This window comes from Ambystoma mexicanum, chromosome 3q, assembly GCF_040938575.1.
Source record: "Ambystoma mexicanum isolate Mex_15411 chromosome 3q, UKY_AmexF1_1, whole genome shotgun sequence".
Classification (NCBI taxonomy): Eukaryota; Metazoa; Chordata; class Amphibia; order Caudata; family Ambystomatidae; genus Ambystoma; species Ambystoma mexicanum.
This window is the reverse complement of record NC_090926.1, coordinates 1,089,453,687-1,089,742,044: the sequence shown is the minus strand read 5'-3', so window position 1 is coordinate 1,089,742,044 and position 288,358 is coordinate 1,089,453,687. Positions and strand designations below refer to the sequence as shown.

Genomic DNA, 288,358 nt, shown 5'->3' with positions numbered 1-288,358 from the left:
TAATGGTGTGGGTTTCATCTTCAAGATGGGTCATGGTGTGCACTGACCTCTTGTTGCACGTGCATTGTATATACATACAGCAGTCTTGGTGTGAAATGAGTGATGAGTAGTGTTCTGTGGAATTTGGTAGTAAGGAGCTTTGCCTGTAGTCAGTTCTATATTGGGCATTCTGCACTGATCAGTTCCATGGTGACATGCAGCACTCCTATGGGTGTGCCGAACCAGTGACATACTGTGGTATTCCAGGTCGACTCAGTTCAATGCATGGCCAGGGATAACTGTCCTGTGTGGTGTAATGTGGCAGTCAGCAACATAGTGCATATGCAGGGCAGAGTGCTGGATGACCTTACGGTGTATGAGGGCCGGTGATGAGTTGTGCATGTGGGTTGTGGGGTGTGGGCAGTTTACCTGTTAGTCATGTAGTGATGGGTGTTGACCTTACTTCTTCACTGTGGGATTTGGTTTTCATGTACCATTTCAGTTGCTTTGGGGCACAGTGTTCAGTGATGTGCACATCATGCACTGACGTCAACATTCCCACCCAGGTGGAGTATGATTTCCAGCCCCTTCGCAGCCAGGTGGAGTATGCAGCCACCCACCCCACAACCCCAATGCACTGCCATGGCCCAGTCAGGCAACTCACCAAGCAGCCAGGCATGTCGTCCAGCATGTCGCTCCATGTAGCGTGGAGTACCTCAGTACCAAAGAGTCATGAGCTGATCTTGGATATCGGGCACAGCAATGTGTGATGATCTTGCTGGCATCGCATACCATCTGCATATTGATGGAGTGGTATTGCTTGCGGTTGCGATACGCCACCTCCATGGCATGCATGACCACCTACTCCACGTGGGTGCAGTCAAGGGCACCTACACAATTTGGCATGCCTGCCAGTGCATGGAAGGCAACTTTTATATCGAATATCTCCTGGGGAGTCGGTGGTAGAGATATGTAGTCACTTGTATGCTTGAGTAGGGCATCCAGCACTTGGTTCAGTATCCAGGAAAATAAGGGTTTAAGGGTTGTGATATGCCATGCATGTGCCCCACTGTGTGCTGGGAGGTGCCTGTGGCAAGGAAGTGGAGCAAAGACACTACCTTCAGTAGAGGGGGGATGGCGGTGCGTATTTCTATAAGGCTCACTATGTCGTTGTGTATAAGCTCCACTTGGTGGTGATGGTGTCCCGGTCAAGCCGGTAAAGGGTGTGGATCTGCTCAGGTGTTAGGTTGAAGGGGGTAGCTCTGATGCAAGGGATTGGGGGCTGCCGGCGTGGTAACAGTGGCTGTACTGGTGGGGCATGCTGGGCCTGTCTCACCCTCCTTCTCCTCCTGCGTCTCCTCTGTGGTGGCGGCTGTTGTTGTTGTTGAGGCATTGCAAGCAGGGCCTCCAGCACCAGTAATGCTACTACTATTCGTATCATCTTGGTGTGGGAGGGGGTGTGGTGTGTGGGTGTGCTCCTTTTGTACTGGCCCTCACTCCATTGCCTTGACCTGTGCCGATTGTGTGCACCTGTGGTACTTGAAAACACTGCTCAGGGTTCTTTACACCTTGTCGGCGATGCCGGTATTTACACCATGCCGGTAAGCTCTTTTTCCACCTTCAGAAGGCCGTTATTTGCATGTCCGCATTACTTGTGACCGGCTCCGGTTTACGGCATGCCACTAATGCCGCCATGGTGTGTCGCGCGCGCCTATACTACTATTTACGGCATCGTAAAGTACGATGCCGTAAATAGCGGTCTAGTTGGTCAGAATAGCCCGTAGCGGTAAGCGATGCCGGTACTCCTTTACTGGCATTGTTTTTCCCTTACCTCCAAACTCAGAATGACCCCCAATGTCTTAGCGTCTACACAGAAATTGTTTCCACAATGAGATCAAGGTTAGTTATTTCCTATGTAGAATTCCAAGTTGAGACAGCTCATCCAAAATGGGCATTGGGGGGCCATCTGACAAGCCAAAGCAAGCCCAGTAAAAACCTGAGCAGTCCCCCATCTGCAACTTGCAACTGCCAAACACTACTGGCCTGGCTGTGTATGCACAGTGAGCCATACAAGTCCATGGGTGTTTGCTTCCCAAACCTTGCCTGGCCCCTTTTCTATGTTGGCTGGAGTGCTGCAACATAAACAACAAATAGTTGCTCATTCACATCCCTACAACCCTATTAAGGTGATGTCTGCAGTTAAAACTTTAGGATTCTATTTGGACTCCTCACTTACTCTCAAAAAGCAAGTCAACTCCCTTGCTTCATCCACAACGTACACTTGCAAACTCATCAGAGCCTCCAGACCATACCTCTCGAGAGCAAGTTGTACCACACTAGCAAATGCTCTTATTATGTCAAGATTAGATTACTGTAATGCCCTGTACTCAGGAGCCAACAAATATATTACAGATAAAATTCAAAGACTGCAGAACAACGCCCTGAGGACAGCATTGAACATCCCCTACAGAGAGCATATTACCAAATTCAGAAAAGAGGTCAACTGGCAGAAAATAACGGTCAGAACTATCCTTAAAACAGCATCCCTCACCTCCAAATGCCTAAATAACTTAGCACCACCGTACCTAATGGACAAAATTACTAGGAGAACAGCTGCCCGCCCTATGAGATCTGCCAACTCACTTATGCTGGCGATTCCTAGGTTCAAACGCTCGACAGCAGGAGGAACTAGTTTCCCAGTTAAATCTGCACAATGTTGGAACAAATTACCAGTTGACCTCAGACAAATACAACCGTACCCTAAATTCAGACATAAGATACTCAATTGGTTACATACCAATGACGCCTAACTGACGAACTACATTTCTACCTTTCTGGCCCCTCCTCGACCCTTTGCCTCTACCAAACTACACAGCAGCGCTTGGTTAACTGGGCACGCTGTGCGTACGTAGGTGTGCATATATTGATACTCTTGTTAATGCCACCTTGACTCACTAAGACCATTGCTTTGCATTTAATGTATCTTGTACCTTGTATCTTGCTCCTATCACAATCACTGCTCTATGCATTGCTACCTTTGCACTGTAACTAAGTTTTAAGATTTCTTGTTTCTGTTGCGCCCGTCTACCTTAGGGCTTGGTGCGCATTGCCAAACAAACAAACATGGGTGTGGGACTTTTAAATCCCATCATTCTCAGGCACACACCAGGAACCCGAACTCCGGGAGCAGTGTTTAATTTACATCTCCCTCCTACTTCCTGGTGCCTGCAGGCTGCCCAGGGATCACCATACAGAGGATGGAGATGAGTGGCTGTTATGAGCAGTTAACAAATACCAACACTTGTGTGTGTGTCTATGTACATATGCATAATGTGCATGCATTCAAGGGGTTGAGGGCGCTGCAGGCTGCCCAGGGATCACCATACAGAGGATGGAGATGAGTGGCTGTTATGAGCAGTTAACAAATACCAACACTTGTGTGTGTGTCTATGTACATATGCATAATGTGCATGCATTCAAGGGGTTGAGGGCGAATGGGTGTCAATGCCTAGGAGTGAAGTGTGTTTTTCAGCTTGGTGTATGTGTAGAGTCTTTATGGGCACGGGCTGCAAGTTATTGAACGCAAGTGAGCAAATTATATGCATGAGGGTGAATGTCTCAGGGCTACTGGAAGGGCCTGGCGGGGGAGGGCTAGTGCAGTGTAATTAACATGAAAGGCAATGCTTGGACACATTAGTGCAGTCAGCATGGATATGCTTTTTACAATGGCACACCTGACATTAATGACTAAACAAACATGAGTTTTATTTTATGTGTAGATACTGGCACATATTGGTGCGGGCCGCATGGCTCTGTTTTTACAGTGGCATTATAGGAATAGAAATAGTATGGCCATGCTTTCCAACAATGGTATTAGGGTGCACTGCTAGCATGAAAATGTGTTCTTACACTGGAAGAACTCTGGTATGTATTGTGGGCTTAAGCATCATAAAAATGCATTGGGATAGGTTTATTTATACTTTTGGGGAATTTGCAGCTCTGGGGTTGTTTGGGATTCTTCATTACGCTTGGTCACTTCCGGTTATGTGGGAAATATTTATTCCCCCAAGAATACAATTTAAAAAAAGCATTAGCTGCCACTGACCATTCTCCTTCTTTGCTTATCTTCCGTGAAAAAAAATGGAAACACAAGTGGTCGCGAAAAGACAATTCTCCCGAGGGGAGCACAAAATGCAACTGGTTCTTTGATAACAAACGTTGGTAGAGATAAAACAAGACTATTTTTAGAATGGGAGTCAGCTTGCATCCACTTCTGTACCAAGAAGGGAATAACCAGTCAAGAAATCTACAGAGGTCCCCGTGCACAGAGATCAAGGACAGACTCGTGTGAGAGAGACCCAGTGAGCAGAGGGCCAGTGCTGCTGAAAGGCAAAGGACCTGTGAAGACAGGTTACTGGAGAAGTGGAAAGAGCATGGAGTGAGGCCCATGCCCAGATTGGGGAGCAAGCTGACCAAGAGTGGTGAGGCTGTGGATGAGCGGCCCAGTGAAGAATGAGGACTAACACAGAAGCAGAGATGAGGAATACAAAGTGATCATGTAACACAGCAGTAGAAAATAAAAGGAAAGAGCGAGCAACCAAAGATCCCACAACAGAGTAAACAGAGAGGGGAGCACAAGTTAAACAAGGTAGAGAGAGGAGAAATCATATGGAGCATAAGGACTGCGAGAAATGGCAGGAACCAAAAGCACAAGACCAAATGTAGCTCAGGCAACTGGCTTCTGAAGTTTAGGGCCTATAAAGGAATATCTAAAGATGCCCCATAACTGAACCTTGGCACAAACTTAATAGCTAGATAATTGCCATTGGATGCCATCTTAGATGGGGATTCTCAACCTTCTGTCCATGCAAATCACTTAACTAGACCCACTGACCTTCTCCACTACTATTGGTCCACCACTTGTCAACTATGGTGAGGTCTGTAACTTCCCCATTTTGACTTTTGGGGGTAGCAGGCCTCTAATGATGGGGTTGGTCCAGCTGCCACTTGATGCACCCCACCACCTGGCCCCTCCAAGGCCAGACGATGTAGGTGCTAATGGATCCACAACTGCCCAAGTAACATGGCTTACTTTGTTCTGCGGTTCCACGGTGGAAGCAGGAAATGTGAAACATCACTCAGGATGCATGGGTCACATGAATCCAGGGGATGGATAACTCGGCCAAAATGGGAACAGAGAAACGTACAAACCTATGGAAACCAGGCACATTTAGCGCCCGGTCACACTGGAATTCAATTAACTCATCAAATAATAAACCACTATGAGAGGCCCACTAATAGTAATTCCTAAAATAACACTCTAAAGGGTCAGTAGGGGAATGACCAGTCACATGCTAGAATTCAAAGTGCATTGAGGCACAACCTGTGTGGAACTTGCCCGGAAGCCAAGCCCTTCACCCAGGGGGATAAAAGGGCAGTCCAAAGGCAAAATAGGTGAGAGGACTGAAGAAGATACACCTCCCTAACCCAGCTCCATGCAACCTTTTAAGGTTAGATATATCAATTAGTTTTCAGCACCTGGAGACCTTGGAGGAGACAGTTGGCCAGAGTCTTTAGCAAGGCATTCCCATTCCTTAAAGGAAGACCCTGACAATAAGGCAATCGACCTGGGTCGGCACCTGTGGCAGGAGGGCTAGTAAAATATGGACTTGCTGAAAATTACCCCAGATGGAGGGGGGAGAGAAATACCTACTCCAAGTGGAAGGGTATCCCAATGACAAGACACAAGAAATACAAGGCCCGGAGAGTGAGCTAGGACGATTTCAGAAAACCCAGAATCCTGAAGCCATTTAGTCAAGGAAGAAATTGCCACACTGTGAATATGTAGGGTCCACCAAGGACTGTTTGTAGAACCTAAACAAACCTGGTCTAGAAAGAGCACCTACTTCATCCAAACTGCAATATCCCAAAAAGTCCACTTGCAGGAACGAATACCAAAATCACAAGAGGAGCCACAATAAAACTCACGTTCAAGGCCAAGCCCAGCTCAAAGACAGGACTCATTCTAAGACACCAGACCCAACTAAATCCAATTGTAAACCAAACTGCACAAAGGGACAGAAAAGGACCAATGCCCTGTGAGTGAAGGGCTGTGAACTTCTTTCCTGCTGTTAAGCTGTGGCGAGCGTCTTTCTGGAGTGCCTGGAGTGCCTTTTGGAATGGTAACTGGACTACGAACTACAAACTACGAACTCGTTTCCATTGAGGTGCGTGTGCCCTTAAGGGGAAGTTGTTGCTGTGTCACCTGACTGTGTCACCTTACTTCACCTGCCTATTTGTGGCCGCCTCAAGCGCTCTTGCGGAGTTAAGCCCTGCGAGTGAAGGGCTGTGAACTTCTTTCCTGCTGTTAGGCTGTGGCGAGCGCCTATCTGGAGTGCCTGGAGTGCCTTTTGGAATGGTAACTGGACTACAAACTACAAACTACAAACTCGTTTCCATTGCGGTGCGTGTGCCCTTAAGGGGAAGTTGTTGCTGTGTCACCTGACTGTGTCACCTGACTTCACCTGCCTATTTGTGGCCGCCTCAAGCGCCCTTGCGGCGTCAAGCCCTGCGAGTGAAGGGCTGTGAACTTCTTTCCTGCTGTTAGGCTGTTTGGCGAGCTGCGAGCCATACAAATTGCCGACGTGAATTATGACGGTTACTACACCATCATTACCGGCTCCATCAGCATCAAGGACCCGCGCACAAAAGAAGCGAGAGGCACCCGTAGAATCTGCTGTACCTAGCCACAGGGGGCCGACTAACAAAGTAAGTCGTTACTTTTCTTGTGTTTCGAACTCAGAGGACCTTGATTGTCCACCCTCCCCCGCTTCTCGCGACTGCTCTAACTCAAGCATGCCAGCGGGTGTGTTTGTTCCACCAAACTTGACTGAGTTACAACCGAGCGAGCACTACACAGTCGAGACGAGCGGGCCCGATGTTCATACATCACCTGGCCCGATCACAGATGTTTATAATGATCAAATTATACAAACGGAACTATCAACAGATGATAACCAGAGAAAAATGGTCACTGCAGGCAGAGCTGCCACAAACTCTGTCATAAACTCTGCCGCACACTCTGAGATCTCGCCTTGTGTGGAGACCACCCCTCCCCCCTTCGCATCCTCTGAGATGTTTGGGGCTGAACCGGTGGTCGGAAACAGCAGTGCATGCAGAAACTCAACATCAGGAGGGGGCGCTCGGCCTGTGGTGTCTGCGGTATGTACTGAAGTTGCAGAGCGGCTGTCAACGCTGGGGGAGTACGGGTTGCCTCCAGCAGATGGCGATAGTGGTTGCCCTGAGGGTGGCCACCCTGAGAGTGAAAATAAAGCAAGCGCTCCAACGAGCGAGCCATTGGAATCTGGGGAGGGAGGGTTGGGCCCCGCGGGGGAACGCGCAGCATTACTCACAGCTGGAGCTGATGAGGTACGTCCCCATGAATCTCGCCCCGTGCCGCCCAACCAGTGGGATGGCCTGGTAGACTCCAGGGCGAGGTGTTGCAAGACGAAGTATTTGCGGAGCCGCTTCCTCCGACAAACTGTTCCACAGGCACATATGTCAGAGAGTTTCCCAAGGATGACGATCACGTGCACGAAGACAATAGGAGAGACTCCTTGGGAATCGCTGACAAAGTCCTGGTTAACTTGATAGCAATGAACAAATCATGCCGTCAACTCATACACAGGGGACTACTGCAGTCGCACCTTTAACGGAAAGACTCTTAGTCAAAAGACCAAATTGTCAGCTGTCAGGAGCAAATGAGGACATTTGGCACAAAGTGTGCTATAAGCGTGCAAAAATTGACGGCTGTGCTGAGTCTAATGTTAACCTTGATGACGCATCTACTCACTTACAATCCTCTCAAAAGAGGCTAGTGTCGACTCGACACAACACAAACATTGTTAATGATTTGTCTACGGCTATGTCAGTGTCTCCTGGTTTAAACGGGACAAACCGAGACGAATCTCAAGACTCTTCTTTCATGGAACGGCCATTCCCTAAAATCCGTCAATGTAAGGAAGGTCCAACAACAAACACTAGGGCCTATCAAGTTCATGAGTCTTCTCCTAAAGAAGACACCTGTACATCTCCGAAAGACCTTCAAGCCATCCTGAAGTCATCAATGACAATTGCGTTGGCTCCATTTATGAAACTATATGAAAATTTGCACGAAGCAACTAGGGATCTATCAACAACGGTGGCCTTAGTTTTATCCAATTTAATTTACTTGGAGCAAGCATGTGAGCGCTCATAACATACTCAACATGAAGGATTCAAGAGACTTGACTTATCCTTTAACCTCTTAAACGAGCAAAGGAAAGATGACACTCTGGATAAAAAACTATTGGCAGATGTTGCGAGAGAGGCACTCGCGATATTTAAATTCGAAGACCGCCTCTCAACCAGAGAACGTCACCCTAAAGAAGGAGCGGGCGAAAAAACTCTACCGGCCCCAATCATTGACTTACGGAGTGTACAAGGATCGCTTGTGACTAATCTAGACAAGGAAGCGCATACGGCCGCTGAGCTTAGGACATCGTCGAAAGTGGGTGACAAGCCCGGAGCTCAGTCGGTACCGCTGCTTGCTTCAATTGTGCAAACGAAGGAATCCTTGAGAGATACAGATCGGCAACAAACTGACCACCAAAGTAAAGCTCCTCAAACCTCTAGGAGCACAGGATGTGACCCTTCTTTAGACATCTCCTTTAATACTGCATTTGAACAAGCGCGGAGCATCTCTAACCAAGCGCAAACGGACATTCAGGCGGCAGCTTGCTCGCAGCAGGCTTTGAGTGTAAACTCTTCCGCCGAGCCTACTTCAAAGAATTTGGAAGGGGCTCAAACAGCCATCTACCCGTTATTTAATGGAGGTCACCTACCTGTGACAAACCTACCTCATTCAAAACGGACAATTGCGAATCAGACAAATCAACCAAAAAAAACAAAAAACCAACTGAGCCGGAAACATAAGTCCTTAAATGGTGCGCGAAAATTTTTGCGAAATATCAACGTTGTACAAAACGTAGCCAGCACTTTAAATAAATGCATACTCGGGTCAGCTCTGCCAAACAAGCCATCACAACAAACATCAGCTAGTCAACCAACTTCCACATGCAACACTGATTCGGTCTTAATAGACCAAGCTCAGGACATTTCAAGCGAAATGTTGAATATGTCAACTTACGAAGATGTAGACTACATAGATCTTGAAAATGAATCGACACCACCTGAGAGAGACGTGCCCACTGGCACTGAGCATCTGACGAGCATAAACGCACAAGACTGTCTAAATGGACACCAGGCACCTGCAATGGAACCGGTCATAATAAATAAAACTCAGAACCAAGAAGAGCCTCCTCAAGAGGTGCGACAGCAAATGACTTAACATGGCAGAATATGCCAGATCATCAACAAAGACAAACGCGTGTCGTCACTCTCAAATGGCCCTGAGAGTCCACCCTTTTTAACTTTACAAGAAAAAAGGATGCGGTCCTTAGCTGTCCACCATCATGAGCTCCTCAATACTGCAGAGTCAATTGCATCAGATGTACCTAACCCTGTGACCTTGGAGAAAAAAATGGCCAAATAGGCTCTGCTGGATCGCAGTTACCAACACAAAACATGTGTCGCCCTTCCAATACAAAAGAGGTGCCAAAACACGTGTGATTTAGTAAAGGCTCATCGTCTAAAAAGAACTTCTCGACAATGCCGATTCATAAAATTATAATTGAGAGGCTGGAACTCTCGGACAAGCTAATACTGAATCGAGGTAACATTGTTAGACTTCTTCATTCGGTACCATCACTACGGTCCATAAGTTCTAACGACTTGAAGATCGTGGAATTCTACGATGAGAACAGAAATGATAAGGTAGTACTCCACGTGTTGTCCTCACTAATTGTGACAACAATCTTGGAAGCGAACGCAGCATTATTTTCATTGGGCTTCGATGTTTATGCACTGAATGAATCACAGCAGTCATTGGTCATCACAGACGATGCTTCTGTTCACCATAAACCTGCAGCGCGAGTATCCATCTTGAAAACATTGCCAGAGAATAATGTGCTCGAAGAAACCGGAAAAAAAAGCTCTTGCCAAAGCAACAATAAAAGCCCAACGCGCGTCATAAATAATTCACTACCAATCGATAAGGAAGCACTGACACAAACTATGGTTTCAATGACTCAAAAAGACAAGATAACCATAACAATAAATGGAAATTCATCTCAGATCTCCACCAAACTCTCAGGAGCTCAACCTGGAAATCCTAGTACAGAAGCCCTGGAGTGGCTCTGGCTGTCCGCGGCTTTGGGTAACACATCCCATCAATAATGCCAAAAACGTACTGCACGAAATGTGTGCAGTTTTGAATCCTGGAACACTCGGGGATTCATGCACTTATTCAACTCAAATTGGACTAACGAACTGCAGATTATCTGCTTACAAGAAACGTGGCTAACAGAAGCCCCGGTTTTGAATGACTTTGAGGTTGCGCTCAATCCTGCCATAAAATCTAGGAAAGGTCGCCCTATGGCAGCGTTGGCCACCATGATCAGAAGATCTTCAGGCTGGCGACTTGTAAGCTCAACGAATCACTCGCCATTCATTCAGTCTACCTCCTTTGAATGATCTGGCCCAGCAGGTTCGCCAGCCGATTCCCTAATAGTGGTAAACATCTACTGGAACCATAAAAGGGCCGGCGAACAAGTCTTTATAGACAAGACTATGGAAATATTGGACTCTCTCGTGGTGTTATCAGGATGGCCTAACATAATGATATGTGGAGACCTTAACATTGACCTGATGAAAACATTGAACTCGATAACAAAAAAACCCCTGAAGCAGTCGTGGTTAGAAGAGATGGCTGCACGCAATTTTCAAATGTTAAATGGAAACATCCATAATGACGTGCCCCCTGCAAACACTTGGCACCGTGCAAATCAGGCCTCTATAATTGACTATATGTTCGTTTCAAAGCTGTTACACCCGCGAATAGTCTCACTGAAGGTCACAAAGAAAAACGAAAGCGACCATGATATGCTGGTAGCAGAATTTTCCACACTTGAAAAAGTTCCAACTTGCACGTGGCAGCACAAAATTCAGGCTACCTCAAATAGAGTGCGATTAACATTGAAGAGAGATGAGACGGAGAATCTTACCAGTGAATACTGCAGTGTTAGTCAGCATTTGGAATACGAGCAGCTGCTGAAGCAGTTTAAACCTAAATTAGCAGGATTAAAAAACAGTAGCTATGTGCGTGCTCACAGCTTCGACTTGGAAGTGCTGAAACACAAGCGTATGCTACGCAGCGATCTAAGATATGCGAAGTCCTTAGGTAAACAAGCTAGCTTAAAAGCTGCTAAGGCCGCCAAGCAATCGTATAAGAACTGGTTAAAATCGCACAAACACATTATACTCCAAAACGACGCCGAAGTGATGATGAGGACATTACAAAATAAGAGCACATCAGCCTTTTGGTCTCTTATTGACAATGTGCACGCGCCCCAAGATGCAATTCAAGCTTGCATGGTGTCAGAGGCTGACTGGATATCGCACTTTGGAAGCCTATATATCTCAACTGAGCCTGTGGATGCCTCGACGGAGGAATGTTCCAAACCATGGGATCTAGATTTTCGAAAAGAAGAGATAATAGACATCATTAAGAAAGCAAAAAACTCGCGTGCACCGGGACCCAATGGTCTCACGAATTTTACAATTAAACAGTTCCCAGAAATATGGGCACGAGTGTGTGAGACACTCTTCAAAAGAATAGCACAAATTCGGCAAACACCTAAATCTTGGAAGTGTGCGATTATTGTACCAATCTTTAAAAAGGGCAACAGATCGGACCCTAAAAATTACAGGCCTGTTGCACTATTGGACGTGTTAGGCAAAGTCTATGCCACAATACTACAAAAGAAACTACTAGCTTGGTCAAAATCATCATCACATGTTGACAAACGTCAATCAGGTTTTGTAAAACAAGTGGGTTGCTCGCTAAATCTTCTATTGCTAAACATAATCAAAATGGAGGCAATCAAAACGAATACAAAAGGTATATTTAGCATTTATAGATTTCTCGTACGCTTTTGATACCATCGACAGAACGCTCTTGTGGGACAAATTGAAGAACTGGGGATGTCCACCAGACTTAATGGCAGCAATTAAGGAACTCCATTCAAAGACCTCCATTCGAGTGAGACTGGATCGATCTGGCTTGTTATCCTCCTCCTTTGACACATTCAAGGGAGTGAAGCAGGGCTGCCCACTAGCAGCAGCCATTTTTGGGTTGTTCATTTCTGACATCGGCGACTCAATCAACGAAGTAAAATCCTTTCCACCTAAAGTGGCCAATACACATCTAAGCTGGCTGCTTTACGCAGATGACTTGATCGTAATGGACGTGACGCTGATCGGGTTGCAAAGGAAACTAAATGCTGTGCAACGATACGTCACGTCCAATAAGCTCACAATTAACACCAAAAAATGCAAAATATTAGTCCTGCAGAATTTGAACGGCGGTGGAGTAAGGAACAGAAAAAGCATGACATTGGCTTTGGGACATGAAACGTTGCAGATCTCACAAAGTGTCAAGTATCTGGGGATGATAATAAGTTCGGCCATTAATGACGGGCCCTGGCTTGCGGAAACCAAAAGGAAATGCAACCAATTAGCAAACCAAGCCCTGATAATCAACAAGAAATTTGGCAAATTCTCATTACGTCCAGTCTTGGCCTTTTACCAACAGAAGGTCATACCGGTTGTGACATATGGCGCAGAAAATGCGCTGGGATGCCCCCATGAGATCTGGGCCAAACTGGAAAATTGTTTCTGGACAAGAGTTTTAACACTTCCTAGGGGTGTGAAAACCTCTTGTATAAGATATGAACCGGCTTTAATATCCTTGCACGCAAGAATATGTTGGAGCCTGTTGTGTTTATATCGAAAGACCTGTAGTCGGGCGCAGATCCCACAATTTGAGATCTTTTACAATGCCCAACCTGGAAATCACAAAATTATCCAGATGTGGTCGAATAGATGCGAGGCAATCTTGAAAAAATACGACATAACAGTCGATTTGCTTCATGAGAATCCGGATGCAGCTAAATTAAAGATCTGGCGTACAGATTGGGACGAGACTTGTGCGGAAAGAGCTGCCGCCAGTAGTTCGCGCAACGCTCCATTAGAAGCACGTGCCTTTAACAGCCTTCAGAAATATGTGCTTCTATTTCCTAATCCACAGGCACGCAGACTATTTATACTGTTCAGATTGAACTTGTTCAAAACGAACGATCGCCTCCGCTCATGGAGGGGTTTTTCCCACCTGAGACCTGAATGTAGGTTGTGCTTAAAGGGAAACGAATCACTAAAACATCTAGTCCTATTTTGCACAAAATTAAGATCTGAGAGGACCCTACACTTGGGGCCCTGGAGCTTAGCTCATCCATCATTGTGTGCGGACGAGTGGTGGAGCTCAATGTTCCAGGGAACCGACTTAAAACTAATCCTGCCCTTAACAAGATTGCTGGAAATTATAGAAGCACGTCTGCTACCAATATTTGAAAGTTCTCTGGTAAACGGTGAACTTGGTTGAATAACCATAGATGGAAAAAAGTTGACAAAGTTATAGTAATGGATGTTACGTGGATGGGTCTAAGAAACTTTGATAAAGATGTGTGGTTAACTTGTGTCAGATTTTAAAGGTTTGTAAAAACCAATAAAATTAAAAAAAAAAAAAAAAAAAAAAGGACCAATGCCTGTCAAAAATTATTCCTGTCCTACAGAGGGGGAGGAAGCGGTCAACCTAAAGGACAAAGGACAGTGAACGAAAGACCAATAGGATGGATGAGGTCTTGAAGAGTCAGCAAAAGAAGAGGCCTGAAGGGACACCAAGGCTGGAAGTAACCAAGGAAAGAGCCTACCCACTTGGACTGGTATTGTTGATACTAGAGTAAGTATGGATATATAAGGAATAGGTGATGGTGTTTCTGTTGGGCAAACATTTGAACATTTTGTCCATAGAGCACATTAAACAAATATTGTAAACCAGAAAGATTGTGCTTGTCCATAAGATTTAAGTTTGTACTTTTTGATGTACAGTTTTAACATAAGAATCGCGATACTCAATTATAAATGGATCAGAACTATTGAGTTTAAAAAAGATAAAAAGAAATAGTTTTAATCTTGCACTTAGATCATAACTTAACATTGTACATTAAATGGTTCAGATCAGACATGCCCCAGTCGACCTGTGCTTCAACCTGTCAGGTCCTTATGAAGGCTTTACATGGGCAAATAACGTATTCACAATAATCCTAATACATCAATAATCTCCTTTACGGCAAAATAGCCATGCTAAAACTGATTTTGTTTTTATTACTTTAATTGATTACAATTTTTTGCAGAGTATCAAATTCCATCCAATTTCGAAATAAAATACAAACAATGAGGAAATGCTTGTAAAATTACAAGGGAGTCTGTGAGGTCAATCGTTTAGTTTCTCTGTTTGAGAATTTTGGCCATAAACAAGAAAACTGCTAACACGAGTGAGGATCTTTCTCCACTCATCAGGACGGCCCACCAGTCCTCTGCATCAAGTCAGGGGAACTTTGATATCAGCTGACCAAGTAGTTTCGTCCTCTCACCAGTTAAAACATTGTAGCAAAAGATGTTTCAATGTTTCTACACTGTCTTTTCCTCTGATTCAGTGCCACTGCTTGGCTGGCCAGAGCCTTTTTTTTCCCTCGAAGATGATCCACCATCAGGGTTTCGACTGTGCTGTTAAACCATATTACTGTACTTGAACAATTTGACTTGTTCAATAGGTGTGCGGCCGATGAACCCTTTTGGGTTTTCTTTGTGCTTATTAATTCTTTCAAAGCACATTATTTTCATTTTTCCTTTGTTTATTTCTAAGGCGTTGGTGTCGATGTAGTTTTGGAGGCTAACTGTCGCTGAATAACCACTGGAGTTTTGTCTATTAAGACCAAGTCATTAGCGTATAGTAGTCAGTTTTGTCAGACACCTCCTATAGTTGGTGGGAAACATCTAAGTGAGGTCTCTGGCTGCTTGCCCGGAAGAAACTGAACAGGGCCGGGGCCATTGTGCATCCTTGTTTTGATAAGAGACCCGACCGGTTCAGCTGTATGCTCATGCTGGTCTGCATATTATCCTTATATGGATTGGAATCTACATACAGTTTTTTTTCTAAAGTCTCCACATATAGGTTGGCTACATTAGTTGCTACCATAGCTTGCATCACTATTGCATGCATTTGTTTAAACAAATTCATACCGAAAGATGAAGGAAATCTCATTCAGAGCCATTCTAAAGCACCACATAATAAATGAGTTAGGAACTGTTGCTTCTGTGCTTTCAGAGTATAGCAGCTCCTCTATCATTTCCAAACACGCCTCTTGTGGGAACATCGTGTAGCAGGAGGTCACATCTAGGCCTACTAGCAGCTCTTTCTGGGGGTCAAAAGGAAAACCTTCAATCAGATAGATAATGCTTGTATTGTCTTGAAGGTAAGATTGCATCTCGCAGACATATGGGCAAAAGTATGCATCAGCAAATTGCGATAAGGGTTCAAACACTGAGAGATGTTTGGTCTTCCTGGGCGATTTATTGGAGTTTTGTGCACTTTGGGAAGAATGTAAAATTGTGAGAGTCAAGGATTCTCTTTCGGTAGGAACTGCTTGCTTATCCATCCCATGTGTCTTGCTTTAATTACTTTCACTTTAATTATCCTTTTAAGGTAATTAGTGTATTTTAAATAAGTTAAAGGTTTCAACAATTGTATTGTCAATGTTAGGTATTCAGTGATTGTCTTCACAACGTTCACTCCTCTTAATTAGTGACACGCACCTCCTCCTTTGGACAGTAATAGTCTTGTACACAATTAAACAATGGGTTTAAGCAGCGTTCACTTCTCATGTGAGTAAAATTGACTCACATTATATGCGAGTGCTACATTTCCATTGTTTGGGTGTTTCAGCTTCAACGAACAACTTCTACTTGCTGTAAATCTTATGCAAGTTAACATGGAGCTGGATACTGTTGCTGGCAATGCTCGTGCAAGGTGTTAGAATGCCATACTTCACTCACTGGCACCACTGCTGCATGTAGCAAAGCTTTCCCGACTTCTGCCACAACTTGTGCTTCTGGCTTCTTAAGGACCCACACCCTTCCTCTGTGAAGGTGTCTCCAGCACGGCCACACGTTTCTGGAGTTCTGCTCGCTCCTGAGACCGACAGCTTGACAACCTCTCCTTGCCTCGGTCTGCAACACGTTCCCTGCATGGCAACCACAGCAAGCAGGCTCACATGAGAAAAACCAGCTCTCCTGCACGCCTTGTGCTGCATAGCCTCTGCACTTCAGAGTTTGGGGGAACATGACCCTCTCAGAACAAGCAGGTGAAATCTGCTGTCTCCATATTCCAGCATCCCTCCAGTTCTCCCACTTGGTTTGCTAGCCTCGTGCCTTCTTCCCTTCTGCTACTATTGCCACAGCTTGCATTCCATTCACAGTTCCAGCTCCTTCCTCTCCTCCCAATTGCCTGACCTTGAGGGGTCCTTTTATGCCTCCCAGGTTCCTTCAGGTGTGGGCTGTTAGGCTTAATTGCCCGACTACTACAACTGCATGCCACTCCAGCCCTCTTCCTCATCCCAATACTCCTAATATTATGTGACGTGTAGTCCCTTGAGCAACATTGCTTCTTTAAACAATCAAGTTAATTTTAAGGGTAGATCCATTTCACTTCAGCTCAATAAAAGATGGAATGTCAGAATTAGTTGTTACAAAGACATTGGATTAAAGGCACTTTCTCAAGATCCTTTTACATAATACCTTTAGGAGTAAGGAAGGTGTTTATTCTGAGATTCCTTGAAAGATCTTTCTGTCAATAAGACTTGCTCAGATTTAACTGAGCCTGTACCCTAAGTCACAAATCTTATCTGTGGGTCACAGACATTGTAATGGCACTATGCCATTACCTGTTTTGGGTACCCCGAAAAGCACTTCCCTTCAAAGGACAAATACTATGTCTCATCCCACAGGATCTTCTCCCCACTCTGGGCCCAGTCTCCTCCCAGGTGATCCTCCCGCAGTACACCACCCCCAATATGGACCAGGAAACATCTGCCTTTCCCTGGCCACCTGGGAGGAGACTTGAGGCAGGGCTTCAGTGAGGGATCTCTAGGATTCTTCACATAAAGACCTGACCTCACGGTCCAGATTCCTGTCCCTCTCCTTCACCTGCCTCCCCGGCAGTCTACTTAGGTCCACCAGTTTTCCAGTTTCAGATTGGGCCATCATAAAATAGAATCACTGGGAGAATACAAAACATTTCCTCCCTTTTCTTGATAAATATGATTTTCCATAGTACTTAATTTCATTTGTGCCATACAGAAAATCCATTCATCAAAATAGGGAATTTCACTACCCAAAATCAAAGATGCAGGACAATCAGGTATTACTGTCACCAATAATTAACTATTATTTCCTATAATGGTAACATCAGGGATGGTTAAGGGATGTTGCTCTATTTGACCATGTGCACAATTTATTTCTTTGTGGCCAATAGGTTACCAATTAGATGGAAGAAGGCTAGTCTGTACAGCAGAGCTTTTACTTCCAGTGTTTAACTCGGCCAAAAGTGTTTTCCCGGGCATATTACAAAGATCCTGTAATTGGTTTTCTCTCCAGTACAAAACATGTTATCTGAATGTTCTCCCCCCTGTATTTAGAAAACTTTACAGATGACATACTTTTCTTAGAGACTGCTTGCTTTTCTTCCTTTTCATCCTTTAAGGCATTATACGGACATTGTGATTGACATCCATACTCATGTTGTTCAAAACATCCACATTTCAAACCACCCTAAATCATTACCTATTATGGGGTTTTTCTTGGAACTTTTGGAGAAGGAGTTCTGAGATATATCAATAGCTGGAGGTAATGTTTTATAATTATCCTCAGGTGGAAAAACATTTTCTGGTTGGGGAGGAAGATATGCAGGAATTTCATATCCTATTACTAGATCTGGCACTCTCCTTAGAAAGATTATGGTTTTGTTCTTCCTTTAAACTCCAAGTTTCATTTTACTGATCTTGATAAAGGGGTTCAGGATCAGGCAGGACAATATATTTTATTTATTGGGCATGTGTATGGCACCTATCCACAAGTGTTTCTAAGTGCCACAAGACAAGATGGAGGGGGCGGGGTACATGGGAATGGCAAAATAAGAACAGAAAACTGTTATAGTGGCCTTGTGACAATCCTACCGTGCAAGTGCTTGACAAGGTGGTAAGTGCAAGGGAGGGTGGGGTGGGGTTTATGGGAGTAGTGCAGGAGTGGGGTGGCAGGCAAGTGCAGGGTGGGCCAAGGAGGCAAGTGCCAGTGGAAGAGGGGGGAAGGGAGGAGTTTTCTGGACAGGGAGAACCAAGTTGTGCTAGTCTGTAAAAGGGAGCCTGATGGCATGTTATGGTGAAGGATGCGGGGGTTGGGGGTCTGGCCCCTGCATGACTCTGAAGGGACCAGGCCCCAGTTGCAGAGGTAGAGTTAACAAGGGAGGGAGGGAAGAAGGAAGAGGAGAAAAGGAAAGTCTTGTTTCTGGAACTTAGGAAGATCAGGCTCAATTCTGAGGGGGGAGGGAGGGCGTTCCAGAGGGAGAAGCCAGCTGAGGAAAGGGATCTACCTCCCACTCTCTGCTTGGAGAAATGTTTAAGCTGCAGAGAGTTGGAGCCAGAGAAATGAAGGACTCTGGCCGGGAGGTGTTTAGGGAGGGAAAGCTAGATGTAAAGAGGTCCCAGGCCCCAGACAGCCTTGTGGATGATCCAACGGGTCTTGAATTTGATCTTTGCAGTCACTGGCAGCCGGTGGAGAGATTTAAGGGCTGGAGAGATGCAGTCCCTGGGCTTGAGGCCAAAAAATCAAGCCTTGCAGTCCCATGATGGATTAGCTGAATGGGGCAAAAGGAGGAAAGAGACAGATTGAGGAAGAAGCTGTTGCAGAAGTCTGGCCTAAGGAGAACCAGGGCTGTGGAGACAATGAGCTTCTGGGGGGAAGATGAGGAAAGGGAGGATACCCCTGAGAAGGTGGGGCTGAAAGTTGGACTTCTTGGCAAGTGTGACGTGTGGAAAGAAAGAGAGGAGTCAAAAGGTTTGCCTCACAGGTGGGGGAGGGGATTCAAGGAGTGGGTGGGGGACGAGAAGGTGTCACAATAAGAAGAATCTCTGTCTTACTGGTATTAATTCAGTAAACATTGGCAGAGCACCATGCCTGAATAGTAGTCAGGAAAGAGCTGTGTGTTGTCCGCATAACACTGTAAATGAGGGCAGAAAGTGGAGCTCATGTGGGCCAGGTAGGTGATGGCGATAGGATAGAGCCCGGAGGGACGCCACAGGTACAAAGTGTGGTGGAGGAGAGAAAAGGATCCATTTACACTTGGGAAGATCTGTTTGAAAAGGAAGGAAGCAAGCCATGGCAGTGCCCTGTATGTGATGCCTTGGCGATCATGGAGACTGTTTATAAGGATAGGGTGGATGACTGTGTCAAAGGCATAAGATCAAGGCGGATCAGAACATAGGGAGTGTTAGAGTCCATGTTAGAGAGTAGGTCTTCACAGGACTTCAGAAGGGCAGTTTTCATGCCTCCTTGACCACCAGTCCAGTTTCAGGGCAGCCAGCCACTTCAGAGTGGAGGGTCAGTTGGAGTTTGCCCAAAAAAGGAGTGATGGAGGTATGACGATAGTTAGCCGAACAAAAAGGGTCAGCAGACTGTTTTTTTAGGAAAGGGTGCACAAGAGAGTGTTTAAGGGATTTTGGGAAGGAGTCAGTGGCGAATGAGGGGTTGCAGAGGTCAGCCAAGGCTTGGGCGAGAGAGGTGATGTTGTCCTTGATTGTTCTGGAGGAGCAGGGGAGCACCCATTTAGAGGAGACTTTCGTAGAGCAGACAACTCTAGAGATCTCATCTGGGGCAATGGGAGAGCAAGACGAGAGTATGGGGGTGAGGGGAGCCAAGGGAGGCGAGAGAAGAGGTGGGTGGTGAGGGATAGGGGGCGCAGATGACAGGACAGGATGTCCACAAGTTGAAGAAAAATGGTTGGCCAGTGCAGAGCAGAAGGCCTGGAAGGGAGGAGGAGACTTTGGTAGGATTGGCAAGTTCCTTGCAGATTTTAAAGAGTTCAACCATGTCATTGGTAGCTCCAGAGATGCCGGCTTTGACATAAGCCTTCTTGGAGCAGATGATATTGCCTTTGGAGTAGGCGGTAGGCCAGTTTGCCAGAGAATGAGCTAGATGCCTGCCACCTCCACCTCTGCAGCTTTGCACTCACGTTTCAAAGTGGCCAAGTTGGAGTCATACCAAGAGTTGCATTTGGAGGCAGGCTTTATGAGGATCCTCATGACAGGACGGTGTCCAGTCATTTGGTCGACTACAAACTGGTCGACTGCAATTTGGTCGACGCCATTTGGTCGAAAACCAAATGGTCGAATTTTTTTTTTTTATTTATATATGTGTTTTTTGTGGGTTTTCGTGTACAAAAAAAAAAGGAAAAAAAAAGGGGTTGGGGGGGGACCCCCCCAAAAAAAACCAAAAAAGGGGTGAAAATAATAAAAAAAAAATTCGACCATTTGGTTTTCGACCAAATGGCGTCGACCAAATTGCAGTCGACCAGTTTGTAGTCGACCAAATGACTGGCAACCGACAGGGCCAAGGATGTCCAGGGTGTTAGAGTTAGAAAGATGGTGGTCAGCTAGAACAGAGTCAGAAGGAGAGTCAAAAGAAGAGGGCAGAGGAGGGGTGAAGGAAGAAGCAAATGCAGTGACTGACATATGCTTTATTGGTCAAATGACAGAATGAGACTAGCAGTGCGGGCGGAGGCATCATGACGGTACAGGGGAGGCCAAGGTGGGAAGAGAGGAGAGAGTGGTCAGACCAAGAGAGAGGGGTAATATAATGTTTTGAGCGGGGGATGTCTGTTGAGATGAGAGCATCCAAGGTGTGTCTGGTAGAGTGGGTAGAGCCAGAGGGAAGGCTAGTGAGGTAAAGAGTGTCGAAGAGGTCGCAAAAGAGAACAGTGGCCACATCGGGAGAGTTGAGATGGATGTTAAAATCTCCAAGGAAGATATGTTTGGGGGAGGAGGCAAGAAGAGAGGGGGACAGGTCAGCCCACTTAGAGAGGAAGAGGGAGATCAGTCCGGGAGGCCTATAATGGTAGTGAGAGTAACATTGTTTCTTTTAACAATTGAGCTAATTTTAAGGGTAGAATAATTTCTCTTCAGCTCATTAAAAGATGGACTGTCAAGATAAGTTGTTACATGGCAAGACATTGGATTTAAGGCAGTTTCTCTAGATTCTTTCATATTATACCTTTGGGATTAATGGTGGTGGTTATCCTGAGATATCTTGAAAGATCTATCAATAAGACTTGCTCAGATTTAACAGAGCTTGTACCCAGAGTCAAAGATCTTATATGTGGGTCAGAGACATTATAATGGCAATATGCCATTACCTGTTTTGGCAACTGAGAACGGCACTTCCCACTGTGTCTCTTACCAAGGGATTCTCCACACCACCCAGGGCCCCGTCTCCTCCCAGGTGAGCCACATGCCGTTCACCACCCCCAAGGTCAGGAAGCATCTGCCTTTCCCTGGCTACCTAGGAGGAGACAGTCGGTAGGGTTTCAGTGATAAATCCATAGGATTCGTTACATATTGCTCTGCCTTTATCTGCTCAGTGTATAACAGTTATTTTTTAAGGATTCATCCTTTTCGTTTTACGAGATGTCCATGTAACCTTTTGGCCCTACTTGCTCTTCCAGTCTTCAGAACATCTGCCAGAACTTTTCATTCGAAAACCTGTGTTCCGGCAGGGGGCGTAAAGGTAGATTATCAAGGCCAGACTAATTTTCCTCACCAATGAAGTTGTTCTAAACAGATTGTTTATTATGCATCTTTCTCATGAGCTGTCTAAATTGTATCCTGAAATCAAATTTGTCATGTGCATTGGTCGTTATGAAACCTAGAACTTTCTCCAGTATTCTTTTTTTCTTGCAGATCAAGTTTGTTATTGTAGAGATTGATCATAATACTCTTCTGGTTCTTGGTATCCATGGTTCCAGCTCCCAATCTCCTGGGTCCTGATCTCTCCCTAAAAAAAAGGCATATCACATATGGTATGTGGCTGCTGGCCACTTCCTCTGTTCCGAAAGTTGCCCCACTGAGGGCCTCCTCTCGTATCTGGCTTAAACTCCTGATGTCTCGATTCTTCTCTAGAAGTCTCATGACTGGAGCTGCCCTACTCGCCTACCCCTACTTTATCTAACTTGATCTGTATTTTCTCTGAAATAGTGCATTTCTTTGGCAAAGGGAAAGGCTCTCTCATGGCTAAAATTTGCCAATTTTTTTCTATGAATTGGTTCTCTTACGGTGTAGTCCTTAAATTTGTTCATCTCGTTTATAATTTCTTCAAACTTTTTATTTTAAAGGTGTCCAGGGGGATTAGTCACCACTAGTCCTTGAGTTAATGTTCCTTTCCTCAGGTATTCTAAAGGTACTGCTCCATGTAATTCTGTCCTGATCAGCCTTTTCAAAAGCTGTGTCCATTCATCCCAGTTGCTTAAATTCGTAGTAGATGGAGGTTCAATACATTCTGCAAATAACAAGGTTTTTGCTAACAATTCTGCGACATATCTGTAATAACTAAGGCACTTATCTGCCATATCAGCTAAACAGAGGAAACAACCACAACGTGACTTCTAGTGCTGGTCCGCTATTCACTCTGTATCTGTCTCAAAACCAAAAGGCTGTACTAAACAGCTCACCACACACAAAAAGAGAGACCCAAGGGCAAGTAAAGCTGACATTAGGATGAACAATCGTTTTAGATCACAGTCTTGGACCCTTGTCCTTAGCAAACAGAAACCCACAAGGTGCCTTAGATGATAAGAACAGGCCTCTTCGGCATGAGGGTTATTGATCGTACGTTTCACCTTCCCATAAGTAGTACCAGCGGCCCAAGCACTGGGCCTCCCCAAGATGAGTTACGGATGACAAAACACAAACAGTAAAGACTGGTGTGCCTCCTAAATGCTGCTGCTCCATTACTGCCCAAACCCTGTGGGTATGAGCAGATCACATTGGACCTGGCCAGTTTGTAATACCAGTGTGGTAAACAAATGAGTATAATTTAATATGGTTTGTATCATACGTACACCCTTCTGGAATAGGGGCCCTCAATTTATTAAAGGGCTTTTCCAAAATTATATATCTTAACTTAATTGGTATAGAATACCTAATAGCATATTTGCTCAGGCTGTTCCAGGGTTTATATTGACAGCATAAAGCAATACCCTGGCATTTTACATCAGAAGCATGGATTAATTCAGCTTTGATTATGCAACCATCCTTTTAAATAAGCCACTGTATTTTGTGGTTTTATAGACTTTTTCCTGGTTTTAACTTGTATTAATTGATAATTAATTATTATACAATTGGGGCTTACCAGTATACAAAGAATTAAAACTACCTGTTATTTACTCTAAGCAGCATGAATTTTATAGCATAAAAGGCTCATACTAACATTGTAATTATGGAACCTATGCAATCTCCAAAACGGCCGTCGTGTTTTACCTAATGCTAACCAATGTATTTCACACTGGAATGAAAGAAAGCGAAAAAGGAGAATTTTCACCATGAACCATAGAGACTGGTTGAATGTATATACACAAGAATTTCCAAGCATTCGTTTGTAGGTGAAAAAGCTGCAAGACAGCAGTGAAACGCGTTGTACCGTGCTTTTTTAATTGTTGGCTAATGCCTAATAAAACTGGAAACTACAAGGACTTGATGCCGCATTGATCTTGGGTTTTTTATTGAAGGAAAGTGTTTGCTGCTGGCGTTCTCTACACTGCTTTGAATGCTATCCCCTCTGGGAGAAATGGAACCGCCTTCTCATTTGTCAAATATATATATATATATATATATATATACACACACACATACATACATACACACACACGTGTGATATTTACTATCAGAATAAGCATTAAAACTCCCAATGCCTTCTTTAGAAGATTCAATTGGGGGAAAGGAGGGTGCTTCTTCTCAGGCCAGGCACCTGTGGTATCTAGTTTCTATTAACTGGAAGAAAAAAAAACATCTATGGTGACTAGTTTTTTTTAGGGCACTATCCAACACTTTCCACAAATATTCTAGGACTTGAGTTTGTTTATATAATTGCACCAATCCTAAAATATGTTGGAAGGGTGTTTAGTGGCTTTAAGAAAAATGAGTCACCCCTCAATGTTTTGCGATTATATCATTATATCACATATAACCGGCACCTGTGCAATGCAACATCCTTCCAAGTCAGAGCCTTGAAACCAAAGATCAACTACAATTAATTTTGTAAAACAACTAAAGTTGTCTCTGGTGGCACTGTAAATTGGCTATCAGAAAATATAACGTGGAATCGAAGGCTTTACTAGCACTGAAACTTGCAAGACGGGTATTAAACACTAATGGGCTTTTGTTTTTTGCATCAACATCTTTTAGAGGGAAACCTTGACTTTAATGATTAGTTAAACAAGTAGAACCTTAGGAAAGGTTTCATCTTCAAGAGGGTTGCAATATCCCAATACTTGATTAAGGGCTTAGTTATAATGTTGATGCCTTTCTTTGGGAGGACTCATTAGGCGAAGTCTCAACCTCCCGCTTTACTTTATACACCCTAATGTTTACCACCTGCATATCTTTCCCAGTAACTGCGTGTGTCCGTTGTGCTGAAGAATTAATTCCCCTACAGACTTGTAACTATTTGTATCTGTATTTTCAATCCTTCAAAGTGAACTTGAAAGTAGCTGCTTTCTTACAAGAGGTGTCTAAACGTTTCCTGCCACACTAGTGCTATTAGAAGCAATCATTTGGTCTGATTTACAGAGTGCAAAACGTGGATTCTGGATAAATGTAGTCATTAAAAATGACTTTCCTAATTAACTGGTGACAGAATACAATTACTTTATTCTGTGAAGGATACCTACTATTCTGAAATTAAACGTTTTCTTAGCAAACCCCAGATTTGAATTAAGATGTTCATATTTTTTTTCTAAAAGGTGACATTTTGCGAGCTCTGGAAATATCCCAGGAATTGATGGGAATTTGTAATTAGCTTCTGGGTCTAACAATGGTATATCAACCCATAGGCCTACTCCTTCTCAGATCCCATTCCTGGGGCAGTATCGGAATTGAATGCGTACAATACTATAAGTGACGTCCTGGGATTCCAAGTCATGTACATTCTGGGACATGTAGTGAGAAGTGAATCTAATAGGAGTTTGCAGTCAGAAAAGCCTACTTCATTTCCCCACCCAGTGCTGATGAAGTGCCATAGCAACTATACAAAGTTAGGCCTGGTAAGGAAAGGGAGGATACACAGGTGAAGTTTGAGAGTCGTAGATGGGCGGCAACTGCCACCGCATTAAGAATACAAATTAAAAATAAAACCTCAGTAAATATAAAGTAATGTTTGCTCTTTTTCATTGCCAACATGATGAGGAGGAAGCCACAGGGTTAGAAAACAGCCGGCCACACCTGCCAGGTTCGGCCATGCAAAGAATGCAGGCAGGAAGGGGGCGGATGGCCATGCCCATCCTCCTAATGTAAGGAGCGGGGGTGGAGAAGGGTGATTTTAAATTTCCGGGTCAGCGCAGCGCTTCAGTGAGGGGGTTGGGAGTCCCATGCTGCGAGGCAGACAGTGCTGCCATAATGAGAAGGAGAGCCCTGCTGCCAGCACAGCGGCTCCAGGGGAATTGCAAGACTTCCCTCCCATTGGCCAATTGCCAGCCTATACTGATTTTCCAAGCTAAACCGGCTCTAAAATCCAGAAAATTGGCCAATGGCAGAGTGCAGATTGCAGAGTCACTCCCCCAGCATGTGTGCTAAAGATAGAAGTTTTATATGGTGCAGTTATACCCAAGTGGAGACGACACATTATAGTAAAACAAAACGGGAAAGATAAAACGATTACAAAAGTAGAGATTTACAAAAGAAGAAATCATTTAAAAAGGCATAAAACAGAATTTTAAAAGCCTCAAAAGCAATAGATACAAGACGTTCTTGATAACAGAAAAGCATTCAAAAGACTAATCGTTTTTCAACGCATTTTTTGCATTAATAATACATTTGTGTTGGCCCCATATAGAGCAGGCTCAGCTCAAACACTATGCAATTAAAGGGCCAGTTATCTTGTAACTAATATTATACGAGCTGTTAGACTCTATCTGATTAAATATTCACAACATTGTAAACTGGCAGCTGAGGAAAGAAGACTGTAGCATAGAGAGCCTGTACTGGAGGTCTGTAAAATGCCTTTGCTCTTTTTATAATCCAGCATGGCATGACCAGATATGCACACAAAAATAAAAAATGAACACATCGAAGCCCGAATTATCCAAGGCTGCAAAGTTCACTTTTGTATATTTATAAAACGCACAAAATGACCCGGAGGCTTACAGGCGTGGAGAATAACCCGGAGACTTATAGGCGTGGAGAATGACCCGGAGGTTTACAGGCGTGGAGAATAACCCGGAGATTTACAGCCGTGGAGAACAAAAAACAGACAAAGCATAAAAGAGGCAACTAACAATGCACGGTAAAAGCATCGCTGTGGGACAATCCTTGCAACCTATAGCAATTTGTTTACTACCGGATCAAAGGTTAGGCCTGGAGCACTCTAAAAAAAGAATGCAGACATGCATGATATACGAGACCATGTGTAGGAGGGCATATGCTGCTTGTCAACTATCGTTTAAAATGATTTGAGACTACAGTAGTGTACGAAGACCCCGCAGAAGCTGCCCATGCAGAGAGACATTCAGCAATCATGCAGCCATACCAGCTACTCCTGATGACAGGTAGTTAATATAGCTGGAAAGCTGAGAAGAATCTTAGGAGCATTCATTCCTTATCATTTACCTAAAGAAGAAATGAAGCAGCTGCTCTGCTCAGTCAATGCCTGAAGGTTTCAAGCTTGATAACAAAGCAAACGTTTGACGGTGGATGTTTCCACATAACAGATACCAACTATCATATATGCCTCCTTGCAGCACACCACCATTCAGCTTTTTAACATATCTTCTCTATCTTTTCTCCTATCCACCCTGCCCTGGACCACATCCCAAGTCATTATATATGTAGCAATCATAATGTGCCAACGACTGCTACCAATCTTGTGCCACCTGTAACTAAGCTCCTGCAAGTAACAGCGCCACAACAATGCCCCTGGGCTGTCTGCCCGATATATATATATATATTCAATGAAAAAACTTTGTTAAAGGGACGTTATGGTTAAGTTACGCTACTAAAAACCTATGAAATTCAGTGAAAAAACTTTGTCAAAGGGACGTTATGGTTCCAAATAAAACCGAAAAACCCTTGAAATTCGCCAGTTATGGTAAGCTAAGCAACCATAACTCGCGCCACCACCTTGCACTGCTAAGACTAACACCCAGGACATCAAAGATGACATCACAAATGTCATTGATGACATCACTGATGACATCACATGTCTGGCTAACTTTTTTCTTTTGCTGACATATCTAGGCCACATGGTTTTCTTCAGTAACAGTCAGAAACTAAACATTTTATTCAGCAATCATGCAGCGATACCAGCTACTCCTGATGACAGGTAGTTAATATAGCTGGAAAGCTGAGAAGAATCTTAGGAGCATTCATTCCTTATCATTTACCTAAAGGGGCATGAACGGGGGGTGGTGGGAAAGGGGAGAGACACACGGGGCATGAGCGGGGGTGGGGGGAAGGGGAGAGACACACAGGGCATGGGTGGGGGGAAGGTGAGAGACACGGGACATGAGCGAGGGGTGGGGGAAGGGGAGAGACACAGGGCATGAGCGGGGGCGGGGAGAGACACAGGGCATGAGCGGGGTGGGGGGAAAGGGAGAGACACGGGGCATGAGCGGGGGTGGGGGAAAGGGGAGAGACACAGGGCATGAGCAGGGGGTGGAGGGTAACACAAGGGAAACACGGGGCATGAGCGGGGGTGGGGGTAACAGGGGAGACAGGGCATGGGTGTGGGGTAACACAAGGGAGACACGGGGCATGAGCGCGGGGTGGGGGTAACACGAGGGAGACACGGGGCATGAGTGGGAGTGGGGGTAACACAAGGGAGACACGGGGCATGAGCTGGGGGTGGGGGGTAACACAAGGGAGACACGGGGCATGAGCTCGGGGTGGGGGGAAGTGGAGAGAGACACGGCATGAGCGGGGGGTGGGGGGAAGGGGAGAGTCATGCAGGGCTTGAGCGGGGGGTGGGGGGAAGGGGAGAGACGCACAGGGCATGAGCGGGGGGTGGGGGAAGGGAAGAGACGCACAGGGCATGAGCGGGGCGTGGGGGAAGGGGAGAGAGACACAGGAATGAGCTGGGGGTGGGGGGTAACACAAGGGAGACACGGGGCATGAGCGAGGGGTGGGGGGTAACAGGGGACAAACGGGGCATGAGCAGGGGCTGGGGGTTAGTGGAGAGACACACGGGCATGAGCAGGGGGTGGGGGAACAGTAGGGAGATGCGGGACATGTGCGGGGGTGGGGGAAGGGGAGAGACACATGGGGCATGAGTGGGTGGTGGGGGGGAACAGTAGGGAGACATGGGGCATGAGCGGGACATGGGGGGTGAAGGGGAGAGACACATGGGGCATGAGCGGGGGGTGGGGGGAAGGGGAGAGACAAACAGGGCATGAGCGGGGGGTGGGAGGAGGGGAGAGACACACGGGGCATGAGTGGAGGTGGGGGGAAAGGAGGGAGACACGGGGCATGCGCGTGGGGTGGGGGAAGGGGAGAGACACACAGGGCATGAGCGGGGGGTGGGGGGAAGGGGAGAGAGACACGGGGCATGAGCGGGGGGTGAGGGGGAAGGGGATAGACATACGGGGCATGAACGGGGGGTGGGGGAAGGGGACAGACACGGGGCATGAGCGGGGGGTGGGGGGAAGGGGAGAGACACACGGGGCATGAGCTGGGGTGGGGGGAAGGGGAGAGAGACACGAGGCATGAGCGGGGGGTGGGGGGAACAGTAGGGAGACACGGGGCATGAGCGGGGGGAGGGGGGAAGGGGAGAGACACACAGGGCATGAGCGGGGGTGGGGGGGAAGGGGAGAGAGACACGGGGCATGAGCGGGGTGTGGGGGGAAGGGGAGAGACACACACGGCATGAGCGGGGGTTGGGGGGAACAGTAGGGAGACACGGGGTATGAGCGGGGGTGGGGGTAAGGGGAGAGACACACGGGGCTTGAGCGGGGGTGGGGGGGAAGGGGAGAGACACACGAGGCATGAGCGGGGAGGTGGGGGGAAGGGGAGAGAGACACGGGGCATGAGCGGGGGGAAGGGGAGAGACACACGGGGCATGAGCGGGGGGTGGGAGGAACAGGGGGGAGACACGGGGTATGAGCGGGGGTGGGGGGGAAGGGGAGAGACAGGGCATGAACGGGGGGTGTGGGGGAAGGGGTGAGACACGGGGCATGAGCGGGGGTGGGGGGAAGGGAAAGACACAAGGGGCGTAAGTGGGGGTGGGGGGAAGGGGAGAGCGACACGGGGCATGAGCAGGGTGTGGTGGGGAAGGGGAGACACACACCGGGCATGAGGGGGGGTGGGGGAAAGGAGGGAGACACACGGGGCATGAGCGGGGGGTGGGGGGGAAGGGGAGTGTTACGCTCACCTGGCTCCCACAGAGGGGTCGATCTGAACTGGACAGCTGCGGTCTCCACCAATGTGACGCGTAGGGCCGAGATGACGGGCTGGACTGGCCCACCTAGCTTTGTTTGCTTGGCCCGTAGGAATATTCTTCTGCAAATGGAGAAAGGGAATTAACCACTTGTGGAGTTGAGCATGAAGTATTGGAAGGCTGCTGGTGCATTGCACAACCCGAAAGGCATCACATCACCTGGTATTCGAATAACCCATACTTAGTGCGGAAAGCAGTCTTCCATTCGTCGCCCCCTTTTACACATACCAGATGGTATGCCCCCCCGGAGATCTAATTTAGTGTATATACAAGCGTCCTTCACTTGGTCTAGTAGTTCAGGGATCAGAGGCAATGGGTATCGGTTCTGAACAGTTATCTGGTTCAATGCGCGGTAGTCTATGCACGTTCTGAGGTCACCTTCCTTTTTGGGCACGAAGAGCAAAGGTGAAGATGCAGGGGACTTGGATGGGCGAATAAAGCTATTTGCAAGGTACTGGTCTAAGTATTGTCGTAGGTGAAGATTCTCAGGTTCCGTAAGGGCATAGATCCTGCTACAAGGGGGTTGTGCACCGGGTATGAGATTGATTTGACAATCATACGATCTGTGAGGAGGTAAGGTGTTTGCCTGTTCCTTTTGGAAGATCCTGGAATTCTTGGTATTCTGGAGATAGTTGCATGACTGATGTGGTTACTGTGGCCAGGCCTGTGTTCTGATTTTTCTTTGGGTAACAGGTTTGTGAACAGTCCGGGAAGGTTATTCTCTTCTCTCGCCAATCAATACAAGGATTATGTGTTTCCAACCAAGGTATCCCCAGTATTATTTGGAACTGTGGGGCTTTGATTAGATCAAACACAATAGTCTCTCGATGCCCATCCTGACCCAATAGTGTCATCTCTGCGGTGGAATTAGTTACAGGCCCAGAGGCAATTTCAGTTCCATCGACTGTGGTGATGACATCTGAGGTGGTTTTTCGGCAGAGAGGTAGATTCATCCTGGAAGCCAATTCGTAGTCCACATAGTTTCCTATGGCCCCGCTATCAATGTATGCCCTTACTGCGTGCATACGCGATGGCTGCCCTGGATCTACGAGGACCATTGGAATGATGAAATGCGAGGTCTGAGTATCCTTCTTCAAGCTCGGCAAGCGGACCTCTATGATTGTCGGGCGTGGTCGTTTCCCGAGTCTGACTCCATATGGCTTTTATCAGCAGCTCCTACCACCTTCTTGGGGGGTTTTACAGGGCAATCCTGTAGAAAATGCCCAGAAGTTCTACAAAATAGACACAATTGCATTTGCCGTCTTCTTTCTCTTTCCTTCTGGGTTAAGGGTCCTTTAACCCCTCCGATTTGCATGGGTTCTGAAGCATCTGCTCCTTTGGGGTTAGCGTGGGTTTTGACCAACACCCGATTCTCAAACTTGGCTCAATCAGCCTTTCTGTTTTGAAGTCTGTGATCTAACTGGACCACTAAGTCTATATATTCAGCACAGTCTTGAGGTGGGTTCATGACTTGAGCCAATACATCCTTGAGTTCTCATCAAAGCCCTCGATGAAATAACGTAATTCGTTTTACCTCAGGCCATCCAGTTTCCACTATTAACCTATTAAAGTTTGCGATGTAGGATAGAAGGTCCTGGTTACCCTGTCGTAGGGACAAAAGTTCGTTATCCAGGGCCTGTCCTTGGGAGTACCGGGCAAATAGTCTTTCCATGCTAGTTTGAAAGCCCTGAAAATCCTGAAGAATTGGGTCATCCTGAGTAACTAGTGGAATTGACCAATCAGCTGCACTGCCGCTGAGATATGACAATACAAAGGCTACATTGGATTGATCGTTTGGGAAGGCTCCAGGTCTGCATAAAAAGTGCAAGCGGCATTGGTTCATAAACACGGCGAACCTTTTGGGATCTCCGGCAAAACGTTCGGGTGGGGCTAATGAAATATTTCCTGGTAGGTTTATTTGCACAGGGTTACTCAAAAACACAGGAGCTGGATTTCCCCCGGAACCAGGTAGGGGTGCTTGTCCAGCCTGGCTTTGCAATAGTTGCCTAGCAAGGTCATCAGTTCGCTCCTTGACAAAATCAGTTCCCTCCTAAGAGCATTGGTTTCTTGACGGGCGGAATGCACTTCAGCACTCAGTTCCCCTAGTAATTGAGCCAATTGGTCAGTCTCTGATGTATCCATAACGCCCGGGTGGGAATTTGTGGGTAGGCTTTGCGTTCTGTTACGCTCACCTGGCTCCCACAGAGGCGTCGATCTGAACTGGACAGCTGTGGTCTCCACCAATGTGACGCGTAGGGCCGAGATGACAGACTGGACTGGCCCACCTAGCTTTGTTTGCTTGGCCCATAGGAATATTCTTCTGCAAATGGAGAAAGGGAATTAACCACCCGTGGAGTTGAGCGTTAATCCCCCCAGCCCCGCTGTTCTCCCCACAGATCACCTTTGATGTCCCCTCTTATAGTCGCACCTGATGGTTTGAAAAGATGAGCTCTCCATCCTGCATTGAGCGCAAGGGCGTGTTGATAACCAGTTGCTTCACTGGCTCGAAGGAATTGGTGAGTTCCAGAACAATATTGACTCCGAAAAGTATGTAGTTCGTAAGAGTTCACATGTCTGACTTTCACTCTTGTCCGATTCCTTGCAGTTTGCAGCTTGACCCCAGCGAAGAGTTCCTAGTGGTAGCTGACAAAGTTCAGGTAAGGATTTGGCTTATCCTACACAGTTCAATTAAATAAGGCCAGAATGTAACCTGTGGCTTGCTCCCTTATTCAGGTGTGGAGAGAAAATATGAAGTTCGGGGAAGTCTATTGTGGTGAGAAGAGTTCCCCTTGTTTGTCCATTCGTCTCACCTTGTTGTCCTTTTGTTCCCCTTAGGGGCCGGGGTACGGCGAGGATGCAATGGAGACTGTGCCGACCCGTGAAGAGGAATAGTATCCCCGGCCGTAATCAGGTAAGTCTATGGAGGCAGTTACTATTGCCTCTGTTGATTCCTTTGGCTCACCTTTGCTGTTCTTGTGTTCCCCTTAGGTGCCAGAGTGCGGCGGGAACGTGCAGAAGGATGCGGTGGATCGTGAGGATGCTGCGAAGGCCGGTGAGTGCAGCGCAGCGCTGCAGCAGGCGAGGCGGCACGCGTAAAATGCTTCTTTCTTCCAGCTGGAAGGCGCGGTGGATCTGGAATTCAGGTAAGGATCGAAGGTTTTGCTCTTATTCTAACCTCTTCTCCTTTTCCTCCCTTTTTTCTAGGAGCTGCAGACTCGAGGCGGGCGTGGCAGGAGACTGCATGCAGGCTTGCAGACACAGTGAGCGTTACGCTGCTGGATGCAGAATAACGCGAAGCCTGTGCTGCTCTGCGGGCGTTGTTTAAATAGCCTCCAAAGTAGTCCCAGGTAAGTATTCCTCCCCAGCCCCACCCAAGTAAAAAATAGTCCCTAGGTAAAATAGTCCCTTCCAAGCCTCATTTGGCTTGGAGCTCTGCAGCATGGTCTGCATCAGGTAAGCTTGCAGCATGGTCTGCATCAGGTAAGTTCTACTCTATGAGCCTGGCGCCTATGGCGCCAGGACTGACTCTCCATATGAGCCTGCGCCATAGGCGCCAAGACCGCACCCAAACAGCCCCTAGCAGGGGTTTTTGGGCTTGCTCAAAATAACTTGATGCCTGCTTCCAGGGTTGCTGGACCTGTTCTAGTTCCCCGGGGTGATGCATCATGACAGGGAGAGAGACACGGGGCATGAGCGGGGGGTGGGGGGAAGAGGAGAGAGACACGGGGCATGAGCGGGGGGAACAGGAAAGAGAAACGGAGCATGAGCGGGGGGTGGGAGGACCACATGGAGAATCAGCGAGGGGGGGGAGGGAACAAGAGAGACACGAGGGCTTGTGCCTCACCGCCTTTTCGTGGCACATGCAGCCCACATCTACACTGTGCAGGCAGCAGATCCCGCTCCGATAAACAAAAATGGCGGGCGTCTCTGAAAATAGACACACTGCACGCTTCACGGCAGCCAATAGAAAAGCACGTCAGATGTCGGCGGACATCACGCAAGCTGCTTGCCCAATCATCGTCCTGTCTGCGGAGCGAACAGGGAAGTGTGTCCGCAAAGCGAACACAGATGTCACTAATTTTTTCTGACCTACTTTTTGGTCATTTAAAAAAAACTACTGGATGGATTTTCACAGAATTTGCAAAACCACGCTTTCGGGACCAAGCCGCTGCTCCTGGTCCAAATTTGGTGAAAATACGTTCAGCGGTTTGGGCTGTAGGCGCGAGCAAACATTTTTTCCCATTCAGTCTATGGGGAAAAAAAAGTTTTGGGACCCCCCCTATAACTTTGCCCCGCCTGGACCAATCCTCACCAAACTTTGGAAAGAAATTCAGAGTGGGCCATATACTGTTTTGCAAAGTTTGGTGAGGTTTCGTCCAGGGGGAGCAAAGTTATAAGCCGCCCAAAAAGTGCTCTTCCTATGGAAACACCAACTTAACCATAAATACATGGCCACGGTATGGCCACGGTAGTGGCCATGTAGTTATGGTTAAGTTGCTGGGTTTTTTTTGCAAAGTTTGGTGAGGTTTGGTCCAGGGGGGGAAAAGTTATAGGGGGGTCCCAAAACTTTTTTTTTTCCCATAGGCATAATGAAAAAAAACTTTGCTCACGCCTACAGCCCAAACCGCTGGACGGATTTACAGCAGGAGCGCCGGCTTGGTCCCGAAAGCGTGATTTTCTTTCAATTTGCTGTTAATCCGTCCAGTAGTTTTTTAAAAAAAGACAAAAATGTAAGTGAAAAAAATTAGTGCTATCTGTGTCTGCTTCGCAGACACACTTCCCTGTTCGCTCCGTGGACAGGAGGGGGATTGGGCAAGCGACTTGCGTGATGTCCGCGGACATCTGACATGCTCTCCCATTGGCTGTAGTAAAGCGTGCAGTGCGTCTTATTTTCAGAGATGCCCGCCATCTTAGTTTATTGTTCGTATATTGGCATCTGTGGCAAGCTCTGCGTGACTTCAGACTTTACAAGTGATTATCACAATGGAACAAGAGAAAATTCCGATGCGATAAGATCAGAGGACAGCAGGGCCTCCAATGGGGCTGTGTGAGGCTCATGTGGATTACACTTCCTGAACATCCCAGGCTGCTGGAGGAGACACGCCATCGTACACTGTGGCCTGCGGAGGACCGAGGAGCAGATATCCTGTTCCCCCGACCCCCTCTCATTACCGGTGTCTCCCTCCTGTACCCTCCCACCCCTGCTCATGCCCGTGTCTTCCTCGTGTTCCCCCATCCCCGCTCATTACCGTGTCTCTCTCTGTACCCCCCCACCCCCGCCCGCTAATGCCCGTGTCTCCCCTGTTCCCCCCACCCCCCGCTCATGCCCCGTGTCTCCCCTGTTCCCCTCCACCCCCGCTCATGCCCCATGTCTCCCCTGTTCCCCCCCACCACCCGCTCATGCCTGTGACTCACCTGTTCCCCCCCACCCCTCGCTCATGCCCCGTGTCTCCCTCGTATTCCTCCCACCCCCCGCTCATGCCCCGTGTCTCCCCTGTTCCCACCCAACCCCCGTTCATGCCCCGTGTCTCCCTCCTATTCCCCCCACCCCCGTGTCTCCCTCCTGTTGCCCTCCACCCCCTGCCCCGTGTCTCCCTCGTGTTCCCCCCAACCCCCGCTCATGCCCAATGTCTCTCCTGTTACCCCCACCCCCCGCTCATGCCCCATGTCTCCCTCTTGTTGCCCCTCATGCCCCGTGTCTCCCTCGTGTTCCCCCACCCCGTGCTCATGCCCCGTGTCTCCTTCGTGTTCCCCCCATCCCCGCTCATGCCCGTGTCTCCCTGCTGTTGCCCCCCACTACCCGCTCATGCCCCGTGTCTCCCTCCTGTTGCCCCCCACTCCCGGATCATGCCCGTGTCGCCCTCCTGTTGCCCCCCACTCATGCCCTGTGTTTCTCTCCTGTTGCCCCCACCCCCCGCTCATGCCTTGTGTCTCTCTCCTGTTAACCCCCACCTCCCTCTCATGCCCCGTGTCTCTCTCCTGTTGCCCCCCACCCCAGGTCATGCCCCGTGTCTCCCTGCTGTTGCCCCCCACTCCCCGCTGATGCCACGTGTCTCTCTCCTGTTACCACAACCCCCCTCTCATGCCCCGTGTCTCTCTAGTGTTACCCCACACCTCCCTCTCATGCCCCGTGTCTCTCTCCTGTTGCCCTCCACCCCCGGTCATGCCCTGTGTCTCCCTTCTGTTGCCCCACACAACCCGGTCATGCACTGTGTCTCCCTGTTGTTGCCCCCCAACCCCCGCTCATGCCACGTGTCTCTCTCCTGTTACCCCCACCCCCCTCTCATACACTGTGTCTCCCTGCTGTTAGCCCCCACCCTCCGCTCATGCCCCGTGTCTCCCTGCTGTTGCCCCCCACACCCTGCTCATGTCCCGTGTCTCTCTCCTGTTACCCCCCACCCCCCGCTCATGCCCCGTGTCTCCCTGCTGTTGCCCCCTACCCTCCCGCTCATGCCCCGTGTCTCTCTCCTGTTACCTCCCACCCCCTGCTCATGCCCCGTGTTTCCCTGTTGTTGGCCCCCACCCCCCGCTCATGCCCCGTGTCTCCCTGCTGTTGGCCCCCACCCCCCACTCATGCCCCGTGTCTCCCTCGTGTTCCCCCACCCCACGCTCATGCCCCGTCTCTCTCTCCTGTTGCCCCCCACTACCCGCTCATGCCCTCTGTCTCCCTCTTGTTGCCCCCCACTCCCGGTCAAGCCCGTGTCTCTCTCCTGTTGCCCCCCGCTCATGCCCTGTGTCTCTCTCCTGTTGCCCCAACCCCCCGCTCATGCCTCGTGTCTCTCTCCTGTTAACCCCCACCTCCCTCTCATGCCCCGTGTCTCTCTCCTGTTGCCCCCCACCCCAGGTCATGCCCCGTGTCTCCCTGCGGTTGCCCCCCACTCCCCGCTGATGCCACGTGTCTCTCTCCTGTTACCACCACCCCCCTCTCATGCCCCGTGTCTCTCTCCTGTTACCCCACACCTCCCTCTCATGCCCTGTGTCTCTCTCCTGTTGCCCTCCACCCCCGGTCATGCCCTGTGTCTCCCTTCTTTTGCCCCCCACAACCCGGTCATGCACTGTGTCTCCCTGTTGTTGCCCCCCAACCCCCGCTCATGCCACGTGTCTCTCTCCTGTTACCCCCACCCCCCTCTCATACACTGTGTCTCCCTGCTGTTGCCCCCCACACCCTGCTCATGTCCCGTGTCTCTCTCCTGTTACCCCCCACCCCCCGCTCATGCCCCGTGTCTCCCTGCTGTTGCCCCCTACCCTCCCGCTCATGCCCCGTGTCTCTCTCCTGTTATCTCCCACCCCCTGCTCATGCCCCGTGTTTCCCTGTTGTTGGCCCCCACCCCCCGCTCATGCCCTGTGTCTCCCTGCTGTTGGCCCCCACCCCCTGCTCATGCCCCGTGTCTCCCTCGTGTTCCCCCCACCCCACGCTCATGCCCCGTGTCTCCCTGCTGTTGCTCCCCACCTTCCGCTCAGGCCCTGTGTCTCCCTGCTGTTGCCCCCAACCCCCTCTCATGCCCCGTGTCTCTCTGCTGTTGCCCCCCACCCCCTCTCATGCCCAGTGTCTCTCTCCGGTTACCCCCCACCCCCTCTCATGCCCAGTGTGTCTCTCCTGTTACCCCCCCACCCCGGGTCATGCCCCGTATCTCCCTGCTGTTGCCCCCCACCCCCCGCTCATGCCCCGTGTCTCTCTCCTGTTCCCCCCAACCCCCGCTCATGCCTCGTGTTTCCCCTGTTCCCCCCACCCCCCGCTCATGCCCCGTGTCTCCCTGCTGTTGCCCCCCACCCCCTCTCATGCCCAGTGTCTCTCTCCGGTTACCCCCCACCCCCTCTCATGCCCAGTGTGTCTCTCCTGTTGCCCCCCATCCCCTGGTCATGCCCCGTGTCTCCCTGCTGTTGCCCCCCACCCCCGCTCATGCCCAGTGTCTCCCTGCTGTTGCCCCCCACCCCCCGCTCATGCCCCGTGTCTCCCTGCTGTTGGCCCCCACCCCCCGCTCATGCCCCGTGTCTCCCTCGTGTTCCCCCCACCCCACGCTCATGCCCCGTCTCTCTCTCCTGTTGCCCCCCACTACCTGCTCATGCCCTCTGTCTCCCTCCTGTTGCCCCCAACTCCCGGTCAAGCCCGTGTCTCCCCCCTGTTGCCCCCCGCTCATGCCCTGTGTCTCTCTCCTGTTGCCCCAACCCCCTGCTCATGCCTCGTGTCTCTCTCCTGTTAACCCCCACCTCCCTCTCATGCCCCGTGTCTCTCTCCTGTTGCCCCCCACCCCAGGTCATGCCCCGTGTCTCCCTGCTGTTGCCCCCCACTCCCCGCTGATGCCACGTGTCTCTCTCCTGTTACCAGCACCCCCCTCTCATGCCCCGTGTCTCTCTCCTGTTACCCCATACCTCCCTCTCATGCCCCGTGTCTCTCTCCTGTTGCCCTCCACCCCCGGTCATGCCCTGTGTCTCCCTTCTGTTGCCCCCCACAACCCGGTCATGCACTGTGTCTCCCTGTTGTTGCCCCCCAACCCCCGCTCATGCCCTGTGTCTCCCTGCTGTTGCCCCCTACCCTCCAGCTCATGCCCCGTGTCTCTCTCCTGTTACCTCCCACCCCCTGCTCATGCCCCGTGTTTCCCTGTTGTTGGCCCCCACCCCCCGCTCATGCCCTGTGTCTCCCTGCTGTTGGCCCCCACCCCCCGCTCATGCCCCGTGTCTCCCTCGTGTTCCCCCCACCCCACGCTCATGCCCCGTGTCTCCCTGCTGTTGCTCCCCACCTTCCGCTCAGGCCCTGTGTCTCCCTGCTGTTGCCCCCACCCCCCTCTCATGCCCCGTGTCTCTCTCCTGTTACCCCCCCACCCCGGGTCATGCCCCGTATCTCCCTGCTGTTGCCCCCCACCCCCTGCTCATGCCCCGTGTCTCTCTCCTGTTCCCCCCAACCCCCGCTCATGCCTCGTGTTTCGTTTCCCCTGTTCCCCCCACCCCCCGCTCATGCCCCGTGACTCCCTGCTGTTGCCCCCCACCCCCTCTCATGCCCAGTGTCTCTCTCCGGTTACCCCCCACCCCCCTCTCATGCCCAGTGTGTCTCTCCTGTTGCCCCCCCACTCCCTGGTCATGCCCCGTGTCTCCCTGCTGTTGCCCCCCACCCCCGCTCATGCCCAGTGTCTCCCTGCTGTTGCCCCCCACCCCCCGCTCATGCCCCGTGTCTCCCTGCTGTTGGGCCCCACCCCCCGCTCATGCCCCGTGTCTCCCTGCTGTTGGGCCCAACCCCCCCGCTCATGCCCAGTGTCTCCCTGCTGTTGCCCCCCACCCCCCGCTCATGCCCCGTGTCTCCCTACTGTTGCCCCCCACACCCTGCTCATGTCCCGTGTCTTTCTCCTGTTACCCCCCACCCCCTGCTCATGCCCCGTGTCTCCCTGCTGTTGCCCCCTACCTCCCGCTCATGCCCCGTGTCTCTCTCCTGTTACCTCCCACCCCCTGCTCATGCCCCGTGTTTCCCTGTTGTTGGCCCCCACCCCCCGCTCATGCCCCGTGTCTCCCTGCTGTTGGCCCCCACCCCCCGCTCATGCCCCGTGTCTCCCTCGTGTTCCCCCCACCCCACGCTCATGCCCCGTCTCTCTCTCTTGTTGCCCCCAATACCCGCTCATGCCCTCTGTCTCCCTCCTGTTGCCCCCCACTCCTGGTCAAGCCCGTGTCTCCCTGCTGTTGCCCCCCACACCCTGCTCATGTCCCGTGTCTCTCTCCTGTTACCCCCCACCCCCCGCTCATGCCCCGTGTCTCCCTGCTGTTGCCCCCTACCCTCCCGCTCATGCCTCGTGTCTCTCTCCTGTTACCTCCCACCCCCTGCTCATGCCCCGTGTTTCCCTGTTGTTGGCCCCCACCCCCGCTCATGCCCTGTGTCTCCCTGCTGTTGGCCCCCACCCCCCGCTCATGTCCCGTGTCTCCCTCGTGTTCCCCCCACCCCACGCTCATGCCCCGTGTCTCCCTGCTGTTGCTCCCCACCTTCCGCTCAGGCCCTGTGTCTCCCTGCTGTTGCCCCCACCCCCCTCTCATGCCCCGTGTCTCTCTCCTGTTACCCCCCCCACCCCGGGTCATGCCCCGTATCTCCCTACTGTTGCCCCCCACCCCTCGCTCATGCCCCGTGTCTCTCTCCTGTTCCCCCCAACCCCCGCTCATGCCTCGTGTTTCCCCTGTTCCCCCCACCCCCCGCTCATGCCCCGTGTCTCCCTGCTGTTGCCCCCCACCCCCTCTCATGCCCAGTGTCTCTCTCCGGTTACCCCCCACCCCCCTCTCATGCCCAGTGTGTCTCTCCTGTTGCCCCCCCACCCCCTGGTCATGCCCCGTGTCTCCCTGCTGTTGCCCCCCATCCCCGCTCATGCCCAGTGTCTCCCTGCTGTTGCCCCCCACCCCCCGCTCATGCCCCGTGTCTCCCTGCTCTTACCCCCCACCCCCACCCCGTGTCTCCCTGCTCTTGCCCCCCACCCCTGGCTCATGCCCCGTGTGTCTCTCCTGTTACCCCCCACCCACCTCTCATGCCCGTGTCTCCCTCGTGTTCCCCCCACCCCCCGCTCATGCCCCGTGTCTCCCTGCTGTTGCCCCCCACCACCCTCTCATGCCCCCTGTCTCTCTCCTGTTACCCCCCACCCCCCGCTCATGCCCTGTGTCTCCCTGCTCTTGCCCCCGACCCCTGCTCATGCCCTGTGTCTCCCTGCTCTTGCCCCCCCACCCCTGGCTCATGCCCCGTGTGTCTCTCCTGTTACCCCCCACCCCACTCTCATGCCCCGTGTTTCCCTTGTGTTCCCCCCACCCCCACTCATGCCTCGTGTCTCCCTGCTGTTGCCCCCCACCACCCTCTCATGCCCCGTGTCTCTCTCCTGTTAACCCCACCCCCTGCTCATGCCCTGTGTCTCCCTGCTCTTGCCCCCCACCACCTGCTCATGCCCCGTGTCTCCCTGCTCTTGCCCCCCCCACCCCCGGCTCATGCCCCGTGTCTCTCTCCTGTTACCTCCCACCCCCGCTCATGCCCCTTGTCTCCCTGCTGTTGCCCCCCACCCCCCGCTCATGCCCAGTGTCTCTCTCCTGTTGCCCCCACCCCCCGGTCATGCCCTGAGTCTCCCTGCTGTTGCCTCCCACCCCCCGCTCATGCCCCGTGTCTCTCCTGTTACCCCTCACCACCCCGTCATGCCCCGTGTCTCCCTGCTGTTGCCCCCCACCCCCCGCTCATGCCCCGTGTCTCTCTCCTGTTCCCCCCAGCCCCCGCTCATGCATCATGTCTCCCCTGTTTCCCCCCACCCCCCGCTCATGCCCCGTGTCTCCCTGCTGTTGCCACCCAGTCATGACCCGTGTCTCCCTGCTGTTTCCCCCACCCCGCTCTCATGCCCTTTGCCTCCCTGCTGTTGCCCCCATCCCCCTCTCATGCCCCGTGTCTCCCTTGTGTTCCCCCCACCCCCGCTCATGCCCTGTGTCTCCCTGCTGTTGCCCCCGACTCCCCGCTCATGCCCTGTGTCTCTCTCCTGATACCACCCACCCCCCTCTCATGCCCCATGTCTCTCTCCTGTTACCCCCCACCCCACTTTCATGCCTCGTGTCTCTCTCCTGTTGCCCCCCCGACCCCCCGGTCATGCCCCGTGTCTCCCTGCTGCTGCCCCCACCCCCCGCTCATGCCCCATGTCTCTCTCCCGTTACCCCCCATCCCCTCTCATGCCCCGTGTCTCCCTGCTGTTGCCCCCCACCCCCGGTCATGCCCCGTGTCTCCCTGCTGTTGCTCCCCGGTCATGACCTGTGTCTCCCTGCTGTTGCCCCCCACCCCTCTCTCATGCCTTGTGGCTCTCTCCTGTTGCCCCCCACCCCCCTCTCATGCCCCATGTCTCTCTCCTGTTCCCCCCACCCCCGGTCATGCCCCGTATCTCCCTGCTGTTGCCCACCACCCCCCCGCTCATGCCACGTGTCGCTCCTGTTACTCCCCACCCCCCTCTCATGCCCCGTCTCTCTCTCCTGTTGCCCCCCACCCCTCGGTCATGCCCCGTGTCTCCCTGCGGTTGCCCCCCACCACCAACTCATGCCCCGTGTCTCTCTCCTGTTACCCTTCACCCTCCCGGTCATGCCCTGTATCTCCCTGCTGTTACCCCTCACCCCCCGGTCATGCCTCGTGTCTCCCCTGTTCCCCCCCACCCCCGCTCATGCCCTGTTTCTACCTGCTGTTGCCCCCCCACCCCCCGCTCATGCCCCATGTCTCTCTCCTGTTATCCCCACCCCACCTCATGCCCTGCGTCTCCCTGCTGTTGCCCCCCTCTTTTGCCCCATGTCTCTCTCCTGTTGCCCCCCACTCCCCAGTCATGCCCTGTGTCTCCCTGCTGTTGCCTCCCACTGCCCACTCATGCCCTGTGTCTCTCTCCTGTTGCCCCCCACCCCCACTCATGCCCCGTGTCTCCCTCCTGTCGCCCCCACCCCCGCTCATGCCCCGCGTCTCCCTGCTGTTGCCCCCCACTCATGCCTCATGTCTCTCTCCTGTTACCCCCCACTCCCCGGTCATGCCCTGTGTCTCCCTGCTGTTGCCCCCCATTGCCCGCTCATGCCCCGTGTCTCTTGTCTGTTACCCCCACCCCCTGCTCATGCCCCGTGTCTCCCTGCTGTTGCCCCTCACTCCCCGGTCATGCCCCGTGTCTCCCTGCTGTTGCCCTCACCCCCTCTCATGCCCCGTGTCTCCCTGCTGTTGCCCCCCACCCCCCGGTCATGCCCTGTGTTTCCCTGCTGTTGCCCCCCACCCCCCGCTCATGCCCCGCGTCTCTCTCCTGTTACCCCCCACCCCCCTCTCATGCCCCGTGTCTCCCTCGTGTTCCCCCCACCCCCGCTCATGCCCGTGTCTCTCTGCTGTTGCCCCCATCCCCCTCTCATGCCCTGTGTCTCTCTCCTGTTGCCCCCCAGCCCCTCTCATGCCCCGTGTCTCCCTCCTGTCGCCCCCACCCCCGCGTCTCCCTGCAGTTGCCCCCGTCTCATGCCCCGTGTCTCTCACCTGTTGCCCCCCACTCCCCGGTCATGCCCTGTGTCTCCCTGCTGTTGCCCCCCACTGCCCGCTCATGCCCCGTGTCCTTCGCCTGTTACCCCCCACCCCCGCTCATGCCCCGCGTCTCTCTCCTGTTACCCCCCACCCCCCTCTCATGCCCCGTGTCTCCCTCGTGTTCCCCCCACCCCCGCTCATGCCCGTGTCTCTCTGCTGTTGCCCCCATCCCCCTCTCATGCCCTGTGTCTCTCTCCTGTTGCCCCCCACCCCCTCTCATGCCCCGTGTCTCCCTCCTGTCGCCCCCACCCCCGCGTCTCCCTGCTGTTGCCCCCCACTCCCCGGTCATGCCCTGTGTCTCCCTGCTGTTGCCCCCACCCCCCGGTCATGCCCCGTGTCTCCCTGCTGTTGCCCTCACACCCTCTCATGCCCCGTGTCTCCCTCCTGTCGCCCCCACCCCTGCTCATGCCCCTTGTCTCCCTGCTGTTGCCCCCCTCTCATGCCCCATGTTTCTCTCCTGTTGCCCCCCACTCCCCGGTCATGCCCTGTGTCTCCCTGCTGTTGCCCCCCACTGCCCGCTCATGCCCTGTGTCCTTCGCCTGTTACCCCCCACCCCCGCTCATGCCCCGTGTCTCCCTGCTGTTGCCTCCCACTGCCCACTCAAGCCCTGTGTCTCTCTCCTGTTGCCCCCCACCCGCACTCATGCCCCGTGTCTCCCTCCTGTTGCCCCCACCCCCGCTCATGCCCCGCGTCTCCCTGCTGTTGCCCCCCACTCATGCCCCATGTCTCTCTCCCGTCCCCCCATTCCCGGTCATGCCCTGTGTCTCCCTGCTGTTGCCCCCCACTGCCCGCTCATGCCCCGTGTCTCTCGTCTGTTACCCCCACCCCCGCTCATGCCCCGTGTCTCCCTGCTGTTGCCCCCCACCCCCCGGTCATGCCCCATGTCTCCCTGCTGTTGCCCTCACCCCCTCTCATGCCCCGTGTCTCCCTGCTGTTGCCCCCACCCCCCGGTCATGCCCTGTTTTTCCCTGCTGTTGCCCCCCACCCCCTGCTCATGCCCCGTGTCTCTCTCCTGTTACCCCCACCTCCCTCTCATGCCCCGTGTCTCCCTCGTGTTCCCCCCACCCCCGCTCATGCCCGTGTCTCCCTGCTGTTGCCCTACCACCCCCCTCTCATGCCCTGTGTCTCTCGCCTGTTGCCCCCCACCCCCTCTCATGCCCCGTGTCTCCCTCCTGTCGCCCCCACCCCCGCTCATGCCCCGTGTCTCTCTGCTGTTGACCCCCTCTCATGCCCCATGTCTCTCTCCTGTTGCCCCCCACTCCCCGGTCATGCCCTGTGTCTCCCTGCTGTTGTCCCCCACTGCCCGCTCATGCCCCGTGTCCTTCGCCTGTTACCCCCAACCCCCGCTCATGCCCTGTGTCTCCCTGCTGTTGCCCCCACCCCCCGCTCATGCCCCGTGTCTCCCTGCTGTTGCCCCCACCACCCTCTCATGCCCGGTGTCTCTCTCCTGTTAACCCCACCCCCCGCTCATGCCCTGTGTCTCCCTGCTCTTGCCCCCCACCACCTGCTCATGCCCCGTGTCTCCCTGCTCTTGCCCCCCCCACCCCCGGCTCATGCCCCGTGTCCCTCTCCTGTTATCCCCCACCCCCCTCTCATGCCCCGTGTCTCCCTGCTGTTGCCCCCAACCACCCTCATGCCCCGTGTCTCTCTCCTGTTACCTCCCACCCCTGCTCATGCCCCGTGTCTCTCTGCTGTTGCTCCCCACCCCCCGCTCATGCCCAGTGTCTCTCTCCTGTTGCCCCCACCCCCCAGTCATGCCCTGAGTCTCCCTGCTGTTGCCTCCCACCCCCCGCTCATGCCCCGTGTCTCTCCTGTTACCCCTCACCCCCCGTCATGCCCCGTGTCTGCCTGCTGTTGCCCCCCACCCCCGCTCATGCCCCGTGTCTCTCTCCTGTTCCCCCCAGCCCCCGCTCATGCATCATGTCTCCCCTGTTTCCCCCCACCCCCCGCTCATGCCCCGTGTCTCCCTGCTGTTGCCACCCAGTCATGACCCGTGTCTCCCTGCTGTTTCCCCCACCCCGCTCTCATGCCCTTTGCCTCCCTGCTGTTGCCCCCCATCCCCCTCTCATGCCCCGTGTCTCCCTCATGTTCCCCCCACCCCCGCTCATGCCCTGTGTCTCCCTGCTGTTGCCCCCCACTCCCCGCTCATGCCCTGTGTCTCTCTCCTGATACCACCCACCCCCCTCTCATGCCCCATGTCTCTCTCCTGTTACACCCCCACCCCACTTTCATGCCTCGTGTCTCTCTCCTGTTGCCCCCCCGACCCCCCGGTCATGCCCCGTGTCTCCCTGCTGCTGCCCCCACCCCCCGCTCATGCCCCATGTCTCTCTCCCGTTACCCCCCACCCCCTCTCATGCCCCGTGTCTCCCTGCTGTTGCCCCCCACCCCCGGTCATGCTCCGTATCTCCCTGCTGTTGCCCCCCGGTCATGACCCGTGTCTCCCTGCTGTTGCCCCCCACCCCTCTCTCATGCCTTGTGGCTCTCTCCTGTTCCCCCCACCCCCGGTCATGCCCCGTTTCTCCCTGCTGTTGCCCCCCACCCCCCCGCTCATGCCACGTGTCGCTCCTGTTACTCCCCACCCCCCTCTCATGCCCCGTGTCTCTCTCCTGTTGCCCCCCACCCCTCGGTCATGCCCTGTGTCTCCCTGCGGTTGCCCCCCACCACCAACTCATGCCCCGTGTCTCTCTCCTGTTACCCTTCACCCTCTCGGGCATGCCCTGTATCTCCCTGCTGTTACCCCCCACCCCCCGTTCATGCCTCGTGTCTCCCCTGTTCTCCCCCACCCCCGCTCATGCCCTGTTTCTACCTGCTGTTGCTCCCCCACCCCCGCTCATGCCCCGTTTCTCCCTGCTGTTGCCTCCCCACCCCCCCGGTCATGCCCTGTGTTTCCCTGTGGTTGCCCCCCACCCCCCGCTCATGCCCCATGTCTCTCTCCTGTTACCCCCACCCCCTCTCATGCCCTGCATCTCCCTGCTGTTGCCCCCCTCTTGTGCCCCATGTCTCTCTCCTGTTGCCCCCCACTCCCCAGTCATGCCCTGTGTCTCCCTGCTGTTGCATCCCACTGCCCACTCATGCCCTGTGTCTCTCTCCTGTTGCCCCCCACCCCCACTCATGCCCCGTGTCTCCCTCCTGACGCCCCCACCCCCGCTCATGCCCCGCGTCTCCCTGCTGTTGCCCCCCACTCATGCCCCATGTCTCTCTCCTGTTACCCCCCACTCCCCGGTCATGCCCTGTGTCTCCCTGCTGTTGCCCCCCATTGCCCGCTCATGCCCCGTGTCTCTTGTATGTTACCCCCACCCCCTGCTCATGCCCCGTGTCTCCCTGCTGTTGCCCCTCACTCCCCGGTCATGCCCCGTGTCTCCCTGCTGTTGCCCTCACCCCCTCTCATGCCCCGTGTCTCCCTGCTGTTGCCCCCCACACCCCAGTCATGCCCTGTGTTTCCCTGCTGTTGCCCCCCAGCCCCCGCTCATGCCCCCATCTCTCTCCTGTTACCCCCCACCCCCTCTCATGCCCCGTGTCTCCCTCGTGTTCCCCCCACCCCCGCTCTTGCCCGTGTATCTCTGCTGTTGCCCCACACCCCTCTCATGCCCTGTGTCTCTCTCCTGTTGCCCCCACCCCCTCTCATGCCCCGTGTCTCCCTCCTGTCGCCCCCACCCCGCGTCTCCCTGCTGTTGCCCCCCTCTCATGCCCCATGTCTCTCTCCTGTTGCCCCCCACTCCCCGGTCATGCCCTGTGTCTCCCTGCTGTTGCCCCCCACTGCCTGCTCATGCCCCGTGTACTTCGCCTGTTACCCCCCACCCCAGCTCATGCCCCATGTCTCCCTGCTGTTGCCCCCACCCCCCGGTCATGCCCCGTGTCTCCCTGCTGTTGCCCTCACACCCTCTCATGCCCGTGTCTCCCTCCTGTCGCCCCCACCCCCGCTCATGCCCCTTGTCCCCCTGCTGTTGCCCCCCTCTCATGCCCCATGTCTCTCTCCTGTTGCCCCCCACTCCCCGGTCATGCCCTGTGTCTCCCTGCTGTTGCCCCCCACTGCCCGCTCATGCCCCGTGTCCTTCGCCTGTTACCCCCCACCCCCGCTCATGCCCCGTGTCTCCCTGCTGTTGCCTCCCACTGCCCACTCATGCCCTGTGTCTCTCTCCTGTTGCCCCCCACCCCCACTCATGCCCCGCGTCTCCCTGCTATTGCCCCCCACTCATGCCCCATGTCTCTCTCCTGTCCCCCCACTCCCCGGTCATGCCCTGTGTCTCCCTGCTGTTGCCCCCCACTGCCCGCTCATGCCCCGTGTCTCTCGTCTGTTACCCCCACCCCCGCTCATGCCCCGTGTCTCCCTGCTGTTGCCCTCACCCCCCGGTCATGCCCCGTGTCTCCCTGCTGTTGCCCCCACCCCCCGGTCATGCCCTGTGTTTCCCTGCTGTTGCCCCCCACCCCCCGCTCATGCCCCGTGTCTCTCTCCTTTTACCCCCACCTCCCTCTCATGCCCCGTGTCTCCCTCGTGTTCCCCCCACCCCCGCTCATGCCCGTGTCTCCCTGCTGTTGCCCCCCCACCCCCTCTCATGCCCTGTGTCTCTCTCCTGTTGCCCCCCACCCCCTCTCATGCCCCGTGTCTCCCTCCTGTCGCCCCCACCCCCGCACATGCCCCGCGTCTCTCTGCTGTTGACCCCCTCTCATGCCCTGTGTCTCCCTGCTGTTGTCCCCCACTGCCCGCTCATGCCCCGTGTCCTTCGCCTGTTGCCCCCCACCCCCTCTCATGCCCCGTGTCTCCCTCTTGTTGCCCCCCACCCCCGCTCATGCCCCGTGTCTTTCTCCTGTTACCCCCCACTCCCGGTCATGCGCCATGTCTCCCTCTTGTTGCCCATCATGCACCGTGTCTCCCTCATGTTCCCCCACCCCCTGCCCCATGTCTCCCTCGTGTTTCCCCCACCCCCGCTCATGCCCCGTGACTCCCTGCTGTTGCCCCCACCCCCCGGTCATGCCCTGTTTTTCCCTGCTGTTGCCCCCCAGCCCCCGCTCATGCCCCGTGTCTCTCTCCTTTTACCCCCACCTCCCTCTCATGCCCCGTGTCTCCCTCGTGTTCCCCCCACCCCCGCTCATGCCCGTGTCTCCCTGCTGTTGCCCCCCCACCCCCCTCTCATGCCCTGTGTCTCTCTCCTGTTGTCCCCCACCCCCTCTCATGCCCCGTGTCTCCCTCCGGTCGCCCCCACCCCCGCTCATGCCCCACGTCTCTCTGCTGTTGACCCCCTCTCATGCCCCATGTCTCTCTCCTGTTGCCCCCCACTCCCCGGTCATGCCCTGTGTCTCCCTGCTGTTGTCCCCCACTGCCCGCTCATGCCCCGTGTCCTTCGCCTGTTACCCCCCACCCCCGCTCATGCCCCGTGTCTCCCTGCTGTTGCCCCCACCCCCCGGTCATGCCCCGTATCTCCCTGCTGTTGCCCTCACCCCTCTCATGCCCCGTGTCTCCCTGCTGTTGCCCCCCACCCCCCGCTCATGCCCCGTGTCTCGCTCTTGTTACCCCCACCCCCTCTCATGTCCCGCGTCTCCCTCGTGTTCCCACCACCCCCGCTCATGCCCCGTGTCTCACTGCTGTTGCCCCCCAACCCCCTCTCATGCCCTGTGTCTCTCTCCTGTTGCCCCCCACCCCCTCTCATGCCCCGTGTCTCCCTCCTGTTGCCTCCCACCCCCGCTCATGCCCTGTGTCTTTCTCCTGTTACCCCCCACTCCCGGTCATGCGCCATGTCTCCCTCTTGTTGCCCCTCATGCCGCGTGTCTCCCTCATGTTCCCCCACCCCCTGCCCCATGTCTCGCTCGTGTTTCCCCACCCCTGCTCATGCCCTGTGTCTCCCTGCTGTTGCCCCCCATCCCCTGCTCATGCCCCGTGTCTCCCTCCTATTGCCCCCACCCCCGGTCATGCCCCGTGTCTCCCTGCTGTTGCCCCACCCACCCCCCGCTCATGCCCTGTGTCTCTCTCCTGTTACCCCCCACCCCCTCTCATGTCCCATGTCTCTCTCCTGTTGCCCCCCCACCCCCTGGTCATGCCCCATGTCTCTCCTGTTACCCCTCACCCCCGGTCATGCCCCGTGTCTCCCTGTTGCCCCCCAACCCCCGCTCATGCCCCGTGTCTCTCCTGTTCCCCCCACCCCCGCTCATGCCTCGTGTCTCCCCTGTTCCCCCCACCCATGCCCCGTTTCTCCCTGCTGTTGCCCCCGCTCATGCTCCGTGTCTCTCTCCTGTTGCCCACCACCCCCCGCTCATGCCCTGTGTCTACCTCCTGTTCCCCCCACCCCCCACTCATGCCCCGTGTCTCTCCTGTTACCCCTCACCCCCTGGTCATGCCCCGTGTCTCCCTGCTGTTTCCCCCCACCCCCACTCATGCACTGTGCCTCCCTGCTGTTGCCCCCCATCCCCCTCTCATGCCCTGTGTCTCTCTCCTGTTCCCCCCACCCCCGCTCATGCCTCGTGTCTCCCCTGCTCCCCCCACCCATGCCCCGTTTCTCCCTGCTGTTGCCCCCGCTCATGCTCCGTGTCTCTCTCCTGTTGCCCACCACCCCCCGCTCATGCCCCGTGTCTCCCTCCTGTTCCCCCCACCCCCCACTCATGCCCCGTGTCTCTCCTGTTACCCCTCACCCCCCGGTCATGCCCGTGTCTCCCTGATGTTGCCCCCAGCCCCCTCTCATGCACTGTGCCTCCCTGCTGTTGCCCCCCCATCCCCCTCTCATGCCCCGTGTCTCCCTCGTGTTCCCCCCACCCCTGCTCATGCCCTGTGTCTCTCTCCTGATACCACCCACCCCCCTCTCATGCCCCATGTCTCTCTCCTGTTATCCCCCCACCCCACTTTCATGCCTCGTGTCTCTCTCCTGCTGCCCCCCCACCCCCGGTCATGCCCCGTGTCTCCCTGCTGCTGCCCCCACCCCCCGCTCATGCCCCATGTCTCTCTCCCGTTACCCCCCACCCCCTCTCATGCCCCGTGTCTCCCTGCTGTTGCCCCCCACCCCCGGTCATGCCCCGTGTCTCCCTCGTGTTCCCCCCACCCCTGCTCATGCCCTGTGTCTCTCTCCTGATACCACCCACCCCCCTCTCATGCCCCATGTCTCTCTCCTGTTATCCCCCCACCCCACTTTCATGCCTCGTGTCTCTCTCCTGCTGCCCCCCCACCCCCGGTCATGCCCCGTGTCTCCCTGCTGCTGCCCCCACCCCCCGCTCATGCCCCATGTCTCTCTCCCGTTACCCCCCTCCCCCGCTCATGCCCCGTGTCTCCCTGCTGTTGCCCCCACCCCCCTCTCATGCCTTGTGGCTCTCTCCTGTTACCCCCACACCCCTCTCTCATGCCCCATGTCTCTCTCCTGTTCCCCCCACCCCCGGTCATGCCACCCACCCCCCGCTCATGCCACATGTCGCTCCTGTTACCCCCCACCCCTCTCTCATGCCACGTGTCTCTCTCCTGTTGCCCCCCACCCCTCGGTCATGCCCCGTGTCTCCCTGCGGTTGCCCGTGACCACCAACTCATGCCCCGTGTCTCTCTCCTGTTACCCTTCACCCTCCCGGTCATGCCCTGTATCTCCCTGCTGTTACCCCCACCTCCTGGTCATGCCTCGTGCCTCCCCTGTTCCCCCCCACCCCCGCTCATGCCCTGTTTCTCCCTGCTGTTGCCCCCCCACCCCCCGCTCATGCCCCGTGTCTCCCTGCTGTTGCCGCCCCACCCCCCGGTCATGCCCTGTGTTTCCCTGCTGTTGCCCCCCACCCCCCGCTCATGCACCATGTCTCTCTCCTGTTACCCCCACCCCCCTCTCATGTCCCGTGTCTCCCTGCTGTTGCCCCCCTCTCATGCCCCATGTCTCTCTCCTGTTGCCCCCCACTCCCCAGTCATGCCCTGTGTCTCCCTGCTGTTGCCTCCCACTGCCCACTCATGCCCCGTGTCTCCCTCCTGTCGCCCCCACCCCCGCTCATGCCCTGTGTCTCCCTGCTGTTGCCCCCCATTGCCCGCTCATGCCCCGTGTCTCTTGTCTGTTACACCCACCCCCTGCTCATGCCCCGTGTCTCCCTGCTGTTGCCCCTCACTCCCCGGTCATGCCCCGTGTCTCCCTGCTGTTGCCCTCACCCCCTCTCATGCCCCGTGTCTCCCTGCTGTTGCCCCCCACCCCCCGGTCATGCCCTGTGTTTCCCTGCTGTTGCCCCCCACCCCCCGCTCATGCCCTTTGCCTCCCTGCTGTTGCCCCCCATCCCCCTCTCATGCCCCGTGTCTCCCTCGTGTTCCCCCCACCCCCGCTCATGCCCTGTGTCTCCCTGCTGTTGCCCCCCACTCCCCGCTCATGCCCTGTCTCTCTCTCCTGATACCACCCACCCCCCTCTCATGCCCCATGTCTCTCTCCTGTTACCCCCCCACCCCACTTTCATGCCTCGTGTCTCTCTCCTGTTGCCCCCCCGACCCCCCGGTCATGCCCCGTGTCTCCCTGCTGCTGCCCCCACCCCCCGCTCATGCCGCATGTCTCTCTCCCGTTACCCCCCACCCCCTCTCATGCCCCGTGTCTCCCTGCTGTTGCCCCCCACCCCCGGTCATGCTCCGTGTCTCCCTGCTGTTGCCCCCGGTCATGACCCGTGTCTCCCTGCTGTTGCCCCCCACCCCTCTCTCATGCCTTGTGGCTCTCTCCTGTTCCCCCCACCCCGGTCATGCCCCGTTTCTCCCTGCTGTTGCCCCCCACCCCCCCGCTCATGCCACGTGTCGCTCCTGTTACTCCCCACCCCCCTCTCATGCCCCGTGTCTCTCTCCTGTTGCCCCCCACCCCTCGGTCATGCCCCGTGTCTCCCTGCGGTTGCCCCCCACCACCAACTCATGCCCCGTGTCTCTCTCCTGTTACCCTTCACCCTCCCGGTCATGCCCTTTATCTCCCTGCTGTTACCCCCCACCCCCGTTCATCCCTCGTGTCTCCCCTGTTCCCCCCCACCCCCGCTCATGCCCTGTTTCTCCCTGCTGTTGCCCCCCCACCCCCGCTCATGCCCCGTTTCTCCCTGCTGTTGCCTCCCCACCCCCCGGTCATGCCCTGTGTTTCCCTGCTGTTGCCCCCCACCCCCCGCTCATGCCCCATGTCTCTCTCCTGTTACCCCCACCCCCTCTCATGCCCTGCGTCTCCCTGCTGTTGCCCCCATCTTGTGCCCCATGTCTCTCTCCTGTTGCCCCCCACTCCCCAGTCATGCCCTGTGTCTCCCTGCTGTTGCCTCCCACTGCCCACTCATGCCCTGTGTCTCTCTCCTGTTGCACCCCACCCCCACTCATGCCCCGTGTCTCCCTCCTGTCGCCCCCACCCCCGCTCATGCCCCGCGTCTCCCTGCTGTTGCCCCCCACTCATGCCCCATGTCTCTCTCCTGTTACCCCCCACTCCCCGGTCATGCTCTGTGTCTCCCTGCTGTTGCCCCCCATTGCCCGCTCATGCCCCGTGTCTCTTGTATGTTACCCCCACCCCCTGCTCATGCCCCGTGTCTCCCTGCTGTTGCCCCTCACTCCCCGGTCATGCCCCGTGTCTCCCTGCTGTTGCCCTCACCCCCTCTCATGCCCCGTGTCTCCCTGCTGTTGCCCCCCACACCCCAGTCATGCCCTGTGTTTCCCTACTCTTGCCCCCCACCCCCCGCTCATGCCCCGTGTCTCTCTCCTGTTACCCCCACCCCGCTCATGCCCCGCGTCTCCCTGCTATTGCCCCCCACTCATGCCCCATGTCTCTCTCCTGTCCCCCCACTCCCCGGTCATGCCCTGTGTCTCCCTGCTGTTGCCCCCCACTGCCCGCTCATGCCCCGTGTCTCTCGTCTGTTACCCCCACCCCCGCTCATGCCCCGTGTCTCCCTGCTGTTGCCCTCACCCCCCGGTCATGCCCCGTGTCTCCCTGCTGTTGCCCCCACCCCCCGGTCATGCCCTGTGTTTCCCTGCTGTTGCCCCCCACCCCCCGCTCATGCCCCGTGTCTTTCTCCTTTTACCCCCACCTCCCTCTCATGCCCCGTGTCTCCCTCGTGTTCCCCCCACCCCCGCTCATGCCCGTGTCTCCCTGCTGTTGCCCCCCCACCCCCCTCTCATGCCCTGTGTCTCTCTCCTGTTGCCCCCCACCCCCTCTCATGCCCCGTGTCTCCCTCCTGTCGCCCCCACCCTCGCACATGCCCCGCGTCTCTCTACTGTTGACCCCCTCTCATGCCCTGTGTCTCCCTGCTGTTGTCCCCCACTGCCCGCTCATGCCCCGTGTCCTTCGCCTGTTACCCCACACCCCCGGTCATGCCCCGTGTCTCCCTGCTGTTGCCCACACCCCCGGTCATGCCCCGTGTCTCCCTGCTGTTGCCCTCACCCCCTCTCATGCCCCGTGTCTCCCTGCTGTTGCCCCCCACCCCCCGCTCATGCCCCGTGTCTCGCTCTTGTTACCCCACCCCCGCTCATGTCCCGCGTCTCCCTCGTGTTCCCACCACCCCCGCTCATGCCCCGTGTCTCACTGCTGTTGCCCCCCAACCCCCTCTCATGCCCTGTGTCTCTCTCCTGTTGCCCCCCACCCCCTCTCATGCCCCGTGTCTCCCTCCTGTTGCCCCCCACCCCCGCTCATGCCCCGTGTCTTTGCCTGTTACCCCCCACTCCCGGTCATGCGCCATGTCTCCCTCTTGTTGCCCATCATGCACCGTGTCTCCCTCATGTTCCCCCACCCCCTGCCCCATGTCTCCCTCGTGTTTCCCCCACCCCCGCTCATGCCCCGTGACTCCCTGCTGTTGCCCCCACCCCCCGGTCATGCCCTGTGTTTCCCTGCTGTTGCCCCCCACCCCCCGCTCATGCCCCGTGTCTCTCTCCTTTTACCCCCACCTCCCTCTCATGCCCCGTGTCTCCCTCGTGTTCCCCCCACCCCCGCTCATGCCCGTGTCTCCCTGCTGTTGCCCCCCCACCCCCCTCTCATGCCCTGTGTCTCTCTCCTGTTGCCCCCCACCCCCTCTCATGCCCCGTGTCTCCCTCCCGTCGCCCCCACCCCCGCTCATGCCCCGCGTCTCTCTGCTGTTGACCCCCTCTCATGCCCCATGTCTCTCTCCTGTTGCCCCCCACTCCCCGGTCATGCCCTGTGTCTCCCTGCTGTTGTCCCCCACTGCCCGCTCATGCCCCGTGTCCTTCGCCTGTTACCCCCCACCCCCGCTCATGCCCCGTGTCTCCCTGCTGTTGCCCCACCCCCCGGTCATGACCCGTATCTCCCTGCTGTTGCCCTCACCCCCTCTCATGCCCCGTGTCTCCCTGCTGTTGCCCCCCAACCCGCGCTCATGCCCCGTGTCTCGCTCTTGTTACCCCCACCCCCTCTCATGTCCCGCGTCTCCCTCGTGTTCCCACCACCCCCGCTCATGCCCCGTGTCTCACTGCTGTTGCCCCCCAAACCCCCTCTCATGCCCTGTGTCTCTCTCCTGTTGCCCCCCACCCCCTCTCATGCCCCGTGTCTCCCTCCCGTCGCCCCCACCCCCGCTCATGCCCCGCGTCTCTCTGCTGTTGACCCCCTCTCATGCCCCATGTCTCTCTCCTGTTGCCCCCCACTCCCCGGTCATGCCCTGTGTCTCCCTGCTGTTGTCCCCCACTGCCCGCTCATGCCCCGTGTCCTTCGCCTGTTACCCCCCACCCCCGCTCATGCCCCGAGTCTCCCTGCTGTTGCCCCACCCCCCGGTCATGCCCCGTATCTCCCTGCTGTTGCCCTCACCCCCTCTCATGCCCCGTGTCTCCCTGCTGTTGCCCCCCAACCCGCGCTCATGCCCCGTGTCTCGCTCTTGTTACCCCCACCCCCTCTCATGTCCCGCGTCTCCCTCGTGTTCCCACCACCCCCGCTCATGCCCCGTGTCTCACTGCTGTTGCCCCCCAACCCCCTCTCATGCCCTGTGTCTCTCTCCTCTTGCCCCCCACCCCCTCTCATGCCCCGTGTCTCCCTCCTGTTGCCTCCCACCCCCGCTCATGCCCCGTGTCTTTCTCCTGTTACCCCCCACTCCCGGTCATGCGCCATGTCTCCGTCTTGTTGCCCCTCATGCCCCGTGTCTCCCTCATGTTCCCCCACCCCCTGCCCCATGTCTCCCTCGTGTTCCCCCCACCCCCGCTCATGCCCTGTGTCTCCCTGCTGTTGCCCCCATCCCCTGCTCATGCCCCGTGTCTCCCTCCTATTGCCCCCACCCCCGGTCATGCCCCGTGTCTCCCTGCTGTTGCCCCACCCACCCCCCGCTCATGCCCTGTGTCTCTCTCCTGTTACCCCCCACCCCCTCTCATGTCTCTCTCCTGTTGCCCCCCCACCCCCTGGTCATGCCCCGTGTTTCCCTGCTGTTGCCCCCCACCCCCTGCTCATGCCCCATGTCTCTCCTGTTACCCCTCACCCCCGGTCATGCCCCGTGTCTCCCTGTTGCCCCCCAACCCCCGCTCATGCCCCGTGTCTCTCTCCTGTTCCCCCCACCCCCGCTCATGCCTCGTGTCTCCCCTGTTCCCCCCACCCATGCCCCGTTTCTCCCTGCTGTTGCCCCCGCTCATGCTCCGTGTCTCTCTCCTGTTGCCCACCACCCCCCGCTCATGCCCTGTGTCTACCTCCTGTTCCCCCCACCCCCCACTCATGCCCCGTGTCTCTCCTGTTACCCCTCACCCCCCGGTCATGCCCCGTGTCTCCCTGCTGTTTCCCCCCACCCCCACTCATGCACTGTGCCCCTCCCTGCTGTTGCCCCCCATCCCCCTCTCATGCCCTGTGTCTCTCTCCTGTTCCCCCCACCCCCGCTCATGCCTCGTGTCTCCCCTGTTCCCCCCACCCATGCCCCGTTTCTCCCTGCTGTTGCCCCCGCTCATGCTCCGTGTCTCTCTCCTGTTGCCCACCACCCCCCGCTCATGCCCCGTGTCTCCCTCCTGTTCCCCCCACCCCCCACTCATGCCCCGTGTCTCTCCTGTTACCCCTCACCCCCCGGTCATGCCCGTGTCTCCCTGCTGTTGCCCCCAGCCCCCTCTCATGCACTGTGCCTCCCTGCTGTTGCCCCCCATCCCCCTCTCATGCCCCGTGTCTCCCTCGTGTTCCCCCCACCCCTGCTCATGCCCTGTGTCTCTCTCCTGATACCACCCACCCCCCTCTCATGCCCCATGTCTCTCTCCTGTTATCCCCCCACCCCACTTTCATGCCTCGTGTCTCTCTCCTGCTGCCCCCCCACCCCCGGTCATGCCCCGTGTCTCCCTGCTGCTGCCCCCACCCCCCGCTCATGCCCCATGTCTCTCTCCCGTTACCCCCCACACCCTCTCATGCCCCGTGTTTCCCTGCTGTTGCCCCCCACCCCCGGTCATGCCCCGTGTCTCCCTGCTGTCACCCCCTCCCCCGCTCATGCCCCGTGTCTCCCTGCTGTTGCCCCCACCCCCCTCTCATGCCTTGTGGCTCTCTCCTGTTACCCCCCCACCCCTCTCTCATGCCCCATGTCTCTCTCCTGTTCCCCCCACCCCCGGTCATGCCACCCACCCCCCGCTCATGCCACATGTCGCTCCTGTTACCCCCCACCCCTCTCTCATGCCCCGTGTCTCTCTCCTGTTGCCCCCCACCCCTCGGTCATGCCCCGTGTCTCCCTGCGGTTGCCCCCGACCACCAACTCATGCCCTGTGTCTCTCTCCTGTTACCCTTCACCCTCCCGGTCATGCCCTGTATCTCCCTGCTGTTACCCCCACCTCCTGGTCATGCCTCGTGCCTCCCCTGTTCCCCCCCACCCCTGCTCATGCCCTGTTTCTCCCTGCTGTTGCCCCCCCACCCCCCGCTCATGCCCCGTGTCTCTCTCCTGTTGCCCCCCACTCCCCGGTCATGCCCCGTGTCTCCCTCCTGTCGCCCCCACCCCCGCTCATGCCCCGCGTCTCCCTGCTGTTGCCCCCCACCCCCCGCTCATGCCCCGTGTCTCTCTCCTGTTGCCCCCCACTCCCCGGTCATGCCCTGTGTCTCCCTGCTGTTGCCCCCCACTGCCCGCTCATGCCCCGTGTCTCTTGTCTGTTACCCCCACCCCCTGCTCATGCCCCGTGTCTCCCTGCTGTTGCCCCCCACCCCCCGGTCATGCCCCGTGTCTCCCTGCTGTTGCCCCCCACCCCCCGGTCATGCCCTGTGTTTCCCTGCTGTTGCCCCCACCCCCGCTCATGCCCCGTGTCTCTCTCCTGTTACCCCCCAACCCCCTCTCATGACCCGTGTCTCCCTCGTGTTCCCCCACCCCGCTCATGCCCGTGTCTCCCTGCTGTTGCCCCCCACCCCCCTCTCATGCCCTGTGTCTCTCTCCTGTTGCCCCCCACGCCCTCTCATGCCCCGTGTCTCCCTCCTGTCGCCCCCACCCCCGCGTCTCCCTGCTGTTGCCCCCCTCTCATGCCCCATGTCTCTCTCCTGTTGCTCCCCACTCCCCGGTCATGCCCTGTGTCTCCCTGCTGTTGCCCCCCACTTCCCGCTCATGCCCCGTGTCCTTCGCCTGTTACCCCCCACCCCCGCTCATGCCCCGTGTCTCCCTGCTGTTGCCTCCCACTGCCCACTCATGCCCTGTGTCTCTCTCCTGTTGCCCCCCACCCCCACTCATGCCCCGTGTCTCCCACCTGTCGCCCCCACCCCCGCTCATGCCCCGCGTCTCCCTGCTGTTGCCCCCCACTCATGCCCCATGTCTCTCTCCTGTTGCCCCCCACTCCCCGGTCATGCCCTGTGTCTCCCTGCTGTTGCCCCCCACTGCCCGCTCATGCCCCGTGTCTCTCGTCTGTTACCCCCACCCCCCGCTCATGCCCCGTGTCTCCATGCTGTTGCCCCCCACCCCCCGGTCATGCCCTGTGTCTCCCTGCTGTTGCCCTCACCCCCTCTCATGCCCCGTATCTCCCTGCTGTTGCCCCCCACCCCCCGCTCATGCCCTGTGTTTCCCTGCTCTTGCCCCCCACCCCCCGCTCATGCCCCGTGTCTCTCTCCTGTTACCCCCACCCCCCTCTCATGCCCTGTGTCTCCCTGGTGTTCCCCCCACCCCCGCTCATGCCCGTTTCTCCCTGCTGTTGCCCCCCACCCCCTCTCATGCCCTGTGTTTCTCTCCTGTTGCCCCCACCCCCTCTCATGCCCCGTGTCTCCCTCCTGTCGCCCCCACCCCCGCTCATGCCCCGCGTCTCCCTGCTGTTGCCCCCCTCTCATGTCCCATGTCTCTCTCCTGTTGCCCCCCACTCCCCGGTCATGCCCTTTGTCTCCCTGCTGTTGTCCCCCACTGCCCGCTCATGCCCCGTGTCCTTCACCTGTTACCCCCCACCCCCGCTCATGCCCCGTGTCTCCCTGCTGTTGCCCCCACCCCCCGGTCATGCCCCGTGTCTCCCTGCTGTTCCTTCACCCCCTCTCATGCCCCGTGTCTCCCTGCTGTTGCCCCCCACCCCCACTCATGCCCCGTGTCTCTCTCCTGTTACCCCCCACCCCCGCTCATGCCCCGTGTCTCCCTCGTTTTCCCACCCCCCCGCTCATGCCCCGTGTCTCCCTGCTGTTGCCCCCCAACCCCCTCTCATGCCCTGTGTCTCTCTCCTGTTGCCCCCCACCCCCTCTCATGCCCCCTGTCTCCCTCCTGTTGCCCCACACCCCCGCTCATGCCCTGTGTCTTTCTCCTGTTACCCCCCACTCCTAGTCATGCGCCATGTCTCCCTCTTGTTGCCCCTCATGCCCCGTGTCTCCCTCGTGTTCCCCCCATCCCCGCTCATGCCCCGTGTCTCCCTGCTGTTGCCCCCCATCCCCCGCTCATGCCCTGTGTCTCCCTCCTGTTGCCCCCACCCCCGGTCATGCCCTGTGTCTCCCTGCTGTTGCCCCCCCACCCCCCGCTCATGCCCTGTGTCTCTCTCCTGTTACCCCTCACCCCCTCTCATGCCCCGTGTCTCTCTCCTGTTGCCCCCCACCCCCCGGTCATGCCCCGTGTTTCCCTGCTGGTGCCCCCCACCCCCCGCTCATGCCCCATGTCTCTCCTGTTACCCCTCACCCCCGGTCATGCCCCGTGTCTCCCTGTTGCCCCCCAACCCCCGCTCATGCCCCGCGTCTCCCTGTTGCCCCCCAACCCCCGCTCATGCCCCGCGTCTCCCTGCTGTTGCCCCCCTCTCATGTCCCATGTCTCTCTCCTGTTGCCCCCCACTCCCCGGTCATGCCCTTTGTCTCCCTGCTGTTGTCCCCCACTGCCCGCTCATGCCCCGTGTCCTTCGCCTGTTACCCTCCACCCCCGCTCATGCCCCGTGTCTCCCTGCTGTTGCCCCCACCCCCCGGTCATGCCCCGTGTCTCCCTGCTGTTCCTTCACCCCCTCTCATGCCCCGTGTCTCCCTGCTGTTGCCCCCCACTCATGCCCCGTGTCTCTCTCCTGTTACCCCCCACCCCCGCTCATGCCCCGTATCTCCCTCGTTTTCCCACCACCCCCGCTCATGCCCCGTGTCTCCCTGCTGTTGCCCCCCAACCCTCTCTCATGCCCCGTGTCTCCCTCCTGTTGCCCCCACCCCCAGTCATGCCCTGTGTCTCCCTGCTGTTGCCCCCCCACCACCCGCTCATGCCCTGTGTCTCTCTCCTGTTACCCCCCACCCCCTCTCATGCCCCGTGTCTCTCTCCTGTTGCCCCCCACCCCCCGGTCATGCCCCGTGTTTCCCTGCTGGTGCCCCCACCCCCCGCTCATGCCCCATGTCTCTCCTGTTACCCCTCACCCCCGGTCATGCCCCGTGTCTCCCTGTTGCCCCCCAACCCCCGCTCATGCCCCGTGTCTCTCTCCTGTTCCCCCCACCCAGCTCATGCCTCGTGTCTCCCCTGTTCCCCCCACCCATGCCCCGTTTCTCCCTGCTGTTGCCCCCGCTCATGCTCCGTGTCTCTCTCCTGTTGCCCACCACCCGCCTCTCATGCCCCGTGTCTCCCTCCTATTCCCCCCACCCCCCACTCATGCCCTGTGTCTCTCTCCTGTTCCCCCCACCCCCCGCTCATGCCTCGTGCCTCCCCTGTTCCCCCCCACCCCTCGCTCATGCCCTGTGTCTCTCTCCTGTTACCCCCCCACCCCCCTCTCATGCCCCGTGTCTCCCTCCTGTTGCCCCCACCTCCGGTCATGCCCCATGTCACTCTCCTGTTACCCCCCACCCCTCGGTCATGCCCCGTGTTTCCCTGCTGTTGCCCCCATTCCCCGCTCATGCCCCATGTCGGTCTCCTGTTACCCCCCACCTACCGCTCATGCCCCGTGTCTCTCTCCTGTTACCCCCCCACCCCCCTCATGCCCCGTGTCTCCCTGCTGTTGCCCCCCCACCCCCGGTCATGCCCAGTGTCTCTCTCCTGTTACCCCCTCTCATGCCTCGTGTTCCCCCCACCCCCCGCTCATGCCCTGTGTCTCCCTGCTGTTGCCCCCCACCTACCCCGTGCCCCGTGTCTCTGTTACCCCCCCACCCCCCTCTCATGCCCCGTGTCTCCCTCGTGTTCCCCCTACCCCCCGCTCATGCCCCGTGTCTCCCTGCTGTTGCCCCCCACCCCCATTCATGCCCCGTGTCTCCCTGCTGTTGCCCCCCACCCCCCACTCATGCCCCGTGTCTCTCTCCTGTTACCCCCCACCCCCCTCTCATGCCCCGTGTCTCTTACCTGTTGCCCCCCACCCCCCGCTCAAGCCCCGTGTCTCCCTGCTGTTGTCCCCCACCCCCTGCTCATGCACCCCCGTGTCTCTCTCCTGTTACCCCCCGCTCATGCCCCGTGTCTCCCTGCTGTTGCCTCCCACCCCCCGCTCATGCCCCATGTCTCCCTGCTGTTGCCCCCACCCCCTGCTCATGCCACTTGTCCTCCCTCCTGTTACCACCCACCCCCCGCTCATGCCCCGTGTCTCTCTCCTGTTACCCCCCACCCCACTCTCATGCCCCGTGTCCCCCTCCTGGTCCCCCCTACCCATGCCCTGTTGTGTTCTCTTTATACACCCCGCCTTCCCTTTCCATGGTGTCCATCTTGGTAAAAGATTTTCCTTCCTACACCGGGACGCCGCAGGCGTTCCGGTTTGGGAAGAAAGATCTTTTTTTTACCACCCCGGGTTCCCACTTTGAGAACCTAGGATGCTTGTGGTCTTCATCCATTGAAAAGGACGTTATGGTTACCTTATGGTTACGACATCAGTGATGTCATCAATGACATTTGTGATGTCATCTTTGATGTCCTGGGTGTTAGGCTTAGCAGTGCACGGTGGTGGCGCGAGTTAAGGTTGCTTAGCTTACCATAACTGGTGAATTTCAAGGGTTTTCCGGTTTTACTTGGACCCATAACGTCCCTTTAACAAAGTTTTTTCACTGAATTTCATAGGTTTTTAGTAGCGCAACTTAACCATAATATCCCTGACTTCATATACATGTAACATAGAACATACTGAACCCCCACATAGTGATTTTGATGTCCGCGGACTACCGCCAGGTCCACGGACATATCGAGAATCTGAGCGTGGTGAATGTAAATTTAAATAGTGTGCCCCATTTCCCCTTTGAAGTTGGCTCTGAAAAGAGACTTTTTTTTTGTTTTTTTTTTTACAGATGCTTGACAGACAACTGTTATTTTGTATTTTTTTTCTTGTTTTTTTCTTACTTTACTCCTAAAATCTTCAAATAACCTCCAAAGCAACCCTTACATTCCAAAATAGAAAGGCATTTCCCGTAAAAGATAAAGAGATGCCATCTTCTTTCAAATTAACAGTATTACTGGCATCAAATTCTTATTATTACAGAAGAACATACCAGCTCTAAGCACGAAGGCACACATGCCTCGGTTGATGACACACGTAGCAATGTTTTGCTGAGGACAAAAAACTGAACTATAATCCCATATTGCCCTAGGTAGTAATCCAGAAAAAATGACTTCGCATTTGGAAGGATCTTCATTACGGCTTGAACCAAGCGTTCCAAATCAGCCAACAAAGTAGGGGCACTGACGTTGCCCAAATGGAAAGCACCATAGTGCAAAACTACCACATGCGGACTGTTCATCGTGGCCATATCCTCACAAACTTGTACAATTCCCTGTACATTGCAATCAGGCACAGTGCTCCACACCACCTCCACTCCTTTCACATCAAAGTTCTTTTCAACATTCCTGCATCGAGCATATTGTTGTAAACCATGCACAAACATATCTCCAAGCACTAACACCCTGACTTTTTCTACTTCTGCCATCTTCACCACACACAGTCTCTTTCAACACAAATCCACAACCTCGACATCTGATTGGCTAATCCGTACAGTCTTCTTTCCATGTTGGATTTGCTGGAAAACCCTGGATGTAGCACGCCATGTCTACGGACAGCCGCGGTGTCCGCGGACCGTGTAACTCTTCGACACCCCTTCTACCATTTCCACTTTACTCTCTGTGCCATTCCCTCATTGCATACAGCTAAGCAGTCACACAATACGAAGAACGTCCTCAGAACACCCCATTTTGTTTATTTTCGAACATTTCAGGACAATTATCATTTCATTATTCAACATATTAACATTACAAATATACTTTCACCTTGTACGCTGCACACAATGCTATGTTTCTCCATTAGTAGCTCAGTATACTAGATAGAACCCCATAATACAATGCTATTTATATCAATGCATTGTTCAAAGCACTAATTATGGTATGATATTTATTGCGATGATCCTTGACACTTTTTTCGCAACATTATAATAAAAATCCCTAGTACACAAATTTCATGAAAAGTAAATGCACATGTGATGTCATCAATGACATTTGAGATGTCATCTTTGATGTCCTGGGTGTTAGTCTTAGCAGTGCACGGTGGTGGCGCGAGTTATGGTTGCTTAGCTTACCATAACTGGCGAATTTCAGGGTTTTTTCGGCTTTACTTGGAACCATAACGTCCCTTAAACAAACTTTTTTTATTAGCACGCAAACAATATACAAAGATGCAGTGTAAACAGCAAGTTCTCACAGATGGCTTTACACAGAATGTTCTATTTTTTTTTACCTTGACAGACAGAGATTGTGCTGAAAGACTTCTTTTGAAGAAGTGTAGAAAAAAACGTAAGATACGATAAAGATGACATTTCTGAAACAAAACCACTTTTGTATATTATATCACTTTGAGAAATATCGTTGGCACACGCGGAGTCATATTTTGGGACTGCATTACACTTGGACAATGGAAAATAAAATTATAATGTAAGTAACCCTTTAGATTATTTTATACCGGAATATAATAACAATAGCGTGGCATTAAAGCCCGGTCAAGTGGTTCTTGTTCGTTCAATGTGGCATATTGTTTTCTACCGCGCACTATCACCGCCGAATTGATCCCCTGTCGTTTAGAGGGCTCTGAAAAAGGCAGACGACACAGGTGGGTTAATAGAAATAATTTAACTGGTCTGTAGCCGGTCAATCGCTCTACTCGCTGTGCCACTTCACTGTAGCGGGTCAAGTGGCACAGCGAGTAGAGCGGTCACTTTGACATCCGTGCACAGCTTGCTAACGCAGGTTCGAATCCCGGCACGGCCAAACTCAGCCTTTCATCCTTCCGTGGTCAATAAATGAGCACCACACACCGTGGGTGGGTAATAATAAGCAGCGCTGAGATACCTGACGGTTCTTAGCACTATATAAATGCGAAAATATTATTATTTTATTATTAACATACTCTGTTGCACTATCTTCGCTAGCAAATAGTTTCACGCCCTAATAAATAAAATGAATATTTTTAATAAAGATCGGCTGGTGAGACTAATTTATGTTTTTTAAAACAGGAATGTTGCCCCATTTTGCCAATGTCACGATTTTCAGACTCCAGCGGATGGATTTTTCAACTGCCAGGTGCAGCTCCATGTAAGCAACTTCATGACCCTCACCATTTTATGGGACAATCGCCAAGGACCAATATGCCCTTACACAGTACTAGTGGCTAGAAGCAACATACCAACCACTATGGTGGTCTAATGCCTTGTTGTTGGAGCAACCTTCCGATTATCAGTGCGACCATTTACTGCTTTTATCATAAACCAACATCCAATCTACCGCAAAGGAACAGCGCGTGGCTCAAAATAAACTTTTGCTGATCGACAGCAGAGACAATTGCAAATCGCTGAATATTCACTAAAACATTTAATGTGAAATAAATGTACTTTACCAAATGTACAATCCTGCTGTTTACTTTTAAACCACAGTTTCATATTCCGAATTGTGGCGCACTGTGTTCTAAGCTGATCTAACACCCTCTGTACCGCAAAGGAACATCGCGTGGCTCAACATGAACTTTTGCGGATCGACAACAAAGACAAATGCAAATCGCTGAATATTCTCTAAACATTTGATGTCACATAAATGTACTTTACCAAATTTACAATCTTGCTGTTTGCTTTTAAATCACAGTTTCATATTCCGAATTGTGGCGCGGTGTGTTGTGACATAATGTGTGTTGTCTTCCGGGTTCTGTGTAAAGTCGCGTAGGACTGGAGACGACTGGGCACGTTTGATGACGCACCTTGTAACGTCACGGAGAGAGGCGGGGAATATGAATGCTTTCATAATGTCAGGCTTAGGGGCGGGAGATATGATTTAGTGTCGCAAAAGCAAGTCAGCCAGGTCAATAGCGCCAGTCATAGGATTATCACATAATGTCGGCGCACACCTGCCTGATTTATCGTTTCTTTAGTGGACAAAAAGTCGGGTGAGGCCCATAGGAAATTGTACTATCAGCGGACAAAAGGAGGGTTCGTAGAACACTTTCAACCTGACAATGAACAATACAAACAACGTTCTCCGAACACGCCCATTTTGTGTAATTGGAACCATTTCGGGACACCGCGAGTGTTCTTAGAACTTGACAGATTACAATACGGACAGCGTCCTCAGGACACCCCCAGTTTGTGTATTTACGAACATTTAAATACACTGCGAGTGTTTTTAGCTCAATTTTACCTTCCTTGCGAACAAAAAGGACACATACTCCGTCCTCTGAACACCCCACCATTTAGTTTATTTACAAAATGTCAGAACAGCCGTGTTCTCCGCGGACAAATCAAACACAACAAAAGCGTATAGCACATAAAAAAACAAAAAATTGAACCTATCTCATACTCCCCCACCCTCCCTAAAAACACTCTTACACACCAACACACTCCACTAAATACAATTTTTAATCCGTTTCTTTTTTTTTTCTCTCTCTCTCTCTCTCTCTCTCTCCCCCCCCCCCACTCCCCCTCTTTTTCGGCAGCTTATAACTTTGCTCCCCCTGGACCTGGTGAAGTTTGGTCAAGGGAAGGCAAAGTTATAGGGGGGTCCCAAAATTTATTTTTCCCCATAGAGTGAATGGGGAAAAAAAACTTTGCTCATGCCTACAGCTCAAACCGCTGGAAAGATTGGTCACCAAATTTGCGGCAGGAGCAGTGGCTTGGTCCGGAAAGCGTGCTTTTGTAAATTTGGTGGAAATCCGTCCAGTGTTGGTTTTTTTTTTTAAAACTACCAAAAATTTGGTCTAACAAAATTAGTGATATCGATGTCTGCTTTGCGGACACATTTCCCCGGTTCACTCCACAGACAGGACAGCAATTGGTTAATCGGCTTGCGTCATGTCCGCATACAAGCAATGTGTTCGCTGATTGGCTTGGGGGAGGCATGAGGTGCGTCACATTGTTTCGATGTACCCGCCATCTTGGATCTGCTGACACCCGCAGACAGCGTAGTGACAAACAGAGGAAAAATGCAATTTTGGGGAGTGTGTTGGTGCGTAGGAGTGCTTGGCGAGGGTGGGGGAGTAAGAGAGGGGTCAAATGCTGTATTTATTTAGGTGACAGGTGCCCCAGATGTGTTCGAGATGTCCGCAGTCACCGTGGCTGTCCGCGGACATACTAAATGCTGGGCAATGCTGGGCGCACTACAGCTATTTTACATTAGTATGATGTTGGTTTTGGGTTGTTAGTAGAGCATTGATTTTAATTAATATCCACTAAAAGCAGCCCACATACCACAGTCAAAATGTTTGGTAGGATGGGTGCGTTATGTTGCAGTGGTTGTTGCATGGCTGAAGGTGGCCCTGGCCACAACCACCGAAGCATAACACACCCATGGAATCAAACACCCATCAAATGTCCACAACCCAAAAGTTTGTGTACTGTTTGATTTGTAGAGTTTGTATGTGAAGTTTTGGCTAGGCTATGCAGTTAACATTGTAGAGTTTGTAACAAGGACTGCGCATAAGAGACCCATGGAAGTAAACATTTTGGATTATGGTGTATGGTTAGAGGTTTGCTTGAATGGGTGTGTTATGCAGCGGTGTGAGCCCATTTATTATATACTTACTGGTTTACTTTTTTGTGGTTGTATGCAGACATGGGTAATTGGATCAGACATTCTTTTTCGAACTCTGTGATAAAAGAAAAGATCATATGTTAGTGTAGGTAGTTCATAATGAGTTATTGCATAATAGACATTTCTGTATTTTTTCAATCCTCATATTTAGTTCTTTAGAAGTACTATAGTTCAAACCAGTGTACTGCACAATTTGCTCAGTTTCTGTGTTTGTTTTCTAAATCATTGGGTCTGTGGGTACTAGAAATACATGCTATATTTAAAAAAAAAAACCTATGTTGTGGTGCAATATATTTCTTTCATTGTTTTAGTTGTTATTTCTCGTTTCTTGCTAATCTTCTATCTGTTGGCTTGTTTCATATTTTTGGGGCAGTTAGATATCTGTTGGTGTATTCTAACTGTACATCTCGTTTGATTTTAGTAGCATTTATCTGTTTGCTTGTTGCAGAATCTTGGGGCAGTTAGATACATGTTGGCGTATTCTAACTGTGCATAGTTTTGAATTTGAATTTTTGCTTATGTTCATACACAGATAACATTATATTTTGGTTTTAAGAATATTAAGTAAGCGTTTACAAGATTTGCTGGTAATCTCTGCTTCAGAATAATGGTATTATCATTACATTCGAACCATCCACAATTCTTTTTTAGGCAGTCTAGTAACCTGCATTGGTTGTGGCACCTGCGTGGTAGATTATACCTATTGTTGTGAAGGTTTTCTTACCAAGAGATACTTGACCATGTTTGAATACAGTCAGTTTACAGTTGTTTTTGGTATCATCTGTATTGTAACATAAAAGCATTACTATTACGTATCTACTATGTGTCTGTACTTGTAAGGTGGAGCTATTATCTGAATTGCAGGTAGTACATAATCTGCCATGGTTTGCATTTTGTACAAGTTGCTGAAATTGAATGGATTCACAGGTATGGATACATACACAAAGCGTTCATTAGGGACTTGTTCCTGTGCCACATGGCTGCAGAGAGTGCATGTATGTTTACACATGTATAAAATCTGGAAGATTTCATTTATAGGTATGTTTTTGTTTTCCAGTACTTGTAGTAAGTACATTAGACATTCTTGTGGATCGTCTTGTGAGTTCATAGTGAATTAAACCATTCCAGCACAGTAGTCCAATTCTTGTCTTATTCCATGAACATTAAGTGTTGTCAGGATAGTTGGTTGCATTTCTATGAAGGACTAACATTTGGAAACACATTTGGCCTGTACTGTGTAACTAAATGTTGTCAATAATTGGTGGCAATTGGAATAGAATATTTATTGCTACATTTGCATAGCAATTTACACCCGTTTTATTTAAAAATTTGAATGGACCTGACCGTTCTGTGTTGAAGTCATTTGTTCAGAGTGTGTGTTGCTTCTTTGAGGAAGTAGATGAGTTACTTTGAGGAGTAGATTCTTCTTTGGTTGTGGTACTTGATGAAGTATTAGCTTATTTTACTTTATTTGGAGAAATTGCAGTGAGATCCTGTATTGTTTCAGTTTGAAGTAGTTTTCTTTTACAACGTTTTGCTTTTTGTGGAACAGGATAGGTTTTTAGATGGGTGTGTAGAGTCAATGCAGTCTATTGTATTCTAGAATGCAAGGAATATCAGCATTTACTTTATTTGCATCAAAATTGATTAGAAATAGCCCGTCAAGTGTACATAAGTGTGATAGTGCTACATAGCTCATGCCTTCTTTAAAGACTGTGCTGCAAATATCTATCAATGCTTTATCTCTCCAGGACTGAAATCTCTTCACTGGCTCCCAGTGGCTGCGAGGATTAAGTTCAAAACCCTCTGCATTGTCCACAAGGCCTTCTGGGGCCTGGGGCCACAATACCTTCAACTCTCTCTTCCTAAATATCTGCCTTCACGAGCCCTTCGCTCATCCGTCTCCAACTCCCTCATGGTCAGCCGCTTCTTGAAGCAACGAGCTGGGGGCAGATCTCTCTCCGCAGCAGGGGCCTCCCTCTGGAACAGCCTTCCTGCTTCCCTGAAACTTGAGGAGAACCATCTCCGGTTCCGGAAGCACCTCAAAACCTTCCTTTTCGCTTCTGCCTTCTCTCTCCCTCTCCCCTGCTAAACCTGCTTAACTCCCCTCCGAAGTCTGCACTTAACCTGCATCTGGGCCACTCTGTGACCTCGGCCCAGGGCCCAGCCACTCTCCACTTGCACTGCCTCCCTGGCTCCCCCTGCACTGCGGGACTGTCACTGCATCCCTACAGCCCCCTTCCCAGCACTTGCTCTGCACTTACCTCGCACTTGCCACCAGCTGGCCCTTTTATTTATTATTTATTATTTTATTACGCTACTTACCTTGTATTGCACTTTCCCCCCCACCTCCTCCCCCTGCACTTCTCCTTTTCCCCTTACCTCTGCACTTGCGCGATCTGAATGACACCTGGCCTAGTAGGATCGTTTGTCTGTCTTCACCTTGTTTCCCCCCCCTCCCTGCCTCGTCGCGCCTTGAAACACTCGTGTATAGGCGCGTTACAAATACCATATCATATCATATCTAGGGTAAGACCTTGTGATTTGTGAATGGTAACTGCATATGCTAGAGTTAGTGAAAATTGTTCTCTGCGTACATAAATGTCTTTGAAAAGAAGGAAGTGGGCTGTTGAGTGTCCTATCCTTTTAACTTCCGATAGTTTGACAAAGACAATATTGACAAACTGAATGTTGTTATCACTTGGGTATGTTTGAAAGCCAACAACTGTACCAAGTGCTATATTAATTAGTCCTTGCTCCACGTCAAGGTTGCGTTGAAGCATTACTCTACAGTTTAAAGAAAATGTTTATATTTTCTCCAAACCAGCTGATTTTAAGCTATTTAGTCTTGTTGTGGCTTGTTGACACATGGGTAGTGTCACACCATGTACGTCGATCTGTGGAGCAAATTTCAATTATTGGTTGCATTTCTTTTTTCAACATCGTTTCATTGAATTTCGAACAGCTTGCAAGAGTTGGCATCAAAGACATACAATTGACTTCTGTGTGCCAATTGTTCCATGACATCAGTAGCACATGAGTTATGGCCATAGAGTGCATGGATGTGCCTGGTTTTTAATATGTATTGTGCTTCTTGAGATAGTATACCAACTCTAATACTTTTTAAAATGGTGGCGTATGTGAGGTCTGCAGACTGGGGCATGTTTTCTGTTAATTCTCTGCATTGGAAATGTTGCCAAAAGGTTGACATTTCCTATGCTGCCAAGTGTTTTATGGCACAGTTTGTGCCATAAGGTTTTAAAAATAGGTTCACCTTTCACTGGTGTCAATTGAAGATTGTGTTTTCCTCCAAAGAGCTCTTCGTAGTCTGTTTTGAGCACCTCTTATAATCTGAGGTGAATCAAAGACAATTAGGTTGGAGACCATGCTCACCTCAGTCTGTTTTGAGCACCTCTTATAATCTGAGGTGAATCAAAGACAATTAGGTTGGAGACCATGCTCACCTCATCCATTAGTAACATTTTCATTTGTTTCAAAACTCTGCGTAGTTCCATGGCAGCTTCTGTAGAAAGTTTGTAATAGTCTAATTTGTTTTGGTGTTCTACTGGAAGGAGTAGTAATCGGTGTAAAGTGACACCGGCTATGTTGTAGGCAGCTAAACCTGTGGGGGCAGTTACAAAAGTTGACAGTTTGTTTGTCAGTTGCTTGAGGAACTTGCTGATGATTTTGATTAAGAATGTTTTGCCTGAACCAGCTTGCCCACTCACGCATAACAGTATAGGTTTGTTGTCTTGGCAGGTACGCCTTTTATTTTCATGTTGCACACCATGTTTAATTGTTTTGTTACTTCTTGGAAATGCTACACTGTTCATTGTTCAGTTGTGATTTCTGTAGCTTGTTCATACTGACACATGGTGTTTTCTACTTCTGTCATGGCTAATTCTGCCTCATTTGCCATTAGTGGCTGTCCAAGTGGTTCTTCCCTTCCTGTTACAGAAGGTTGACTACTGCCAGGAGTGTCCACTTCTAGTTGGACTGGAGTTCTTCGTGTTGCTGTTCATCGTGCAACATTGTTTGGTAATGTGTAAAGTTTACGTCTGTTATAGTGCTTTCATTTGCTTTGAAAGCGTCTTCGTGGGAGTCATACGTATCCAGTAACTCTTCTTTTGTCAATAGTTTGAAAAGTTGTACTAGGGACATGTAATACAGTTCTTTATGTAGAGGAGTTTTTAATGACAATTTGATATTATTAATTAAGCTGCGTTTTAAGTTTCACTAAGCTGCCTTCACAATTTGCTACTCTGTATCTACCTTTCTTTTCATCTGGTTTAATATTTTTGTATGTGAAGTTTTGGGCTACGGTAGAGACACATGGTTTCTAAAGTAGTACTCCTGTTTGGATAGTATGTGTCTAGTAAATTGTTTTTCAAAATGTCTTGGCTGTTGGGATCATTTTTGGCTATTGTTTCTATGTCCTCATATGATTTGAGAACTCTTTCTAGATTTAGCAGGACCAAGATTTAGCCATACTATATTTTCAGATTTTCCATACAAGGCAGTACCGGTTAAACAGTCTGCAGCTTCATAGCAGCCACATTCTCTATGAGAGAGCATTTTTATGCCTAACCTGTACAATATTTGTGATTGTGTTTTGTCAGATGATATGTCATGCCAGAGGTCCTGAAGCTCCGTTTTCTCTGCTTTGGTTAAGTAGGCTGTGACAAAGTGGAATTGTCTGCAATGTACTGCACATCAAGGTTTGTATTCCATAGGAGGGCAATGATTGCATTGTAATCATGGTTGTATTTCGATACTTCTGTTCTTTCTATGTAATATGTGTTCGTAGGTGATTTACCTTTGAGACTATGTCTGACTGAAGAAATTAAGTTGTTTTCTTGACCTGTTGTTGAAACTGGCCTAGGGAAACCAAAGCGGAATTTGGTGTAGTATTTCCCTTTGGTTTATATTTGCAGCAATAATATTTCCCACATTTGTGTCTTTGACATTGTAAAATTTGTGCATGAAGGTCACTATGTGTTTGTGAAGGGATTTCACAAGTGACATTTTTGGATGAACTGAAAAACATTGGCATCACTGTCCTGACCAAATTTAGGAGCATCTTTAATACATAATAGCATGTGGATGTGTGGTGCTCCTCTGGCTTGGTATTCTTTTCTCCAAAAGAAGTGTTGAACTTCTCCAAGGGGAGGAACAGTCTTATTACAAATAAAGTGTAGCATAGCAATGAAGCGATGATGGAAATATCTCGATACATTTACACGATCTAGAGAGCACAGTTCTCCTAGTGTTTTCACATATAGGTTTGTTTTGTTTTCGTTTGCTATGCGTAGGAAATCATGTAAATCTTCCCATGCATATTCTGCACAACTTAATGTAACAAACCAAGTGGGTGGGCCAAGGTTTCTTATCATACAGCGTACATCTCCGTGACGTCGGAACCAGTATTCTTTTGAACCACGCATGTTTGCTAACCGATTTGTTAATACTTGACTGTAAAACCTCATCCTTTTCTTGCACTTTTGTAAAAATTGCGTAGCTGACATATTTCGAAAATGGGTACCTGATTTTAATGTGTGTGCAACTCCGTAGCATAGAGTTGCTAGTTCACTTTCAAAGAGAAGGTGGAATATGTATTCCACGTTTTGTCTGAATCTGTGTGGGTCTATCCTCGTACCTTCCTCCTTTTCCAGTAGGAAAGAGTAGAGGAAAGGCATGGGTTTCTATACTTTTTTCCATATGCTTATCCGTTGGATTGTCGCATTTGGTACGTTTCCAGTGCATCATCTATAGTGTCTTTAGAGTGTAAAGGATGAATTGTATAATAGTCTAAAATATTGGATTCTACAGCAAGATTTAGAAGTTGAAATTGACCAGTTTCTGGTGACCCTTGAATTGTTTCAAGGGTATCTCAGGTTTTCTTCAATATTAATTTCTTTGTAGTATTCATTGTTATTTTTTCGATATTGAAGGGCTTGTCTAACTATGTAAGTCCACGAGTTTTTGCCAATGTCTTTTCTAGGTACGCCATTTACTAAGACAATTAAAGATTGATGTATTGGCCATTGCACGCCGAGAGTGTGTACATTTTCTTTAAGATCTAACGGTAAATAAACTACTTTGCCACTAATGCCTTTCACTAATTCAGAGGGAGATAATTTTGCTGTTTTTGGTTGAAGGCATACTGCTTGAAATGGTTGCACTGTTTGAATTATGATGCTCTCATATAAATTAAGTTGCTGCAGGGGTTTTGGTAGTGGGAATAATTCCAAGTTATTTGTGATAGCACGTGAAGGTGTTTGGTTGTTAAGTTTTGCAGTGCAGTAATTGCAAAGTATTAAGGCATCAGTAATTTTGTATTTGTTTTCTGCTATAAGGTAGAGAGCTAATTGGAACTATTTGGAATCTTCAATGTCTTCTATTTTGTATGTTAAGTCTACAGTTTTTGTGCTTTTATAAATAGAAAAAAAAAGTACTGCAGCAACATACACACATGGCTGGTTCTTCAGCGGATGTACTTTTAAAGTATAGTATTTCTTTTTGTATGTGTTTAATAGAAGGTTATTTGTATAGTAGTTGCTAGTTTGTTGTAAAGCTATTGCATTTTGTAAGTGGCTTTCAATTCCAAAATATTTTCTCTGGATATGCTCCATTTCTTCGAGTAGTTGTTTGGCTGTACCATGTAGAAGATTAAATTGGCTAGTGCTAAAGCAGGACTTTTAGCATTGTAGAGTTTATGGACCAGATTTCTTATAGTTGAATGATGTGTTGATGTCATTTTGATATGATGGAAGGTGCTTTTGCAAATAGGTCCTGAAATGCAGGCTAATGAATGTCCTTTTAGTCCTGTGTACTTGCGCTCTGTACAGGTATCCATATTTTGTAGTAGTTCAGTTTGAATTGGTCTTTGGTCAATACTGATTGAGGAACTTGCGTAAAGATTTGAAAGATTTTTTGGCAATGTTACACACAGATGTGCACGACCATTTGTAGACTGGACTTTTTGGTTCAGTTGAAGGGGCCCCTGAGGGACCCTCGGATGTCGAAACAAGGCACGATCACCACACATGAATTGATACACCAGACACGAGGTTGTATTCCCAAAATCTAGGGTTAATTGAAAAACAAATAGTCCCAGTTGTCAAAATGGTCCCACGCCCCGCGATGTGTGTCTAACAGACCTCGGAGGACACAAGAGAGCGAAAATTGTACATCAGTTACATATATACAAAGTGAGCATCTTATAATCAGTAATGATACATTCAATGCCGCCCCTAATTCATTCCCTTTGAATTGGAGGCGCTGATTGACCATGGTGACGAATATGACACCTCAGACCACCATATTTAGAAACAGTTTGCAATCTCGAAATTATAGACACCATTCTTTATTTGAGAGAACACAGCACTTCTGTTTTCATGGGCAAGCTGCGCGTAGGGGACTGGCACCTTCCAGGCCTCACTATCTCCTGGTTTCGATTCACGCTCTAGAGGTCAGCTTGCTCTCTGGGGCCTCACAGTGCTCAGAAAGGGGGGCCGTAAGAAGAGCATAATTCAAACCTTTTAATATTAGTTTTGTACATTGCTATTCTTTTAAGGAGACTCGCTGGCATCCATGTACTGATTAAAATGCCTTGCTCCTTGCCTTCAAGGATATGTGAGGGAGGGAACCAGGCATTTCTGTCTGGCTCTCCAGCACAATGTTTCAACATGCCTTTAGTAACCTTGGACGATTGAAGCGAAATAATATAATTACAGCAAAACAGTTTTACATGAGGCAAGGTGGCAGCGTTAGAGAGAGCAGAGAGAAAACAAAATGGCGATTCTGGTCATCTTAAAATGGCCTCACTCTAGTTGAACTAATAGCTACGTAATGACTAATGAGCATATATTCTTAACACTTTAAATGAGGCAATTGGTCTTCGGCCAACCAATTATCATGCATTACCTTCCGTTCGAGGGGTGTCTAGTTTTTCTAGACTGACAAACCCTCCTCTTGGCCATATGCAAAACGAGTCATCCAGACATTGCATCTTCTTCCGACCAAGTGTTTAGACTAGACTCGGAATCTGATTCGACCACTGACTCACATTCACTCCTTGTCTCCTCATTATTTTCAATATCGATTGCCATGAATTCTTTAATGGTTTCGGATTAATTACTAATGATGTTTTTTCGTTCTACCATTTGTACACATTCCTCACTAATCTCAGTGCATAGTATGGGGAGACAATATATGCAACAACATGTCAAGAACATTCCCAGAATTGCTACTAAGATTGCAAATAGCTTCCATCCCCAAGACCGCAACACTTCCCAGAACCAGGTGCTTATATTCAATTCCCAGCCTCCTTCAGGGGGGTGAAGATCAGAGCTTAATACATGCAATTTTCTTATCTCTTCGAAAATCGTGGGGGAGGAGTCACTTACAAAAATGCAACACGCTGATCCCACAATTTTGCAAACACCGCCGTGATCAACTAAGATTATATCATTGGCCATTCTATTCTGTAGTGACATCAATCTAATTCCTTTTTCCTCAAGAGTCATGTTATATAATATGTCAGTTGTTCCATTTATTGTTTCTTCTAATATTCTGGACAGTCGTTTTAGATTATAAGAGTTTATTGCTTGGCCCCAAAATGGTATAAATGATTTTGCTATATCTTCTACAATCAACCCGTCCTCAATATTCCATTGAGGTTGTGACCTGGCCTATTTGGCTATATCTGCTGTTTCTGAAAGAAACACCCCAGGAAATAGAAAACCTAAATAACAAGTACCTCCCCAATTTCTAGGTAACCAAGGATATGCTTTTTCCCCCACACATAAAGTACACAGGATCTCCCACATATATTGGTTCCATTTCTTTATCAAGGAATGCTATATTTTTGCATCTAGTGAATGTCCCCACCTGAAAAGAGCCCTTTTTCTGTAAACAAAAAGGGACAGAACATGGATTATAATTCACTGTATAGGAAGGGGGCGTCGCATCCTTGTTTCCTTCTGGGTTCATATGAAACATGATCACAGATGATTTATATGGCACAGACAATCTATCCTGTGGCATTATTGCTGGTGTAATTAATCGCGTTTTATGGAATATGGAGCAACCCACCGGTTTCATAATCATTTCCTCGAATTCATTCATGATTGTTTTGTCTAGTTGACCAGTTTCACTTCCATTCCATTTCCCATAATATAAGGCACTCAGAGAATCATAGCATGCAGAAATCAATGGTAGGGGCTGTACATAACATCCTATTCCCTTACCACCATGCTGGGGCAAGTGGGCACAAACCCAACAGTTGTTTTTTCTTAGTATTGAGTGTGTCATGTTCATTATCAATAGTAATGTGTTGTTCCCATACCCTTCCCTATGTCTCTCTTCCATTGGGGACAAGGTATAGGAAATCACATGAGCTGGGCTTTCCGTCGTGGAAATGTTCACTCTAGGCAAGAGTACCTCTAGAGGGTGCATTTCCTCCAGGTACCATAATACTGATACGGTCAATATTGGGGCTAGTATACTCATTATACACATTATTATTGTTAGACCCAGCATACAATTCTTTCAACTATATCCTTTTTTCACCTTTCTATGTACTGCGTTTAACTCATTATCAGCATTGGTGGAGGAGGGGACGTTTGCTGGTTCCGGCATCTTCTCTCGTCCTTCTTCCGCTGTGCTCGTCGTGTATATCTCCTGTGGATGCGCTTCTTGGAATGTTAGAGAGTTCAATAAATGTCTACAGTCTTTCCATGCCAGTTCTCATCAGTCTGGATTGCTTAGTCGCTTGGCAAGATCTCCGTGCATTTGCACATTGCTCTAGAGTTTCAGAGCAGTTGTGTAACACTCACCTGATTCCCGCAGAGGCGCCGGTCTTGACTGGGTCATCAAAGTTGATGTGTAACACACGGTTGGCTCTTTGGGCTGGACCTCTGTGCACTGTATGTCTGACTCGAAGAGTAAGATGTCTGCAGATAGAAAATATGGGATTAATGAACTGGGGTTATTGGGTTCCTCTCTCCTCTTCCCTTTCTCTTCTCCTGTAGAACCCCAAAGGTTAACACCCTCACCTTAGGTAAGTGAACGCCAAGCTCTCCATCTGACTCGGGGCAGGGTGCCGTAACCAGTTTCTTCACTGGATAAGGGTGCAGGCCTCTTGACCTCAGAGGACTGCTGTCCGTCGTTAACTGCACGAACGGTAAGTTCTGGGCACTTCAAATGTCTTAAAAGTCTTTTGTAATGATATCTCTTGTTTTGCAGGGTTCCGGCGATGGCGGATGGCGGGCTGATGAGAGTTGAGGATCGAACCCGTGTGAGGAATAGAAGCGCCTGGAAGCACGTAAGTAAGCGCTTGTAGCCTGCTTCACGATGCACACTAACTGTCCCTTTTATCTTGCAGGTACAAGTTCAGAGCTTTAGAGAAGCTGAAGGGTGCTGCAATACCCACTGGATTCGGCGTGGGAAGGAGTAATGGCACGTGAGTAATAAAGTTGCCCAATGTCTTTAAACGCACCTTCTTTTGTCTTTCAGATGCGGGATGCAGCGCCGAAGGCCTCCGGAGCGTGCGAAGAGCTGGTAAGCTTTTGTCTTTCAGATGCCGGAATGCAGTGCGAAGACCTCCGGAGCATGCGAAGAGTAGGTAAGCCTTTGTCTTTCAGATGCCGGAATGCAGCGCGAGGCGTTGGTGACAGCCGATGGACCAGGTAAGAGATGCGCTGCCACTGAAGACCGTAGTGCTAACCTGTTCTTTCTTTGTCTTTACAGGTGCTGCTGAAGACTGGATTCCAGGATGGTAAGCCTTTGTTCCCTTAGGCCCAGGATCAGAAGCAGAAGACACGATGAGCGTTCTGCTGCAGAGAATGCAGAATAACGCAAAGCAAGATTCATCCATCGGGTGTGGTTTAAATAGCCTCCTGTAGTGCTTAGGCGTCTCCTTCCACAGCCACGCCTAGGTAAGAAAAGAGTTCCTGCTTTCCAGAAGAGTTCCAGTGTTCTGAACCTAGGGAGTGGCTCCTGCCCCACCCAACAGGAAAAGTAGTCCCAAACAGAAGAGGATCAGGGGTTCAACTGACAGGTAAGTAAGCAGCATGGTCTGCTGCAGGTAAGTCCACCCAAGCATTATGAGCCCGGCACTTCCAGCGCTGGGACTGGGCATCTTTATGAGCCTGGTGCCACTGGCGCCAGGACAGGGTCCAAAAGGTCCCAATTGGGACTGGCTGGCACAAGGAACCGGGGTTATGGGTCTGCTTCCAAGGGAGTCGGGCAAGTCCTGATCTTTTGGAAGCAGAGATCATGACAAGTTGCCTTTGTACCATGTGCACCTCGCTTGTCCGCTCAGGTTCCTGACACATGGATTTAGCACCGACGAGTTGCGTTTGTTGAGCTGTCCGGCTTGCACAACCCTCACGCCACTCTACTCTAGGCCTCTGGTTACTACTTCATCCGAGAATAGGAAACAGAGGCGATAAAACCACAAAAAGATGCAATCACTCCTTTTTTCTGCTCTGCAGATTATACCAATTTGCTCCCGGTATCATGTGATCGACAAATAGTGCGGGTTCACTTTCGGTCTCAAGCTTGGAGTCAGCCTGGGGCACAATGGCAGATGATGATGGGTGCCCTAGCGACGATGCAGGCTGTGGCGCAACAGAAGATGGTGGGCGCCACAGAGGTATGCGCTTGATGTCGGCCAGCAGTGATGCAGAATCTGCTGGACAACGTTGGGACACTCTTTGCCCTTCCTCCTTTATGGCAATCTCATCAGGCTTTGTTTCAGGATCAGGCAGTTTCTGTGGCAAAGAACTGGCAATTGTATTTTTCGTTTCTGGAACCGCCGTCTCTTTCTGGTCGTTCTCCCGATCAGTCAAAGTGTCAAGTGGTGGTGGGACTTTCTTGGCATGCATGGCATGTATCCACGCCTTTTGTCCAGCCACCCATATTCCGTCCGCGTAGTCAGGAGGATCTGGTAGGGCCCACGCCGCCTAGGTGCTAATGATGTTTTCCGTTCAAAATGTTTCACTAGCACCCAGTTTCCTGGCTCCAATGCATGTTCTGGGCCAGTGTATCTGATAGGCAGCACCTCCTGCACCTGCTGATGAATCAAACACAGTTTTTGCATCAACAGCTCACAATAAATGCTGAGTACAGGATATTCCACTTCCCTCAGCCTTTTCGGCTGAGGTGCACACCAAACATTCGCCGGTCTCCCCATGATAATTTCGGGAGAGCCCAGTTCTCGCCTGTACAGATGTTCGCATACACAGTAACGCTATTGGCAATGCATCTACCCAATTTAGCTTGCTTCCTGCACAGATCTTGCTAATCTTGGACTTCAAGATTCCGTTGTGGCGTTCAACAAGGCCGGCCAACATCGGATGTCTCGAACAATGGAATCGCTTATCAATCTGTAAACCTGCGCAAATTTGCAGTATTACTGCACCTACAAAATGCAGACCATTGTCCGACCATATGACACGGGGCAGACCAAAGTGAGAGAAATACTCCTTCAGCATTACTTTCGCCGTGCTCATGGCAGTGCAATCTTTCAATGGATACGCTTCCACCCACTTTTTGAACGCACATATGACCACCAGAACATACTTCAAGTTTTGGCATCTCTCCATTTCTATGAAATCAAAATGAATCACCTCAAATGGCATAGAGGGAGGACCAAAACTGCCTGTTGGAGTCACCGTTCCCTTCCCCACATTGTGTTGTAGACACATGATACAATTCTGTACCAACCTCTCGGCATTCTTTTTTATGAGTGGATTTTCCCAGACTGTGGCTAGATGTTGAATTATTTTCTTTGCACAAATATGGGTGGGACTGTGAGTCATTGTAACCATTGCATTTACATAGGCATTTGGCAACATCCAATTCCTGCTCTTCTTGTCCACCCAACAACCCTCCAGATCCAATTCTGCAGAGCCCTCAGCCCACCCTTGTATTTCATCTGCAGTGGCTTCCGCCTGCATCTATTTGACAGTGACAATTCCATTCTCTATCATACAGGGTACTTCCTCCGATTGTACTGTTAACATTTTCGTGTTCAAATCAGTGGCAGTTTGTTTCGCAACTCTGTCTGCAAATGCGTTTCCCTCTCCCACTTTGCATGTCACCTTTTTATGTGCTTCACACTTTACTATCGCCAATTGCTTTGGACACGTAAGTGCAGACAGCAATCGTACAATCAAAGGACCATGTTGGATTCTAGTCCCATGTGATGTTAGAAAACCTCTCTCGGCCCACTGTCGGTGTTAAGATGGATTTATGACCTCTGTCCTGGAGGGGCAGAGGTTCAGAAGGCCAGCCTAGTTTCTTGGAACAGGGTAACCTCTGGACAAGCCAGACCAATCAGGGTAGCGATGGCAACGGTCAAGACTAGGTCCCAAGAGGAGTGAGGGTGACTGAAAGCCCGCAATGAGCACACAAAGCAAGGAGACTTACAGTTTACTCCAAGCAGGTGTTATATTAAAAATATAGACACATTTATTACAAGGCCTTTGTAACATTGACCATAGTAAAGAATCACGGTAAAACTCAAGTAAACCAACACATCACAATCAAATACAATATATATACAATTACCGAAGGGTCTAAAGAGTTCGAAGCACGAAATATGCAGACCACCTAGATGGGGAGGAAAACAGGCAGTGCAAGTAATCGTTAGACTCAGTTCGCCTTCAGAGGCCACCTAACTAGAAGGAAGTCCGAGCCCTACGAAGAGTGGAGCCTTGTGCTCAAAAGTACCTGCACACGCTGGTGCCAACGGGCCAAGGGGAATCTCTTCAAGGAAATCAGGCAGTTCAGAGCGGTGAACAAAGGAGGGCGAACAGATCTCCGCTACTCAAGCGAGGCCTCCACTTGTGGGCAGAAGCAGAGCGCAAGTACGAAAAAGGCGTGATGTTTAATACAGCAAGGAAAAGCTACAGGCTACTGCAGGAGGGCGTCCGGTTCCTAGCATTGCTACTCACCGGTCCCCGATGCAGGCAGACCCAGGCTTCTCCGCGTCAGTTTCAGTGCTGGCAGGTTCAGATACGAGCAGGGGACGTCTCGGCATCATGTAGATTCCGCAGCAGCAGAAGTTAGAGTTGAGGATGTCCCAAACGCAGTGAACCCACACAGATTGTTACCACAGCATGGCAACGCAGCGCTCGTGTGTATTTCAGCCCAATGCACACTTCTCACTTCAGACCTGGGAATGCCAAGTGTACGAATCGTGTGAGAGTGCTAAGGACTCGGAATACAGCAGCAACCTGACAGCGGTGACAGAGCAAGGCTCCTGGGTAGGCTGGCCAGTCCACTGGATGGCCCAGGGACACTTCAGAAGGCTTACGTGCTGAAGATGGCGAGAATAGTTTTTCCACTATTCCAAAGGGTCGACGTACAGGCCTTCTCGTTTCGATCAGAGGCAGAATGGTCTCACAGGACGACAGCAGTGCAGAGGAGCAGTCCTTCAGTGGGTCACCAGAGATTCCTCAGTTCAGCCTCTTAGTTGCAGGATACTTGGCTCCTGTATCCGTCATTCGTAAGAACTCAGGAGATCGACATGGTAGTGGTGTTTCCAGCCTCCTCTTATCCAGAGTTCCCTTTGCGCCAAAACAGAGAGGACCCAATGGGAGATCTGCTCACAAAACACTCAGACCATACATGGACCTATCACGGACCACGGTGGTCCCAGGCACACACTAGACTCTCTGGCACGCAGGATGTGTATTGGGACCAGACATCCCAGCCCACATCCTGGAGGCACACACAAGGCATGCAGAAGCCCGCAAAAGCATCTGTGTTTCGCGGGAAAGTACATGCCCAAATAAGGATGGCCCCGGGTCGGCTCGACCTGGTGAAGGGGCAAGACTGTCAGAGGACAGGACAAAGAACCCTGTTGCATGGCCATTTTGGAAGCCAGGCCACCCATTTTGGCCAAACGCGAGAAGCGCGGTTAACAGGGCAAAAGGGAGTTCAAAACACAAAGAAACGATTGCTGCCACCAGCCCCGTCTGTGACATACTTGCACAGTTCGTTATAAATCCATCGAGAGTTTCTAGGGCCTGTAGAATGACTAGAGACCCAAGAGTGCGGTAATGTAAGTTACGGTGCACTCTTGTGCCATGTTGCGCGAAAGCTGCAACATGAGAAAAGAACTACGGAAAACGTTTCCCGGTACGGACTGCCTTAAGGGCATGTCAGTTTCCCCGTAAGAATGGAGCGAAAGCCCAGAGGAGTGCGGCAGAATGCTGCGCTTCTCTGTCAAAGTCTAGATCAGGGTGTAAAACAACAGCAAAAAGTTTGGGGGTTGCCACATGGAAGGAAAATTACCTACAATATGAAATCTTTCCTAACAGTCAGCCACAATTATGAACCACGCCAAAGGCGTATTGGCTGTCAGTGTATATGTTCATGCTTAGATTTTCAGAAATCTCACAGGCTCTCGTTAAGGCAAGTATTTGCGCAGCTTGGGAGGAGTTGTAGGGAATTCTTTTACTCTCTACAATGCTTTTTAACGTGGTGATGGCATATGCAGCAGTTGATGTGCCGTCAGGTAATTTAAAACAGGAACCATCACAAAACAGTTCTCCATCTGGTTCTTTTAGTGGAGTATCACTTAAATCAACTCTCCCTTTTGTTTCTTCCTCAGTAACCATTAAACAATCATGGGGGGTGATTCATTTCCACCAATGTCTTCCTCAGGCACTGGCATCAATTCTGCTGGATTCAAAGCACTACACCTCATAATTTGAATGTGGGGTGCGAACAACAGTATTTCATATCTAGTTAATCCAGCAGAAGTGAGGTGTTGCGTCTGCGTTCTATTGAGTAGAACGTCTATGGCATGTGGCACCATCAAAATTAAAGTGTGCCCCAACACCATCCCTTCTGTTTGTTTCACTGACGCAGCAGCAGCCGCTGCAACAGCTCGCAAACATTGTGTTAGTGCGCGCGCTACAGGGTCCAGCACAGAAGAAAAATAACCACACGGCCTATTTCTTCCACCTTGTTCCTGCGTTAAAACAGATAATGCGCAGCCTTCATTCTCATGCACAAAAAACCTTTTTATAATTTGGAATGCCCAAACTGGAGCAGAACACAGCCCAGTTTTAAGCAAAAATGCTTTCTGACATTCTTCATTCCACTGCAACGGCATCACTACATCCTTCTTTGTCAACTCTACCATTGGTTTCACAATTAATGCAAAATTCATAATCCACTGACGACAATAAGAAGCCATGCCAATTATAGCTCTAACTCCTTTCTGTGTCTTTGGAATAGGCATACCAGAAATGCCCTCTATTCTCTCCGGCGTTAGTCTTCTCCCTTCTTTTGAGAGTAGGTAACCCAAATAAACTACCTCCTTCTGACAATACTGAAATTTCTTTAGGCTCGCTTTATGGCCATGCGCAGCTAGATGAGTCAACAACAAGACAGTACCTTTTTTACAAATCTCTTCCGTGTCAGCAGCAATTAATAGGTCGTCAATGTATTGGAGCAATACACAACCTGTCGGAAGTTCTAACATGTCTAGCTGTACTTTTAATGCTCTACTGTATATATTCGGACTTTGTGTAGCCTTGTGGAATGCATGTGAATGATCGCCCTCCTAACGTGAAGGCGAACAAATATCTGCTTTCCTTGTATACTGGAATGCTGAAGAAAGCATTCTTCAAATCAATAACACTAAAGTATTCTGCTGAAGCAGGAATCATTGTCAAAATTGTGGTAACATCTGGAACTAACGGTAATTGGGGATCTACTACTTTGTTTAATGCACGCAAATCAATTATGAAATGGTACGGTACCTCATTACCCCCTTTCTTATACACTGGAAGAATTGGGCTGTTGCATGTGCTGCCTGTAATCTCTTCAATCACTCCCAATTTCACCAAATCAGAAACGATACTTTTCAATCCTTTCTCTCCTTCTGTTGAAATTTTATACTGCGGGATGCGTGGTAACGTTACTCCTTTTAAAACAATTTTCACTGGCTCTATCTTCAAGCATCCCACATCATTGTCCTTCACTGCCCAAATACAAGTTGGCACCTTACTCAATTCCCCTGTTAAAGGTTTGGTCACAAATTCAGATGTTGGCATATTCCGAGAAGAAATCGTCAAGAATACCCCATCTGGTGTACAGTGGATAACTGCGCTTAGTTTTTTCAATAAATTCAATCCCAGAAGATTTTCCCCACAATTCTCTGTTAAAAGAAATGGACAATGTTCAGTAAAAGGCCCCATTGTCACTGCTACTGATTTAGACTCGGGATTTATTACTGGGGTACCTGCAAACCCTACTGAGATATTTTCCCGCCCTGACAGAGGTATATCTGGAACCAAGTGATGGTCTATCAAGCATTTCTGTGCCCCCGTATCTACAAGGAATCTATGCTCTTCATTCCCGACTTTCATCTCTATGTAGGGTCCTTTCTGATTCACGGGAATAGACACTGGTTCCGACCCCTGTCGTGGGCTGTCCTATTGCGGTAACAACACATCATCCGAAGTGTAGTCACTGCTATTATTGTAATATGCACCCAATTGAGTATCAAAAATGTTCCCGCCTCTTTCTCCATTTCCATTTTGTATACCCTGCTGATTTTGACTCTGGGTAAAAGTAGTTTGATTCGGAGCCTGGCCTTGATTCTGTGCACCATTCCCTTGATTATTCTGGTGCTGCTGCATATGGTTTCTGTTGTGGCCATTTGTTCCTGGGTGCCCTCTGTGAGGCCTTCTCTGACCATGCCCGCCTCTATTTTGCAGATGTGGACATTGCGCTCTTCAGTGTCCTTCCTCTCTGCAATACGCACATTGATTTAATCCCAAAGGCCCTCCATGCATGTTCAAATTATTCCTGCCCTTTGCATGTCCCCTTCCCCTGTCGTGTCCTGATACTTGCTGGAGTAACACCCCTACTATCGTTCGCAGGGCTTCTATTCTTATTTGAAAAGGGTACTCATTACATATATCATTTATTTCCCCCACAGAAGTCCTAGGGCTTGACATCCATCTCATTGTTTCCCGCATACACACTCGCAGTCTTTGCCTATCACTTATCTGCCCTGGTGGCGGCAAGGATTTCTGCATACAAGGTCCTGCCGCTTTCTTCCTACCTCTCTCAATATCCTTCCTCCTATACCCTGGTGTAGCAAGTACTTCGGAATATTCCTCATCAAATTCATTCTTAAGTTCAAACAGTCTGCTAACATGTTCTTTTATTTCTTCATCTCTCCCTCTACAACAGGCTAGTGCATTCAAAGCCAACAATCGTTGTGGTGGTAACTTCCCAATTAACTTTTTCCATTATTCCGACAAATATTCTCCCATGCATTCCAACAAAACCTGTCTTTCATTGTTCCGTCTGAAGTCGTACAGTGACGCTAGTGTGGATGCCCCATCATTCTCGTCTATATACATTTCCGCCTGTTCTTGTAGCTCATGCATTCTCTCCTTGCTGATCGCGCTGCGGGTCACTCTCATACATTCACTTTGTTCAAATTCGCTCATGGGGGGGCAGTCGGGAGAGTGGCACCCTCTTGGCTGGGAGATTACGGAGGGGGCAGTGAGAGTGGAAGATGTCTGTTGGGGCTGTGGTAATTGCGAAACGCTCAGGGCTGGCTGACTAGTGGGCAGTGCAACTACTGATGCCACCTGTGGCTGTGCTGGGGTTGGGAGGGGCTGAGCAACGGGAGGGGGTTAGACGACAACCACTGACGTAGTCTTTTTAGTCTCTCCTCTCGGGCCTTGTTTTGTTTCAGTTAATATTTTGTTTATTAATTCGTCTGATGAGTGTAGCTCTCTTTGTGGATATATTTTTTCAATATTCAATTGGTCGCGTCTATTTGCCTTCCTCAAACTATTACTCCACTCCTCCTCCTTTTCCTCAGCTTTCTCCGCTTTTGACAAATGCCTGCGCGCATGTTTCTCTCTACTTCTAGATAGGAGCATCGCTTCCCTCCTCCAGTCCCTAAGAATATCAAGTGCCGCAGGGCGTGCTTTCTTACTTATCAAAACCTTTTTCAGGTTATCTATCCGATCCATCTCAAAACTACCATCACTCGGCCACTGAAGATCTTCCTGCTTTCTGGTTTGCTTATGCCAAATTTCACAAAACATTGCTCCCACACCATACTTCACATACATATCATAAGCCGGCGCGACCTGGCCAGTTTCCAAAGATTGTTCGCTGCAGCGGAAAAATCCCGCTAAGGTGGACAATACCCCAGGCATGTTTTAACCTTACCCTTGGCTAATCAAACTTACTCTGGGTGTTTGATTTTGCAAAATCAACTCTCAACCAATATCAAGATCACCTACGAATCGGGGCACGACTCACCTGATTAGTCAATTTGTCTTTTCAAGACACAATTCGTCCATATACTGACACAACCAATGACGTCGTGTCTGCGTATCTTGGCTCGGCCTCGTTTCGGGACCCTCGCCTCCTTGTTCACTGGCAGGGGACATCGATCAGGGATCAGCTGTGTGCAGATCTGCAGCAAGGAATCTCATCACTTACATAGGGTGCCCCGAACACCTCTTGATCCCGGCTCGATCGCTCCCGTCCTCGCCATTCTTACCGCCTTCCTTCTTTTACAACGTACACTATGGAACAAGTGGGGGAGGGTCCCTATTCGGGTGCCATCGTGAAGGGGCCCGAGGGACCCTCGGATGTGGAATCAAGGCACAATCACCACACACAAACTGATACACCAGACACGAGGTTGTATTCACAAAATCTAGGGTTTATTGCAAAACAAATAGTCCCAGTTGGCCAAATGGTCTAACAGACCTCGGGGGACGCAAGAGAGCGAAAATTGTACATCAGTTACATATATACAAAATGAGCATCTTATAATCAGTAATGACACATTCAATGCCGCCCCTAATTAATTCCCTTTGAATTGGAGGCGCCGATTGACCATGGTGACAAATATGACACCTCAGACCACCATATTTAGTAACAGTTTGCAATCTCGAATTTACAGACACCATTCTTTATTTGAGAGAACACAGCGTTTCTGTTTTCATGGGCAAGCTGCGCGTAGGGGACTGGCACATTCTAGGCCTCACCATCTCCAGGTTTCGATTCACGCTATAGAGGTCAACTTGCTCTCTGGGGCCTCACAGTGCTCAGAAAGGGGGGGCCTTAAGAAGAGCATAAATCAAACCTTTTAATATTAGTTTTGTACATTGCGATTCTTTTAAAAGGAGACTCGCTGGCATCCGTGTACTGATTAAAATGCCTTGCTCCTTGCCTTCAAGGATATGTGAGGGAGGGAACCGGGCATTTCTGTCTGGCTCTCCAGCGCAATGTTTCAACATGTCTTTAGTAACCTTGGACCATTGAAGCGAAATAATATAATAACTACAGCAAAGCAGTTTTACATGAGGCATGGTGGCAAGAGAGAGCAGAGAGAAAACAAAATGGCGATTCTGGTCATTTTAAAATGGCCGCACTCTAGTTGAGCTAATAGCTACATAATGACCAATGAGCATATATTCTTAACACTTTAAATGAGGCGGTTGGTCTTCGGCCAACCAATTATCATGCATTACCTTCCGTTCGAGGGGTGTCTCGTTTTTCTAGACTGACACAGTAGAATGGAGAGGTGATATTGCGGTTTCTGGGGATATTTTTGTGAGCAGTGTTTCTTGTTCCATATTGGTGTTATGTTTTTCATACCTCGTCCACTGCCATGTATGGCAATTGGGTTTGTTTGCTTTTGTTTTTATGTTCTTCATTAAAATATGGTTCTGTGCTCGTGGTGTGACTCCATTCACCTCCACAGATGTCTAAGAAGCTATTTTTGTTGATATTCTGTTTATTGAGAAGTCTTTTTTGTAGTTTAGTAGTTAGTTTTGTTAGTTGTTTCATTCTGTTTAAAACTAAAATAAATAACTTCCCTTTCAGAAAGATTACACTGTCTATGAGAGCTTCTAGGATACATTTTCTATGTTAGGTTTTAAGGGTTGTGGATGATTTCTCTTTTTATAAGGTTCCGAAGGACTCTGTGGCAGAAAATGTTTTGTAACATTTTTTTTGGTATGGTTACTTGCCACTACATCAAGATTTATAGGTGCAGCATTAGCAGTCGTGGTAGCTGAAGTCTTTTTAATCACTTTGTTTCATTTTACATTTTGATAGAGGAGGCAAAGTTTCTGTACTGGAAGCTTGTTTTGTTTCGCTTAATGAATGTATTAGTGGTTTTGTTTGAACTTTTTGTGCAAAATCTGCTAGAGATGGATGCTTATTTTGGACACATTTTGATTTGCTCTACTTCTGCGTTGCTTTCTACGGAGTTGCTTTTTGGTAGGCATTCTTTGGGGTCTGTTGGAGAAAAAAAAGAAAGTGTGGGTTGGGCTGTTGTGAAGTTTATGTGTGCTTTGTGCATGAGTGCGAGTGGTAAGGATGTTTGTGGAGGTGTGTGATTGTGCAATGGGCAACTACATCAAGTTGGGAAGGCTATTCTTGTATCTGTGTGTTACTATACTGGGCTTCAGGTGACAATGTAAAGTATGCAGCTGGTAAGGAGAAGCACTAATACTAAATCTAATGGTAGAGGGTTAATACACTTTGTTCTACAATACTAAAATGTTAGTGTGTTTGAGTATCAGTTAGAATATTATGTTAGTATTTTACTTCTTTTTGTATGGAAAGAGTAGGTTTCTTCTAAGTTCTTGTTCTTGATGCTGCTGCTTTTCAGGAGAGTGGTCTTCACTGCAATTGTAAAAGAAAGAAGTTAGTGAATATGTATGCTTATAGCACTTTTGTTAATGTAGACATTGATTTTGTTTTTGTAGTAGTGCTTTCTTATAACTGAGCATAGCATGCACATGAACTTTCCTTTGCCTATGTGCATCCTGTATATTTTACTTAGAATCTGTTAGTTGAATATCTTTTACAAATGAGTATGATAGTAAACGTACACAGCACACTTGTTTTTTAAGGCTATGTTATTGGATGTTAAGAGATAGAAGAAATAATCATGCATTTTTTTCCTATTTTTACAGGGTAAATGGCAGACATTGTACAGAAAAGCATGCAACGTATGCTTTTGTGAAGGTGTGTGAAATAAAGCAGAAGGATTTGGCAGTGGTGTTTCAGCTGGGAGCCTTTCTAATGATATTGTCTGTCTGTGTGCATGAATGAAGATGCATGTACTCATCCTGGCTGCGTGTAATTTTATAACACTAGACAGCCTTTTTCATAATTTTACTGTTATTTCTCCCATCTTTTCATATGAAATAATATTTCTTTAGATAGCTATGTGTGTATAGAAAAATGAGAGCAGACAGGTTTGCAAGTGACACTTCATCATAGCAGATGGGAGAAATGACAGTTAATTTTACAGTTTATACAGGGTAAGTGGCAGTTACTCTGTTTATATGTATTCCTAGAAGAGCTGTACTGTGTAGATAATATTCATACCTGTATTCTATGTTCATGCATGTGGATTTGCATGAATCTGAAAGTAGAAATCTTGGGGAGTTTTATAGTAGTTGTTGCTGTAGGTCCTTTGCAGTCCAATGGTACTACGAGTGATCAATAGTACATCTAAAGTGCTGGTCTGTGATGATGGAGTTAGATGTAGAGTTCTTGGATGTGATTGGTGGATGATTGTGTGACTGCTTAACAGTAGCCAATGAGGAAATGGTGCAGAGAGTGAAGTGGAAAGGGTAGGAGGTCTGCCCTAGTGTTACGCGCTCCGCAGACATCGCAGCTGTCCACGGACAGGGCGTGCCACATACGGGACTTCTCAACATATCTGGCATGGAAATAGGACTGTAGTGATCAGCGAATCAGATGTTGAGGTTTGTGTTGAAAGAGGCTGTGTGTAGTGAAGATGGCAGAGGTGGAGAAAGTCAGGGTGTTGATGGTTGGAGATATGTTTGTGCATGGTTTGGAGCAGTATGCAAAATGCAGGAATGTGGCAAACAATTTTGATGTTAAAGAAGTGGTATGGAGCACTGTGCCTGGTTTCAATGTGCAGGGAATTGTACAAGTTTGTGGAGATATGGGGAGGGTGAACAGTCCACATGTAGTTTTTCACTGTGGTGCTTTGCATTTGGGCTATTTCAGTGCCCCTACTTTGTTTGGAAGATCTGGAACACTTGGTTCAGGCAGTAATGCAAATACTTCCAAATGCCAAGGTTATTTTTTCTGGTTTAGTACCTAGGGCAATATGGGACAATAGTTCAGTTTTTTGGCCTCAGCAAAATATAGCTAGGTGGGCAATCAACCAAGGCATGTTTGCTTTCATGCTTAGAGCTGGCATGTTCTTTTGCAATAATGAGAACGTTGATTCTGGTAATGTTTATTTCAAAGAAGATGGAATGTCTATCTTTTATGGGAAATGCCATGCTCTTTTGGAACTGCTTTGGAGAAGCTAATGTGAAGCTTTTTGGAGGAACATAAGGGGAAAAAAAAAAAAAGTACTAAATAAAAAGGTGTTTCTGAAGCATCTTAGAAAAACAAAAAAAGGCTCCTTTCAGAGCAAACCTCAAAGGGGAAATGGAGCACACTATTTGAATTTTAATTCCCCACTCTCAGATTTTACGATTTGTCTGCGGACAGCGCATATTACATAAAGGGAATTTGACGCTGAGAGGCATGCAAATGAGACTGAACAGAGCAAGGGATTGGTCAATAAGGTTTACTGGGTGTGTTGTGTAAGGCGAGAGTTTGGCAGAAAGTCTTTTTCCTGAGAGGAGAGAAGGTAGCTATAGCTGTGTGTTTCAGAAAGCAGATTGTTTGGATTTTGGGAGATTCGTGGATAAATTGGTTGGAGGTGCATGTAGATCGCTGTGGACTGGCTGCACATCTTGGATTCCCTCATGTGGAAGTGCACTGGAATGGAGTGCGTGGAATGAAGTGGCTGGATTTGGTACCCCTATGTGCTACTTTTATTATTATTCATTGTGGAGGGAAGAGTTTAGGACATGTGTCTGGAATCTCTTTGCAATTTGCAATGAAAGGAGGACTTAGGAAAGTCATGGACACGTATCCAAACGCCAGAGTAATTTTTTCCTGTGTAGCGCAGACACAAATGGGGCTGCGTTCTTTTTCATTTGGTCCACAAATGGAGAAAGCAAGGCACAATGTTAACAAGGCTGTTTGTGCCTATTTGATAGATGTTGGTATGTCCTCTTTTCAGAATGAAAACATTATGTTATGTAGTACACACATTATTCACAGAGATGGAGTACATCTTACTTATGCCGGCAATATCCGATTTTTCTGCGAAACATACAAAATGCATTACAACCTTTTTTTGGCATTACAGCAATCAATTTTGCAGTGGGTGTTGACCATTTGTAGTTTTTTAAACAAAAAAAACACGAAAAGGTTCTTTTCAGAGCCACCACTTCCTCCTATACAAAAGTGCAATGGTTCTTATAGGGCAGTACCCCTCCCCAAATAAATGTAATGTCCGTGGACTGTCTGAGGGCTTCTAAAGAAAATGCACAGGGTCCTGCACTATTTGTCACTTCTATTTTTGAACTGTGAAAGGGGGTTCTGAAAAGATCCTTATCATGGTTTTCGTTTTATATATTTTTTGTTTTTTTAAAACACGACACAAAGTAAGGAATGGACACGGGATAAAGGGCAGATGGAGAGAGGAAGATGTAGGGTGGGCCTTATTCAGTTGGGTAGCAGTCCTTCTCATGCTCCTTGACCGAAGTCTCAAAAATACTCCAAAGGTTCTCCTCCCTGCAGAGTACTGCGTCGCAGTACATGCACAATATTGTGACCCTCGAAAGGTAAGGGGCAACAGCATCATGAATGGCCTGCGAGTCAGCTGGAGGGATGCGCTGTCCCACAGGAGTGTCTCTTGTGGTGGCAGGAGCGGAAACTGAGGATGCTGCAGGGGATCTCAACCTACTACATTTATCACAAGGTACAACCTTATGAATAGCCCCACCATGGAACGACTTTAGGTGTCGCTTCATTGATGTAGTACCATAGCTCTCCAAACCAGGCTTGCCACGACTCAGCACCATGTGGCACTGAGCACAGATCACCTTGTTCACACAAGCTTTTGGCTTTCTATCGAGAGTGGTAAACAACCGCTACACCGAAGACTCATGATGAGTGCTGGTAGTAGGGACTTCTACTACCTCATCCTCTTGATCCTCCTCTGCATCCTCATGCCCTTGGGGAGGTGGTGGTAGAGGGGGTGGGGGTGGTGCTGAGGCAGAAGCAACCGCAGCAGGAACAGCCATGGATGACATCTTCAAAGTTCTTAAGAACCAGCAAGAACTCAGGACTTGAGGAACACAAAAGAGCAATCCAGCAGGGTGGCATAGTGTTTCTCCTGGAAGTCCAAAAACAGGATTAGGAGCAGCTCTGGGGTATGGCCTTTCATAGGGGTACAGGTGTGTGTACACGGACAGATCGAACACCAAGGGACATTGTCTGGGACATGTGCAATGGTGAACATTTACTGGAAAATTGGAAAATACCTTGGATTGCTTTAATAAAAAATAAAAAAAAAAAGAAACCCCACTTTAAATGTGCGCAAATAAGGACACCTGCTCAGCGTGGGTGCGGTCACATGATGATGGTGGACGTGTTTGGGACGGCTGTCGCATGTGCACGGGTGTTCTAAGAACAGTGTTGAAGTCCCCGAATAAAATAAATGCGTGTCAAAACTTTACCGACAGGCGGACGGGATAGGTGCTCTACAGATATATTAATTCTGGTTGCGGACATTATGAACAGGGGGGGTGGGGGGGAGGGTGTTCTTAGGACATCCGAATTTGAATAGTTAGACATGCGGACGGATTTGGTGTCCTGCAGACACCCTCATATTAACTACGGACAGTAAGAACAGGTATAGTGTCCTTAGGACACACCCATTTTGGTTAATTGCAGACATCCTGGACACCCTAACTGCCTTTTTAAAAAAAAAAATAAAAAAAAAAAAAGGCAGACATATACTAAGAACACACTTAACATTTTTAACAGTATAAAAATTACGAAAGAGAGGGGGAAGCAGAAACTGAAACAAATACAGGGGAATAAGGTGTTTGGCCATGATGTATGGGAGGGGCGGAAGGGATGGAAGTCTCATCGTAATGTGTTTCTTGCTGGGGCGGGGGGGTTTGGGCATAGTTGGCTGGGACATGGAGGGGGGGACAGGTACATGTGGGACAGTGATATTTAATGTTTACTTTGATGTGGTCCTCAAAAAACGTTTATAAGAATTACATTTTTCATCAACATATCCGATTTTAGTTCCATTCGTTGCAGTGTTTTTTTCTAATGTCTCTCTTGCCATCTTATTTGTAGTTTCTGTATGTCTGTTACAAAACAAATGTGTTAAGTACACATAAATTAATGGTTATTAATTGGCTTATATACAGAAATGTTGTGTCTACCATTAGTATCACTGTATTCACTCATTTCATCTCGTGGGAAATATTCTTCCAGCCATTTCAAAGTACTGGACATTTCTGTGTGAAAATAAACCAATATTAGTTTTAGTGTACCTAATACAGAAATTTTCTAAATATATGAAATAAATGTAGTGTACTTACTAGTTTCTTACACACTTTTGGGGGTTACTGCTGTGTAGGTATGCTCTTGCATTTTTGCTGTGCAGTTTCTGTGAGCCAATTCAGTTGGAGGCATATTTATTTTGTTTTGGTATATTATATTGCAAAGGCTATTTCAGTGGATGGTTGGTGCCTTACATATACAGTTTCCACTTCTTTATTATTAAATGTAATGTATTTACGTGGTGCCTTTTAAACATGTTTGGTGTTTTTATTGTATGATACAATAATGCAAGATACCCCCTGAGTTTTTAGATAGTGTTGATGGTGACCGTGTCCGTCCGCGGACATCAGAACCACTAGCACAGGTAGGGGGTTCAGCATTTTCTAATACATGTATGTAAGCTAAGGGAATCCTAGCAAACATTTATCAAATTTATATTATCTATATCTATATTCAGTGAGAACACTTGGTTAAAAGGGGTATTAGGGTTAGGTTTAGCTACCAAAAACCTATGAAATTCATTGGAAAAAAACAAAAACGTTAAGGGACATTATGGTTCCAAATAAAACAGAAAAACCCCTGGAATTTGCCAGTTATGGTAAGCTAAGCAACCATAAATCGTGCCACCACCGTGCACTGCCAAGATTAACACCCAGGACATCAAAGATGACATCACAAATGTACATTGTATTCCCTCTATGAAGGTTACCGAGTGGTGGTATGCCACATTACATTGAATTCACCAGTTTTCTACTAACATCATTATTATCAGTTTTTTTTAGTTCTTATCCCCTTTTTGATTTTGGCTTGGTTGAGCAGGTGTTGTTTTTGTATTTTAATTTTCTTGTGTTGTTTTATCAAACTTAAAGGAATCTTGTTGTCTGACATGTGTGAGTTTGTATATTACGAATATTCGGTTGTGCTATGGCACATTGAGAAATATTGCTGATTTTTTGCTTTTTCTTATGTAACTGGTGTGGCAGCCACACGCCTTTGGGGACCATCTCTGCTTGACAAACAACCCTAGTGTGAACTATGAGGAGTCGCCAAGGGTCAGCTCTGTATGGCTGCTTTACTGATTACAACAAACAAAACATTATATTGTAGTGTTGTTAATACAGGAACCTAATCAAACATTCACATGGTCAATGGCTGCAGCATGCACCAGAGAAGTACAACATGTTTAATCTGGTAATTTTGGACAATAATTGTGTGTTGAGGCCTACTTATTGCCCCATATGTGCACCCATGAGCTGAGACCACACCCTAAGGAAAGTACCTTCACAACATAGGATAAGGTTAACATCTACTTCGAATTTTAATATTCTCACCATCGGTGAACAAAAACAACTGGACTAGATATGTCAGTGAACAAAAACACATGGCCCACATATGTAATGTCATCAGTGATGTCATCAATGACATGTGTGATGTCATCTTTGATGTTCTGGGTGTTAGTCTTAGCAGTGCACGGTGGTGGCGCCAGTTATGGTTGCTTAGCTTACCATAACTGATGAATTTCTGGGGTTTTTCTGTTTAACTTAAACGTCCCTTTAACAAAAGGTTTTTCATTGAATTTCATGGGTTTTTACCAGTGCACCCTAATTTCCTACAACTTACTAATATGCGTACCCCAATAACGCAACATTTGTGTCCAATTTACAAAATTTCACCTTAAACTCTGCCATTTCCCACCTTCTAGCATCATTTTGAACACTTCGAAACACTTCTTACAACTGTTTCCATTATTGTCGTATTTGCCGACATCCAGCGTCATTGTGGACTTTCCGGACAGTGTCACATGACCACAAGCGTGGCCTAATGACGTGTTCATGAACGGGTCTGTGCTTTGCAAACAGTTCAGAACTGCATTTTCTAATGATCTAGGAACATTGAACCTCAAAGTGTACCCTTGCACAGCTCCTACATCTATTCTTACTCATCCATTAACAATCTAGCACACAGCACATACTTGGAAGATTAGCAAAACAGCTATTAAAAATGGCATCTGCTATTGCCATCCCTCCTCCACAACAGCCATCACCACCCCCAGCTGGAGGACCTACACAACAAAAAATGCGCAGTAAGACAATAAAAAGGACCAATAAGATGAAGTAGAGGAAGTAGAGGAAGTGCCTAATTCTAGCACCAAGAGGCAATCATGGGTGTGGCAGTTCTTTACCACGGTTGGGAACGTACCAAAGTGAAATGCACTCAGTCGCAGACTACCTGGACAGGACCCCTACAGGACCACTTCCATGCGCCGCCACACCAAATACAACCACAGCAATGCTCTTAGAAAGGTTGTTCCTTTCTTAGCAAGTAGTAGGCTGCCTTTCTCCACCTCATCTTCCTCAACCAATACTGTAACCACACAGCCTATATCTGTGGGACACAAAATCCCTCCAGCTACCTTGCAAGCAATAAAATAAGCTGTTGATCCATATCTTTTCAAAGATAACAGTACTCTGTATATAGTGCAACACACCACTCTGCAGGGGGGGAGCAATTGCAAGTGGTTTTGAAACTGTAATCAAAGAGCAAGAGTAACGCTGCCCCCTACCTTAGATGTAGCACACAGGCAACATCTTTCCCTGTCCACATCTGACTCCATATTTGTGGTTGGTGCCTATTCCCTCATTTCCCTCCTCACCGTACTTTGCCGTCTCCTGCAAAAAAAAATAATAAAAAAACACCAACAAAGAAAAGGTTCCTTTTGGTAGCAGTAACGCAAGTGTTGGGTGGGCTATTTAAAGCAGATTTCCCTGGTGTTCTGAGATCTAGGGATGCGAGAGCTGGTGGTTCTTCCACATCATGGTCCAATTCTATTTTTATACCCATCTTTTATAAAGGCCCCACTCATGAGGTACGTTCATATAGACCAATCAGCCTCAGATATTGATTGTAAGAATTTTTCCCCACATAATCTGAACTAAACAGTTGGATAGAAGCAAATTACATCTTGGATTGGGCACAGGATGGTTTTAGACAAGGACTTTATACCGTGGACCGTGTTTGTGTTTCAGCATTTGTCCACCAAATAGGCCACGGTCAAAAAGATGCTGTTATACATAGCCGTTCTGGATTTATTATCAGTTTACAATGCAATGGTGAGAAAGACTATGGATCAAACTGGCCAACATGGGAATCCACATCGTGCTCCTCAATATCATTAGGTCTCTTTGTTCCAACACATCTGTCCAGATCAGGTTTGGTTTGCAAGGCAAGCGGACCAAAAAAGTTCCAACAGCCAGAGGAGTTAAACAGTGCCCTTTCCTTTCACCAGTTCTATTTGGTCTATACATCAACCATAGTGTGTGGAAGAGGCCTCTAAGGCTGTTCCCGCAGTTAGATAGAAAGCCTGTACCAATGTTGCTGTATGCCGATGATTCAGTACTTTTTGCAAAAACCCCAAAAGAAAACCAACTTCAAGCAGTAGGTGCCGCCTGTAAAAATAACCTAATCAAACAAAAGTAATGATTCTTAATCGCCATACTAAGAAAGGAAGAACAAGTTACTCTCTTACCTGGTAACGTTCTTTCGATGGGATGGTCCGACGACGTATTCCATATCTATGACAGATAATGTCCACAGCTGTGCTGCTTCGGAAAATGTTCGGCGTCTGTGTCCTGCGTCGATGACGTCGATGCACGGTCCCCGAGGACCTCCTCCGATGGCCAATGTCACCCGATGTGATAAATAGGACGCACAACGCCCGTAGCCTCCGTTGTAGTTTTTTCCCAGAACGTGTGACACCAGTTTTCTGCCAGTCAGACACACAAGGCCTTGCGGAACGCAAGCTGCAATCGCATAAGAAATTCTGCAGCGGGGAAGGTAGGGAGGGAGCGATATGGAATACATCGTCGGACCATCCCATCGAAAGAACATTACCAGGTAAGAGAGTAACTTGTTCCTCGAGGGGATTGGGTCCTCCGACGTATTCCATATCTATGACAGACTCCCAAAGCAGTACCAAGCAAGGGAGGTGGGAAAAGAATTTAGAACACAAATTTAGCATGCCCAATAAAATTGCGGACTAAAGGACTGCCTTGCCAAAGGCCAGATCCTGCCCTCGGATGGAATCGAGGGAGTAGTGACATACAAATGTATGTACCGAAGCCCAGGTGGCTGCATCACAGATGTGACGAATAGGAACACCCCTCTGTAGGGCAGTAGACGCAGCCACTCCCCTGGTAGAATGGGCCCGCAAGCCAGCCGGAGAGTCCTTACCCGCCAAGCGGTAACACTCGGAGATAGCTAAAATAATCCAACGAGACAGTCTGTTTTGTCACAGCTTGTCCCAAACGCTTTCCAGCGTAACCAATGAAAATTTGATCGTCCACTCTGACCCAGGACATGCGCGAAATATAAAAGCTCAACGCTCTTCTAGGCTCAAGCCTATGACGCCTCTTCTCTTCCTTACCAGGATGTGGAGGAGGATAGAATGCCGGAAGAACCACCTTCTGGCCCAAATGAAATTCCGAAACCACCTTCAGAAGAAAGGAAGGAAGGACGAACTCGAAGGACAACCCTGTCCTTATGAAACACAGTGAAGGGTGGCTTAACTGAAGTGCCTGTAACTCACTCACTCTACGAGCGGAAGTAACCGCAACCAAACACACAGTTTTAAGAGTTAACAGTCTCAAAGGGCAAGAATGCAAAGGCTCAAACGGAGCACCCATAACTCAAATAACTTAAGAACAAGGTTCAAATCCCAACTGGGGACCAGAAAAGGTGACGGAGGAAACATTAGTGAGCCCTTTTAAAAACTGAGAAATTAAAGGAATCTTAAAATAGGAACATTCTTCAGACGAGTGCTTAAATATGGACAGCACCGCCAGGTAACCTTTAACACTTGCAAGCCCCTGCGGGCCAAGGAAAGCAAAAAAGACAGAACCATGGGAATTTCACATGCAAAAGGATCCACATTCTTAACTCTGCACCAGTCACAGAACTTACGCCAACAGCAACGGTACAGAGACTTTGTTGCTGGCAGCCTGGCCGAGAGCAACACATCTTCAGGGAGATCCCAATCCTTAAACCTCAACCTTTCAGAAGCCAAGCGTGAAGGTTGAGGGATCTGACCTCTGGATGGAGAACCTGACCCCCCCCTCCCGTGAGAGCAGATCGTCTCGGTAGGGAAGACGACGCGGAGGGCAGATGGACAAGTCGAGAAGGTCCGGGTACCACGTCCTCCGAGCCCACACCGGAGCAATGAGGATCATCCGGGAAACGAACCTCTGTAACCTCCGCAGTACTTGCGGGATGACGGGGACTGGAGGATACGTGTACAGCAGTGGGAACGACCACACCACCACAAACGTGTCTCCTAAGGCTCCTTTTGTAGGAAATTCTCGCGAGCAAAACCTTTCGCACTTCCGGTTGACACTGGAGGCGAAGAGATCCACTTGAGGGGTCCCCCAAAGGGCGAAGATCTCCAGGAGAATCTCCTGAGCCAGCTCCCACTCTTGAGAGATTGTGCTCTGCCTGCTCAGAGCGCCCGCCGTCTCATTGTCGTCCCCGGCCAGATGAACAGCCGAGATCGAAACTTCCTGCTGGATGGCCCAGAACTTGAGCTGCATCGCCTCCCTGCACAGAGGAAGTGACCCTGCCCGCCCTTTTTGTTGAGGTAGTGCATGGCCACCGTGTTGTCCGTTAGGATCAGGACACTCTTTCCTCGCACAGTCGGCAGAAAAGCCTTCAGGGCTAGCCTGACGGCCCTCAGCTCCAACAGATTGATATGGAGTCTGGACTCTGATGGAGACCAACGACCGCTGACTGTCAACTCGTTGGCATGAGCTCCCCATCCCGTGAGGGATGCGTCCATCACGATCGTCACCTCTGGCCAGGGAAGCCAAAACGGGGCTCCTTTCATCAGATTGCCTTCGACGGCCCACCACAGAAGGTCCTGGGCGACCGAGGGCGGCACCTGAACAGGGTCCGACATCCTGCCGTAAGATTGCGACCACTGCATCTTGAATGCCCACTGCAAAGATCTCATCCGCAGACGAGCCTCTGGCACCAGAAGAATGCAGGATGCCATGAGGCCGAGCAACCTCAAGAACTCGAATGCCGGGAGCGTCTGGGCAAGTTGAAACTTGTGCACCATCTGCTGAATGTGACGAGCCCTCACCTGGGGAGGAAAACACAACCCCATGGATGTCTCGAGCACTGCTCCGATGTACTGCAGACGCTGTGTTTGTGTCAAATGGGACTTCTTTAAATTGAGGGAGAAGCAGGTGACGGACAGATGATCCAGGACTTGCTCGGGAGAGCTCGCCTGATCAACCAACCGTCAAGGTAGGGGTAGACGTGAATCCGTCCTTTTCGTGAGATGCGCTACCACCACCATGAGCTTGGTGAAAACCCCTCGGGGCGGAGGTCAATCCGAACGACAGGACCCGAAACTGAAAGTGCGAGTCGCCAACCGCGAACCTCGGGTACTTCTTGTGCTTGGGATGGATCGGCACATGGAAGTAAGCGTCCTTGAGGTCGAGAGACACCAACCTGTCCTGAAGTTGAAGGGCCTGGAGGACTTGAGAGAGAGTAACCATCTTGAACTTGTCCTTCCTGAGGAGTTTGTTCAAACCGCGTAAGTCCATGATGGGTCTCAATCCCCCGTCTTTCTTCGAAATCAAAAGATAAGGGGAATGCCATCCCTTGTTCTTCTCCGCTACAAGCACCAGTTCTATGGCGCCTTTCTCCAGCAGGGCTTGAATTTCCTGCGCAAGGAGCGGATCCGGACTCTTCAAAGAGAGGTTCCCACGTGGATTGTCGTGAGGCCTCTGCCGAAAGGGAAGACAGTAGCTGTAGGTCATGACCTCCAGAATGCACACATCTGAAGTAATGGCACGGCACTATACAAGATGCTGCGCCAGCCATCCCCCAACTGGCGAACCATGGGACCTGGCCTCATAACTGAGTGGTAGCGGCTGCGCGTTGCCTGAGGGCAAAGAGGCAACTGCCCGAGCGGCCTTGGCACCTCGAGTATCCCGTTTTCCACCTCTGGCACTCTTACAGTGACCCCTTTGACTGACAGCTCCTCTCGCTTTACTGAAGGACGAGTAATAGCAAAAGGAACCACCCCTCCATTGTTGTCCCCTAGGACGAAAAGGCAGAAGTTGTCGAACTGTAGCGCCCAATGACTTTGCTGCAGCTTTGGAGGTCTGCAACCTCTCAAGGCTCTCGTCAGCCTTGCTGCCAAAAAGATGTTCACCGTCAAAGGGCATGTTTAAGAGCCGGGACTGCACATCAGGAGCGAACCCCGACTTCCACAACCACGCAAACCTGCGTATTACGGTGCTCGCCGCCATGGACCGGCTGACACAATCTGCCATGTCCAAACCCGACTGAACGGCCTCACACATGGCATCCTTGCCATTCTGAACCATAGCAAGGAAACCATCCCGTTCGCCCCCTTCGGGAATATGTTCAGCCGCTAATGCAACACAGTTCCACAGAGTGTGTGTGAAAAGAGACAAGGCACATACGGAGCTGGCCGCCTGAAGCGCCATACCCCCTGAAGAAAACACTTTCTTCGCCCAGCCATCAAAATGTTTGTCGTCCCTATCCGGAGGGATGGTAGGATACGAGGCCTGCTTTGCTGGGGCCATAGCCGCCTGCACCACCAAAATCTCCAGAGTGGGGTGCCTGGACAAGTAACAGGGGTCGCTACTGGCTGGATGGTATTTTCACAACAAAGAGCCGACCATCCCAAGTACTGAGTGACCCGAGACATAAGGCGCTGGTACGAAGAATCGGGATGAGTGCCAGGCTCCTGCCTACAAAACTCCACCTCCAGAGAGGTGTCCAGTCCACTGGCATCATGCAGTGACTGCCTCAGGTCATCAAAATGGCTATGGTCCGAAAGAAGCTCATCAGGCACCGTAACCGGAACCAAGCCCTCATCACACTCTGAAATGTACTCCAGGCGGTGAGAGGAAGACACATGGGTACCAAAGCTATGCCTGACGTTAGCCAGAGCCTTTCTAGGGGCTACCCCCGTGCCACGGGGCCCCTCCAACACCACCGCCTCGAAAGGCGTTGAGGGCGCTGAACGAGTCGGCGCCAGCATTGAGAGAATCGACGTAGACGTCACCCGCAGCGCCGCCAGCACCAGTGGTGTCGACACAGGCCTCGAAGCCAGGGCTCCGAGCATGTCCTTCGACGACCTAGGCGCCGACGACCCCCTCGAAAGCGGAGCCTCAAGAGAGGTGGTCGACGACCTCGGTGCCACAGGCGTCGACATCTTCCTCGAAGATGGCACATGATCACGCGGTTTCGAGCGCGTCGAGGACCAGGACCTGGAACGGGCATGGCGAGAACGGTTACCCTTGTCCGAGCGGGACCTCTCCCGCGAACTGTGCCGATCACCCGAGCCCGAAGGCGTGCGAGCGGTGTCTCTCGACCGATCACGACCAACCCCACTCGGAGGCACGGACGGACCGGTGCCCTGCAATTCAAGAATCGCCAACATCTTCTTCCCAAAGGAAGCCCATTCCTCCGGTGTCGCTTGCATGATGCGATAAGCGACCCACCGACGGGCGGAGTCCTTGGAAGAGGACGGGGAAGGCGACCGATGCCGGCGCTTCCATGAATGCCTCAAAGAGGCAGAGGAGTGGCGAGACCTACGCCTGGAAGGAGACCCACTGGACCTCCGACGATGACGCGGAGAGTCGCCTCTCGAATCATCCGTTGAAAGCCCAGCAGACCTCGACTTCCTGGGCTTAGACACCCTACCTACTGACAACTTCTTGCGCTCCCGCAAAGCCTTGGCCGTGAGCGACTGGCAGTCGACACAGTCGTCCGTGTCGTGGGCCTCCCCGAGGCACCAGAGGCAGGCGTCGTGCGAGTCTGTTACATTTATGGAAGCCCGGACGCGGGGTTGAAGACAATGTAGACATCGTCACGAACAGGTTTTCACAAAAAACGAACAGGTTCAAAGAACCGAGAAGAAACTCCAAAGAGTCGAGGCGTACTGAGATTCACTAAGCAAACACGTTCGCGGAAAAAAAAAAGAACTGAGGCTACAGGCGTCGTGCGTCTTATCACATCGGGTGACGTCGGCGGAGGTCCTAGGGACGGCGCATCGACATAGGACGCAGAAAATTTTCCGAAGCAGCACAGCTGTGGACATTATCTGTCATAGATATGGAATACGTCGTCCCGAACTCTGCCCTGGTGACTAGGTGGGTTTCTGTAGTCAACAAAGTAAGGAGATGTAAGCCACAGCCAGGTATGAATTGAAAAGATTGACATCGCCGAACAATGTGGTGGATTGATCATGGCGAGAACACTTTGCACAAGACTTTGTTTCCACCTATAAGATTGAGTTAGAAAAAGGATTGGCGTTTTTGGGGCTAGGATATATATAAGTTAAACATTTATAAAGCGGTCCCGAAGTATTGATGAAGTGGAACTGGAGCGATTGTCCCAACTAGGCTGGGTGGCATTTTTGACCTAGAGAGAGGGCACTAACCTTACTTGTCGACTTTGGTGAAACCGCATGTTAGATATCCATTTGCACTAGCTAGAGCCGATATCCTCCCACTGCGAAAACTCTGAAGCAGTGGAACAAATCCTTCAATGTAAAATATGTGGGGAAGAGGATGAAAACTTCCAACACTTTGTTCTCTCATTTCCAACATTTGATGTTTTATGATCAAGATGCATTAGACCTTCCTTCAGTAAGTGGGGTTTATCAGTGAAGGGGTCTGCAGCTGTGTCCCTTCTCTTAAGGGACTTTGAAGGTGATTAGACCAAGTCAGTGGCAGGTTTCATCTATGTTATGTTAAAAGAATTTATTGAGCGCACATACAACAGAAGGCATCTTGGCACTGATTGCATGACAGGATTTCTGTGTTTGAGTGCAGCTAGAATAATAGAGTTTGCAACAGCCGACGGAAGGTAAGCTAATCCAAGAGTCCTGCGGAGGGCTAGAGGCAAATCATGCCAGTCTTTTGCTGCAGCCACTGAGAAAGCCTGCCCACCCACCTGTCTGTGAGAGTCTGATCCGGGGACCACCACCAACAGGGCAGATCGAGAATGCAAAGCATACAGCACAAATTTCTCCTGCAGATATTCCGCCCCCAGGCCATAAAAGGCACAATGTACAATGCACATGGCCTTAAAGAGAATGTGACTTTCAACGGGAAGCCAATGGAGTCGCCCTAACAAGCGAGAGATATGGGCTCCAAAAGGGGGGAGGGGGAGAAATAGATCTGGCAGCAGCATTTTGGAGTATCTGAAGCCGGTTAATCAGATAGCAAGGTTGTGCCAAATAGAGAGTTGCAATAATCAAGACCAATGCAGCCACCACCAGAGCATGGCACTCTGAAGGGACAAAGGGGAAGAACCTTCTGCAGAATCCGGAGCTTAAAGTGACCAGTTTTACAAACTGCCGCCACCTGCTCGTCCATGGCAAGGGATGCAGAGATTTTTACCCCCAAGTTCTTGACCGATGAGGTAGGTACACAGAGAGGGCCAAGAGAAGTGGGCCAGAACTCTGCAGTCTAGAAATGGAGGGGAGAAGTGGTCCCAACGACCAGAACATCAGATTTACTACCGTTGAGTTTTATCCAAATTTGTTCTCATCCACGCTCCTAGATCCACAATGCACATTCTAAGCCAGACCGCTGTGTCAGCTTGAGTAAGGTCCAGGCAGACCAAGAGTTTGGTATCGTCTGCATACGAATAGTAGCAAAAATCATGTGACAAGATGAGGTGCTGTTGGATGTTTTACCCATGCAACTGAGCCCTACCACAAAAACTGTGCATTACTGGCATTGAAAACATCATGATGGCCAGAACTCCCCAGAAAATGCACAGGGAAAACATGAAGAATAGGCTGCCACCCATTTTTGCCTATGTTGTTAGCACAGGAGGGCACTGCCTAAAACCACCATTGGGCTACACACAGTAGCCTGAAACCATTGGGAATGGCAAGGCTGATTGCCAAAAGCAACCCAGAGCTGTTGGGAATTCATTTTCTTGATGTCAAAAAGTTGCTAAAATCATGGGGGTGCAGTACCAGCTTTGTCCACAAACCGGCGCTAGCGGTCTAAACTCTGACAGGAGAACTGCTACTTCAGAAGCTAAGCAGTCTCCTGAGACAGCTGGAAACTTCAAAGCCTTTTTGGTTAATTAAGAATTTAAACACCTGCTGTTCCCTGAAGACAGGCAGATTCAATTAACATTGCAAGAGGCTGGGAAACCTTCTCACCTCAGAACTACACACAAGAAGCCAGGAGATCACATGGACATGCTAACCAAATGCAGAGTGGCCCCCTGCTCTGTTGACCTCAGCCTGCCGGACACAACACAATAGACTCTTTTCCCTTGAATGGGGTATGTTGATTTTCAGTGTGGACTGTAAACAGAGCCCTGTGGAATCATATTGCAGCAAATATATGTTTAAGTTAAATGCTTCTAAAATATTGTATTAAGCTCACAAAAATGTGCAATTTGGAGAACCTTAATCTGAGAAATGTACCCACAATTCAAGACTTGATTCAACTTTGTACCACGTTCTGAGGCAAAACCCCGCTATTTATTGATATTACAGACACTGGGTTTATGCTAGAGACCTAGTAAATTAATGGAATATGGGTAGAAAGGCGGTGTACATGTGTGCCATTTTTGGTAAACGTCCGATATTGGTAAATCAACTGAAAAACGAAAATAAGTTTTGAACGCAAGCACCCAGGAAGATCAGAGTTGGGCCAGAATGTACCTTAAGTAATCTGTAATGTGTACATGTAATGTCAAACAACTGTGTATCTGGGAAACATGTGTAGTTATGAAAAATGATGATTTCTAAGGTAAAAGCAAAGGGGCGTTTCTTCAATAGATCATAAATGGCTGACATCACTCTGACACACCATCCTTTCTCAAATCAGGGACCAAAGAATCCTTTGGCCTATCAAATCTTGAGAGGGTTGGGCATGCAGAATTAGCCGACCCACCCACTTTCTAAACACATAAAAAGAGCCACTGGAAGCCAGATAGGACTTTTTTCACTTTCTGCAGAGCATTTTGACAGACAACTTCACATCCAGAGATCCAGACTTCAAATCCATCAATCTCCAGAGACCAGAAATTAACTCCAGAATTTGTAGCAGAGAGGCCTGAATCCACAAGCTGAATCCTTTTTCAGCAGGCCTCCAAATCATTTGCAAACTATTCAACAGCCAGGCGAGCGGTTTGAATTTTTGCCAAGAACTTTTGCCAGAACCAGAGACCCAAAAAGCAGAATTATCCGGAGAGACCAGACCCAGACCAGATCGCTGTGCAGTGCTGAGAGCTGACCCAGATCGCTGTGAACAGAACCAGGCAGAGACCGTCCGTGGCGAGGGAACCACAGTCCAATCCTGACCCGATCCGTGGCGGTCGCATTCCTGTCCAAAATATAGTGCGAGTACTCAGCCAGCACTGTGCCAGACCCAATCTCTTAGTTTAAAATAATCTAATTCAAACTTTTTAACCTATTTAGAACTGCCTCCTAGAATCGTGTCATTCTGTCATCTTTAAACCTGAAAATGACATCTGTCATTCTGAGCTTTAAAATTTCAAATCCGAAAAACTACCTTTACTAAATCGGCCGTATCTCCGGAACCGTTTGTGCTAGGAGCGAGTTTTAACTGTCATATTAAAGCTAAGGTTCTAAGTCTAAAACCGACTTGCTACTCCTTATAGTGCCTCCATAATCGCGCCCGACGCACTCAGAAAATTGTCAGCGATTTGACATTTTGCTTCATTTCAGCCACGTGTAAAAATATTTGTCCTTGCTTTCCTTTGCTGAAATTCGTTTGCAACCTGACAATCATTCATAGAGCATTGCTAAAGTGACCCTGAACTAATTTAAAGTAGCTATCACTCACCCTGAACCTCCTATAGGGAATTACAAATATTTTTAGCATATTTTTCCCTTAATTTCAACCACATCAAAGTATATTGCCTGTGTTTAAAACTCCTACCTGTTTTCCACTAAGCTTGCTAGGGGGGGGAACTGAATTATATTTAATTGCATTCCTGAGAACTGTGTGCTTTCCTTCCATCTCTTTACCTTGCATAAGGGGGGGAGGGGTGAATTGTCAAAGAAAAGTGATTACATTGTCTTTTGTTGAAATCATATCAAGTTTATTTCTGTACTTCATTTTCATTCATCATTGCATTGTCCTTGAAGCCATAAAAGCATTCTCAGCTACTTTATCCTCTCTATATCACTTCTAAGCCATAAAAAAAAAAAGAGTACCACTGTAACATTATCCATTGTTGATCACTATCATCTTCGCAAGTGTGCTATCAAATATTAATTTATTATAAAAGTGTGATATATAAATATTGTTTATTTTTCAAATAAATCTTTTAAATTTGCAAAACAAACCTACTTCTTGGCTCAGCGGGGGTCAGGGGGATTCTGAGAGAGGGGTGTTCTATAAGGGTTGTCATCCAGAGTAAACGAACTGGACATAAAAATACATCAATAAGGGCTTCCATCAGCATCCCAGACTAGGCATTGACTTAGCTGTAGTGTTGAATTGAAGTTGCTTACAGTGCAGAGAGGCCTAATAAAAACATTAAACAAAATGGGGGACAATGCAGAAACCCTGGGGAACACCACAGAAAAAGTGGGACCAGTGGAACAGAAAGGGGGGGGCGGAAGAGAAACTGATTGGGAACAATCGACCAGGAAGGCCACAAACCAGTCAAGCACTCGGCCAGACAGACCAGCGTCCGAAAGGCATCTATGGGGCATGGTGCCAGAGTTTAGCATGTTACTTAATGTACACACAAATTACTGAAAAGAGCAGGAAAACTCTAACCTCTGGACCAGAGTATTATAATAACATAAAAAAACAGAAAGGATCTGTCCAGAGAAAAACATATTTGAAATAATGTATCAAAATTTAATTAGAAATGATACAATTTACAAAGTGGTGAATAAATCACAAATAATTAAACACTGGTCACTTTAATATAGCAAAACAGCAGCAGCGATATGCCTAGAATCGGCTAAAACATCGTCACACATACTTGCCATTCATGGTGCAATCATTCAAACACAACTCTTCATACCGTGACATACATCCAACATACTAAAAAACAAAGGAATCATGCTAAAAACCTATGGGGAAAAGGAAATCATGACTAATCCCCACAATAAGACATTATTATTATGTTCACAAACAATAGAATTAATTCACAGACAATCTATTGTCAGGGTGGATCGGAAGGAAAAGTGCAAAAAGATCACATCACTGTAGGGTTTATCTCTCGACCGGTTTCGAGGTGTAGTGGTAGTTAACACAAAGTCTTCCTCAGGAGGTAGATGTTACCATTCTGTAAAAGAGCACACAAAAACATGGCTATAAACAACTACATAAAGAAACCAAGTCTTTGTCGACTGCCTGCGAAATACAATTAAAAAAGGGGACTGCTGAAAGCAGCCTAAAGTTTTTTTTTAAAAAACTATTTGGGACCATATATGCCATGGTGGAAATAAGCGTATAGGGATCTCCGTCTACCAGCTGTATGTAGCAGAGCAAAAGGGTTAGTGACTCCCAAAAGGGAACCGTGCAGTGTGACAAAGAACCTTCAGGACCATAGTTAATCTGAAGCAAATATAAGATTATAAATGGATGTTCACCTGGCAAATGACTAGAACTGTACCTCGAAGACTTATTATAGACTAACCTGGAGAATACCAAGTAGCTGTAACGACCACAGCGATGTAGTCAGTCACACTGGAGATTTCAAAACTGAATCCTGACCTGAAAACAAACCGAAATCCACTAAATATAATGAAACAAAGCCTGGGCTCTAAATGAAGTGCCTGTAACTAAGGCGGAGGTGGTGGCTCACCAGGAGGGCCCTATAAAATTATTTAGAGGGATCCAGAGCTGCATGCGTTGGAAAGTAAAGCAGCAGCACGACTTAGCCTGACACGTCAATGCCATCTGCACATTACTGGAAAAAACGGCAAAGAAAACCCATTACAATGCTAAGTAACAAGAAATTACCAACAACATCCTAGTATAGAAACAACCTCCGCATTGGGTAAGTTTAAAGTGCCTCAAGAAAATAAGGGGCCGCCTACAGATAGCCGCATCACTCAGGGGGGGACCTGAGATATATTTAACAATTCAAAAAGGCAAGAGTTAAAGGATGCGTGCGCAGCATACAACTAAGTCAATTGAAGCTGCTTGCATAATTGCGATATTAAACGTGAGCTCAACAGCAGATGACACCAGTCAAGGGAGTGGCACATAAGAGGTGGTTGTAACAATAACTAAAGTATTCATAGCAGGAAGGCTATCCGCACGCTTACCTGCATCAAACGATTGCTGTATTTGTTGGTTGGCAAGCGCAGAACGGGAAAGGTGGCCGTCTCTTTGTCCCGAAATAGATTTGAAATCGAAACCCTACGTATGCGTGTAGGAAGCCTAAACAAAAAAAGGGCTGGCTGCAGCCGCCAGGAAACCAAGGTATATTTGAGGCAGAAGAAATGTTGAACTGCGCATGACTGAATACTGAAGGAGAAGGGAGAGCCCAATCGCAAGGCAAGGCACGTATGTTTCTGCCCGAAAAGAAATTGTAATTGAATTAAATGATGAGTGCTGCCTCAGCCAACTCAAAAATGTAGCCAAAAAATGATGAAAACTAAAACAGAAAAGCCACATTAGTAAATTGGAAGCTGCCAGCTAGGCGCCAAGTGTATTCTGCGAATTGTGCTGCAGCTTAGAAAATTGTAACTTAATGAAATAATTAATGCTCCCGCAGCTGACTAGAAAGTGTAACCAAGAAGTGAACACAGGCACAGAAAGGCAACATAAGTGAATGGAAAGTTGCCGGCTGAACTCCAGGTGTATTCTGGGAGTTATAGTGCAGCTTGGGTACGATATTGAACCAGCAAAATCCTAATGAGTATAAAGGGCCCCTATAGGTGGAAAAGTAACAGTGTTTCTGAAAAATCACAAACTGCCACAGGATGACTCAAGAAGGACTACTCTAATATAAATAGTGTCTGTGAAACAAACAGCAAAAATGGCAGCAACTAGTCGAAATTCTTCAATGTAGGCAAGAGAATGTGGATCGGGTTAGTTCACCCAGCAATCATATTGAGAATACAGAGTAGATTGGAAAACACAGGAAAGTTTCGCTAGCGAATATTGAAGTCCCACGACTCCAATGTGTTAAGGCCTTTGTGGAGTGTTTTTAAATTGAAAATCCACGTGTGTTCCTTATAAGCCAATTTGTTAGCCAATTGAACTGTGTTATTGGCAAAGATTTTTTCTAAACAGAACCAGATTAAAGAGTCTGGGTTGTGTCCCATTTCTACGCAATGAATCACTAGTGGAGCCGATAAATTGCGTGTTGTGATTTTGGAACGGTGCTCATTGATACGTAAGTGGACTTCCCTAGAAGTTTTACCTACATACAAAAGCTGGCACGGGCACTGGATGGCGTAAATAACATTCTTACTTCTACAGGTAGTGAATGTGCGTAGTGCCCAAGACCTACCGTTGTAGGAAAAATCTGTCTTTTTTTTTTAGAATTTCCAAAGTGCACGAATAATGGCCTTTCACCTGGTTAAGGCTAATATCTCTGATCTGGTTTAGTGTGACTATGGAGTCTAGTCGCCCGAGTGAGTTTCTGCCCAAGTTTTTGCTTTTTTTGAAAGCAAATAAGGGTTTCTCTAAGTTGAGATCAGTGGAGTTGAGGATCCTCCAGTTTTTCAAAACAATAGCTTTAATTGTCTCGCTATGTTGGCAAAAAGTGGACACACAGACTAACTGTTCTTTCTCAACTTTTTTGATTTTAGGCCTAAGAAGGGCATCCCGATTTGGTATACCGCGCTCTTTTTCTAGAATGTTTAATAAGTTTGCGCGGGTATCCCCGCTCTAGCAGTCTAGCCTGTAGCACTTCCGCATGAGTATTAAATTGTGTGAAATTGGAGCAGTTGCGGCGCAGCCGTAAGTACATCCCATAAGGAAGATTGCGTAAAAGGCTTTTGGGATGTTGGCTTTTAAACTGTAGTGTCATGTTCCTTTCTGTGCGTTTCCTGTAGAGCTCAGTCTGCAGAACCCCATCCTCGTAAATTGGTAGATCGATGAACGCAATGCGAGAGGTAGAGTGTTCCAAAGTAAATTTGATGTTAATATCAACTTGATTAAGCCACTGAACAAAAAGTTTCAATGTGGCAATGTCACCCTCCTCCTCCAGTATTCACAGTCAAGCGCAGTTCAACATTTCTTCTGCCTCAAATATACCTTGGTTTCCTGGCGGCTGCAGCCATCCCTTTTTTGTACAGGCTTCCTACATGCATGCGTAGGGTTTAGATTTCAAATCTATTTCGGGACAAATACGGCCACCTTCCCCGTTCTGCGCTTGCCAACCAACAAATACAGCAATCGTTTGATGCAGGTAAGCGTGCGGATAGCCTTCCTGCTATGAATACTTTAGTTATTGTTACAACCACCTCTTATGTGCCACTCCCTTGACTGGTGTCATCTGCTGTTGAGCTCACGTTTAATATCGCAATTATGCAAGCAGCTTCAATTGACTTAGTTGTATGCTGCGCACGCATCCTTTAACTCTTGCATTTTTGTATTGTTAAATATATCTCAGGTCCCCCCCGAGTGATGCGGCTATCTGTAGGCGGCCCCTTATTTTCTTGAGGCACTTTAAACATACCCAATGCCGAGGTTGTTTCTATACTAGGATGTTGTTGGTAATTTCTTGTTACTTAGCATTGTAATGGGTTTTCTTTTCCGTTTTTTCCAGTACTGTGCAGATGGCGTTGACGTGTCAGGCTAAGTCGTGCTGCTCCTTTAATTTCCAACACATGCAGCTCTGGATCCCTCTAAATAATTGTAGAGGGTCCTCGAGCCACCACCTCCGCTTTAGTTACAGGCACTTCATTTAGAGCCCAGGCTTGGTTTCATTATATTTAGTGGATTTCGGTTTTGTTTCAGGTCAGGATTCAGTTTTGAAATCTCCAGTGTGACCGACTACATCGCTATGGTCGTTACAGCTACTTGGTATTCTCCAGGTTAGTCTATATTAAGTCTTTTCGAGGTACAGTTCTAGTCATTGGCCAAGTGAACATCTATATATATATATATATATATGCTGCAGATTAACTATGGTCCTGAAGGTTCTTCGTCACACTGCATGGTTCCCTTTTGGGAGTCACTAACCCTTTTGCTCTGCTACATACAGCTGGTAGACCGGGATCCCTATACGCTTATTTTCCCCATGGCATATATGGTCCCAAATAGTTTTTTTTTTAAACTTTAGGCTGCTTTCAGCAGTCCCCTTTTTTATTTGTATTTCGCAGGCAGTCGGCAAAGACTTGGTTTCTTTATGTAGTCGTTTATAGCCATGTTTTTGTGTGCTCTTTTACAGAATGGTAACATCTACCTCCTGAGGAAGACGTTGTGTTAACTACCACTACACGTCGAAACCGGTCGAGAGATAAACCCTACAGTGATGTGATCTTTTTGCACTTTTCCTTCCGATCCACCCTGACAATAGATTGTCTGTGAATTAATTCTATTGTTTGTGAACATAATAATAATGTCTTATTGTGGGGATTAGTCATGATTTCCTTTTCCCCATAGGTTTTTAGCATGATTCCTTTGTTTTTTAGTATGTCACGGTATGAATAGTTGTGTTTGAATGATTGCACCATGAATGGCAAGTATGTGCGACGATCTTTTAGCCGATTCTAGGCATATCGCTGCTGCTGTTTTGCTATATTAAAGTGACCAGTGTTTAATTAATTATTTGTGATTTATTCACCACTTTGCAAATTGTTTGTATCATTTCTAATTAAATTTTGATACATCATTTCAAATATATTTTTCTCTGGACATATCCTTTCTGTTTTTTTACTTAATGTACACACACCTGTGGAGGGTGAACCAAAAGGTCTTTGAGTAAAGATGTTTTGGTTGTAGTATTAATCACTCTCCTGTGGGTCTTGCCCTGGTCCCCCACATAAGAGCATCACCATTTGTACGGAAGGTGCCAGGGGTCAAGGATGAGAAGCGACGGAGGAGTTATATTTGGCAGCCATTTGTTAAGCACCGAGTCATGGAGGCAATACTACTGGCATTCAATTTTTTTTTAACGTTTTATTTTGGTATTGTATATGATGGAAACGTATTAAATTGTGCTGCTACGAAAGGCTAAATCAGCCCTAAGTGTGAACAAAAATCTATCCATCTATGCTGATCTTGCAGATGGGTCTTTCAACCCAAGCCAATTCAGTGGCTTCTTCATCTGGATCCCATATTACCAGCACATCCCTTCTTACGTCATTGCTTACATCTTCCTACTACGCCTTTTCCTCGTCTGGGGAATTCCTCATTTATGGCTGCCTTTTGTGGCGTTCCTTTAGCATTGCCTCTGCTAGAACCATTTCTTCACACTTTGGCAAAGTGTCTTTTTTTCCACAGACATTGATGACGATAGGTTATTTAGAACGCGCTTAATACCCATAGGTTTCTAAGCGTGCACCCAAGGATCGAACCTGTGGTGCTCCACGTCTTGCTTTCAAGGTGAGCACGTTGTCCCTGAGCTATTCTCCCAAGACACTTCCTTTCAAAGGCTAGACATGTCTTTGAGGATCCAACATGCTCAGTTGCCCCACAACCGAAACATTAGATAGTTGCCTTATATTTGGGATGTGTACTTAGACTCCACAGCACACATTTGAGCCTTTACATCCATCTGATCTTGTATTAACTCTCGACAAGCATTTGGTGATCTCTTTATGCTCTTGGCAATGCGAATCACTTCTTCTATTGAGAAATCAGACTCCTCCCAGATTCTCTCACAAATCTGGTCATTAATGGAGTGGACCATCAATCGACTCTGAAGTACTTTGCCAAAGAATTGTCTGAAATGAAATTGTGCAGTAAATCCTCTAGAGTGGCCCAAGTACTCATCAATGGACTCCCCTGGAAGTTGTTCCTTTGTAGAGAAATTGTGTCTTTCTAGTATGACCTTGTCCTTCCATTTCATATTGTTCTGCCATTCTGGCAACAACTGCTTCATTAACATTCAGGCCTTGACATGCCTGATCTTCCAATATTGGGATTGGCGGCGGATCCCTACAAACTTCCTGCTCCTCCGAATGCAGACTGTGCATAATGAGGGCTTTTATTCTGGCGGCTAGCAATTTACCCCCATCGATTGCCTCTAGGTAAATGTTGAATCCTACCTTTTAGGGACAGGCCAATATGTTGCATATTATTTTCAATTCAGTAACTTCAGTTTAAATAGTCTTAAGTTGTTTATATGTAACGTTTACTATTTTGTAGTTGGGTTCTGCCTCTGTGGCACGGTTGCGGTTACCTGTTTTTTTTTTTTTGTTTCGCGCTGAATTCCTTTCTTCCTCTTTAAAGCATGCAATTGTATTATCAATTAGGATCACGTTGCAAGCCTGTGGTGCAGTTTGTCGTTAAAAGACTCAGTCTCCAAGCACCAAGATGATATATGATATCATATTCATAATCACGCCCATACACAAAGCGCAACGAGGCAAAGTTAGGGGAAAAAGTGAGGAGAAACAGACAACAATCTTACTAGACCCATTGACATTGAGAAAGCGCAAGTGCAGGGGAGAGTGCAAGGGGCACGGGAGGAATGGAAAGTGCAGAACACATGATCAAACAGGTAGTGCGGCCAGCGCAGGTGGTAAGTGCAAGAATAAGGCACAGACAGTGGGTGTCTAATAAGTGCAGGAAGGGGACTGTAGGGTTGCAGATACAGACCCTAGTGCAAGGGTTGCCAGGAGGCAGTGCTGTTATGCATCTGGCTGGGCAGGGATCTGGACCCGAAATCAGAGGGTAACCAGAAGTCTAGTGCTGAAGCAGACAAGAGATCAGCAGGGGAGAGGAAGCACAAAGAGTAAGGTCTTGAGTTGCTTCCGGAACCGAGATGGTTTTCCGCAAGTTTCAGAGAGTCATGGAGGCTATTCCAGAGGGAGGCCCCAGCCGAAGATAGATATCTACACTCAATTTGTTGCTTGGAGAAGCGACTGACCCTGAGAGAGTTGGAGGAGCCTAAGAGACTGAGTAGGAAGGTATTTCCGAAGGGAAAGTTGAAGGTATGGAGGACCAAGGCCCCAGAAGGCCTTGTGGACAATGCAAGAGTCTTGAAATTTAACCTTACAGCCACTGGGAGGCAATGAAGAGATTTCACGGCTGGAGAGATACGATCCCTGGGCTTGAGGCCAAGGACAAGTCTCGCAGTCCTGTTCTGGATGAGCTGCAGAGGGCGGAGAGTAGTTGCAGGCAGATTTAGAAAGAGGCTGTTGCAGTAGTCCAGTGTAGAGAGAATCAGAGCTCTATAGACAGTGATCTTCTCTGATGAAGTGCACTGGTAGTTTGACTTCTTAGAGATGTCAGATTTGTGGAGAAAAGGAAAGCGTGCAGTCGAAGATGACTCAGAGGGTTGTGGGTGTGCAGTGATGTTATTCTGTGAAATCGTTAATAAAAATATTGAGACCTTACCTTTTCCAAGACGCTGAGCCAGTTATGCCCATTATTCTTGGTTCATGGAGGAATCGCAAACGCTGCATTCCCGGGTGCCCAATTACGTGGTTATAACAGAGGAAACAGGTGGGTGGACTCCAGCCCCTGTGATACGTTGAATCTTCAAAAGTAAGGTTGAGCTCATTGCCATTGTTGTTACCATCACACATTTTATTCTGTACAACATGTCCATAGCCTCCCTACCTCGACCTCCTTCACCTTTGTCCCACTATGTGGAACCACTTACATTAGTCTGAACATTGAGTTTAAGGTAGGAACACAACACTAATTAGTAACTTAATCACATGTTTGAAAAATAGAAAATCAAAATTTTGGTAAAATCGCCAAGATGAAATATCAAATTGGAGGCAAACTGGGTTAGGATATTACTTCCATTGGACTGCCCTTTTCATTATTATGCCACATGCGTACCAAGTGAATGGTTTAGTGTGATGTCACTTTTGGAACACTTTCCAATCACATCGACTGACCAATTAAAATAGAGAAATGATACACACCTCTAAAGGGAGCGAGTGGTCTTTAACCTACACAAGTCCAAACTATAGATTTTCAGGGATGCACTGACTGGAAGAAGGAGACAGAAAGAATAATTGACAACAGGAGGGAGAATGTAATAGCTTGCTTTCCTTTGGACATATTTTGGATTGCTCACAGATCCCTTTGTGAGAGGATTATATGGAATTGACCACCAGTGCTTCCTCTTGAAAAATGAGAGAGAAAAAAAAGCAGGCAGTGGAGCAAAGTGGCCCCCATCTTGCTGACAGATGCCTAAATGTTAGAGGGTGCCCATTAATTTGTGCGAGAGCCAAAAGTAATTCCTATGCAAGTATATTGATAAGGGGAAATGTAATGATATGTCGCAGTATTAATTGGGAATATATTAAATCCCAGCCCCTCTTATTTGTGAAAGTGCCAAAGGGCGGTGGGTCTATGAATGGAAGGTACATCCTGGAAAATGTGAACATATTTCAGAATTGCAAGTACTTCTGTAAACTTTGGACTTCGTAAGATAGCACAAATAAATTATATGCATATTTTGAGATTCATGACTGCCATGGCCAAATCCAGATGGGAAGCCAGATAATCTCACTTTGCACAGGTCTAGGAAAGCAATGTAATTGCTATAATTATCTGGTGATCTCACTGAGCAGTCTCGTGTTACTGGCTCTGAACCACGCAAGGGAACACAGGAAACGGTATTTAACTCCCTCCCATTTTCCTAACTTTAAGCAAACCATTGAAAATTACAAATATGCAATACTACGCATTAATGCAATAGAAACACCATTGAAGGGAACTTTCAAATGTACACGTTAAATATACATTTTTCGTTTTGCAAGTGTTTCACATGCAGGATGCTGAAATAGCCAGTCTTTGAATTGAACACTGCCATGTCTATCCAGTAAGGTATTTAGTTTTAAACAAATGGAAAATAGAGACATTTAGATATAGCAGAGGTTCTTTTTTAATTTACTTTTCAATCAAATTAAATCTTTGTCCTGAACCCCCATTCATTTTTCAACGCATGTTGTGTGAGCAAAACAAACGATGCCCATTAACAGTTTCCATTCGTCACTGGGCACATTAAACAGGGAAAAACCAAATGTGCATATGGTAATGTGTGGGTTTCTATAAAAGTCTACATTCAAGTTAAATGCAGCTTTGACAAAGGAATTGACCAGTGTAGCGATCAACATTTTAGTAATCTTTGACATTCCATTAAGAATAGCATAGCTGTGAAATATGTATACATTGATTTCAGCATTTCTATTTTCTTTAAATAAATTGTCCTTTGGTGCAACCCTATGTTCACCTTTTACCTAAAGGGGTGGGAGGCTGTAGGAAATCAATACTGTTAAAATGGTGTTGCCCAGTTCCATAAAAATAACTTACTTGAATAACTAACGGTGCACGCCTCAATTGGGGAGGGTGTAAAATATCCCTTGAACTTACTATTCCGTAATTAAATCATCCTACAATCCGATAGGAATGATTTGGGTATCTGTAGAAAAATGTCAAAGGCAAATACTACACGTTGCCAATTCGTTTCTATATAAAAAAATATGCCTCATCTCAAGACTCACTGTTTTGTTGGGATGTGGATATGTGTTTATACTAGTCTCCATTGATGCAAGTCTCACTATGATCTTGCCACACAGCCCATGCAATTCAAGTTAAATAACATTTCAAGTTTAAAGTTTATTGTGCAACTTTAGCAATAAGATACAAAATAGATCTTAAAACATTCAAAGGGAAATGCAATCTGCAGCGAAACCAGGAAGAAATGGCACATCATATTGTACACTTTCATTTTTAAAAATACACCACACGGAATAAAAAAGAAAAAAGTATCATAATCTAAAATAGCAAGTAACTGTACACACATTAAAAATGTATACCTTATTCACCGCTGACACAGGGCAAACTCAATAAAAAGAAACATCCACTTTGATGGACATGTTAGCTATTTCACACTTGGATCAGGTTCCTACTAAAAAGCTAAAACAGCATACTGCATTAAAACATGTGAAGATAAAATATGAAAGCACCACTCAAATGGATCCTGTAAACACATTAAGAGTCACAGTACAGAAAACAAGGTTGAATTGAGCAAGGCCTAATTTAAAAGTCTTCCCACAGGGTAACAGTTTTAATGTTCGGGCACTACAGTTTGTTCTTGACCCATATAGGGAGGGGAAAAAACATTCAAATAGGTTTGAGTTTTTAGACAAAGGCATTTTTCTATTTTAAAGCCCCCAACATATTTCACTATAAATGAAAACGTATATTTGTTACCTAGAAGTTCATTTTATCGGTTACCACATTTAAAAAAAAAAAAAAAAAAAAAAAAAAAAGAAAAAAAAAAAGGGAAAGCGTTATCCACTGTTCGCCATTTGTTGGGAATCGGATCAGAAACTAAAAAGTTAAAAGAATGTAGCGAGTCCTTCACATATTCTTTTCCACCAAGATGGTAGCCATCAATTTGCAAATCACTCTAAACCTATCCTGTGGTCTGACATATTTTCATTCATTACTTTCAGAGGTGCAAGTAAGCATTTAACGGGTGCAAGATGAATGTAGAAAAAGAAACTAACTTGAAGGCCAAGAGGTACAAAGCCATGGTATAACTTGGCCATATGCAAGGGTCCTCTTGTTTCCAGTCACCTGCAACTATTGTCGCAACACGAAAAAGGAGAAACGCAATTCCTCTGCCAATTACTTGGATTCACTGAATCCTTTATTTTTGAGGTCCCTCGGAGGGTTTCCTTACTCTTATTAGTGCCACTCGGCTGAAAGCCATTTTCACAGGACGATCTCTTGAATGAGGGGAGGCCAAGAAAGTATCCCCAGGCAATGAGGTTTGTGGCTGTCAGGGTTGGTTAGAGTATAGCATTGGTAGAGGAGAGCCACACAGATCCAGTGTTAAACTGCTCTCGACCAGCAAAATCCAATTCTATCACAAGACCTCCAAAATTGATATAAAACAGGCTGATGCATTCAGATGCAAGTGGCAGAGAAGGATTTCTAGGGGGAATTGCCGAGTGCCAATTTGAAGCCCCTATATCACATCAGGCATGGTCAAAATAGATGAACGACAAACTGCATTTCTATTTTATATATTTTTCCAAAGCCAGAAGCTGATCTGATGAAACAAAGAATTTCTCTGAAGCACCAGACTTCCAGTTCTGGGCATTTAAAAAAAATGAAAACTTTCTGGGAGTTGTAGTTTGGAACCAACTTTAATTTAGAGCTTAATACGCCGGATCTGTTAATGGAATGTAGAATTGTGCCATCCTAGAGAAAGAGTTGGCGGCCATCCTGAGAGTTAGTCTTATTGAACCGCTTTCTCCATCTAAAATGGAAATGATGCCATTGCTAGAGTTAGCAATGCTCTACGTGCAATAGCTGCTCTCCAAATGACCATTTCAGTTGCATTATGAATTTGGATCTCATAGTAATATCCTTTATCAGCATTCTCGCATATAAACCGCAGCAGTGGGCTGACCTGGCTGGTAAGGGGCCAGTCAAGCAAAAGTCCCTTAACATGGGCAGTGGTGCCTATTGGCAGGGACAGCCCACCGCCACTGTCAATATCTCCACTAGCAACTGCACTTAAACGATGCAAGTACAGTTGTTTTTTGAAAATGGAAAAAATAAAAAAACATACCTTAGTGAAACTGTTCCTGTCCGAGAAAGTACGTTTTCAATATTGCTAGTGGTTCCAAACACAGAAAACAAACTTCCTCCAACAGCAGTCAGCTAAGGTTTTCTTTTTCTTCCAATTCTAAATTCTAGATTCACTTGCGTCTTAAACAGGGTGCTTCTGTCAAAAGGGTGATATTGTCTTAGGAAGGAACAGCAAGAGAGAAGTGGGCGTCGGGGGAGGAGACCGTTGAAAAGCCAAGCAGGATGCCAGAGGCGGGCTTGCATCAGTGATTACAGCCTGCATACTCTTGTGCCTGATTGGCTGTGTGCATCCTCTAGAATACCGATGGACTGCAGAGAATTCTTATCAGCAACTGCATTGTACACAAATGTTCATTTTATGAGCTCACAAAAATCGGCTAAGGAATTCTCCCTGTTATTTTAACATTTCTTTCAGCACTTGGCTTCTGCCACTTGAAGCCAAGGAAAAAGAAAATACTAAAATAAAAACTAAAAAGTGATTCAGTAGTCAAGGACAGAAAATCCCAACGTTGCAAGGGGTCTTTCGAGGCTTCTGCTCCAGGACAGTATTAGTTTCCCAGCATACAAATGCTTATACAGGAGGTGGAAAAACGGCAAACTGCATTTGTTTGACGTACCGTTTGCAGCCTGTAAATACAATGGCTCCAACCAACCCCATGTTGATAATGGGCTGACCAAGCCTCGTGCGCCCAAACACACAAAGGGTAATTGATCAAACATGCCTAGCTAGATGAACATGCTCCGTAATCAGTTATGCATGGAGGTGCCGGCAGTACACCCTTTCCCCTCCAAAAGATGGCACCTCCTGCACCTCTCAGGTCATGGTCATTAATCAGAGACTGGGGTGTGCACTGCGTGAACCAGCTCTTTAGTGAACCAACTACTACAGTGTATTGAGAGCCTAAAGGATGAGGCGAGGGACTCTGTATTGCCAATCTGTTTGTAACCCTGCTCTCCATCTCCCCCCCTCCCCCCGCCATAAGAGCAACACATAGAAATAAAGTATGTGTCCATCTCCCATTAACTGTAGAATTTACATCAATGGTTCATAATGATTTTTTTTTAATTCTGCTTATATTCACCTTGTACAGACTTAGTTACTGAATTGACATTGCGATTCAATTTGTTGATCTTTGGTCATAGGAACCCAATTAGAGCTTTTTTGTAAATAGATTGTTATACACTTTAGGTTGGGGCATAACTATAGGCGTAATCTTGTAACCTCATTGAATTGGTTGCCCATTTCATTTGAGGTCTGCTCTTACCGCCCAGTGGAGGCAGATCATGGAGCACACTGCAGTGAATGGACTTGAACCCAGAATCCATCCAGGTTTTAGTGCCTTTCACAGCAGTGTGTAGGTACTTTGAACAGATCTCTCCATTCCTGCCTGCGAAGGTCAGATCTGCAACAGCAGCGTCATGACAAATGGCAGTGGTGATTGTACCTGGATCTCAAGGAATCGTGATCGTGGCTCTCATGATGGAGGGGACAATGTTGAACTCAAGTCGGAATGGGGGGCGATCGTAAAGCTGATCCCTGGCCAAAATGAGGAGTTCTCGCCCATCATGGAAACCTCAGGAATTAGTTTACATGCAGGATACCTCCTGCTATCACACATCAGTATAGGGCCAATGCAGTGAAGAGTGCAAAGAGCCTTTTCTGCCCTTTCCCACAGCATAAGCTCCATTCAGAATGAGGGTCTTAGGTAGCAAACATTGGACAGCAAACATGGGACATATGCCTTCATTGCTGTTAAATACACACAATCCCCATTTTAAATTTTCAATTTTGTATATAGCATCAGCTTGGTATTCGGAAAATAGAATTCCATTGGGGAAAGAAACTAAAGCGCCAAGAGAAACCACATTCTCGGTACTCACTTCACAACTGTCAATCAAGAGCATAACTAAATTGAGTAATCAAACAAATCAAATGCCTTTCTTTCGCATTCTTCGCAGCAATATCCAAATTTGATAAAATATGATTATTCTAATTCATTTGTTCAAGGCTTCAAAATTGCGTTTCATTTTGTGCAAGGGTCTGAACGTTTATATTGGCAAGTTCAAGTGGATTATTTGCAGAGTACAGCCATGCTTCTAAAATTGTTGGCATCGATATTCTTAGTTGAGGAGCTTGAAAAATCCTTAAAGTTGAAAAATAAGTTGAAAAATAAATAGTTGCATGCTGGGACACCCAAATATGTTGGACATGCTCGGTATTTTCATACATTATCAGGATAATACAACGTCATTTGACTTATATGCAATTGCATATCATAAAGTCAACTGGCCAATTGTCGTTCTAGCTAAATATCAATTATTAGATTAAACTCAGGGAATTCACTTTGGTCGTTTAGAATTGTTCATTTACATTCACGATATTTGAAATGATCCTCTACGGTCTTCTTTCTGCAATATATTTAAGAATTAAATGTAGCGATTGCCTGGTTTGTTTTAATAGTTCGATTTAAATTCAAAATTAGGACTATATTCAAATGATGGGTTCGGTTTGGAATGCATCCAACATTCAATGCCCCCAGATTTCTGCACACTAGCTAATCCTCAGAAAAAAAATCTATTGTTGGGACACTTGATTAATGTAGACAGCAGTTAAATTAATCAAATTGTTTTTTCTCTAGGAATCCTTCCTCTTTCCCCCCTCTCTGAAAGAGCATTAGGGATCATGTTTTAGAATGAACTTGGTGTGCTACTTTTGTGGCCCATCAGAGGCTATATACACTAGTCTTTCCGCTAAAATTCTTTTCACATTCACTACACGAATAATGTCTGTTTCCTTCATGAATTCGTGCATGAAACGCAAGGTGCTCTTTCTGACTGAAGCTCCTCTCACACTTCTTACAGGAAAAGGGTTTGTCGTCTGATGGGATTCTGAGTTTCTTGAGGAGATTTCCATGATAACTCACTGTCTTCTCACATCCAGTCCACGTATTAGGTCCTTTCTCAGTCAGTTTTCCAGTGGTTTGTTGCTCAGCTGAAACATGGAAAGAAAGATCACACAGGTTATTTGGTGCTCAATGACAGCCGTATTGGTAGCCATCTTGTAGAATTGGGACCAAAGAGCATGCCGGTGTTAAACAGAATAGCAAATACATTGCTGTGTAACCAACTGAATTATGTTCATATGTATTGGTCTTTTTTCAGGTTAAGTGTTTCTTTAAGTGTACATGTTTAATGGTATTCTAGTTTCAGGAGGTGTGCCATCACCTTGTATAGCAAAAATGAGATTTCTACTAGACTATCTTCTGTCAAACGTCATCTAGGTTTACTCTTTCAGAGACATACCATTGATGTCTACAGATAGAACAATCTCTCCATCAGTTATCAACAGATGAAGGTTAGTGAAACAGAAAATAAGATTGGGTGATGGCAATTATAACAAAGTGTCAAGTGGAAGAAATGGAGTTCTAAATGCTGTTGCTAATCATTCTGAAAGATAATTTACAGTGCATACATTAATAGTGGAATTACATATAGTTTTGAATTAAATATTGACCATTACAATTTATAGGTAGTTTCTGCATTTTCATGATCGATCTTAAGCTCATGGCGAAACCAAGGTTGCCAAGGGTTTTAGAATGGTCAACCAAGGAAAAGGTCTACAGATTCAAACAGGAAGGAGACCATGCTTAATGACTAAAAACAATTAATGGCTCCCATGGTCCAATGGGATCCATGATAGCATGCACATTCCTGATCCTCAAGTGTTTGAATATCCATAAAAAAACATGCATAAACATTTCTATGGTCTAGTTTGTTTATGCCTTGTAAATTTTACTTTACGACGGTCAACAATATGTGACCTAAAATGAAAACTATAGAGGACAAATTACCATAATTAGCAATATCTGCCCAGAACAGCACTGTTGCAGTGACTGCTGGTTGGATGGACTAACCACTCATGGGGAAACATTTGCTGCTCAGCAACACTAGAGTATACCTTTCAAATGGGGAATCACTTGGAAGTTGCAAATGTGTCTCCTAAGAACACCTCGTCAAATTACATGGAACACAATTAGGCCCGACCACATGACGTACAGCTGTGGTTCCCTGCGTTTGTATGCCATAGATACATCGACAGACCATGGACATTATGACCACAATTCATGGACGCCCCATGGACAAAACATAGTGCTGCAACAGTGGATTCATAAAAGACAACGAGGTGAAAGTTACTTTATGTTCCAAAAGAAAAACTGAACAGGTAAAGGGATAACACAATGACTCTGGCATGGTTTAGTTCAGGAAATGCCAGGGGACAGAAAAAGGAGAAGTGCCGCGAGAATGCACACAGGAAGCCAAGTCAACAAAGCATGGCGAGACTAGGCAGAGCTGTATTAGGGCAACTGCAAAGACTTCAGACAGAGAAAGAACAGTGAAAGAATGACGAGCTCAGGAATGAGCGGCATTAAAAGGAGGGTACGTGCAGTAATCTAATACAACATAGGCCTCTACAATGAGGCAAAGCTGCATAAGGACCCACAGGATAACAGTGAAAGAATAAGGCCTCAGTGCAGGAAGTGCCACACTATATGCTGGAAACATGCCTCACAGAATGTAGTATGAAGGTGCATGGCAAGGACCTAAACGGCTTCGGTGTGCCCCAGCAATAGGTCAAGATGTAAAAATTAAGAGGGCTTAAATAGAAGAGGCGACCATTTAAGGTAAAACCTAGAGATCCTTCATATGCACACTTTTCAAGCATTGCCCCAGCAGCACCATGGGACCTACCACCCAACTGGATTCTTTTGCAGTTTCAGAAAACCTGAGTCCTGGCTGGTGAAGATCAAGTGTCTTGAAGGCTGTGTAAAGACACTGCATTTGGGATGAGCATGGCCCAGACCTTCATACTGCTTTATCCACCAGTTAGTTTTGAAAGGGATCCAGGCCACTACCAGGAACCAGTGCAGAGATTGAAAGGCCGGAGTGCGGAGATACCAAGGACCAAGTCACAATATAAATCTAGGATTTATTCTGGACAGCCTGTAGAATGTGAAAGGGTGGATTTAGGAGGACCAAGAAAGGATATTACAGTAATCCCGTCTGTCACTGCCACCCGAGAGAAATTGAGAAAAAGGGAATGCACCCAAGAAGGTGGAACAGGAAACGTATTTCAGAGATAGGAGGGTGAAGGTGAGCACTATAAAAGATGATACTGGATTTTAGCTGCCAAACCAATGCAAGAGGGTGGCCTATGGTAAGTGGTCAAGGAAAGCATAAGGAGGAACGCAGTGTGTAGGCCAAGAAAATTATTTCAGACTATGCTGCATCATCAATTCCTAAACGTGATAAAGGAAGGAGGGGGCTAGAGAGGAGACATCAAAAGTAAAAGGAATTTGAGCATTGTCAGCATAGAACTGAAGATGGGTGACATACGTCCCATCAATGTGGAGATGTAATCATTGAAAAACCAAGGCGAGAATGGAGCTTTGATGGACTCCACAGTTGGAAATAGAAGAAACAAGGCGGCAGAGCTAACCACACACCCTTAATGAGAAAGGGATATTTGTTACATAGCTCTTTCTATGAAGCTGAAAAAGGAACCCAGGCATTTAAAGAGATAGAATGGCCGGCACTGTCCAAGGTATATGACGGCTCATGGAAGATCAGCAAAGTATGGCAGTTTTTGCCCAAGGAATGCAGGAGCACAACTCATGTAGATGAGGGCTGCCACAGTCCCCAAGGAGAGCAGAAATTCTGACTTTTGGACAAGAAACAAGCAATTTGCTTCACTGAAGTTGACATTTCTATTTTTTTTTTTTTTTTATTGTTTACGGTTTTAAAAAAAACCTTCACAAAAGAACTTTAACAATATGATAAAATTACAGTTCAAAGCACACAAAATAGTCTATTTTAAAAATGCCGGACAACATATTTCCATCAAATAGAATGCAGATACCAAACAAATCAGGAAGGTGAAAAAACATCACTTTACATACATGAGACATTGTTCCCAACAGTGAGCGATACTCTTCCCCCCAATGGATATAAATCCAGCTCAATTATTCTTCAGAACCGACATCAAATATCATATCCTCTTTAAGACCTTTACATTTTAAAGACAATAGAGCATCAAGGGGGACTAAGAAATTAATCAAGCTAAGAACCAGCCGTTGGCTCAAACCCCACATACATCTTTTCCATTACGTTTCTTTCCACGTAGGGGCATCATTATACAGAAATTCACCAAATGACAGCCTTCTTTGATTTTGAAAAAATGGGCAAAATAAAATTAGATGTTTCAGGGTTTCTAATTCATTACCTTGATTACAAAAACGACAATTTCCACCCAAGTGCTCCGGCACTTCATACCCCCAAAATAGTAACCTTTCATTGGTGATTAGTTGGTTCAATTTAAACCACAAGTAAACCTTTCTTGCGATATTACAAGGAATATTTCTAGATACCGAGCACGATCTCCAAATTAACTATTAAATTTCGCATATTCATAGTACATTTTACTTTTCCCTATTCTTTCAACCAATATACACCAAAAATACAACTGAAATTTCTTTTTGCATGCTGGAACCCCCAATATTAGGTCCTCTTTCTCAATCATCGTGTCGATCAAGATCTTATCCATTTTTTCTTTAAATTTGAGAATTGAGGGTTACCGACCTTCTTTAGATAAGACCGCAAGATCTTCATATAAAGATTTTTTTGGTGGGGCTAGTATTTTAACAAAGGCGTTCAAACGTTGCCAGTGCCATTTGACCGACAGCGGGAGAATGCCCAATTCATGGCAAATCAGCATTTGGAATAGACCGTGCCAATCCAAGGACCGGTTTACACAGCATACCCTGAACAAAGTCAAGGAAATCTTCCATCTCGCAAGTGCAGATATCTAAAATATTCAATAGTATAGGTTCCACTTTTAATAGATGGAATTGGATTGTAGGTAGCACTGAAAATTTGCTGTAATGATGATAAACAATCTTCATTTGCGAGGTAAGTGGTTTCAATTTGCTGTTGATTGTCTCTTTCCACATCCTTATAGAATATGTAGCTGAAAGCTGATTATCGTATCTCATTTGCTTTAGGTATGAATGTCTCATTCAAAAACCAGCTAAATTTGGCAGTTCTTTTCTTTCCCTCTGCAATTGCGATGATGAATGACTTTCCCGGGTTGACTTGAAGATTATTTCTATAAGCATAGGCGTGAAATGATGAAAGTTTAGCCTGCAGACCAAAATTTGTTCTGTCCAAGAACAGAAGATCATCGGCGAAGGCCAGCCAATTAATCGCCACATTACCCAACTTGACCGGATAGACAACCACGTCTGCCCATGCTGACTGTCTGCTAAGTAGAGGTTAAAAAGCATAGCTGCCAAATTACATCCCTGCTTAAGGCCAATTTCCATGATTATTTTATCTGTCATGGCCCTCTCCTTAGTCAATCTAATTCTGTAAGTTGTATTTTGATGGAGCAGCACTACCATGGCCACCAAATCAATCGGGAAACCATATGTGGCCATCTTCTCCCAAAGCACCGAACAAATAACCGTATCAAATGCAGAGGTCAGATCTAATGCCGCCATATAAATGGGACCAGTCTGTTCACTTTTAGTTTGAGCATACAAGTGGGCTAAAATGGTAGCATTCAATGAGCACCCCAAATGTTTGCGAAAACCTACCTGAAATCTGGATAAAACATCCCGTTGATCTATAAAGTCGAGAATGGACTCCAACAACAGATTTGCAGAGGCGTCCTTCAGGGCGATGGGCCTAAAGTTATTTGGATCATCCCATCGCCCTTTTTTGTAAATAGGAATAATATTTGCCGTACACCAAGATGGAGGAATGGAGCCTAATAGATAAACACTGTCGAATTTGTTCTGCAAAATCTTGGCCCAGAAGCTCGGATCGGCCTTGATCAAACAAGGAGGAATGCCGTCCGGTCCAGGCGCTCGAGAACTTTTTATATTCCCAATTGCCCGCATTATGTCTTCCAACACCCACGGGGAGGTTCTCGATATCAAACTTTGATAGTTCGGACATGCAATGCCGGTAAAACGACTAGGGAGTGCATATTTATTATGTACAAATGTAGCCCATATCGTTGCGGACACAGCTGCTTCCTTCACGATCTCCCCATTTCCAGTCAATGCTCTCAACCCTGACCATATTTGCCGAGAATCGGAATTTAACAGATGTCGGATCATTCTCTGCTTGTCAGCCACCACTAATTCATGTTTTAAGAGCTTCAGCCTATTACGATAGCTTTGATTAATCTTGGATTTGAGCTGGCTATACCTAACCCAGTAATAGTTAGATGTCCCAAGACACTGTATAGCTTGTCGTTTGTCTTTGCGAAGATTTGCCACACATGAATTCTACATGTGCCGATGGTTGGGTAGTGTAATTCGCTGTTTTGCTGTTCGCGTCAAATTACTGACATGCATCTGAATCCTAGTGCAATTTAACCATTCAGCAAGCAGACAATCAAAGCCAGCTCTTTCATCAGGAAAGCAGATCATCTTATCTCTTAAGCCGACCATCATTTTATGACATAGTTTGAAATTCCACCTTAGGCTAATGTTAGGGCGGTCAGGGACCACCATACGTAGATCCGGATCACATAAGAAACGCCTGGTACAAATGTTTAAGGTGAGCAATAAGGCCCTATGGTCCCCCAAGGCATATGGCCAACATTTCAATACAAGCTAAAAGTGTACTGGAAACAAAAGAAATAGTCAATCTGTGAAGATGCCGCTCCACGAGACCAAGTATGAGCAAACGGGTCAATATTTGGAGGTACCAATTGGATGTCATGTCCCAAGAAAGAAAATAATCGATCCACCTCTTCCCATATGTTCTTGAAGGGGTCACAGAACGAGTGCCACTATGACTACTTGTTTCCATACAAGTCGCATTGAAATCTCCACCCACAATAAACAGAATACCAGGGTCTTCAGATATAGCAACTTCAAAAATTATATCAATCTGGTTAATGAGATCAGGCTGTGTAGTGATAACCCTATTCCAATAGAGGCAAATCACCAAAAACCTCTTCCCTAGGTAACCTAAAGTGGTAAGTTTAACAGCTAGAATAGAATAATCGGCAAAAACGAATTCAGAAGAAATCCTGCTTGTTTTATCAATTAAGACCGCAAGGCCTCGAGACGGGCGACCTTGTAAACCTCTAGTGGCAGGCTGAACATAAGTAAAATATCCTGCAACATCAAAAGGAGCCTAGACTCTTGAATTAGCATAATCGCAGGGCGCAACTCTGCGTCGAGATGCGAGATCCAAAGCCTGAGATTCTTCAGGCCACAAGCATTCCACGAATGCACGGTGAGCCCCTTTGCCTTACTCTATTTGTTAACTATAGGTTTAAACGACATGTTCTGAGCCACCAAGTCATTAGGCTTTGAACCTGAGAGTGCAGCAGCAAAGGTCATAAATTGCCTAAAAAGTTCCTCGGGGAGGGGGTCCTGGACATTACCCTGCGACCCAACCGTTTGTTCCACCATCCTAACAGGAAGTTTTTCAACAAAAATTGTAGCTTGTTCTTTGGTTGAAAATATAAATAGGGTCAAACCAATCAATTCAAAATCCCATTGCTGGGCCCAGATGATTTTCATGATGATGTGCGAGTGATAACCACATATCATCCCGTTATTATTAGAAGAAAGTCGGACCCAATCTATATCATCAGATCTAATGGTTCTCAAAGATGGTATTGCCTGAAATGCTTTTAGAATAGCAGATCGATTAAGTCTCATTTTCCCATTAGTGGCTACATTACATTCCCATCCCATTATAGATGGCATCTCATGCGAAAGAATAGGGCCCTCCTCAAGGGGTGTCTGTTTAGACACATCGGTCCCATTGATTTGTTTGCCCCTTCCCACTACCGTACAGACCTCGGCGGGTACGTTCAAATGCTGGGGAACCTGGGCACCCATATCACACTCCCCTGGGGAATGACGTTCACCGTCTGCAGATTGGTTCACGGCAAGATTCCCCTACATTGTGGAGTCACTTTAGTAGGTCTGGTAGCAGCCTTCCTTGATTATATGTGTGGCTTTTTTTAATGTGGAGAGTGGGATAAAAGTTCAATAGATACAGTTGTTTATAACTCCCTGTATCTAGAATACCCTAACTTGCCACCCCCTTTTTAGGGTTGTCAATGATACCCTGATTCCTACTAGTATTCTTACAACTTTTGGCTTCCTGGGTCCCCTTACAAAAGGATCTTACATTATCATTTTTTGACACTGCAAGATTCAACAACTCCTTAGATTCTAAACTGACCTGATCTAAATCAATAACTTCTTCCTCAGTAACTATATCGATTGCAGGCTTCCTAGAGTCAATAGATGATGGATTATCCTTTAAGAAGTCGTTTGAGTTTTTTGGCCGCAGCCTTTAGGTTCTTTGCCTGATGAAATTTTCTTTTTTGGGCCCTAGCTGCCATTTTCCTCTGTTTTCTAGACATAACATAAGTAGATGCCTGTGCCTCAATAAGCGATGTTTCTAGGGGCCGTGGCACTCCAATACATTGCAATTCATCATCAAGATCTATTAGATTAGTAAGATCTGAGGGGCTATCAGTAGGTTCAAGATCAACTGGACAGCCCTCCTTGTCCAATGTGTCCGTGTCACGTGAAACCACGCCAGCACCATCAACCACAGCCGGGACATATGTAGGATGCGCGATTAATTGCTGTATAGCCAACGCATTTGCAGTCACCGCCTGCATCAACTGATGTGCTAGGGGATCCATCCTGGATTCCTCATTCATCATATAGGCGGCCGCAATAGCGGCAAATTATCGTTTTCCCTCCCCAGCCATCCTATGATCGGCTGGTGTTTGCGTCACCTGATCAGTCTTGGTTATAGTAAATATCTTTTTACCTTTAAACATTTCAGCCTCTACCACTCCCAGCTCGGCTGGAGTTCGAGCGGTTTGGTTACCAGTCAACATTTTAGATTTTGTATCATCACTGGTCAGAGCGGCCACCGCATCACATGCAAATAAGAAGCCTTCAATCTTACTTATTTTCGATAGCACTTCTACTAGAATACCCTTTAAGATTCCAATTTCACAGTGTGTGTTCATGGCCCTTCTCCAGCAGATTTAATAATCTGGTCATTACTGGAAAATCAGTGCCCATGGTTTCTAGGTCAATGCTATGTTGCTCACTGGGGATCCCCAATTCAGAGTGCCTGACCTGGGTTATGTGATGCGGAAAACATTGCTATTTCATGCTCGGACAGGGATAAAGGCCCCAACTGAACAGAGTTGTTTTTCATGTCAGTGGGCGAGCTAGATTTAACATTCCCAAAATATTTGCCATGATAGTGAATTTTATGTGGAGGTGAGGAACCCCCCATCCCCATGAACGCCTTACCCTCAGCAGTTTTATTATATATATATATATAAATATGGACATTCTCCATGCCGTATCCAGATTGTGTAACCGGGGTAGAGGGGCCCAAACAAAAACCTCATACATTTCCCCAAAGCAACCTCGATCCCCGGGGCAATCATGGATACATCAGAGAATTGAGGTCTGGCCAAAGTCTCTCCTGCTGTATCTGATAGTCTTTCCTCGTCGCCTCTAGCCTCAATAGAGCGACAAGTGCCTTGTGCCTCAATGCCATCACTTTTATTCATGTCAGCTAGTTTGAACATTTTAAAGCTCACCGGACCCTCAGTGGATGACTCACCACCCAGCCCATTTGAGGGGCATACAATGGGGACACTTCCCAATATTTCACTGTTGTTCAAAATTACAGCGCCCGGTGAACGGGGCACGCCCTCACAGATGGAAATCCCAGCCGTGGGCTGCCCCACATTAGAACCCTGAGCTAGAGCAACTCCTCCATTACCATCTGGATTAATCCAGACCACTGCATCCTCTATTGGGGACTCACACAGTTTACGGCCACTACGCAGCCCATTGACCATGATGAAAATAACTTTACCGTCTTCCCCTCCGGTAGTGGGATGTTAACTCAACCACCCCCCAGTAGTTATACACTTATCTGAATTTATAACCCCACAATTTACAGGCCAGTGGAAGTTTGACACAGCAGTTGCTGAGAGGGGAAGACAAACAGAATCAAATAGCCTTGCTTACCCTTGGTGTACATAGGCCCCCGCACACGCGACCACGCCGAACAGCCCAACTGCACTTAAAAGGCACTTCCAGGTGCACGTGCACGGTGCTCTTGTAGGCTGCCGGGAAGTAAAGGGCGTGGTCGCAGTGGCGGGCGCTAAGCTGGAAAAAAAAAAAAAAAAAAAAAAAGTGTCGTAAGAAAGAGTATAGTTACGCGCCTGCACAAGATTGAAAATAGGCCCACACACAAAGTGCACACCAAAGCCTACACGCTCATACAAATTCCACAAAAATAATCCAAAGTCCAAAACCATGTACACGCCACTGGCGAAAATAATTACTTTTGTCCTTAGTTGTTTCGCCTGGGCGAGTAGAAGCGGCTTCCTCTTGCCGACTAGAGACCCTGCAGCAATGCAGATCACACCAACCAGTGCTCCTCGTCTGAAAATGCAGGGGGCACAACACTCAAGGCACACGAGACGAGCCGAGAGTAGCCAGTAAGCCAGCCCAACAGCACTTACATATTTACAAGACATTTATAAGACAATACAAGACATATTTGGACAGACCAATAGTTTGCCAGAATAGTAGGGTCACAAGAAGGTTTTTCGGGAAGAGGAAAGATACAAGATTATTTCAACTCAAGGAAAAATACCAGAGTTAAACAGGTTATATAGGAGGTGCCAAAGAGGTGGTAAAGACAGCAATGTTGACTGTTTTAGTGGTAGAGGCAAATCAAGGAAGGCCCTGCACAGATGAAGCCTTCATTTTAAATATGCCAATCAGGATATCAGCAGAAGAGGACATAGAATGACCGTCAACTCCTCTACTTATTTGTCATTTGCAAAGTAAAGGGTTTTATGTATTGAGGCTTTTTTCTCTTGTGTGATCAAAGCACAGTATCTGCCCATCTAAGGTATGGAAATGATCCTCGTAAACTTAAAAAATTGAAGATTTTAGCCTGTGCTGGACTGGCCTATAGGGAACTCTGGAAATTTCCCAGTAGGCCTACACACCCTGTGCCTCTTGTGTGGTATTTCCAAATGTACCCATGGGAAAATGGTTGGGCTTGCTGAAGATGTGTAATATGGGGCCACTTGTAAATTATTTCCAGCGCCTCTTTTGGTTCAAAGTCCACCCCTGATTTTAACTGCAATATGTTTTGGTTACTAGCAAAATGTCTTCATTCTATATGCTTAACTACCTTTGCATACCTGCATTTAAGCAAGGTGTTCATATACGCAGGCTCCTTTCTAAGAAATTATCTGCTACTTAACCTTAATGTTCTGAGGTTCTCTACACCACGCGCCATTTGGTTTTGTCACATCATTTCTTTTTGTGCTATTTTAGTAAACTATGAACAATCCATCAATAGTTATGTGTAATTTCCTTAATGCTTAATTTGTTTAACTTTGCGTTAATTTTCATTTGAAAACCATGTCTCATGAAACTGATACAATTCTAGCAGATAGGCTGAAGAAAGGCTGAAGACTACAGATATCCCTTTCCAGCCAGCATCATAAAAGCGTGAACACACACTTCTGAATGCTATGGCTCTGCATGGCTCAAAGCATACTATAGTGCTGTGGCCCTGAACATTATAAAACACTGAATATAAAATGGGTGTTACTGCTCATGTTCTCCATGTGTGTAATTTGTACTAGTTTCTGTGCATGTCTTCAAAGATGTCATCAGGATGCCGAGGCAGAGGTTAACAAATAAGACAAATTCCGTGATAAGTTGATATTACTTGTCCCGTTTTCCCATGCATGCACAGATTAGCTATGCTTAGAAATGTCATGTGGCCTGAGCCGCAGACCAGGCGTTCTTGCAAAATGCACAGTGCGATGAAAACACCGTCATATTTAGTCAAATGCAGGCTGCGGGATTTGCTTTTGCAAGTTGCAATATTAATGTACAGTACAATACTTTTTTTTCCAATAGCCCAGGCTGCACGTCAATGGCCTCGAGCCAGGTTCAAAACATGGATACCGGCAAACACTGAACTTCAAAAGGCAGTCTTTTCTTTAGTTTTAAACAGGATTCTATAGTCCACTGAAACTTTTATTGGAAAAATACCTAGTGCTGAATGACTAGAGTCATCCTTGCCTACAATTTACACAAGAAAGGTGCTGTCCACTGACTTATCGTAAAAATGCCTAGTGGTGAATGCTGCTTGTGTCCTGGATATTTTGCTTTAGAACAATTTGCCAGGGGAAACCCTGTTCACATATATGAAGATGCATGGTATCAAGCCAGGAAGCAGGTTTGAGACCCTACATTTAGGAGGGATCTAGATCAAATACAGTACACACCCTATGGATATCCTGAAGTAGCCATACAGCAGGTATACCACCAGAACTGGTTTCAAGAGGGCTTGACATACCCCACCACAAGGGCTAGATGTGCTCCATTTACTATGGAAGGGTTAACCTTCAAACACTTCCTTGGGTTCCACCCAAGCAGGGTGAGGGCAAATAGCCCATATACCCGGGAGCACTAGAACATTTAGCTCTAGAAGATTAGAGCCTTTGAGAGCTGCTCCAGCAGCCCTCAGACGAACACTAGCAGGGAGTGGGGAGAAGATGGTATTCCAGTAGACTGAGCCAGCTAGAGGCAGCCTACCATCAGAGGCATAGGGCATTAGCAAACAATGCCAACAGGTTGTAATCCACCCATGGAACACTGTAATAGTTAAGTGTCAGGTGTATAGGTGGCACCTCCAATTATAGTACTAACCTCTATCCTGAAAGAGTTCTCAGTGAGTAGAAGCAGCAATGAGTTCAGGGCGGGCAATAGCTGCAGAGTGTTAGGGAGATTGATCATTTTATGCTTCATCCTCTCTCCTAGTGAGAGCCACAGCACATTCGGCTGGACTTCTAGACATTTTCTTAGATGAGTGTAGCCTTTGGGCTCTGTCTTTTGCAACTCCACTCTCTGTGTTTTACCTTCACTATATAGTCTACTTTCATCTACTTTCCTCCATATCTCTTTTAATGCATCTGTCATTAACTTTGCAGTATACAGCTTCTCATGGGTAGTCTTGCTGGCAAACCTTTGGATTCTCCTTCGAGATCATTTATCCTTACTTTCTACTGTTATTAAGAATAGAGATACAAAATATATCACTTTATATTCTAACAGATTGGAACACCTTATGCGGTGTGCTAGGGAATGCTTTGCATCCCCCTTCTCTCGGCTTCTATGACTTAAGTCACATAGACACCCCTCAGTTATGGCTGGTAGCAGTGGACGTATTCTAACAACTATTGTGTTATTTTGTACCGGAGACTGTTTTCAGTCTGCTGTGCACAATAGGGTCGGGTCACAAGTACTAACTTGGAGGCTCTTTTCTTTTTTTGCCACTTCTAGTGTGGTTGCTTTTTGTTAGCCCTTCTTCTGCCATACTGGGAGGGGTAAGTCTGAGTTTACTTTTGCCTTTGGCAGGAACCCATGGTTGTCCACGCCTAGGCTCCATTGTGTCTGGGCAGGCAGGGAGTGGGGGAGGAGTTGTTCACTCCCCTGCCCTTGTCTGCCTGAGTGCCGGAATGGAACCAGCTTCCAATGGGGGTCTGGCTGTCCCAATTGGACAGCCACCTGCCCCTTTCTGTAAACTGCTGTGAGAGATTGCAGAGGAGTGTGGGCTGAAACTGAATACAAAGTGAGGTACCGGAGGTGAAAGGCAAGTCGACCACTCGAAACTCAGGTAACCAAAGAAGACTGACTTGAGACGCCTGCAGAACCTTTACAACACTGTGAAGCGACCACTGCCGTCCTGACCCCATTTTCCATGCAACAAAAGAACTCCTAAGAGGATGACTCCTTCCCTTTGACTGATGAGAACAACCAGTCCTGAAATGAACTACAATCTTAGCCATTTCCTGAGGTCCTGTGACTTTCCAGAGCTGCAGACCATGAATACCTGGAGACCTCCGGCACAATTGAAGTGCGAAAGGCCGAATACATACAAGTCTTTGCTGAGCTCCAGGTGAACCTGCCGAGAAACCATTCAACTCAACAAGTCCCCTCGCCAAAGTGCTGGACTCCAGGAATTGAAGATTGACCTGGCAAATTGCATCCTTTGTTGGTACAGCAGAAAAGGCACCAAAACCTCAGACTATCAGAGAGGCTGAAGAAATCTCAATACTGGTGCTGAGACATCCTGTTCATTGTCCTGCCTTTAGTCACCAGACCAGGGAATCAGGGGGTCAGGTCCAGTGCTGCCCCATCGAGGAGAATTCAGAACATCCTTCTAACCTAGAGTACTGTGGGCTGAAAAGGTATTGCTCATCTTGATCCAGGAAGTCGCTCCAGAGCTTTGGAGTGCACAAAGGGGTGCCCAGGGTGCCCACTCTTACCTCTGACCCAAGCTGCCAGCTTGTGTCCCTTTTGCAAAACCTTCAACAGAGTCTCGGAGACTAGAAATATCTGAAGGAATTTTTGCTGTTTTCCATGCTTTATAAGACTTTTTAAGCACTCCCCGAACTGATTTTTTCTGCTAGTTACGAATTGGACTAAAAGCGTTTGCACTGAAACTGTCTCTAAAACCTTAAGCTCTGCTACTGTTTAACTAATTTTCCTTCCTAAAAGACAATCTTATGTGGTTTTGTTAACTAAATACAATTAGCGTATATCTTTGTCTGTGCGCCGTATAACCGATAGTACAGTAGAACTGTCAAATGCTGTAGCAGCGAGCAACTACAAACTAAGCAGTGGCATTTGAAGTATTTTAAAGACATTTGTTGTGTAAATATAACACTGCTATATTTTATATTACATTGTTGTGAGTTTCTTTGAATTGCATTACTGACTGGGTTCAGTGCACTTACCTACATCTCATATCTACCTCCCATGTTAAGCCTGAAAGCCCTGCCACTCTACCAAGGCTTACCTCACAGGGGGCAATTATTTCATACTTCTGCACCGTATAAAAGGTGCACCACTAAGACTAGATGTCATCTGACGCCTAGCAGTATTGCCCAGTGACCTAGAAAGGAAAACCCAGTTTGGCCACATAGTAACCGCTACTTACAGGTTCCTAGCAGAGATCACCTGGGGTGACCACCGGGGAAAAGAAAAAGAAGGAATCAAGTGAGAGTAAGCCATCTAAGTAGTGCACCACCTACTAGTACCAGACAGTAACCAAGCACACATACCTTCTCAGCTAGAGGCAGAAAGGGAAGGCCTTCCAGTACGCCCCTGCCAAAGAAGAAAGTGAGAACTTACGTAGTAGAACGCTATATGGACAAAGAGATATCACCAGCCCCAGGCAAGAAGCTGGTTGGTATAGAAGACACTTTAAGGGCAGAAGTGATGAAAAAAACACCTTTCAGTTAAGAGATAGGGTACAGCTTAGGCAGCCACAGCGCTACAGAGATGAAGACTACTCTTCTCCCCACAAACAGAAAAACAGCACTTGGCACCAGTGACTAGAGATCCAAGGGATTGGTCACTGGTGCAAAAGTCACCATATTCAAAGAAAGACAAGAAACGTTTACATCATATACCTACTGATCAAACAGTAGAGGTTATTACTCCCACAAGAGAAGTGGTTGAGGAGAATAATGTGTATATAGTTACAACTACAGACATGCTGGACATATGTAGGTGACATGTACTAAACAGATTATGACTTGGATGAACACTTGTAGAAAGTGGACTTGGGACACTAGCAGCTAAAGGCTACATATTCATTTTCAAGATGTCTAAGTTAGCCCATAGAGAAATCATATTTCTGGGGTTTTCATCATCTGAAGAGGGAAGGGGACTTGCTCCTCAATTCCTAGAGAAATGTGTACACTCACAAAGCCAAGTTATGCTTAAGCAATTGCAAACCATACTAGGCTTTTTTAATTTTGGGCAATCATATGCGATAGCCTATGCAGCATTTGTGAAACCACTATATGACTTAAGTCTAGCTTCCGGCCAACAGACTGGGAGGAAGAGCACGTACACACATCCTGCACCATGTTAACCAACAGATGACTCAAAGTAGTCCTTTTCAGGACGGGATCACTGATACAGACTTAGAAGTGACACTATTCCTGGTCCAATAACTCTTACATATGTAGTATGAAATCATGGAGAGAAACCCCATAGCATACCATTCACATGTCTATACGATTCCCAAGTTAGAATTTGCCCCAGAAGAAACGATTCTGGCTGCTGTCCAAATGATTATGCAGAAGCAACACTGACAGCACTAGACATAAGGCATCACTATAAACCAGAATAGCTACAGGTGTATGATCTGAAATTGTCTCTACAAGCAGATAGCCCGCTTTGGATGTTTGCTAATATACTATACTGTGAGGAAGTGCTGTTCTAGCAATTGAACCACACTCTACTCTGCTGCCTGTGCTGCTGTAAAAGGGTTGGTAAGTTACAAGTCCTCCTTACACTAAAACAAATTGATCCACATAAAACCACTGTAATTGTGTCTGATTCAGACTATGCAGTAATATGACCTCTAATGGTGCAAGCCAACTCATTCAGAGATTCTATAGGCAAGGCAATCTTGTCAAAACAAATTTGCCAAGACCACTCATCTGGACTATGCATACAAAAGCACACAGAAATGTACCTGTGCACGTTGCAGGCAATGCACTTGCTGATCAGTCTGCAAGACAGTGGACTGCATTCGAAGTAGTAGCAGCATTAACATGCTCCGCAACATACATAGATGAGGACAAAAAAACATGAATAGATGCAAACATCCCTACCCTCATGGCAAGGCATAAAATAAGCAATGTTGAGTAGCAATTTGCTATGAAATTCTGCAGGTTTGCTAATTCAATTGGCACTTGTGAAGCAAAGCTAGCTATTTAAGTTTTTTCAATGAAAGCACAACTCGCCCTGCATTCCTCTCTTCCCTTCAGGACTCTCGCCATCCTCTTTTCTCTGTTCACTGCAAGTTCAAAGGGGCTAATGGAAAGAAATTGTGCAGCAGTAATCATCTCTGCTGCTCTTATGGGCCTAAGGCCTGTCTGGCAATGTTGAGCAAGACTTTTTAAAATAATCGCAAACCAGAAATTAATCGGGATAATACCGTTAGGCTAACTGTATCCTGTCTGCCAAAAACTATTATGTGTTTGTATTTTTTTTTTATATAATTTAATTCAATTTCTAAAAATGTAATTTGTCACATAATACATAATTAAAGTATTGCTACTGTACAGTAAATTGTAGGTTAGTGTATCGAAATCTCAGTGTCAACTAGATTTCATTTTGTTGGGGAAGATGCATCATATTGACGAGTGGACACTGAGAATGTGCATGATCGCACAACCAAATGCTTTTGATGGCAAACCTCGTTCTGTAACCTGTTGGTTACATATAGCTTGCAACTGGTGCTCATCCCACGAGCTGAACCCACACTCTTTTACATTCTATCTGATCACCCTGCTGCCCAGAAAGTAAGAGGGCCCCAAACTACAATATTCCACATAGTTCACCCAATTCTCTGCAAAATCATCCATTCGGCTTGGTCTTACTTTTTCTTCTTACATAATGACTAGACGTTAATGTTAAAGGATATTTGTACTGCGCACTATCACCACCGCAGTGGTCCCCTGGGGCTCTGGCGGATCTGAAAAGGAAAAGGGAGCGGTGGGGTGAACTTATTGGAAACGAGTGGGATAAGTGCAAGAGAGCAGTGATGAGATGTTGGCAGCTTCAGTTCAGTTAACACCGTTCGCTGAGCTTTGGGGGTGCTTTACCGGTCGGTAGCCACTGTGTGCTGTTGTGTGAAGCTATGTGTGGTTTGTTTTGTTGTTGCGGTGTAGTGAATTTTGATGTGCAATAGGGTTGTGGTTGGTTAAAGTTTGAGAGGTGTATGCAGAGGGGTGAGATTGTTTGTGGGTTGGTTATTGGCCTAACTATCTATGCTAAATTTCCACATTCTTTCCATGTTTGTGAATGTCTCTGTATTTCTACCTAGATCCGGCACTGGTTAATATTCACAATCCTGTCTATATATGACGCATGCCAATATTCACTTCTTAGATCCAGATGTTGCTGTTGATAATATTCCCGAAGCAGTTTAGATGTGGTAATGGCTGATATTCACTATTCTATCGAGATGTGGCACCAGCCAACTTTCATTAGCCTGTCTACATGTGACGCAGATCAATGTTCACAATTCTATCCGAGCGTGGCATTTGCTAACCTTCACAATCTCATCTAGATGTGACACAGGCTAATGTTCACAATTCTATCTAAATGTGGCACCTGCCAACATTTCACATTTCTATCCAAGTATGGCGCTTGCTAATGTTCATGGAGTGGGTAAGGATGTTGGTTAGTGTTGGGCATGTATGATCATTCCTGTCCTCATGGGTCGTCGCTTGTGTTCTATTCCCACTAGCATCATTTCTATTCTTCTTGTAGGTGTTTCCCGTATTCGGTTCTGAGTGCTGTCTGTGCCATCATATAATCTGGCAATCTGTTTTGTGTTTCCGGTTTGATTGTTTTGTTGTTTCAACTTAGTTACGAGATGTTGAAGAGCCAGGTTTTTAAATTTTAGGTGGCCTTTGGCATTTCTTACGGGATGTTGTTCCATGTTTTTGTGGCCAGGTGGGAGAAAGAGGAGCCCCCTAGTTTTTTCTTGATGTATGGTGTAGGTTCCAGTCGGATTTCCTTGCTTGATCTGGAGGAGGCTTGTTGGCTTGTAGATTTGCTCCATGTGTTATGCAAATTGTTTTGAAAATGATACGATGTTTGATTGGGAGCCAATGTAGTATTTTTTAATGCTGGGGTGATGTGGTCTATTCTGGATAGTTTGAGGAGTCTGGCTGCTGCATTTTGGATATGTTGTGGTTTCTTCAGGAGACATTCTGGTATCCCGAGGTAAAGACTGTTTGCAAAGTCAATTCTTGACATGAGGGCGATGAGTGTCAGTGTTTTGTGGGTGAAGGAGAGGAAAGGTAGGATTCTTCTTGTTGTATGAAGGAGGAAGCAGCATTTCTTGATTATTGCGTGTACTTGTGGTTCTAAGGTCAGGGCATTGCCCATTAGGACTTGCATATTTTTTACTACCTTAGATGGTGTGGGCACGGTTCCCATTTCCGTCGGCCAGGGGATGTAGGCGCTGTGCTCTTGTTTTTTTGATATAATCATGATTTCTGTCTTTCCTGGCGTTCATCCAGTCAGAGACTTCTTTTAGACATTCTATTAGAGTCGAGTGATCGGCTTGAGTAACTTCGATTTTGTAGATTATTCGAGTGTCATCTGCATAGTTGTAGCATGTAATTTTGTATTTTTTGAAGATCCGATTACTGGAGTCCGGTAGATGAAGTATAGTGGCGATAGTGAGGATCCTTGTTGTATTCCACAGTCGTTCACCCGTGGAGTAGATTTGAAGGGTTTTATCCATACGGTTTCTGTTCTGTCTGCTAGGAATGATTAATTCCAGAGTAGTGCCATGTCAGTTATACCTAGATCTTCCAATCTTTTGGTTAGGGTGTAATGGCTTACTGTGTCAAAGGTTGCAGAGGGGTCGAGCAGAATCAGAGCTGAGGTTGTGTTGGAGTCTGCGTTTGTTTTTAGGTTATCCCAGATGGATAGTAGTGCCGATTCTGTTCCTCTTGCGGGTCTGAAGCAGAATTGTGCTGGGCCTAGCAGGTGGTGGTTTTCTACATGTTCTTGGGTTCATTTGTATACTTACGTTTCTAGGATTTTTGCTGGGTAGGGAATGTTGAAATTGGTATGTAGTTGGAGGTCTTCCACGTCGCCACTTGTGTTTTTTTAAAAGTGGCTTGATATATGCTGGTTTGAAGGATCGTGGTACGGTTCCTGTTGTGAGTGACAGATTTAAGAGGTTTCTGTAGCATTCTGATGGTGTTCCTTGTGCAAGGATTGATTTGTAGATGTCAGGGGGCAAGATTCCATGGTAATCCAGCTTTCTTGCTGTGTTTTACCAGTTTGATGAATGCCTCTGTTGATATTTCAGGGAAGTTTTGGAGTTTGTGCTGTGGCTACTCGTCAGATCGGGTTAGTTGAGTGTTGGGGTTGGTTCGTAGTTTTGTATAGTTTTACGATGTTGTTGATTTTGTTCTTGAAATGGTCTGCCAAATTGTTGCAGTTTCTCTGAGGGAGTTGGAGTGTTGTCGCAACCAGGTGGGTTTCTCAATTCTTTTAGGATGTTCAACGTTTCTTTTTGTGTGTTGGTGGCATTGGTGATTCTGTCATCATACCTTCTCTTTGCCTTTTGAATTTCCTTCTTGTATGTTCGGATTGGTTTCTGGAACTGGGTTTTCTCACCTTGGTTGTATTCTTTCCTCCATTTTGTTGCCAGCTTTTTTTTTTTCTTTTTCATGGTGCTTACTAGTGGGGTTAACCATTTTTGCCATTGATCTTGAGGGGGTTAATGGTTTTTCCGGGGCAATGTTTTCGATTGCATCAGCAATTTGTGGAGTAGCTCCACTTTCCTGTTTAGGTCTTCCTTCTCCAGTTCTGCTGCTGACGGTTTGGTCGACTCCAGTTATTCCATTAGGTTGCTTGCTTTGACGGTTTCCAGTTTTTTTTGTGGTGGTGGCGAGCTTGAGGGGCTGGATGCCGACTTGATTTGGTAAAGTGATCACGAGTGGGACGAGATGGTCACTCCATAGTATTTGTATCGGTGGTGCCGTGGTGATGAGTTCTTTTTTGCCGAAGGTTGTGTCCTGCCGAGTGTGTTGCCCCTTTGACCAACTGTTGTAATTTCATGGTTGTTAGCTGTCCAAATAGTGAGTTTTGAGAGTTGCCATATTTTACTTTGAACCAAATGTTGAAGTCCCCCAGGATTATTAGATGATCGGATTGTGCTTGATGGCTATGTTCATGATGGCTTCTATGAAGTGGTCGATTAAGGTACCATTGTTTGTCAGTGGTCTGTAAACGAGTATGAATTTGCAGTTTGTTTTTGGATTTGCTGATGTGTATGACCATGGTTTCGCAGTTGATGATGTAAGAAGTCTGTTTTTACTTTCGGGTGTTCTTTGAATGCAATTTCGAGGCCTCCTACATTTTTTGTTTTTCCCGTTTACCTGAAAGCATTTGAAGTTGGTAGGGAGGCAGCTTTGGAGTGTGATTCTGTAATGGTCATACAGCCATATTTCTGTGATTAATAGGATATCAATGCCGTTGTCACAGAGAAGGTCAAAGATCTCGGATGAGTGTTTGGACATGGATCTTGCGTTTATTAGGTTTCAGTGGAGTTTAAAGGTGCAGTTTGGTTTGTGCTTTATTGTGGGCGTTGTCTTGATTGGTGTTGAGGGTTCCTTCCAGGTTGATCTCTAGTGGAGGTGTTCTAGTTGTGTGTCGTCGAAAAGCTCTTTTCTAGGTTCAGTCTTGGGTTTTTGTTTTCATCAGGCTCCTCAACTAAATTTTGTTGCTGTTGAGCGGAAGGTTCTCTTGTTTTGGTGATGCAAGGGGTTAGGGCGTCGATTATGTTGTTTGTGCATTCTTTTGCATGGTTGCGTTAGGTTGGCCGTTCTTGATTTGTACATTGGGTTTGCTCGCTCTGGTGAGTGGTTATTTGCGAGGTATAGAGTTAGGTATAGGGTTCTCTCTCGGCACTGGTTCCGTTGTCGTTCCTGTCTGGGAGTGTGTTCAGCAGTTGTAAGCCTTTGGTGGGGTTCAGTTGGGTTTGTTCTTTCTGCCCTTTGCCTTTCCTCTGGTCCAGTTCGTTTGCAAAGCATTCTTCGGTTTGTTGCAGAGTTGGTCTTTTTGCTTTTGGTCCAGCTGTCTTGTGGTGTTTGACTTGGTGTCGAGAATTGGTAGAAGCTTGGGCTCTGTCTGTTGGGGTCTAGTCCGGCGATATTGCTGGGGTAGTTCACTCGCTGTCTCGAGTTAGTGTTGTCTGGCGAGGTCTACTAAGGTTATATCGCTAACCCAAATGTGGGTCTCCCTGGAAGAGACTTACTGCAGTAAACAAATCTCTGCGATGTGAAGTAGGCTACAGCTAATAACTACAGTATTATCCGAGAGGGCTCAAACTGATAATCACGGTGCTATCCTAGAAGATGCGAGCTAAAGATTGCAGTACTGTTCTATAGTGGTACTTTCTAGATGTGAGATAGGTCAATGTGTGCTAAACTCTAAGGGTAGTGCTCAGTCTAAGAATCAATCACAGTATTATCCTGAGGAATAGGCAGTAATCACAGAACTATCCTAGAGGGCACAAGCTAATAATCACAGTGCTATTCTATAGTGGTGCTGTCAGTCTAGAAAAATGGACACCTCTCATGATTGGCGGCAAACATTTTGGTGGCCGTGGGCCAACCGTCTCATGCACGAAACGATAGAAATACAGGTTTCCGAGTTTACCAATGAACGGCCATTTTGATGCAACAAGGATCGCCATTTTGTTTTCCAACAATTGCTCATTGCTTTCTGTTCAAATTGCTTCGCAGCACATTTTCTGCTTACACTGCTCGACTGTTAATATTGTTGTCTGAACGTGAAAGGACAAAGCCGCGGGGCCGCGAGGCTAATAAGAGTTTGTTGAAACACAACGTAGGCAGCACCGGGAAGGAATGCCCGGCTCCCTCCCGAATGTAGCCTTGAAGCAGAGCCGCAGGGCATTTAATCATTTCACAGATGCCAGCCAGTCTCGTTATATGGTAGAATAAAGCAGCTTAAGGCTTGAATTATACTCTTCTTACGGCCCCCCCCTTTACTGAGCCCTGTAGAGCGTGTCGGCTCCCAAGACACGAATAGCACCTCATAGATAGCAAGGTCTGGAGTGTGACTCTTCCCCCGTATGTAGCTTGCTTCCAAGAACAGAAGCACTGTGTTCTGTTCAACAAGGAAAAGAGGTCTCCGCACTTGCAAAGTTGTACATTGTTACTAGAATAGATATTCGAAGGTGTCATTGGTCGAAAGTGTCCATTATCAAACAGAGTTCAAAGAAACCCAATAAAGGGGGGTGTTAAACATGTCACAGCTGATTGTATGATCTGCATTTTGTATATATGTAACTGATGTATGTAATTCGCCCTCTTGCGTCCCTTGAGGTCTAGAGATACACGTCATGGGGCGTGAGACCGAGTTGGCCAACTGAGACTATTTGCTTTGCAATAAACCCTAGCTTTGGGAATACAACCTTGTGTCTGGCATATCTATCGTGTGTGGTGCCTTGCCTTGCTTCCATAGACGTGAGGCACCTCTAGGGGCCCTTTCAAGATGGCACCCGAATCAGGACCCTCCCCCACTTGTTCCATCGTGTACGTTGTATTTGAGTAAAGGCGCAGAACGGCGAGGACGGGATGATCGCGCCGGGATCAAGAGATGTTCGGGGCGCACTGTAGAAGTGATGAGATTCCTTTGGAGATCTGCACACACTTGATCCCTGATCGACGTATCTGGCTAGAGAACTAGGAGGCGAGGGTCCCGAAAAGAGGCGGAAGCCAAGAAACGCAGACACGACGTCATTGGTTGCGTCAGTATACAGATGACTTGTGTCCTGAAGGACAAATTGATTTATCAGGCGAGTCACTCCCCGATACAAAGTAATCCTTATATTGGTTGAGAGTTGACTTTGCAAAATCAAACGCCCTAGGTAAGGTTGATTAACCAGGGGGAAGGTTGAAACATGCCTGGGGTATTGTCCACCCTAGCGGGGTTTTTCCGCTGCGGTACACAATTTTTGGAAGATGGCCAAATTGCACCACCTGGGGGAACGCCGGCGTACGACATGTATGTAAAGTATGGTGTGGGAGCGATAATATTGTGTGAGACTTGGCATAGGCAATCCAGAAAGCAACAAGACCATCCTTGGCCGATACGTGGTAGTTTTGAGATAGCGAGAATAGATAACCTGGAAAGGGTGTTGATAAGAAAGAAAGCAAGTCCTGCAGCATTTGATATCATTAAGGACTGGAGAAGGGAAGCAATGCTCCGATTTAGAAGTAGAGCGAATCACGCACGCAGGCATAAATCAAAAGGTGAAGTAGCAGAAGAAAAAGGAGGAGTGGACTGAAAGTCTAAGAAGGTCAGGTAGACGTGACCAGTTAAATATAGAAAAAATATACACATAGCAGATGAATTGATAGAAAACATATTGATCCATACAAAACAAGGCCCAAGATCAGAAGCAAGGCCAAACACGTCAGTAACTATTGCCCACACCCCTCCCGAAGCCCAAACTCTCCCTCCCGCAGCTCAAGCCCTCCCGCAGCTCAAGCCCTCCCGCAGCCACAGACCATGCACGTAAAACTTCCTACTAGCCAACCAGGCCCACAGCAGACACTCCCCGCTCCTGTTGTCCCAACCGCACCTCCCACCTTAGATACAGACTGGGTATCGTCCGTCCCTCCCGGGGTTGAAATTGAAGCCGCAGGGGCGAGAGGCGGGACTGAACAAAGTGTATGCACGAGGGTAACTCGCAGCGTGATCAGCAAGGAAAGGAAGGTGGAATTGCAGCAACAGGCAGAGATGTATATAGACAGGAATGATGGGACGGCAGCATTGGCCTCGATGTATGACTTCCGAAGAAGCAACGAAAGACAGGTAGTGTTGGAATGTATGGGTGAATATTTGATGGAGAGATGGAAACAATTGGGAAATTACCACTGCAGCGATTGTTAGATTTGAAAGCATTAGCACGCTGTAGAGATAGAGATGAAGTAAGGGAACATGTATATGGACTTTTTGAACTAAAAAATGAATTGGGTAAGGATTATGCTGAAATGTTTACTGCACCTGGGTACAGGGGTAAGGATATCGGGAGAGATAGGAAGGAAATGCTAGGGCCACATAATCAACGGAAACAGTTACCATTGCGGGGGCGAAAGGCGATGGTGGACGAATTATTGTTGCTAAAACAGGTGGGGGAAGACTTGAAAGTATGCATACTGAAGACACGGGTGCTACTGCAGCAAGTAGCAGGACATAATAGAGGGAATGCACAAGGAAGGAGTAATTCGAATATGCATGGGGGGACATTGGGACCAAATCAGTGTGCGTACTGTAAGGAGGAAGGACACTGGCGAGACACTGGCGAGCGCAATGTCCACATCTGCAGAATAGAAATGGGTCTGGTCAGAGAAGACAGCACAGAGGGCACCAAGAAGCGAATGGACCAAATAGGAATAGTATGCAGCAGCACCACAATAATGGTGGTAATCAAAACCAAGCCCAAAACCAAAGTGCTCCTAAACAGAATCAGGGCCAGCAAAACCAACAGTATGGAAACCAGAGGGGGGGAAATAGAGGGAAGAGTGGGAACGTTTTTGATACACAGCCAAATACATATTACAGTAATAGTCGTGACTACACATCGGATGATGTGTTATTTCCCCAATAGGACAGCCCAGGGCAGGGGTCGGAGCCAGTGTCTATTCCCGTGAATCAGAAAGGACCCTACGTAGAAATGAGAGTCGGGAGTGAGGAGCACCGTTTCCTTGTAGATACAGGAGCACAGAAGTGTTCAATAGACCATCACTTGGTTCCGGATATACCACTGTTAGAGCAAAATAATGTCTCTGTAGGGTTCGCAGGTACACCAGTGATTAACCCTGTGTCCCAACCAGTCCAAGTTACCATAGGACCATTCACTGAACATTGTCCTTTTCTCCTAACAGAAAATTGTGGGGAGAACTTGTTGAGATTGAATTTATTGAAAAAGCTAGGTGCGATTATACATTGTACGTCAGCCACAAGATGCCCCTGTGTCAGAATTCATGTCTGAAGCTTTACCAGGAGAGTTAAGTAAAGTGCCAACCTGTATATGGGCAATGCATGACAATGAAGTAGGATGCTTGAAAATAGAGCCAGTAAAGATCATTTTGAAAGAGGGTGTTACACTGCCGCGAATTCCCCAATACAGAATTTCGGCTGATGGTGAGAAAGGATTGAAGAGTATTGTTACAGATTTGGTGAAATTAGGGTTGATTGAAGAAATTACAGGAAGTACATTCAAACAGCCCGATTCTTCCAGTTTATAAAAAGGGAAGCAATGAAGTACCATACCATTTCATAATTGATTTGCGCGCACTGAACAAGGTAGATCCACAATTTCCTTTAGTCCCAGACGTCACTAAAATATTCACAATGATACCTGTCTCAGCAGAATACTTTAGTGTAATTGATCTAAAAAATGCATTCTTTAGCATACCGGTGAACAAGGACAGCAGATATTTGTTCACGTTCACATTAGGACGATCATTTACATTCACGCGGATTCCGCAAGTTTACACGGAAAGTCCGAGTATTTACAGTAGAGCATTGAAAGAGCAGCTAGACATGCTAGAATTACCAGTGGGTTGCGTACTCTTGCAATACATAGATGATCTGTTAGCTGCTGACACAGAGGAGATTTGTAAAGAAAGCACTGTATTACTATTGTCACACCTAGCCGCACATGGCCATAAAGCTAGTCTGAAGAAATGTCAATATAATCTAAGGAGGTGGCCTATTTGGGCTATCTACTTTTGAAAGAAGGGAGAAGGCGAACGCCAGAACGGATAGAAAGTATTTCTTATATGCCTATTCTAATGACACAGAAAGGAGTCAGAGCCATAAAAAGGCATGGCTTTGTATTGCCGACAATGGAACTGTAATTTTGCGTTAATTGTGAAACCGATGGTGAACTTGACTAGAAAGGATGCGGTCATGCCTTTACAGTGGGATGAGGAATGTCAGAGCGTTTGATCAATTGAAAACTGCATTGTGTTCTGCTCCAGTTTTGGGCACACCAAATTAGGAAAAGGTTTTTAGACTGTGTGTGAAAGTGAAGGATGTGCATTGGTGGTTTTGACACAGGAACAAGGTGGAAGAAATAGGCCCTGCGGCTATTTCTCTTCCGCGCTGGACCCTGTAGCATGCGCACTACCACTATGTTTGCGATCTGTCACGGCGGCTGCTGCATCAGTGAAACAAACGGAAGGGATGGTATTAGGGCATACTTTAATTCTGATGGTGCCACATGCCACAGACATTCTATTAAATAGGACACAGACGCAACACCTCACCTCTGCTAGACTGACAAGATATGAGATTATCTTGTTCGCGCCCCATATCCAAATTATGAGGTGTAGCACTTTGAATCCTGCAGAATTAATGCCACTACCCACAAAAGAAAATGGTGACAACGATTCACCCCCCCCATGATTGTTTAATGGTTACTGAGGAAGAAACGAAGGGGAGGGTTGATTTGACAGACACCCCACAGAAAGAGCCGGACAGAGAGTTATTTTGTGACAGCTCTTGTTTCAAATTACCTGATGGCACAACAACTGCCGCCTACGCTATCACTACCCTAGAGAGCGTTGTAGAAAGCAAAAGAATCCCCTACAACTCGGCACAAGCCGCAGAAATAATAGCATTGACCAGAACCCGCGAGATTTCTGAAAATTTGAATGTGAATATATATACTGATAGTCAGTATGCTTTTGGGGTGGTTCATAACTTTGGTCGACTCTGGGCTGCGAGAGGTTTCTTGACATCACATGGTGCCAGAATTCAACATGGGCCTTTGATTGTACGATTGCTGTCTGCACTTATGTCTCCAAAGCACCTAGCAATAGGGAAATGTGAGGCACATAAAAAGGTAACATGCAATATAGGAAAGGGAAACACATTTGCAGACAGAATTGCAAAACAAACTGCCACTGATTTAAATAATAAAATGATGACAGTCCAGACTGAGGAAGTGCACTGCATGATAGAAGATGGAATTGCCACTGTCAAAGAGATGCAGGCCGAAGCCACAGCCTTTGAAATACAAGGGTGGGCTGAGGGCTCTGCGGAGTTAGATCTGGAGGGTTGTTGGGTGGACAAGGGAACTAAAAACTGGATGTTGCCAAATTCTTATGTGACTGCAATGGTCACAATGGCTCACAGCCCTACTCACATCTGTGAGAATAAAATAATACAGCACCTATCTACGGTATGGCAGAATGCAAACAAAGAAAAATGCAGAGAGGTTGGTGCAGAACTGTATCACGTGTTTACAACACAATGTAGGAAAGGGAACAGTGACTCCAAGAGGCAGTTTTGGCCCGCCCTTTCTGCCTTTTGAGGTAATCCATTTGGATTTCATAGAGATGGAGAGGTGCCAAAACTTGAAATATGTCTTTGTGGTGATCTGTGCATTCAACAAGTGGGTGGAGGCATATCGCTTTAACGACTGCAAAGCAATGAGCACGGCAAAAGTAATGCTTAAAGAATATTTTTCCCGTTTTGGCTTTCCCCCGTGTCCTATGGTCAGATAATGGTCCACATTTTGTGGGCGCAGTGGTGTTACAGATATGTGCGGGTCTTCAGATTGAGATGAGATTTCATAGTTCAAGGCATCCGACTTCGGCCGGTCTTGTGGAGAGGCACTACGGGATCCTCAAGTCAAAAATAAGCAAGATACGTGCAGGAAGCAAGTTGGGTGGATGCATTACCAATAGCGTTATTATGCATGCGTACGTCTGTACAGGCTAGAACTGGGCTCTCCCCATACAAAATCGTAATGGGGAGGCCGGCAAATGTTTGGTGCGCACCTCAGCCAAAACGACTTAGCAAGGTAGAACATCCTGTGCTTAGTACTTATTGTGGCCTTTTAATGCAGAAATTGTGTTTGATTCATCAGCAGGTCCAGGAGGCTCTACCAGTGAGATACACCGGTCCGGGGCACGCGCTGGAGCCAAGCGACTGGGTGCTGCTTAAGAATTTTGAAAGAAAATCATTGTTAGCACCCTCTTGGCATCGCAGGCGGCGATACGGGTGGATGGACGGAAGTCATGGATCCATGCCACCCATGCCAAAAAGATCCCATCCCCACTGAAAGATTTGCCCAATCCAGATGACCGGAAAGAGACAGCGGTCCCAGAAATGAAAGAAAGTGCTGCCAGTCCACCGCCGCTAAAACTGTCCGAGTGGAAAGTGGAAATCGAAACAAAGCCTGAAAAAATTGCCAAAAAGGGGGAAGGACAAAGAGTGCCCCAACGTTGCCCAGCAGAATCTACATCACTGTTGGCTGACACGAAATCTGCATTGCAAATACCGGCAGGCACTAAACGTGTACCCCTTTGGCGCCCACCAGCACGCCAAAGACTGAATCTGCATCACTGGCGCGGCGCACACCAGCACCTGCTGTAGCGCCACAAGCTGACTTTGAGCCTGGATCTGGAAGTGCACCGGCACTGTTCACCGATCACACAATACCAGGAGTGAGGCGATATGATTTACGGCCTCGAAAGACAGTGATCCACAGTTCTTTGGTGCTTATGCGAACATCTGGTCCCGCTCATGGACGGAGAAGGAACTAGAGGTGTAGAGGAGAGAAGCGTGAGAATTGTGCAAGTCGGATAATTCAAGACTCGCGGCGCCTCATAAAAAGTACATGTGTCGGAACCAGAGCGGACAACCTGGGCACACATGGTACTAAGGCAATAGAGAACTGTTCAGAAGTCCTCTGAGCAGTATAAGAGAAGTGATTTTGCCTAAAAACGAATAAGCAATCCAGGCTATAAAGGGCTGGCAGACTGAACTGTGACAATTCCGTTGAACTTATTGACATCAGGACAAGTGCAACGAAGAGCGATATCCGCGATGAACTTTATTAGGAAGAAGGACGATGAGAAACATGTCGGGAGCGCGAGTGATGATCCCCACAACCTACGGCTAAAAGTACGCGAAAAATAACACGACAAAATAGACAGGATAGATTGTCCCCTCCAGTGAAAACATCTGTAATGACGTTTCGTGTAAGAACAGACGGGAACAAAGATGCAGTTCCCCCTTCTTACACAGGTAATTATAACCCGAGAACTGTCCCTTTTTGTCTAAAAAAGAAAGGCTCCTATTCAGTAGTAACATTTACTGGATGCATGAATACAGTGGTATTAAAATGGGAAATAGAACCAGCATACGTGGGAGATCCAGTCTATTTTATATGTGGAGAGAAAGCATATCCTTGGTTGCCCAGAAACTGAGGAGGTACATGTTACCTAGATCTACTGTTCCTGGGAGTGTTCCTCTTAGAAACAGCAGACATGGCCAGACTATCCAGATCTAGAACCAAAAGGTGTAGCGAAGGTGTTTTGATAGCGACTGACGCAGCAAAATCATTAATTCCATTCTTGTCCCAGATAGTGACCTCCTATAACCCAAGGCAGCTGTCCAGAATACTGAAAGATATCAAACACAATGTCAGATTTACTAGTTAACATGACGTTGGAAGAAAAAGGAGTCAGGTTAATGACACTGCAAAATAGAATGGCTCTCGATGTAATCCTGGTTGATCGTGGGGGAATTTGCAAGATTGTCGGATCAGCGTGCTTCCGCATTGCAATGGGTGAAAACTTCTTTTTATTCGGCCAACAACTGTATCAACAGATTAAAGGCGTGAGCATGGGGGCAACTTTTGCACCAGATGTCACCAACCTGTACATGGCCCAGTACGAAGAGGACCTTATCTACCACAACGACAACCCCTACAGATCACACATCAAAATCTGGCGTTGTTACATCGACGATGTACTACTAATAGGAAGGAAGCAAAGACGCACTATTAGCGTTTCATCAATGGCTCAACACACGGAACAACCACATTAAATTCACCATTGAGTGGGACTACCAAGCCATCAACTTCCTCGATCTACACATCTATCGGTCCGGAGAAGTGCTGAAAACAGAACTGTTCAGAAAACTAACAGATAGAAACACCTTGCTTCATTTCACAAGTTACCACCTTCAAGGGTTGAAGTACAATCTCCCCTATGGCCAATTCCTCCGCATACACAGGAACTGCTCTGACATAGAGAAATTCAACCTCCATGCTCAACAACTACAAACACGTCTCGGACAAAGGGGCTATCCCAGAAAATCAATCAGGACCGCCAAAAAGAAAGCAGCCAATACCGACCGCTCGGTCTGTCTTACCACCAAAGAAAAAGATCCCATCAACAGAACTGTCTGTGTCACCACGTACAACCCTGTCGGCAATCTCATAAAATACACTATTAACAAGCACTGGCATCTGATTAAAAACGACGGCAGTCTAGCCAAAAAAACCTTTGTTCGCATTCAAAAAGAACAAAAATTTAAGACACTCTTTGGTACACACGTTCCTGGAACCTACCAAACCTGCTTCTACTAGTGGGACACTTCAGCTGTGGAGAATGTGTCGCCTGCCGATTCACCACAAACAGCAAAACATTCACCCACAACAATCTCTGGAAATTAATCTGGAAATTAAACAGCCACACGAATTGCGAAAGTAGATTAGTCATCTACGCCATCAAGTGTCCCTGTAACTTGGTATACATAGGCAAAACCATTAGACCCATCAAACAAAGAATTAACGAGCACAGGTCCTGCATCAAGAACCAAGTTGAAGACAAGCCCTTGGTGGAACATTTCATCAGGAAAGAACATAACCACAAACAATTCCCCTGTACGGTGGTCCAGCAACTCCAGCCACAACGACGTGGAGGCGACATAAACTTGGCCCTCACAAGACTTGAGCAAAAATGGGTTCACAAATTGGGCTCAGTACGGAACGGCTTAAACATAACCGTCGAATGGAAACATTTCTGAGACACAAACACCTCCAGCATGTCACTACGCAGACACCCACCCATACGAGGGGCCCCGCAGATCTACCACCATCCATTAACACGTCATGCCCATACGCTAGCACTATGAACACAGCGAGTCTGCATCCACACGGCGAGGGACCAGGGCCAGTCAGGATCTGACAAACATCACTTGCTGCCAGCAGGTCCCACTATTTAATGCACTAGAGCTGTGTAGACCGGGTGGATTCTGTCTCAGTTTGTTCTTTGATAAAGGTCTCTATATGTCTTTGATTGTAAATAACACGAGAGGGGCGCCACATGCCCTTGACCCCGTGGGAGACTCCTTGACCACTCCAGTATGCTGCCCAAACTTGACGGGTACACGTTGACCCCACCTCACAGCTTGGAGCACACAGCGCTGCGCTAACATGATTTGACCTATAGGGACTACATTGCCCATCATCCTGTGCGGCCTTGCTTCATTCCACTCCATTGGACATCACGCCCAGCTCCACGCGATTGGCTCCCGCGTCTAGCCTCAGTGTCACAGCACCCCCCGATTGGCTCTTTGCAAGCCCTAGAATAGCCTTTTAGGCACCACCACTCCGCCTTCCATACAGCAAGCACGGCGTTCAGAGGTCCTCGTCCAGCTAAGCACCTGCGAGATTACTGCGGTAAGTTACCGTTAGGAGCACTTTACGTTTTCGCTCCACACCCTCGGCAAGAGGACTGGGCAGCAATTTTAAACGCAACACTAATGCACCACGTTCTCTTCACTCTAATAAACGTTTTTATTCCAGGCACCGTCACGTAGCCCACAATAGCACTAGATTGCCCAGCACGGCATTTGCACATGCAGTGTCTACCATCTGGCCGGCAGTGAGACCCTTGGGTTTTTTACTCCCACGTGAGCACCATTGTCACCCTGGAAGTTCTTCAGCAACCTACTGATCTCGGCCACCCATCACGCACCGAATTCCATCTTGGACACAACAGCACTGATAGTGCACTTAATACCTCAAGGACACGGCCCCCACTACAATCAGTAGGCGTGCCTTTCCCAGCACCTATGAGCACTTTTGGACCACCATCACCACCGGTATTCTGTCCATCACGCTCAGTTCGGGATCCATTACCCCTTATTTTCTGTCCCCTCTCAGATATGGGATCAGTCCTGGCCTATACCAGTCGCACGGGACCCTGAGAAACATCGGCCTGTACAAAACGACAGCCGACTCACCAAGTGCCAGTTATGCACTGGCAATCCTGCATCTTCTAAGGATTTCCTAAACAGTAACCTTCTGCTACCACAGCAGTAGGTAAGCAGTTCTCCAGATCCACCACATGATGTATCGCCTTGGCACTACTTTGCCTGTATTGAATACTTTTAGTACTTAGTCAATCTATACCCGAGATCCTCACAGGTCTGTTTAAATCCACAGATACAACGGACAGCACCGCCACAGGTGCCTCTCCTGACGAAGGCCAGCACAAAGACAGGCGCTTATCAAGCCCCCTTTTTTTGGCCGAAACACACCCTGTGTCGATCCTTGTGACACAACTATACCACCCCTCTCGTGTATGTTATATGTAAATATTGTTGTGTGCACCATGTATAAGCTATGCCTTGGACCTATGCAAGTCTCAGGCGCATGTTTCCCTGCTTTATAGGGTTGTTCTACCCCCTCCAACTGTGGGAAATGTGCATCGATTGAAGTTTTGACCTCAATAATTCTGAGGCCGACACCTATCTGTGTTACTACTATCCATCACCGACCTTGTCCGTTTATATTTCATGTACCTTTCTTGCTTATCAAAAGAACTGTAAAATAAATTGTCTAGTCACCCGAAACTTCCTGTGTTGACACACACAGAGAAGGTTTCTGTTTCCTGTCGGATCTCTTCATCCTGATTTTTTGTCTATTATACGAAACAATAGAAATACAGGTTTCCGAGTTTACCAATGAACGGCCATTTTGATGTAACAAGGATCGCCATGTTGTTTTCTAACAATTGCTCATTGCTTTCTGTTCAAATTGCTTCACAGCACATTTTCTGCTTACACTGCTCGACTGTTAATATTGTTGTCTGAACGTGAAAGGACAAGGCCGCAGGGCTGCAAGGTTAATAAGCGTTCGTTGAAACACAACGTAGTCAGCGCCGGGAAGGAATGTTCGGCTCCCTCCCGAATGTAGCCTTGAAGCAGAGCCGCATGGCATTTAATCATTTCACAGCTGCCAGCCAGTCTCGTTATATGGTAGAATATGTTAGAATAAAGCAGCTAAAGGCTTGAATTATACTCTTCTTACGGCCCCCCTTTACCGAGCCCTGTAGAGCGTGTTGGCTCCCAGGACACGAATAGCACCTCATAGATAGCAAGGTCTGGAATGCGACTCTTCCCCTGTATGTAGCTTGCTTCCAAACAGAAGCACTGTGTTCTGTTCAACAAGGAAAGAGGTCTCCGCACTTGCAAAGTTGCATATTGTTACTAGGATATTTGAAGGTGTCATATTCGTCGAAAGTGTCCATCATCAAACCGAGTTCAAAGAAACCCAATAAAGTGGGGTGTTAAACATGTCACAGCTGATTGTATGATATGCATTTTGTATATATGTAACTGATGTACGTAATTCGCTCTCTTGCATCCCTCGAGGTCTAGAGATACACGTCGCGGGGCGTGAGACCGAGTTGGCCAACTGAGACTATTTGCTTTGCAATAAACCCTAGCTTTGGGAATACAAGCACGTGTCTGGCGTATCCATCGTGTGTGGTGACTTGCCTTGTTTCCATAGAAAGGGGCCCCTTTCAGTGCTTTCCAGATGTGAATCTGGTCAGCGAGTGCTAATCTCCGAGGGTAGATCGCAGTCTGACAATCACAGTGGTATCCTAAGGATCAAGTCAATAATCACAGTGCTTTCCTAGAGGGCAAAGCTAATAATCGCAGTACTATTCTGTAGTGGTGGTTCCTAGATGGGAATCGGGTCAGGAGCAAGCCTGTAATAAACAGTACTTCCCTTGTGAGTACAGGCTAAAAAAAATCACAGTATTTTCCTAGAAGGTGCAAACTAATAATCACAGTACTGTCCTAGAGGGCACGAGCCAATAATCTCAGATATTCTGTAGTGGTGCATTCTAGATGTGAATAAGGTCAATGTGTGGTAAACTCTAAGGGTAGGGCACAGTGTAAATATTGGTAGGGAGAATACTCCAGAATGGCGAATTTCCCTTACCTACCGAGTTCCTCAGCAGCTTTGTTGGATTTCTGAGATTTATTTTTTTCACCTGGCAAGAGCGTGAGCCTTTTTTCCCCACGCTTACTTACATGTGTTTTACTATGTGTGTTTAACATTTTCTTGTGTTCATAGACTGTGGAGCCTCACCCATTCCATAGGCATCATCTTTTTACTGTGTGTTACAACGCACCTTAAGTGCAGTGACACAGGGTTGTCTTTTTGACTTCCCAACTCAGACTCCATTTTCTGGGACGGACTACTGTCTCCCAGAACAACTGTCTCCCAGAACATGTAAAGTTACCATTGACTTTATTAGTCTCTTACAACTCACAGACCCAGTACAAACTATCTTAAATACTTATCCCTTTTTGTCTGTTTCTCTTGGAGCATTGTTTGCTCCCTTTTCATTAAGACTTGACTGATGGCAGTGGTAACTACCCTATTTTTCTTACCGCGGTTATCTTAAATAACCCTGGTATTGTTTTAGGCTATCTTGGTAGCCTCGAACTTAAACCCGCTAGACCATATACATTTTTATACGGTTCTGGCTGGGTTTAGTCACCATTTCTTTTTGTAAAAGTCTTTCTCATGTTTTACTCTGTATACCAAACCAGGTTTGGTTCCTTCGTTTGCTGTCCTTCTGCGCAGAAGCCCTCCTTAGGCATCTGTATGTCTGGAGGGGACAGGATGCGAGCGAGGGGTTTAGGACTCCCTGCACACGGGATCCTTGGAGACCCATGTCACACTCTGATATGATTGGCTGTGGCGACTGCCACCCTGCTGTGTGATTGACAGCCAGGCTGTGTGAATGGGCAAAAACTGCATAAAAAGCAGGTCTCTGGGGCTGGAAAGGCAGAGTCATCACTGGATCGAGAGAACCGAAGAGGAGCTGACAGAAGAGTACCCCTACCACGACAACCTCCCGGTGAAGCCCTGCTGCAGGTCCGAATCTTCATACTCCGACGACAGGGAAGATCTGCAAGGAATCTTCTCCCCTTGAACCGGTGGGAACAACTAGTTTACCAAACTGCTCGCCAGGCCTCCCTTCTCTGGTCGAATTTGCTGTGCAAGCTACAGTGAACCGGATAGCCAAGAGGAATGGACCCTGCTTGCGTTTTAAGGAGTGCACCTTTTATTCGTTGCTTTGCTCTGCTGCTGGTTTCTTCCCTGGGCAGTGCAGGACCCTCCTGTCTTCCTACTTCATGTCAGTCTGACAGTCGCTTCAGAACCCGCGACATCCGCCTCAGCTACAGCCTTCCTCTCCATTTAAAGGTACTTTTCAAATCCGGTTGTTCGTTTTGTCCAGCCGTGGTGAAAGTGTGTGAAACCTTTCACCAATCCGATGGCTTGTCCTCCATTCTATAAGCTAAATTTTCTGCCAACCAACTTCGTCCTGAACTCTTGGCAAAGACTTAACTGCGAACTACCCTGAACTGTGTGATCTTGAGCAACAGATGTTGACCCATTAACATTAGCCCGGGACTATTGAACTGATTTCGTCACTGTAGTTCCTTTTTCTAGATTGCCCTGCCTATTACTTATTGGTACTGCTACACATTGTTGATAACTTTGTCTTTCCCTCCCTTTTTTGAATTACTGGAGTGCCATTTTGCTCACACTTCATTTTGAGCCTAACTTGTCCATAATCTATTGGGTGTGTAGTGAATTAAGAGTGTGATTTTTTAACTGCTTCACTTTAGTGAAATGTTTTACAACTGATGTGTAAATAAATGTATATTCTTTTACTTAGAAACCTTGAGTCAGTGTTTGTTTGAATCACAGTAATTGTGTAACTATTGATACTGCTCACTTACTCGAGATAGGTCTGGCTGCTCAGCCATCGCTACCACTTTACTGTGTAGTACAGGATTGTACCAAAGGTGAATTTGTACTGTCACTTGTAGTCCTAATTGTGTGTGGTGTTCCCAAAGGGTACTGCATATAATTCTGCCTAACAACTATCCTAAGGAATAAGCCAATAATCACAGTACTATCCTAGAAGGAAGAGGCTAATAATCACAGTACTATCTTCGAGGGCACAATATCACAGTACTATCACAGTGCAAGTATGTGTGTTATGTGGCAAGGCTTACAGAGTAGAGGGATTGCTCTACTACCCACCGTGGCCACCTTTACCTTGTTTGTCGCTGCCGGTTGACGGCTGCCCACTGGCTTCCCCTTTGGACACCTGCAGACACTTTCTGGAGCTGCTTCTGATGGAGCCGCCCTTTGCCTTGGTGCCCTTAGCCGCAGGGGCTGCCGGTCAGAGGGCTGCCCTGGGAAGGTCAGCTAAGAGGGACTATCTAGCCAATCAGTGCTGGTGGGAGGGCTGGGAGGCGGGAGCAGGGAAGTAGGAGAGGAAAGCACTGCTGCCGGGGAGGAAGCCCAGTGCCTGGACCCGGTAGGGCTCATCTTTTATTGGGCAGAGGTGTGCACAGGGCCTGGAGGGTCTTTTTGCCAAAAATCAGACTCACCAGTAGCTCGAGCGAGTGGACCTGCAAGCTTAAGGCAGCTGGTGATTACACCGTGCAGCTGGGGTAGTGATGTCCAATCAGGGCTGGTAGAAGGGGTGGGAGGTGGGAGCAGGGAATGAGAGGAAAGCATAGCTAACCAGATGTTTCCGGATAGTAGTGATCAATATTTTCATCTTGTCTGTACATCTATATATCTATCTCCTTCACTACCAAACACTGTAGTAAGCCTACAGAGCTTGCTTTGCTCCATGATTAAGATTGCATTATATATTAGCACCTGCAGTAGAAATAGCTGGGCAAGCTGTTTTCAAAGCATTTTTATCATATTTATTGATGTCCATTCATGCTGCTAACCTTTGACAGACTCACCCAGGGCTCAAAGTATTTTTGCCCAATCGCATAGTCAAGTAGTTTTTAAGAAGGGCTAGTGCCATTTGGATGGGATGTTTGAAAATTCTTTAAACCTTATTTGCAGTACATGTCAAATAAAAAAGTTTCACTGTGCATGGCTGACCTCTGAGTGGCAGCAGTGTTGCAAACTTAAGTGGGTTTGTGGTGACATGCTCCATTTTACAGAAAGCACATTTACATTGTTATCGATTGCCATGGTTCTAGTGCATTTCTCTTCGGTCGAGTGGGCAAAGTAAGTTATTCGACCTGCAGGTATAGTGACATTTTAAAGAATTTGCAAGGCCTGGCTTCTCTCACCTACTGTTTTACCTCAGCGGTACAGAAAACCGCTGTATTGTTACTTATTTTATATCTAGGGTACAAGTATCTTCTGGTGGCATTAGAAAAATATTAGTACAACATTGCTAATCAAATAGGTTTGTTTACTAATCAAGAACATTTTAATTAGCAATCTCTGCTAATCCATTTTTGAAAACTAATTTATACCCATCATGGCTTCCCAACTTACAGCTATACTGTAAAAGAGAACACAGTGATAGTCACTATACCCAAATCTAAAGGAGGCCTGGTCGACAGGGTAAAACTGAACAAGCACGATAGATTAACATCCATCTCCACTGCACATACAAGTGTAGCCTCAACCCAATTTGGGATTTCAGCTACTACACGACTCTTGCAGAATAGATACTGGTGTCCCGGGCTTAGTAAAGAGGTACAACAGTAAATTGCCCCATTTGTTATAGACAACAGGTGGCAATTCCTGCAAGCCACCAGTAGGCACACTAACAAAAGCAACAGTGCTTTTTGAATGCATGGACCTTGATCGGTGGACCACATAGATCCACCAACACCAGTCAACAAGTACAAATATATGTAGTCATGGTGGACTTGTGCACTAGTTTCACTTGGCTTATTCGTCAGAAGAAAGCATATTGTAAAGAGATCATAAAGGGTTTGCTGTCCTTAACTAACAGCACCAAATTCACTCCAAGCTAGCAATGGGTCAGCCTTGTCAGGCAAAGCTTTAAGAGTGGCCCTGTCAAGCTGGGGCTGTACTCTGGAAGTCTTTGCCCACAAGCTAAGTTCAGAGCCAATAGGATAGTAAGGTAAGCCTTTTACTAAATGCATCCTTTCTTCTGGTGATAATGGCGTATGTTACGTTCCTATAGTGCAGTGTAGCATAAATAATCTACCTTGCCTTTCTCAATGTCAGGGTAAAACTCCTTAGGAGTTGGTATTTGGCGCACCAATATATAGGGCCGATTTACACAATTCTTGTTAGATCTCTCACCAGCTGTTCCTCAAACTTCCCAAGAGACTCCTTCGATAGCGAAGAAGCACCACAGCATCAAGACGAAAGTCATTGACTGACCGTGAAATCTGGGCAAGTGTCCTAGAGAAAATTCATGAAGACTCATGACAGAAAACCAAAGCACTTGGACTGCACTACTGACCTCTTGTGAAGGTACTGAAATGTACAGGCTCAAGAACAGCAGTCCTCCCAGCACTGCCTCCTGAGAAGGTTACTCAACAAGTGTCACAGGCCCTCAATTAGGAGTAAGCTGGTCTGGAATAAATGCTAGGAATAATGCTGGTACTACTGGATCCAGCATGAGTTTGCCGGTAGGAGAATGAAACTACCGGCAGGCTTGACCCGTCAGTTCAGGCCCCTTACCAGCAGAGAATTGCCGGTACTAGCGGTGCTGGAGATCGGGGCAAACTCCATGGAATAGGAACTTACTGCCATTGCCAGCACCTGTAATATCCCGGTGATATCGGTCACCGTTAACAAAGTTTGACAATAACCTGCCGGTAGCAGCGGCAAACTATGAGAGCCACAGTCCATCTTAACACATCATATGGAATCTCAAGAATTAAATAATCCTCCCACTCAAGAATCTTTTAATTTTACATTTCTCTTTGGAGTACACTTTTATGTTTGCCTGAAGACCTATGCTACGAAAACATTTTGAAAAACTTAGAATTTTGGAAAAAAATGAAAATGTGAAGAAACCAATGATTGAATGGAATACTTATGCAAAGGAAACAGAATCATAGGGTGAGTAGCATCCACAATTCAGGATAATTGAAATATGCTGAATAACCGAATGATGCTAAAAAATATAGTTGATACCATTATTGATTTATACACAGTTTTGTAGAAAGCTCTCCTGATGAGCCACTACAAAAAGTGGTGAAACGTGTGGAGAGAACAAATTGGAAGTTTCCAATGCAAAACTGTGAGAACATTTGACTCGTAGGATTAAAATTGATTCACAAAAAGTGATTGATCTTTTGTTTCTTCTCGTTTAAACTCAAAAACCAGTTGGCGCAATTTTGTTTGCTGTGAGGCAGTCACATTAGCGGGTTCCTTCCTTCGTTAGACAACCGGAACCAGAGCACTACTACAGTGTGGATTAGTTTTGTGTGACTGCAAATCCTCTTTAAAAACCTCATGACAGCCTAACAAAGCAATAAAGGAAGGTAAATATGAACATATTTCAAATGCCTCAGGCATTCCAAAAGACTGGAATCTTGAGGCAATGAAGGTCGTAAATGCCACAAAGGTTGAAGCAAAGGGCCTTGCACAGCTTGGGCTTCAAAAATACTTCAAATGTATGCTAATTCTGTAGGCAGAGCATGTCAACTAATGGCAAAGTAAGAACCTTTACGTGGGGTGGTTAGTGTAATAGGTATATGGGGAAGGTCCGGTAATTGGTCAGCAATCCTAGACAGGATAGGCACCTAGAAAAGGCTGCGGCCAAAAGGGAGGCAAAGAAACTGAACCTACCTGGAAGAAAAATGTCCGAAAAATCCAAGGACTGGCCATACCCCCCCCCCCCCAATCGAGATGGCCCATTTCGCAGCTGATCACTTCATTGGTTTGCTGCAGGTAATCTACAAGCTGACGAGATTTGGTAGTGGATATGGTGCATATCATCAAAGAGGACCTGGAAGCTCCACAGCATGAACAAACAATTGTTGAAATTCTGAAGATTATAGACTTCCTGGACACTCTACAGGTGTCCCAGCCTAATCGATCAAAGCATGGCCAGAGCAGCTAGAACTTAATCTATCCAAACAAGCTCAGAGGCAGACTCTTTCAGAGTCCATCTACACTTTGCCGAGTATACTCAAGAAAACATTCTACAGAATATCGGTGTTTGACAAAGACCGAATGTCATGGACACAGATGGGATCCTCAATAGTCCTGTGGCATTATAAATACCTCTATGGTGTGAAGAACTGCAGTCCGCGGGTACCGTGCATCAAGTAGATCAGTAGATACAAACTCTACGAGGTGACCTACACGCATGCCTGCTTGAATCGTGAGGGCTCTACAGTACAACTGTATTGCCTGAGGAACTGTGTGGGAACACACGACAGGACATTCATCATATCAGCCCATGTGAGCAGAATTCAAGTACAACCAAGTGCATGCCGAGCCCAATTTGAAGGGGAACCTTCAGGAGCAAAGCTCTACTATTACCTAAAGGACCCTTCATTGTGCAGTTCAGTGCTTCATGGTGTGGTGTGCTGTGGAGATTGCCAGCTTGACCACCATCTTAAACCTGGTGAACTGTTGCAGTTCTATTCTACACCCACCAGTGAAGATTGAGCTTATGCAATTGGACTGGCCTGAAGTGAAGCAACTAACAAGGAGACAGGCATATGTCCTGGATATGAAAATGCACTGCATTAGAATCACAGAGACTTTCATAGAAGCATCAAACAGAACTGCCGTCAGCCAAAGACCTACTGGAACAATAGCAGAATGGCCAAAGGAGATTCATGCCCGGTTGAAAAGCTCTAATACAACAAATGAGAGGTCCTCCCTGAGCTCCATCTACTGGCGGACACATACAGTTGCTTTCTTCAATCTATTTAAAGAACTTCTTTGTAAACTTAGGCACAGGGATCACACCTGTGCTCTATATCCTTGTAGCTGGGTTCATCCCGATCAGTTCTACTTCGTCGTGACAAGTAGCAGTGAACTTGTCAAAGCACCAAAACCGCATCCTGAATAAAATAAGAAAACTGTTTGGAACTTTTCTTGTGGCAAACATCTACCCATCTCATTCACCAGCGACTGTTAGCACCCGAAGGTTGTCTGCCGATCAGTACCTGCTGCAGCGGGCTCTTCTCAAAAAGAAATGCTTATGTTTCAATATGTAGTAACTAGTGAAGATTCTGAGTGAATACATTTTAGCAAATCAGTATTCTGCCATGTTTTACATGTTCTCTTGTCTCTTTACTCTTATTTCCATGATACCTTTGATGCCTCTTCGGCCTGTTCTATGTCTCATGGGGAGGTGACATGTCTGCACATATTAGCCATGCTTAAAATGGCATGTGGCCTAAGCCGCAGACCAGGTCTCCTGCTAAATGCACAGTGCAATGAAAACACTTTCCTATTTAGTGAAATGCAGGGCGCAAGATTTGCTTTATCATGTTGCAATACTAATGTACAGTACAATAAGATGTATTCAATAGTCCAAGCAGCACGCCAACGGCCTTGAGCAAGGTATAAAACATAGATAACTGCAAACACCGAACAAAGGCTGTACTTTCTGTGGTGGTATTCTGTAGTTTTAAATAGGATTATGTAGCCCACTGACACTTCTTGGAAAAATGCTTAGTGCTGAATGACGAAAGTGGTCCTTGGCAACAATTTTTACAAGAAAGGGGTTGTCCACTGAATGCTTTTGTTGGAAAAATGGCAAATGGCGAATGATGCTCGTGTCCTTGATATTTTTGTTTAGAACGATTTTCAGTGCAGGACCCATTTTGGTGATTGTAGGCGTGAAATAGGGACGAAAAAACAAGGTATGAATAGCTTAAGCTCAGTCACTGCACGGAGCTGTTTTGGGTGGCGAAGCAGGAAGACCAGGAGGCAGATGGCTGGAAGGAGAGAAAGCAGTGAGGCTTTCCAGATACTCCCTTCTAATTCGTTTAATAGATTTAGGAAGCCCCAAGCTGTATTCCGGCTATTTTAAAAAGGAATGCATCCGTACTTTAATTCTTTTTTTGCTGCTTTGGGAAAGATCTTTGTAAGTCCCCCCCCCCCCATCTTCCCCCTCCACCCATATAATTCTTTTTGAAGCATTTATTCTTGATGAAAGGTTTATGGTGCAGTAATAGGAGGCGTTTTCCCCCAGTTTTTTTTTTTTCAGGATTTCCTTTTTACCTTGAATTTTTCCAGGCATTCAATCCCGCAGCCTGCCTCTCTCCATCGTCTACAGTTAGTATGGGGTGGGTTTTCTGCCCTTCATAAAACGGCATTGAGGCATTGATTGAAGCAGATGCTTCTATGAGGTTGCCTATGATTTGTTGATGCAGGCGCTATATTGCCTAGCATGATTTGTGAGGTTACCCATCACAACCTGTTGAGGCAGATGGTTGGTTTACAAGGGGACTATGATTTCTTGGAGAGGGTTGATCAGTCTTAGTCTTGATTTAAAGTAGATGCAAAAGACAATGATTTCAGCCTTTTCATTAATAACTGTGCATTTTAAGTGTAGTGTATAGTGACGACAATTATGGCAGTTACTTTATCAAAAGGATCATAATTAAATGAATACTTTTTGTATGTGTGCATTTGAACATGAATATTAAGTGTGGGACATCTATTTGAAATGTGTATTGATATGTTATATATGTTATGTTATATATGGTACATGTCTTAATACACAAATGAAGCGTTACTGAATGGTGTGAGCGTGGACTATCAATAAAAATTACGTGACATTGGTAAATCTCTCATGTGTTGGCAATAGAGAGCAGCCACACACCGCAGGGGACTTTGCCTGCTCCCTTTACTTTTGCAGTGACTGGTACATATATTTTCCTACCCCTACTCCCAACAGCCCCTGCTGAGGGTGGAGGGAAGACTCTGGAGGTAGGGGTGATACAACTCACATTACTGCTACTGATCAGGTGGAATTATTCCAGAGATAATACTGCAAGAGTGGGCCTCATTTCTAGACAAGCATCTTTGAAGCTCGCTTACAGAATGTTAAGCAAATCCACAAAGAGGTCAGCGTAAGCTTTCAGAAAAAAAAACTTAAAGTGTAAATGTTCCTTGGTTTTTAAATCCTGTCTGAGGATTACAAAAGAAAGTGATATAACCACACCCGCATAAGATATTGCAAGTTTAACTTTGCTTCCTTACTGTGGAGTTAAATGTTTATCCATTAACAAATTCAAAGTACCAACATTGACTAATTAAAAACATCTGACTATTTACAGATTAATGGCAGTACAATGCAATACATGGGAATTCAGCTTTTGGAGAAAGCAAAATACAAATATGGATATTCAGGCTGCAAAGTAAGGTCCTCAATGAACAAGTTTAGGTCCAGTTTGCAGTAAAAGTAATTCAATCATACAGACATGCAGTTGCTCCAGAGCTCTTGTATATAAAAACAAGCATTACATGCGGTTTTGATATTATTTCAAGGCATCACATCTCTGCTATTATAAAACATTTGTTTCCGACTTTTGAACTCTCGTAAGGTTTGAAAATTGCAATGCACCAAGTGGGTATACCTCAGCAGTAACCAGTCTTACCATATATAATTTAAACAGAATAGGAAATTGCTCACCTTGTAAACTAGAGCAAGGGGTCATCTCGCACCCACTGCTGTAGGAGGATTCTTTGGAGTCCATTGTTGATATGGTGGCTGCTTTTCTGAAGAGATTGACTGTGGATTGGAGGAGACAAAATATGAACAGCATGACCAAATTATGGGATAAGATGTGCCCGATAAGTATCTGAAGTGGCTATGTTGCAAAGTGGCATTTTGCCTAATGTGGCACACATCCTTGCAAAGGCATGCCCTTCTACTTATTGTAATCATAAATGGGCGGGTTTTGGATTGAAAGAACAGTATAGATGACCGAGAGTGGGAACAAGGAAAATAGTTTGCTTGAAAGGGAAACAAACGTAACAGAGATACAGGAAGCAAAGAGAAAAGACAATAGGATATCATTTGAAAGGAAAGACTAAGGAGAGGGTGTGACAGACTCATCTTATAAAATGTGTCTATGCCCAACAGTGTGAGAAGATTAGGCTAATCAAAAGCAAGATGAATATAGGACAGTAACTCAAGACCTTCCTTTTCTCTTCCTCTTTCTCCTTCTCCTTTCTCTTCAATCCACCCTCATTCTCCTCCCTAACTCTGTTATGTTTTCCTGACTGGTTGGGTGATTCGCCTACAGGTCCCAGGCCCCCCACCCGCCAGTCTGTTGCACTTGTCTCCAGGCCGCTGCACTGGATCAACATTACGGCACTTCAGCTTACGCTCCTTGAGCGGGGCCACCTCTCTGCACATAACCCAGGGCCCTGCATGACCGGACTCTTTGCCCTCCCCACCCCGGTCTCTTCACCTCCGGCTGTATGTATGCATTACCTAAATTTAGGGGTTTTGTTTTTTCCTATGTGAGCCTGTGCGCTTTCTAATTTAGCTGACCTCACAAGTTCCCAATCTTGTAATGATTGTGAGGTACACACTTGGTGTTTTCATACAGTGTTATGTTTTATTCAGTTAGAGTGGCTGAAAGACGTTAACGAGAAACAACAGATCAGCGTCAAACACGACTCCATGCTCAGCAATCATGCGATTATAATCACCTTGCATTCGGTACAACCCAGCAGAAGATTATAGTTTGAGCCGGCATGTTCTCATCGGCACCATGACTGAAGTGTGCCCTTATTGCAAGGCTCTGAAATTTAATGGAGAAACAAGAAACAAAAAGGAACGTGTTGCGCCGGCAGGAAAATTAAACTGCCTCAACTTGGAGAACTACCAGAGCCATTAAAAACTTTGCTTGCTTGATATAATGCTGAATCAAAGCATTTCCTATCTAACATCAGGAAATACAACTCATGCTTCCAAATGACATTGTTCGGCGCAGAAATTTTAACAGCTCAATTCATGCCAACTTGCGTTTGCAATCACCATCAACAAAGCTCAAGGCCAATCATTATAATTGTGGGGTTTAGATCTAGACACGGATTGCTTCTCACATGGACAATTATATGTTGCTTGTTCTACAGTCGGCATACAAGACAATCTCGATATCTGAACAGACAATGGAACAACAAAAACTATTGTATACACACAAGCATTGTGAAAGTAGAAACATGTGCTCTCTCTTTTTTTTCTTTTCCAATTAAACCGTACTGAGCCACAGCAACGCAAGGCCGGGGACAGCTAATATATATATATATATATATATATATATATGAAAAAACAAACTTTAGTTAATATAGAGTTAACATGATCTGAGTCAAGATGGTTGTCACTTCACATTCATCAAATGTCCAGGTTAGTTGAGGAATTGGAGCTCCTCAGTCTTAACTTAGTTTGTTCACAGAATCGCAAGAGTTTTGTTAGATTAGATCTTCTCCAGGGTACACTGGCCATGGACTTTGACTGCAGCCACTGATTGTTTTGCACCAAATACTAAGAAAGACTGAAGGAAAGAGGTCATGACATACCACCATGACTCATATACCCCTGTATAGCAACTAACCAGAAACCAACCAATGCTCTTTGGCTGTGTGCACTATCCACACTGCAAACAAATGGGCAAAGTGACATTGTGCCACTGGCCATGGCCACAGTCATTGGCAGTGTCCACTACCCAGTAGGGTGAAAGGCCATGGCCAGTGACCCAGGCCAACAATCGAGGCCAATATCGCCCTCAGTAATAATATTATCAGATCCTACTACTAAAAAGGATCATGGACCATGAGCAGAATTGGGGGCCGAGTAGAGTGGGTTAGTTTCACTTAGGCAAGGAAAATAGTTGCATAACCACCGGTGGATGAACATAGTTTGGTTCAGACACTCGAGCAAGCAGTGCTGCATGAAGGAAAGATTCAGAGTGCACAGGTAAATGAAAAAGACGCAAGATAGAGCCTTGAAAGGAACACCTTTGTGTAGAAACAGGAGGGAAGGCAAGAAAAGGGTAGAAATGAAGCGCAACATTATTAGCAGATTGTGCTAATCGTAACCCAAATGTTTTTTATATCGCTGCAATCACAAATGAATGCTGGGGGAGGTCACTTAGAGCTCTGACAAATCATATGTGCTGTGAATATCGTTCCACGTGTGTTTTATATTTGCTTTTTTCATGCGTTAGGGCCCATGTACAAGAAGTGAGAGAACAAGATTGCCTGATAAAAGCTGATCACCTATATAAGCTGACGATTACCTATATATGCGCGTAACTGGAAAGTGTGCAGTGGTTTTTATTTTGTCTAGAGCCTCTCCCTTTTGCGTTCAGGAGTAAACACACTACCAGGTCTGGTTCTGCGTGGCTGAACTTTCAAGGTGAAATAATTTCTACCTATATATTTGGTGGTGATGCCAGGGACGTTTAAATTAGTGCACCAGCCAGATGTGGCATTGTAGCGTCAACAGTGTGCTCTACTCGAAGTGAACTCTAAAGATAAAAGGACATTATGGTTTTTAGGAATTGTGAGTTACACAGACAAGGAGCGACCTGTCTGAGGTTAGCGTGCAAAATGTGGGCGACTACCCAGATTCTAAATTCTTTTCTCTAGGAACGTGGTTGTCAGATACTATGAATTTTAGACACGAGCGTTAATTTCAGAGATTGAAAAGGAAACGCCTGATGCATTGTTTGCAGAGGGCACAGTGTTGCACTCGTGTTTAGTTAGGCTATGTGACTGTGATAAGTTCCAGTGAAACAGTATAATTCGGTTGGGTGAAAAAATGTCGTTCATTCTGCACAGGGTATCAGATTTTCGGAGCCATAAAGGAAAAACAATGCTGATCTATATTAAATGTTAAGGTATTTATGTCGCTCACCGTCACCAACGGAGGTGGTCCCCAGGCACTCTGGCGGATCTGCAAACATGAAGGGGTGGGGCGTTTGGTTAGCCGGGAGAAGAGGGAGTAGGAGAGGTGGTGTGCTGTTGGCGGCTTCAGCTTGGTGTACACCGTGCGCTGTGCTTTGGTGTTCGTATTGGACCGGGGCACAACCACGTGTGCTGGTGGTGGTTTATGTGTTAGTTTGTTGTTGATGCAGTGTGGTGAAGTGTGTGCGGTTTGCTGGGCGAGAGTAGGTTGTTTGAATTCTCGTGCGAGTAAGGTATGCAGAGATTTAAATATGCTTAGTGGTGGGAGGATCCTGGTTGGCACAACTTGTTTGGTTTAAATTAGATTAGTACCGATGCGATTAGTTGCTGCTATCCTTTCTTGACCGTCTGGCTGTAGAGGGTTTTAGCGCTGTGCACTCCCTCTTGTATTCTAATGAACTATGTATAGTGAGATTGGTGCGTCTATTCTCCTCTTTGGGTGTCGGAGCACAAGTTGTGGTGTCCTCTTTCCCTACTGGCTATGTGAATTTGTCTGCTGGAACTTAAGGTGTGGTACAGGGCCGGGAAGCTATGGATGAGTCATCTAAGTGTTTCCGCCTTGATCTGTCTGTGTGTGTGTTCAGTATTTAGAGTCCTCTTGTGGCTATCTCTCATTATGTCTTATAGTATGCTGTGGAGTGCGTTCCTTAGATTCTGTTTGTATTCGGAGATGCTTGGTGGGAACCGGGATGAGAGGTTTTAAAAGCACAAGAGAATTTAAAAAAAAAAGAAAAAAAAAAAAAAATCACAAAACAGATCTAAGAGGAACAATTTCACATTAGAATGAGCTGCAAAATATGTTCCAGGCCCTGGGAGCAGAACCAACAGCAGCATGGATGCCAGGATCAGCGGGAAAAGAATATGAAGTATCTCAGGCTGACAGAGAGGTGGCGGGGCTCCAAGTCAAAAGGAGAGGATTTTACAGAGGGAAAGAGATGTATAATGATGTCCAGCTAAATATGAAGTTGCATAACTGTGGGGATTGTGAAAAGGTGAGAGGTCCTTGACAGATTTCACAGCTGTGGGCCTTCAAAGGAAAATGAAGTATACATAGACCCCCTTAAGGTTATGAAGTCACGAAGAGATTAGAAGGCAATTTACAAAGGATTCTGATGCTTCAATTGAACATTTTGATCAGGTCATACAAATGTCCCAAAGGAGTAGTACTTCCTGGGTTTTTGTACAGTTTAACGAATCAGCATATTGTATTGTGGTAACAGTACCAACAAGAGGCGAGGAAGTATTATTCACCATAAAAATCAATGCTGGAAGCAAAGTGAATGAATTATGCATTGTCAGCCGGCCCGGACATATCCCCTAGGCAATTTCTAAAAACAAAAAGGAGAGCATTTTACGCTTTTATGTAGGCTGCGACCTTCATTCAATCGATTTCAAAAATACATTTCTTATGGCCTCAATCGACCAAGTGTAGCTTAGTTAGCACATGAATTCTCGAATGAAAAAAGTATTAATTGGATTCTAGATTCGGTCATTAAGGTATGGGAAGCTGTAAAATAAAGAAAAAGAGTTGGCCCTAAAGTTGCAGAAATTCAGAATATGGTATTGAAGACAGGAAAGCCAAGAAATTACATGTCTCAAAGTCAGAAGGAATTACATTGCAAGGAGGGGCCTAGGCTGGTAATGTAATGTCACGAGTGCCAGTGTTTCAGTCTACCAACCCTAAGGACACATACACTTATGTAAGCCCAAGGTATTTAGGGAGAAAAAAGGAGGGAAAAAAAGAAAGTCGGTTGGTAAGCTTTCAGTAGTGTCGCAGAATCAAATTGCACCCCATGTCAATCGCCTCATGGACCATATCAGGCATTAGGAGCTCAAAGTATGTTTAATCCTACGACAATGACACAGGTCTTGCTCTTCATCCTCAACCTCTTCTATATCTCTGCTCCTGTTCCTACCACCCCTCTCCAGGCCCTCCAGGTTGTTGTTGTGGTGGTGGTGGTGGTGGTTGGGGAGGAGGAATGGCCATGACAGATGCCATTTTGCAGGTAAGTCCAAGCAGGAACTCAGGAGCTGCAAACAGGTGTTCTCTCCTGGATAGCCAGATTGAAAATGACTAAAAGTAATAAGCGGGTCCCTTCAGAGGAACCATCCATGGACCCCGCGATTGTCCGGACTAGCGCATCAAAAAAATGGCCCTTGAAAAGTTCTATACAATTGACAGATCAACAAAGAATGGGTTTAGGAACTCTGCAAGAGTAAACCTTACACTTGAATCCTAGATTGGCCAAAAATGCGGTTTCAAACTGTCCATGGTGACTGACACTGCTCACGGACACACTGTCATCAACAGTAATCAAATGGAACCAAGATATGTAGATAACAATATCAACCGAATGAAAGACATGCGACATATAGCCAACACTCCTAGTCACAAGGGGGTCAGACAGAACAATGCTGCGTACATCCCATCCCCTCCCCCCGATCACAGGATTTCAGGGGAAACACTAGCAATGTTCAGTCGCCTGGCGGGAACTATGATAACCAGAACAGGGCAGGGCAATTTGAATCAAATGAATATAGGCCTAGACTACAGAGATGACTTTAGGGATCAAGAAAGATTTCAGCACCTAGAAACACAAGAGAAGGTGCTTGCTGAGCAAGTGGGAGACTGTGTACTAGCCGAAGAAGTCACCAACAAATGACAAATCACAACAAAGAACACAAAAGTGACATTGTGCAAGGAACTATTAGTTGACTAGTCAGGCAAACACCTCAAACTGGAGAACAGGTACAGAATGACAGCGTTAGATAAACAGGGATGCACAGTAACTTAGATTTTGAGAATAAGGTATGCAATGACATAGGAAATAGAAATGCACTCAAGAAAGGGGTGTGGTTTAACCTAGGTCTAAACTAAAACTATTGGTCCCTTTCAGGTGTGCGACGACAATAAAAAGGCAAAGGAAAAATACATAGGATTACACCAACTTGAACGCTGAACCCAAAAGAACAGCGGGAACGAAAAACTAAAAGGAAGTATATTGCAAATGGAGAGTATGAGGAGACTACAAAGAAATACACCACAGTGTTGAGAGTGCAGGGTGGAGTACTCCCAGCACAGGTTAGGTTATGTTATTGAGCATTTTGTATAGCGCCTTTTACCATTGGTATAATTCCAAAGTGATGTGGGATGAACGCCCTCTGGGACCGTAGTCCAGATCAGTGGAGAATAGTAGTGAGTAAATAATGCTTGGGTGCACCTGGACAGATCAAGTGGCGTTTAGCTGCATTCTAGTGCTAGGCGTGGTGCAATGTTTGTGTGTGATCAGTATAATGTGTGCAGCAAGGTCAATTGGATTTGGGTAGCTGCATTCTGATATGATTGTTATTTATAAGGCACCTGTACCCAAGTGTTTCTAGGCGACAAGACAAGGGAGTAAAGACAGAGGGGGGACAATACAAACCATCTTACTAGGCATTGTGTCATTCAGATCGTGCAGGGGGGGGGAGGGAAGTACAGGGGAGGTGAGGGAGGGCACTGCAGGGGGGAGGGAAGTGCAGGGGGGTGAGGGAGGGAAGTGCAGGGGGTGAGGGAGGGAAGTGTAATCAGGGCCGCATTGCTCCAAGTGCGTGCAGCAAGGGCAGCATGGCTCTGGGTAGGTGCAACTGGGCAGGGGACTGCAGGGTTCCAGAAACAGCCCTTAAGTGCACGGTAGGCCCAGAGGTAGGCTAGCGGTCATGGGTTAGACACTCAAGAAGAGATTGGAAGAAGGACATTGCAGAATTCAGAGAGTTTTGCACTAAAGGTTGCATCACTACGATGAAACAAGAACTCCTAAACTTGCACACGAACTTGCACACGAAAAAGCCTTCAAATACACAAGGGATATGTATGACCCTTTCAGTAATCCACAGGGAATGACTAATAGATAACAAACAGTGAGATTTGCCAAAGGCTTGAGGCATCGTGGTCATTACCAGGGAAGAGGTGGATGCAATCTGGTAAACAGAAGGAATACTGGGCCACCAAATCAAGGCGGCCAGGGTCAGCCACCATCTCAGCAACAGCAGCTTTTCTTTTTAGAGCAAGGAGTGCCACACAACGATTGAGATTATGCTCCGAGACAAACGCGCAGTCAACAAATGTATTAGTCAACCTTTCAAAACACCTACCTAACAAAGATGAAATGGAGTTGATAACTAAGGGTTTCAGTTTTGTCCCTACAGTACATTACCGTCAATTCAGAATACGAGTACAGATCCAACAGTTGTTGCATAAGATCCATCACCAGCAGTTTTTTTTACCATAAAGATTATGACAAACAATGGAACGAAAGTGGGTCACATAACCGTTCTTTCTGCCCCCCGCACCTTCCCCCGCCAACAAGCAATTCCCCAGAGGATATAGTTTTTGCTAAAAGAGTTGGCATGACTTACAGAAGTTGGGGGAGTCAAATAAGCGTAAACTATTCCAAATTGTATGTAATTCAGAGTGCTTCACCATTAAGAGTTGGTCCAATAATGCCAATATTATATTACGCAAGGCTGATAAAGGTGGAGCCATCATAATGCTTGGCTGACAAGTTTATATTAACGTGTGTAACCGACAACTGGACAACACAAACTTCTACGAAGAGATGTTGGAAGACTTGACTAAGCGCTGCCTATTAACACTGATCAACACCAAGGTCAGTAAAGCATTATCCAGAGAATGATCTGTAAACAGGAACATGATTTCTTACTATCTATGGATCCCACTGTTCCAAAGCTCTACATTCTTCTTAAAATTCATAAGTCTCTAGTGAATCCTCTGTGCTGCCTGATTTTCAGGCAATGCCCTCTATTAGAGCCACTGTCCAGGTTTGCAGACCATTACTTGAAACCTTTTGTTACTGGAATGTATTAGTTTGTACAAGATACAACGGAAATCATCACTATTATTGAAGAGGTGCCTTTTGACAACAAAACTCAGGTATGGAGTAGTCTCGATATTGTATTCCTGTACACTTGTATACCACAGGATGCAACTCTAGTAGTGTTAGAGGAAGTGCTGTTGAGTAAGAGAACAGAAGGTATGACACTGAATAGCTTTCTCTTATGGTGTTCTGAACTTGCCCTTACTGAGAACTATTTCAGTTTCAATGGGAAACTATTCCATCAAACCCATGGAACCGCCATGGGGTCATCAGTGGCACCCTCAGCACCTAATCTCTGTGGAAGCATTTGAATTATAGACAATATATAGTACTTCAAATCCTTTTCTGCCCAATATGATCTTATGGAGGCGCTATATAGACATTTTGGGTATTTTGGATGGTGATAAAATACTTTATGGAGTGGATCAATAAACAGTAATTTCTTAAAATTGGCTTCAGTCCATAGTCAGAGGTCAATTTCTTGGACATAATCTGGATTGATACTGATCGGAATATTTTACAAATCAAACCGTTCAAACGTACCGATCGCAATTCATTGTTGTTTAATAGTGGTCACCCTCGCCACACCAGAGAAAATCTCACTTTTGGATAATTTTTACGTTTGAAAAGAAACAAGCTCTGAAAATAAGACATTGGAATCAGAAGCTGGTATCTTGAATCTGAAATTGTGGGCAACTAAGTACCCAAAAACTATTGTAAGTAAGGCCTTTAAGTGGTCTAGTAACAACAACTGCGAGGCCCTTCTGGAATACAAAAAACAAAGTGGTAGAAGGCAAAGGAATAATGTTTGTGAGCACATTCAACCACATATCAAACCGAGTGAATAAGATTGTAAAGAAAAACTGGCACATCCTAAGAGGAGGAGAATGCCCTTTCAAACCACCATTGTTCAAAGGGAGCCAATTTGAAAGACCTGCTCACGAAAATGGTATCTCAAGCTCAAGGCACCAACAAAGAAGCATCACAGAAACCTGGGGACTGCATCAGATAACAGGGTATACTCCATGTGGTATGTGCATTAATGGTACTTTCACAAAAAGATCTAAGGAGGTCGACCTCTGACTGGATAAATCTTGGGTCCAGAGGCAATTTACAAATTGCAATTCCAATATTGTTGTATATGCCCTATGGTTTCCGTGTGCAAAACTGTACATCAGTATAGGAGTTGTATTAAAAACAAGGTCATCATTGCCCACTTGGTAAATCATTTCAAGTCCACGAATCACTCGAGTAATGATTTGAAGTGGACGGTATTACTTCAGATTCCGTCATTTGGCAACACAGAGAATGCAAAAAAGATTATAGGCAAAGAACAATGGTGCATCTTCATATGCCATTCTGCAGATGAAGGTTTAAATGAAATGGTTGACTGGCACAATGTATAGATACTATTTAAGATCTATTTTGCCTGGCACATTACTCCACTGGTGCGATTGTGATTTGCTGAAATTACCATTAAACCATGCAGTATTTTCCCGCGTTTATAACTCAAAACAGATTCTACATCGATGTAGACCGAGTGAACAGGACCGGGTTGACAAGTTACATCAGCCTCTATGAACATCGATTCATTCCACTCATAAATGGCCCCCGACACGGGTACACATCATGAAATAGAATACAATTGTGAAAGGGACTAGACTCCTCCTCAAACATGTGGACACGTCCAGTTACGTAAATGGAACAACGCAATTGTATGGGTTTGATCGCCGGACACAGCTGAACAGGGTACACACCAACCGCAAGGAGTGAGGCAACAAAGTAAAATAAGCTAAGTGTTTGGTAATTTATCTGCTCTTCGCAATCAATAGACAGTTGTAGTTTCGTCTGTTGATTCGACTGGCTGCATATGTTTACATCTAGTGACACTCTGGTGTTACTTTTTCAGCAGCTTGCTGGCGAACAATGACCGCCTCAGTTGATGCGTGCTGAACGGGGATGCAGGAATAACATTTTGAACTGTGGAACGCACAAAGGAATAACAAACCGTGATATCGGTTTTAAGTTTTAGATGGATTACCGGAAGGTAAGCCAGGCACAGTATCCCTAGACACAGACTTGCAGTGACCCCTAGGTGTAGGAAGGAGCGTACACTGTAAGAAATTGTTGAATATGTATGTATATGTGTTTTTTGTAACAAGACCAACAGGGACGAGTGTCGCTACCTGTGAATTTGTTGTTACACTGACACAAGTTGGCATACATAAAGTCTCATTTAAAAAGATTTTAATTAATTTACACTGAACTAGGAACCTCCTCTGCTAAATGTGTGTGTCAGTGGCAGTTAGTCCTCTCCTAAAACAGCTTTTACACATTTTTCCACAGATGCAGCCTACCGATCAGGCTCTTTAACCATACCATGTGTTCATACCTTTGGACCTCATCCACGGTGAGTCTCCTGTAAGTTAGTTATGCACTTATAGCTGCAGACGTGTTGCGAATTACACACTAATTTGAGCCGTCTATTATTTCTACAGCTTCAAACAAGAACAATTGAAATCGGATCAGCCAATTATTCTCTGTTTTAATTAATGAGTGTGAAAACTGTATACATTACGTTGGTTCCCCTGAAGTAATTCTGTAGTACTTCTATTAGAAGTAAACATGTTTGAAATTTTAAACCACTATAATAACAGTGTGTAAAATTATTAAATTGCCGTTAGGATCCTGATATAGGGATCCGCTAATGGGATATTGTTTTGTCAGTAGGTACTTCCCACGAATTACGAAGGCACTCTATTGTTGACTGAAGATAAAAATATACAGCCCTGCAGATGTGTTCCTACTAGTGTGTTGTATATAAACGATTAACATATTGATGTTACAGTAGGAGTATAATAATTTGCACAGCACTTGTCACATTATTGATATTGGGGTAATGTGTGCGTTTACGATTTTTTATACTTTGTTTTTTAGCTACTATTGATGAATAAGAATGAAATTTGATATCCGATCGTGATGTTGGAGGTTTTGAGAAACAATACAGAGGCTGTTGGGATCTCTAGTTCTATGGTTTAAAAGTTTTATTTGGTGAATGATCCTCACAGTCATAACCTTGTTTTCCGAACAACTTTTTTTCATCAACATAGGCGCCTGTATCAGTCAGTGCAGGAGACAGGTTGGTCAGCAGGGGAGGGAGAGAGAGAGAAAACACAGGGGAAAAGAAAGTCTTGAGCTGCTTCCGGAACTTCAGGTGGTCTGGCTCAGGTTTGAGAGGGGCAGGTAGGACATCCCAGAGGGAGACAATTGCAGAGGAGAGAGACGGACCCCCCCCCCCACTCTTTGCCTGGAGAAGCATCCGACTTTCAGAGAGTTGGAAGTGGCTGAGCGAAGAGCTAGAGAAGGAAGGCGTTTAGGAAGACAGACTTGGATGTAGTGCGGGCCCCCGGCCCCAGAAAGCCTTGTGAACGATGCAAGCCTGGGGATCAACACGTGGAGCAAGAGAGGTGGTGGTGGTGGTGGTGGAGAGAAAGGACCCAAGTTGCACCTGAGAGGGTCGATCCAGTAGGAAGGTCAGCCCAGCCAGGGCCTGATCCGCGATGCCCAGGTTCTCACAGAGACGATTGATCAGGATGGCCTGATCAGGAGAGCAGATATTTTTTCTCTCAAGAGGAACTTCACTGTCTGGTGCACCAGACCGCTGCAGAGAGGACACATTCACAGTGTGGTGACGCGAGTCACGTGATGCCCACGACTGAGTGTGCTGCAGTGAATAAAAGGGGACTTCCCACGCTTTCACAATAGTGTGCAGGCAGAGGCCGGACGGAACACATCTGTGATTGCGTCTCTGTGGGGGCCGGGTGCTACCATCCTGCAAGGCCGTTGGGCCTCAACAATGGCGATGAAGAGGTCACTCTCCTGAATCCATGCGTGCTAGGAGATTAGCTGTGCTGTCGGAGGGGTTTGGAATGCTCGCTTCGTTCATAGCTGTGATGGCACACGGAGGGAAGGTGAGACAGGCCCTGCGATGCCGTGTGAAAGGAGGTTGCGGCCTCCCAGTTAAGGAAGTGCACGTGCGCCTCCAGCAAAATTCTTGAAGCACCCGAGGGTGCATTTAAAACTTTTTTTTACAAACTTTAAAAAAATGAAATTTGTGTTTTCTTTCCTCTTTTCTCCTGATTGAAGAGGAGTTTTAAGAGTCTTTCTTTACAATTTGTTTGACTCTGTTACTGGACAAGTCCTGCCTCACAGTCACGCTGTGTGCAGCCCTTGCTTGGAGGTGGGTGCCTGTGCACAGAGTGTGACATCACAGTGTGCAGTTTTACGCCAGCATGGGGGGGGGATGAACCCGCAGCAGCCGCGGTTGCCCCAGCAGTGGCAGATCGCCAACAAGGGGCACGGACTCCTATGCAGAAGGGGCGGCAGTGGCCCAGAGCCCCAGGTAGAACCTGTGGTTGAAACATGTGGAGATGTACTTCGACGAAGTCAACATTACTGTATGCGGCTTGGCCAGCTGTGCTGAAGTTATTTGAGACCTTGAGTCCGGCTGATGGATCCTACAATGCCGCCTAAGAACTCTGAGGGACCATTTCATCCCATTAGTAAATTTGGGCTATGAGAGGTTTGTGATGTGTGCGACCAAGCAACGGGACGATGAGTCACTGGACTAATTCTGTGGCAGACTAAGACACCTAGCAACCACATGTGCATGGACTAGTAAGGAAGAGAAGGTGTGCAAAACCTACCGATTCAGGGATGTGCCTCAGGGAAACAGACAGATCCTGAGGAAGCCGGGACCCACCCTGGTGAGGATCCCATTTCTACGAGTTGGCGGACACAAGAGCATCCAAACTGGACAAAACCATGAAGATGGTGAAGTTGGAGGATGTGTGCACAATCGGATGCCCGCAAGCCACCATGGGTGGGCGTGGGGAAGCGTTGGCGAGGAATGGGCCCCAGAAGATACAGGTGCCGGAAACAACAGCACATGGTCGGGTAGGACCTCCTGCATGCAAATGAATGCCCTGCAAAAGGGCACGTGCGTGGGAGATTCGGGTAAGTGGACCACTTTGTGTGAATGTGCAAAGCACCAGGGCCGGTTGCCACACAGTGGGGTCCCGCCAAAATGATCACCTTTGCTCAGAGACTCTTCCCAAGACTTGCACTTGCTGATCCTCATCCTGGTCCACCTGTGCATTACCCAGACCCAGAGGATGAGGAGGAAGAGGCTTTCTTCATTTCCAGCTTCAGTGACTTGAGGAATAAGAAAATTAAGAAGCTGAGATGTGCAGTTTCAGTGGATGGCTGCAAAATCCCTGTGTTGACAAGATACTGGTGGATCGGTGATTGTAATAGCAGTGGAACATTACGAGGGACTACCAGGTCCACCGCTCCTAGCACAGGCAAAATAAAGGATTTTTACTTTTGGCAGCAAACAACCACTTCCCCTAAAAGGGGACTTTGTGTCGTCAGTGGGGCATGGGCCAAACATCAAGGTGAGGTTCTTGGATGTCAGCAAAGACACACTGTTAAGCTGTGCCCCAGCTGAGGCCCTGAAGATGGTCAGCTGTTTTCATGGCTATGAAAAAAGAGGGATGTGGTGACGTGAGTCACGTGATGCCTGCAACGGAGTGATGCAACTCCATCGTAGTGAATAAAAGGGGATTTCCTGTGCATGCATGATAGTGTGCAGGCAGAACGCACATGTGATTGTGTCTCTGTGGGGACCGGGGCTACCATCCTTAAAGGCCGTTGGGCCATGCAACAGTTGGAGAAAGGCTGCACTGACACATGTGGCGTGCACGCATAACCGAAGGAAGAAAGGAGGTTCGCCGCCTCCGGTGTTGAGGAGCATTCTCAAAAATGTGCTAATTCCCCTTCATCTTAGAGACCCCCCAGCAACTTTGCTGGATTTTGAGGACTTGATTTTTTTACCTGGAAAGAGTGAGAGCCTTTTTTCCCCACTCTTTCATGTGTGTTTTACACTTGCGTTCTTTGATTATGGGGTTTTAGATGACCCATAGGCATTATCTTTTCATGTGTGTTACACAGCCCCTTCAGTGCAGTGACACAGGGATGTCTTCTTAGACTTTACAAAGGTTTAAATACCTTCTCTGGGATGAACTACTGTTTCCCAGAGAATGTAAAGTGAAATTGACTTTACTAGTCTTTCCAAATTAATAGACCCAGCACACGAGTGCTGGAGGGGTTACATAGTATCCCACGTTTCTAAATGTAGCAGTCAAATGCTACCCTTTCCTATTGAAAAGGCTGGTGGCAGTGGTTTTACAAAACAACCACCATGATTTTTCCCGACCGAGAACACCAGTAGCTAAAAATCATGGTAGCCATGTTTTTCAAGATGGCGCCTTACGCCTCTGTGTTTAAACGGGTCCCAGTCTTCTTTTTTTGCCGTTTGTCAGAATTAATTTGTCAGAATCGAAACAGCTATTGGCACTGATAGAAAAAGGCATAGAAGTTGCCGAAACACGTGTCAAAGGGCATTCAAAATATATCAATACAAACTCCCATCTTGTTGAGTATTCACTTGTGGCGCTGCCAAGTATGTCAAGAAGGCTGTGCCTTTTTGCCACTTAACACTGAGCAAGGGGTAGTCTCCATACCATCACAGGCAGATGACACCACCATAGGCGCAGGGCAACACACGTTGGTATTTCAAGACCCCAATGGTTCAATGTAGTAACAATTTTAAATGCATACAACAGAAAAGGAAAGGAGGAGGAGGAGGACTTGCAGTGGCTTACGAAGAACATCTCAAAATAAACCAGCCGATCCGCTGAACATCCCGAACTGCGAATCCCTCGTACTTCACCTGACCTCAGACCCACAAACAAATGACATTTATACTCTTCTATAGACACCCGACCTATGACACAACCTTCATAGACACCTTTGTAGAAGCATTCATGAAACTGGTCATTAAACAAAATGACCTAATCATTCTCTGGGGCATATGGTTCAAGAAGAGAACGCAAACAGGCAGAAACCCCAACTAAGCATCTTCACACAATAAAACTACAACAAATGGTGAAAAGAGCGACCACACAGCAGGCCGCACTCAAAATGCAATAAAAATCTGATCACAACACACCAGCAATCCAAATGCTTGGAGCAACCACCTCCTTATACCGTTCGTGAGCCAAACATCAAAAGCATCCAACAACAACAAGTGATTTATTTATTTTTTGTTTTTTTACAGGAGAACCGTCAAAAGCCATTTTTCAAGATGAAAAACTAGAATCCTCTCAGCCATCGATTGGAACCGTGGACACAACTGACAGATGACAAAAGAGGCCTAATCCTGAAATGGATTGCAGAAATAATAGATGCATCTCTCACGCAAGATGGTTCATGCCCCACCTAAAATAATGAAAACAACAAACCGGAAACTAGAACAAGAATGGAGGAAAAGCTACGACCAAGTCAAAAGAGTAACAAAAAACAGATCCAGTCAAAGCGAAACGTGTCGAGGAGAAAATGAAATACTACAACGATCAGATCAACAAAGCCAACAACACGCAAAAACTGTTCGACATCATAAACGAGATGAGAAGCCCCCCCGGATTCAATAACCCATTAGTCTCGCACCCGCACCAGAGCTGCCGACACCACCAGCTGTGACTCCTTTAACCACCTGCCAGTGTCAGAATCGATACATGTTTCTGGATCAGACAGTAACATCGGGGAGCAATGGCCCAACCCTCAAACAGTCAATAGGTTCACGTGCGGTCACACGCAACTGCTGAGCTTTTTCACCATGAATGTCCTGTGGGAGCTACTTCTAAATCTCCTTCAGCCCGCGATTACAGCCCCGGATGGAACTACACCTATCCAAGTTCCCCTGGCCCACCATCTGCAAAGTCAGACACCCTTGAATTGTACAATGTGACCAACCAGAGGTATGGCCTGTGATCCCAAAGAAGAATGCCATAGGTACCAAAGTTTTGACTGTTCAGGTTCAAGTTACTCCGCACTGGATCTAGCTTACCAGCGATGATGAATCCTCGGAATGAGGCGGTTCAGGAACCAGGAGTAGATGCAATTGCTGCTATGGCCCCGGCATCTATTATGCTATCATATCTTATTTACCATGACCCTCCTATTCATATGGTACTTGCTGATGATGTAGTGCATATACCAATAGTAGGAGCCTGGAACTTTGAACAGCTGATCTTGGAACATTTGCGCAACCCCTGCTCCCATTTACCCGATATTTATTTGGATTTGTAAAGCGCGCTACAGCCCTTAGGCATCGAGGCGCTGGTACATGCAGTTTGTAAGGAGGTGTGATTCAGGGTTACATTAACAGCTGCCTAACATTGGGAGTTCTTAGTTACACATGTAGTTTGATGAAAGACAGTGGACAATTCATGCAATGGTTAAACATTAGATACATTGAGTGGGCATTGAGTTTCAGAAGAAGGGTGCAGTCATACAAACAGCCTGGTTTCGACAGCTTTGCGGAAGGCTATGTGGGAGTCAATAGATCTGATGTGCACAGGTAGAGCATTCCAGTGTGAGGCGGCCATGGCTGGGAAACTGGTGCTGCCTGCGCGGACCCTACGTGTTTTGGGAATGGCAATCCTGTTTGCATAGGCTGTTCTGGTTGGTCTGTATGAGGTGTGCTTGAATATTCTCTGGACTAGGTACAGAGGTGCTTGATCATGAATGCATTTATGTGTAAGGGCGAGGGTCTTAAAGATAATTATTTCTTTGATGGGGAGCCAGTGCACCTTTCTCCTGACCTCAGAGATGTGGTCATTTCTAGAGATCCCGTTAGCAGCTCTGAGGGCATTGTTTTGGACCATTTGGAGTTTGGCGATATTATTGCACAAGGTCCCTACGAGGAGGGCATTGCAATAGTACAATCTCAATCCAGTTATAGCCCTTGCAATGGTGAGGGAGTTCTGTTGAGATAGGAAGGGTCTGGCTCCGTTAAGCAGTTTGGAATAGTATGCTGAGCACGAGGCAATGGCACTTGTCTATTCATGGTCAGATTGGAGTCAAGATAAATGCCCAGGGTCTTGACTGTTTGAGACACCATGATGGGTATGTTATCAATGGTGAAGGAGCTATATTGACAGATAATCTAGTTTACTCAGGGAGGCTGGGCATCCAATTAGTCGGAGTTCAGTTTTGTCACTGTTAAGACAACCAATTTTCTGCCATCCACGATTGAATTGTTGAATAAATGTAGTTAAGGGTGTTCATGTCAGATTTATCGTCACCTGTGAGAGGGATAAGCACCTGGGTGTCATCAGCATAATATATGCGATGCCTAGTGCGTCCAGTATGTTGAACAGGGGCCTTGTGAAAAGGTTGTAAAGGGTGGGGGCAATGCAGGAGCCCTGTGACACTCCGCATTTGATGTGGCTAGGCTTGGCACAAGCTGAGTCGGAGAAGACTTTCATAGCTCTTTCCTGTAGAAACAAGGTGATCCAGGCACATGCTCTAGGGGAGAAGTTGGTCGCAGTGATGAGGTGGTGGCAGAGGGTCTTGTGATGCACAAGGTCAAATGCGGAAGATAAATCAAGGAGTAAATCAACGAATAGAAGGAGCACGGGTTTGCCTGCATCTCTGAAATCATCCATTTGATTTTTTTAGGTCTAGTAGGGCCGTTTCGGTCCCGTCGAGGACGGAATCCTGACTGCCGAAGGCCAAGAAGGCGGTTGTCTTCAAGGAATTTTTGAACTTGCAGATGTCTCCTTCGCAATTAGTGGGTTTAATGGAATTAAGGAGGTATGTCACCTATGCCATTTCCTGGCAACTATATGTATGGCAACATTATATACGGGGAAAATATTACCCGATACCTCACACTGTCACTTTCACACAAGTTCAGTAGTTCATGTTGTATATTCATGGGTCGGCTATCACATAGCATGCAAGACAGATCCATGTCCATCTTTCTGGATGTAGTCTTACATTCCTTCCTCTGTAGATCAGTCTTTCAGACTCTTTATACTCAACGCTCTTTCAGTCCTGGGGCCTCCGTACTGGGTTCACTTTTCTTTGCCTTTCATTTTTTAGGATTGATATTTGAACTTAACAGAAGCGTTTTTTAAAGTCTTAGTAAGGGTTCCCACTGTTCCTCCACAATTATAACTGGTAACTTTCTCGCCCTTACCCAATACACGCATTTGTGCTTTCTCAATGATCCACCGTTCTCTTTGTAGTTCCTTTCAATTAATATATGTGATCACGGTTGCCATGCATTCCGTGTTCCACCCCGCTAGCTTCGCTTTTGGTGGGGGGATTTTCGTGTCTTGGTGTCTGCATGTGTCACTTTCCTAGACTCGGTCTCCTCTTTCTCAACTCCACTGCGGACACGCCCTCTGTCGCTTGGCATACAACTGCCAAAATGTGCTTCCCTTCCACCCATTCCCTCTAGTTTCGGCATTGTTGATGAGCCTCCAGGCCCACCACCGCTTTCCCCTGGTCATGCCACCACGTAGGACAGCCTCCAGTATTCCATCCTGACCGTGGTTTCCCCACTTTCCATTGTGCTGTGTCTCTGGGATGCTATCCTTTACTGGCTCTGCGGCTCCACCTCACCAAGAAGTCTTCACCTGTGTTTATGTTCCTCTTTCTCCAGTCTCGATGTGTTTGTCCCCATTACATTCATGTGTCATATTGGACCCAGCATTACCTAAATCCAAACAAAAGGAAGGCACATTACTTGTGATTAAAGGCAATCTCGTATAGTCAGATAGTGTTGCTTGCATAGGGAGTACCTTGTGGGAATGATAGTCCTTGTCCCCTAGATTGGAAGCAGAGATCATGACAGCGTGACCCCAAAGGATCAGGACTTGCCCGACTCCCTTGGAAGCAGACCCATAACCCCGGTTCCGAGTGCCAGCCAGTCCCAATTGGGACCTTTTGGACCCTGTCCTGGCGCCAGTGGCACCAGGCTCATAAAGATGCCCAGTCCCAGCGCTGGAAGCACCGGGCTCATAATGCTTGGGTGGACTTACCTGCAGCAGACCATGCTGCTTACTTACCTGCCAGTTGAACCCCTGATCCTCTTCTGTTTGGGACTACTTTTCCTGTTGGGTGGGGCAGGAGCCACTCCCTAGGTTCAGAACACTGGAACTCTACTGGAAAGCAGGAACTCTTTTCTTACCTAGGCGTGGCTGTGGAAGGAGACACCTAAGCACTATAGGAGGCTATTTAAACCACACCCGATGGATGAATCTTGCTTTGCGTTATTCTGCATTCTCTGCAGCAGAACGCTCATTGTGTCTTCTGCTTCTGGTCCTGGGCCTATGGGAACAAAGGCTTACCATCCTGGAATCCAGTCTTCAGCAGCACCTGTAAAGACAAAGAAAGAACAGGTTAGCACTACGGTCTTCAGTGGCAGCGCATCTCTTACCTGGTCCATCGGCTGTCACCAACGCCTCGCACTGCATTCCGGCATCTGAAAGACAAAAGCTTACCAGCTCTTCGCATGCTCCGGAGGCCTTCGACGCTGCATCCAGCATCTGAGAGACAAAAGAAGGTGCGTTTAAAGACATTGGGCAACTTTATTACTCACGTGCCATTATTCCTTCCCACGCCGAATCCAGTGGGTATTCCAGCACCCTTCAGCTTCTCTAAAGCTCCGAACTTGTACCTGCAAGATAAAAGGGACAGTTAGTGCGCATCGTGAAGCAGGCTACAAGCGCTTACTTACGTGCTTCCAGGCGCTTCCATTCCTCACGCGGGTTCGAACCTCAACTCTCATCAGCCCGCCATCCGCCATCGCCGGAACCCTGCAAAACAAGAGATATCATTACAAAAGACTTTTAAGACATTTGAAGTGCCCAGAACTTACCGTTCGTGCAGTTAACGACGGACAGCAGTCCTCTGAGGTCAAGAGGCCTGCACCCTTATCCAGTGAAGAAACTGGTTACGGCAGCCCGCCCCGAGGCAGATGGAGAGCTCGGCGTTCACTTACCTAAGGTGAGGGTGTTAACCTTTTGGGTTCTACAGGAGAAGACAAAGGGAAGAGGAGACAGGCACCCAATAACCCCAGTTCATTAATCCCATATTTTCTATCTGCAGACATCTTACTCTTCGAGTCAGACATACAGTGCACAGAGGTCCAGCCCAAAGAGCCAACCGTGTGTTACACATCACCTTTGAAGATACGGCATTCACCCAGTCAAGACCGGCGCCTCTGCGGGAATCAGGTGAGCGTTACACACTCCCAGTGATGACCCACTTGCCTAGACCCCTAGGGAGGGTCATGCAGAGTGGGCTTACCTCTCTAGCCTCAAAGGGGGTGGCTCCCCCCCTGAGCGAAGGGGCAAATACCCTCAATTCATCACACAGTCTTTAATGAAGGATGGAGGAGCCTGGGTCTAGAAATTAATTGAGAAAACAAACAATTGTTTCTCACCCTCACCACAAAAAAGACACAGCAGCAGCGATTGGAAACCAATGGTTTTAAAAATTGACCAGGTACAGAGTTTCGACTACCTTGGACTAAGATTCATGAGAAACTGCAAATGGGTCGACCAAATAGAAAAGTTAACATTAAGACTGAGAAAGACTGGAAAGGAGATTAAAACACAATCATGAGGTTTGCAACCAAACCTGGAAATCAAGTACTCAGTGATCTACAAATTACTAGCAAAGGCAGCTGCATTGTATGGTTCTGGGACCTGTTTCAGGAAGCAGATTAAGCTAGCAGTGACAGAAAACAGTTCCTCAAGAAAATATTGCAATATTTTCTTGTACTGTAAATGCTGTGCTCCTTAGTGAGTTAAATCAAAAATCTATATTGGAGGATATCACACTGAATCCAGCGTTTTACTGGATTAGAATGTACATGTCATCCTAGCTCACCAATTATAGGGAAGCAATGGCTAGATCTGCCATCCCAGGATGGAGGAACCTCCTCACCTTCATGCAAACATGCAACCAAGCTCTATATGGCTCCAAGGTGGCAGCACAGCATCATGAAAATCCCTGAAGACCTAGCAGAAATCCAGCAGACCACTGCAACAGTAGACCAAACATATATGCAGATTGAAACAAAAGTTCTAAGAGGAAACAAATCTGCAGGGTACTAAACCAACAGACGCAGAAGATGGCATCTCGAATGTGGAAGATCGACTGAAAGGCCTAGAACACCAAATAACTTGAATTGGCGTGCATCAATGCAGAAGACAGAAGTAAGAAGTTGTCTCTTTGGTCTCCCCAAGAAACCAGAAAGAATGGATGCAAAAAGGTTTACGGAGGAATGAATTCCATCAGTATTCCAGATGAAGTTTGTGCCACCACTAGAAATCCAGGGAGCGCACTAAGTGACAAAAGGCACAAAGATTGGTCCCAGGCCACTAATAATCTGCTTCCTACGGCACCACCACACATGATCTACATTACAAACTACTAGGAAACTACCACCAATCCAACATCAAGACAGGCAGACTACTCAAGGGAAACCATGAATAAATGCAAAAGATTCTATTACTACGTCTGGAACTCAGACACAGGCAATTACAATATGGCTTAGTTGACCCAGTGAAAGCGAGTTTTTGAACCAGAGTAGGCATAATGGTATCGGAGACTGGACACAGAAGAACACATATGCAGCAGTGGTATAATTCAAGCCCCAAGAACCAACTACAAGATCATTCGAAGAAAGAATGCTGGAGCCCATTTTCCTATGCCAAAAAAGAAGAAACCAGTCCCCTGCAGAAACATCCTGAAGTATTACACAAAAGGGACAAATCCTAATCCCAAATAAAAAGGCAACATAAAACAGGAAAAATACCACACTATCAAAAAGACCCTAGCAAACTTTCCAACTCCTGATTTATGTAGAGATCGCCAGAGGCCTTGCTCGGTCCATGCCAACGGTTACACTCACCTGGTCTCTGCGGGGACGTTGGGGCAAGGTCGAGCTCTCCCTCGACTTGGCTCCCTTGGATAGACTCTCTCCCCCAGCTGCTGCTCAGCCTGCTGTTCTGGACGCTGGTATTGCCCCCTGAGAGAAGATGACAGGCAATGAGAATGGCGTGGTGGTGTTGTGAATTCCCCTCGACCCTCTTGTGTGAAAATGAAGTGCGCATGCGTTTTCCCATGCAAGCTCACCTGTGGTTTTGTAACGCTGAGCTCTCCATCCTGCTTCGTGTAGCAGTGGCGCATAGAGTGGACCTAGTTGCTTCACTAGTCCGTGGAAGTGGTGATCCAGAACGGCTGCGACCAATCCACTTATTAATCATATCCAAAAGACTTAATTTCTGTTTGTTTTATTTATAAAGTCTTTTGCCTTGATTATTAATAGTAATTCTTGCAATGTCTTCTCTCTTTCCCAATAGGTGTGAAGATGGCCAATCAGAGTCATGGAGCGAGTCGGGGATTCGAGGATGATGGAGCTGCTGAATTAGCTGGCAAGTTGGCCTTTATAATGGAACTCTAGACTTGGGTATGGTGCGGACAAGCGCAGGAGAAGACTGGCAATGTAGAGCGGAGTTTGGGGGCTCGGGAGCAGGCCCGCAGCTGCAGGATTGAAGGCACCATGATGAAAGGACGTGGAGTTCCGCGTTGCTAGAAGCCCGGATCAGGTGAGGAAGGGCTCCAACTCAGATAGCAATGGGATGCAGGTAAGATGCGCGCCCAGCGATGGAGCAGCTGGAATCAGGTAAGAGGCGCCTTCAGCGATGGAGTAGCTGTAATCTGGTAAAATACACCTTCAGCAATGGAGTAGCTGGAAACTAGTGGATGCACAACGAGATGAAGAACAGGTAAGGACAGCGGTAAGCCACGAAGCGGAGGCATGTGGGTGGGTTGGCCTTAAATAGGCTGGCACTGGCCCCTCCCTTTGGCCCCCCCTTGTGGCTCCACCTTGCCCCTCCCAGGGACTCTTGCACATGCCTTCCAATGATAGTCTATGGCCACGCCCGGCCCTGATGCACGTAGCCTAGGCACACAGTGTGCAAAGCACACTTTTTCCATGAGCCTGGCGCCAAGACTGTGTGCCATCTTGGAGAATAAATCTACCACCACTAAAATTGTCAATTTGAAGCCATCGCAGGGAGGTAAGGTAAGTGATGAAGTACAGGGATAACGTATGCCAAGGAACTGGTGGTATAGCTAGAGGATGCAAGAATCCTGTGGGACTTGACTTTTGGGATTTCTGTTGTGCACAAACTCTGCAGGTTGCAATGAATTGGGCCACGTCCTTTCTCCAGGTTGGCCACCAATAATTCTTCCTGATTTTGGCTCGTGTTTTAGTAATCCCAGGATGTCCCTCCACTAATGACTCGTGGTAATTAGCTATAATACTATTCTGAGTTAGTCTTTAATATATAGTCTCCCCTGGAAATAGGGTAAATTATCCGTGATGGAATACTGGTCTCCCTCGTCTAACCATTCTTGTTGGGCGGTTTGGTCCATTTGAGACTGGAGGTTGACCTTCAAATCTTCCCAGCAGGCGGTTACTGCGATTTGATTTTGTGTTTGCTCTTTCGGAATGATAGGTACTGGTTCTGATGGTATAAAAGCATTTTTGTCTTGTACGAATTGCGACATAGCATCTGCCTTTCCGTTACGCACTCCTGGTCGGTATGTGATCACAAAATCATACTCCGCGAAGAGAAAAAGAGCCCAGCAAATCCGACGAGAAGATTGGCCCCTGGCAGTTCTTAAATATTGCAAATTAAGGTGATCCGTGATAACAGTGACAGTATGTCTAGCGCCTAGAAGGTAGTGTCTCCAGGTTTTAAGGGCTCCTTTGATAGCCAATAATTCTTTGTCGGTTATGGCATAGTTCATTTCTGGTGCTGTAAATTTACAGGACGAAAATGCTATGGGATGTGACTGCCCCTGTCTGGGTCCCTTTGTGATAACACTGCCCCTATGGCCACACTGGAGGCAGCAGTCTCAACTACATAGGGCAGATTGGGATGAAGATGCCGAAGAACGGGTGCTGAAGTGAAAGCTAATTTCAATTCTTGGAAGGCCTTTCCGGCATCGGGAGTCCATGAAAACTTTATTCTTTCTTAATAAAGAATTAATAGGATGAACAATTTGAGAAAATCCCGGGATGAATTGCTGGTAGAAAATTGGCAAACCCGAGTACGCTCTGCACCCCCTTGGTCGATGTCGGGAATGGCCACTGAAGAATATCTTCCACCTTACAAGTGTCCATGTGCACCCCTCGTGGGGTAAGCATTAAGCCCAAGAACTCGACTTCTGTGACATGGAAAAAACATTTTTCCAATTTGGCAAACAGCCGATGCTTACAGAGTTTTTCCAGATCGGCCCTTACATGGCCCACGTGATCTTCCTTGGATGCTGAATAGATGAGGATGTCGAGGATGTCGTCAATGTAGACAAGGACACAGATGTCCAGCAGTTCATGTTGTACATCGTTCATAAAGAACTGGAATGCTGCTGGTACGTTGCATAACTCCAGGGCATGAACTGGTATACGAAAAGTCTGTATTTGGTTCGGAATGCGGTCTTCCATTCGTTGCCTTTCTTTACCCTTACCAAATGGTAAGCTAATCGTAGGTCGAATTTTGTATAGATTTGAGCATGCTTTACTTGGTCAAGTAGTTCAGGAATGAGTGGCAGAGGGTATCTCTTCTTTACGGTAATCCGGTTTAACGCCCTATAATCTATACAAGTTCTGAGGACCCCTTCCTTCTTTGGCACGAAGAAGAGAGATGAGGAAGCTGGGGACTTGGATGGGCAGATAAACCCATTACCTACGTACTGATCTAGATATGTCCTAGGTGCTGATTTTCTTGCTCAGTTGGCGTAGATTCTGCTGCAGGGAATTTGTGCCCCTGGGATCAGATCGATTTGGCAGTCGTAAATTCTGTGTGGAGGCAGGGTTTTAGCTTGTTCCTTTTGGAACACGTCAATAAAATCTTGATATTCGGAAGGAAATGAACCAGAAATTCCTAGGATGGGTTTCCGCTTAAATTGTCGATTCCTCACGTCCCCATGGTAGCAGCTCTTTGAACATTGAGGGAAAGTCAGCTTTCTTGTACGTCAGTCAATCCTTGCGTTATGGGTTTCAACCCACGGCATTCCTAGGATCATTTGGAACTGTGGGGGCCCTATAAGATCAAATGAGATGGCTTTCCCGGTGACCATCCTGACATGTCAGCATTACCTTATTGGTGTGTGAGTTACTGGCCCCGAAGACAGCTAAGAGCCATCCATGGCAGTTACGTTTTCCATGTGTGATTTTTGATGAAGTGCAAGGCCTTTCCGTGTGGCCAAATCCTGATCGATGTAATTTCCCACAGCACCACTATCGATGTATGCTTCTAGAGCATGTACTCTTGACGGTTGTTGGTGATGGGTTATTAATACTGGGATGACCAGGTGCAAGGTCTGTACAACTTTCTTAATTCCGATCGACAAGTGGACCCCTATGCTTGCCGGGAGTTTGAGTTTCCGACTTGTTCTTTTTCTTTGTTACCATTGTCGGTGGCAACTATCATCTTCTTGGGAGGTTTAACAGGGCAATCTCGCAAGAAATGTCCAGCCTTTCTGCAATATAAACAAAGTTGTTGTGGTCTCCTTTTTTCCCTCTCAGCCTTGGAAATGGGAGTTTGTAATCCTCCAATTTGCATAGGTTTGGTGGTTTCATGAGCCCTGGTTTGATTGTCCTGGGGGTCGCACGTAAACAGATTTCCCTTCCGCCCTCGTGCAGCCCATTTCTCGGTCTTGCAACGGTGGTCCAATTGCTCACTGCGTAGCCCCCGGTGTTTAAAAAAAAAAAAAAAAAAAAAAAGTGTGCTCCGTTTCTCCTCAGGCCAATTAGTCTGTGCAATGAGACAGTTGAAGGTGTCAATGTAAGTCAATAAATCATGGTTTCCTTGTCTAAGAAATAGTAGTTCGTTGTCTAATGCTAGTCCTTGGGTGTGCCTGGCAAACCATTTTTCCAATTCCCATTGGAATTCCCCAAAGTTCCGAAGTATTGGATCAGCCTGTGTTACTAATGGTATGGACCAGTCAGCTGCACAGCCTCCCAAATAGGAAAGTACAAAGGCCACCTTTGCACTGTCGTTAGGGGAGGCTCCTGGTCGGCACAAAAAGTGGAGATAGCACTGGTTCGTGAACACACCATATTTGTTCGGGTCACTGAAGCAGCGTTCTGGTGGAGCCAGTAGAATTGCCCCTGGAAGCACCACATGCACTGGTGGTGATGGTTGAGACAAAGGGGTTGGTGCCATTCCGGGTAACAGAACTTGTCCTGCGTGTGCCTGGAGCATTTGCCTTGCCAAATCATCCGTCCGTTCTTGGGCTACAATAAAAAGGTCTCTCCTCAAGGAGCTAGTCTTGTCTTGAGGCATGCACTTCAGCCCGCAGTATTCCCAGTAATTGTGCTAACTGGTCGGCTTCAGAGGTTTCCGTAATGCCCAGGCAGAGATTCAGAGAGGCTTTGCGTTCTGTTACGCTCACCTGGTCTCTGCAGGGACGTTGGGGCACGGTTGGAGCCCTCACCCAACTTGGCTCACTTGGATAGACCCTCTCCCCCAGCTGCTGCTGAGCCGGCTGTTCTGGACGCTGGTATTGCCCTCGAGAGAAGAGGAGAGGCAATGAGAATGGCGTGGTGGTGTTGTGAATCCCCTCGACCCTCTCATGCCAAAATGAAGTGCGCAAGCGTCTTCCCCATGCAAACTCACCTGTGGTTTTGTAAAGCTGAGCGCTCTGTCCCGCTTCGTGTAGCAGGGGCGCGTAGAGTGGACCTAGTTGCTTCACTATCCCGTGGAAGTGGTGATCCAGACCGGCTGCGACCAATCCACTTAGAAGGTAAGTGTTTTGGTTATGATTAATGTTTGTTTTCTTTAGCATGTCTTTTGCTTTGATTATTAATAGTAATTCTTGCAATGTCTTATCTCTTTCCCAATAGGTGTGAAGATAGCCAATCGGAGTCGTGGAGCGAGTCCGGGGATTCCCTTGAGGATGATGGTGCTCCCGAATTAGCTGGTAAATTGGCATTTATAATGGAACTCTAGACTCAGGTATAGTGCGGCCAAGCGTTTGTTATTTATATGGTTTCTAACCTGTTGTGTTATTTTTCCCTTGCAGGAGAAGACTGGCGGTGTAGAGCAGAGTTTGGAGGCTCGGGAGCAGGTCCGCGGCTGTAGGATTTAAGGTACCACGAAGATGAAGAAAGAACGTGGAGCTCCGCGCTGCTAGAAGCCCGGATCAGGTGAGGAAAGGCTGCGACTCCGATAGCGATGGGATGCAGGTAAGATGCGTGTCCAGCAATGGAGCGGCTAGATTCAGGTAAGAGGCGCCTTCAGCGACGGAGCAGCTGGAATCTAGTGGATGCATGATGAGATGAAGAACAGGTAAGGACAGCGATATGCGTTACGCTGCTAAAATCAGAATAACGCGAAGCGGAGGCATAAGGGTGGGTTGGCCTTAAATAGGCTGGCCCTGGCCCTTCCCTTTGGCCCCACCTTGTGGCTCCACCTTGCCCCCCCAGGGACTCTTGCACGTGCCTTCCAATGATAATCTATGGCCACACCCGGCCCGATGCACGTGCCCTAGGCACAGACTGCAAAGCACACTTTTTCATGAGCCTGGCGCCAGAGGCACCAGGACTGGGTCCATTTGTGCCCTGGGGGTGATGAAGACCTGGACCCTTGTCCGATGGTCATGACAATAACCTTTCAACCCACACTTCCACCCCATAACAAAGAGGACACGCACACTGGCATGAGTAGCCACCACAACAAAAGTAGTGCACAGAACAATAATGCCCCACACACACACACACACACACACACACACACACACTTGGGCAATTATTACCCACTAAATCACCACAAATGAAGACTCTATTAGAGTTCAGTATACCATGAACAAGTAAGTCTACAACCAGATGCCGTGTTCGTTTTTCGCTGCACCATGTCACCCCAATATATAACAACTCTGGGCATCCACTATCAATAAAACATATCATGATGAACATCAAAACCATCTCTCTGAATGGAAGTGGCCTAACCCACTGTATGAAAAGAAAGAAAATCCTCATACCTACAATTGCAAAATACACACATCACACTGTTGCAGGATCCTCATCTACCTCGGAGGAAGCCCTGTGGGGTTAAATTGCAGCCATAACTGGAAGGCCATGCAAGGCCTTACTGCGAACTACCTGGACCTAATGATAAGGCACACTAAAAACGATAGGCCTAAAACCTTAACACAGCAAAAGGCCCTGGTAAATGAACATATGGATCTTGCTGAAGATGACGCAAGGGACAGTGTATTAAGAAGAGTGTCTTTCTTCAGTTAAAATACAGATTATAAGTAGTTTGGAAAAGTAAAATCATATAGCAAATTGAAAAGGCACATCAGTGTTTGAAGAGACTAAAGCAACATTCTTCAGTGAAACTGCCACACATCAAAAGGCGGCGCACTAGAACAACGCCGGGTGCAAAGTAGGCCTTGTTTGCGAAATACAAAACTAGGGTAATATCTTACACTTCAGGTGAATAAGGCCCACTTTTCAGAAATCCGAATGCATTAGGGAATGGCCAAACTGAACAGGACACCTCATTCACTTAAATGTTGCCACATTAACCCCTCAAGTGCCAAGGACGAGATATCTCGTCCTTGACATTGCATACGCAGTGCCAAGGACGAGATAGCTCGTCCTTTTTGGCACTCTGTTTTGAGCGATCCCTGCAAAGCAGGGATCGCTCAAATCTGTAATCCAACCCCCGGGCTATGTGAGGGAGAGGTCCCCCCTCACTGCCAGTTGGCTGGATTACCTTCAGTTTCACGTCGGCGTGCGTAAGACACGTCAGCGTGAAACTGAAAGTAAATTCACTGCAGCAGCCATATCGGGCTGCTGCGGGGAAAATAGAAGGTGAGTGTTCACTTTTCTCCCCCTCGATCTTCAGCTGTATTTCAAGCCGGAGATCGAGGAAGGTGTCGCTGGAAAGGGGAAGATTCTCCCCTTTCCAACGACACCCTGTGTGATAGCATTACTGCCCGCGGATTGGGCACAGGACGCTCGATGCGCAGGCAGCAATGCCCACTAGACACCAGGGATGTCTTGGAATGCGGGGGGAGAGGTGGGCCCCCAACACCCTAAGCATGGGGGGGCACATGTGTACAACCCTGGGGGCAAATGAAGGAAAAAAAAAAAGGGATTTTTGGGTGGGAGTGGGGGCGGGGGCGCCACTAGGGATATATTTTACATAAAAAGGGGGGTGGCCCTCTCCTCCTCACCCCAAGGGGAAATGAAGGCACCCCTTGTAGCGTTCCCTATGGGCAGATATCTGCTCCTTGGGGGCATCCGCCCCCGAGGAGGGCTGAATGAGATGCCCACCCTCCAATTGAAGTGGGGGTGGAGAGGTGCACCCCCTTCACATTAGAAAATTCCCCAGCTGTGTAGGGGGCCCCTCATCCCCCGCTAAAGGGCAGCCTGGCATTTTGAATCATTTTCTTTTTCTACTAAACTTTAAACTTGCCTTGGTGCAGAGGATCTGACCCCGGGGTGCCCAAACCTTACTGCCCCACCCACTGGGGGGCCTGTACCATTTATGGGGGCCCTCTCCCCCCACCCAAATGGAGGGGGGTGTACCTCACGCAGCTGTTTGTAGGAGGCCCAGGGAGACCTGCATGAGGTGCCCATTTGGGGTGAGGGGAGAGAGGGACCCCAGAAATTGTGGGACATGCCCCTCAGTGATATGTTATGATATGGCATTTGAAACGCGCCTATACACAAGTGTTTCAAGGCGCGACGAGGCGCTGGGGCAAGGAGACAGACAACGATCCTACTAGGCCAGGTGTCATCAGATTGTGCAAGTGCAAGCGAAGAGGGGAAGGGAAAAGTGCAAGGGGAAAGGGAGAGGGGAAAGTGCATTACAGGGTTAGTAGAATACAAGATAAATAATAGGGCCAGCTAGTGGCAAGTGCAAGGTAAGTGCCGGAAGGAGGGGCTGTAGGATACAGAGACAGCCCCGTAGTGCAGGGAGGCAGTGCAGGAAGAGTGGCTGGGCCCAGGACCTAGATCGGTGAGTGGCCCAGTTGCAGATTCAGTGCAGGTTCAGTGATTTTAGCAGGGGAGAGAGGGAGAGAAAGAGCAGGTAAAGAGGAAGGTTTTGAGGTGCTTCCGGAACCGGAGATGGTTCTCCTCAAGTTTCATGGAGACAGGAAGGCTGTTCCAGAGGGAGGCCCCTGCTGCGGAGAGAGATCTACCCCCAACTCGTTGCTTGGAGAAGCGGCTGACCCTGAGGGAGTTGGAGGCGGATGAGCGAAGAGCTCGAGAAGGAAGATATTTAGGAAGAGAAAGTTGAAGGTATTTTGGCCCAAGGCCCCAGAAGGCCTTGTGGACAATGCAGAGGGTTTTGAACTTAATCCTCGCAGCCACTGGGAGCCAGTGTAGTGATTTCAGTCCCGGAGAGATACGGTCCCTGGGCTTGAGGCCAAGGACAAGTCTCGCAGTCCTATTCTGGATGAGCTGCAAAGGGCGGAGAGTAGAGGCAGGCAGATTTAGATGCTTCGAGAGAACCAGGGCTTTGGAGACAGTGAGCTTCTGGGGAAAGGAGAGGAAAGGAAGGATACCTCGGAGGAGGTGTAGCTGGTAGTGTGACTTCTTGGAGACATCAGATATGTGAGGAGAGAAATAGTGTGGAGTCGAAGATGACCAAGGTTTTTTGCCTTGCAGATAGGAGCAGGAAGAGGGCCAAGGGAGGCCCTCCAGAGAGCTGCAGTGAAGGAGGGAGTGGGTGTGCCGATGAGTAGAATCTCAGCCTTACTGGCATTAAGGCAGAAGTCGTTGGCAGCACACCATTCATGGATAGCAGAAGAACAGTCAGAGATGAGGGCAGGGGAAGAGGAGGCCGAGGGTAGCCTGAAAATGAGCTGGGTATCATCTGCGTAGCACTGAAAGTTGGGACAGAGCGCGGCGATGCGGTGGGCAAGAAGTGCCGGATACTGGTTGAACAGCCAAGCGGAAAGGTTAGATCCCTGGGGGACACCACAGGTAGAGAAAAAGATGTCAGAAATGGAGGACCCCAATTGGACCTGGGAGGGTTAATTGGAGAGGAAGGAGGACAGCCACGCCAGAGCCTGACCAGTGATACCCAGGATATCACGGAGACAGTTGAGCAGGATGGTGTGGTTGACAGTGTCAAAGGCAGAAGAGAGATCAAGCAAAATGAGAACACAAGGGGCGTTAGAGTCAAGGTTTGAGAGCAGGTCCTCACGGATATTCAGGAGAGCAGTTTGTGCTTCTGGCAGCTCTGAAGCCAGACTGATAGTCATGAAGACTACCAACAGATTCAGCATGGAGATTAAGCTGGGAGACGGCCAGTTTCTCCAGGAGCTTGCCCAGGAAGGGAGTGATAGAGATTGGGCGATAGCTGGGCAGGAGGGGTCGGAAGAGGGTTTCTTAAGAAGGGGGTGCACAAGGGAGTGCTTGAGGGGGTAGGGAGGACACCAGAGGTGAAGGAGTGATTGCAGAAGTCAGCCAGGGCAGGAGCTAGGAGTCGATGTGGTCCTCGATTGTTTTGGAGGAACAGGGGTGGACCGGTTTAGACGAGACTTTCATATATCAGACGTGTCTCGAAACCTCGTCAGCAGAAAAAAGGGGAAAGGCAGAGAAGGAGGATGGAGGGGTGGCTGCAGAAGGGCCAGAGGAAGAACAGGGAATAGAGGGGGGAGGTAATAGGAGGAGAGTGAGGACAGGATGTCCTGAGTTTTTGAAATGAAGTGAGAGGCCAGTGCCGTGCAGAGGGCCTGGGAGGGGACAGGAGAGGTAGAGACAGCAGCAGGGTTGGCCAGCTCCTTGCATATTTTAAAGAGTTCGGCCGAATTGTTAGATGCCGCAGAGAAGTGGGCTTGGATAAGCGCTCTCTTCAAAACTTACTGCCCCAGTTGGTGGGGCGGTAAGGTTTGGGCACCCGAGGGCCAGATTGGCACACCAATGTGCCCCTCTGCGCCAAGGGGAGTTGGGTTACCAAGGTAAAAAAGGGAAAATGGCGGAATGCATTTTGGGGGATGTGGGGCACCCCAAAAGGGATAGGGAATTTTCTAATGGGATGGGGCATTGAACGCCTCCTCCCCCACAATGGAGTGGGTGCCATGTCATGCAGCCCTCCCTGGGACCAGATATCTGCTCATAGGAAGGGACGCCTGAGGCCAGGGAGGAGTGCAGGACAGCCCCCCCCCCCCTTAAATGCCCCCGGGGAGGGCTACATTTTGCTGATGTGACCGCTGTGGGTAACATGTTTTTTGTTTTGTTTACAGCTTTTTCTACATGAGCAGCTGCAACGTTATGCAAGTACGTTTTCTTTTAATTATTTTATGGTTTGGGCCCACTGTCAGTGGGGTGGGTGAGACTGGGGCTGGATTGTTGGTGGTGTGGGTGGGAATGGGCCGTCTGGGCAGATATGTTGGTGGACTGGACACAATTTTAGAGGCAGGCCACAAATTGCCCCAGAACATTGACGTTTCCCTGGGAGCGGACCCCTCCCATGTGGGTTGTCCGTCTGCAAGCCCAAGCTCCACCTCTGGCTGTCCTACATTACAGATGTCACCTCCGGGGAGGAATGGGGATCCTGCTGGGGCTCCCTGGAGCTGCTACTGTGCTTAGGGGACGGTACACCCACATGGTACATGGATGTCCAAGGCCTGGGACTTCCCTCCAACTGTCCTGGAGTTGTGGCTGGGCTGCATTACAGCTTTTCCCTTCGGGAGGTATTGGCACACTGCCGAGACTCCGTGGTGGGGAAAAGCTGTAATGCAGGGCAGCCAGGGCTCCCGCAAAGTCGGCTTTAATATCCCTGGCCTTGGGCACCCTTCTCCCATGTGGGTCTTTGCCAGGGGTTGTGGGTAATAGATTCTGGGCCAATTTGCACAAGTCATACCTCTGGATTCCCACGGGTGTCCTCTTTTGGGAAATGCATGTGGTTACCAGTTTTCCTTGCTGGCTTCGACACCCTATGCCCAAATCTGCAGGTTGCCCACATGAACAAACTTGGCAGTGGCGAAAGGCTTGGGGTTACCACTGGGTTACTCTTTTCTTTTTGCGCCCCCGGTAGGTGCACCCACACATGTGAGGTACTGTTTTCATCGGGACACGTGTCGGGACGCGGGAAGGTAGGCCATGTGTTGTTGGTGGTGGTGTGTTTCTGTGGGTGGCCAGAGCGAAATGTCTGAGAATTGTCTCATTTCCAGCCAATTTCAGATGCATTTCCCTGTCTCCAGTCACGGAAACACGTCACCAATAACAGATGTCATTCCTTCTTGCGTTCCCACAGGTGTCCCGTCGAAAACGGTACCTCAAATGTGTGGGTGCATCTACCGGGGGTGCAAAAGGAAAAGGGTAACCCGCTGGTAACCCCAAGGCTTTCACCACAGCACATTTTTTTCATGTGGGCAACCTACAGATTTGGGCCTAGAGTGTCGAAGCAAGCAAGGAAAACAGGTAACCCCATGCATTTCCCAAAAGAGGACACCTGTGGGAATCCACAGATGTCAATCTACTACCCAAAACCCCCGGCAAGTCCAAATTTGGGGGTAAAAAAAAAAAAAACACAATTTCCAGACATTTCACTCTGCTAACCCACCGAAACACGCTGCCAACAACAGATGTCATACCTTCCTGCGTTCCCACAGGTGTCTCAATGAAAACTGTACCTCACATGTGTGGGTTCACCAATCTAGCCACAAAGGGAAAAGGCTAACCCACTGGTAACCACAAAAGGGGGTGGGGAGATAATCTACAGATTTGGGCCTAGGGTATCCAAGCCACCAAGGAAAACTGGGAACCCCATGCATTTCTGAAAAGAGGGCACCAGTGGGAATCCACAGAAGTCCAACTTGCGCAAAGCGGACCAGAATGGTTTACCCCAAACCCCTGAAAAAGTGAAAAATGTGTTTTTTTGGCACATTCCAGACTTTGCTGCGGCTTCTGGGTAATAAATTCTGGGCCGATTCCGGAAGTCATACCTCTGCTGATTCCCACGTGTGTCCTCTTCAGAAATGCATGGGGCTTGGACACCCGAGGCCTATATCTGTATGGTGTGCCCGTCTGCAGAAAGTGTGAAATTCACGTGTCGTGGGTTACCTGTGTTTTTGGCTTTCCCCTTGGCGCCTAGGTAGGTGCACCCACACATGTGAGGTACTGTTTTCGTCGGGACACCTGTGGGAACATGGGAATGTAGGCCATGTGTTGTTGGCACGGGTGTTGGTGGGTGAGCGTAGTGTGGAAATATTGTATTTTTTCACCACATTTTGGACTTTGCCAGGGCTTCTGGGTAATACATTCTGGGCCGATTGCGGAAGTCATACCTCTGCGGATTCCCACGGGTGTCCTCTTCAGAAATGCATGGGGTTCCCAGTTTTCCTTGGTGGCTTGGACACTCTAGAACCAAATCTGTATGGTGTGCACTTCAAGACAATTCATCAAATTCTGCTGTCTGAAACGACTTGGGGTTAGCTGCGTTTCCTCCTTGCCCCCAGGTAAGTGCACCCACACATTTGATGTACCGTTTTTGTTGGGACACCTGTCGGAACGCGGGAAAGTAGAACACGTGTTGTTGGCGCGGGTTTCGGTGGGTGAGCGGAGTGAAGTGTGCGTCACACTGGTGTCTAGTCAAATGGTCGACAGACAAAGGGTTGACACAGTTTGGTCGACAGGTCAAATGATAAAACTTTTTTTTAGTTATATATATTTTTTTAGGTTTTTGTTTAGGGCAAAAAAGTGGTTTTAAGCAAAAAAAAAGAAAAAACTAAAAAAATTTTATTCGATCATTTGACCTGTCGACCTTTTGGCGTCGACCATTTAGATTCGATCATTTGACCTACAACCTGTCACACTCACATATGTGTCTGCAGGAGCGATGGACGAGCCTCCCTTGACCCAGAGTCTTCACTTTCCCTGTTTCACCCGGAGGAATACCTGTCAAACACAAGGTGTACACTCAGACCTGATTTCACTCGTTTCCCCTGGGCCCTTCCCTTCTCTTTACTGTGTGCTGTGATATCCCCCTATGGGCTTACCTTGATCTTTACTAGGGTGTGCACTCCATCCTGCATTTGCAGGGGCGCGATTCACTCATGTGATTGGTGCCAATGTCTGTAGGCTGAATTCAGATGCCAAACGCTGTTTTATGCCTTCACAGTGAGGCCGAGAGTTCAAGGTGCCAGTTTCTTCACTGGCTAGAAAATCCTTCCCACAAGTGAACGTTGCGGAGAATATTGCGTGTCCAAAATTGTCCATATTGTCTTTGCAGGTATTTTTGTGGGTGACTAGCACTGTGTGTAGAAGCTAGCCGCTGGTAGGTTTGCGCTGCGCCTTCAATTAGAGTGCACCTGGTAATGTCTCTCCCTTTCCCTTGCAGGAGAAATTATGTGGTATTAGCACCTCGAGTCCGGGTTCAGCGCTACTGAAGACTTGGTGGTTAGGTAAGTTTGCACGGAGGCTTTTGGCAAGTATGCACTGCATAGAGAGAGAGTGCAGTGAAATAAGTGTCTGCGTTATTGGAGCGAGCGCAATGAATAAGGTCTTCTTTCTTACAGGGGTGTGTGCGTTCGTGCAACTGACCTGTATTCCAGCGTTGCAGGAAGATTCAGTGAGTATGCACAGCCTTACTGATGTGCGCACGTTAACTCTGTTCTTCATTCTTACAGGTGCCGGTGTAGAAGTCCCCTCTTGACTGGTGATAGCTGTGGCGTGGAGTAAGAACCAGGTAAACTGAAGCAGAATGATCCAGAGCGGGTAAGCAGATGCTGGCTGATCCAGAGCACGGAAAGTGTGTTGCTGATACAGCTCACAGTAAGCAACACGAAGCACTGGAAGAATCTTGGGTGTGGCTTATATAGCCAGCTACACCCAAACACTAGAGAGCTCACGAGTTATCATGCACTTCCTGTTTGGCAACAGGAAGTGGTAATCAGAAAGTTACTACAAACAATAGGAAGGAATGAAAGGAGGGATTTCTTATGGGTTCTTTGTGTGCCTATGCCAGGCCTGCCAAGCCTCCACCCAGTTTGCCCCAACTACCTGCCTGATACCCATGACAGTGTATTTTTTCACCACATTGCGGACTTTGCCGGGGATTCTGGGTAATTCATTCTGGGTCGATTTGCGCAAGTCAGCCCTCTGCGGATTCCCACTGGTGTCCTCTTTTCACAAATGCATGGGGTTCCCAGTTTTCCTTGGTGGCTTGGACTCCCTAGGCCCAAATATTTATGGTGTGGGCTTGAGCGAAATATAACACTTTCTGCTGTTCGAAACGACTTGGGGTTAGCAGCGTTTTTGGGTTTGCCCTTCCCCCCCCCCCCCACGTAGGTGCACCCACACATGTGAGTTACCATTTTCATCGGGACACCTGTGGGAACGCGGAAGGTATGACATTTGTTGTGTTTGCGTGGTTTTCATATCATCTCGATCCATTTGCTGCTGCTCTTGGTCACACAACCCTTTAATTTCCCAAATGTGACCTACATTTAGTCGCTGCTTTTAGGCACCGTACACTTTTGTAAACTGCACAAGTCACCTACCCCTGAAAAGGTCTGCATGTGCTCTTTCAAAATATGTATGCTTACCCTTCCTCACCACATTGGTCTTCCTGATTTACACATGCGAATTACGTCAGTTCAGGCCGTAAGCATAAAACTCCTGCGTACCATGGCTCCGAGTTTTGGCTTGTGGTATTGCTTGTTTTGTGAAACATTACAAAAAAAAATGTGTGATTTCCTAACTGCAACAGTCAGGGGAATGTAGCAGAGCATTGTTTTTCTCAAAATTCATAGAAGCCATTGCCGTACCAGGCCAACCATGCCCACTGCATACCTATTTTTGCGGTCATTTTTCCGCTTTTTCCCCAAACTATGTAATTTTCCCCTACCTACTTCTTGCCCGACCTGTGCAAATCACCCCTTCCTAAACTTGGAATTTTGTCTACTTTGCAGAAATGTATGCCTTTCTGTCCTCCAATTCAGCTTTCCTACCCTTTTCTTCCATTCCGTCCACACATGTCCAATTGGCAAAAATTGCCAAAATCGCCTACCTCTCACAAAACGGTTGAAAACCACATTAAAATATTTTTTCATTTCAACTCGACCTGTTCCTGAAAGCCAGGAAATTGGGGAATTCAGCACAGCAAACCATTTGTTCCTAGCTCTTACAAAGAAAAACAGGCTTCTTTGTACATAATTTTATTAGCATTTTTTGAAAAAATGCAACATTTTTGCCCTTTTTGGTTATTTTCTCTCACCCCCTAAAGTAACATAGGGATCCTGGGTGGTGTTACGACCACCTACATGTGGGAAAAAAAGGAGCCAAATTTGGCCAAGATATCTCATGTAATAATAAAGGTACAAGACATTGAATAGCCACATACCAAAATCACCAAAAAAGGCCTTGGTGCTGGGGGGGGAAATACCCATGGCACTTGAAGGGTTAATAAAAGTTGTGTGCAAATCAATGAAACTGAAAAGGTCCTGAAGTGTGTGTATTTTGCAACTGTAAATAAACATTTGTAGAAAAGGGTTCAGCTGCAAAAATGAACATATATATATAAATAAGGCTTCATGACTAATGAAATATATTCTGACAAGCAAAGTACAGCAATCTGGTCAGTGGGGCCAACTTCCAGATGGAGATTCAAAACAAACTTCCCCCATTGCAAGATCTGTGAGGCCCTGTGGGCTCTGGAAGCTCATTTCTTTAAAGGGAAAATGGCCTAGCCAGAGCGTCACAGGAATTTATTGAGGGGCAGTATAAACAAAACCTGCAATCAAGTGAAGCTGAACTTTGAATCCCCTCATTGAGGAAATTGTGTCGACTGAGTCTTGGTTTCAATGGGGGGATGGCCTGCCATGTCAAAAGACCACCTGGACTGAATTGTTTCAGCCTGCTGTAGCCTGGCATTTGTCTTCACAGGGAAAGATTGGTCATTTTATTGAAGGCTAGACCAACAATGAGGACACAGAGGATCTGGACCCCTTGTCTTCAGAGAAATTAAACTTAGGAGAAATGGGGGTTTTGATTTCTCAGAAATAATAGGTCACAGCGAGTCCATTCATAGGACATTTTAAAAGAGGATTTCAAGGTGATTTTGTTGCGATTAAAGTTATCCTCATGTGACTTATGGAATTTTAAAAGCAATCTAAAGTATGTTTATGGTTGCCGCAAAATAGTCCTGAAAATTGGCGAGCTGTTGGGTTACAAATTAGGTTTTTGGAGATTAAATTCATGTTCATAACTATTATACTTTTCTGTGCAATGGAAAAATAATTACAGTGCGCCTGTGCAACATGGTGTGCCCACAACTGTCATTTTATCAATCCACCAGGATTAGATGAAGCAGAATATATACAGTTTGGGCATAGTTATTTGTAAAATGTAAAGTTCCGCCACATTGGACTATTTGGGTAAAAATTGACAGTTTCAAATGCAATGTCTCTAAAAATGTCTCCTGAACTAATCCTTCAAGAGGGGCTGGATTTGGGGAGGGAGAGAAATGATAATGCCCAATCCTGGCTGCGAGATCAGGTAGCACATCCTAATGTTAATTTTCCATGGGAGGGGCTTAGGGAATGAATAGGTATTGCACTATATGCAAGGGACAGCTGCCTAAAAAGAAATCCCCAAAAGAGATCTGCTGAAACATCTCGGTGGAAATATTTGAAAGAGGGCTGGATATTATCATTGCTGGGAAGACTAGACAACAGAGGCTGTAATACATACCGACAAACAGTCTTAGAATATGAATATCTTGGAAAACCTCAAACCAGAAGATCCTCTTTACTGGCATAATCTGATTATAGGGTCTTCAATGTGTCAGATTTTCCAAGTCTCTTTTCCTGCAGCGACCAAATATGCATCTGGGGTATCTGTACTGCACTGGGCAGTCAGAAGTTCACTGGTGGCAGGTGTTTGTAACCTGGTGACAGCACCAACTTGGGTTTCACCCAGCAGGCATTCTGTTTCTATGAAGTCTCCCTGCAGAGCTCTGGTTTTAGCCAGCTGGTCATCCAGATAACTCCCAGTCTCATCTGCCCCTCCATTTTGGAATTACCACTCATCTTCCTCAATAGAGGTCCCAAGATTATGAATTGCCTGCATCAGTTTGGCATTCTTGAAGGGTTTGTGGTTGGCACAAAGCATGCCTTGATTCTTTCAGCAAATGGGGTGCTCCAAGAATCCATTGCTGACATAATCAGAGTCAGTGATTATGACCAGTTGGTGGTGAACTGCAGTGAGTATGGCTTGATGAAAGGTCATAATCTCTGCAACCGGACTGCTTCGGGTCCTGTTTTGTAACCAGCAGAGGGCTCTGGTGTATCATTCACCCAGGCTTTCTCAATGCCAGCCTCTAGTTCTTTTTCACCATTGTTATCAACATGGTAGGAGCTCCCACCCACATAAACTATGCATCCCCCCCGGCACGTGTCTTCTTCATAGATCTTGTGCGGGGAAGTAAGAATGCCTCCATGTTGTTGTTGGTCATTAGACTTTTGTCCTCTAGACAGTCTCTTCAGCACAATCCTCCAAATCTTCCAACCCTTGAGCTAGGGGACTCTTCTAGTTTTGGCCATATCTGACACACAAGAAAGCCTTGCATGGACAGAATCCATGAAGTAATTCTGGAATTACTGACTCTTCACCCGGATTCTGTCACTTTGTTAATATTGCAAAGGGTTGGTGAGGAGTCTCGACAATTATGTATTTGTGTTTTCTTTATTTGTAAAGCACGCCTGGGCACATATCTTAGGTTAGGTTACAGAAGCATATAGTACAGCATAAAACAGGAGAAAAATAGGTAACAAGCATGTTGCGAGTTTATTATTATATATATACACATACATACATATACACACACACACACACAGGTCATATACAATCAAGATGTACAGTAGCAGATAAATACAGGTGTGAGTCAGAGTAAAGGTAGGAATTGGTCAGAGTAGGGACTAGGTATTGCGTAGGGCCGCTACTTAGTGGAGTTGTACCCATCATGGAGCTACAGTTTAGTCTTATATTTGAAGGCATAAGAGGAGGGTTCGAACCGGAGCGCAGCGAGTTCCATAATTTGGTTGCTAGCACTGGGAAGCTGCTTCCGCCTGCTTTCTGCCGCTTGACCTGGGTGCTCCCCTTGGATAAATGGGCAGAAGTTTTTCAACGCCCACACCATTGCCAGGAGTGCCTTCTCGCAGTCATCAATTTTTTTTTTATCCCACTGAGTAGAAAGTCTTGCCGGTGTAGGAGATGACTGTTGAGCTGGTCATGCTTTTGATACACTACAGCTGTTAGGAAGGTCTCTGAGAACCCCTTCTCCAAGGAGAACTCCTTGTTCTTTATGGGAGTAAGCCAAACAAGGAGACTGGGATATGCTTCTTTTCAGTAGTTTAACTGCCTAGGATTGTCCCAGACCCCACTCACACTTGATTCTGGTCTTCAATAGATGGACCAAAGGTCAAGTGACCCCTGCATAGCCTTCAATTAACTTTCAACTATAATTAGTGAGTCCAAGAAGGGCTCTTAATTCTCATAGAATTGTAGGGTCTTTTAATTTCATTAAAGCTTCCACCTTCTTTGCCTGGGGATTAAGACCCTCTGGGGCAAACTTGTGCATGAAGAAGTTCACTCAGTCTTTCACCACTGTGCATTCTGAAAGGACAGTTTCTCTGGCTTTCTGCAACTGGGGGTCAGGACACAGAAGATTTCTGCTATATGTTCCTCCACAGTGGAGCTCTTGATCAGAACATCTACATAGGCTAGGTTCCCACTTTCCCCCTCCCCAACCCCCCCCACCCCCCCCCCCCCCCCCCCAAGTAGGGCATGGCCTTACGAGAAAGATGTTGAACTCGTTCCCAGAGTTTGTTTTTCAAAGAGGGTTTGGGTCCACATGTATTGCTGGCCGCCGAAAGTAAAAGCAAGCTTGTACTGGGTGTCCCTACTCACGGGTACTGTCCAGTAGCCATTGGTCAAAACAATGGTGGTGTACACCTTTGACCCTTGAATCTGTGCCAGTCCTTGATTGATGTAGGTAAGTGGCCATCTTGACATGTGGACCCGTTTTTTCAACTCTCTCAGGTCTGCACATAGTCTCCATTGGCTGTTGGTTTGAGTATCCCCAGTAAAGGCTTGCTGAAGGTAACTGTGGATCGGACAAATTATCCCCACAGGATTCTAGATTCTGGATATCTCCAAGTGACTCCATGGACGTGAGGTATTGTTTAACAAATGCTGGAGCCATCTCTGGGTCCCTGGGTATGGTGGTTGAATGAATGGATGTGCATCCACAGTCGTAGGAGTCCACTAAAAAGATACTTTGTAATTCCAGTAAGACCTGTTTGAGCTTTTTTATTTGCTCCTCGGTCTCACGGGTATCAGCAAGATTGATCCTCTCTTTGAACATCTGCTTAAAAGAACTTGGGCATGCCAACTTCAACATTATCCTCAGGATGTTGACCTGGATTGGAGGTTCCAGGGATTCGACGTAGTGGTCCTTGGCTCTGAGCACTAACTCTTACCAACTCACAGGCCACGCAATCTCCCGCTCCCATGCATGGTAAAAATCTTTTCTGGAGGAATACCATCGCAACGGTCATTTGGGACTGGTCCTATGCTTTCATTACGTAGAATAATGTTGGGCATCAACTGCCATTACAATAAAGGTGCCTGCACCCAAAGTGATACTTTGAGGGTAGCTGTTCACCAATATTTGAATGTTGTTGTATTCTAGGCCTACCAGGGGGTGTCAGATTAAAAGACATCCGATTGTTGGAGGCGAGAATTCAAATGTGTATAGGCGTCCTCATGTTGAGATTCTGTCCTCGCTTAATTTTGATGGGAATTGTGGATTGTGGCACCAGTACTTCGATGGTGACCTTGTCTCGCACTTAACGTCAACCACATATGGCAGCAATTGATTGAGCTGTCCAAAATGCTTTTTCTATGTTGTAAAAGCCCATGCGTTTACCCCCAGGTCGTGACCAGGCTTTATTATTAAATAGGTCCAAATTATTGGTTCAGAATGTCACTGCCTAAATAAAAGGCGGAAAGGACCTCTCTCACGAGCCAACAATTACATATGCTTTTTGTTGCCAATGGAAATATTTACCATACACCTGCTAGGCAGGAGATGTTTGGAATTTGGAGTCCAGGCCTACTTCCCATTTATCAATCGAAAATGTGGTAATGGTCTGATATTTGGGAGTTTCCTGAATAATTATTTTCGGATTAAGCTTCTTCCATGATTCAGACATACTCTGACAAGCACAGGCTCCTACCCATCATTTATCTGAATTGGGAAGAATGACCATTTGCTCTAATTTCTTAGAATGTCTATCAGACTTTGAGCTGGTTCTTCATTGTCTTGTTTAGCAGGACTTATTTTTTGTCCGATTTTGGACTAGTGCACCATTTCAGAGTCTACCCTTCCACTGTGGAATGCCTCTTAAAACTGGGAGGAAGGTTGAATGGAGAAGGATTCCCATCACCAGTTTGTTCTCCTACCGAGATGACCATGATGTCTGGGACCTAGTGATTCTTGAAATGGAATTCTACTTTGTTGGAACAGCCTTCGATTATATGAGGGGTATCATTCATGCTGACAGAGTTGTAGGCCAGTTAGTCTGGGTAAAGAGGACCTTGTTTATATAGTCGATCACAGGTGATTACTTCCTCGGGAGAGCGTTCCCCATTAAAACAAGATGTGCCCTCCTGAATCATGGCCATCACAGGATGTTTTAACTGATGTCGACCAATTTGTATTTCGAGATCCGCAGGTCCTTCAACAGAAATGTCATTGCTTTCGCAATTTTTTGATGTTGTACGGGAAGTGGGTTTGAATGGAATTTGGTTACCCGCCCTGTCCCAGTCCTGTGTTTTTGTATTCATTTGTTCAGAGGACTTATTGGACAGGAGGGCGGCTTGGGATCTGGCATCTACCAGAGCTGAGAATTCCCTGCACCTTTACTGGTGCATAGAATCTGCCTTCTTTCTCCTCCAGGGTGTAAAGAAATGGTGAGTTATTTGCCAGCACGGTTATTTTTTTGATATTGCACTGCGATACTGGGTGATTTGGGAAATTTTCTGTGTCAGAGATCAGGAATCTGTAAGGAATCATCTTTCTCCCCAGATCCTTTGCAGTCCCCCTACAACTGGAGGCTGTTCGCAGAACCTGTTTGAGGTGACGGCACCTCTGCCATTTCTACCTTGTTCGGCTCAAATTTTTGGGGTTGAATATTTTCTTGTTCTGGGTCGGTCTCAGTCTTCAAACCTACCCAATTCAGGGTCTTTTGTGACCCATTTTTCTTTGGGAGGGATTCCCCCGTTCCTGAAAGAGAAGGTTTGCATACCTGAATCCTTTAGGGACCCTCATCTTTAAAAGGGGATTATTTTGAGTTCCTCCACAAAGCGGGTTGACCGCTCCTACTTACTCTTTGCTCTTTGGGTTCTGACTTCCCATGCGTTAGAAAAGTCACTTTCCGGCTTAGAAGTTTCTACGGGTTCCGTCCGGGCGAGAGAAAGGAAGCTTTCTCTGGGGCTTGACATCTCCCCCTGCCACCCCCCCCCCCCATCTCAGCCCCAACCTCAGGATGCTGTGGCTTGTAGGACATTTCCTCCTGTCATTTCCCCCAGGGCATCAGACCTTGGTGTTGTGGAAATCTAGGAAGCAGGGTTGGTTGAGCGTCGGACTGAGCCATCCACATGCTGGCCAGATCATCCATCAGTTGCAGGACATGTCGCTCCAGCTGTGAGACCTTTTCTGGGCTGTAGGGGGGGGGGTCTCGAGTCATACCTCTGCTGCTCCCAAAAAGGGTAACTCTCCCTTTTCCTGGAGTAGCTTGGATACTGGAAATTTCCCCCATCTTTTTCCATCCTGAATCTCCCTTCTCCCGGGTTCAGGGATCTATTGTCCTGGAGAGGGTGAGAGAGGAGGTTTTTTTGCTAAGTTCTAGTTTGGGGGGGTATCTGGGGAAGAATTCCAGGTTGGGAGGTGGAGTGATAATTCTCTCCTGAGGAAAGTTAGCAGGGAAGTTTACCAAGTATGTATACCTGGTTGGATCCCCCGCCCCTGTCCAGGGGGGAAGGGGAAGTTTACATACTCCAGGATTGGCTTGGTACCCTTGTACCTGGGGCTTACATAGGTTGCAGGGTCAGAGGGATCATTGTCTGGGGCCCTGCCTGCCAGTCGATTGAGCTAGGGCAGGGGGTCCCCTTCTGCCTTCCATTTTGCTTGGTGGCAGGAGAGTTATTTTTAGGTCACACACACACACACACACACACACACACACACACACACACACACACACACACACACCCCCCCCCCCCCCCGCGGCTCCAGGTCGAATCGAGGAGTAGTACTCACCTCGGCCACCTTTGCTGCAGCAGGTGTTAGATGGGCTAGGGGTTTGGGGTGCGTTTTTACTCTCAGTGGGCTTCTGGACCTCATAAATCCTGGTATTTGGGGACTGCATGAAATTAAGTGATGCCAAATTCCCTACTATGGGTGTTCACCCACCAGGATGTCTGAGCAAATGCGTTCTTAACTCCTGCACGAACTCCCTAGGTGCCCAACTCTCTCCACATTGCAAATTATATGGAGTCTTACAGTTATATGATCCTGGTCCTCCAGTCCTGCAAAGAAACTGCAGTACTTGGGTGACAGTGTCCTTTTTCGCAAATGCAATGTAATTCACATTTCTGATCTGGAATGAGGCCATCACTTGCTCAAGGTTCTAGGTGCTCCCCTACTGAATACTTGGTATTCTTGTTTTATGGGGTCATGAAGCTCCTTAAGCCCTAGATTTGTCTTATTGGGTCTTCTGCACCAGAGTGTATTCATTTTCTGAGTCAGAACTGCTATTTGTACTCCATTACCTGTCCTCTAGGTGCTCCCTATCATTGGAAATATCTCCAAGATTCATAGGATCTGGAAAGGTTCCCTGTAGTTACTTTTAGGCCCAGGATAGAACAGTTTCATCATCCCTCCTTCCAGGCAGTCTGGGGAAATCCCCCCCTCTTCCCCTGAATGTATGGCGGTTTTTAGAATGCCCTTCCTAGGCTCAAGCTCTGGATTTTCTCCTTCAGTGAAGTGGGCAAGGTGGTCTCTTGGTAGTCTCATCTTCAGCCAATTTAAATCCCCGACTTTCTCATCATAGGAGTTTTCATGGTCTGAAGTACTCGCAGTATTATTTGTAGTGTCCCAGGACACGCGTATCCGGCCACCTTCCCTTCAGTATGGTAGGGATGAATACTCCTCATGATCAGACTAGGACTGACCTGGATCAGTTTGGCTTAACCCGACTCATGCTCCCTTGTTTTTTTATCAGTGGCATGCATGAGGTCAGTTCCCATTTGTACCTAGGAGGTGGTAAATGACTGAACTGAGGCCCCTGGTGGTAGGGGTGCTTCACCTTGATCAGTGGGTCTTGTCCTATATCCCAATTGGTCAGGATGCCTCAGACGGTTTTATTTTTAAATTCTTAATTTCCTTTGTGAGGCTCACACCTGCTTCTCTCTGTCCCCATTTCCTGTTGGTATTCACAGACCTGGCATTTTCATATGGACACAAAGGCCGGATTAGTCTCAAGTACCCTATTGTGAGCCACCAATCGACCCTTCATTTGCTGTTATTCCTCCTGAAAGGCTTCATTGTCATTCTGGGAGTCCTGTATTATGTGTGCATACTCTTGGTGCTTGTCTTTCAAGAAACGAATCTCTTTTTCCAAAGTGCCCATACAATTTGCTGCCTGCGACAGGTCAGCTTCTGCTGGTTTTTTATGCTCCACTAGCTCTATGTTCTCTTGCATCACTCTGGTCCTTTCTTCTTTTCTTAATAAATCAATTAAAAACAAAATCACCAAAGGGGATTGGCTGAAATATCATCTGGGTTGACATATTGAAAGAAGGCTGGAGATTGCCATTGCTAGGGATACCAGAAAACAGAGGCGGTGATGCTTACCTGGAGCCATAAGCAATGGATTGCTCTGCTCAATGAGTGCCCAGCCCAGAGATGTCTAAAAGTAGATTGTCCAAAAAAATGTCAGTGTGGGAGATCTATTTAAATTAGCATATTCACTTTCATTAGTGGGTTCCCTTCCATTAGTGGATGGGGGTGGGAAGAGTTGTGTAGACCCTAGTTGGACACTGAGGGGAGCTTGGAAGAATTTGAAAAGTTTACCTTCATTTATTTATGGTGTATTAACAATGCACCTATATAGCAAATGGAGTTTCAAGGCACCTCTAGACAAAAAAGGGGGGTGCAGAACAGGGAAGAAGAAAAACAAAACAAACGGTTCTACTAAGCCTTGTGCCATTGGGATTGTGCAAGTGCAGTTACAAGAAGTGCTTGTGGGGGAAGGGGGTGAGAGGCGAGTGCCAGTCAGAGCAGAAAGCGCTAGCTAAAATGGGAAGGGAAGAGTGGAGAGCATGAAAGTGCTGGAGGGAGGGGAAAGAGGGCCCCTGGGCTAGGCAAGTGTCACAGAGAGGCCAGGTGGACAAGTGCCAGAGGAAAGCAGGGAGTGCAGGGAAAGAGGGTCCACATAGTATGTGTGAGGACGGGGCTGCATAGGGCTAAGTAGGGGTGTCGGCCAGGTTAGGCTAGTACAGGGGGAGGTGTCCCAGTATGACAAGTGCAGTTATAGGGAGGGGGAGGTCAGTGGAGAATAAAGTGCTGCGGTATACTGGGCGAGGAGGGCCTGGTGCCCCATCAGACTCAGTAGGAACCAGCCGGCCAGTCAAAATGCAGCAGAAGGGATAAATTAGCAGAGGAGGGGGGGAAGGAAGAGAAGCTTCCAGAGCTTAAGATCTGGCTCAAGCCTGAAAGGAGCAGTGAAGAGAGATATCTATCCCCCACTCAAGGCTTGAAAAAGCATCTGATCTGCAGAACATTTGAGCTAGAAGAGGACGAAGGGCTCTAGCAGGGAGGTATTTAGGGAGTTGGAGGTAGCGGGGTCCCAGCACCCAGAAAGCCTTGAAGATTATTCAGAGGGTCTTGAACTTGATCCTCGCGACAACCGGAAGCCAGTAGAGAGATTTTAGGGCTGGAAAGATGCGGTCCCTGGGCTTGAAGCCAAAGGTAAGTCTTGCAATCCTATTATGGATTAGTTGACGGGGCAAAGATTTAGGGGGATTGGGGAAGAGGCTGTTGCAGTAGTCCAGAGCTCTAGAGACAATGACTTTCTGTGGGAAGGTGAGGAAACGGAAAATGCCTGAGGAGGTGCAGCGAAAAGGGAGGGGGGGGAAGAAGAGAGCAGAAAAGGGAGGGGGGGGGGAGAAGAGAGCAGAAAAGGGAGGGGGGAAGAAGAGAGCAGAAAAGGGAGGGGGGGGAAGAAGAGCAAAAAAGGGAGGGGGGGAAGAAGAGCAGAAAAGGGAGGGGGGGAAAAGAGCAGAAAAGGGAGGGGGGGGAAGAGAGCAGAAAAGGGAGGGGGGGAAGAGAGCAGAAAAGGGAGGGGGGAGAAGAATAGAGCAGAAAAGGGAGGGGGGGAGAAGAATAGAGCAGAAAAGGGAGGTGGGGGGGAGAAGAGAGCAGGAGTTCCAATGAGGAGGATCTCAGTCTTACTGACATTAAGGCAGAGATCATTAGTAGCACACCATGCCTGAATGGCAGTCAGGCAAGTCAGGAATTAAGTGAGGGAAGCTGCATGTCGTCTGCATAACACTGGAAGTCAGGAGAGAAGGAGGAGATCAAGTGGGCTAGGGGGGGGGGGGGGGTAGATGTTAAAGCACCAAAGTGAGAGGATGGAGCCCTGAGGGATGCTGCAGGGAATGTTATAGCCACCAAAAGCAATTGTGTGTCCTTGCCACAAAACGAAATTGATAATTGCCACTGTTCCCAACCCTGGCATGCAAAACAAAGTTTCCCTCGTCATAAAACTGAAAATCCTAATCTGTCGGCACTTCCTTAAACTGGATTTTAAACAGAGGGTCGCTGCATGCATTTGTTGCCTGGATTTTGGGTGCTGGTGTTGGGGGGAGGGGAGTGTTCTACCAAGTGATATGCAACAAAGTATTATGCAACAAAGTAATTCTCGGTTCAAAAATATACACTCTATCCTGAGAGTGGGTAAGTGGCCCCATAGCAGAATAATGTTGCCATTGCTTTTGGGTGAAAATGAAACTGGGTTCTATTTGCCACATGTATTTTTGCAAATCTGTACTTTCAAACTGCTAGCATTCTCAGTGCGCAGGGAATGCCATGTATCAAGCCTAGAAGGTGAACTCGTTTTCATAAAATGAAAAGTGCGCCTGTGTTTTAACACTTAACTTCAGCAGGAAATGTGGATTATTATGTTCTAGTATTGCGCCATATTATTATTGAAATTCAACATACAACAGGGTTCCTGTTTATTTAGCCTGTGTTGCAGGTTTCTGAGACAATAATAAAATGCAGAAAAGTGTGTTTAAAAGTCAAATCCCACAGAAAAATGTGTTTTGTAATTGAAACTGCATTTTCTGCCACAGAGAGAGTGGCGTGTGTAATTTTACTAGGCTTTTCATTAAACTGATCATATAAAACTAATATATATATATATATATATATATATATATTTTTTTTTTTTTTCTGTACACCGTCTTGGTTCATTGGTGGCACAGGCAGACAGAGCCAAGTGGCTCGATACGAGTCTGAAGAAGGGCTAAATAAAAGATGCATTACATGGTTTGCTGTGGGACACCCTGATTGGGGAGGGAAGGAACTCTGTTAAGAGTGGTCTCTCCATATACCGTTACAGCCCAAAAACTTGGGAAATACATACTCCAGCTCTCGTCCCAAAGGAAAAATATATATTTGTAGTAGCTATATTAATCCAAAACAGAGTAAATGCAAGAGAATCAAAAGACAAACCCCTCGTCATCTGCTCAATATACGCCCCCATGTCAGATACGATTGGGGTTCCTTAACCACTTCAACAGACTATTTCCCGATGCTGCAAACATGCCAAAGGAAAAAGGAGTGAACTGAAATCTAGCAATAGAGCAATTTTTAGACAATATAGGCCAAAAATATCTACACCACAATAGGGAAAGAGGAATCTTGAAAGACACCATGCAAGAAAAAGATCTTCTAGAACCATAGGGATTGCTACACAAAGACTGAACAAAAAGTCATTGCTGCAGCACTTGTGAAATATTAGCAGGGATAACAGAACCCGCCCCACCTTACAACACAAATACTCACCGGGACCGATAAACCCACACAAAACAAGCGGAGAATATACACAAGCCTCTCTAAACTCCAGAGTGAAAAACAGAAACAGTACGAGCAGGGCAAGAAGGTGGGGAAATGATGTATGAAGCAGAAGTGATTATTCCAGAAAACCTGTCCTGTGACCCTTCTCATGTGGCCAGGGAAAGGTGGACACTTCCTGATTCTGACCCTGGGGTGGTGTTCTGCGGGAAGATCACGTGAGGAGGGAAAACAAAAAAAATAAAATAAAGAAATCACGTCAGGATAACTGGGAGAACCCCTCTAATAACTTCCCTAAAAGACCCTACAGTATTAGTGGCTTACTGTAGAATAGAGGTCCTTGATGAACAAGATGATCAAAACATTATGGACTTAGTCCCACAATGCCCCAAGTACTGGGACGAGGAAGGATGCAGTCTAGTGGTTCTAATGACCCACACCTGAGCAGGACTTAGAATATATAAGGTCCCGTCAGGTGCAAGCCATTAGAAGCAGAAGGAGGTGGAGTGGCTGCAGAGGCTGTCAGCCGCAGTTGCAGTGTAAGGAGAAAGGAAACGCTGGAACCGCAGCTACCCGTTATGAGGATATAGTTCTGGTGGAGGTCACCAAGTTTGAACACGAGGCTGCGGAGGGGGAAACGGTTTGGTAGCAGGTTTTCCCACTGGAGAGAGAGGCTCTCCTTATTGTACGCAGTGTTCCGGTGGCTGGCGAGCACCAAAGTGCACAGGGACCAAGAAAAGCTCTCCCGGTCAGCACAGGCCACGGTAGGTCCTAAGTAGACTGATGTGCAAGAGGCAGCAACAGAGGTAGAAGGAAGAGTGGCAATGGATCGAGCGGCCGCGTTTGCAAATACAGGCAAGTTTACTATTGATAGGTAATCCTGGTACGCGCCATTATCAACCACTGGCTATAGGTAATAGAAATCTTTATTAGAAGATCCTTTAAGAAAGGAGTGCCAGGAACGCCCAAACATCCACTCTGAAAAGTACCCTGGCCGGTTTTGTGCAGATGACGTGGTCCTTATAGCAACATCCCTGCAAGGACTGGGGAGGTCCCTATCAAGATTTCTGAAGGAGTTGAACAAAATTAAAAGGTGATGGTTTTAGACCCAAATTAGAGAATACTACGATATAATATTTTATTTATAAAGCACCTATACACAAGTGTTACAAAACACTTCAAGGTGGGGGAGGGAGCAGGGTAAAATACAATAATCATTCTTACAAGGCCTTGACACATTCAGAACGAGCATACAAACTATCGTACTAGGTCTGGCGACATTTCTGATAGTGAAGAGCATTGACCAGAATGAGGGAGGGGGCTGAAGAAGAGAAGGTAGATCACTTAAGGTCGAAGTGGAGGGTTCCCTGATGGAATAGGTCAATCAGATTATTTAGGTCTGAGATTCGAGGAATCTGGAGGTTGGATGGCCCAGATAAAAAAAAATAAATGCATTATTGGCCACCCTAAAGAAGGTTGGGGGAACCATCTTGCCATCCCATGCTAAACTTGGGAGGGGCGCTGTTTCTCCCGTTTTGGACTCGTTCCATAAAACACGTTATCCCTGCTGCCTTGTATGGCTCAGAACTGTGGGAGTATACTAATATACGTTTGTAAAAGTGCAAATATTACTAAATTTAGTAATATAGTATAGTAAAAGATTTGCATTTCAGGAACTTGACCCGATGGACCTGTGGAACTATCCTGATGTCGTTAGACTTGCTTTGATAGACAGTATCAGGGATAAGAGCAGACAGAGGGGCAGCAATAATTTGTTGGTCGAAGCCTCTCATTTGGAACTTGGCCTTTTTTTTTTTTTCCTTCGATCAGAGGCATCAACATGGGTTTAAGTTGCATCTTGATGAAATCGATCCAGCCTATGCAAATCTTTGTACCTACGCTTTCGTTTGGGGATCCTCCCCATTTCTTGTTTTAACCAAAGTTGGTTACTAGCCAATATGAGCATGTGCCCTCTATGTAAGGAGGGTAATGAAACAGTTTTGCATTTTCTCTTTTACACTCGCACAGTTGAGAAAATGTATTTGTTGCCAATTCAGAAAGGCTGGGGTCTGTGACTCCGATAGTGCTGTAAACGTTTGAGGCAAAGCGCAGATCTACATGTTGTGTGTGCAATGGCACATTACATTCACAGAGCCTGGCTACTCAGGGTGTAAACTTGAGCACAGAAGAGGCTGCAAGTCTTTGTCTCTCCTCTTCTGCTCCCACATTAGATTGGATCCAACAGATCTTAATTTTTCACCACATAGCCCACGCTTTGGTACATATTCGTACGTGCTCAATAATTGGGGGACATCTCTCGGCTTGATTTGCCATTTAGTCCAAACCAAGTCCAAACTTTGTTTGTAAAGCACTTGCACTTTATAGCGAATAATCGTTCTTGATTTTATATGCGTTTTTCAATATAGCTTTTGGAAATGTTAAATTGGCTATGCTGTTTTTCATTATGAAATTATTGGCTTATATTAAATATACTTTTATGGTTGATTAACCAAAATAAAGTTTATTATAATGGCGATTAAGAAATCCTATTGGCAGTGTAAGAACTGGAAGAAAGGTTATAATCATTACCATCAAACCCATATTGTTGCAAAGACAAAGAAGGGATAATATTGGAACAAGTTCACCAAACAACCATTGCCAAAGTAAAGAGGGGGCAATATTCTACCAAGCATATAAACCTTATTGGTCAAATAACAAAAGGATATTGTCACAGCAAGATTATAACCGTTATTGAGAGAATGAGGAAGAGACAATGGTTGAACAAGATGTCAACAAATATTGCCAAAGAGGGGAAAACGTGAGCAAAACATTGTCAGAATTTATTTGTTGTGAAAGTGGCAACATTGGCAGGAGAGAAGCTCTTCTGGTAGCAGATGTCCAGGAGGAGAGAAGTATAAACTTCATTGCGTCTAGGGAAAATACAACAGTGGAACAAACAGCATGAATGTAAATCATGCTTTCCCAGAAGAAGTTATGAATTTTTATGTTGCAAGTTAAAGTCTTTTCCAAAAAGGCTTTAAGTAAATCTCAGCACAAAATACTTGTAATGTTAGAGCAGCTTTTCGTTCTGGCAGGCGAGTATACCAGAACAGGGACTTTCTAGCGGTAGTCCTGGTAGGTATGTGGACCAGGAAGAAATCATTGTTTATACAGAATTGTGGGTGAAGAAGCAGTGGCAAGTTCACTACAGTGTTTCATGAATTGTGTTGGAATCCTCCTGACAAAACAGTGTTGTTGATAGGAGAAGAATTGCAAAAGTGTTGGCTTGTTTCTTACCAAGAAGAGGTCATGTTGAACTTATACTTGAAGGGATAAAGACTGGTGGTCTGGTTGAACTGTTAGTTAAAATCCAAGTGAAAAAGACTCTTTGAAGCAAGAAGAACTTTATGAGCAGAACTTGCTACAGAAAAGATTTTCTTATTTGCAACATTTATTGAAATTCCTGCTTTGAATCTGGGGAAGGGGATCTGACCCAGGTTACAAGGATACACAGTTTTTCAATTTAGGTTGAAAAAAACTTATTTCTGTTGCAACTGAATGGCCATCCATCACCTTTAGGAGTTTGATATATGTATAAGTTGAAGGGACAAATTCCTTGATTAGAAGGTTTCCCAAATAGGTAGGGAAATCCTCATTAGGTTAGAAATAGTGAGGCATTTGTGAGACCCATAATACTAAAATAAATTGGCTTCTTGTGAAAAAACTTTACCAAGTTGCCCGCTTACAATTATTAGCGCATAACTCTCTCAAAAGGATCAAATAATGGGTATTCATCTCTTGCAGAATAGTAAAGGGGAATCAATCCTCAAACCACAATACAAAATATTTGAAACATTTTACCAGCGCATAAATACTACCCCAGCATCAGGAGAAATATAATGCAGACCTTCCTAAGTTGATTAACCATATTACATATCAAACAAGGTTAGAACTAATAAAGGGAAAAGCAAAAAGAGCTACTAGAACGTCCCTTCACGCAAATAAAGCACCCAATTTATATGGCCTGCCTAATGAATTCTACAAATTACGTAGCATATAAGTAACACCAATGTTAGAGACCCTAGTTTAATAAGTGACTGAAGGCCAACAAATCAGACCAGAATATAACCAGGCACTGATCCTAAAGTCAGACAGGGACTACACCGTGTGCCACAATTATAGGCCCATATCACTAACACATGAATCTTGGCCAAAATTCTAGAAACAAGGTTAGGCAAATCTATTCCACACACTCCCATAGGGCTAGAGCATGTTTTGTTCCTGGGTGCATTGCAAAAGATAATTATGTCACTACTACATATTGCATGTCAAGAGAGGCACTCTACTGATACTAAATACACTATTATTAGATGCCGAGAAGACATTCAATGGGGTTAAATGGCCTTACTAACATGTTCATCACCATGGACAAATTCATTCTGGGTCAGAAATTCATCTTAGTGCCCATCAGCCAAAATAACCCCCAATGGTCATATTTCTGGCCCCTTTCGAATTGCACGTGGAACCAGACAGGGCTGTCCAATTTCAAACATCCTCTTCCTTATTACTTTAGAGCCATTAGCAGGCAAAATCAGAGAGGAGCAAGGGATAATTGGTATAGACACTATAGGTGGTGTAATGGTCCAGAGTGAGACAGACACAGTTGGCACAGCGATTACTATAGACTTTTTTTTAGAAGTCAAAGAAAATAAAAAGAGAAAACCTAACGTTCCTCATCACCAAGAGAGGTATCCTTGCCTCAACTAAAACACTAAGGGTTCTGTCAGAATGTTTGTGTAAATCAATGGTCCACCGTCCTGTGTCAATACTCTACTTTTTTCCCCTTACACTTAAAACTAAACTGGAGACCTCATTGGTCCAGAATAATAACCCCCTTCTTCCAGACTGGGGACAAACATTTGCGCCCAGGTGTTGGCTTCTTCTTAGGGAAATGACTCCCTTCCCTAGGTCAAAATTGTCCTCAAACACAAAAGACAAAGCTCTGACACTTCCCTCCGTCAGGCACAACACTGAGTCTTTTAGCTTTGGTTACCAGGAAAGCGACTCCATTTGCCTGGCATCTGGATTTCATGATTCAACACAACTGGGGGAATGACTCCCTTTCCCTGGCTTGGGTTGCAAGAGAATAACTTCCTTCTTCTGGTATCCATGATCCTTCCTTAAAGATACTTTACAAGAGTCAATATCAATGATGGGTCCCAGACGCAGGCTTCTCACCATCTTGAGTTTGGCCAACTTAGTTCACTTTAATGCCAAGTACTGCCACGAGGAAGAGGATTCATGCTTTCTTTCTGTTTTGGTGTGGGTCCTAGATCTGTGTTTTGCCGCTTCTTTGCTCTCATAGACTTGGTTCAATCGCCTTCCAAGTACTGCCATGAGGAAGATGACTTGCATCTTTTCTTGATATATGTCCTTATGGTTAGGGGTCTTATGGGTGCCCCTATTGGAGAAACTTTTCCTTATAGCTCTCCCTACTTCTCTCTGGGGCAGTGTTTACATCCCATCCCCCAAGTTCTGGATGTGTTCTTGCAGGATTGTGTAGTATTCAAGATCCCTTCATACCCACACCAGGCAGCCGGTTGCCTCCCGTACCTTGGAGGACTTCTCCGTTTTACTGTGCAACCCCAGGGTCTGTCTTTGGTCAGCTTGGGCCACTTATGGCTTCCAGAGGCATTTCCTCCACTGCAGCAGCCCCTGCAGCTTCCGCCTTTCCGCAGTACACGTACCAGTTACAGACTATGTGGTCCACCTACCCTGCGAGGTCGGGGTACTGCTCCGCCAAGGGACCACCGGTGTCTGACACCCGGAAGATGCCGTCTGCTTCTTTTCTGCATCCCTGTCTGCAGCCACTGGAATCTGCCATGCTGAGCAGCTTTCTGGTCCGCAGTTCCTCATGGCATGGCTGAGCAACAGGTCTGTTGGTGCTTTCTATCTCACACTGGATGACTAGAATGCGCTCACAGGTTACATGAAGTGTTCTTTATGGCTCTGTGCCCCCTGCATCATCCCAGTACTTGTCTGGTACACTTCCTTTGGGTAGTCCATACTCTTCTTTGTCTCTGTATTTCTTAGAGTTACAGGCTTAGAATGGGAGTACTAGGTAAAGTGTTAGGGTCTAGGGGGTATAGAGGTAGGCAAGGGGTGTTATATCACGTTCTTCTTAGATGTTCGTCCTTGACCCCAGAGGACTAGTCTCTCTCCATGAGATCCTCACGCTGTGTACCACCCCCAGGAGGACTATTGGGTAGCGGCCACACCACCCTGGCCTCATGGGAAGGGATTCCCCCCCCCCCCCCACCTCGGGAGAAGTGACATCTCGAGATTCATCAAAGTGGACACATTAAGGCGATCCAATATGCTGACATTATGCTCACCCTAGCAAACCCAAAATCCTTCATTAGAAAAATAAATAATGTTCACCATTGATGAATTCTCATCCTTATAAAAAACATACTGGAGAAAACGAGAGACCTTGCCAATATCTCCAAACATAACTAAAGAAGAAGTTACACACTTCTATTTTAAATGGAATCCCAGGCATTAAGATAATATGGGCCTAGCTAGCATTGTTGTAGACAATCATCAGCAACTCTGAGGACCAGCAAAACCAACTTAGACAAATGGTCTGCTCTCAACCCATCCTTGTGGGGCATGGACTGAAAATGATGGTGTTGTCCGGACAGGACTCTCTTTTCCCAAATGAGCTTGGTGGAAAACCCTAGACTGGATATCAGATCATTCTTATGGGTAAGAACCAAGCCCAGACTTGGAATGAGGAAACTGCAAGCCCGCACTTAAGGGGGCAGCCTATGACTGCCAAACCTAGAATTGCACCTTAGCCTCACAACTATTCCAAGTATTGTAACTCTACATGTACACCCAAAAGACATAGGTGGGTGACAATAGAAAGACAATTATTACAAAGAAGAGGCAGGCACAGTGAGATTTATAATAAGACAGCATCACATTCTGAATAAATACTGCACTCACATTGGAAAGAGTACAAAAAGATGCCATTCCCACGTTTATGCAAAAGGAGAGCCCCACTTAGCATAATGTGGCCATCAAGATTAACAAAACATCCACTGGACAACATGGAATACCAGAGGTAGGCACATCAGGTAAAATGCTGTCTTTCCACAACTTACAAGAACTATAACACCTTCCACAGGACACAGCACTAAAGTACTTGCAACTGAGGCACTGCATCCTGGCTTCAATGGGCCCTACTGACTGTGGTGTTCGAGCTAAAAAACATGGCGCTGGTGCGCAGTGCATTCTGGGGGAACTCAGAGCCATAATGGATATTTATCCATGCCTCAGTGGAAAGCTGCACTTGCTTTGCGAAAGATGTTTTCAACGTTATTCGGTGATGGGTTTGGAATGCAGGCCTTCTCAGCCAAGGACACAGCGCTGGGAATGCTAAGATCCGCCGGTGCCGGCTGGTACCTGATAACGAAGTTTGTTTCGGTTTGCTATGCCTGCGCCAAGGTTTTGAGATGAGTTATGGAATTGTTTTCCGGGGTGCTTAGGAGAGGGAAGCACTGTGCTCCTTGAGGTTACTGTCGGTTGACCCAGCTGGCAACCAACGGTCACCCATCAATGCGCAAGCGCATTTGCCAGAAGGTTCGAGAAGTTGCCACCCCTTGTTGAGGAGGGCATATATGCCGAAGCCCTCAACGGTCAGACGGGATAAGCACAAAGACCTCAGTCGGAGGGGGGACGCCCTGGTCCGATATACCTGTGGGCTGTTGTGCTCTTGGCCTGGCTGTTATCGGGGTCTTTCAGCCGCTTCTGGCGAGATGAGGTTTTGTCAAGTTACGCCCATAGTGATGTATTCCTGCTAATTTCCTCTGATTTATGCTTGTATTGTATATATGCCTAACTACGAATAAATAGCCGTATAAGTGCTACTTACTCTCTAAGCGTGCGTGTGGTTGTAAGTCATTGCGTTGTCTAACTGCGTTCAAAGTATTGGCACTGCAGCTGCACTGGTGATGAATTACTGTCGGTGCACTATTGGCGCGCAATACATGTTTTGGCTCTGCGGCTGTACTGGTGATAAATTACTGTCCGTGCATTTGGCGAGCAATACAACTTTGGCGACGAGGATGGGATGGTTTGTGATGAATTGTTCCAAACATTAAAGAATCCGGTTGAACGCAGATAGGTTTTGCTTACATTGCGAGCAAAAGGTTGTTTTCATTTGGCAGAGAGTGCTGGACGGTGTTAATCTGGGGTGTGTGTGTGTGTGTGTGTGTGTGTGTGTGTGTGTGTGTGTGTGTGTGTGTGTGTGTGTGTGTGTGTGTGTGTGTGTGTGTGTGTGTGTGTGTGTGTGTGTGTGTGTGTGTGTGTGTGTGTGTGTGTGTGTGTGTGTGTGTGTGTGTGTGTGTGTGTGTGTGTGTGTGTGTGTGTGTCTGCGCAAGTGACTGCGGTGTGGAAAGAAATATATATATATATATATATATATATATAGAGGCTTTGTACATTACTGCAGTGATGAATAGTTCATTCAAGAAAAAGGGAGTTCTCGCTGGCGGTGAATGTCCCGATGTGATGATTCCAGGGTGGGTGAAAAGCCCATATGATAAGCTGGCTCAGTTATGGGCATGCGGTGCAGGGCTGTGTGAAACATGGGATGTTGAAATGGGAGACGCTGATCCGTCAGAAGTAATGTCTTGTTTACAACAGATTTCAGTAGAGAGGGGAAAGGAATGCGCCGCACTAGGCAGGCGGGGTTGGGTTCTCCTGCATGCCTACCGAAAGATGCATCAGAAAAATGTGGAAATGAAGGATAATATTTTGCGATTGGAAAAATAGTTAGCTGCTGAGAAACAGATTGCGTTAATGCAGCAGATTCAGATGAAACTTTTCAAAGACAAGGCTGACAAATATCAGGCTGTGGCTGAAAGGGCAGCAGTCAGAGTAGCCCGATATAAGTATAGAAAAAGACAGCGAGGGGTCAACCAAAGAAAAGTGGCAGCGGTAATCGCTACCGCAGATGTAAATTGGGATCCCGATAAATGGGATGGAGACATCTTTGACTCAACAAGCCCAGAGAATAGCTGGGCAAATGAGTCAGATTCCAAAGCAGAAATTAATCAAAAGGCAGTGGCAGCCAAGCCGGTTAGAAGACGCCGTGCTGGGCCCCACCCGCAGGACCCTGGAGGCGGGGTTGTGGATTTAACCACGCTGGAAGATTACACTCAGCAGGAGGTTGGAGAAATCATTACTCGTTTGAGGCAAAAGTCAGGGGAACCTTTATTGACATGGATGGTGAGACTGCTAGACGGGGGAGCTGCAGGGTTGTTCGTAGATGCTGCAGACTCACCGCGCTTTTTGCCTTTGTCCAATGACACTAATGTACAGGAGGTCATAAGGGCAGGGCCGCCCCCTGATGAGAATGGCCAACTTTCACAAATGTCTTTGTTGAACTTAGCAGCCCAAGCATGTAACCGCAAGTACCCCATTACCACAGATTGGCCTAGTGAGGAAACAAAGTGGTATACTTTGAAAGAGGTGATTCAAAAGGTCAGAGAGCATGCTATGAAAGAGGCAATTCATATAGATGCTCCAGGACACATGGGGGCCGTGTCACTCTCAGTTTCAACTAGAAACATGGTGATCAGAACTGCACCGCCCGCATACAAAAGTGTCATTATGACTTTGCTCGTAGGTATGACGGGCAAACCCACAGATGAAGTAGTGGATGCCATTCGGCAACTGGCAGATTTAGGTGAGTGGGATAAGAGTGACGGGAGAGAGAGGGCCACGGGAGAGAGAGGGGCGTAGTGAGAGAAGAACTGAAGGCAGGATGCAAGATAGTAGAGACTCCCGAGTGTCCAGAAAAGACATGTTTTTGGCCCTGTTAAAAGATGGTGTGCCACGGGAAGAAATTGATGGCATTGAAACCAGGGTCATGTACGAACTATACAGAAAGAGAGGGCTTGCAGCCAAGGAGCGCTACAAACAGGTTAAGAAACAGGTAGTGACTAAACCACAGGAGGACACCACACCTTCTGCCCCTCCTGAGGAAGAACAGGAGGAGGGGTCTATGGGGACACCTTCCCCGTACCAACCGACATATGCTGATTTGAGGAAGGTGGCGAGTGCGATGCTAAAGGCAGAGTCAGGTTACACTCATTCAAAATTTGACTAGGGTTATGGCCAAGCTCCGGCAGCGTCTGCTCGCATAAAGGTGGATAGGCGGCCCATGTTAATATTAAGATTTTTTGGGGACCAGGAAATACGCAAGGGGTGCGAGCATTGATAGACACCGGGGCGGAGGCCTCTTTGATTCACGGAAATCCAACACGATTCAAAGGCAGGCACTTTACTATTACAGGTCTAGGGGGGAAGGAGACCCCCGCAGTACAAACTGAAGTGGAGATGAAAATAGGCAGTTTGGCTAGGCAGGAATACCAAGTGTTGATTGTCCCGATACCCGAGTACATAATTGGCTTTGACATTCTGGAAGGGTTGACTTTGGGACTTGGAGGTAAAACATACCAGTTTGGGGTGAGTGCATTAACTTGTACACCCATTACAGTAGGCAAATTGAAGATGCCCCCAGTACATGTGCCTGTGGAAACCAAGCGAGTAGCAATGAAGCAATACCGCATTCCTGGGGGGCAAAAGGAAATTTCAGACACCATCAAAGAGTATGTAGAGGCGGGTGTGTTACGACCTATCACTACCACCTGGAATAACCCCCTCTGGCCCGTCAAAAAAGGGGATGGGTCTTGGAGGATGACGGTGGATTACCGCGAGTTAAATAAACACACTCCTCCCTTGGTGCCCGCAGTCCCAGATGCCATTACCTTGATTGAAAATGTCCAAAAGTTTGAGGGGACTTGGTATGCAGTGGTAGATTTAGCCAATGCATTTTTCTCTGTGCCAATTGCTGAAGAGTGTCAAGAGCAGTTTGCATTTTCTTGGAGCGGGCGTCAGTACACCTTTACAAGGTTACCTATGGGGTACATACATAGCCCGACTATCTGTCACCGGCTGGTGGCAGAGCACTTAGACAAGATACCGTGTAAACCTGACATACAAATCTCTCACTACATTGATAATATTTTGATTCAGGGCAAGGATGTGCGCAGTGTGCAAAATCAGTTAGAAGTCATTATGGAGGGATTGAAGAAGGAAGGGTGGGAGATTAACCCGAACAAGATTCAAGGCCCAGCTGAGACAGTGATATTCCTAGGGATTCAGTGGCATAATGGGCATCGAGAAATGGTGCCGAAGGCCCGACAGAAAATACTTGAGTTTACCACTCCAATGAACAAAAAGCAAGCTCAGCAGTTCATAGGGCTGTTTGGGTTCTGGAGACAGCACATTCCCCATGTAGGGCAGATACTGGCCCCCCTTTACAAAGTGACACGAAAGAAATATGAGTTTCAGTGGGGGGGGAAGAGCAGCAGAAAGCATTTGAGTTGGCAAAAGACACCGTGCAGCAGGTGCTCGATCTATGGCCATTGAAGGAAGGCGAAGTGGAATTGAATGTGTCTGTACAAGACAATTATGCTAACTGGAGTGTGTGGCAGAAACAGGACAGGAAACGTGTGCCATTGGGGTTTTGGAGTCGTAAGTTGCCCGATGCTGGTAACTCATACACTCCATTTGAAAAGCAGTTGCTGGCATGTTACTGGGCCCTGGTTGATACTGAGCAAATGACTGGTGGGCCATGATGTATTTATGAGGCCAGAAATACTGATTATGCAATGGGTGTTGAGTTCTCCTAAAACACACAGAATAGGACATGCCCAGGAAGCCAGCATAATTAAGTGGAAATGGTACCTTCAAGATAGAGCCAAATCAGGAAAGGGTGGGGTTGCAAAGTTGCATGAGCAAGTAGCCAACATACCGCCCTCGGATTACATACCACCAGAAGTGTCTGAGAAACGCGAGTCTCCCATGAAATGGGGAGTACCATATGGCGATTTGACCGTAGAGCAGACCGAGCATGCCTGGTTTACTGATGGCTCAGCCCGATATGTGGGAACAGAGCGATACTGGAAAGCAGTGTCATATAATCCCAAGACAAAAAAGATTTTGACGACGTCAGGTAAAGGGAAGAGCAGTCAGTTTGCAGAGCTTTACGCAGTTTACCAAGCATTGAAACAAGAGACCCCTGGTCGATGTCATTTGTACACAGATTCATGGTCAGTGGCGAATGGGTTGGCGGTGTGGCTGCCAACCTGGCAAAAGAATGGGTGGAAGATTCATTCGAAAGAGTTGTGGGGAAAAGAATTGTGGCAAGATATTGCAGAAATGTTATCACAAAGTGAAGTCACGGTGTATCATGTGGATGCGCATTGTGCGACAGATTCATTGGACCGTTGGTTTAATTCTGTTGCAGATGAACACACCAAGATTTCATCTGTGGATGCGGAGGCTCAGGAAGACGATTTGGAGGGTTTGGCCAAGTGGGCTCACCAGAAATGTGGGCACCTTGGAGAAAAGGCTACTATCAGGTGGGCACAAGCTCGAGGAATTAGTATTCCTTTAGAGGTAGTGAAAACAGTCATCTTGCAATGTCCGGTGTGCCAACACCAACAGCATAGGCCTATCCCTCAGATTGTTCATGGCACGTTGCGAAGAGGAAAGTTACCAGGTCAAATTTGGCAGATCGATTTTATCGGTCCTCTGCCAATCAGCAAAGGTTGTCAGTATGCATGCACTATTGTGGATACTTACTCTGGATACATGATGGTTTTGCCATGCAAGCGTGCCACACAACTGAATACCATTAAGTTGCTAGATCAGATCACGTTGCATTACGGAGTGCCTTTGCAAATTCAAAGTGACAACGGGTCACACTTCAAAGGCAAATTAATTCAGGACTATTGTCAGGAGAAGAGTATAGAGTGGCTTTACCACGTGCCCTATCACCCGGAAGCGTCAGGGTTAATTGAAAGAATGAATGGGTTGTTGAAGGAACAGCTGCGTAAGTCTGGAGATGGCAGTTTGGCAGGTTGGCGTGATTGCGTGTTTGATGCGGTGCAAGTGTTGAATAATAGACCGGTGAACAATCATGAGACTCCATTGTTGCGACTAATGACTCCTGCTTTACAGATTCAACCTAACCTAGTTAGAGAGACTCTATTGTACTGGGAGATTACCCCAGGCTCGTTAGCTCCCTATCGGGCAACTCCCGAGTCAGCAGGGGTAGACTTGCATTCTCATGAAGAAATCAGATTAGACCCGAGAGGGATTGTTGTGATTGAAACAGGGATTGGGGTACACATTCCTCCAGGGCATATGGGATGGATTGCCCCCAGATCTGGACTAGCATTGAAGGGAGTTCAAGTGCTGGGAGGGGTCATTGATGCTGATTACCAAGGCGAGATCAAAGTCATCTTGATGAATAGTGGGGACCAAGTGTTACCGATTCATAAGGGTGATAGAGTGGCTCAGCTAATTATCATCCCTGTTAAGTTGTCCATGATTAAAAAAGGGGAGCCTCCCACAGTGTTAACTACCCGTGGGGATCGTGGTTTTGGCTCTTCAGACAGCATGATACCGGGTGCAAAGGTGTGGGTCGAAAGGCCAAGTGGTCCACCAGTGCCCGCAGATGTTATTGCATCAGGCAAAGACCAGATAGTCTTAGTAATGGAACCTGGTAAAGACAAATGGCAGTATGTGCCCGCAGACAAATGTTACCTAAGGGAGTGATTTTCAACACTGATATCTCTTTTCTGGGTTTGCCTTGTAGATCCTGTGTCTGGCTGGTGTGATTGTGGAACTAAATGGACTCCATTTGGGAGAGTCAAACGGCATGATGCTCCGGATAAAAAATGTCATATCTGTGCCAATGATCCATGGGAGACCGATGATGAGGAGCAATGACGTCCAAAAGCAGCTCGATACCGATGCCGAAAAGCCAGCCAGACCAACGACATGGATTCATGGAAGACGACGAACACGTCAGGTGCAAGTGCAAACAACATCGATGCCAGCTATGCAAGAGACGTCTTTAGGACGGCGAAAATATTCCCCGATGATTACCCAAACGGAGAATATGTGGACATACCTGGCACAACAAGTACTCAACATTACGCACTTTTGCTTAACCGATGTGCCCAATGCTGAAGCTTTACTAACTACGCGTTTAGTTGCAGTGCCGACGCCAGTCCCGGTTCTAAAGCACATTTTTGGCGTCACACACAATGATACGTTAGTTCAAGATTCCGATATCAGACAATCTTTTTACGTCTATGAGTACTGCAGGTTTTGCAAGGAAACGGATCGCAAATGGAGAAATTTGACACATATTATAACCTACAATATAACTCAAGGCGATGTGTGCTACTGTATGACCTGCAATACTAAAGAAATTGGCAAATGCCAACAGCTAAATTTAACCAAACAGAAGAATCAAACTGTGTTCGAGAAACGATTGTGTTCACGAGTTCCAAGCACATGTACCAGTGTGAATAATACTATGTCTTGCAATCTTACCGTAATAGCTGCCAGTCATCTAAATCATGTGAAACTTCCAACAGGATGGCTCTTTTCATGTGGTAACATCACATACACTTACATTCCAGCTAACATTTCTGGAGGTCCATGTGCCTTAACTCGATTAGGACTAATGATGTTTCCTTTACACCCAGCAATATCTCGAAACAAAATATCAACTTTTGAATCTGTGGGTCTATCCCCCGATTGTGATTCACATGTGCATTTACTATCAGAGGCTGAAGTTCTAGCATTAACCCTTTCATTAGTAGGAGTTTGGGGTTTATCTGCTGGGGGGTACAAGTCTTTGATCAAATTAGCATGTTTAGTAGTAAAAGGACTCAATCATACTTCTCAAGCTTTAGAAGAGTTACTCCTTGACAGCAAAGTTATTAGAAAAGCTACTTTGCAAAACAGAGCTGCTGTTGATTACTTATTGCTGAAGCATAATTTAGGCTGTAACGCAGTTGAAGGTATGTGTTGTTTCAATCTAAGTGACCATTCACGATCCATTGAAAGTCATATTCAAGGTTTGAGGGATCTCATTTCTCAAGTGTCCCAAGAGCAAACTGGGAATTGGTGGGATTGGTTATTTTCATGGATTCCTGATATTGGAGGTACACTGCGTTATGCCTTTGCTTGCATTTGTATTATATTAGGTATCATAATAGCTTGTTGTTGTTGTATTCAATGTATTCCCAACTTGGTTTTAATATTTCGGCGGTTTCAAAGACCGCCTCCTTTGCCACTGGGCTATGGAAGGTAAATATCCAAGGGTGGATTGTGGTGTTCGAGCTAAAAAACATGGCGCTGGTGCGCAGTGCATTCTGGGGGAACTCAGAGCCATAATGGATATTTATCCATGCCTAAGTGGAAAGCTGCACTTGCTTTGCGAAACAACATGTTTTCAACGTTATTCGCTGATGGGTTTGGAATGCAGGCCTTCTCAGCCAAGGACACGGCGCTGGGAAAGCTAAGATCCGCAGGTGCCGGCTGGTACCTGATAACGAAGTTTGTTTTGGTTTGCTATGCCTGCCCCAAGGTTTTGAGATGAGTTATGGAATTGTTTTCCGGGGCGCTTAGGAGAGGGAAGCGCTGTGCTCCTTGAGGTTACTGTCGGTTGACCCAGCTGGCAACCAACGGTCACCCATCAATGCGTAAGCGCATTTGCCAGAAGGTTCGAGAAGTTGCCACCCCTTGTTGAGGAGGGCATATATGCCGAAGCCCTCAACGGTCAGACGGGATAAGCACAAAGACCTCAGTCGGAGGGGGGACGCCCTGGTCCGATATACCTGTGGGCTGTTGTGTTCTTGGCCTGGCTGTTATCGGGGTCTTTCAGCCGCTTCTGGCGAGATGAGGTTTTGTCAAGTTATGCCCATGGTGATGTATTCCTGCTAATTTCCTATGATTTATCTGATTTATGCTTGTATTGTATATATGCCTAACTACGAATAAATAGCCGTATAAGTGCTACTTACTCTCTAAGCGTGCGTGTGGTTGTAAGTCATTGCGTTGTCTACCTGCGTTCAAAGTATTGGCACTGCGGCTGCACTGGTGATGAATTACTGTCCGTGCACTATTGGCGAGCAATACACTGACAGAGTCACCCCCCTCTACATTAGTCACTCTGCTAGGGGCCAGTTATGAGAAATCACTATCCTCTGCTGTTATATAATCCCGCCTAACAGGATAGACTGTCTAAAATAACAAGGAGTAGAATAAGGATGCATTGGTGAAAATCAACTACAACCCCAGCTGTCAGAGGTTCAGTGGAGAATCTACCAACTACACAACATACAACCGAGAAGCCAGGATGAAACTGGATTAATAAAAATTAAACCATGTTTGGCTTTGGACACTACACAAACTAAAGAAGCTTGGTCTAGTGACAGTAGACAAATGTTGAGTTACAATGAGATGGGACTCTACCTCACCCAGAGCATCTAAGCATGCACCAAACTAAAGTCGTACTGGACAAAAAGTCGGATCATACTGCGCTCAGGTCTAGGAAAAAAATTGCAGAAAAAAGGCCCTTGAAATACTATTTCACCAATTCTTTGCCACACGTACACTGGACATCCATGGGATGAGATGGTGGACAACAGCAACAATGGCAGCCAAAATTGGCAACATTGCAATCAGTTCATGAAATTAATCTTTACAAAATTACAAGGATATTAAAAACCATCACTTAAGACATTACAGTAAACAAAACAAGAAATAAAATAACAGTACAATTTACCCTAGTCTTTATCAAAGCTTCTATTAAAAATCTCAAGTTGATTTTCAACAAGACCTCTGGACCGTTTAACAGCATACACCAAATTAGAACCCTGGGAGGGTGAATAACCCTTCCCCATTGGTCAACGTGCAGGCTAGCCAAGCCGGTATGGGCTCAATTCTTCTTGTTTGTTTATTGAATTTCAAATGCGCACCAGGCCCAGAAGTAGCAGGGCGCAGCAAAAAGAATATGTAAAGCTTACTTACAAGTTACATAATGAGAATCACAGTGACATATTAGTAAATACAGAACACAAAGGTAGGTATATTTGCAAAGTAGATACAATGGTTACAATCATAGTTTTAGATAGAAGAAAGGCAAAATATCATATTTACAAAAGGCAGACATGTAGAGTGATCAGTTACAGATGGTTATGCAATAGTCACATAGGCAGTAATGCCTTTTGGTTAAGAAAGGCGATGTAACTCTTTCTGAAATGAAGGTAGGGTTGGTCAGCTCTTAACTCATGAGGTAGGGAGTTCCAGAGTTTAGTAGCCTTCACCGGGAAGCTATTGCCACCAATCTTAGTGGATTTGAATCTGGGTACCACAAGACAATTGGTATTGATGGTTCTAGTGGGCCTGGTGGAGGATCTTCTTAACAATTTGTCAATTAGGTAGACAGGGGCAGCATTGTGTAATGCTTTATGAGTTAAGGAGGCAATTTTTAGTTGCATCTTGTTTTGTGTGGAGAGACATTTGTGTTGGTGTCTAATTGAGGTCATATGTACTCTTGTTGATGCCTAATGCTGCTCCGAGAGCATTATTTTGTAAGATTTGGAGTTTATGGATGTTAGTGCCGCAGTAGAGGGCGTTACAATAATCTAGTCTTGACAAGATTAGTGTTCTGGCCAGAATAATGCAGTTGTCATTTGACAAGAAAGGCTTGCCCGCTCTTATCAGCTTGCATGTGTATGCTGTAGTTGAGGCCAGGGATTTCACTTGTCTATTGAAGGACATAGTTCCATCTAGATAGAATCCCAGGGTTTTTACTTCCTTAGAGACTTATTATTGCCATCAATGATGAATATGCAGGACCTAGTTTGATGATATTGGAAGGGGTACCCAAAATTATTAACTCTGTCTTATTCAGGCAGAGGCCGCGAGTGGCCATCCATGCCTGAATGATGAGATAGATTCTATTCAGATTCTATTCACCAGCGCCACATCATTGTCATGATCCCCAGAAAGCGGGAGGAGAATCTGTGCATCATTAGCATAGTTAGTGTAGGTGAGACCCAGAAGGTCCAGATCGTCGAACAGAAGCTTGGTGAATATGTTGTAGAGGGCAGGCGACACACAGGAGCCCTGAGGCACCCCGCAGGTGATCGGGGACGGGTCTGCCTCAGCAGACAGGGAGAACACTCTTATTGTTCTGTCGCTCAGGAATGATTCTATCCACCTAACCGCTTCGGTGGAGAAGTGGGCAGCTGAGTCCAGATGCCTGCAGAGGACCTTGTGATCCACCAGGTCGAATGCCGCTGAGAGGTCTAGTAATAGGATAAGGGCAGTCTTCCCACTTTCTCTTAGCTCATCGATTTGGGTTTTTAGGTCTATCAGTGACGTTTCCGTCCCGTGTAACGGTCGGAAGCCTGATTGTCTAACCCCTAGGAGATTATGGAGCTTGAGGTATTTTTGTATCTGCACGTAGGCAGCTTTGTCCAGGATTTTTTTTTCCAGCTTGGAAGCCATGCACTAACAGTGCTCCACTCCCTTCTGGTTACCTTGTTTAAAATGACAATACAGTCCTTTCTTCGTTGGTTACTTTAAATTAATGAAAATAATAATGTACTATAGATAAGCACAACATTTGTCATTTTATTTTTCATATTTTAATAGTCAAATATTCCACATGGAATATTTAAGTTCCCCCAAAACATAAATTAAAAAATAATTTCACTATTCTTTTTTCATTTGGCCATGGGTTATAATAGCCTTAGAGACCTCGCTCTCAGGCCTCATACCTCGTTAACAGCACGAACATCGGTCTTCAGGGTCCATAACTCTGTATGGCCCTCGTGCAAGGGCTATAAAGTGATAATGAATCCTCTGAGGTTACTCGAAATTCTAATTACCCATATATTGCTTGTTTTTAGTACACTATAACGTTATATGTTTCAAGGGTTCTACTAAGTTGTCTTTGCAAAAACGACAGTGCACATTATTTATAGGACTATTTTCTCTCAAACCCATAATTTATTTGGTTTAGAGTACAATGGACCTGATTTTTAGAAAATAATTCCTCCAACGTAAATCTGCTCAAATGCTCTAGTAACACTGCTAAAGCATTCCCATCTAACTGTGGGGGAGGGAATAGGATTTAGACATTTCCATAGTGTTAATCCAGCCCATTGCCAACATTTATTTTTAACCTGTATAGGATTTATCGATAATTGATCAAACATCATATTCAACTTTAACATGGTGTTCACTTAAGCGTTTTTCCACCTACTATGGCTATATGCTTTTTTTTTCTTTTAAACAGGCCTGGAGGGTTGCCCAGGGCAATGCCAGAGTTTAAGATTATATGAACCCTCAGGCCATCGTCGCTAGTTTTAAGGTCTGCAGTATAATAAAATTGATGGACCGTTCTTTGGCAATTATAATTTCTTGGACAAGCTAAATTCCTGCATACAACCATCGCCAAGAATGACAAAATACCAAGCTCAAAGCAGATCAGAGCAATTGGTGTGCCAGACGTTTTTTTTCTCCATTATAGTCTCTCTAAAAGGTTCCAGTTTATCTTCTACCAATTTAGAAGGTTATCAAATCCATAAGATACTATAAGCACAGCATTGGCTTTATAAAACATTAGAACAGGATGTGGAGAACTGACCAAAGCGCCCCTCTATTAACCAGGTTGAGCAGTCAGAATCTTTACCTTCTGCTTTAATTAAGACAGTTGGAGGGCGACAACAATAGTATCTGTCAAAAGGAAGTCCAAGTATGTAAACTCTGAGATCACTTCTAAAACCTCATTATTAAGTAACCATCTGTAGGCTGGAGCAGCTTTAGTATAATAAAGGACCACTATCTGGCATTGTAAGCCAACGGGGGTGCTGTCAAACAAGATAAGCTCATCCACGTATAGTAGGTTCCTAATGCGCCAATATCGAGGGTGCCATCAACTAGCCTAAGAGACTATTTGATTTGGTACACTCCCCGTCTTCCCCTGCTAAGGATAACACCTGGCTTATACCCTCTGAGGTGTTCTGGGAATCTCCTTCTGGGTTCTTCATTGAGAAAATTGACACCATTCATCATAAAATTGCGACTGCCTGTTCACTCTCCGTATTAGCCACTCACTCTTCTTCCCGCTAATCACTCTTCTTCCCGTTCTATGTCCAATGCTAATTGGTCTACTTTCCCTATTTGGACCTGATCCCTCTCTCCTTAGTTAAAGAGATCACAACTGACATACCATTGATTTACACAGGCAATTCATGACTCCCATTCCTCTGGTCAAATGCCTAGTGACCTAAACCCTGCATTAGTAATCACTGTTGAAAAAAACCTTCTCTGGACCCTTCTATTCTTTCAAATTTCGTCCTATTTCACTCCTCCCATTCTTTATGAAAGTACTTGAATCCTTGATCTGCCCTCTACTTGGTTCCTTTCTTGAATCCTATAAATTCTTTGACTCTTTCCAGTTGGGTTTTCGTTCTGTCATAGGGTCTGAGTTGATCTTAGTCGACAACCTTGTTCGCTTGGTAGGCCAGGGTAGCATGGAGGCGCTAATTTTAGTGGATTTGTCGGCTGCGTTTCACACCATAGACCACCCCACCCTGATTGCCCAGTTGTCTTCTGAAGGTCTGTCGGGCCTGGTTTTCTGACTTTCTGGCTGATTGCTCAAAGTCTGTCTATCTTCCTCCTTTCTGTTCTAAGCCTGTGCCCCTGTCTCCTGGAGCCCCTCAAGGCTCTGCTTTAGCCCCAACATCTATATTCAGCCACTTCTCAGCCTCATTCACTCCCATGGCTTCATGTGCTATTCCTATGCCGATGACATGCAGATCATACTTTGTATGGATCTCACCAGACCGGATACTGCTGCTCGGCTTATGGGTTGCCTGGAGGAGGTGGGTGGGTTGGTGGATGGCCAAGAACTGACTGAAGCTGAATGCTGAGAAGACAGGGGGTCTGGTTGTTGGCACCTCTTACTTGACCCCCAAATTTCTGGCTTGCAATTTTTGGTCCTCACCCCTACTCCTTTGACTGTTGTGAATGATTTGGGGATTAAAATATCCTCTGCCTTGTTGATGCATGTCCAGGTCTCCTCCGTTTGCCAATTGGGATATTTCAAGCTCAAAATTCTCTGCAAGGTTTTACCTTTCATCCCCTCTAAATTTCATGCTCCTGTGGTAGCTGCTATTGTGCTAAGCAGTATTAATTACTGCAATGCACTTTATTTTGCCCAGGTTGCGTAACCTACTTCGCCGCCTGCAGTTACTTCACAATGCAGCGGCTAAAGCAGTATGCAACCTCCTTTTGGTGCACATATGTCACCCCTTCTTCCTGTCGAGAAGTGACTACTGTTTGAGTCCTTGTGTATCATCCATAAAGCTTTTTATAAACTTGGAGCTGAATATCTTCAAACTAAATTCTCCCAGTACGGTTCCCCCTAGAGCTCTTCACTCCCAATCTGCTAGCGTGATTCAAATACCGTGGGTAAAATGTTCTCGTATGGGTGGTCGTGCCTTCTCTGTAGCTGCACCAAAGGCGTGGAAAGCACTTCTTTTTTCCTCTGCGGGCAACCACTAACCATTTCTCCCTTCGTCTTGCTTCGAAAACGTTTCTTTTGAGCGCCATGATGCCCCCGGGTGAACGTGTGCTTTATACATTCTATTATTACAGTATCAGCCTCCCCCCTTTGGTAAAAAGGATTGAGCACTCTCCAAAGCTCTACAGACGTCACTAAAATAAATATTAAATAAAATAGGCGCCGAAACGCCCGTTTTAATCCACTAAAGGTGGGAATTGGCGCAGATAAAAATCGTAATTTAGCCGTATTATTATGGTCATGGTATCTCTATACAATTCTCTTATAATCGCTGTTAGATACATTGAACACCATTTCTTGAGTTTATTCCAAAATAAAGACGGGTAATGCCATCAAAAGCCATTCTAAAAATCAATAAAAAGAAATATAGTATAGCATGTTTTTTAAATGATTCGAGTTTTAAAAGATCAAGTTAGAAAAACATTCACTGATGTCCCCATCCCTTCTCCAAAAACGGTCTGGAAAGGGTCCAAGATACTTCACCTTGGCATCATACAGTTATGGAAAAAGCCCCGTCCACTCTCGCACTCGGGGTGGATGATCAATTTGGCTCAGATTGCCAGCTATGACAAAGTCATCTACAGACTAAGTGACCAAACAAAACATTTTCCTAGAACCATTTTCTCGGTAGATGAAAGCCCGTGCTCATGACACATGCTCTATATCCGACCCCTCCCCCCCACCCCACTCCAGAACTCCGAGATGAAGCCCTAACCCAACTGGTATCAGTCACCCTTTTTCTTCTCAAGAAAGACCCACAAAGACTTGCCCTTGTGGTTCATACAGTGCCAACCACCATACCCATAGATAAGGTGCCCCTCAATTTCGGGCCCTCGCTGTTGGAACTCTAACTTGGTGGGGTCAAGGTCGTTTACCTTGTTCAGTGGTTGAAAGTAATACAGCTACAATACAAATGCAAGTAGAATACGATTTGTTAAAAAGCACAATAAAGACCATCATTCCAAATGGATTGGTACATATACCTTCATAAAAATTAAGTAGATTACAAATAGAGTTGGACAACAGGATCACAGAATTGCAGGTCTAAAAAAATAAAAAAAATAAAAATTCCCACCGAAACCAACTAAATGCTAGCTGCAGCTAAACGCATTACTAACAAAAGATACAGGCGCTGGATTCCAACACAGGTCATAGATCTGGCCCCTCCATCTCCCCAATGACCTAACGCATTAATATAAACAATACCATAGCATCCCAAAACCAGAAGTAATTGTCAAACAAAGCACCATCACATTATGGAAACAGCTGGAAATGATGAGATTTACAAGAACTACCATTCAATGGTAAGGGGCGGGACATCCATGAAAGGCCACGGGGGCGATTGCAACTCTATCCTCTCAAGCAATAGTGCGAGGAACAGGCACACCTTCTGCTTGGATATTTATACTTACTTTTGGTCTATATAGTATTTTTGGGCATCAATACACGTGGTCGCCCACATATCACTAATGCGACCCCATCCACTATTTGCCAAGAATGCGCATCAGTGCTGCCTCTGCATTTCCCACAGCCACCAAATACATCCACCTGATTCAGTACTCAGAATACCTGGGCACATGAGTACTTAGTCCAGTAGAGAAGAGCTACAGCCTTGTCCAGGGATGGGTAGGCGAGTTTATGGAAGAGGACAAGGTTAAAATGCCAACAGGATTTACGTTCAAGAAAAGGGGCACTTACATACCGATAGAGGTGGTGACCATACAGAACACCTTTTGGTTCAAATGTAGGTGTTAGGGAAGGCTAAGGATTGGAGGTTGGGTGTGGTACATATGTGGCCCCTTTACCAATTTGCCACTTTAGGGTAGTTAATTTCTATTTCAATTGAAGCATCACCCTTTCTGCCGGGCAGCGTTGACTATATACGATGCTTGCACCACACGTTCCTCCTTCAAAGCACAACTAAGGAGGGTTTTTCTTTGCCCAAAATGCTGAGGCAACTTTGGATAGGGGCGGTCGGCCCTAGGTTAAGACATAATGGGGACTAGAGTCTCAGCAATGTGGCCGAGTTAGATCGGTCTGGCTCAACTGCCGTTTGTTTCTTGACTTTCACAAAAATTGCCAGTCCGGCCCATCAAGCCGCATGCATCACATCCAACATTGGAGAACTCCCAAGAAGACGTTGCAGCACGAAGAGGGAACATGTGCCCGTCCAATTACTTGCATTCGAGAGGGCAGGAGAACGTTTTTAAATACATTTTGAAATCTAGAGGCTCCTCACAAAAGGACGCGGGTTGGCCAGAAATGTTGCATTCAGTGGTGGGGGAGCCACAATATTGGGCAAATGACCACAGCATTTCTTTCATTTTACTTTAAGAACACCAACACTGGAGATCTGCCATCTTGCATCTGTTTAATAAAGATGCACAAAACACACAGGCTCGAATGAAATCAATGTAAAGAAAACAAAGGGTGTTGAAAGCCTTCAGAGTCTGGGTGTGAGAAGCTGACCAATGAGACAGAAAAAAGAAAAACAGCATTTGTTTCTCTTATTAAGAGACAATGAGCTACATTGTTCTAGATGAAGTACCAATTGAAACAAAATATATGATTAGGAGATTCAGTGGGTGGACAGGTAACCAGTTAGCACTGCAGACAGGAGCATCAACAGGGGCGAGAGAGAAGCAGAAGATAAAAAGGAAGGTCTTGAGTTTCTGCCTGAACCTTAGGTGGTCCTACTCAGGTTTGAGAGAAGCAGGAAGGCTGTTCCAGAGGGTGGCTCCAAACGAGGACAGAGATATACGACCCACTCTGTGCCTGGAGAAGCGTCTGACCCTCAGAGAGTTGGAGGTGGATAAGCTGAGGGCTCGAGAAGGAAGATGCTTAGGAAGAGAGTTGGATGGACGATGAAGAGGGTCTTGAACTTGATACTGGGAGCCAGTGGAGAGATTTCAGGGCTGGAGAGATACAATCCCTTGGCTTGAGGCCAAGGACATATCTTGCAGTACTGTTCTGGATGAGTTGCAAAGGGCGAAGGCAGGCAGGTTTGGAAAGAGGCTGTTGCTGTAGTACAGCCCAGAGAGAAGCAGGGCTCTGTAGTTGGTAAAAGTCTAGGGGAAAGTGAGAAAAGGGAAGAATACCTCTGAGGAAGTGCAGCTGGTAGCGAGACTTCTTATAAATGTCAGATGTGAGGAGAGAAGGAGTAAAGATGACACCAAAGTTCTTTGCTGCAAAGTAAGGTGCAGGGGGAGGGCCCAGGGTGCAAGAGGGAAAGCAGGAGCATGGGTCCCAACGAGAAGGAGCTCCGTCTTACTGGCTTTACGGCAGAGCTTGCTGGAGGCACACCATTCTTGAATCACGGATAGACAGCCAGAATGAGTGAGAGATCAGACAAGGCTGAGGGGAGCGTGAAAGAGAGCTGAGTGTCATCCGCACAATACTGAAAGTTAGAACAGAAGGTATAGATGAGGTGGGTTAGAGGAGCCAAGTAATGGTTGAAGATCCAGGGTGAGATGTTAGAACCCTGGTGAACACTGCATGTAAAGAGAAAGGTGGAGGAGAGAAAGGACCGAAGATGGATCTGTAAGGGTTGATCAGAGAGAAAGGTGGTCAACCATGCTAGGGTCTGACCATTGATGCACCTGGCCACCCTCTGTCCTTTGGGCCTAGGTACCTGCTCATCTTGCCACCCTCCCGCACTGCTTCTGGGCCACCCCTTGCACTGGGGTCTGTATCTGTACCCATACAGCGCCCCCTTTTTCTTCCTGCACTTATCAGACCTACCCTATCTGCTGCCTTAAACCTAGCACTTGCAAATTGCTGGCTACATTACCACTGTTTGTTGCCTTCATTATTTATTTATTGTTATTTATCTGTTTCTCCTCTGCTTCGCACTTTCCACCTCTCCCCCTTCCATGCACTTTTCCCCTCCCCCCTCTCCCATGAACTTGCGCTTTCTCAATGTCACTGGGCCTAGTAAGATCGCTGTTTTGTTCTCCCCTGTTCCCCTCCCTTGCCTTGTCGCGCTCTGAAACACTTGTGTACGAGCGTGACATAAATAAAATATCAATCAATCAGAACGTCACTGAGATGATTGATCAGGATCGTATTGAAAGCAGAGGATAGATCAAGGAAAATGAGGACCGAAGGAAGGTTAGAGTCGAGATTTAGATAGCTGGTCTTCACAGGTGTTCAGCAGAGCAGTTTCCATGCTACTAGCTGCTCTATGGAGACAACCAATAGATTCAGTATGAAGAGTAAGCTGGGAGATGGACAGCATTTCCAGGAGTTTGCCCAAGAAAGGAGTGATGGAGATCAAGCGGTAGTTTGCCAGAGAGGAAGGATCGGCAGAGGGCTTCTTGAGGAGGGAGTGCTTTAGGTGGGAAGGAGTTCCAGCAGCAAAAGAGTGACTGCAGAAATCGGGCAAAGTTGGAGCAAGGGAGCTTCTGCTTTGATGACACTTGGAGGGATCGGGCTGGTCTAGAAACATTGTCGGGAGTGAACACAGGGAAGGAGGAGAAAGGAGATGGAGATCCAGCCAGAGAGGGTCCAACAGTGGGAGAGGAAGAGGAGAAAGTGGACAGGATGTCCTGGGTTTTAGTGGTGAAATGAGAAGTTAGTGCCGTGCAAAGGGTGTGGGAGGGAACATGAGAGAGGGAGACTGTAGCAGGATTGACCAGCTCTTTGCAGATTTTAATAAGTTTGGCCGAGTTGCTAGAGGCCGCAGAGGCGCTGGCTTGGATCCAAGTTCTCTTCTTGGACAGGACAGAGAGTCTATATTGCCTTTGGAGCAGGCAGCAGGCCAGTTTGTCGGAGGATGAGACTGATGCCCTCCACTTCCTCTCAGCCACCCTACACTTGCGTTTAAGGGTGGCGAGGTCTGGATCATACAAAGAAGTGGACTTGGATGTGGGCTTCAGACTGATCCTCATGACAGAGGCAAGGACATCCAAGAGTGTTAGAGATTGAGAGATGCAGGTTGTGTGTAAGCATGCGAGTCAGCCACAGGTGAAGTATGAGAGAAAGTAGCAGAGAACACCTCCACTGACACGCTTCATGGGCTGTTTGGCCGAGAAAGTGGGTGGCAGTGCTGGGGTCAGCTTTGCATGGGGACAGAGAGGGACAGGTGAGAGGAGAGAAGAAAGTGACAGTCCAGGAAAGAGGAGCGGTTAGAAAGTTGTAGAGGGAGGGTGACAAGATAACAGCATCCAGGATGTACTCAGCAGCGTGTGTCAGGAGAGCGGGATATCGCAAAAGAGCCCAGAGGAGGGGCTAGAGGCATGCAAGTGGATGTTGCGGTCTCAGAGGAGAATTTGAGAGGTTGAGACAAGGAGGGAGGAGGAGAGGTCGTCCCACTCAGAGAGGGCAACCTGGCCAGGTCGCCTGTAGATGGTGGCTACAGTAAGAGAGACCAGGAGAGATAGAGAGCCTGCAGACCAGACATTCAAGGAGGAGTAGGCCAGCATATGAATGAAAGAAGCAGGGATCCACTCCGGGAAGATGAGGGCTACTCCACCCCCTTGATGGTTTGTTCTGGTTTCGGAGAGGATCTTGTAGCCATCAGAGTGTCAAAACTCATGAGAGCTGGCCATGAACCATGTCTCTGAGACCAAAAGACATCCAGATCAAGTTCTTGAAGCAGTCGGCAGATGTCAGGAGTGTGATAGAGCGAGAGTTGGGTAGCTACGTGGAGCTAATTGTCATGTTTGAAAGACTTCCATGGAGGGGTACAGGCATGAGGTACACCATGCGGAGATGTGAGAGATGCCAAAGAGTGGGCAGAGGAGGAGGAAGGAGATGGCAGAGTAGTTAGAGAGGAAGAAGAGGGTGCCAGAGAAGCCAGATAGGTGTAGGTAGGAGTAGCAGGAGAAGGAAGAATGTTGTTGAGATGCGGGAAGCGTCTACCGAAAAGGAGGCTATTGGGCTGAGGGCACTGGACCAAATCAGTGCCATTCAGATAGAGATTAAATGATAGGGAACAACAAAGAGGATGTCAGTAAGTGTCTGTCTGGAGGAAGCACTGGAGTAGGTATCAGGCTGTCCCTTTTGAGCTTCTTCCTACCAGAATTAGTGAGAGGGATATGATAGGAGATGGAATAGCAGAGTATATAGGGGAGACTGAGAGCACCATGGAGGGGTGTTAGGCGGAGAGCGAGAGAACACAGCCCAAGCTGGAGGGTGAGTGTCGCACACAAGATTTTGTTATGATGTGCCATGCAAAGAACATCATCATAACATTGAAAGTCGTTTCCAGGTGTTGGCTGCTTTACGCTTCTGCTCCTTCCATTAACCAAAACTCGTGAAGCGCAACCCAAGATAGTCGAAGGATTGGATCGCCACTACCCTTAATCACCAAGTACACTTGTTAACACAAAATTGGTTGTAAAGAACAAAATGTCATAGTGCATAAAGCAGCCAATTCTCAGAAGTCAGAATGACCTTCTCCCAATAACACAGCCAGATAGGCCTAGGCCCCACACTGACAGTCTTTAAAGCTACAGCGAGACGGGCAGCTATATATAGATCAGAAATCTGGGGTCCCTCAGCAGATGCTCAGTTTAGTTCAAGCGAAAATGGGGATTTGAAAAAAGTTCTTCAAGTACCAAAATCTACACCCATTTCAATGCTCCATTTAGAACCCCACTGGATAGGAATTGGCCTAATTCTGAAGACCAGGCCCCTCTTATTGACTTCACATATGAACAGCTCCAGCCCTTGCCAAGTACAGATAAGCCACTTTGGACCTGCTGAGAATGCTCACCAGCAGATCTCTGCACATTAAAACATTTTTTACTTTTCAAGTACCTAAGGAGAGAGGTAGTTGGTGGACCTCCCCCAGCATGAGCACGGATAGGACAAGAGCAATATTGAAAGACGAGATTGAGGAATTTAATCTTCGCCTCCTATGGGAAGGGGTAGTTGGACCTACCCCAGCATGATCACGGCTAACGCAAGGGTGATATTGAAAGCCGAGCGTGAGAAATTGAATCTTCACCTCGTATGGGATGGGGTAGTTGGTGGACCTCCCCAAGCATGATCGTGGCTATGGCAAGTGATACTGAAAGTCGAGCGTGAGAAATTGAATCTTCGCCTCCTATGGGAAGGGGTAGTTGGTGGACCTCCCCCAGCATCATCACAGCTACGGCAAGTGATGCTGAAAGCCAAACGTGAGGAATTGAATCTTCGCCTCCTATGGGAAGGGGTAGTTGTTGGACCTCCCCCAGCATCATCACAGCTACGGCAAGTGATACTGAAAGCCGAGCATGAGAAATTGAATCTTCGCCTTTTTTGGGATGCGGTAGTTGGCGGAACTCCCCAGCATGATCACGGCTAACGCAAGAGTGATATTGAAAACCAAGATTGAGGAATGTAATCTTCACCCGGGATGGGGTAGTTGGTGGACCTACCCCAGCATGATCACGGCTAACACAAGAGTGATAGTGAAAGCTGAGAATGAGGAATTTAATTAAATAAAAACATTAAAAATAAAATAGTTACCCATAAAAAACTAAAGTGGATGCGGAGACATAACTTGATCTAGTCAAAACCCTCTCCTGCTCTAGCACTTTTATTCAAACCAAGAGCTGGTATTTTAGCGTTGGGCATTTCACCTCTAATTGGAAGAAGCATGAGTCAGACAGATGTCCCTATTGCTTAGCAACATGAGAAAATCCTTGTGCACGATCCGCCCAGCATATAAGAAACCTGGATTGACAAACCTCAAACCATGGAACAGATCTAATGGACGAAACGGATGAAGTGGATGAATCAGACGAGCGGCCGGACTGGGTGAAACGGATGGAAGGATGGAATGGATGAAAAGGACAGAATGGATACTGCGGATAGAATGGATGAAGGGGACAGACTAGATGAACGGATGGAGCGGACAAAGTGGATGGAACAATGAAGTGAATGGAACAGACGAAATGGATGGTGGATGGAACGCATGAAGTGAGTGGAATGGACAAAGTGGATGGAAATAATGAAGAATATGGAACAGATGAACTACATGGAAAGAATGAAACGGATGAAGTGAATGGAGCAGACAGAGTGGATGGAAAAAGAAGCGAAAGGATGGAACGGACAGAATGGCTGGAGTGGATATATGTATATATCCCATACATCTCTGTATCCCCTATTTATGCTATATATACGCTACATACCCGTGTCCCATGTTATCTGTACCCCTTGTTCACCACATCCATCCTCTCGCTTTATAAACGTATGCTGCTATGTACGTCCCCTGTCCTGCTCTCGTGCTTGGTCGCAGGCACTTTACTGACAACCACCATATCGCACTACTACGCTAACTCTCTCCTATCCACCATCATTCAACTAGAACACAGCTATACTACGACAAATTTCGGTCTAGCTCTGCTCATACTAACATGACCCCACGAACATCTCATCAGCCTATTAAAACACAGCTAGCCGAAGCCCATACCTGCTAGCTTAGGCATCTCCTCAGGCCTAACGCAGCCCGAGCTCAGTCTGGACATTCAACTGACCTCCCCACCACCAGACCTACCGCTAAGAAGCAGCTATCATGCAACAACCACACCAGCCGCACACATATCCGGTGCACCCACGCACCATACGACACTCTCTCCCTCTCTCTAATGAATAGAACTACGGTTCCCGAGGGCGTTCAACCTACCAGCGCCTTGAAGTCATACCAATGATACATAAGGCACTATACAAATGCCAAGTATCATAACAACCATCATATCAGAACTAGGACCACGGCAGAAATATTTTGTAATCTAGTGGCTGCGTTTTACTGAGCTACTGCTCTTTTTATTATAATATTTGCTTTCCGAAATAAAGCTTATATTGATTGAATCAAATGATATGAGTGGATGGTGGCAATTCGAGCACGTCGGCAGAGGGCGCCCTCTCTACTCCCAATGCTGTAAATGACAATGTAAAAGGTTCTCGAGATGGTCCATGTCAGGGACATGCAATCCTGAAATGTTCCCAACATACTGGTGCGAGTACCTCAGCCTCACGTTTTGAGCCAACGCCAATATGAGAGAACATGGCGCATAACAAACCCCCCGGAAATGTCACAACCGGAACCACTGCAGGTAGGTTCCTAGCTAGCCCAGAGAGGTCCCCCAGCAACCAGTCCATTTGCCTTCCGAGACGGTCGCAGCTTAAGGGGTGCGCCTACTATGAGCTCAAGACCCAGAGTGGGGGCAATGGATACTGAGGGGCGGTGGGAAACAGTGCAATTGCGCTGCTCATCCTTCAATAGTATCCGTTTCTGCAAACGTCTGATCATTCTTGAAAAATACTCTCCACACCCAAACTTACCCTAGAGACAGTGCACGATACGCTGCCCTTCACACAGGGGACAGTCAGGAAATAAGGGGTGCACCTCAGCAGCGCGATGGTGGGAAGGATTACTGTAGTGCGCAGGCCGAACCCTCTGGCGTTAGCTGCTTGAGTGGGGTAGACCAGGAACTCTTAGGCCTAGCAAAGGATGGCGTGTGTGCTTTTAGAGTGCTCAAGTCAGGCCTCCCGCTGAGTCTAAGCCTGAGGGAAGCGGCCCAGTCCCACTCAGACCAGCACTCGAGCGAGGGGTACCGTATCCTAAAGCTGAATCGCGACCCTTGCAACTCCCAGCCCAGTGCGCCAGGCCTCCAACTAAAGGGACTCCATCGCCAAGTGAGGGGTTCGATGGTGGTCGGGACGCAACACGCAGGTGGGGGGGCGCGGTCCCTCGGAGGTATAGGCAAGTCCCTGTGCAAACTAGGCGCGGGGCAAGGGAACCCTCCACCCGGAGATAAGCTGCGACTGGAGAGGACGTTAATAGGGGTGGGTGGGTGCACACCTCTGCGCCCCGCCATCCCCAAACGCATACCAGGCACTCGCTCACCACGCTCGGGCCAGCTGTGGGGCGGGTTCATTGTCCTATCTCCAGAGAGAGAATTGTCTCCTCCTGTGCCCATGATAAGCGCCTGGCGCCCATGATAATAGCCCTCCTTTGTGCCCGCGGGTGCAATCGCTTTCCGGGGGGGTGGGATAGATTGGGATCAGAGTTCTGCCTTTGTCCGCATCCAGTTCATAGGACTATGACTAGCGCCACCCTGTGCGGTCACTTGCGGGGGGTCCCATTTATATTTCTGGAGCTATTTTGGGGAAACCTCTTCCCATTAATTGATGGAGCTTGTACTCTCCGGCCGAGGAAAACGACCATTACCAGTAACATTGCCTCTGAGCGCAGACTACTGTCTGCACAGTGTGGAGAACGCTGAACGTACAGTTTCTAGGGTAGCAGCAACTCGTGCAACCCTCAATGCGTTGCTTTTAGTTCCGAATATTAAAGCAAACAAGTACACAATGTTCAAAAAGAGGATTCGTGTGGTACTCACGGCCAACACCGGACCATTAAGCCGAGTCCCCTGGGTGTTGGTGGGCGCGCCGTCAGATAAAGCAATCACGGACATATGGCCTTTGACCTGCGCAACAAATGCATTAACCACTCCTGCGCGAGCGAGACGCCCCCTGCCAGGTGTGAGTAGTTCACACAGCCCAGACTCGCTCACTCTCTCTCTCTCTCTATTTAACGCATTGGGACGTTAAACTAATATTTATTTATTTATTTATTTGGGACACGTACCTGAATGCACAGAAAACTTTAGGTATCGATGCACGCACCCGACAAGTGCCCGTTTTCTACTTCTGAATTTCCGGGAGAGGAGAAGACCCTTCACGTCTCAGGATGTCAAGTGTGGCTGTAATATGCTGCGTGGGTCCTTAGTTTAAATCAATTTACAAGTTTGCGATATGTACTCCTGCACCGGTGAGGGCCGTCAAACTACAATGACCAGAATGCAAAGTGGTTCGAGCTCAGCACCAAGGCCTAGCAAGACTCCGGGAATGAATCTTGGCAATACTTTGGTACACTCGAGCTCCGTGGCCATACCTTCCAGGTAGCTAGGTCCTCCGTGACAGTGCGGATTTACCGAGCTGGAGGGTAGTGTTTAAGGGTGCTTTGTTGGAATAGAGATGACGTTCGTCTGCTCAATGTTTTATTCGCCTCGCCCCTTTCCCTTCTTAATGCTCAGAAACAGCTAGCGTTGCGTGGAATAATTCATCAAAATCTAGACTTCACCTTTCCTTTCCATTTTCGTTTGCTTAAGTGACCCAAAGCAGCAGCAATTGGACAAGGCGCGCCCCCACACGCAAGATTAAGTGCATGTAAACTGGCGGTCCTTTGCCTTGCCTGTAGGTAAAGTAATTACGTCATGTCTTGGTCAAGGAGATTACATCCCATGGTCCCCTCACCCCAACGCTTCGCCCTGGGGACCTCCTCCAATCCCTCTCACCTCTGCAGGCTGCAAAAGGGATCGCTGTCCCTATGGAATGCCGAGGAACGCCATCATGCGACGGCGTTAAGTTTTCGATAACTCCTAGGTTGAGTAGTGTGGGTTCACTTTGCTTCTCTTACCAGATCCCTACCTAAGTAATACATTACAGACAACTTATCTGTATGGAAAAGTTGTAGGCCGTAGGCATTGTATTTTCTGTAAGAAAATAAAACACAACAAAATAATTACACTGCCACATGCTTTTGGGCACATTGTGTCCAGTCCCGAAGTTGCCCAAGGCTACTCCTGAGTCCTTGTTATCCCTGAGCCTTCGTTCCTGGGCACATGCCGCCTACGACGTGTCTTGGACCGTGTACCGAAAGAGTACTCGGCGTTCCTTTCTTCTGCCTGCTCCTTCTTTTCTTGGACCGTGTACCGAAAGAGTACTCGGCGTTCTTACTTCTGCCCGCTCCTTCTTTTTTGGACCGTGTACAGAGAGAGTACTCGGCGTACTGGCACCTGCCTGCACCCCTTCTTCTTCCGTTCTTCTTCTAGGGTGGGTTGGGTGGCAAACATTTTTCCTTCCCCCTTCTCCAGGTACTAAGAGCCTACCCGAGAGAGGTGAGCTCTTACCTGGTTTGTGCCGCCTCTCCTTTTCCAGGCTTACTTATACCCCCCCCCGGCCTTTTGTTCCTTCCTGGGGGCGGCTGGGTTACCCCCCTGACCCCTTGCTGTTACAATTCGCACCTTCCCAGGTGCTGTTTCCTGTCCTTCCTGGGCTTTTGTTTCTTGTGGCGCCATTCGGACGCCCCTCCCTACGCTTTCGCGCCGTTTTCCCCCACCCCCCGCCTAAACTCCCAGACCCCCTATCGTCCCGCATTTCATGCGGCCCGGGGCCTGGGTCATAGGCTGAGTAGTGTGGGTTCACTTTGCTTCTCTTACCAGATCCCTACCTAAGTAATAAATTACAGAAAACTTAACTTATGTGTATGGAAAAGTTGTAGGCCGTAGGCATTTTATTTTCTTACAGAAAATACAACACAACAAAATAATTACACTGCCACATGCTTTTGGGCACATTGTGTCCAGTTCCGAAGTTGCTCAAGGCTCCTCCTGAGTCCTTGTTATCCCTGAGCCTTCATTCCTGGGCACATGCCGCCACACCTGAGTGGGTGTTCCTTACGCCCGCTCAGGTCCCCCCCAAAAGCACCCTACCTGCAACCCCGTTCCTGGAGTGCCCTAAAAATGTTGTCGGAAAAAAACCCCCATCCCTTCCTTTGATAGGTGCACCCCATCCTGATGAAACCTGTCCGGATTGTTCCGGCGTAAGCCATGTCTTATGAAATGCAGCCCTGTGCTCTTGCAGTACTTTTCTACTGATTTATTTAGTTTCTTTCTGGCTATCTCAATTGCGTGCCTCTTCTGTGCCCCATACCAGACCCTTCTTGGTATTATCTCTGACATAACAATCTCGGTATTCCACCAGCTGCGGGCTATGCTATGCAGTGACTCGCAGATGTTCCTTTGTAATTTACCCCTGTTTGTGCTCACCAGGTCGCCCCCCCCCCCCGAGATGTATAACCAGGTACTCGGGGGAGGGGGAGGAAACCTATCAGGTCCGATAGCCTGTCGTGGATGTCCTCCCAGTGCATCCCCGGGAGGCCCCACCATGACGTAATTGTGTTCCTGAAATGTAGTCCTTGCTTCACTTCTTCCAGCCACCTGCCTGCCCGGGTCATGAAAGAGTGCCCCACTATTCATGCCGATTTGTATGGTCCGGCCTCTGTAGAAATGGGGGAGATAAGTGTCATATCAGTTCCTCCCTTATGTATTTCTTAAAACATTGCGAATTCCATCCCCCAATTCGTCTCACCCCCTTTGCTCCCAGGCCCCCCGCCCACGCAGAGGTTGCTGCCCCTATCCTGAAAGAGTGTCCCCCCAAATTCGGCTGGATCCCATCCCGCTTTCTCCACCGCCTGTTTTAATACTGCCTGAAACTGGTACCTGCTGAGCGCGCTGCCGTCCCTATGGATCAATAACTGTCCGTCGACCTCTGGTCGCAGCTCCAGGAATTCTTGGGTGATGCATCTGGGACAGTGGTCCTTTTCTCTGATGCAATTGAGATCTATTGCTCTCCCCTTCCCCATTTGGTCTGTCTTAGATTTCCTTAGCATTATAGACATCCCCTTGATACCCATACTAACAGTGGCGGCTGCTATCATAGGGCGGCCGGGCGCCGCGCCCCCAGAAAAGGAGAAAAGAGAGAGGAAGCTAAAAGAGATTCAATCTGAGAACTTCTCTGATTGAATCTCTTTTAGCTTGCATTTCCTTTGCCAACAGCGCGGAGGAGCTGTGGCAAGGCAACAATAACAAAGGGCCGGGCCCGGCTGCTTTCACAGCGGGGCGCGTCCCGTTTTACGTCTTCCTTCTTCAATAGTAGAGTGCGTGGAGCTCGTAGCTCCACGCACTCTACGTAAGCCCCATCAATTAGAAGGCTGGCGGGGCTCTTCAGGGGTGGCCCCACCAGTCTAAAATATGCGTAAACAGCACACTAGGTCCGGGTCATCAGTCGTCACTGAAATTCCCTCCAGTCCCTCCCCTGCATGGAGACAGTAATGTCATTGGCTGTTTGCCGGCCAATGACAACCCTTACATTGGCTGGCAAACAGCCAATGACATTACTGTAGCTATGCAGATCTCTGGTGCAGGGTGTGTGGGTGCGCCTGCGCCACCTTCACACTCTTCCCTGGCCTTGATTCTTTAGATGACGGCAGGATTCACAAGTCGACGCGAGCCCAGCTGCCCGGCCCTGAAGACCACCACCAGCCCAGCAGAGATGGCCTGGACCCTGGTCCACGAGTCCACAACATGAGTTGCCGGCGGGTAAGTAGGTGGTCCCAGCAGATGTTGTTTCTTGTTTGTGTTTTGGGCCCAGGGAGGGGACGTGGTCCACGAGCCCCAGTCAGCAACACTGAAAGACGTGTAGGCCAGGGCCTACGTCTTTCAGTGTTGCTGACTAGACTGCTGTCAACTTAATGGGGCCTTGTGTCTCACTCGAGTCGAGTGAGTCTCTGGCGGGCCTTGGTGGTAGCGGGCCCCGGCCCGTCTACCACCAAGGCGGGGGCTGCCTGGCCTGGGCCTTTACCCCCGGTCCGTGGGCCAAGGCCCATGCGGACAGCAAGGCCCAGGCAGGCGTACCACTGCTGCCCAGTGCGTGCCGCGTAGAATCTCCATCCAAAATGTGCCGTTTTATATTTTCGGCATTTTTCGACAAAAAATGCCGAAAATATAAAACGGCAAAAGTAAGTCACCAGGGAGAGCCCTGGCAGCGTGAGGAAGAGGCCTGGCCGCCTGGCACAGTGGCACCACCACAACGGCTGGTGCAGTGCCTGGTGGCCAGGCCTAGCAGCATGATGCAGGAGGGGTCGCGGGCCGCGGCTGGCTATGATACAAGTGGGAGGCTGGCTTCATGCCTTTTGTATTCCCACCAAAGCTGAAGCAGCAATGAAACTGCTCTGTGAAGGGTTTCTACTGATGTTGAATGGGAGGAAAATAGGTCAGGCCTTGTGACTGCTATTGACTTTTATTTTATGTTTTAGTCCTGGGCTGGCCGGGCTCTGCTCTGATTTTGGCAGCTGGCAACTTGCAGTTTTAGTTCAGCTTGAGCCACTCATTTGGCCTGAGCAAGGCAGAGGATGCTAGAGACATGGGTAAACCAGCACTTCTCCTACTCCTTGACCTATCCGCGGCATTCAACCTCGTGGATCATGGCGTCCTATGCCTCCACCTTTCCTCCACCGCCAAATTCTCCCCAGAGGCCACAGCTTGGATCACCTCCTTCTTACAAGACAGAACCATGCAAGTATTCTCTGGCCTAGCCGCCGCATCCCCAACTACTATACTTTGTGGTGTACCCCAAGGCTCCTGTCTCTCACCCACCCTATACAACATCTTCACACGACCCCTCTTCCTCATCCTCGACGCTATGGGCATCTCATACACCAACTACGCCGACGACACCCAGATCCTCCTCACTCTCACAGGTAACTATGACACCGACTCCCTGACCATCAACAACCTCTACAACACCCTCCAAGCCTGGATGGCTGACAACGGACTATGCCTCAACTCTGACAAGACGGAACTCCTCCTGGTAGGTTCCCCCGACACGCTAAAAAACCTAGATGTCCAATTTAGCCACTTCACCATTGACTCCATTAAAATCCCGGTCTCCGATTCTGTCAAAACTCTGGGAGTCTACCTGGACTCCAGCCTATCCATGGATAGACAAGTCAACGCAATAGCATCCGCAGCTGCATATCATGCTAAACTTATCAACGCAATCAGGCCCTTTCTATCCAAAGAGAACTGCACCAACATAGCCAGAGCCATCACCGGCTCCAGGCTAGACTACTGCAATGTACTCTCTCTAGGAACCTCCAACAAAAACTTAGTGAGACTACAAGTAATACAGAACAATGCTCTCCGGGCAGCCCAAGGCATTGCTAAAAGAGAACACATCTCTGAAGCCAGAAAACTAGCCCACTGGCTCCCAATAAAGGAAAGGATTGTATTCAAAGCCCTGACACTGACCCACAAGTGCATTCACTTCACTGCTCCTGCCTACCTTTCTCAAAGGATCCACCCTGTCTCCACCACCAGGCCAACCAGATCCCCGTACACCAACATGCTCTCTGTGCCACTAGTAAAAAGAGTAAAAGCGGGTGGGTCCAGCTTCCCCTACCTCCCACCATCCGTGGCGAGGACTCCCTCACCACCTTCCGCAAAACACTGAAAACTACCCTCTTCACATAAGGACTGACACATCAGCACAAATACTTATCATTTAGGTTTGTAATTTACGCCCTAATGCAATATTTGTAACAACAGTATGATTTCCTGTACTACTCATAATGTGTCAACAATCGCTATCATATGTACCATGTAACTAAGTTATTGCAAGTAACAGCGCCTCAATGCCCCTGGGCTGCTTGCGCGCTATATAAATTTAAATAAATAAATAAATAAATATGTTCTTATGCCAGAAATAGAATGCCGGTGGGAGAACACCCTGAACAGCACTCCCGTTTTATTTTTTACAGGGGTACCCCCCCATCAACCTCTCCCTTCCCCCATCATCTAAACACTTTACCTCTTTGCTTGAGGGGTATACACTTGAATTCTGTTGCCAGCAGTTTTTCTGCCAGCATTGAATTCCAGAATGGTCCCGGGCCCTGCTTGGCTCGCCCACATCTGAGCATCAGAGAGTAATACAAGATACCTTGTCTGGGGTTTACTCAACTACTTTTCCAGTTTTGTGTTAACACTGTAACCTCAATGGCTTGCTCAGCAGTGATATGTGGGCTCTGTCCTATTGGATTACTTGCACTGTGTTTGCATGGGGGAACTCGGCTAAAGCCCACATCAGCAACGGATATCCGCAGGGGCCTGCATGGATGAACTAGGGATACTAGTCCAGGCAATGGCCTGTTATTCTCCATGTGAAATGTCAACAATGACAGTAGTTGTGTATGGAATATAGGTCTTGTAATGCTGGTGCATGTGACTGAGGCGAGTAGGTCTAGCGACAGCATTTCATAGTCCTGTTCCATGCAATGCTGATGGCCCTGACATGGTGGAGGGGTTTGCAAGCAGTTGTGCCTTATTGTGAAAATTAGGGTCACATGTGGTAGGATTGACATGTTGTAATGCAGATGCAGTGCTACATGTTATGGTATTGTATGCATATATGTCTAGTGCGCTCAGTCATTTACATTACCTTGTGACATGATCTTCTTGTGTGATTTCTGACTTCCTGCACTCTGGAGGGAAGTAATGATGTATATCTAACGTGTAGAGAAAGGAAAAGTCATGTTGGGGGTCAGAAATGAAAAGGGTGCTCCCCATCACCTCCCAGTGCTGGTTCATGTGAAGGGGTCCTAGCACGGGGCAGACACCTAACCCCACTCCCCATCACCTTCCAGTACTGGTTCATGTGAGGGTGGTCCTAGCAGGGGTCAGACACCTAACCCCCCCCCCCCATCATCTTCCAGTGCTAGTTCATGTGGGCGTGGTTCTAGCAGGGATCCGACACCCAACCCCACTTCCCATCAGCTTCCATTCTGAGTTTGTTGAGGTGATGTGTCTGAGTTAGTGTGACCCCTGACTGGGGGTGCCAGATATGGGCCAGGTGTGCCTTTAGCACCCCCAATCCCCCCAATCTGTTGTCGGAAGGTGAATGCGTATGCCTCGGGGGGGGGGGGGCAGTGGTATTCTTGGTGCTTGACAGTGAGGACAGAGAATTATTTGAACTGGGTGGGCTGTGGGGAATGTAAAGTGTGTTGCTCCCCAACTCCGGCTGGCATATTTTGGGATAAGTGTGTTAGGCCATTGAATGGAGGTTTGCTAGCAGGGATGCTCGTCATTGAGTATGGGAGGGTGAGGTGGAGGTGGGTGAAGGCTATAAGAGTGGGTTGGGCACCAAATGGCCCTCCAAGTCACTGTCCATTGCATGTTTGGTTGGGGGCGGCCCTGGCAGGACGTCTGAGGTCTGTATACCCTCCCAGTCTTCTACCAGTTTGGCTTTATGGGGTGATGTCCTGTCTTTGTGGGGACTGACAGACAAACGACGGGAATGCTTGTAGAACCTCCATCTCCTCATGGGACTGTAACGGTATGTGCCAGAGGTTGGGTTGGGGTGGGTGTGGTGTGAGGAGAGGGGGAGGGGGGAGGAAGGAGGGAGATAGTGAGGTGGGAGAAGCAAGGAGAGGGAGTACTGGGAAAGAGTGGCAAGTAGGTGGCTAGGAAGAAGGAAGGAGAGGAAAAGGAAGGTGATAGAGAAGGATAGTTTGGGTGGAAGACGAGAGATGGGCGGGAAGAGGGAGAGATGGATAGAGTGAGGGGAGGAAAGGAAGGAGTCGAGGGGCAGGGGAAGAGGGAGAGCAAGAGATGGGTGAGTGTAGAGGAAGGAGTAAGATGGAGAAGAGATGAGGAAAAAGAAGAGGACCAGTAAGAGAAGGAGAGAGGCAGGTTGGAAGAAAGGACACGTAGAGTTGGGAGGGGAGATAGGAAGAGGGCGATAGAAAGAATGATAAAGTGAGTAAGGGGAACTGATTATGAAGAATGGAATGAAGATGTATCAAAAGGAGCGAGAAGAGAGTGGAGGCGCGGGAGTAGTGAGGAGGGGGATAGAGTAGGGCAATCTTTAAAAGGTGCAGCACTCCTGTTTTGCTGCCTCCACCCCTCCGAAGGTTCCGATGTTGCAGAACAGGTCTGCAGGCATGGCGCAGGGGGTGGAGCGAGCGTGCAGAGCTCTGCGTAACGCTGATCTCGTTCTGATGATGCTTTATTTACTTATTCCTACACCTTGCCCAACACCCCACAGTTATGCGCACAGCTGACCTCTGCACACCATCCCTGGCCCAGTCTGGTGCCCTTCTAGTGGCTTCCTCCAAATGTCCCCTCCCATTTAGCCGATTCCTCTGGCCCAGTACGCTGTAAAATGCCCTTGCCACAAATTGTATCAAAAAACACACCGCGGGTCAGTGGCGGCTGGTGAGTTTGAAAGCTGGTGGGGCGTACATTTTCCAGGGCGAATTTAGTAGCGAGCGCGCGCAGCGTGCGAGCCCACCCCCCTCCCCCCTGCAAAATCTTTGGAAAAATGGCCTACAAAATATGCAATTTACAGTCCAAAAAACCCACCGAAATATGAAAAAAGCATTCGGTTTTACATATTAATGGTGGTACACTATTCTTACGTGTGCAAGTGTGATGGTGTATTTTACAGCAGCTTGTATTGAGAATAGCTGGTACTATCTCTGGGAAATCCAGTTGGAAATCATGGCCATGGTACTTAGGACCGCGCCCAGCTTGAGAAGGGCACTCATCGCTGTGGAGCTGAATCTGAGGCGAGCACCTTTTCACTTTACATCATGGAAAGGACAAGGTCGGACTGGGGCAAAAAATGAGCTCCGGCCCCACAAAAACCCTGGCCCTCATTTGTGATCACAGTTGGCTACTTTGCTGGACAAACTGTTGGAGAAATACCCGCGGTGTGTTTTTTGATACAATTTGTGGCAAGGGCATTTTACAGCGTACTGGGCCAGAGGAATCGGCTAGATGGGAGGGGACATTTGGAGGAAGGCACTAGAAGGGCACCAGACTGGGCCAGGGATGGTGTGCAGAGATCAGCTGTGCGCATAACTGTGGGGTGTTGGGCAAGGTGTAGGAATAAGTAAATAAAGCATCATCAGAACGAGATCAGCGTTACGCAGAGCTTTGCACGCTTGCTCCACCCCCTGCGCCATGCCTGCAGACCTGTTCTGCAACATCGGAACCTTCGGAGGGGTGGAGGCAGCAAAACAGGAGTGCTGCACCTTTTAAAGATTGCCCTACTCTATCCCCCTCCTCACTACTCCCGCGCCTCCACTCTCTTCTCGCTCCTTTTGATACATCTTCATTCCATTCTTCATAATCAGTTCCCCTTACTCACTTTATCATTCTTTCTATCGCCCTCTTCCTATCTCCCCTCCCAACTCTACGTGTCCTTTCTTCCAACCTGCCTCTCTCCTTCTCTTACTGGTCCTCTTCTTTTTCCTCATCTCTTCTCCTTATTTCTCCATCTTACTCCTTCCTCTACACTCACCCATCTCTTGCTCTCCCTCTTCCCCTGCCCCTCGACTCCTTCCTTTCCTCCCCTCACTCTATCCATCTCTCCCTCTTCCCGCCCATCTCTCGTCTTCCACCCAAACTATCCTTCTCTATCACCTTCCTTTTCCTCTCCTTCCTTCTTCCTAGCCACCTACTTGCCACTCTTTCCCAGTACTCCCTCTCCTTGCTTCTCCCACCTCACTATCTCCCTCCTTCCTCACCCCCTCCCCCTCTCCTCACACCACACCCACCCCAACCCAACCTCTGGCACATACCGTTACAGTCCCATGAGGAGATGGAGGTTCTACAAGCATTCCCGTCGTTTGTCTGTCAGTCCCCACAAAGACAGGACATCACCCCATAAAGCCAAACTGGTATAAGTATGGGAGGGTATACAGACCTCAGACGTCCTGCCAGGGCCGCCCCAACCAAACATGCAATGGACAGTGACATGGAGGGCCATTTGGTGCCCAACCCACTCTTATAGCCTTCACCCACCTCCCCCTCAGATATACTCAATGACGAGCATCCCTGCTAGCACACCTCCATTCAATGGCCTAACACACTTATCCCAAAATATGCCAGCCGGAGTTGGGGAGCAACACACTTTACATTCCCCACAGCCCACCCAGTTCAAAATATTCTCTGTCCTCACTGTCAAGCACCAAGAATACCACTGCCCCCCCCGAGGCATACGCATTCACCTTCCGACAACAGATTGGGGGGATTGGGGGTGCTAAAGGCACACCTGGCCCACATCTGGCACCCCCAGTCAGGGGTCACACTAACTCAGACACATCACCTCAACAAACTCAGAATGGAAGCTGATGGGAAGTGGGGTTGGGTGTCGGATCCCTGCTAGAACCACGCCCACATGAACTAGCACTGGAAGGTGATGGGGGGGGTTAGGTGTCTGACCCCTGCTAGGACCACCTTCACATGAACCAGCACTGGGAGGTGATGGGGAGCACCCTTTTCGTTTCTGACCCCCAACATGACTTTTCCTTTCTCTACACGTTAGATATACATCATTACTTCCCTCCAGAGTGCAGGAAGTCAGAAATCACACAAGAAGATCATGTCACAAGGTAATGTAAATGACTGAGCGCACTAGACATATATGCATACAATACCATAACATGTAGCACTGCATCTGCATTACAACATGTCAATCCTACCGCATGTGACCCTAATTTTCACAATAAGGCACAACTGCTTGCAAACCCCTCCACCATGTCAGGGCCATCAGCATTGCATGGAACAGGACTATGAAATGCTGTCGCTAGACCTACTCGCCTCAGTCACATGCACCAGCATTACAAGACCTATATTCCATACACAACTACTGTCATTGTTGACATTTCACATGGAGAATAACAGGCCATTGCCTGGACTAGTATCCCTAGTTCATCCATGCAGGCCCCTGCGGATATCCGTTGCTGATGTGGGCTTTAGCCGAGTTCCCCCATGCAAACACAGTGCAAGTAATCCAATAGGACAGAGCCCACATATCACTGCTGAGCAAGCCATTGAGGTTACAGTGTTAACACAAAACTGGAAAAGTAGTTGAGTAAACCCCAGACAAGGTATCTTGTATTACTCTCTGATGCTCAGATGTGGGCGAGCCAAGCAGGGCCCGGGACCATTCTGGAATTCAATGCTGGCGGAAAAACTGCTGGCAACAGAATTCAAGTGTATACCCCTCAAGCAAAGAGGTAAAGTGTTTAGATGATGGGGGAAGGGAGAGGTTGATGGGGGGGGGGGGGGGTACCCCTGTAAAAAATAAAACGGGAGTGCTGTTCAGGGTGTTCTCCCACCGGCATTCTATTTCTGGCATAAGAACATAGAACCCTCTGCCTTGCTCAGGCCAAATGAGTGGCTCAAGCTGAACTAAAACTGCAAGTTGCCAGCTGCCAAAATCAGAGCAGAGCCCGGCCAGCCCAGGACTAAAACATAAAATAAAAAAATAAAAGTCAATAGCAGTCACAAGGCCTGACCTATTTTCCTCCCATTCAACATCAGTAGAAACCCTTCACAGAGCAGTTTCATTGCTGCTTCAGCTTTGGTGGGAATACAAAAGGCATGAAGCCAGCCTCCCACTTGTATCATAGCCAGCCGCGGCCCGCGACCCCTCCCGCATCATGCTGCTAGGCCTGGCCACCAGGCACTGCACCAGCCGTTGTGGTGGTGCCACTGTGCCAGGCGGCCAGGCCTCTTCCTCACGCTGCCAGGGCTCTCCCTGGTGACTTACTTTTGCCGTTTTATATTTTCGGCATTTTTTGTCGAAAAATGCCGAAAATATAAAACTGCACATTTTGGATGGAGATTCTACGCGGCACGCACTGGGCAGCAGCAGTACGCCTGCCTGGGCCTTGCTGTCCGCATGGGCCTTGGCCCACGGACCGGGGGTAAAGGCCCAGGCCAGGCAGCCCCCGCCTTGGTGGTAGACGGGCCGGGGCCCGCTACCACCAAGGCCCGCCAGAGACTCACTCGACTCGAGTGAGACACAAGGCCCCATTAAGTTGACGGCAGTCTAGTCAGCAACACTGAAAGACGTAGGCCCTGGCCTACACGTCTTTCAGTGTTGCTGACTGGGGCTCGTGGACCACGTCCCCTCCCCGGGCCCAAAACACAAATAAGAAACAACATCTGCTGGGACCACCTACTTACCCGCCGGCAACTCATGTTGTGGACTCGTGGACCAGGGTCCAGGCCGTCTCTGCTGGGCTGGTGGTGGTCTTCAGGCAGCTGGGCTCGCGTCGACTTGTGACTCCTGCCGTCATCTAAAGAATCAAGGCCAGGGAAGAGTGTGAAGGTGGCGCAGGCGCACCCACACACCCTGCACCAGAGATCTGCATAGCTACAGTAATGTCATTGGCTGTTTGCTAGCCAATGCAAGGGTTGTCATTGGCCGGCAAACAGCCAATGACATTACTGTCTCCATGCAGGGGAGGGACTGGAGGAAATTTCAGTGACGACTGATGACCCGGACCTAGTGCGCTGTTTACGCATATTTTAGACTGGTGGGGCCACCCCTGAAGCGCCCCGCCAGCCTTCTAATTGATGGGGCTTACGTAGAGTGCGTGGAGCTACAAGCTCCACGCACTCTACTATTGAAGAAGGAAGACGTAAAACGGGACGCGCCCCGCTGTGAAAGCAGCCGGGCCCGGCCCTTTGTTATTGTTGCCTTGCCACAACGCCCCCGCGCTGTTGGCAAAGGAAATGCAAGCTAAAAGAGATTCAATCAGAGAAGTTCTCAATTGAATCTCTTTTAGCTTCCTCTTTCTTTTCTCCTTTTCTGGGGGGGCGGCGCCCGGCCGCCCTATGATAGCAGCCGCCACTGCCGCGGGTATTTCTCCAACAGTTTGTCCAGCAAAGTAGCCAACTGTGATCGCAAATGAGGGCCAGGGTTTTTGTGGGGCCGGAGCCCATTTTTTGCCCCAGTCAGACCTTGTCCTTTCCATGATGTAAAGTGAAAAGGTGCTCGCCTCAGATTCAGCTCCACAGCGATGAGTGCCCTTCTCAAGCTGGGCGCGGTCCTAAGTACCATGGCCATGATTTCCAACTGGATTTCCCAGAGATAGTACCAGCTATTCTCAATACAAGCTGCTGTAAAATACACCATCACACTTGCACACGTAAGAATAGTGTACCACCATTAATATGTAAAACCGAATGCTTTTTTCATATTTCGGTGGGTTTTTTGGACAGTAAATTGCATATTTTGTAGGCCATTTTTCCAAAGATTTTGCAGGGGGGACGGGGGTGGGCTTGCGCGCTCGCTACTAAATTCGCCCTGGAAAATGTACGCCCCACCAGCTTTCAAATTCACCAGCCGCCACTGCATACTAACGTCTTTTCTTGCCAGGCCGTCTCCTGCCTCCGTATTCCTGGCCATCAGTTCCCCTATTCTGAATGCTCCATAGTATGCTAGCGCAAATGCTGCCCTGAACAGTGCGGTTTCATACGTGCTGCTGCACGTGTCTTGCAGCACTTTTAGCAGAATTATCAATTTCCCAAAATTTACCGGCCTTCTGCTATCTGTTTTTTTTCCCCTCTAACTTTGCCCATCCCCTCATAGCGTATTTTATCTTAGTGCTGTCAGTTGGGTCCGGTATGCCCGCCACTTTTGTGGTATATGCCACCCCCACTAGGTGTGCTGCTGCCCAGCTTTTCTTTTTCCCTTTGGCAAATGCCCCTTCAAGAAATTCACAATTTTTTTCCACAGAAATTTTTTCCACCTTTTTTACACCTGTTTCCATCAACACATCTTTTACATGCTTTTCATACTGCTTACCCGTTTTGTATGTCAGGGAATTTCTGGTCAGCTTGTCGATGACCCTTTCTTTTCTCCGTTCTTCTCCCACGTCTTTTGAGTCGACCTTGAGGCCAACTGTGCTTTTCTTTCTAGTGCCTCCAACGGGACCCATGCCTTCCGTGGCGTGGGCATTCTTTCCTTGTCGGCGTCCGGTCTCAGCTCCCTGAATTTCTCCCACTGAAAGCGAGAGATTGCATCAGCCACCACATTTTCTTCCCCAGCGATATGCCTCGCCTTTATGCATGTATTCATTTTTAGGCTTTCCAGTGTGATTGCCCTCATTAATTCTAATACTATCATGCATGACGCACTTCCTTTGTTTAACACGTGCACCACTGCCATGTTATCTGACCATACTGCCAACTCCTTGTTCCCTAGCTCTTCCCTCCATGCGCATAACGCGACCCATATCGGGAAGAGCTCCAGCAGTGTTATGTTCTTTGTCCATTCCGCCACTTGCCACGATTTTGGCCACTTGCCTGCACACCATTTTTTCCCCAGTATTGCGCCAAAACCAAAGCCACCGGCTGCATCAGTGAACAACACCCTTTTACCTTCATCGTTCACCGGTGAGCGCCATATTACCGCTCACTTGAAGTTTTTCAGAAATTCTGCCCATACCTCCAGATCTCTCTTGATTCCTCCCCCTAGCCTGACCCTGTGGTGCCCTTTGGTAGCACCTCTCGTTTTCAGCTCGATACTTCTCTGGAACACTTTCCCCTGAGGTATGACTCTTCCTGCGAAGTTCAGTTTTCCTGCCAGCGCTTGCAATTCTCTCACTGTTGCTTTGTTTCTTCCTTGTAATTCCTTTATTGTCTTCAGCAGCTCCGTCACCTTGTCCTCCGGGATCCGACACCTCACCTTGTTGGAGTCAATTTCTATACCTAGGAATTGGATAACCTGCGTTGGCCCCATCGTTTTCTCTTCCGCCAGAGGAAAACCCCACTCGCTCGTTATTTCCACGAATTTGTCCAGGGTTGCCCTGCATAGATCCGCACCTTCGGGGCCGACGAATAAGAAATCGTCCAGGTAATGCACCATCATGGACTCACTCATCTCCTGTGTTACTGCCCATTGTAAGAATGAACTTACCCTCTCGAAATATGCGCATGAGATGGCGCACCCCATCGGAAGGCATTTGTCGATGAAGTATTCCCCCTCCCAATGCATGCATTACCATCTTTGTGATCTGCTGTTGACTGGCAACAGGCGAAATGCTTGTTTAATGTCTGCTTTCGCCATCCATGCCCCTTCCCCTGCCTTTCTGACCAGTTCCACCGCCTCCTCTAAGTCTGAATATGATACTGTCGCCTCACTCTGAGCGATGCCGTCATTCACCGAGGCACCCGGGGGGTAGGACAGGTGGTGTATCCGCCTGTATTCCCCTTCGGCTTTTTTCGGCACCAGTCCTAGTGGTGAACATAAAAATTCTTTGAATGGTAGGGCCGTGAACGGGCACTCTACCCTCCCTAGTTCTACTTCCTTCCTGATCTTACTGGTCACTATCTCCTTGTTTTCGCTTGCCGATTTTAGATTCCTAGGAATGTCATGTGCTCCCTGCCCGGTAAACGGGATGTTAAAACCTTCTCTAAAGCCTTTCCTGATTTGTTCTGCCGCTTCTTGGTCGGGGTATTTCCGGAGCCACCTTTCCATCCTCTCGATTTTTACCGGCGTGACCCCTTTCCTGCCCCAGTTTTTATTTCTGCGTCTCATCTCTTCTGCCGCTTGGCGCCGCGGCCCTTGTACACTTGGAGCTGCTGTGGTCACCCTTGCATCTCTCGCACTTGTGGCTGAATTTGCACTTCCATCCCCAGCTACATAGTACCCCCTTTTCAAAGCTCCTGCATTGACCTGGTTCCGCTCGTGCTGTCCCCGTGCTCCCACTGCCCCCCCCCCTCTGTGTTGTCGGGGGCAGGCTGCTCTGCCATCCTCTCTGTGACCCATAATTTCTGCTCCGAAAACTCTCTATTCCTGTCATTGCTGGTTTCGTACCTTCTGCCACTCGATCTATAATCCGTTTTGTAATCATTCTGCCAGTACTGCCTTCTCTGCTGTCCCCCTGTGCTCCGCTCCGTGGAATCACATTTCTCTTTTAGCATGTTAAAAATGTAGAGGTTAAAGTTTTCTTCGTCCCAGCCCATGTCCGGAAAGCAATCCATCTCCTTTCTGAACTCATGGTCATACTCCAGCGATGCATCCCCTCCAAATGCTGCGTGGACCTTCAGCACCCTCTGTTGATATGCAACTAATGCTACCCCGTCTACCGGGAATTTTTGTAATATAATTGTAGACATTATGGTGAAGGACGATATCCAATTGTCAAAGCTCCTTACTACTGGCCCCTTTCTTAGTAAGCTTTTTTCATCCTCCTTCATGTCCTCTAGGGCCACATTCATCCCCCTCTTTTGACAATCTAACAATGTAAATATATCGATCAATTCCTTCCTCCAGATTTTTTCCTTTACTTTGTCATTTATGTACCAAGCCATCACTTTCATTGACCTGCCCTGTGCGTCTTTACCCATGGTTGGCCTGCCATATTTCGTCATGAGTGGCCCCTCATTTTCTGCCGCTGCCACCGTCGGTGCTGCCCCCGGTGGTGTGGCCCCTGCCCCTATGTTTGGCTCTGCCGGTACACCTTGTGGTGTCGGTAAAATTGGTGCTCCTTGCGGCACCGGGACTACTGGTGCCCCTTGTGGTGCCGGGACCGGGGCCTCTCTGGGTTCTGCCCCTGCCCCCCCCTACCCCACTCTGCCTTTCCTTGCTCACCACTCCTCTCCATTTAAACCAAGCCTTTAGGTGATCCCTTTCTTCGTCATCACTGCTTGATTCGTCTGAACTCCCCTGCCGCTCTTCCCTGCTTTTCTTCCCCCATCTGCTCTTCTTGTCATTGGTTCTGGGCGACTTACCCGAAACGTGACGCAATTTTTTAACATTTTTACTATTTTATTCCCCACATTATTATTCACAGTACCTTTCTTTTATCTTTTTTCTTTCTCTTGGTCGGTGCCTCAGTCTGTTCCTCTGATCTCTTCGATTCCACTCTTACCCTTTTCTGTCCTTGCGGTACCTCGTCTTCTCCTTCGCTGCTGCTGGGCTCTATGAACAGCAGAGGTGACGTTGCCTTTGCTTTTTCCTCTTTCTGGATTACTTCTAGCACCCATTGTGCCCCATACTCCTTCTCTGCCTTTCTTGCCCATTCTGAGAATTCTCGGGCCCTCTTCGCTCTTCCTTCCGCCATCCTTCTCATCTGAATTCTGTCGGTCGTGCTTCTGTTTGATCACTGTGAAAGTGTCTTTCGTTCGTTCGCAGCTGGTACTTCTGGGTCGCTCCTACTCTGGCACCGTTTTAACCACCGCGATAGTATGAACTTCTAGAGAGGTAGAAAAATGCGTGAGCCCGCAAGAGTAAACATTTTTCCTTCCCCTTCTCCAGGTACTAAGAGCCTACCCGAGAGAGGTGAGCTCTTACCTGGTTTGTGCCGCCTCTCCTTTCCAGGCTTACTCATACCCCCCCGGCCTTTTGTTCCTTTCTGGGGGCGGCTGGGTTACCCCCCTGACCCCTTGCTGTTACAATTCGCACCTTCCCAGGTGCTGTTTCCTGCCCTTCCTGGGCTTTTGTTTCTTGTGGCGCCATTCGGATGCCCCTCCCTACGCTTTCGCGCCGTTTTCCCCCACCCCGCGCCTAAACTCCCAGACCCTCTATGGTCCCGCATTTCATGCGGCCCGGGGCATGGGTCATAAGTCAAGCAGGGAACTAACTGCGAGGCGGGAGTTGGGGGTTCAAGACGGCAGTGGTCGAAGTGTACAACAAGAAGTAGTGGAACTATGTTCCCTGCTGGCCTGCACCGCTCCCCACAAACACCACAGCCACGCACAATACAATCCCCACACCTGAGTCCCTCCTTTTCTCAATTCTACTGCCACCACTGTGTAAAGGCAGAAAGAAACACAGGGAAAGAAAATGCAAAAATAATTTTAAATGACCTCATTAACTTTATTTGTTGCCCCCACAGCATGCAGCTGTATGCATCCTCACCTTTCTAATCGCCCACCATTAGCACCTCATGAAGGGGCATGCTAAAGATTGAAGCCACCCCTGCCACCTACCCCTTATGCAGTGCACGGAAGTGCGAGTTTTAACTTCTTCTTACACCTTTATTATTTATTTATTTTTTAATATTATTGATATAGTTGATCAACTTTTCAATACATTTATACAAATTCATAAAAAAGTAACTTCGTATTAAAACTAAAAAAAAAAAAAAAACATATAACCAATCCGAAACGGTTTCTTTTTAAAATAAAAGTATAGGAACAGTGAATCTTAATTAAAAAAAAAACTATAGGAACACCGCTCCCGACCACTGCAAGATGGAAACATCAGTTTGAAGAAGGCAATCTTTGGAAAAGTCTGCTACTTTTAGAATGGGGTTTAGGCACATGGTTTGCTTCAAGTTGTTGCAATAAATGTCATTGTCATCTTTGTACTGTCTTGGTGGTTCGGCATTTCTAAGCTTATCATATATATATATTTCTGAAGGTTTTATCAGAAGAATTTGGAAATAACCTGCAATAATATCCTATCAATCCCAGGAAGGCTCTTAAATCTCTTTTGGTTTTAGGTGTTGGTGCTTCTAGGACTGCTTTTTTCTGTTTGGGGTTGTACACTGCCATTCCCTAGGAAGAAGCATGGGTATTTTATGTCTGACTGGGCCAACTTCCATTTTAGGGATTGGCTGTTAGCCCAGCTTTACATAAAGATCACATGATGATATAGAGATGATCTTCCCATGTCTTGCTATACACTACTATATCATCAATGTTTGGCCTGAAGAGGTTGCAAAATTCTATCCATTAATCTGGTCGCAGGGGCACCATGGAGTCCAAAGGGCAAGACAGTAAATTGAAATAGTCCTATTGGGGTTGAAAAGGCTGTTTTGTCTTTGTCAGGCCCTTGTACTAGGATTTGCCAGTACCCTTTCGTAAGCTCCAAAGTCGACAAATAGACTGAATCCCCTAATTTATCTATTAAGTCGTCAATTTGGGCCTTGGGATAGGTATCGAAGGATGAAATGGAATTTACTTTTCTGAAGTCTATGCACAGGTCAGGTTTTTTCACCAAAATATGAGAGAGGACCACAGGTTGGAAGAGGGTTCAATGATGTTAGCTTTTAACATATTTTCTACTTCCTCAATGACCATCTTTTTACTGGCTTCTGGTTTCAAATGCACCATTCCTGTAGCTCTCTGGCCGGCCTCCCTTGGCCCTCTTCCTGCTCCCACATGCAAGGCAAATAACCTTAGGGTCATCTTCGACTACACCCTCTCCTTCTCCCCTCGCATCTCCGACATCTCTAAGAAGTCACATTACCAGCTGCAGAATACCTCAGAGGTATTCTTCCTTTTCTCTCCCCCCCCCCCCCCAGAAGCTCACTGTCTCCAGAGCTCTGGTTCTCTTCTCTCTAGGTTGGACTATTGCAACAGCCTCTTTCTTAATCTGCCTGCTTCTCTTCTACGCCCCTTTGCAACTTATCCAGAACAGGACTGCAAGACTTGTCCTTGGCCTCAAGCCCAGGGATCGTATCTCCCCAGGACTGAAATCTCTGCACTGGCTCCCAGTGGCTGCAAGGATTATGTTCAAAACCCTCTGCATCGTCCACAAGGCCTTCTGGGGCCTCGGGCCTCAATACCTTCAACTCTCTCTCCCTAAATATCTTCCTTCACGAGCTCTACGCTCATCCGCCTCCAACTTCCCCAGTGTCAGTCGCTTCTCTAAGCAACGAGTTGGTGGTAGATCTCAATCTTTGGCTGGGGCCTCCCTCTGGAATAGCCTCCCCGCCTCCCTTAAACTTGAGGAGAACCATCTCCGGTTCCGGAAACACCCCATAACCTTTCTCTTTACCTCTGCTTTTTCTCCTCCTCTCCTCTGCTGACCTCCCGGGTGTTACCAGAAATGCACCTGCTACCTGGACACCCTCTGATCCCGGTCCTTGGTCCCTCCCCCGCCAGCACCACACACTTGTACTGCGCACCTGGCTACCCCCACACTTGGGGACTGTTTCTGTATCCCTATAGTCTCCCACCAGCCCTTGACACCTGATGCCTGTGCTTACCCATGCACTTGCCACAGGATTGCCATTACTTACTTTTGTTTATCTATTCCCATGTACTGTACTGTCCCCGCCCCCTGCCCAAGCACTTGCACAATCTGAATTACACCTGGGCTAGTAGGATTGTTGTCTATCCTGCCTTTGTTTCCTCCCTTGCCTCGTCGCGCCTTGAAACGCTTGTGTATATAAATGCCATATCATATCATACCACTTTACGTACAGGAGTGCGTATGCAATGGAAGGTTTCTCTTACTCTTCCTGGTCTATCAATAAAGACTTCAGGAAATTGTACAATAGGATCAGTTAGTTTTTCTTTCAAATTGTTTTTAAATTCCTGTGGAATTAGGGTTAGGTTATCCATTTCTTGTGGTAGTAAACATGACAAGATGGTAGAATGAGAGGCTGGAGGGTTTTCTTTCCACTCTTTTAAAATATTACTGTGGTAAACGTGAATCTTTTGGCGTCTATCTGTTTGTGACACTCTGTAATTACATGTCCCTGTCTGTTCTGCTATTTCATAGGGTCCATGCCACTTCGAAACCAACTTATTTTCTGAATTAGGCCAGAGGCCTAGGACTTTCTGTCCAATATAGAAAGATCTTAAATTCACCTTTTTATCATAGGAAAGTTTTGTTGGCATTGGGCTTCTTCCATATAAGCATGGACTTCATTTCTAACGCCACATGTTCAGTCTTGTAGCTGTTTGAGAGTGTGGTATTGGTGCCTCTTCTTGTCCCTCCCACATTTCCCGGAGCATGTCCAAGACATCCCGAGGCTCTCAGTCGTGCAATAGCTCAAAGGGGGAAAAATCGGTGGAAGCTTGCAGGGTATTTCTTACAGCAAATCAGGGCCAAGGAATCATGCAATTCCATTATCTCCTATCTTTATCAATCAGTTTTATTAGAATTGTTTTGAGGGTCTTTATTAAATCACTCCATAAGACCATCCATTTGAGGGTGATAAGCATAGGTTCTCAATGCGGCAATCTGTAACAACTCTTTCACCTCTCCCATAAACTTACTCGTAAAGTTTGTACCTTGGTTTGTTAGGATTACCTTTGGGAATCCGACCAGAGAAAAAAATGGAATCAGATGTTTCAATATTTGCTGCATGGTGTTATTTCTCATAGGAAAAGCTTCAGGGTATCTTGTGGCATAATCTACAGTTACTAAGACAAATATCACCCAACGTAGAGTTTTCAAGTGCACCAATTATGTCAATTATAATCCTGGAAAAAGGGACTTAATTTATTGGCAGATCGCACATGTTTGAATACAGTTTTTTATATTTGCATGTTTTCCTGGCCGATAAAATATTCCACTAATCTGAGCTTGAGTTTTTACTCGACCTAAATGCCCCCTGTTAGATGTGAATGGGCAATTTCATGTACAATCTTTCAGTGACTTTGAGGTATTACTAATTGGATTTTAGACAGACCTTCCCCTGAGTTTCTACTTCTATATAATGCTCCCTGTTTCAGGAAAAAGAAAATACCTCCCTTTTCACTACCCTCTGCTTCTGGTATTACCTGCAGAATGGCTTCAGATAGCAAAGGATCATTCCTGTTTGCAAAGGCTAAATCGGGGAGCGCATTTGGTTCTTCTTCACCAACTTCAGATGGTAAAATAGTTGTGGTCTTTTATCAGCCTCTCCAAAGCCCAATGTAGCTCTTCCCAGTGCCCCCCCAGTACATTATAGCTCTTAAAAGAAGTGTTGCCTGATTCTAAAGCACTTTGGGGTGCGGGAGGACCCTGGTTCGTTCCCAACATTCCCCCCTTTTGTTACTTTACAGTAACAAACTCCTCCCCACTCGACATATCTACAGCCCAAAAATATCAGTTTGAGTTTCGCAGTTTATTGTATGGCAATACATTTTAGATCCCCCCAGTTGATAGAATTATATTTGCACTATTAGGAAGTATATTGACACAACATTGGAGACCTAATTGGCATGTGCAGAAGAGGACCAAGAAGAATACGATAACGGGAACCGGTATTTCTACCGCTGCACCCAGCCATGACGGGACCCAATCAAAGGCAAGAGATGGCCAATTTGTGTTCTGAACTCCACCTTCTTTCTTCATTTGAACACCTAGATTGTGCACCGCGTCGATGACATGGGATAGTGACTGTTTCTCAGTATCCCCTAGGGGTACAAAAGTGCAGCAGCTGCTTCCCAACTTTTTACACACTCCTCTTTCTTTGGCTGTTAGCAATCCATCATGCAGCGGTTTTGCATCGTCTTGAGTCCCAATGCACGGAGCTCTACTTTGATGGCGTTGAACCCATTCTCTGTGTCATTGGCTAGCTGGACTAGTTCCCATCGGTTGATCTGCACCCACTTGGCGTTAGTAGCTGATTGTACCACAGGAGCCAAAAAAGATGAAAAAGTGTCTGCTGAGCTAAAAAGTCAATACTCGTCAGTTATTCCTCTGAGCAGTGCGGAAGAGTCTTTCGGGATCTAGTTTGATCTCTTCTTATCAGCTGTTGAAATCGTTCTTTTTCTGGCAGTATACAAAATTCTTGTGTGATCTGCAAGTTTCTTTCTGCTTCTTTAGGTGGTGGAGTGGCTGTTGGGACCTTAACAGACATTTCTTTTCCCTTCAGGTGTTCTTCCGGGATTACTAGTAGTACTGAGTGCAGCGTGGCCAGGTAACACTTGCCCCTCCAGGATGGTGGGAGGTGCAAGATGGCTTGTCGGCCACAAACCCAGTAGTAATCCATCACCGCTGCAGTACTTTTTGCCATATCGGGGATCACAAGAGTGTGGTTGCACTGTGTGTTCGCGCAAACAGGAACTGTTCCTTTATTTCTAAAACAAAGTTCATACTCCATGTCTCTATGCATTCGCACTGGCTTCTCCATTGTTGCAGTCCATGTCAGCCTTGTGATGTATTGGGACAATATTTGTGCACACATATTCTCTACTTGGGCTATTGTTTTTTTACCGTACTTGATTAGTCCACCTGCCAGGCACGTCACTGTGGTGCCCTGCGATTTGTCATTGACATGTGAGTGACATCACAAAGAAAAATACGGTGCTTGTAGACACTTGCTGTAGTTCCTACTGCCATTTCATTGCACTGGGTTTAGATCAATGCTCCTCCACTGCACACTGTGTGCCTGAATCATGTCCTTTTTCCTACTTAGTGAAAGATGTACTAGGAATTGTGCCTCTATAACTGGGATTGATGTGGAACTAAAATCTTAGAAGCCCCTGACACATGCGGCATAAGTGCACACAAGTAACAGCTTTCATTTACCACATTTCTTCCTGCAGTATGCATATTGGAGTACCAGCTGTCAGAAGTGGTGTCAAAGCCCAACCCCTTATCTAAATCATATGTCATTTGTACTTCCCATTTTATTCATCTAAGAAAACCTGTAGGGATGGCTGGCAAAAAGTGAGACATTGTTTCATTCTTTTTTTTATCATAAATATGTTCATACTAGCATTATGACTGTCCACCCCCACTCTTTTTATATGGCTACCCCATATAACAGACATGCCTTCATACACTCCCAACAACGACGACAGGTGTCACATAAAACAATATAATACCAAAAAAGCATAATGCATAATTCCTAGAACCAATTACATTCTTTTTAACAGTATCCCTACATAAAAGAGATGTTTGAACACGTCGGTCAGGCATTCTTGCTTATCCCTGGAGAGAGAGAGGGAGATTTGGAGATAGAGAGAGACCGACCCACTCAGGCCCCACCAGGGCCCACCGGGTTCTAGACCTTCAGAAACTGAATTTTTTTAAAAGCAATATCACTGCACACCAACATGCCATGGATCCTTTACTAACCGTCATCATCTTCAATGATGTCCTTACTCTGTCGATGGAGTTTTTTGGCTTGTCTGAGGTGCTCTTCGGACATTTGAGAGATGCACCCAATATCGTAACTCCTTCACGAGGACAGCGAGAGGCGTACAGAACACCATCTCATATGGACCTTGAAACTTAAGATTTTTCAACGATGTATAAAGTTTTTTACGTAGAACAGCTCCCCAGGAAATAATGGTCCACTTGTGGCAGATATGTTTGCAGTTGCTGTCTGTTCCGGTGTGTCCTGGCATTTGCTCCTGGGTGGCGCGATCTATAGAGAGATATATTTGATAGCATGTGTTAGTGCTGTTAAATATTCCCTAAATTCCTTTCCTAGTACTGTTGCTGCTTGATGTTCATATGATGCTTTCCTCGCATGGGATATGGGGGTCTGCATGCACCTGCCTGTGACTATTTCATGTGGTGTGAAATGTTGGTCCTTACTAGGCGGTGTGTGTAAACTGAAGAGGGCCAAGGGCAAACAGTCTATTCAAAAGCCCATTGATCTCTCAATAATGCCATTAGCCTAAGGGTGGTAAATTGAGCACATTTGAAGACCAATAGCGAGCGTCATGCTGAAATAGTGCATTAAAGAAATGTGTTTGCCGAGTGTTCTATCGTGAAGGAATACCGCTGCTTTGCTGCTTTGGGATTTGGAAAAGAGAGGCAGTGAATCTTTCTACATGCTCTACTTCAGCAACACTAATAAAATCTGTACTCAGGACGTGGAGCATTGCAGAGTGTTTGTTGAGTATTGCATCGTGAAGGAACACCGTTACTTTTGGATTTGGAAAAGAGATGCAGTGAGTCTTTCTACACTCTCTATTTCAGCAACATCCATAAAACCTCTACTCTGGATGCGGAGCATCGCGGAGTGTTTGCTGAGTGTTCGCTGATGTGTGATGAAACACACAGCACCACTCTCAGCACTCCCCCCTGTCTCCGTCCTGATTGCATTTGCAAACCTGGAGAGCAGCATGGAAGATCCCGATGAGCGAGGACTCCAACAGAGGACAAGAAGTAAGTCCCATCTATTTGCCAGTGAATCATTGATGTCGGGTATAGAATCGGGAAGTGGGAGCGGGATTGAAAAGGGACTGAATGATAGGCAGTCGACGCTGGTGCTTTGCGAAAATACATTTGTTAACCAAAACTTTCCACCTCCGAGGGCGGGCTCTCCCTTTTCCGGCAAAAATCTGAGTGGGAGCAGGACTGAAAAGGGATTGAACGAGGGTCAGTCAATGCCCGCGCTTCGTGAAAACATGTTCGTTAACCAAAACTGTCCCCTTCAGAGTGTGGGATTTCTCTCACCCAGTAAACAGCAAATATTACATCCTATACCCCCCCATTCGTCTGCAACAATTTCAAATGAACCCCTTAATGTGGAGGAACAAGAGGGACGAGACACGCTGCCCGCTCTGGCTGTGGTCGAGCTGATGGCTCCCTGCACGTTCTCGCCGCTGGAATCACTCGGCTGCAGAACGAAGAGACTGCAGTGCACCGTAAGGAGGCGGCCTTCCACCGGCCTTGGGTAGATGTAGCAAATCAGCCCATAAATGATGTTGACAGTATACTCAACATTTCTGGCAAAGTAAGTCGACACTGCAATGAAACACTGCCAACAGAAAGTCTGGAAAAAGCAGAAATTCTGGACAGCATGAAACCTCAAAACAAGAGAAACACACAAACACCCTCTACTGCCAATATAGTCCCCATTAAATATGTGGATTGGACATTACAAATTAATAAACGTAAGCATTTGAATAACTGTGATCTCGATATGAGGATGATTCGCTAAAAAAAGGAGTTTCTCATTAACTGATATGGGGAAACTGAAATGGCATTGTAACCCAAAGATTTCCAAAACTCAGGAGATATGCGATTTGGAAACCGAGACAAAATCGCCCTCCAGCAGCCAAAGTCCATTTAATGAGCAGTCTCAAGCTTATTTGGCACTCACAGAAGTCACTGATGAAGATTTATTAAAATCAACTGCAAATATTTTGGGAGATAACATTGCTCTGACTACACCTGTTGTGGATGTGAAATGTACGATCCTCACTCCAATTACATTGGATACAACAGACACCACCACGGCAGCACTCTCCCACCTTGACCGAGAGGCAGAGGAAAATCTTGTATACCCACACTCGGATGAAAGAGTCGAGCCTCTCCCAAAGGCAACTGATTTGGACATTGTGTTTAAAATGTCAGCCTGCAGTCAAACTCAGACTGACCACGAACAGAAGGAACATGACCAGGTGAACAAAGAGAACTTGGAAGTACACCCAACAATAAGTGAAGTCTGCGCAAACAAAGACATTTTGCCTACCATGTCAAACGATGAACAAGCTTTGAAAAACTATTCCCAGGGTATTAAAACAAATACCGGGTACATCGTGCAGTATAAACCAATGGATCATAAGCAGCAACAAACTGATTTAAAAGCAAACAAGTATACTGATTGCAGTCAGATTAACTGGTCCACTAGAGTTAGAGACTGCCAAACTGTCGATCATCTAGTAACTCAGACTCGTCATCTACAGAGAGTTCGGAAAGCCAAGACAGATGCTACATTACTCAGAAAACAACGTATTCTATGAGAGAAAGAAAACAAACGTCCCTGAATTATAGATTACAGCAAGATCCTAAGGCCTGCCAAGAAGCTGGAAAAACCATACACACCTCAATCATTTTGACTGTGATGATTATACTAGCCCCCTACTTGAAATTTTATGAGACTCTAAGTGACAACTATAAAGATCTCTCGACCTTGACGGCTCTAATGAATTCAAAACTGATTCATGTAGAAAATTTCATTGAAGCCATGAGAGGAAAAAAAAGGAAGAGAAAAGCAACTAGAACAAATTATCTTGAAATCGCTAATTGACGCGCTCCAATATGCAAATGCTGACAAAAAAGCCTTCAGGAAAAACTGGCAACCGTACCACCTGGAAAAAGATGCGGTCAGTGTAGAGAGGCAATTGCAGCAACTGATCTGCAAAAAACAGTCGATACTGCGCATTCGACAAAAACTACAGATACAATGGACACAAATAAAATAGTTACAGAAATTGAAACAATTGCGGGTCCTCTGCAAGTCTGTGAAGATGTATCTCAGGCTCAAAACCATCCTTTGACATCAATAGAAAACCACCCGATAAAATTGGTAGCACAGGCCATGGTTCATGGAAGTGGTGAGAAAGTAACAACATCAAAAATACCAACAACAATTACACCTACTATTTCACCTGAAAATCTCTCTGGGACATTGAATGACATAAATGTAAATCCCTTTTCTATCTTTAAGCAAGGTCAAAAAGTAGGTGAAAAAGGAAGAGTACCCAACATACAAAACAGGCCACAGAAAAAGAAAAATATAAAAATATGGATTCAAAATAAACCATGTGGATCAAGACATTTTTTTACAAATTGTCTCGTCTGCTGCCAATAAAGAACTTAAACAAGCTAAAGTTCAACCAAAAGCACTCAGTGAATCAACCAAGAATAAAATCTAAAACAGACGGACAAGGCTTCATTCCTAATAACATCGAGACCTCTCTTCAAGATGAAATGAATCAGAGCCTAATAGAACTACTGAACTTATCGACATATGAAGATGGAGGTTAAGACAATCCGATTACACAAAAATGGATTGTATCAGTAAGCCCTGAAAATATGACAGAATTTGAAGTTCTGCGAGAAACGCAAGCCGTCTCTAAATCTCCCTCCTTCTTTGCATTAAGTGATAGATGGAATAAAATAAGTTCCATAGGACTGCAAATAGCAAAACCAGAGTGTCATGACGGCTTGATGAAACAGATATTTGGAAAGTCATTAAACCTGCAATTGAGGAAATGCAGTAATACACAACCAATAAAAGATGGCAGAAAATCCCAACGCAAAAAGACAGCTAACCGAAAAAGTGGGAGACTGCAGATAAAGACGGCTTACTTATATAAAGAATCCAAAAATCAAATGATGATTGATTCTAAACCATTCAAACATGAGAACACTATTACATAATGTACCAAGAATACGAGTAGTCCTTTCAAATTATATAAAAACTGTTAGTTTCTCGGGTGAGAAGAAAACCTGTAACATCATTTTATCCTTGTGTTTCCCGATTCTGCTGTCAACAATCATGGATGCAAGAAATGGTCTTCGTTGGCTCGGCTTTGACATCGAAGAGAGGAAATGGAAAACCCTACTTACGGGCCAGTTAAAACTTTTCAGTCAAAAAAAAGTAATAAACACAAATCAAAAGGAATCTTTTGGAACTGGCATAGGAAATGATGGACTCTGGAAAATAGGTACTTGGAACACTCTAGGCTCCAGTCACCTATTTAATGACATATGTTCAAGAATAAGAGAGGTTGATATAACATGTTTACAGGAAACCTGGTTAAAGAAACCACTGCACTAAGATGGTCATACAATTTACTTTAATCCGGCAAGGGGAGGAATAAAAAAGGAAGAACATCTGCTGGCCTAATGATATTGATAAAAAACATGTTCTAAACATAATGAACTTATGCTGGAATCCAGATGCAAAAGAGGGACTGGCATTCTTGAAAACAGTCATGGATTTAATAGATCGAGCCTCAGAAGATAACCCGAATGCAGGTTTCTTCATCTGTGGAAACCTAAATTCAAACTGCCTCACACAAAAGCAAAGTGGAAAGCAAATACATAGACTCAGAGATTCGATGAAAGATAGGGGAGGAAGTGGAAAGTTAGAAGAGATTAAATTAAGGGACCTTCACATTCTTAATGGCAATACTGAAGGGCACATCCCGGCAGCCCCCACATGGTCAAACGGTCAAACAGAAGCAACCTTTGACTATTGCTTTGTATTAGGCAACATACTCTCGAGTGCGATAAGCCTGAAGGTTGAGAAACCGGTTTATACCGTCCATAATCCACTTATTGTAACCCTAAGAGGACCGGGGACAAATCAAAGGCCCAGATGGCACCATAAAATAGAAGCTGAAAGAGGAGAAAATGGAATATGTATTCGCCCGGAAGACGCAGCTACTATAGCCAAAAAGTTAGGTCTTTCCTTCATCAACAACAGAAAAGAGGTGGAATACGAACACACTCTAACAGCCTATACAGAAATTAATAAAAGCTCATTAATGCCAAAATGTATACATGCCTATTTGTATAACAAAAGAATAATCAAAGAAATGTATTTTAAGGAAAGACATAAAGATCCTTAAAGCAATATATCCATTGAATAATAAAGATCATATAAAGAAAAGAAGGCTGAAGTACAGAAATTGGATGAAGAGCAAAAAGGCAAGCATATTGCAAAACGATGCTGAAAACATGTTAAGAACCATCTCTCTTGCCAATATGAGATACTTTTGGCAACTGTGGAAAGAAAAAGGGGAATCCACTACTTCGTCCTTATATAATCCAATACCAGAAGAGACATAGATGAATCACTTTGAAGTCTTATTTGGAAACACAGAAGAAAAACCACTAACTACCTCGAGTAATGTCCAATCATTAAAAACACGTAGATGGTCTATTGCATCTGATAAAGAGGAAATCCTAAGTTTAATCTAGAGGTCTGGTTCTTCAAGAGCACCCGGTCCTGCCCTCATGAAAGAAGCACCTGTAAACTGAGCCTCTTTTTGTGAAATTCTCTTTGCAAGAATTTATGAGGAAAAAAGAATCCCCCAGTCATGGAAGACTGCAATAATAAGCGCCATTTTCAAGCAAGGGGACTGGTATGAGGCTAAAATCTACAGACCAATCGTGTTATTAGACGTGATAAGATTTTTGCTATGGTGATATTAAAAAGGCTAAAAGATTGGATTAAAGAATCAAAGTCGATAGACGCTCATCAAACTGAATTTTTGAGCGAGGTAGGATGCAATTTAAATTTACAGCTTTTAGATATGTTGAAGCACTGTGCCACTAAAAATAAAGAAAAAATCTACCTCGCGAGCGTGGATTTAAGACAGGCCTTTGATAGCATTGACTGTACTTTGCTTTGGGGGAAAAAAGGGATGCCCAAACGATTTACTGGAAGCCACCCAGGAATTGTATTCAAATGCAACTCTACAAGTAAGATTGGACAGACACGGCAATCTGTCAAAGAAAATTGAAACATCCAAGGGGTTGAAGCAGGGTTGCCCATTGGCAGCAAACCTGTTCAACTTCTTCATTCAAGATGTCAATGAAGACCTAGCCAGTAAAACAACCTTTCCCCCAAAAATAAACAGTAGAAAAGTGGGATGGCTCCTCTACGCAGATGACATAATCCTGCTAGAGATTACCAAAATTGGTCTACAAAGAAAGCTTCTATTACTCCAATCTTTTGTAGAAAGAAACCATTTGAAGATAAATGCAGAGAAAACTGTCATTATGGTCTATGGAGAGACGGTCAGACAAAAATATCTAAAAAAACATCTGTTGGCTTGACAATGTAAGACTACATGCAGTCAAAGATATGAAATATCTCGGAGTACAAATAAGCACATATAAAAGTGAAACTCCATAGATACAAAAACTATGGAAAAAGAAACGACAGCTGACTGCTCAAGGGAGAGCCATGGACACAAGATTCAGCAAATTCTCACTGAGGCTGATCCGGAACTTTTATATAAAAAAGGTGAGACCTGTTCTAATTTATGGAGAGGAAGCCTGCCCAGGCATAAAGAAAAAGACATCGGACCACATGAAAGGGCATTTTTGGAAGAAGATCTTACAGCTTCCCCAAGCAATACCAGTGGCCATCAGATTTCATGAATTAGGTCTCAACACTGCATATGCCATAATTCAATGGAATAAGCTGGCGCTATACAGGAAAGCAATAATAAATCCAGCCCCCTTACATATCGAATTTCTAAATAGCAGAAGGAACAGTGAAGATGATACTTTCATTAAGACCTGGAAAACAGAAAGCAACCCTCTGTACTAACCCCATGTTAGTAACAAAGAATATATTGGCAATCGATTGGGACGTTACATCAGGAAAAAGACTGTCTTTAAAAATTCACAGTTTGAATAAGATCCCCACTGGTAATCTAAACCAAACAAGAACTTATCTGAAAAAGTTCCCGAACAGTTTTGACCGAAAATTGTTAATGAGATTCTGGCTGAATGTCAACAGAACCACTCTAAAATGATATAGAAAAGAAGAATCTGATGGTTGTAGATTCTGTGAGAATGAGAATGAAACATTGAAGCACCTTTGCCTCTTCTGCCCGAATTTGAAGGACTTAAGATCTATCCATCTGCTGAATGTGATACATAAGAAAGTTGGGCTAGATGCAGAAAAATGGGGGGACCTGATATATGGAATGGCTGACCAGAAAGTGAACTATGCCACTGCCAACTTCTTAAAATTACTGTTCCAAAAGGTGAAGACAAGGACGGAACATTAGCAGCAATTAAAGCAAAGATACAGAGCTATTGATGGAATATGACATGATAAATCGACCGATTGTCATTTTTTATTTTTAAATTTTCAAAAACTGTAAAAGATATTTGTATTTTAAGGAAAGTTTGGAAAATAAGCCAATGTGAACAAAATTGTAAAAGTTTGTAAGAAACTTTATACAATAAAAAAAATGAAACAAATTAAAGAAATATGTGCCATTATCTGATCTCAGTACTTCGCACACGCCCCATCATGGAAACACCTCTCTTACCAGGAACCATGCTGCACACTTTGGTTCTGGGTGTGCACATGGTCCTGCCTCCACCCACCTTGAAAAAGGGCAAACCACCACAATAAGGTACCCATATTCATAAATCCTTTCCCCCATATCTGCATAATCTATATGTAGTTCACGGAACTGCCCCATTGGGCGAGGTAATGTACCTCTTAATGTCCATAATGTCATCCCTGTGCTGAAACTTTGGCATGTCAGACAGTGTATTGCTTTTACCGAAAATCTCTACTGGAGGTTTGGTACAATCCAGACCTCCTGGATGTCTGCCACAATATGTTGTTTTGGAGCTGTGGGAGGGGAAATGTAGTTGGTCAAATGTCACAGAGAGTAATTCTTGGGGCATCACCACCTTCCCAGAGCTCTCCTGACTCCACAGTAGATCAGTGGGAGACTGCTTGCATCCCCTCCGCCATTATAGCTCCTTTTCCTCCTTAGGCGCTTTCCCTTGCAACTCTATAATCTGTGATATGGGCAATCCTGTGTATGGAACCTTGGACTTACTTTCTACATGGGTAGTCACTATACACTTTGTTAACATTGTATCTGGGAGATAGGCTGCCAACTTGGCCGTTTGGACTGCAGCCGCATTGCCCTTAGAGATTTCATCTCTGGCATTAGTATGGGCAGAGCATTTGATGACTGCCACAGCAGAGGGCCATGATCAGGCTTCAATCAGTTCTTCCAACAGACTTGCATGCTGCACTGGAGAGCCATCTGCCCTCCAAAAACCTCTCCTCTTCCATCAAGACAGACCCGCATGCACCGTTGTTGTGATATATGCCGAGTCTGAGTAGATGGTGAGAGATTGCCCTTGAGAGGCTCTCAATGCCTCAATGAGAGTGACAGGTTTCGTTCCCTGAGCTAAATAATGCGTAGGCAATCTTTTCATGATTTGAACTCCAAGCTCCCCTTTACCGTGCACCACAGCCGCCCCTGTATGCCTCTGTCCAGTCTCCTGGTCAATAACTGATGATCCATCAACATATAGTATCTCTCCCTCTGTCAATGCACTGTCTCTAGCTTTAGATTTACCCTCCTCTTCACCATTGTATGTAGCACAGTCATGCAGTTGTAGGTCTTCATCAGTGGATGCCTCTGTCAAAAATGTGGCGGGATTCACCGTCCTACACCTTACTGTATGAATATGAGGTTTGGATAGTATAATCTCATATGCAGAGGATCTCTGAGTTGACAAGATCGATTTAGATCTTCCAAAATGGCGAATAGTGAATGTTCCACAAACAAGGTAACAGAGCACCCCATGACAATCGTGGAACGTTTCTCTATAGGAAATGCAGCCACTGTGAGTGCTTATTCACATGCAAACTGTCCCTGCATGACTGAGGCGAGCGTCCCACTATAATAAGCCAATGGCCTGTGGCCCATTGTGCTCTTTTGGGTCAATACTGCTGTCATGGGCCGTACATCAGAGTGGGAAAATAAATACAACTCTTGTGTATAATCCAGAGTTGCTAAAACAGGGGCCGTACAAATAGCTTCTTTCAAGTCCTTAAATTGTCTATTCATTTCTTCAGTCCATTCCAATTAACAATGTTTTGTCTTATTTCCTTCTCTGAGACTTTGTTACTGCAGCCTTGTGTAGTCTGCGTAGTCTAGGATCCATGCCCTACAATAATTACATTAGCACAAAACCTGCTGCATTTCCTTGACAGTACTGAGCCAAGGGGTGGTGTGCACTGCCGCCTCCCTAACTGGTAATATTTATTTCCCGGTCACAGAAATAAGTTGCCCCAAGTACAGCACCTCCTGTTAGCAGTATTGTTGCTTTTTTATATCTGCCTTGTACCATTTGGGAGCCAGCAATTGCAATAATGCAATAGAATCCCTCCTGCACTGATGTTCATTTTCACTACATACCAGCAGATCATCCACATACTGGATGATTGTGCTAGGCGCCTCAATATTTACCAAGTCAGCATGCAGCACTATATTGAAATTACTTGGACTTTCACAGTACTCTTGGGGCAATCTTGTATGCTTGAAGCGCAGTTGACCGTGCATAAACACAGTGAGATACCATGAATCAGGGTGGAGTGGGATTGAGAAGAACGCATTCTTCAGATCCACCACTGTGAAGTATGTTGCTGTCTTGGGAATGCTACATAGGATCGTCACCAGATTTGGAACTACCCAAACTCCTTCTGCACAACGTCATTAAGTGGATGTAGATTCTGGATCATCCTCCAACTACACCCTGTTGCTTTCTTGACTGGGTATATGGCTGTATTACACAGGGACGTGGATGGCACAATGATCCCTTGCTCTAATAGAGCCTAAATAGTGCCTTTTATCCTTTCCTCTGCTTTCCTTGACAAAGGGTACTTCCACACCCTCGGGAGTACTGCTCCTGACTTCAGTGTAATCTGTACTGGGGTCACATCTCTCAGTAACCCAACATCATGTGGATTAACAGTCTAATATGGCATGTCCGCCTAAAAAAATAAAGACGGGATCACCACTGCCATCAGGGGGCACTGTACCTTCCTATACTGTACCATGATATCAAAGGGGATGCAGATTTAATAAATGATCTCCCTATTTTGCTCACTATCCTCAAATAACTATTCATCAGAAATTTCCTTCAATTGTACTGTTGGGTCTACACATAGTACCACACGCCACTCACACCCATCCTACTCTGTTCCAATCAGGACTACTCTTTTGTCTGACACTACTAGTCCTTGCAAATCAAATGACAATATTGTCCCTGCCACCATCTCGGGTGGCACCATGGGTCGGAAAATAAAATCTGTGGACACTTGCCAACATTTTGACGCAATTTGAGGTACTGCTTTTGCTAGTACCTTGGTGCCATAGACAAATATGTCCAGGACCACAGGAACCCCACGGATTACTGATTCCCTTGCCATTGCATTGATTATTACCATTGCTCAAGCTACACACATCCCTGGAGTGGAACACAATACCCCTTGATCTGTGAATGATATAGTTACATTTAGTTTACTGAGCAGATCCCCTTCTCCACACCCAGTACACAGCAGGATAGCGATTAAGCGAACACCAGTTTCTTTACCGGCACTGGGTTCCTTAATATGCTGTTGCCACTAGACTGGTTGCACATACACTTGGCACCACACATAGGAGAGCATGTGTTCAATAACCATGAACAGCAACACATTATCAATGTTCAAATGACCCTCCATTCCACCCTTTTTATCTCACACTTCTGTGTCCACCTCTGCAATATTGACACACACCCTTTATCATAAGCGATAGCACCCTGCACAGGTTTACAGAATCGCTGAGCCAAACACTGTCCTGACTGCTAGTTATGTGACAGAAAGAATATTTATTTTGTCAGTCAGTAGCAGCTTTATTTCGACATCATAGCCATAAAAGCATAACATAGATCATATTAAAAACAACATGGACACCATTGCAGGCCGAACAGCTACATTATTATAATGCAATCACAATACGCTTCCAACTGCTGATTCCATCTAAAAACACAATCATGAATCCAATCAATTCACATTTTAACATTTAGCAACTTCAATACCAGCAAAACACCACAGACTACAATATCAGTTTTGACATCAATATGAAAAGTGCCTATACAGAAGCTAAAATTACAAATATTAGACTTGAATACCCCTACTTGAGGTAAGGAAGACAGTAGGGTAGATGCCATATTCATTTAATAATCCAGACTTCTTCCTCACTTAATGCAGCCAGATGACTCTTTGTTCTTAGGAATATGATTTCCTCCTGAAGCTTTTTGCTAGTGCTTGCATTTAGTGATCAGACTTCTTCCACTTGTTTGAGTCTTTTGTCTCTTGCATCCTTTTTGCCCAAATTCCCCAGTTGGGCCCTTGATGGTTTCCACTGATGGCACAATCTTTCTGTGCATTGTCTCTTCATCACTTCTCTAAACTAAGGAGGACAATGCTTGCTGGTATCATCGTTATCCCCATTTCCCTCTGTTTGGCCCCCCATCTGATTCCACATTTCTGAGCCAGAAGTCTGTGGGTAGAACATTTCTCTGTCTGCTCTTGACGTACTTTAGCAGAGGACTTGTGAGGCGCTTGCTTCCAATTATTTATGGGTTCAACATGTACCATAGGTTGTGGCCCTACACATGAGCTCTTGCTAACCATTGTAGATTGGTCAAGATTACATATTTGATACTTTAGTGTGTTGCATCTCCCCATAGAAGGCTTGATGTTAATTTTCTCCTGCCATATTGATTTCCATTGTTTTGTCTCCTTTGGGATCCACCAACCTTTCTGATTCTTACAGAGATGTTTTGCTTATCTAGGTTTTCGATACTACCCCTCATTGGTGAATGGGCTTTGTTAGGAAAGATTTCGTAATTGTAGGTAATTTTCCTTCCATGTGGCAACCCCTAAACTTTTTGCTGTTGTTTTTCACCTTGTTCTCGACTTTGCCAGAGAAGTGCAGCCTTCTGCCGCACTCCTCTGGGCTTTCGCTCCTTTCTTACGGGGAAACTGACATGCCCTTAAGACAGTCAGTACCGGGAAACGCTGTTTTCCGTAGTTTCTTTTATCATGTTGCGGCTTTCGTGCAACATGACACAAGAGGGCACTGTAAGCTAAGTTACTGCTCTCTTGGGTCTCTAGCCTTCTACAGGCCCTAGATACTCGTTTAGGATTGTAACTGATCGGTGCAAGTGATTCACGGACGGGAATGGTGGCAGCGATCGTTTCTTGTGTTTTGAGCTCCTTTTGGCGTTTTAAGCGCGTTTCTCGCGCTTAACCCAAAATGGTGGCCTGGCTCCCAAAATGGCCAGACCACGAGGCTCCTTTGTCCTGTCCGCTGATCGTCTTGCTCCCTTCACCTTCCCCTTGTCGAGCCGACCCGGGGCCTTCCTTATTTGGGCATGGACTTTCCCGCGAAATACGGATGCTTTCGCGGGCTTCTACATGCCTGGTGTGTGCCTCCAGGATGTGGGCTGGGATGTCTGGTCCCAATACACATCCTGGGTGCCAGAGAGTCTAGGGTGGTGTGAATGCCTGGGACCACCGTGGTCCGTGTTAGGTCCACGAATGGTGTGAGTGTTGATGAGCGGATCTCCCATTGGGTCCCCTCCGTTTTGGCGCGAAGGGAACAGTGGATAAGAGGGGGCTGGAAACACCACTACCATGTCGATCTCCTGAGTTCTCACGAACGAAGGAATACAGGAGCCAAGTATCCTGCAACCAAGAGGCTGAACCGAGGAATCGCTGGTGACCCGCTGAAGGACTGCTCCTCTGCACTGCTGTCGCCTTGTGAAACCCTTTTTACCTTTGATCGAACCAGAAGGCCTGTATTGGTACTTCGACCCTTGGAATAGCGGGAACAGCTATTCTCGGCATCTTCACCATCTCCTGCTCGTAAGCCTTTGGAAGCGTCTCTGGGCCATCCAGCAGACTGACCAGCCTACACAGGAGTCTTGCTCTGTAACCGCCGCCAGGTTGTGTAGTATTTCGAGTCCTTGTCACTCTTGGTTTTCCCAGGTCTGAAGTGAGTAGTGTACATTTGGCTCAGATACACACGGCCGCTCCGTTGCTCTGCTGTGGTAACAAACTGTGCAGGTTCCTTCGTTTGGGACGACTTTTACTCAACTCTGCTGCTGCAGACCCAACACGACGACGAGACGTCCCCTGCTCTCCTGAACCTGCCAGCGACTGAAGCTGACGCGGAGAAGCCTGGGTCTGCTTGCATCGGGGACCGGTGAGAAGCATAGCTAGGAACTGGTCGCCCTCCTGCAGGAGCCCATAGCTTTTCCCCGCTGTGTCAAAACAGCACGCCTTTCCGTACTCGCGCTCTGCTTCTGCCCACAGTGGAGGCTGCGCTTGAGTCACGGAACACTGTTCTTCTTCATTTGTGCACTACACTGAACTGCCTGATCTCCCTCGAAGCGACTCCCCTTTTGCCCGTTGGCACAAGCGTGTGCAGGTACTTTTGAGCACAAGGCTCCACTCTTCGTAGGGCTCGGACTTCCTTTTAGTTAGGTGCCTCTGAAGGCGGACTGGGTCTAAGAATTATTTTGCACTGCCTGTTTTCCTTCCCTTTTAGGTGGACTACACATTTCGTGCATCTAACGCTTGAGACTTGTTTGTATTTGTATATATATTGTATTGGTATGGTATGTGTTGGTTTACTAGAGTTGTATTGTGATTTCTCGCTACGGTCATTGTTTTAAAGGCCTTGGAATAAATGTGTATATATTTTTAATATAACACCTGTTTGGAGTAGTTTGTAAGTGTCCTTGCTTTGTGTGCTCATTGCGGGCTTTCAGTCACCCTCACCCCTCTTGAGACCTAGTCTTGACCGCCGCAATCGCTACCCTGATTGGTCTGGCTTGTCCAGAGGTTACCCTGTTCCAAGTAATTAGGTTGGCCTTCTGAACTTCTGCGCCGCCAGGACAGAGTTCAGAAATCCGTCTTAACAGGCTTGTTTTAAAACTCCTGAACATTTTCCTCTCCCTACCTTTTCCCAGATGATTTCGTTCATGTTTTTTCTTTCCTCCTTGGTGGGGGTATGCAGACTATATCTTCTTTATAATTTTCAGTGACCCCCCCCCCCCCAAAAGTTCAGCTGACTCTTAATCAAAATAATGATTTAGATAGAAATAGTGTGATGTTTTTGTTCAGGTCATTTGTAAATTATTGTGTGATCTTCATTCCATTTTATAGTGCCTTATGTGTGCCTCAGTCTGGGAGGATGGGATAGATATTTAACCAAGACATTCCGTCATCCTTCAGCTCATCCCCATTTAATTGGGTCATGGTTTTTTGGAGCCTTGCATTGAATTCGACACACTTAATCTCTGCTCATCTCTTGAAATTCTTGGTAACGACGTAAATACTGCTGACAGTTTCTGAAATGATGGTCTCGGAGGTTTCTGAACTGGAGGTAACATGAAACCACTTATATAAGCACCCCAGGCATTCCTGGTCATCTCTTCCGTTTTTTTTAAAAAAGGTTCTTGTGTTTCAAAAAATTGGTTCATGAACAGATCACGAACGGATCGTTGAATATCTGGAACGTCTATGATTAAGAAGAAAACGAACGTTTTGAACATTAATATATTTGCTTAGAACCTCATATGAGGGATACTGGAGTGAGCACCTGTTTAGCCGGGTGTGGTTCACTCAGCCTTTGTTTTGTGCAGTTCTCAACTGGAGGTATTCCCATTAGCTGAGGAGTTGGCCATATCTGGCTGTGGCTCCTTCATGTCCCTCTCAGACATCCACATTTAGAATTTCTAAGGGTAAGACTCACATTCAAATGGTGGGATAGCCATTCCATTAGCAACAATAGATCACCTTTGACACAATAATACAAACGTTACAGTGACTTACAGTTTTTGCTGTGTCACTGTTCATTCACGAGATTGAAGAGTTGGCATATTTGAGCTAACTTTATTTTTTGATAGACCTGTAATCCCTCTGATTTCTTTTGAGAAATGGGGCATTATTCTTTTTTTATGTCCTGTATTTCTGATGGCCTTCCTACCTTTTTAGGACTGGGCATAACTGCAAAAGTCTGCTGACTAGGGCTATCCGAATTCTGAATGTTCTGCCCCTTATTTAATCCCCTTATCACCATTCCTTCCCACCTACTGAGTTTAACCCAATTACCCATTGTACGGGTGCCTCTGCTGTATTCATGTTGCACTCGTTGGGATTCTCGTTCCATTGCGTTGTTATAAAAATCATTTTAATGTGTTATATGCTGATGGATGTGCCTTGTCCCCCGCCACAGCCTTAAATACTCTTGGGCTGGATTTTAAATTAGATGTAATTCAATTGCATTATTCGTGCCTTTGATGGACGGTCTTTCATCTTCTGAGAAGTCTCAAATGTGCTTCCCAATCAAAATCCCAACTATCATCACTAACCTATTATTATATGATGATTTTGATATTTACTCGTGCCCCCCCCACAACCTATCCCATTAGATTTGAAACATAAAGCCCTGTACTGTCTTGCTTTTACTACAAAATATTTGATTTAGTCTTGTAATGGCTAGCTTCTCATACATTCTGAAATAAGTGGTCCCATAGAAACCTTAACTAACATGCCCTTACTACCATCTGACTCCCTCTCTGCTCCACCTCCTCTATTGCCTGAGAACATGGTATAAAGGAGGGAGAGATAGAAAGAGAGTGCAAAGGATGGAGAGAGGACAAAAACGAAGAAGAATGAGTGGGAAAGAGAGATAACCAGGTGAAAGGTAGACGGTAACAGTATATGAGTGGGAACATGGGTGGATCGGAATGTGTTGCCTAAATCACTGATCCCTCTGTCCATCTCTGTAGCTCTTTACAGCTTCACAATGCTAATATTTATTGGTATATTCACAATCCACAGATCGGGCAATTTTCTCAATTGTATCTCCTGATTACTGCTTCAGCAATCTTTCGCTGGCCAGCATCGGCATTGGTGGAATTTCTCGCTATTCTTATAAGATCTTGCTTCCGTGTTTATCGATTCGTAAATGCATGCCTTGTAACCGCCTTTAAAATAAATGAACATTGCCCTCTGTTCACCCCGCTGAAACAAAACTCACGTTCTGGACAGCTATATCTTCCTCTGGACAGGTCTTGAAAATGAAGATTTCATGGAAGCCTCAGAGAATCACATAACAATCCCAAACTCTTGTACTGACAAACCACACAAGAATGTGGTGGTCATTTGGGGATTAAAAAAATCCTCAAGCAACAAACATTGTAGAGAAGGTGAAAGCAAAGCTTTATAGAAATATGAAGGAGCCAAGGAAAATAATCAATGCTCAATGCTGATGACATAATTCTACACATATTTAAAGCGAGAACAATGTACAGTATACAAATATAAAAATCATTGCAAGAATAAAATGAACAATGTCCACCTTACCTATTTAACATTCAATAATAGAAGTGACAATGTACGTGATGGGCAACCATTCATCATTTGTTTGGATTAGTGCAATGGCCCTTGTTCTATAATTAGTAGAAAAGCGGGATCCTTGGACGCATCTATAAGGCTGCACAGGTAGGCTTCATTCTAGTTACAACTTAAGATGATACAGTGAACTACTGGGTCCCATCACCCAGGCTGTGCTTCTCCAACTGCTAACTCCTGGAACCTTCTCGACAGTCATACTTGCATTCACACACAACCATTCTCTCAGCATCATCATGCACCTGCATTCACTCTAAGCACAATACTTCATTTCTCTTAGCTGTTTAGCTTTGTTTTACAGTGGTTAAGCCATCACTTAAATCTGAAGTAAATCAACAATGGCATAAAATGTATGGACTCTATCAAAGAAGACAAATTTGTCGCTTGACAGTTATACAAATCGGAAGGCATAGCATAATCAAGGGCACATCATAGTGCATGTTAGTAAGGGTACAAGAAGGCTAGCCAAGTGGTCAACATGGGAACAGCGTGTGATACATTTCTGGGTGACACATGGCTAAAGTTAAAATATAGAAGTAGATGTGATATTTCTGAAAACAATATATACGTGTTTGTGTTTTAACTGTTTTTTATTTGAAAAAATGGGGTACTCGTCTTTAGGAAATAAGCAGAGGTGGCAATGCGGAGCATGAGAGCTTTATCATTTTGGGCTAAATGGATTTGATGTTGACACTATAGACATGCTCTGATTGGCTGATCGGTGGCGAGAAGATCTTTACATAATATATAATCTCCTATAGATTAGCGTTTGTGATTGATAGCGATTTAGATCAGACATTGTGGTCAACCGAGGTCGTTTAAAAGTTTCACATTTCCTGATTGGCTACTGCTTGACGTATATGTGGAAACACAAGAAAGCTGATGGACATGTTGGCAAGATTGATTTCTTCTGATTGGCTAATATTTGGGATTGAGACGTGGATATTTAGAAAGCACCATCATCCCCAATAAAAACAGAATTGGGGAAGATGAAACGAACAAACATTCCAATAACAGAAAATGCAACATCGGAAGTAAGATAACCATATATCTTGATTACTTTACATTACCTAAAAGATTATGTGGGATTTTAATGAAACAAAACAGTCAGTTTGGTATATTCACATGCCAAAGAACTGTGCCTTTTGGATTGCAGTGCTTTATTACAAAGGAACCTATGCACAGAATACTTATTTTATTTAACGCCAGAATTATAAATATTATGTTTTCAAAGAAATGTACTGTGTGGGTCCAACAAACGATCGATAAAAAGAACTCCAAGAGGATAAATAAAAGTGCACCATTTGCAAGAAAAACAATATTTTAGTACAAGCAAATATGGCTGGGAGTGTCAGTCAGGCCCGTAAAACTGAAACCACGCTCAACACGCTCATTTTGAGTTACATCTGTTATAGCGGGAAACTGCAAATTACCATGAGCAAAACATATCAGATATAATATCATCCTAAATTCCCCATTGGCTAACACCTAGCCAGAAATCTAAAACACGCCTATAGTTCATTACCCCATTGGTTGTGCATATGTAAATACAACCCCTTACAAGATGACAGTCACCAGAAAACACTGTGCTGTGATTTGTCGACTATATTCAGGTATGCTGTTGTAACAATTGACTCTCCTTATTGGTCAAGGTAACTTTGTTCAACTCATGATGTGCATACCCCTGCCAGGACCCAATCAGGGAGCGAATGGGAACAACAAGGCCACCCCTGCCTGGGAATTCAATGGCTTCTCGTGAGACCAGACAATTTGGCATCTTCGGATAGCTCCTAATACTTTGGAGTTGTACTATTTGGCATCATCTCTTGCTACTCCCGTCTTAGATCACGTTACTTGCCCAGCACGCCTACTACCTTATATCTCTTGGGAACTAAGTGCTCTATAAAAAAACACAGGCAATGCACTGATTTTAGGTATGAATTTCTCATACTTATTTGCTCAGAAACCAGTAGTTCAAATGGACCGGCCACTTCTCTATGGGTACAATATTTCTCAAAACCTAGCTCGACACCTTGGCCAAGCCAGACACCAGGCTCTGTTCTGCTGAGAGGCGTCCTTCACAGCAGCAGCACTAATCTAATCGGCCAAGATATTCTGTTCTCAGCTCCTGTAAGCTGCT

The 288,358-nt window shown here is 47.0% G+C and overlaps 1 long non-coding RNA gene across 1 annotated transcript; it reads right to left on the bottom strand.

Moving 5' to 3' along the window:
- Positions 1-119,270: 119,270 nt before the first annotated feature.
- Positions 119,271-245,827, bottom strand: LOC138581960 (uncharacterized). The gene is made up of 3 exons (XR_011304905.1): positions 245,741-245,827; positions 164,588-164,686; positions 119,271-121,279 (listed from the first exon to the last, which is right to left on the bottom strand). It is a non-coding gene; the product is annotated as an uncharacterized lncRNA (long non-coding RNA).
- Positions 245,828-288,358: the final 42,531 nt, after the last annotated feature.